At 36.9% G+C, this 281451-nt stretch overlaps 17 protein-coding genes, 2 long non-coding RNA genes and 2 pseudogenes across 36 annotated transcripts in view; 10 read left to right on the top strand and 11 right to left on the bottom strand.

Annotated features, from left to right (window-relative positions):
• LOC131320926 (protein SMAX1-LIKE 4-like) overlaps positions 1-472 on the top strand; it is a 5129-nt gene extending 4657 nt beyond the window's left edge. For both annotated transcript variants that reach the window (XM_058351848.1, XM_058351847.1), the window contains one exon: positions 1-472. This exon is cut by the window's left edge and continues 1130 nt beyond it. In XM_058351848.1, coding sequence (XP_058207831.1) covers positions 1-382 — 382 coding nt within the window. In that variant the 3' untranslated portion in view covers positions 383-472.
• Positions 473-4021: 3549 nt separating this feature from the next.
• On the bottom strand, positions 4022-19115 carry LOC131320927 (protein TRANSPARENT TESTA 9). 2 transcript variants are annotated; one of them, XM_058351850.1, is made up of 21 exons: positions 18740-19115; positions 17885-17936; positions 17678-17754; positions 17489-17607; positions 17282-17378; positions 17107-17164; positions 14809-14917; positions 14592-14715; positions 14321-14507; positions 13853-14175; positions 13068-13156; positions 12922-12992; positions 10061-10171; positions 9451-9516; positions 7534-7671; positions 6213-6318; positions 6058-6129; positions 5886-5941; positions 5443-5602; positions 4863-5029; positions 4022-4662 (listed from the first exon to the last, which is right to left on the bottom strand). In XM_058351850.1, the coding sequence occupies exons 1-21, from the start codon at positions 18790-18792 to the stop codon at positions 4336-4338; spliced, it is 2562 nt and encodes an 853-aa protein (XP_058207833.1). In that variant the 5' UTR covers positions 18793-19115; the 3' UTR covers positions 4022-4335. The 2 variants fall into 2 exon arrangements, with proteins under 2 accessions (XP_058207833.1, XP_058207832.1); XM_058351849.1 differs by having other exon boundaries at positions 17474-17607.
• A 26136-nt stretch (positions 19116-45251) lies between these two features.
• Positions 45252-46742, bottom strand: LOC131320931 (uncharacterized). Its single transcript, XR_009198409.1, has 2 exons — positions 46554-46742; positions 45252-46519 (listed from the first exon to the last, which is right to left on the bottom strand). It is a non-coding gene; the product is annotated as an uncharacterized LOC131320931 (long non-coding RNA).
• Positions 46743-58426: 11684 nt separating this feature from the next.
• Positions 58427-95472, top strand: LOC131320928 (calcium-transporting ATPase 10, plasma membrane-type-like). 2 transcript variants are annotated; one of them, XM_058351851.1, is made up of 35 exons: positions 58427-58562; positions 62791-62957; positions 68070-68186; positions 68265-68304; positions 68968-69083; positions 69199-69330; positions 69459-69548; positions 70769-70838; positions 72237-72307; positions 72408-72491; positions 72580-72657; positions 72744-72815; positions 74249-74332; positions 74434-74516; positions 74617-74725; positions 74806-74861; positions 75190-75232; positions 75332-75415; positions 75972-76109; positions 76416-76481; positions 76569-76667; positions 78190-78300; positions 78642-78812; positions 80511-80570; positions 81911-82075; positions 82167-82283; positions 82662-82760; positions 83808-83945; positions 84055-84155; positions 85379-85424; positions 85573-85707; positions 94046-94153; positions 94248-94339; positions 94943-95055; positions 95138-95472. In XM_058351851.1, the coding sequence occupies exons 1-35, from the start codon at positions 58502-58504 to the stop codon at positions 95179-95181; spliced, it is 3360 nt and encodes a 1119-aa protein (XP_058207834.1). In that variant the 5' UTR covers positions 58427-58501; the 3' UTR covers positions 95182-95472. The 2 variants fall into 2 exon arrangements, with proteins under 2 accessions (XP_058207834.1, XP_058207835.1); XM_058351852.1 differs by having other exon boundaries at positions 58546-58730.
• LOC131320929 (uncharacterized) lies at positions 87136-92956 on the bottom strand. 4 transcript variants are annotated; one of them, XR_009198406.1, is made up of 5 exons: positions 92800-92956; positions 92266-92530; positions 87942-92153; positions 87611-87731; positions 87136-87258 (listed from the first exon to the last, which is right to left on the bottom strand). It is a non-coding gene; the product is annotated as an uncharacterized LOC131320929 (long non-coding RNA). The 4 variants fall into 4 exon arrangements; XR_009198408.1 differs by lacking the exon at positions 92800-92956 and having other exon boundaries at positions 92266-92348; positions 92439-92615; XR_009198407.1 differs by lacking the exon at positions 92800-92956 and having other exon boundaries at positions 92266-92348; positions 92430-92615.
• Positions 95473-95877: 405 nt separating the features above from the next.
• Positions 95878-99791, bottom strand: LOC131320932 (protein MANNAN SYNTHESIS-RELATED 2-like). The gene is made up of 6 exons (XM_058351853.1): positions 99392-99791; positions 98405-98567; positions 98139-98209; positions 97570-97655; positions 96815-97394; positions 95878-96422 (listed from the first exon to the last, which is right to left on the bottom strand). Exons 1-6 carry the CDS (start codon positions 99497-99499, stop codon positions 96147-96149), a joined length of 1284 nt encoding a protein of 427 aa, XP_058207836.1. The 5' UTR covers positions 99500-99791; the 3' UTR covers positions 95878-96146.
• A 1865-nt stretch (positions 99792-101656) lies between these two features.
• LOC131320933 (plant intracellular Ras-group-related LRR protein 6-like) lies at positions 101657-105358 on the top strand (annotated as a pseudogene).
• A 9354-nt stretch (positions 105359-114712) lies between these two features.
• Positions 114713-117258, top strand: LOC131320934 (probable xyloglucan endotransglucosylase/hydrolase protein 23). The gene is made up of 3 exons (XM_058351855.1): positions 114713-115166; positions 116228-116421; positions 116597-117258. Exons 1-3 carry the CDS (start codon positions 114897-114899, stop codon positions 116982-116984), a joined length of 852 nt encoding a protein of 283 aa, XP_058207838.1. The 5' UTR covers positions 114713-114896; the 3' UTR covers positions 116985-117258.
• Positions 117259-123748: 6490 nt separating this feature from the next.
• LOC131321375 (putative F-box protein At1g47790) lies at positions 123749-124939 on the bottom strand. Its single transcript, XM_058352358.1, has one exon. It carries the CDS (start codon positions 124937-124939, stop codon positions 123749-123751), a length of 1191 nt encoding a protein of 396 aa, XP_058208341.1.
• Positions 124940-128076: 3137 nt separating this feature from the next.
• Positions 128077-145314, bottom strand: LOC131320935 (isoamylase 1, chloroplastic). 3 transcript variants are annotated; one of them, XM_058351857.1, is made up of 18 exons: positions 144805-145314; positions 144482-144664; positions 144058-144150; positions 142372-142524; positions 141686-141777; positions 138977-139118; positions 138802-138909; positions 136881-136966; positions 134849-134920; positions 134629-134755; positions 133505-133588; positions 132706-132798; positions 132269-132427; positions 131435-131518; positions 129185-129265; positions 129022-129104; positions 128814-128931; positions 128077-128433 (listed from the first exon to the last, which is right to left on the bottom strand). In XM_058351857.1, the coding sequence occupies exons 1-18, from the start codon at positions 145291-145293 to the stop codon at positions 128170-128172; spliced, it is 2511 nt and encodes an 836-aa protein (XP_058207840.1). In that variant the 5' UTR covers positions 145294-145314; the 3' UTR covers positions 128077-128169. The 3 variants fall into 3 exon arrangements, with proteins under 3 accessions (XP_058207840.1, XP_058207839.1, XP_058207841.1); XM_058351856.1 differs by having other exon boundaries at positions 133505-133603; positions 144805-145308; XM_058351858.1 differs by lacking the exon at positions 133505-133588 and having other exon boundaries at positions 144805-145308.
• Positions 145315-146356: 1042 nt separating this feature from the next.
• On the bottom strand, positions 146357-150068 carry LOC131320936 (bet1-like SNARE 1-1). Of its 2 annotated transcripts, XM_058351859.1 has the most exons (4): positions 148057-149888; positions 147059-147115; positions 146883-146942; positions 146357-146743 (listed from the first exon to the last, which is right to left on the bottom strand). In XM_058351859.1, exons 1-4 carry the CDS (start codon positions 148093-148095, stop codon positions 146654-146656), a joined length of 246 nt encoding a protein of 81 aa, XP_058207842.1. In that variant the 5' UTR covers positions 148096-149888; the 3' UTR covers positions 146357-146653. The 2 variants fall into 2 exon arrangements, 1 of the variants encoding a protein (XP_058207842.1); XR_009198410.1 differs by lacking the exon at positions 148057-149888 and adding an exon at positions 149911-150068 and having other exon boundaries at positions 146657-146743; positions 146883-147115.
• A 3376-nt stretch (positions 150069-153444) lies between these two features.
• LOC131320940 (phospholipase A2-alpha-like) lies at positions 153445-155191 on the top strand. Its single transcript, XM_058351863.1, has 4 exons — positions 153445-153672; positions 153834-153876; positions 154453-154578; positions 154938-155191. Exons 1-4 carry the CDS (start codon positions 153535-153537, stop codon positions 155111-155113), a joined length of 483 nt encoding a protein of 160 aa, XP_058207846.1. The 5' UTR covers positions 153445-153534; the 3' UTR covers positions 155114-155191.
• LOC131320938 (methyl-CpG-binding domain-containing protein 2-like) lies at positions 153715-164119 on the top strand. 3 transcript variants are annotated; one of them, XM_058351862.1, is made up of 5 exons: positions 153715-153876; positions 161669-162313; positions 162710-162763; positions 162944-163128; positions 163643-164119. In XM_058351862.1, the coding sequence occupies exons 2-5, from the start codon at positions 161688-161690 to the stop codon at positions 163825-163827; spliced, it is 1050 nt and encodes a 349-aa protein (XP_058207845.1). In that variant the 5' UTR covers positions 153715-153876; positions 161669-161687; the 3' UTR covers positions 163828-164119. The 3 variants fall into 3 exon arrangements, with proteins under 3 accessions (XP_058207845.1, XP_058207843.1, XP_058207844.1); XM_058351860.1 differs by lacking the exon at positions 153715-153876 and adding an exon at positions 154458-154578; XM_058351861.1 differs by lacking the exon at positions 153715-153876 and adding an exon at positions 159017-159152.
• Positions 164120-164560: 441 nt separating this feature from the next.
• On the bottom strand, positions 164561-167440 carry LOC131320937 (uncharacterized; annotated as a pseudogene).
• A 3089-nt stretch (positions 167441-170529) lies between these two features.
• On the bottom strand, positions 170530-175964 carry LOC131320941 (proteasome subunit beta type-6-like). Its single transcript, XM_058351864.1, has 9 exons — positions 175896-175964; positions 175678-175853; positions 175515-175591; positions 175073-175128; positions 174085-174157; positions 173821-173932; positions 173233-173306; positions 172349-172423; positions 170530-170879 (listed from the first exon to the last, which is right to left on the bottom strand). Exons 2-9 carry the CDS (start codon positions 175787-175789, stop codon positions 170748-170750), a joined length of 711 nt encoding a protein of 236 aa, XP_058207847.1. The 5' UTR covers positions 175790-175853; positions 175896-175964; the 3' UTR covers positions 170530-170747.
• Positions 175965-178307: 2343 nt separating this feature from the next.
• Positions 178308-188783, top strand: LOC131320942 (DExH-box ATP-dependent RNA helicase DExH10). Of its 3 annotated transcripts, XM_058351867.1 has the most exons (17): positions 178342-178469; positions 178709-179729; positions 179897-180211; positions 180351-180455; positions 180552-180620; positions 181786-181953; positions 182038-182109; positions 182186-182302; positions 183186-183410; positions 183531-183689; positions 184173-184262; positions 184421-184513; positions 185546-185699; positions 186655-186803; positions 186888-186983; positions 187530-187622; positions 188348-188783. In XM_058351867.1, exons 2-17 carry the CDS (start codon positions 178749-178751, stop codon positions 188456-188458), a joined length of 2997 nt encoding a protein of 998 aa, XP_058207850.1. In that variant the 5' UTR covers positions 178342-178469; positions 178709-178748; the 3' UTR covers positions 188459-188783. The 3 variants fall into 3 exon arrangements, with proteins under 3 accessions (XP_058207849.1, XP_058207850.1, XP_058207851.1); XM_058351866.1 differs by having other exon boundaries at positions 178308-179729; XM_058351868.1 differs by having other exon boundaries at positions 178383-179729; positions 183543-183689.
• Positions 188784-192250: 3467 nt separating this feature from the next.
• LOC131321376 (U-box domain-containing protein 35-like) lies at positions 192251-204059 on the bottom strand. The gene is made up of 19 exons (XM_058352359.1): positions 203590-204059; positions 203536-203559; positions 203086-203198; positions 202769-202890; positions 202149-202349; positions 201342-201642; positions 201082-201192; positions 200245-200568; positions 198526-198724; positions 197925-198046; positions 197630-197751; positions 196449-196657; positions 196302-196356; positions 195526-195823; positions 194699-194800; positions 194091-194519; positions 193002-193775; positions 192697-192784; positions 192251-192599 (listed from the first exon to the last, which is right to left on the bottom strand). Exons 1-19 carry the CDS (start codon positions 203762-203764, stop codon positions 192595-192597), a joined length of 3774 nt encoding a protein of 1257 aa, XP_058208342.1. The 5' UTR covers positions 203765-204059; the 3' UTR covers positions 192251-192594.
• A 7451-nt stretch (positions 204060-211510) lies between these two features.
• On the top strand, positions 211511-212801 carry LOC131320943 (uncharacterized). The gene has a single exon (XM_058351869.1). It carries the CDS (start codon positions 211531-211533, stop codon positions 212500-212502), a length of 972 nt encoding a protein of 323 aa, XP_058207852.1. The 5' UTR covers positions 211511-211530; the 3' UTR covers positions 212503-212801.
• Positions 212802-220290: 7489 nt separating this feature from the next.
• LOC131320944 (cycloartenol Synthase) lies at positions 220291-232914 on the top strand. Of its 2 annotated transcripts, none has more exons than XM_058351870.1 (18): positions 220291-220848; positions 223522-223707; positions 223898-223987; positions 224350-224544; positions 224641-224725; positions 224896-225062; positions 225686-225874; positions 226626-226739; positions 227541-227663; positions 227770-227892; positions 227968-228066; positions 229547-229603; positions 229814-229860; positions 229942-230085; positions 230330-230507; positions 231095-231175; positions 231262-231345; positions 232604-232914. In XM_058351870.1, the coding sequence occupies exons 1-18, from the start codon at positions 220633-220635 to the stop codon at positions 232715-232717; spliced, it is 2292 nt and encodes a 763-aa protein (XP_058207853.1). In that variant the 5' UTR covers positions 220291-220632; the 3' UTR covers positions 232718-232914. The 2 variants fall into 2 exon arrangements, with proteins under 2 accessions (XP_058207853.1, XP_058207854.1); XM_058351871.1 differs by lacking the exon at positions 220291-220848 and adding an exon at positions 221928-222123.
• Positions 232915-235244: 2330 nt separating this feature from the next.
• LOC131320945 (TORTIFOLIA1-like protein 2) lies at positions 235245-245042 on the top strand. 2 transcript variants are annotated; one of them, XM_058351873.1, is made up of 9 exons: positions 235245-235295; positions 235861-235943; positions 236424-237221; positions 237610-237804; positions 237898-238000; positions 240629-241281; positions 242270-242968; positions 244283-244445; positions 244717-245042. In XM_058351873.1, the coding sequence occupies exons 3-9, from the start codon at positions 236571-236573 to the stop codon at positions 244728-244730; spliced, it is 2478 nt and encodes an 825-aa protein (XP_058207856.1). In that variant the 5' UTR covers positions 235245-235295; positions 235861-235943; positions 236424-236570; the 3' UTR covers positions 244731-245042. The 2 variants fall into 2 exon arrangements, with proteins under 2 accessions (XP_058207856.1, XP_058207855.1); XM_058351872.1 differs by lacking the exon at positions 235245-235295 and adding an exon at positions 235308-235707.
• A 1628-nt stretch (positions 245043-246670) lies between these two features.
• Positions 246671-259761, bottom strand: LOC131320946 (lupeol synthase-like). Of its 3 annotated transcripts, XM_058351874.1 has the most exons (19): positions 259661-259761; positions 258940-259164; positions 253675-253860; positions 253010-253099; positions 252493-252714; positions 252298-252382; positions 252000-252166; positions 251688-251876; positions 251460-251573; positions 251131-251250; positions 250925-251047; positions 250737-250835; positions 250541-250597; positions 250403-250449; positions 250167-250310; positions 249827-250004; positions 248554-248634; positions 248216-248299; positions 246671-247025 (listed from the first exon to the last, which is right to left on the bottom strand). In XM_058351874.1, the coding sequence occupies exons 2-19, from the start codon at positions 259135-259137 to the stop codon at positions 246912-246914; spliced, it is 2298 nt and encodes a 765-aa protein (XP_058207857.1). In that variant the 5' UTR covers positions 259138-259164; positions 259661-259761; the 3' UTR covers positions 246671-246911. The 3 variants fall into 3 exon arrangements, with proteins under 3 accessions (XP_058207857.1, XP_058207859.1, XP_058207858.1); XM_058351876.1 differs by lacking the exon at positions 250737-250835 and having other exon boundaries at positions 259661-259759; XM_058351875.1 differs by lacking the exon at positions 248554-248634 and having other exon boundaries at positions 259661-259759.
• Positions 259762-281451: the final 21690 nt, after the last annotated feature.

The raw sequence follows: 281451 nt of genomic DNA on the forward strand, positions 1-281451 counted from the left end.
ACATGGGTTCCTCGAAGTGATCAAGAACAGGTACATTTGGAACTGGGATTCGGCCCGCGAGAGCCAGGTGAAAGAGATGACCTTGTCCAAGATCAGAGGGTGCTTTGAAGAAGTGAATGAGAGTGAAGGGCTGAATTGTCAATTTGATGTAGAAGAGAGGGTGATAGAGGAGGTTTTAGTTGGGTTTGGGTCTTTTCTCGAGAACCTGTTTGAAAAATGGTTGAAAGAAGTTTTCCGAAGTAACTTGCAAACGGTCAAAATTGGCGGGAAGGAGGAGGGCAAGAAGAGTGTTAGGCTGTGTTTGGGGGAAGGGAATGAAGAGAGTAGTGGGTTTATGGGTTCAAGTCTCCCCATGAAAATCCAAGTCTCCTTTGTGGGTTGAGAGGTCCCTTTGTAAATGGAAAATGACCTCAATGTACTTGAGTTACTGCTTAAAAGTTTTTAATAGAATGTTTCTGTTCTTTTTTCTTTCTCCTCTCAGCCTCCCTCTACAACTGTGTTTCCATCTTTCTCTTGTATTTTTTTCCCTTCTTTTTCTTTTGGATTCTTACAACATTTTGGGCAAATGGATCTCTACTGCATAAAATTTCTCTTTGTAGAGTAAATCTCACAATGCGATCTAGTTAGCCTGCCAAGATGCAGAACAGTTTTGTTTTTGATAACCGAATGTCTCAGCCACTTTACGCACATCTCGACTAATTTTGTGATCTTGAAATAACTAATCGGACAAACTTCCAATAGCCCCGAGCAGTCATATGTTGGTAAAGCTCGCTTGCGTTGCTAATAATCAGTGTTTTCCTTCCCATTTAACAGAATATAAGCACAAAATGGTGGACTTGGGGATGCTGTAGTGTGTGCACCCCCGCACCAGCATGAATGTGCAGACGATCTGATCATCCATTTCGGCATGAATGACTCAAATATAATCCGAGCTCCTACACATTTGAACCGTCCATTGCTTGAATTAAAATATGAAGCACACTACACTCTGTAGTACGGGGGTGCACTTCAGCATCCCCAAATCTTAAAATGGTATATATGCTAGCCCTAGGAGAACATACTCGTTGGTAGAGTGAAGCCAGATTATAATACTAGATGGACTTGGAGGAAGATTTGAAGAAGGTACGAAGCAGGTGGAAATCACTCACCACAAAGGTTTCTTAAACACCTTTCCATAGACAATATTATAGCCCCCCTCGTCATCCACTCTTTTGATTGCAATCAATCCAATGGTGATCCAAACATGGATTATTATAAATAAAAATAAGTGAAAGAGTAATCATATATATGTTCATTGGGCCAAAAACAGAACGGAAAAACTGTCATACCCTCCTCTCCACTACAAGCCAATGTCCCTTTTTTCAGTTAAACAAGTTCTCTTTTTGTGTTGAAAAACCCTTCATTATTACTTAGAATTAATTGATTGTGCTCATCAAACGGAAGAATGATTACATCAAGCGGCGTATGTGGGGTCTGTGTTCCTATGGTAGATGGAAATAAAACCCCAATAATTTCAACTTTTTCTGTCGAGTTGATTAGGTATGATATGATAATAACCACATTACAGTGCGCTATAGAAAGGCTAGTCTATAATAGGGGGAATGATGGGCAACACTACTAGTGCAAATGTTTTATTTTTCCTAAAAGCTCATATTGGTCATTTTGTCACGGTTTAACCATGTCGTTATTTTGTGATATTAGCGAAAAACACTGTATAAAGAAAAGGTTAACACATTGCACCAGAAGTATTGAATAATTTTGCTGCATCTGTTGAGTTTCTTTTTGGGACAAAAGTGAGAAGTTGTATTAATATCATATAAGCCTAACGACACTTACAATACGAAATTCATGACAAATATCTTAGACAAAGCCAAACTAATCGTTTAACAGATACAAAACGAGAAAATTACAAGGCAGTTGATGTCTTTCCCCCCAATTTAGGCATCACCTGACCCACATTTTGTTAAAATTTTATATATCCTAGCAGTCTCAAAAAGAGATAAAGTGCTAGTCAAGAAAAAAGACAAATATCTAGACGATTAATTAGACAAGCTCCAACCAAATATAAATGCACCAATAAACTTCTAAAGTTATAGCAAGCCACATGAGTTACTCCAGCAATGACATCATACGGGAGTAGTAGAGCACTGTTGACACAAATGTCATTGTGAAGCAACATCAAATGAAAGAACCTGATATGCAGACGTAATATTCGCCCAAAGACGAAACTAAAAACTATCACAAAAAGATGAGACAAAATTTTCACAGATCAGACGATAAGTCATCACAAAAAAAAGAAGAAGTAAACTTTCACAGATTAGTGACAAGTTGTTGATTTAGAGAGAGAGAGCTGCATTTGTTGAGTTAGTAGTGAGATTTTTTATATTCTTTTATCATTTTTAGTGGAGAGTTCTCAATGCCCTTGTACAATTCCAAATCATCATCTACTTAAAGAACCATTTAGACGCCATCATTAACTCAAAATCCTCAATTACCATAGGCTCCCTAGTTTTGCTATGATGAAGGCCTCTCTTTTATCATACTTTCATGAGTTTATTATCATCCCCATTGTCTCCTAATCAACCTTCCAACACTTCAAAAGCTTGCAAATGGATTGCCTGAAAGTTTAGAAAAGATGGTATGGCTCTGCTAGGTTTGAATCTTACTAGCTCCTTCTATGTTGCTTAGAACATCCACATTAGAATACGCAAGTGTGAATAAGCAAAACATGCCACATCAGATTTTGATTATCCATTTAGAGGTTATTAAAGTTAGTAATGTCAAATCTTACATTGATTTTTTTTTTATTGCCCATAATCAAAACCAATGGACCCTCCAAACTTTTTCCCTTCATTTCACGCATATTTTTTGAAAAAAATTGTTTATTAAACAGTTTTTGAAGAAAAAAAAACAATTGTGTAAAAAAAGCAATTTTTCGAAGCAAAAAACAGTTTTTCAAAAAACGCACTTTGTTCACTTAAAATTTGTAAATACAATTTTGAGAAATTTTGAAAGAACTGTATTTACGTAAATAATTTTGAAATTTTAAAAACTATAAATACAGTTTTTTAAAAACAGATTTTGTGTAAAAAACAGTATTTTAAAAGTTTTGTGTAAAAGAGTTTTGAAATTTCAAAAACAGTTTTTTAAAAACACACTTTATTTACTTACACTTTTTAAAATTTTTGAAAAAACAGTTTTTTGTTAAAAAAAAGTTTCTGAAAAAAGAAGAGAAAAAAAATCTGAAAAATTCAGTTTTTCAAAATTAGTTTTTGAAAACATTATTGAGAGAGAGAGAGAGAAAAAAAGAGGGAAGAGAGAGAATATTTTTGTATAATGATGGTGTACTTGATTAAGAAGAAAAATTTGGTTATTGGCGAAATGTTATTTTTAATTATTCAAAAGCCAAAATTTGATGAGTTGCTAAGAAATTGCTAGATTTGATTATTCTAATGTGAGCACTTTTTTTTTGCAAACATTGCTAATCTTAACAACATTTTAATTTTGATTATTCCACTGTGAATGCTCTAATAGCTTAGTTTTCTAGATACATGGAGCACACTTTTTTCGTGCTTCAATAGCGGCAAAATAATAACCAAGTCCCTATTATTGTGCAGTGTATATTCTATTTGGTATAGCTTTAGCTAATGCTCATTCTTTTTCCTTTTGGCCTATGATTTTACAAAAACTAAAAGCAAAATTGAGTTACCTAACCAATTTACAAAACAAAACAAAAAAAAACAATTTATTATGCAATTCGTGCTTGAGAAGAGGCAATACTCCCTTTGTACTGCATAATTATTATTATAAACAAGAAATGAAAAGATTAAGAAAAAGATTAAAAGAAACAAAAATAAAAGGTGGCTGGGTAATTAAATACTAGAATTTATCGGTCAAAGCATCCCAAGAATTGAAGCAGCCACATAAAGCAGAGCTGCTAAAGAGCAGATGATGGAAAAATTTAACGACAAAAGAGCTGTGCTGTATCTGTTTACGATGGTCACAAATGAAATCAAAAGAATGAACAAAAACTAGCAACTTTTACTTCAGATCAAGTGTCTATCAATCTTACACATGTTACAAAGAAAGGGAAGGAAAAACTTGGATTAAATACAGAACCAGGGGAGAGGGTAAATACCGATAAAACTTGCATAACAGGAAAGAAAAAGAGATGCCAATATACAAAGAATGACACTAATTGCATGCTCTAATGTACATTTGTGAACCTAGGATTGCCTTCTATAAACATATACAGATATGGGGTGGTTAGACAAGATATTTCCACCCCCATAACTGAAGCAAAATACTAAAGAAAAACTTAGAATAACAAAGAACTTACAAAGAATTTGATGGTGATGTTCTTGAAGAAGAAACATGTAAGGACTTATTACGGTTTGACAAATCTAGAGTCATTCCAAGGTCGAGCAAAGGTTTTAGTCTTCTCTCTACCTCATTGCACAGTAAATTTATTTCCTCGACAATCATAGACATAGCAGATTTGCAAGAATCCTCATCCCTAAATGCCAGCGTCCATCTCCCATCAACCAAAGCATTTGTCTTAAGCTTTCCTTGAGCAGCATGTTTAGAAGTATCCACAAAGGGAAAAGTGGATGGACGGACCCGAAGATGCAACCATCTTGAATGCTTATCATCAATTCTTGGCTGGAAGACATAAAAACAAAAGCATAACCATGATGGGGTATTTGTGTTTTTAATCCTAAAAACTTTACAGTTTCTACCACATCGAGGTTAATAGCAAGAAGTATCCGAGAAATAGAAAGTGATGGATCTAAGAGGCTAATAGCAACAATCATTTACTTTTATAGTACTTGTGAAGAGAAGCATAGCACAGGCTCACTTACATTACAGCCAACCAAAGGGGCAGTAACACGAACTACTCCATAATGCTTTTTCAAAGGCAATTCTTCTGCAAGAACAATCCACCCTGACGTTCCAACAGATATTGCTACGAAGCAAAGATGGCGTTCTTTACCCCTCTCAAATGAAATCCTACAAGGCACTGCATCAACTGAAAAGCAGCCAGCAGGGGGAAAAAATCCAAAATGGGTAAGATTTTAAACAATACAGTAGAGTCATCCATCAATTTATAAAGCCAATAATTAAGTACATGCAAGCCATTGAATACCCGAATAAGAAACTCCAGATATGAATGTGTATGCTCTAGTGTTCTAAAACAAGGAATTAATCGGCGATTAATCACTGGTGGGGCCTATCCGATTAGGTCGGACTAACAATTAATCACCGATTACTAATAAATATGCACCAATTATTCGCCCATTAATCCGATTAATCGCTTGAAGGTGGCCGACCGCCTATCCAGCGTATTGGAATGCTCACATAGCTACCCGAATAAGAAACTCCAGATATGAATGTGTATGCTCAAATAGCTCCTATCAACATACCGCAAGAGAGAAAACTAACCAATTTTTAATTCTGCCCCTGGTTTGAGACCAAAAACATCCAGACCAGCAGTTTTTGCTTGGGGCTTTTCAGGGACATGTAGGGGAGGGTGGATGGGCGGTTGATCAGGCAAAGCTCCACCAGTAGAGAAAATTTGCACTTGATGGAGTAGAACAAATACCTAAAATGGAATAATGATGATGATTACTGAGATATCAAAACGAGAACAACAATTAATAGAGAAATGCTGCTACCCAAAAGAAATTTGCTTTCAAATTATTCATCAATGGATGCTAATACAAAGCAGGATCAACTTCTGCCTCCTAGTAATTGCACATACATTCCCTAATAGGAAGTTGGCCCTCCGCCATTGATATGAAAGCACACAAGTTGAAGCGCTAGCATGTATAATATTTTTATGTTCCTATAGAAGGGTATTGACAAAAACTGAGTTCAAACACAACCTTCACCAACTCGCACATTCTTTCACCAGCGACGAAAGACGACTCACCAGGAATAGCTGCAGCAGGAATAATATTTTACATTATTAAGACGAGCATAACTACATACAAGCATGTTAACACAACGCTCTTTCCAAAATTGACGCAAAAAACTCCAATTCATTGATATTTTTACCTTCAGAAGAACACTTCTGTGACGGGAATAGCAAGCACTTGGGCTCTTTCCGAGGTGACGAAGCCTCAATTGCTACGAGTAAGAAGTTTTTTTCATCAACATATAACTGAAACACTAGTGAACATAAAAGTTCCCCAACAACAAAAGTAGAATACCTCTTTTGCAGTTTTTCCACTCATCACAAAGGACTGTTATAAGTACATCAGACCAGGTTCCTCTAGCCTCCGTATGTAGACCACTAGTGCAGTTCTTGTATGACTCCTATACATGAAGAGACCAGCGCAAAAATATACAATTAACAATCAGATCATCTAGAAAAGACCGAGTCCAATACTAAGATATGCATGAAAAAACTTGCAGATGTGTGATGAATGAACTGGAAAGATCCAACAAATTACGTTACGCGACTGTATGTTAGATTATTTCAAGGCCACTCAAATTGTAATCAGAAAATGGTAAGCAGTCAGCAGTAGCAGCGAGAAAGACAGAAGGTGCAAAAAAATCAAGTTCCCAAAAAAACTGCTACTTGGAAAAGGAGTTCCGGTAAAAATGCCCGGTAAGTTCAAGAAGATGCCACTTTTACCTTCGCATACTAACCAAGACTCGCCTCCATAAGAGGCAATGTGAAAGTAAAAGCAGAAGATGTCCAATCAATACGTGGCAATATTTGAAGCTAAAAGATGAAGGAAAAAAACTCCCTAATACAGATAGACTTAAAAGCCAAGACATTGTTAAGGTTTACAAAATAATGGGACTTGAAAAAGTACACTTACTTAATACTGGGTCTACATGATGTACGTAACAATAAGATGGGACTAACCAAAAATACCAATAAAGACAGATGTCTAAAACAATACATGGCAATACACAAAAACATGCAAGGCCCTTGATTACCTATTGCAGTGGCAGCTGCAAAACAGACAAAGCGTGCAGTCCTGCAAGGACTAATGCATTGTGCTTTTGATGGTTTTTCTTTGTTCTTCTACCATCCACAAATTCATAGAGTATTAACTTTCTTTTAAAAACTTGATTTCCTCGGACTTAATACCTGAAACCATACATCTTTTCCCACAATGTGTATTACGAGACCTTGCATGATTAAAGTAAAGGCTGAAACGTGCAATTGAGATTGATGGATACTAGATCAGTAACCAACTAATACTACAGTTTGAGCACTCTGATGCTAGTATAACTACACCATCATGATTACACGAGATGATACACATGTTGGTCACCGGTACAATAATGACATAAAAAATCCTTCAACTGAGGGAACACGGACCCTATCTCTTTTATGCATCAAAGAATATCTTCCTTTGAACAACTTCAGATTGCCTGCGTTCTTTTGAACTAAACTAAATTAAAGTTAATTAATGTAATATCCACCATCAATAGAAGCTATCTAAAAGTACATCAAACAAGATAAGACAACTTCATTACACGGTGTATTATCTGGATGTATGGGAAACAACTTACTTTGAGCAGCTTTAGATGATGACTGTTAAACTCTGCCTCACTATAAGGAAGCAACTGCCGCAAAAGCCAACCTCCATCCCATAATGTTTCTGCAGAAATATTTGACCGGCAGAAAAGACTGACCAAGGCATCGAGAACCTAAAATAAGTTTATATACCTCGTCAGAATAGAATAGAAAAATTGATACTCAAAACAAATTATGAGTTCATTAACGTCCCTTGACCAAGACACGAAGCGCGAACTGGCTCATAAGCACAGCGTGGTTGGGCACAAAGCAACAGAATCATTAACCACTATGCAACACACCTAATACAACACCAATTTTAAATTTCCCATAAACAGGGCTGGCAGAGTACGCTTATTGCTACAAATTTGTCAACAAAAACATGGGCAAAGGCTACTTCAGTCATGTAAAATCAGCAACTTTTCTGCTATGAGAACAGCATTCCGTATCCCTTTAGTACTTCAAATTGCTCATTATTACATCTACACTCCTTTCGTCATTGCTTTTTTCCTAAAGTCCTCGTCCAGTAGTATTTGTCCTCTCTTTTGTACCCTACATGCCGGCTGGGGATTGGCTATTTGGCTCGAAGATGAAAGCAAGCACAGAGTCCAAAAAGCTTCAGTGAACAATGAAAGACGATAACAGAAAGGGGAGGAAAGGGAGTAGGGTGGTGGATGGTAAAGGAAGGGAAAGAATGCAAAGCGTCTTAACAAATCCAAAAATATTGCAGGCATGGTGTGTTAAGAAGAGACCAAGTACAAAGACATTTCTACGGAAGTGATGAGAAGTTCTAAAGGTGACAAGGGTAAATTACGAATTTTAAGGCCATGCCCAGGCAGGAGGTGAATTCTCATCACGTAGTACCCAAGAATTCTCAAAAAAAAAAAAAAAAAAACTATCTAGAGTTGAGGTGAGGTAGGACATTCTTTGTTTCGCCCATTATAGCTCTACAAGAACTCAGTTTAAAAAACAGTTTTGGGAATTCAAAGCTGTATCAATTCCAAGAGAGAGACAACACTAGCTATTGAAGGACACTTTGGTGGACTTACCATTGGAAGGGGGGAGGCCAACCGGAGGAATTCAAGCAATAATCCTCCTATCTCTAGAATTTAACAAAATTCAGTCTCCACAAATTGCGAGAAGCATTCACAGATGCTATACAATCATGTTTCCTCATCTATCTCAGACACCATGCCAACAATACTCATCCACAAGGAACTCATGCAAGCCCGAGCACCTCAAAATTCAGCAATGTGTGGACAATGGAGGATGGTTTGATTGAATTACAGAGAGGATGATGGGACAGATAGCAAAAACGTTGCCCAACATTTGCCAAGCTAAAAAACTGAGGTTCTTAAACAAAGACTCAAAGAGATGGTAAGTATCTGTCAGTGAGGTGGTGAGGATGGCTAATTTGTTGAAAGGGATATAACTGAGGCTGGAAATTTATACAACTAAAAGTAAAATAGCAGGGACTATAGGAGGCGATCAGCCAATTCAGGAGGAGGTTATTGGGACTCTTAATAGCATGAGCATCAATGGCAGTTAAAGTACCAGACCAAATAAATCATATGGAAAGGCACCAAGGGCACAGTGGCAACAAAGCGGACTATAAGTACTATATATCTTAAATTTCCTACCACAAAATACTGTATCTCTACCTGATGTATCAGTTTACTTCTGTAGTATGGAATGAATTAATCTTATAAAGCCCCAACATGATGCAAGTGCCTAAGAACCCAAATGTAGTATAGAATAACCTTTCCTTCCCTATCCCCTTCTATCTATTCTTCAATGACAGAGAAACTCTTCGACCATAAAAACAAGGGAAGATGGCCACAACCACTGCATAATGAATAAAGATAAAAGAAAATAGAAGTAACACAACTATATTCTGGAAGTGAAAAGAGTACTTGAAATCTGTGTACACGAGGGCTCACTCCAACTTCTGGACAAGAACATGACAACCCATATTGATCCTGCTCACAACCCGGGAGAAAGGAAAAAATGAAGCACAAATTACTAGACAATCACACAAGTAATATGAATGGCAAAGTATAAACTTGCTCAATAAAAAAGGCACGATTGAAATAATTGAGTAGACAAACGTAATTCCACCAAGCCAGAAAACACTGGACAAATTTTTTCATCATATATTACTCCTAGTATCGTGCCAAGAACATTCTAGAAATATTTCTTTAACATATTTCGTTAAGACATTGAAAGTTAAACCATCTTTCATGGTGCAATGTTCATACAGTGATGCAAGATTCCAACAGCTCTGCAAAGCACAATATAAAGTTGCTTATCCAGTAACTGTGACTCAGACAAATGTAACAAGCATTATAAATAACCATTGTGCGTCAAGCAATACCAAAAGATTCAATGAGAAGTACAGAAGTAACTATGCTTAAGACATGCAGAGAAAGAGGAGCCTTAACTATGCTTAAGACATGCAGATAAAGAGGAGCCACAGGGCAGGGAGAGGAGAGATAGAGTGTGCAACAGACAGGAGTAGCATACCTTAAGCTTTTGCAAATAGCAATCAAGTTCATTACTGATGCCATCTTTCATCGAGCTACTTTCTGAAGAAAAAAGCTGCTCTTCGCCCGAGCCCTCACCCACCAGAGCTTGCTGAAGTCAAACAAAGAAGAAGGCATTATACTTCAACCACTCAACAGATAATCAGGGTTAATACACAAATCGAGCATATATAACTTAACTTCAAACCTGATGACCTCAATCCAACAGATAAAAATGTTATTGAAGCTAATTGAAAATAATTGCCATGCCATTTGGAAGGTCATTAGCAAACTTAACCTACATTAATCTCTACCATAAACTTTGAAAAGTCCCTCAAGAGACAGATAATCTTACTCCAAAAGTTTCTAGAACGTGCAGCCTTTACCTGGATTACAAAGTGAAACAGTTCTATACATTGCTGCCCCACATTCAATGGAACATTAAGGGAATCATAATATGGACTTGTATGACAGCAATCATCAGAAAATAGCCTCCAAAAAGTCATGTAGTCGAGCAAGACTTTTAAGTGTATGAATCCATAAGCATCTGCAACTTCTGATATTTATCAAAAACAGGGAAAAAAAAATTGTCAAAAAAACACATGTAATACTCATCATTTTAATACATTTTGTCTGCTATAATCCACCCAAACAATAGCAGAGTTACGAAGATTTCGACGATGGAATTAACTTCGATGTATCCGAATTCAATGGAGAATCCGAAGTATTCATTAATGGGATCCACAAACTAGAAACTTTTTAGTTAGGGTATTGATGCAAGAATAAGGAGGAACTCATTGTTGCAAGGGCTCACTAACAAGCGCCAGCAAACCTTCAGCGGTTAAGTAGGTTTTGGCAATGGAAACCTATTAGGCTCTATGGAGCAGGACTGTAGGAGTAAAAGATTTGTACGGTTAAATTTCAGAAGTTGCGTAACGCTGGATTTTAGTTCAGTTAAATTTCAGAAGTTGCATAACGCTGGATTCTAGTGAAAACGTTGCTGGAAGCCCGGACAACATAGCTTTATGTTTAGGTGTGCATTTAAAGGCCAAAGTGCCAAAAAAAGGTTGGGATCATTTCTTAGTTGCATAACCTCAATCCAATCTAAAACCTCTTCCATGATCCAGAGCCAATAAGGTACTTTGTACGATCGCCTACATGATTTTGCTTAAATACTCGCTCCGTCCCAATTTGTTTGTCCAGTTTTGGGAACCCAACTTTTTAAGGGGACATAATGATTGCACCTAAAACATTTAACTTTCCAACATTTACCCTTTTAACTTTTTAAAAAAGTTTCTTTATTTGAAAAAAGCAAGGGCGAAAAGGACATTTAGTTCATTAAAAAGTCAAATGGACAAACATTTTGGGACATTGAAAAGTCTAAAAGTGGACAAACAAATCGGGACGGAGGGAGTACCTCATAAGAATTGAAACCCTATTCCAACAACGCAAATAAGGTACCTTACAAGCAAAGTACTCTGCAAATTGGGGGACTTGAGGTAGCCACAAAATACTTGAAAGTGGAGAAACGTCCTTGAGGGCACTTCGTAGGACCTAAGTGACAGATAACTCGGGCCAACCAAGTAGGTTACAACAAATGCACCAACTAAGAAGTTCAATCCAAGAGCTATGCATAAAAACTCCTGGGATTACAATTATGTCCCAAGCGCCAAGCCGCCTAGGCGGCGCCAAGCAATTCGGCGGTTTTTTTTTTTTTAACAAACCATTATCCAATCAAACTACATTCCATGAAATTATAATGCAAAGTTTAATGTTCAAACTTCAAAGTACAAACCCAAATGAAATTAAGTAGTAGCAAATAAGTTGAATAAGTAACAATTTTTTTTTTTCCAGTCGGCACTGCAAAATTCCAACTTTCAACTAAATGGGGTTCCAAATTTCCAACTTCCAAGTGAGAAAGAGGAGAGGCAGACGAGAGAGAAAGCAGAGCAGAGAGAGAAGAGAGACGCGAGAAAACAGAGACGCGAGAGGGAGAGAAGAGAGACGAGAGAGAGAGAGAGAGAGACATACCGGCGAACTCCGGCGACGTGACAGAGAGAGGAGATCGAAGAACTTCTCGCTGCCTGGTGGAGTTAGGGCTTCGATCGTGGAAGCCGATTGGAACTGAGCCCTTTGAAATGAGGTATAATGTGTAATTGTAGCGTGTGTGTGTGTATCATTTTGTAAAATTACATATTAAGCCCTCTTATTTAAAAAACCACATTTTAGTCCCCACCAAGGGCCGCCTAGGCGGCCGCCAAATCCCGCCAAGCCACCCACGGCGCCAAATAAAATGCCTAGGGGTATAGTTGCGGCGGCATGGCACCTCCAAGCGCCTGGGCGGCCACCATTTAGAACACTGCATTCTGGTCAATCAGATTATACGGTTTAATCTTCTGCACCAAAATTTAATTGGTAACATGGTTCTATCAGCCTTTTGATTGGACAGCAAGTAATCCTACATTATGGCATCAATCTCAACACTTGTGATGACAAATCAATACGAAGAAGTTTAAGACAGTCAGGATGTGTATCATTTTCCCGTTTTCTTTCCCTCTTTTTATGCGTGTGTTCTTGCGAGTGCACAAGTCTCCTTTTCATTAAATCTTGAGTTGTTGGAGTGGGTTATGCATATCCACCAGAAGAATATCAAAGAAAACTCAAAAATTCCGTAGAGGCACACATCCAGACAGAGCAAGCAGATAAAAATGTAGCAGCATACCAAGGGTCAGACAGAAAATGAAATTCCAGTGTAGACATGAACTCATCACCACGCAACAGTATATATAAGTTCATAGATAAGAAAGCTGGAATCACACGATGTCATCAAATAATGTGAAGAAAAATTACACCACAACATACCAGTAAGAGTTTTTTATGTTGTTTGCGTTGTGGAAGAATTCCAAGGGCATCAAGCATTGTTTCATCCAGTTCTACAGCCCCCAAAAATTGATGAGAAAACAGTTGTAAGCAGTAGTCAAGTACTATGGATGAGTCGGATGTACAACCTTTAGTTTGTAAAAATGTAGCCAACACGCTCAACGAACCCAAGACTTGAACATCATCCCCACTAGTAACATAAGACAGCAAAGCCTCCCTTCACAAAGTAGGTCAATTATCAACACAAGTATGATTTTAATATTTAAACAGAAACAGATTACACTCTCTAGCGTGAGAAAAGAAAGCCATCTGAGTAGTGAGTATATTACTAAAAATTATGTATTGGTTACAAATTATAAGCATCCTCCCAGTGGAAATAAGTTATAGGCTTATTCAAACAAAGCTGACATTTTCCCATTGCTTTAGTAACAACTTAGAAAAGCTACTATAGAAAGATACAAGATAGGCAATCTGATAAGTTGAAGACCCCATTATGTGTGTTTTGTATCGTTGCTAGTTACCTTCTCACCCTTTCTTGCCGTTCCACGTAATAAAAGTAGAAGGCAAATCAGCAGAATATATAGATAGAAAAACAAATAAAAACAGAAAGAGAATAAAGCAAAACAGAAAAGAAAATTAAAAAGTAAGTACAAGTGAAAAACAAGAACATAACATATATGTGACATAAACAAATCAACAAACAACTAAAAGAGAAACAAAAAAGGAAAAAATGTGAAGCATTTCTGTACTATCATTTTCATGTACACATAAGCCATATGCTGCCTCTTATTCCAGAATGTTAAGATCAAACATAAAAGCCTCCTATTTTAAGACCTACTTGACTAATTCAACAAGAGCTATAGACTACAGCAGAAGGACAAAAAAACTAGAAGCAAGTAATGATGTAAGTCACCTTAAAGCTGTCTTCAAACCATTAATATTATGTCGTATGACATCATCTTGCAAGTTAATGTCAGAACTGGAGTTCGGTACGGTAACTCTTAAACTTCTGCTAACCACCTCTGGGCTAAGTTTATCATTGTCCGGACTATGGTTTTCATGAGAAAAGCCAGTACCGGGCATATGGCCATTGAGTTTGGCTTCAGAACGCGGCATAAAAGCTTCAATAGGAAAGAAAAGAGCAGCAGCAACCAAGTTTGCCAAATCTTTAATTTTGACTATTCGCAAGATAGAACATAGTAAATACAGAGAAGTCATGGGACCGATCTTCATTCCCTGAATTTATAGGAGAACAAAAGGTTAGATTCGTTAGAAACAGAAAATCTCGTAAATATAGCTTAAACAACGAAGAACAAAACAGGCAAATCCATCCTGATAACAGAACCCTAAAAAAAAAGTAAAAGGATAAGAAGACACTTACATCAACATCCTCTCTCCTCAGTGAAGGAAGAAGCAATGGAAATATCAAGAGTTTCAAGATGCTGTCAGTTAGTATCCTCCCAACATCAGGAATCCCGGCAGAAATAACATCACTAAAATAGTAAAGATTGTCTTCAATTTCATCTACAGCTGAGAAAATGGTAGAAGTTGATACAGGGCCACTGTTCCTGTCTCATAAACCAAATGATACATCTTAGAGATAAGTAAATGTTGTTTGCCATTGCCATCAAACAGACAATTACAATACTTACTTCGAAGCATCCAACACCAATGTATTTAAACTTATGCACTGTTCTCGGAAAAATTTAACCAAGTTCAAAAAATAGTCGGCATGAGGGTCGCAGCTGACATAGTCATTCACACATTCATCTCCAACTGGAAACAAGGTAATGAAATCAAAAAGTTGCTGCAGTGCTACAAATTTCCATAAATAGCGCACAAAAAAACCCCAGATGAGTAACAACATACCATGATAAACATTGAGTGTCAAAGCGCGTATAGCTGTTCGTACCATGCTCTCTTCATGAAATGCAAACCTTATTGCCTCGTCGTATAGCGGAAAAGCAACTATTTGATCCTAGATGTACCAAAAAATTAACACCACAAAATGCAAAAAAAAGACAAAACAACAAGTGTCACATCAGCAAGGAGAAAGAGGGGAGTGATTTGAACCCATAGTTAAAAATACGACGATACATATGCTTTCAGATAACATTAATAGCTACGCTACCTATGCTTTCAAATAATGTTTACTGCTTTAGAAAATTACTAAATTGACACATAACTGCATAACCAGGAGTAACAAAAATGAGGACCATCTTGGGTCCTCAACTTTGTGAATGTAACTTGTGATTGTGATACGTTTAGCCAAATCACATATCCAGCTGGATATGGAGGCAGCAATTGCCTGTTGTGCCAATATCATCTATTCATGGCATGGAAACCACTGCTAGGATGGATGCCATGTGTTTGACATGTGAGGCAAGGTTCAACATAACCACCTAATTCATGAAGTTTAACTCTTCTTTGGGACCTTATCTACCAAACAAGTAAAATCATTGTTACGTAGAATGAGCCAATCTAATTGTACATGCAGGTATAACAAAGCCAAAGCCAGTAAGGGCTCAAAACGAAGAGGAAGAAGGAAGAAAAGAGCCCATGAAGACAAGATCCATAGGTAACAACTAGCAATAAAAAATGTAGCAGGTGAAGCCGAAGTTAGGACAAATTATGATTCATATGGTAAGAAGAACCAAATTAGTATACTACTAGAGGTGAGAGAACCTTGCAAACCTTAGTGGGCAGTGAACATGGTATAAGGATGGGACTAATGTGAGCAAGATAACGCAAGCCTATACTCGAATTGCTCCATCATATTCAGCTCTAAGGTGAAACACAGCAACAGCCCACAAGTAGGCACTGCAGTTGCTCCGAATGGTGACAAAATGGTAGTCGAAAGAGTGACCGACCTAACAAACGCTGGCACAGAAAAGTGTTGGCCAACTTTGCGGACAATTTTACCGATCAAATGGGGTCAAAAATAGCCCGAAAGAGAGTTAACGCGACGCAAGTACAAGATTCCCATGCAGCTTGTCATGAACAATTTCGAGTTACGGTGACGTGCGTGAGATGCTATCAAAATTATGAATTTCACTCAAGTGTGCTTCAAATGGCTTTCTTCCTGCGATGGCATGCCATAAGAAGCAAGAGTATAGTTCAACGAGAGAGAGAGAGAGAGAGAGAGAGAGTTAAGGTAGTTGACTTCAATCAGGTTGAACTGAGGCTCTAAGAGGCTCTGCTTCATTGCAGGCCTAAGATGGGATGGGCAGTCTGGTGGGTCGAAGCTGCATCGAGTTGAGCTGCGGTGGGTCAATGCACTAGGTCGTATTGGAGAAGAGTAGAACTCTCATTAGTATATGCACTGCTTCGTCTATCAACTGGGAGTTACCTTCAAGGTTGAAGTGAGAAAAGGGTTTGGCTGATGTAGATCAAAAATGATGAATGGGATTGTGGCACTCCACTCGCCGCCAATGCGGAAGGATGCCGCCGAAAAGAATGGAACGCTGTTTTGATCTGCTGGATGCGTCAGATCCCGTATAACAAGCGAGCTCTTTGCCCTAAAATTCAAACATGTGGGCGCAAAATGCTATCCTGCTCTATTCTTACATAGCAATAATGACTACCTACATAAATGTTATTCCTGCTGAGAGAGGAAGAGGGATATTAAGGTTCCACAGCAAGAAGACAGAAGGCTTCTGTGAAGGTTTGTGGTGATGGTGCTGTGAAGGGGTTTGGTCAAACCAGAGTAAGAAGGGGGCTCGAACAGAGGTTCAACTGTGAAGAGATTTGGACATGCCAGAGACACAAATGTGCCATGAGGGTTGTGATCTCTGGCCACATTATGAAGAGGCAGAAATAACTGATGGATCAGCAAGAATCTCCAGCAAATGTCAACAGTTTCTGACGAATGTGTTCAACCAGCTTTGATACCATGTTAGAGGACGCCAAAAATGTGAGTTTTGGTATTGCAAGAAACTTGACTAATAACCTAGTCCACCAAAATAACTATACGGTGAATTCTATCTTACCCGCGATAAAAGGACTAAAATCAACTTGCAACAACAATAGCTAACAAGAAAACAGTGTCTAACCAACCTCAGAAATACTATACGTACAGTGATAAAACAAACAGTAAGACCATAAAATCACAGTTTAACAGAAAATTTGAAATAAAAATTAAAGAATTCATTAACAGGAGAAACTTACATTTGGAGTCTTAACAAGCAAAGAAATTGTATTCCTGTTCAACTTTCCACTTATTGCTCTTCATAGACAACAGAATTGCAGTTAGAATAAAGTACTAGTTAGTACCATATTAAATACAAATCACATATAAAAAATTTACAGAATACAGACGGTAACAATAGCAGTAACAACATACCTCAAAAAGGATATGTAGTAAGACAATAACTCTTCATTGCGGAAGTCAAAGGAATAAGTTATAAGATAGTTAATATGTTCATTACTGAACATATAATCTGCAATTTTTTCACAAACAACAAATCAACCATGTTGTTCAAATGAAATTAAGAAACCGTTTGTCAAAAGAAAGGTTTCTTGTTCCACAGCTTACAGATAGCGTGTTCACTTTTGAGGTTCTGGATCATTATGCTTATTGTTTGCAGCAACTGGAGAGAGATAGTAATGGTTCTACTAATCTTTAGCACACGTACAAACTCCCCCATGACCTGCTTCTCCATGAAATACCTGCCAAAGAACCAGAATGACGTCATACTGCAAAAACATATATCTACAGGTATGTACCAAACAATCTTACTCAAAAAAGGCTGAATCATGCTGGTCTCCGTAAGTTATCAACTCCGCAATTGATCTCAATGCCTCGATGACAAAATCCTTAAAACAAGTTATAGAAGGATAATAATATAACTTCACGGTAGGGAAAAAAAAAAACGGCAGCGAAAGCATCTAGCTGAATGCCATGGATAGAGAAGGGAAAAAAAGAAAATAGAAAGATAATATGTACCTTGTTAACTTCATTAACAACTTGAACCTTCATCAACTGATCAGTTAGATATCTGTGACAAATAAAACCACAGTTCAATTTCGTTTCAACGCAAGTAGAGTTTACATCCCCAGATATTAACTTCCTGCTCAAATTTCAAACTGTGTGTTTTGTTATCCTTGCATAAGTCCAATCCTCAACATGAAGGGTCCATAGCATAATGAATCACATCTAAACGTACTCTACTCTCCAGCAGTATTAATGCTTAATCCAATTTTTTGAATCCACGGCTACTGAAATGGAAACTTTTCCATCAAAGCAAGTAGGGGCGATAAAGGAGCCGAATGAGCTGAGCAGCCAGTTGTTCGAGCTTGGTTTGAAAATTTAACCGCTTCAAAACGGAGTTCAAGCTTAGTTTGTTTATGAGATGAACTGATCTCAAACAAGCCTTAATTGAGCTGAACAACGCGAGCCGATCTCGAGTAGCTTGAATTTTTTATAGGTCAAACGAGCCGAGTAGTGGCTTGTTCGAGCTTGGTATGAAAGCTTAACGAGTTTTAAAAAGTATGCAAGCTTGGTTTGTTTATGTAACAAACCTACCTTGAACGAGCTTTCAATGAACGAACACGAGCTCGAACTACTCAATTCGTTTACCAGACCTATAAGAAGAAGGTAAATATCCAGCTACTTTTTTCTAAATTACTATTGGGCCGATGACTTTCAAGATCTTTCTCAACGCACGTAAACTCTGTGCCCCATAACTTTTATGGTCCACTCAAATTCACAAGAATTAGAACCCAATAGCATCTATTCATACTAAATTACAACCCTAGAAAAGATGACGAATGGAACAAAGACCGGAAAAGCGAAGAGTACCTGAGTTCATCCAAAGAGAAACGATCCCTTGATCGCCAGAAGGAAAACCACATGATTGGAATGAATCAGGCCTTATCCGGATCGAAAATCATTCTTATTCTAACTTCATATAAGAATCATTCCTCATAGAATAGGGATGGATTGATTGGATTTCGAAAATCTGAGAAACAATTCAAAACTGCTCCACCGTTCGATGGGTGCATCGGGGCGAAACTGCCGAATTTAGAGAGTTTTAGGGTTTCTCACGTAGGGCACCTCAGAGAAAAGATGAAATTGTTGATCTACGAAAGTCTATGTCTGTGATGAGAGAGAGAGAGAGAGAGGGTGTGTGCGTGAAGGAATATCTACATAGAGATTAGGGATCGTATGTCATGTAATAATGAGGATATGCCAAGAGGACTTAAAGGCCCGATGTTAGAATAGATGCGAGAGCAGAGCTGGCATTCGAGTTCCCGGTTGAAATTACTAATACAAACCCGGTTCGAAATCTAAACCGGTTTTGGTAAAAAGAATCTATCCAACCAACTCCAACCAAGCTCTATGATGCTACAAATGTCTATATTAGGGGAAATTTTTGTAATTTAATTTTGGTGTTTTTAAATATTCATCCTCCAACCTCATCCCTCGTAAGTTTTCATCCGGCACTTTTTGGACAATTATGTTTCCATCCTCACTTTAAAATAATTCCAGAATTGCCCTTTATATATATACTATATGTACATATAGGCAGAGATTTTTGGGACTAAAAAATAATCTTGAAGGTCCTCCAACCTAATTATATGATAATCACCACTAATTTGAATCCCAAAATTTTAGGCAAATCTTTAAAATCTTTTACCCCTAATTTCGGCAACTATAAACACACACACCCCACCCCCCAACCAACCAATCTTCCATTTTCAATTTCCAAATGCCTCCGCCCTCTGAAATTTTCGAAATGATCAAGCAACCGGCGGCGAAGGGAGGAGATGCACCGAAATGATCGAGCAACGAGCAATGGGCAGCGAGCGGTAGTGCAGGAAGGAGATGCACGGACAACGCATGGCAAAATCTTCCATTTCATTTTGCAGGTTTTGGATGCGGCAGTGCAATAAAACGGCGAGCGGCGAATCACGCAAGGGGTGTTATTTCTCTCTATCTCACTCTACCTCGATCTCAACTGGAATTGTGGTAGAGAAGTTTAGAAGTTATGGCTGGACTTCGGCTAAGGAAATCGGTTGATTGCTACTGATGTTACTGAATTTGCTGTATATGCTGGTAACTTATGTTGTATAACATGTTGAAGGCTACTGGAGTGTAACTTCCTCAGGAGAAATTATTTTGCTGCTATTCAAGAATAAGCGTATAGTTAGGTTTGTGATACTGTTGATGTGGGATACTTGTTCCATTGTTATTGTTCTTTCTTTTTGTTTCTTTTTTCTTTTTCTTATTTGAGTTGGTTTATTGTCATCTCCTTTGTCTTCTTTGGGTCTTTGATTGACATATGATTGTCCCATTTCTTATGTGCCAACCTAGTTGGGATATTTGAGGCGGATTGTTATGTCCGTATAAATCCTTTCTCCTTAGTCTTTGTAATGCTTATTCAAAGATTAATAAAAAATTTATTGCCATTAAAAAAGAATGAAAAAACATGGTGTATTTATGTGTTTTCATGATTTTCATGATTGTTTTTGTTTTTCATGAATAAAACATGGTGTATTCATGAAAAACATGGCCGATTAATTTATTCATGTTTTTCATGGTCAATTAAAAACATGGTGTATTCATATTTTTTCATGCATTTAGATTAATTTATTCATGTTTTCATATTTTTTTGATTAGCGTATTCATGTGTTTTCATGAATAAAAATGGTGTATTCATATTTTTTCATTCAATCGTGAATTTTTGTGAAATTGGTCGAACCATATTCATATAAGTTTATAAATATTACGACCAATTTACGGAAATTAAGGAGTTGAACATTCACGAAATTAAGGAGACAGAATGGTTTAGAATATATTCATTAAGGATTTTAAAAATTAAAAATTCCTCCCATTTTCATCCATTAATCAACCCATGATTTTAGGTAACTATAATTACTAGAATCCCACTAATTTAGGAAGGAAATATACAATTACATATGAATATCTTATTAAAAGGGTAATTTAGGTAATTCACCATCTAAAAGGATGAAAACATAATTGTTCAAAAAGTACCGGATGAAAACTTACAAAGAGATGAACCCGAGGACTACTCTTTAAATCTCCCTTTAATTTTCTCTTTTCTACAACCTTTTGTACGTATGGGAGAATCTTAGATGGACTCATCGTCTTTTTTAAAAATTTGGTCTCCAAATTTACTTCTAGGTCTCAAAAAATAGAGACCTCACCTCCATTTTAGTGGCCAAATTTCTAAAAATGACATTGAATCCCTCCAACATTTCCTACAAAGTACATAAAGTTGAAGAAAATAAGAAATAAATTATAAAATCCTCCCTCAATATGAAATTTTAGAGCATTATAGAATTTTGTTGGAGTTGCTCTCATGAGCAGTATTAACAACACAACTACATCTGAAAATTGTTTGGTGTATGTGGGCCCACAAGCAACACAAACATCTGAAATTGTGTTTAGAAGATGTGTTCCTATATGATTTGTTCATCATCAATATAAATAAATTTGACCTCTCACTACTTCAAAACCATTTTCAAATTCGTTTTCTCTTTTTGGAAGTAAAATCCCACTCAGATATCTCATCCTTCCCCCTTCCTCAATCTATCCGCCCCCCCTCCTCCCCCCTCCCCCACAAAAAAAAAACAAAAAACAACAACCATTCCTCTCCAATACAGCACAGTATTTCTTATCTCGCCTTCTTCCACGTCGCCCAACTGACCTCATCTCCTAACACAAATACTGAAAATTCAAAATCGCATTTTTATTTTTTTGGGTAAATTAACCACTTTATAGAGCAAACAAACAGAACATGCAGAGTTTTCCAATACAAACTCTGAAATAGCTACCAACAAGGAGCCTTAACAAGGAAAAAAACCCTAAACACCAGCTAACAGAAAACAACAAAATTAGCCAAAATGGCAACAAGCTAGGAACTAAAAATCCTAGAATTTAAGCCCCAGATATCAGCAAACGATTCCCATCAGCCTGCTTGAGGCAATTCCTTGCTCTTAAGTATTAATGCCTCAAACTTTTCTTTACCAAATATTTGTGTAGGCTTCACACATTTTGTGATGGAAACCACACAAATGTATTATAGAGAAAGAGTTTGGGACACCACGTGATATGCTCCAGGAGCATTGAATAATTTTCCTCATTCACCTAGTCACACTTGCCCTATTTTATTTGAAACCCAGGATTTAAAAGAAAAAAAAAAACACTACCAAAACGGAATTTAAAAATCCATTATGTTGGGGATTCGAACGTCCAAACCCACAAGCAAATGCACACAATCGAAGAATAAACCAAGAACAGAAAACAATATAAAGCAAGAAAATAACAAGACACAGAGATTACGTGGTTCCGACTTAAGCTGATTGCTTAATTGTACGTCCACGGGGTGCTGGGGTGTTTCACTATGATGAAAATATGTCAGAGTTACAAAAGGAGGCAGCCCTAGCTTTACTTTTATATGCGCAAACAAGCTAATACTCAGAAAACCCTAAAAAACGCCAAAACCCGCATCTTTTTTTTTTTCTTGCCTGGGCGGGACCCAAAACCGTCCGAGCCATTTTTAGTGTGACTCTAAAATTGTCTTCACATCTCAACACATCATCACGACACACGTCCTCAATCTCTTGTTTTTCAAGTTTGTAAAACATGATTTCTTCGAGTTTTATTTATTTTTAATTCTCAAATCAAAGACTAAAACTCCACCCAATCACATTCTTCTTATTATTATACAGTATATATATAAATTAACCACCCACATCCCCCACGTGTTCACTCTTACATGTTTACCAGCCACAACTCTACTTCATACTATTGATCAAAGGAATTAATTAGATACGTCTAATTAAATTTCCTATGGTAAATATCTTTATTTATCACATATAAACAGAAAGTGAAGATTTTTTAGCCTACATAAAATATGCTAATTGTCTCTCGTGCATTGCACATGCACAACGCTCGTGATTCTCTTGAGATTGGATAAGAGTTTTAAAAAGTACATTTTTCATTGTGTGGATATTTTATGTTATGTTTGGATTGGATCTTGAATTTTTTTTTGAAAAATAGTAGGGATAATAAGTGGAGAAAGATAGAGTGAGAAATGTTGGAAGTAGGGGGAATCTAGGGGGAATTTTTTGAAAAGCAAAAAGAACAAGGCAATATAATTAATTGTTGAAGAGATTATTTACCCGTTGGATTATTAATCTATACAATATGAAACGTGCAAATATCGGGATGTAATACAATTATTATTAGTTACACTACTAGTCAGTAGTCCTATAAGAGCAAGAATTAATTATCTCTCCTGGAAACTGTAAAATGAAAGAATGATTATAATATTAGTGTAATCAGAAGCCAAAAATCTGAAATGAGTAAAATGACTTTTATACTTGAAGTCAATTGATCATTGTTTGGTGGCGGAATATAAGTATGCACTAGTACTTGCTCATAGTTTTGTTTTTGTTTTTAACTGCTCTACTACACAAGTGAAGTGTAGTTAATCAGGCATTAAACGAGTAGTACGTAGCAGTAGTAGGCTTGGGTTGGGCCTGACATTCACTCCTTGATTAGATGGCAGTGCCAAAACAGAGGAACCCAAGTCAAGTGTGTATGTTGGACATTCACTTTTTGTACATTATTGGAATAGGCCCAATGAGATGAAAAGGACCAATGAGAAAAAGTAGGCGTTGTTTTTTTGCTGAATCAGAGAGAGAGAGAGAGAGAGAGAGAGAGAGAGAGAGAGAGAGTTCGCCAATTACTTGAACCTGAATAATAAGAGGGGCTTGTACCAGGCCTCAAAGACGTCTCGAATTGAATTTCTAAAGAACGAGATTTGATACTTGTCAAAAAAAGAATGAGATTTTGTAGATATATTCGATGACCACGATGGTGAGTGTTTTACTATAACGAATCCGATACAAAATTAGCGGATGCAAGCATTATTAAACACTTCAAGCACGGCAAATGGAGAAAATAAACATTTGGGAAGTTCAAATTAGAGTGAACCGTCAAAATTGGTCATTAAACACTTCAAGCACAACATATGAGAAACAAATTCATGAACCAATAATATAAGTATGACGTGCACATTAATCAATGACCACCATATATACATATACACATACACAATTGTAGTACATTAGAAGACGACAAGAGGGGACCAATTTCAGATTAAGATGTGTGTGTGTGTGTGTGGCATAATTGACATCATCATACTCAATATAATAGCAGCAAGGTGTTTGGTTCAACCATTCAAGTCGACCTTTTATTCTTTAGCAATTTATTACTACAACATTCTCCGCGTGGGTACGTAATGGATTTGGACGCTAGTACAAAAAAGATTAAGGGCCAAAATCTAGTACTGCATGCATGATTCAACAAAACATACAATGAATAAGACCGTAATTAAACTAATTCATCTTGGCTTCGCTCTTCGACCAATTCATGTATCTGTGTGTTATTAGTTATTTTCATATGTGTTCTTCTGCTCAAGCACCTTGTAGGTTGAGGGTCTTGTGGGATGTGCTTACGCATGGTTACGTGCGAGCTGGAGATGTGCGATTGGGTGATAATTAGTGGAGAGAATGGAGGAGTGATCTTGTGGGGTGAGAGAAGGAGCAAGAGGTACAGAAAAGACAAAGACAACGTGTCCCTTATTCCTTCCGTGGAGGGCATCAATTGACTTTCCCTAGATGGATTGTGTGAGGTCGCCTTTCTCTAGGGAATAATGCTCTCCTTCCTCAAATTCAGTGCTCACTGCTTTCTCACTCTAGGAAAAGTCAATTCTGTCAAATCAAGAGAATGTCAGGGGTATTTATAGGGCATCTGAGCCTAGGTCAGGCCCATGACGGCGTTCCTATAAAATCTCGACACGTGTCCCTCCTGTGCCTCTAGGTCTTGGGAAAAAACGTTATCGCTCGTGGGTTCTCCCCGTGGGAGAGCCTGATCCCTGCGATGCAGCCTCCTTCCCAAGCCACCAAGCTACAAGAATCTCCCTCATTCCCGCTGGAGTAAGGTCGCGACCTGCGGCGATTGTTCTCTTGTTGCGGAATCCCTCCAAGCCCTGCCTTATTGCTCGAATGGGATTCTAGACATTTTTTAACTAAGTCTTCTTTATAACTTTGAAAACGTAGCGACTCGCGGCACTTTATCCGCGGTTTTCTACCGTGCAAGCCGCCTCGCTAGTGGAGCCTCATCTTCCTTCTGTGGGCCTCGATGGGTTCCTGCAGGCCCAAGATTCTGTTACTCGGAAATTGTTTTCCGTGCGCGGATGCTTCTCTAGGCTTTGCAGATGTGTCTTTCTATAATTGGGTGGTCAACCGTCTTCTCTAGGTCAAGGTTGGATAAATGCTTTCTTGCTACGCGGGCCCTGTCGCCACGTGTCCTCATTCGATTAGTGAGTCAAATGTCTCCTTAGGTCAACGGTTGATAACTTTGACCGCACCTACACACCTCAAAAGGAACATTGACATCTACTTTCCTAAACTAAGAAACATGACACATAGAAGGTTACGGTACTGAGTGATGTAGCCAACCCTTTCAAAGTTGTTAGAAGGTTATGTACGTGCTCTGTGTGCACGAAACTAAAAAAGAAAGAAAGATGGAAAAAACGTAAAATTATTGTTTGTAATTCGTCATTATGACTAGGTTTGATATATAGCTGGATTATTTTATGAAGCCGCATATATATGACTAGTTCATTAGAACGATGACTTTGATTAATTACCAGAGGAGCTAGAAATATTCAATCAATAAGAAATGAGTAATTAGTCATCATCGATCTCACGAGTCACAATTGTAATACTTCCCTAGCTATTACTGGATTCAAGTAATTAAGCCTTGCCTAGTTGCCAACCGTACGTTTGGGGGAGAAAATAAAATGACAATTTTGGTACTGCATGTACTTTCAAAAATACCGTACGTGTACATGAACCAAATAGCTAGTAGTAACAACAAACCAGAATTTATGATACTATGATGATAGTGGTGCATGTGGTTTCAATTTTGGTTGTTACGGCTACATACATGCAAAATATGCTAGTCCAATTTCCCTTCTCTTTCACAACTTCCAAACAAAGCCTTAGTTAACTTTTGGATCTCAATTTGAAACCTTTAATTTAGATGTTATCAATTGTAATGGGGCCAATTTATATGAAGTTTTATCTTGGCTTTAAATAGCTTCACTGTTAGTGAACGGTGAGATTAGTCTCCAGATATTAGTTGATGTGGACGTAAATTGATTTAGCCATTCTGAGATATTTTTATTTTATTTTTTAAAAAAAAGAAAAGAAACCTTGATGGGGTTTAACCATTCACCCAGTGACCTACGTACTCTTCTTGTAAAACTTCCTCTAAATGATGAGAGATTACGCAGGAGAGATTACGCAGAAAACCACATCCTTGCAACCAGGCAAAACAGAGAGAGAGAGAGAGAGAGAGAGAGAGAGAGAGAGAGAGAGAGAGAGAGAGAGAGAGAGAGAGAGAGAGAGAAAAGATTAATAGGGAAATTAAGAAAATGTGGTCAGGGTTGGTATATATCATGTGAGGAGGCGAGGGAGTTGGGGAGTGTCCCAATGAGGGAATTAAGGTGGAAGCTGCAGTGGATATGGAGAGCCGTACGTTGGAGCTTTTGCCATTTACTACCAATATGCTTACTGCATGATCATCAAGAGGAAGTAGTACTTGTGTATCCTAGCTATGTGCTAGCTACACTTCTTGTCCTATATATACTCAGACCACGTACGTGCACTCTTCTTCAACTTAATTAAATTTCGAATTTTAAACCTATGCCAGCTCGCTCACACCATTACATTAATATTACTACTACTACACTAGCTAGCGATGTCCTATTTGTACCTACTGGTACTGGTAGCATATCTCGTGTGTGTGTATATATATTCAGCTAAACCAATTAAGTTAATTTCACTTTTAAAAACAAGGGTAGATCTCCAAGGCCTTTTTGTATGTACCGATTAATTCTCGAGCACACGTAGTCTTTTTGTCTAGCATATTTTAGACAGTTAAACTACCCAAATCCTAGGTAGTCTCAACTCTCCGGACGTGATAATGGATTAGTAATTTATTCAATCTTTTGAGTTTTTTGTTTAATTTGATCGAACTTGTAACTTTCCATTGATCATCGGATGTCCTGGTTCAAACTTCAAAGTCTGTTTTAGTAGTTACTATATGTGCTAACCATGCAGGTTCATGTGCTTCCTAGAATCCGATGGTAAATTTATAGTCCAAAAAAAGAGATTGCAAAAAATTGATCAGGTGAAGAAGCTAGTGCATGCATGTGATCAACTAGTGCATGTACCCTGGAACTTGTACGTACAGTTTAGCAAAAGGGGAGGCGAGTGATTGACCCGCATGCAAGAGTGCGATGAGTGACTATCTAGCTCGCATATATATAGCTGTGTGTGTACGTAGCTCAACTTAAGCCGAACAACTCCAATTTGTACTAATGAGTCCCAATCCAAGTTCCACCAAACCTTCCCCCTTGGATTCATCAGCCAGTCCGGCTTGGCGCCAATGCAATCACCAAACTAACTAGAGACCATGAATGAAAGGGACCCATGAAGTGAAAGCCATCCCCTTGGATTCACTCGACTGATGAGGGTCTGACTCAATCTCTTGGAACTTTGCGTCTAAGTTCTAACCCACATTCTGCTATTGATTCAAAACCGGGAAGCATGAATTAAATCCAAGAGTGGCCATGAAAGTGAATCATGGCCTGGTAGCTGAAGATATTTTGCTCGTTTTCCTTTACTACATATAATCAATACCTTGAACATTAACAAAGGATATTCTTTAGGTGATTATAGACCAGCTAGAGCACCATGATGTTTTCCAATTCTTCTACTTACCCTTTTGTCTTCATGCATATATGGTTTAGTACTTGTATAACCTCCGAGGTTATATTTGGAATTATGGTGAGAAAGAAGTTGGATAGAAAACTATAATGCAACTAAATCCAAGATTGAGACGATTTAAAAGAGTTAAGCCACAAAGGACCTAAACTGACACGGGTACAATTAACATAAGGTTAAAAGGAGGCCCAAGAAAATCATTGAGTTTGAAAAAAAGGGCATAATTGAATTTGGATAATCAAAACTAGCCACCTTATTTTTTGATTATCCATTCAATGGATTGCTAACAATTTGAAGTCTCACAATAAGTCCATAATCAAAAACACATTTTTAGTAGAGAGATAGTGAGAGTTGAGAATAAATGTAAGTGAGTGGGTCCATTGATATTGATGGAAGGAGAGAGAAAGAAAAGAGAGAGTGTGTGGTCCATATTAAATTTGGTTATTCAAAGAGAAAAAATTGCTAGTTTTGGCTATCCAAATGCCAAAATTTAGTTATTGGTTAAAGGGTTACTAAGTTTTGTAACTTTTGTTATACCATTGTGAGCCATATTTTGGTCCAACACTTTCAACTTTAAAAATATATTAGTTTTGTTTATACCATTGTAGACACCCTAAGAGATCCCTGAGACCAATATTTAACTTTTACATTAGACAAAAGTAAAATTACTTAGACTTTTGAAGAGGTTTACGGACAAATTATTGGGAGGGGCTAATGTTTTTTTAAATATAAATACCTGAATATATACAGGTTCTACGAGATACATCTAAGCAGAGACGAATTCAAAAATTTACATTAGTAGGGTTCATAAATTAGTAAACTTAACCCGTATGTTTAGAGCGGTGTATCTATGCTCTTATACGATCTTTCTGTTGGCATGTTCAATCTGTGGACTCCCTACCTTCTCCCATGGGGATTTTTTGATGAATACTACCTCCAACTTTTGCCAAAAAAAAATTGTACGTTTAAAATTTCTCAATTAATACATTTTTTATCGGTAAAATAACTAACTGATGAATATATTTGCAATTTCATCTCATAATTAGCAGAAAAGAATATGTTTGAACAAGAAATTGTGTGAAAATTTGGCACTCAAAAATAGATCAGACAAATATCCCACAATGGAAGTTTAGAGTAATTTTATTATAACACTATCGCAAATTTATCAGATATGATTGAAATATTATATATATATATATATATATATATATAATTCTACAAAATTGAGTAGGGGCCCACACGGGCCCTCACCTATTTCTGTCCCTGCATCTCAGTTTGGCAATCTCGTGGTCCATGCCCACCCCCTGGAGTGTTGTGGCCCCCGCTACACCCCTGGGACCACCATGGGGTGAAACTAGGGGTGTTCAAAAAAATCGTCCGAACTGCAAAACCGAAACCTTTCTGTTTGGTCTGGTTCTGCGATTCATTGGTCAGGTTATATTTTCAAAAAAATAAGAATCATTAATTTTGGTTCGATTACTGATTTTCAATTAAAGATCCATGATTAGAACCAAACCGGACTGTTTAAAACTAATATTTATTACAAAATACATAATTATGTACATATACTAGAGAAGAAATCTCATTTGTTAGGAAAGTTCTTAATATACTAGTAGTAGTATATTTTTTAGGAATCCGAACCATTAGAGATTCTTAAGAGTGAGTGTACCCAATTTTGTTTTTTCTTACTCAAATACTTATTTTACCCTACCAAATCCCTAAGTATTTGGATGCTAATTGGATAGAATTGGAACCGAACCAAAACTGGACCAATCTTGCGGTTTGGTTTTGGTTAGGTTCCACACATATATTAGTTAGGTTTTGGTTCATAATTTTCTAGAACCGTTTAGAATGGTCCAATTACTGATTTTCTAGAGAACTGGATCAATCCGAACCGTGTGCACCCCTAGGTGAAACAATCCTGTCCTGGTTTAGCACAACTATTAAGTTACTTACCTAATATAATTAGGAAATATGTCCATACAGAACTTTCCAGCTGGTGCAAGTAATAAAATTATGTCATCAAAACTAATCATGCTCTGTCCACTGTATCATGGCATTGTGAAATAAGTATGAACAGACAAACAGTATCATTTAAGGTTAATTAATTGGTCTATATGGAAATCGATTTATTGCCATGTTGGAATAAATGGAAAATAATCTACTACCACTTAAATTTTGTTATCTCTTTAGAATGTACGTATATGGTAACTTGGTAAGTATGGAGTGGGCACAATATTAATTAAGGCTATATCACATTTACGTGCATACAAATATAAATACCACTTCCTTGTGAGTAATATTCATATTCTCTGCACAAAGCTCAATCAGAATATTGCAAAAGAAAATGGCCTCTTTCAAATTTGTCTCCTTGCTTGTCATTGCTCTCCTTGTGCTATGCATGGGTATGTACGTAATTCCTGTTGCATAAGGATTTGTAGTTTCATATATATTAACCTTTAGTTTTCTTTTTCTTTTTTATTTTCTCAATGATAGATAGGATCATAGTCTAGGAGAAATCAACTCATGGAATACATGTAATTTAAGAAAAAAGGTTTTCAACCTTTTTTTTTTTAGTCCAATGTGATTTTAATTAATAGAATGAGCCATGTATTTCTGTAAACTCTGACCGTTTTTTCACTTGGAATGCAAACACTAATTAATACAATGATGTAACCTTAAATTGAGTCATGACCACAATATTTTAATTTATGATCTTATTTTTTGTTTTATAGGCCACAGCGAAGTTGAAGGTTCAAGGTGTTGCAATAATCATCCTGTGGTTGGAAGTTGTGTACCTGGGCGAGATGATGATCCAGAGGCAAATGGAAAATGCTGGCAATATTGCATAAATGATTGTGAAAGAGGAGGCGTCTGTAAAAAAGTTGGGAGTGGTCATGTTTGTCATTGCTATTGTTACTGAAGGCATTGCAGCCACAATATATTTTTCAATTCATTTTAATAAAATGCAATTTGCAACTGTGTGGGGTTCGCTTAATAAAGTTAATCCTTTTTCGTACTTTAAATAAATACATTTTAAAGCAAAATATTTATCAGAGAGTATGTTTTCCTACAACCCATCTCAATAAAAGTTGGCCCAAGACAAAAATTATATGGGCTGACCCTTAAATAGTACTACTACAATACAACCCACTCATTCCTGATAGCCCGCGCCCTGTTATAGTATTATTATGCTGCTGTGGACAATGGACCAGAATGTGAGTTGGTCCGGTGCCTCTTTCCAGGCCGGAAGCCCAATCATTGGATCAAGTGTCCAACCCTGGAACTTAATTCGACCAAACACGAATCTTGGAGTCTCCAAAGTCTAAGTAATTAGATTTTCTTTCGTCATCATTACACTAAATCTTAAGCACACAAAATACATAATTCACTTCCAAAAACTTGAGCATATATATATGGGAAGTTGGTTTACATTCCGGATTTGTCTTATATATATTTTTATATGTTTTGAATATACGATTCATGTATACTTGCAAAACTTGAAATAGGGAAATAAATTTCAACACTTTTTTTTTGGGTAATTTAAATTTTAACACTTTGATATCCATTAAACATTAGTTCTAATAAAAAAATTAACGTGATTAATATATTATGAACTTTAAGTTTTTGTTAAATTATCTTACAATTCAGGCCTCTTTTATTAAGAGAGACAAAAATACACTAGTATTCTTATAGCGGTCGAGATTCCAATACAATCATGGTACGCTTGGTATATACCGGTACATGTAGTTTCTTGGCCGGTACGAGCCACCAAGATATATGTAACTTTTTGTTATTGTACCGTACTGGCGGCCGAGATTTACAACGCTGAGTACGTACCATTGCTTTCCCATCTTACCGACATTGGGTTTTCTTCCCGAGTCATACCGACATATTTGTCTTTTTTTCAAAATATCACAACAACAGGGTGCCGACGGTAGTTTTTTTATTGGCCGGTGACCGGCTACAAATGAGACGTTTGACGTTGCGATCTTATTCTGAATGATTGCGATCTAATCCTAGTAGCATTTGCACCTCTATTGGTTTCTAGTGATTCTTTTTCTTTTTTATAAAAATATTCATTATGCGGTAGAGGAAATATTCAATTGCATAATAGTTTTATTTGAAGCAAGTTGCCGAAAAACATAATAGCTTTATTTGCTTGCGGCGTTTTAGATATCCGATCAACGTAATTTTTAATGGGACTGTTTAATGCGTTAAATTTTATATGATAGACCATTAGAATTATGTTTTTGAGCCCGGGACGAGGCTCATATGACCCGCAATGGATATAGACTTAGAAAATAAATCAGGCTCAACGGTAAATAATTTTGGTAGAACCACAAACGCTTTTGCACAAAGAAACATACAAACAATCACAACACTTGTGGACTCCACACATACTAGGAGGTGTAGTATGTGTTTAGCTCACATATGTGGTGAGTGTTTGTGTGATGTATTCGTGGTTCTAGACTTTTTGAACCACAGAATGGACGCCTACGGTGGGTCCAATTTGTGTAGTTGTTGAGGACACAAACCACCCAGAAAAGCGGATTGAAAAAAAAAAAAAAATCTACAAAAAAGTTTTTTATTTTTTTATTTTGTGGAGTATATTTTGAATTTACCCGGAAAAAATACAAAGAAGCATTTTCGGCGAAAGAGTAAAACACACACGTCCGCCTTTGTGGTTAGTAGTGGGACTGGGATCCTTAATTTCTCAGTTTTGATGATGGGATGGGGACTCTTTTTTTGTTTTGGATTTGAGATATTTAAGATGGATAAGCTTGATATTTAAGATGGACTGATTCTTCCCGTGTAACGTTACTCCATAAAGAAATTAACTGTCGGTACCGACAACCAGCTCCCAGTTTCGTAGCATCCAGTTTGGGTCTAGTTTTGGCCACTTGTGGCTCTTTCCGGGTTTATAATAATGACCGGAATCGTTCATTTCTTAGAGCTTGTGCATAATATGGACCACCTCGAAAATTATGTTGATCGTATATTATTTGATATAATTTCGAAATGCCTTTTTAAGATTCAGAAAACTATGTCGAATGTGTGGCAATCTAGTGTTGCATTTTTTTTTCAAGCTTAATGCATTTTGAAATTATATCAACCGATGTTCGATCAATGTAATTTTTGACGTGGTCTCAGTTTTTAGCGAACTCTAAAAAAATGAACGATTTCAATCAATATTGTGAATCCAGAAAGAGCCTATAAATGACCGAAACTAGACCAAACTAGATGCAACAAAACTAGATGGGAGCCGACTCACGAGGGAGCACTCAGTTGCAAACTCAGAATATAAACATAGTGGGAGCCCAATTCAATTTATGTTGTACTCCCTTCATTCCATTTTAAATGTTCACGTTTCCATTTTGAGATGTTCGCGTCTATTTTCTAAAAATAATCATCCAAACATGTCAAAATTTGAATATTACCCCTAAAAAGTATCATTTTCTTCTTAATTGATTTGATAGCTTTTAATATTTGTGTTATTTTTTATTGGCAATATCTTTCAATTTAAAATATTTTTCACGATTTTGAAAATTTTGTATAATAAAACCAATTAAGATCTATCAAACAAGATCTATATTCTATATTTTTTGAGATCCATAGTGAAATATATAAACAATTTAAATACATAATATTAACTTCACAAATTTTTAGGTTAATTTTGAAAATATAAAGCAAAAATTTTGAATTCTTAATAAAATGCTCTATTTCTCGTATAGAACAACACTTCAATTGGGACAGAGAGAATATATTGTTACTTGCTCGAAGTTTATGCATATATATGTAGGGTGTTTGACAACTCAAATTTAACACTTAAAATTGAAACAATTAGTAATGAGTGGTTAAGTAGGTTTGATAACCATATTTTACATTGCTTAACAGATTAAGTGTTGGGTCCGGTTTCTATCCACCACCAATATGTTTCCTTTTGCAACCAAATTGCCAAACAATCCCAAAAATCATGGGATGAGTTAGCCAACCGAGTATTATTTCTGAATAATGATTTCTATTACAAAATTAGCAGGAATTAATTAATTGATTTCCAAATAGGAAACAAAAATTATTATTTTGAAAAATGACCCCCACAAAATAATGGAATCCTAATGAAAGTATTTTACCAAGGTTTGCTTTCGAAATTACTTTAAAATGGTAATCGAGGAATCTTAATGCTTTCGATTCTTTTCAAAAAATGTTCCCATAAGTTTTTTGTTCATAATATTTTCCTTTCGAAAATCAAGAGATGATATTATGTTAGCATTCGAATAGAATTAATTAGTAGGAAAATCATTCCTTTTAGGATGGATGAAATATAAAAATACCACTAAAAATTACTCAAAATATTGCGTTACCATTATAGTACCACTCAAAATATTGGAAGGTTGTATAAATTCCTGATAAAGTTCAATTATTACCATGTTCCTTTCTTCTCCATTTACTTTTTTTAGGAATTTATTTATTCTAATGTAGTGAAAATTATTTCTTTAACATTAATTATCTTATACTCAATAAAACATTGCCACTTGTCGTGATTGTCGCCATGAGAGCTCTCCTCGCTAAATGACCATTTGGTTTTTTTTTTTTTTCCAATCGATAACAGATGATATTATAACTCCAATTAAAGATTTCATCAAGATGAAATTAAAACTCGTCCTAAGACGAAGGACCAAGTAACCAAGACGGCGGGATCCCACAAACTATAACCCAAACCAACTAAATATTTTCCTGCAGAAACAAGTAACAACCCGAAGCAACCCAACTGGAGAAACCCAGTCAGGAGAAAAACTCACAGCAAACAACCGGAAAGAAAACCTCCACGAAAGGGAGAAGAAAAAGTAAAGTATCGCAAACCAACAAGAAAATGAAAAAAAAAAAAAAGACTCACCATCATTATCCACTAACATAAATCTCCAACTCGATCCAGCGACTCAATCATGCACAAAAGCTCCACACTCACAGTCGCACATCTGATCCGCACCACCAGAGATGAGTCACCGGCAAATATGATGGAGGAGGTCCGGTGGTAGAGGAACTTGGGAAGCCAAGCCATCGGGAGGCGAGAGGGGAGGATGAGGGTGGAGAGTAATGAGATTCCGATCGGAGGCCAACGGAGAGAAAAACTCCATAGGGGAGATCGCTCCCCCTCTCGTCGCCCATTTTAGGGTGGAAACCCTAAGGGGAGGGAGGAGAAGAGAGAAACAAAGAGGTGCGACGGCTAAGGTTAGAGAGAGAGAGAGAGTCAAATGACCATTTGGTTTAATAGATAGTATACATAGATTAATTTGTGCAATGTGATACCTCGGGCAAATATAATTGTAAAACCCATATTCAGATACTCCAAGTATTTTTGCTGTTGACATATAATGTTGTCGAAGTATTTAGCATCACAAAAACTATGTACTTTTAGTACGTAACTAGTGAGTAGGCACGTGCGTTGCGTGTGGTTTGGTTTTGCCCCATATAATTGTCATTGTTTCGATTGGATTATTAGTAGAAGATAAAATTGAAATACCATGATTGTCGAAGTACAAACAAATGTGTGTTTGTCTGTTAGGAGAAGGTGGTAAAAAAAGGAAAATGTCAGATTTCCAAGAAAAATAGCATCTAAAATCAAAATACATGGTTTGATGTAGCTTTTTTACAAACATATGTGTAGAATTGTTGTTCTTCAAAAATAGTAAAAATAGGAAAACAAATGTGTAGAATTGGTCCAAAAGTTGAACACATTTATGCCACTGTAGTCCGGTTACTCTTTTTTGATCTGCTTGCTCTTCTTCTTTATTGATTGTACATTGATTTGAATTTGCCTGCATGAATAAACAAATAAGTTTTTTTAATCATATTTTATTACAAATATAGATAGTCTATTTGGCAATTTGAGTTAGAATCATACCTTTTTGTCCCCCATATAAATATTTCCTAAGCACTTTGATAGTTTTTAGAGGTATTTGCATATGAGCCAACGTATCATATTCTGCAATATTACTCTGCATATGGGGTATTATTATGTTTGACGGTGTTTGGTTGTTGTGATGGTCTTTGATTCTCCTTTTTGGCATTGGATTTGGTTTGATTAGTATATACACCTTTGTGTACGTAATTGTTTTCCTTGAACTCAACCACTTTGATTTTGTTCGTCAACATTGCAGTGTGTAACTCCCATTTGAGATCTTTTACCTTTACATGGAAAGCCTTCTCTATCACATGTATTTCTTTGGGTAATTCAGTCTTCTCTATCAAAAGGTCTATGTTTCTGGGTATTTTCAGCCTTTAGTGTTGACGCTTTGTCATCATGTTGGTCAACATTGCCAAACATTGTTATCCAAGTATCTTGTTTAGTACCTCTTAAAAGTGATATCAGGTCTTCTAATTAATATTTTGAAGAACTCCATTTTTGGGTTTTTATGAATCCTTTCCTTTGCCAAACACCAAGTGTAATGTTAGTCTCTAATACTAAGTGCTTCTTACAACTGCTCAATTTCAAACTGTTATGAAGGCAAAATAATATGAAAATTTATACATAAAATCAAAACGTATTTAAATAAAATGGTAATGGGTTTCACGGAGCTATATATCACTTGAATGCTGTGGAAACCAATTAAATAATATGGAAATGGTATAACTTGTGAGGTATTAGTAAGATTCTAAAATCTACACAAGTTATAAACTGTGTGTATAAAACTAATTAACCCAATGTTAAAACAGATTTTGGAGGAATTATATAAGCAAACTACTTAAACAATTAATTAAAGTAATTTTTGGGCAGATTAGAACATGAGCAGTTAATCGAATTTTTAACTCACAAATGGGGACACCAAAGAATACGTTGTACTCCCGATTCTCGATGTCTTCTTCCTAGGATGCTACGATCTTTACGCAAGCTAACGGAACACTTTGAATGTGCGCACGCCTCACGAACTGGAATGCAACGTATGAATGCAAAGGGTCTTCAACAAACGAACGCAAAGTTGTGTAGTATTTTCTCTCAGACTTGATATGAATGGAACGTATGTGCTTTGTAATTTTTCCGGGGTTATAAAAGTACGCAAAGAAGTACTATTTATAGAGATGAACGAAGCCTTATGAAAAGGTGGGAACAAATCGGGAAGAAACCAAAATAGAAAAAATGCAACTGTTGGTGGCAAACAAATGCCACTTAGAAGAACACACCATTTTGGAGAGCCACAACAGTTAATGGCAAGACTTGCCAATTAGCCGACACACCTTGTCAATTAGCGTCGTAAGTTGGTTGCCTTGTTCGGCTAAAAAATTGAGCCAGCTTTCCCGCCAATTTTGTCAAAAAAAGTCAGTGCTTCGGCTAAAAAAGCCAACCCAAAAAAGTCACACTACAGAGGACGAAAATTATCAAAATACCCTGCTATTCATCTTATCGGGCTTCCCAACAGAGCCCTATCATTTTCTCCTCCTCACCGTAGCCACACACAGTCCAAACCCTTTTCGAAGCCTGTCAACATCATTTCCCATTCTCTTACTTCTGCATTTTTTACTTTAATAATCTATATATCTTTTTTTCTCTTTTATTTATTTGATATTATTTAAGTATTCCGATTTTCAATCCTGTTGAATCGGTGCAAAGATCTTATTTTTTTAATCATTTTATCTTTAATGATCATAATGAATTTTTGGCTTTAAGACCTTTCAACGAGCACCCTAATGCTCTTTATTTAGTTTTAAGTTTCTCCTAGGGTGCTAATTGAAAGATCTTAGAGCCTTCAATTCAATACGACCATTTATGATGAAATGGTAAGAAAAATAACATCTTCGCCCCGGTTCAAATGATTTAAAAATTGGAACACTTATTTTTTTACATAGTTTATATATTAAAAAATATATTTCAGAAATTAAGTGTTTCAATTTTCAATCTGTTTAAATCAGTGCAAAGATCTTATTTTTCTGATCATTTTATCTTAAATTGTCATAATTGATTTTTGACTCTAAGACCTTTTAACAAACACCCAAAAAAACAAGATCTCCCCACCGATTCAACCTGATTGAAAATCAGAACAGTTAAACAATATTAAATAAATAAAAGAGAAAAAAAGATATAAAAATTATTAAATAAATAAAAGAGAAATAAGAAAAAATGGGTTGGAGTATTTACGGGGCGGGGGTATTTTCGGAAGAGGAATGGGGTCGGGGGTGTGTGTGTGTGTCAGGAGGGGGTAAAGCAAATGGCTTTCTGTTTGTCCGAACAGCTCCGGTCTTTTCCCTTTTCCATATTCGATTTTTGTTTTCACATTGAAAATCTCTTATGTGCTATCAACTACTAAGAGCATCTCTAATAGGAGATGCCAATTTTTACGTGGACATGCTAACAGTAACAATTGGCATCAAAATTCAATCCAACCTAACAGCCTTTTTTGATGCCACAATCTACGTGACTTTGAAGGGAATGACAAAGTTATCAAAGTTGACAACCACCCTCCTCCTTGCCAAATTTCAAAAAATGACCATTTGGATTGATATAAGGATTGACATTAAGGGTTGGAGAGGGATAACTTGATGTCAAATAAAAAGAATTTGGCATAAAGGCTGGAAAAGAATGCTTTGATGTCAAATTGGAGATGCAAAAATGCCACGTAAGCCTTCAAAAAACGTTTGACATCTCCAATATGAAGTCATGGGTTGGAGATGCTCCTATTGCTCCGATTTTATTTGGCTCCTCACAAATAGGCGGTTGGATCGGGCTCTCGAGATTAATCGAGATATGCGTAATCTGGCTGAAACACCTGTGTTTCCCAAAAAACTGAGATTAATGTTTTTTTTGCCAACAGTTGCGTTTGACTTTTAAAAGGGACTTTCCAATTAAAGTTTAAGATCGTGAGTCCTGGCAGACCCAGTACTCTGGACGGGGAAAAAGCTCCACCGGAAGAGAAAATTTGCACTTGAAGTAGAACAAGCACCTTCACCAGTGAGAAAATTTTCAGAGCTTTCATTTTTTCCAGTTTCTGTTTAAAAAGTTATCTGATATTTACTTAACTATAGAGACAACTGGGAAACATTTAAGTATGGGTTCGATTTGGAACTAGCGTTTTTTCATAGATCTATATATTATTAAGAATAAGATTTTTTTGGGGTGTTTTTTTCTATATTATTGGACTACAGACTAATGGTAATTGTCAAGTTATTTCAGTTAAATGGTATTTTAGTTGGTATATGAGAGGAGAATGATCTTTCTAGAAATTCGTGAAAATATTAGCTTTAGTTCGTTAGTCTATTTAGTTTAGCGAAAATGCCCCATTAATGTATAAGTAAAAACTCAAAATAAATAAAGATTCTAAAAAGTATGACCAAAGCATACAAACAAAATTCTAGAAATTTCCATCCCCTCCCCACTCCCCACGTTCTCTCTATATCCACACGGCCCCTCTCCCACGTTTCTCCTTTTTTGAAATATGGAGAAAAAAACAGAATTCTAGAAATTTAGGATTAAGGAATATTTGAAAGTTTTTTTTTGAGGCACAACACATTTTGTATAGGCTATAGAGTATTGATTGATTGATTGGCATCAGTAATCCAAAACTTTTGGAAACACATGTGAACTTTTCCTTCTTTCACTAGTTAAAATGACACCATGATGTCCAAACAAACCATTGCAATCTTGACACAATTTCTACGTTACATTATATTACATCCTCCATATTTTGTAACGATCTGCGCCAGCTAACTTACTTAATCCTTAGCCTATATAATCACGTAACTCAAAAGGTTAATCTCGGGTTGTACAGTAACTAATTGGGTTTCCTTTATATATTATCTTTACTTTACATTTGTCTCTGATGTGGGACCCTACATATTTAATACAAGTAAACAATCTTTTGATATAGTATAACACAAGATGCATGATTATACTGTAGGCCTGTCAATGGACCGGATCCGATCCGAAAAATCCGATCCGAATCCGGATCCGAATCCGATAACATCGATCCAATAATCCGATAATCTAAATCCGGTAATTCAATACGGATCGGATTAAATCCGTTATTAATCCGAATCCGAACTTTATTTTTTTTTAAATTTAATTTGTTTTAAAAAAATAGTAAAATTTTTATTTTGAAAAAAAAAATGTTTAAGAAGTTGTATTTTTATTTTTATTTTTTATTTTAAATTTTTTAAATTTTTTTCGGAAAATAATTTTTTTTTTTGCTAAAATTTTTGAAGTAAAAAAAGTTTCCAGATCGGATCCGGATTTTTCGGATTCGGATCCGGATTCTCACTATCGGATTTGAATCTTATCGGATCCGGATCGGATTGTGTCTTATTGGATCCGGATCCGGATCGGATCCGACCTATTGACAGGCCTAGACTATAGTTTGTATACATTGTGCACAATGGTGAAATAATGGGTGATATTACGCGGTTTTATCACTAATTAACAAGATAGCATGCACTACCACAGGGAGAGGATTGAGATATTTAGGGTGCATATATGTCTCACATTTTCTTCTGTTAGCATGAACTTAGGTGCATGCGATGCGGTGATCAATATTTGTTGTACGATCATTTCACATGCCATTATTTTTCTTGAACACAAAAGCGTAAAATTGAATTTTTATTTTATTTTTTTGATTCTGCGCGCCATTTTCATATCACCACTTTCAATTAGTACATATCAGCAGGCTGTAAAAGCAATTTTCCACAAATGTGAGCCTGGTGCAATGCAATGCTGTAATTAATTAACCATATGATAAATGTAGGACTGCATGGGCCATGCCCCCCATGTTGCTTTGTTGGAGTAGTCATGCCGTGAGGGTGGTCATGATCAACATCAGTGCTTCTCTTAATTTGATGATATTTTCCCTACTGAATTAATATTTTGAAATTACCTGGCCTGTCGATAAAACAAGCTCGCGAAATCAAAATTTCTCCATGATAAATTGTATTCATTTCAATTTTCAAAGACTCCATCCATGCAACAAAATTGAAATCTTGATTGTACCATAGAACTTCCCCAAAGAGTTTTTCCGCATTTGATTCTGATGTCTACGATGATAAAAAGGAGTTCATATGTTAGTTGCAGTTTCTGATGGATCATAGACTGCCTATGACATAGGTCTTATTTTCCTCTTAATTTCAATAAAGTTATACGCGTTTGGTGTCCTTGTCTTCATATATCGGATAAAAGATGTTCAATTGCATTTGTAGTCCATAGATTTATTTATTGGATGCAATTTGATGAGAGGATAGTGTGGTAGAATATGATGAATTCGTACTCGATCATTACGATGAGAATATCAAACACAGTAAGAGATATAGCAAAAACATGAAAGTTGAAGCATGAAGTAGGAGTATACAAACAAATTAATACATTATAATCCGATCAATTAATTCCTAATATGTATATATGAGAGTAAAATAATAGTGTTGGTAATATTTAATGACCGTGTGTGTATATATATAACGGATCACGCCGTTATTCCAAAAATAGTCCTTATGATCGACGTACGTACAAATCTATTTGTTATATCGCGTGCATGTTCATGGTACGTATTTCTGGTTGTTGTTGATTAATTAAAGTAGCGCTAGCTAGCATAGTAGCCTGGAATTTCAATAGTAGCTAGCTTGGAATTTCAATGATCAGATAGATAGATATACTCCGTATATCTCAACCAAGTGGTAGTCTAGTAGTAGGTAGGTAGAATTACAGTACAAATTAAGGAGAAGTCAGATCTGTGTTTTTTCGCGGAAGTTTCCCTATTACGTGTACCCTACACAGGGAGGAGTTATTGATGAATGGGTGGACACCGACCGACATTGGATGGGATGCTTCCTTGATGCTGAAGACTGGCCGACATGGATGGATGGATGGATGCTTCCTTGATGCTGGTGGATGGATGGAAGTACTAGCTGCACCATGGAGTACATTATTTCGCCTTAACCCATGCTTCACGCGGCTAGCTAGCTATTTACAGCCTTCACAATGGAATAATCAAAATCATAGAGTTGGTAGAATTAAGAGCACTACTAGATCAAGCACTCTACACACATTGGATGTCACTGATTTTCGCGAGGGTCCCTTCGATTTTTTTTTTTAAATTTTTTGGACGGCTCGGATTGGCCTTCCGGTGGCCCGAGACGGCCACGCGTGGCCGTCGGTACGGTTTCAATGCAAAAAGCTTTTTCGTAGAATTAATAATGTTTTTTCAAAAAATTGTTCATCAAATTTTAGCAATTGAATAATCAAAATTAAAAATTCTTTTGTCAATAATCAAACATTCTCTCTCTCTCTCTCTCTCTCTCATATTTTAAAAGAAGTTTTTGTTATTTTTGAAAAAACAGTAAAAATATTAAAAAATATTTTTTTAAACTGTCTTTTTTTTCTCAATAAACTGTTATTTTAAAAAAAATGTATTTTTTAAACTACTTTTTTAAAACTTTTTCCGAATAGTGTTTCTTTCAAAATAAAAGTTTTTAAAAAACTATTTTCTATTTCTAATAACCTGTTTTTATTAGTTTGAAAACTATTTTAAAAAAAATTGTTTTATATGGTGACAATTTTTAGATTTTTATAGATTGGAAAGGTAATGTGGCAAGTTTTGACTATTCAATTTTGATTATGTCATTGTGGACATCTATATTACTAATCTTAGCAACCTCTTAAATGGATATTCAAAAAATAATATGATAATTTTTGATTATTCACTTTTAATTATTCCACTGTGGATGGTGTTTAGTACTCCACCACTAAACTTAACACTGCTAGATGCAGGAGTATTATTTATTGGAAAGATCCTACGGCTCCTATCAAAAAAAATAAAAATGACGCCATTTTCATTTTAGGGGATAAAAGTTAACGGAGAGAAAACCCAACCGTTCTTCTCTGTACACGACGATTCTACAAGAAACTGTTCTCAATCCCGACGCCGATCATTACCTCTTCCTCCGTTCCACCACAATTCGTGCAAAAGTCCCAAATTGTTTTCTTTTTTTTTTCCTCCGTAATTCCTGGCCTCTTCTTCCTCTCTGGATCTGATTTTCATCCAGCCAAAAACCTCCAAATTAAAGTTGGAGATCTTCTCAGCAGAGGCAATCTTCTTCTTCCTCTACTTTCTTGCTGTAGTTTTTTCCAAGTTAAAGTTAAGGGTTTTTGTTGTTTTCTCCTTTTTCTGTTTCCAATCGATCTGTGAAGCAGAAAACATTAGTGGATTTTTCCAGTCTACACAGTGATGAATCAATAAACAGAAATGCAAAGAACTTTCGATTGGACGAATTTTTGGTTGAAAATTAGACTAAGTTGTTTTTCCTTTGTTTGATGGGAATGTAGGGAAGACTGAGATTGGATGAACTGAGAGGAAACGACTTGGAGTGAAACGGAGAAGCAAGGACTGGGGTTTCTCTCCGTTAGACTTTCATCTCCTAAAACGGCATCATTTCATTCATTTGAATGTGAAAAAAGGAGGAGTGTTGTGAGCCGTTGGATCTCTTCAATAATATATTGTCAGCTCCTTATTAAAACCATCCTCACAAGCATTCGATCAGTAGTTGCTCCCACGGCTTTTAACAAAACCGATCGAACAAAACCCAAATTGATGTTGATAGTTTAGATTAGATGCTCATGCTTAGTTTGTTGTTAATGCTTGCTTGCTTTCTTCATAAGCATATCTTAGGTTAGGTTAGGTTAGGTTCGGAGTATTCCTTACTTTCTACTGGCTGGTGGGACAACTTTTTTTTTGACAAAAATATATGTCGGCATCATAAAAGCCCCGTTTGATAATAGTGATAGATGGTTGAGATTCGTAAAGATATGGAATTAGGATTTGGATTGGTAATTGGAAGGGATTGGTAAGAAGATGAGATTGATAATGAGGATGTTTGTTTGAGATGAGATTATTAATATCATGTTTGTTTCACATGGGATAGGATTGAATTAATAGTATACATTTCCGTTTTGTCATTCACATAGGATATGATAGTGAAAGTTATTTTCGTATTTGTGCATTGGCAAGAAGAGGATTGAATTGTTAATACCAAGTCCTCCAAGGTATTGGTTATACCCCTAATGAGAGGATTCACATGTCTATGAGACTAATAGCCAACACCTCTTTTTGATTACCAAATAAATTATTATTAAACTCATAGAATTGATAGTCCAATCCGAAAGTCCTAGTACAGTAGTATGGTTATCAAATGGGGGCCTTAGCTCATTCTCTACCTACAGAAACAGAAAGTCAGAAACAGATGGATACTCCGCCCAACCCCAGGAAAGGAAAGGAAAGGATTCTAATTCTGCCGCGGATGCTTTTGACCAGGTATGATGACTTTAATTTTGATGCATCGATTTGCTTAAACTCTCCATCTGTCTCAATTAATTATTGACTGAAATTAATTAAGGTGAGTGTCATTCATATATATATATATATATATATATATATATATATATTATGCTTAAATTCTATACTTATATACTAGTATATGTTTAGCCAGTTGGGTTGGGTTGGATTGGATTATCTGTACGTGGCATCGTGATCTCATTGTATCTTCTCGATTGGCTTTTCTTCAGATCGATCCTAACATATATATATATAGTTTCTTCTGCCGTCCAAACTTACTTTCTTTATATATACTCGAATCCACTCCTCCTATTCCTATTCTCCTGTATATAATAGAGAGATTCCACTAACAAAATCTAATTCGGTGGAAGAATTTGAATATAAATTGCTGTTTGCTTTCATTTCATTTACTACTCCTATGTTCTTACAGTTTGTCTTCGGCTCGCAAGGAAAGTCGTTCTCAATTGTCTCCTTAATTAGTTTAATTAATTTTCTGACCAACTCAAACTCAGGGATCGAGAACAAACAGTACCCACCTTGAATAGCCTAGCTAGCTACTAATTCCTAACATTCGTGTAGGAATTAATTCGTAATATTTGCTTTCACTGTAGGCTCTATGAATACTAACCAAACTCAATTTTCCCTAAAAAAATTGAACTTTTAGCTTTTAAATATTACATAAATATATTGATGAGTGCTCTTGTTTTAAAGATCTCATGAATATGATCATTTCAAGCATACTATTTTTATGGGAGATGAATCACAATACTACTCCTATAAGTTAGCACTATTATTACACTTTTAAGTGTATAAATAAATAAAATGAAGAATGTCCTTCATTTCTTGAATCATTCTTCATAAATGAAGAATCAAAAGGGAGCTTTCATTTTGAAGAACTCAAATGAAGAATGGTTGGAGGAGTAGGATTCTTCAAAATGAAGATATGAAGAATTAAAATGAGGAAATGAAGTATGGTTAATTGGAGATGCTCTAAGGGGTTAAGTGTTGAGTTTTAAACATTGGAGAGGTTAAATGCAAATAAGTTTTAGTGAAAGGGTTCTAATATAATTTGCCTTTATTTTATGCAAACTAAGTTGACCCGTTCTCTTGAACTTAATTTAAATTTGAAAATTGTACTCCCCCCGTCCCTTTTTTAATGTCCAGTATTCTATTTTAGGCTGTCTCTTAATAAGTGTTCATTTTGTAAAGTTAGTGAGTAAAAGTTGGTACATTTTTCATTTTGCCCCTAAAAGTAGATTCCATTTTGATAAGTTAATGAGTAAAAGTGTAATAATGATGTTTCCATAGAGGGTAAGTAGGGAAAGTGGAGGTAAAAGTTGATGTGAAATGTATAATGATGATATTTTCTTAATAAGTTGGAATTACAAAGTGGGACACTTCAAAAGGGACGGATGGAGTATTTATTTAAATATATTTTTGCATTTGTTAATTTTGTGCCAAATTTATATGGTTTATTGATTCGTCTCGACGAGAGAAATTGGAAAAGAAATTTTTTTTTAACTTTTACCCAAGTATTTTGAAAAATAATCACTTTTTAGCGCTAAAATGTCATTGTTTTGCTAAAAAGTGGTTATTTCTCAAAATACTTGAGTAAAAGTTAGAAAAATCTTACTTTTTCGATTCCCCTCGTCGAGACGAATCAATAACACATAAAAGATTAGCGCAAAACTAATAAATACGAAAAAAAATTCAAATAAATACAAAATTTCTAGATTTAAGTTAAGTTCAAGACAATGGAAACAATCATTTTTACTCTTGCCAACAGAGGCGGCTCTACAACCATGGATGCCTAGTCACTTGAACACCCTTAGAAATTTTTTTTGTTAGAATACATGTTGTAACTTTGGTTTAGTTATTTTTTGAACATTCAATTCTAATAGTCTTAACACCCAGGCCCAAAATAATTGAACACCCAAACCAAAAATAATTGACCACTGAGCCACAACCCAATAATCCAAGCAATTCGTATTTGAACACCTAACGCAATATTACAACAAATAAAGCTCACAATCATAGTAAAAAAAAATTTGAAAAAAAGAAAGAGAAAAGGAAGAATACATTGGTGTAACTATCATACTCGATCTACGTTCTCTCTCCATGTCTATATATTGCGGATAATCTAAATGTGTTAATTTCTTATTCATGACATTTACTACTTTTTTTCCTATTTGGTTAGCTTATAAAATTAAGTTGAACAATATTCTTTCAAATTCAGGACTATGATAGAAAATCAGATCATATCATCCTAAAAATAGCACACTTTTAAAGAGGTTGGCCCCAACTATTATCCACAATTTCTTTCAAAGGGGTATTAATGGATTAAGATGTCGGTTTAATGTTTGCACAAATATTATAACTCGTCTAGAACAGAATTAAAATCTTACTCCCTCCATTCTCAAAACACTATCCAATATGCAATACAAGAACTTTAGAAAAAAATAATTTTTTTTTTACAAATACATATATGTATATATAAGTTTTCATTTTGTGTAGTAGTCTAGTAGATAATTTTCTAAGAATAGAGGTTATGTATTTTTGACCGCACTATTCATACTAATGTATGGAATTTGTACATATATTGTTGATTATAGATTAGCTAGTAGAGTTAAGATAATTTTCTGAACACCCTACTAAAAATTTCTGGAGCCGCCACTGCTTGCCAACATTCCACCAAAAAGTGATAAGGACAAGAAAAGCCCAAAAAGTGGGGTAATAAGGACAAGAAAAGCAAAAGAGAAAGAGAAAGAAAAAGAGAAAAAACACATAGGAACAATTCAATGGGTTTTTACCTCCTACTTTGGTGAGGAAAGGACCACCATTACTACTTTACTTTCCCCATAGTTTCAACTAGCAAGCCAATGGGTAGCCCATAGTTGAACATGTTAATCAGTTAAACTAACATGGGCGGGCATGGTGGTCAAGATAAAAAATTTAGGGCTTTATTCTCTCCTAAAAATTAAGATGTAAAAGTTATTAATTCGTATCGAGTAATTTCATACGGAATTTTGCTATTACTTTAAATGGATCTCCTCTAATAGACAACGGCGGCACATTGGTCCTTGAAAACTATTTGGATTGCACTTAAATTGACTATAGTTGACTAATCGTAAAGTGTTACAAAGACAACACTATGGGTGATGGAAATTAATAAACACGTATGAGTTAAATATGAACCATGTTTCTTTTACTATCATTTAAAAAAAAAATCATTTTACAAAGTTCAGAGAGATGGTGGTGTGGCTCGGACTCCAAATTTATGATCCAAATATTTCCAATTAATCCGGTGCATTGCAACTTGCGAGCTCAAGTTATGACTTATGAATAATGCAGTAATGATGGTTTTGAATAGTATGTCCAATTAGGAATGACAACCCCACCCGAATCGATAGAAATCCAAGCCGAATTGACAAGTACGTGCTTACGACCTAGAGTTGCATCGTAAAATAGGTTGCTCCAAGCGTAGGGCTATGTTGGTTGTAACATGATACTTGGAAGTTTGAGATTGAATCATAGAGAAGACAATGTAGCTAGCGGGAGGTTTGTTTTACGAAGGGTTTATGGCGTTAGGACGGCCAACCTTCAGAGTTGATGTTGGTGGAATTCTCTCTATACCTCTACGTGATTAGAAAACGAAGTTTCAACGATGATTTAACGATTGCAAGATCTAGGGGTTCAATCCACCCCTAACTTAAAGCCGTTTAATGCTTCTCGAATATAACTCAAGTGAGAGCGAAGGTCACTTGCTCACCATGGAGATTTAGCCATGAAAACTAAGTTTGCTCTTTGAAGGTTTGGAAATAGAAAGAAACCCATTTAGGCATTTCCTCAAACACGTAGAATGTCATGGTTCCAAGCATTGTGTGTGCCAAGGAAACTTGTCTACACACAATTAAAAAAATAAACAACCCTAAATTTAGATTAAAGATTAGAGTGTTCTATCCATTGAATAAGCTAGTTTAGGATTAATATTAAAATTATGGATTTATTGAAATCTAAAAATATGCAATATGGATTTTGTTTGAAAAATCTCATCGAGATCTTTTATACAATGCAAAAAAAATTTAAAAAATATTTTTCATTTACTTTATTTTTGAGTTTAAAAAATGTGAAATAAGCTGCTTATTTTTTAAGAAGATTTCTGGAACGGAGCCTTAATAGACTTTGGTTGAAGCTTAATTATGAGATACTCCTACAGTCCTACTATATATATGCCCTTGATGGGGGATGGTAATCATCTTAATGAGACACTTGATATCGATCAGCACATACACTAAGACCGTTAACTACCAAACGAACTTTAGAATAATGATCGATCTTGTGCTTCTCGCTCACTAATCCCAAGGTAGGTTCCGGGTCAGTTTCGTATCAGTTTGGTAATTAAACAAGTTGACCACATGGTTTGGGGAAAAACTGATCCGACTAGTCCACGACGGTTTCAGTTGCTAGCTAGCTAGATAAGAAGCACTACAAGAAAAATTCAATTGGGTGACGAATGAAAATCGTCACAAATTGCATGTTTTTCGTCACAGATAATATGGGTGACGAAAAAAAATTTGTCGACTAAAGATTGTCGAAGATTCCTACCTGGTGACGAAATCTATTTTTCGTCACCTATAGTGCCTTTTGATGACGAAATATTTCGTCACCATAAAATGAATAATTGGTGACGAAATTTTTTTCCTCGCTTATTGTGCTTTTTGATGACGAAATTTTGTCATCAATTATTCCTTTTGGCGACGAAAAAATTCGTTACTGATGGGTCACATCGGTGACGAAATTTTTCGTTGCAAAAGATGTTTTCATATGGGAAAAAAATCCTTCTTTCTTGCTCTTACTGGGTTTCGAACCCGAGTCACTTGAGTTTTTTGCACAAGTTCCGACAAACTGCATCACACACAATTTTCAGTAAATTGTTGAAATATTTAATATATAACACATATGTTTAATATGAAAATATATTTTGAATGTAATTTTGAACCTTTAAACATTAAAATTAGCAATTTTGACAAACATGAAAGTTATAGGCAATTGAGTTATTGTTCAAACCCAATTTGAATTATCTCAATCGGAGTTTTTAGTAAAGAGTTATGTACAAAATACATTTAAAGACAAAGCGCAATTCATAAATTTCATCACGAAAGGTACCCATTTGACGACGAAATATATTTTTCGTCGCTAAAAGAGTTAAAATGGTGACGAAATTATTTTTCATCACCAAAGTTAAGCATTTGGTGACGAAATATATTTTTTGTCACCAAATGATTATCTTTGGCGACAAAAAATAATTTTGTCACCTTTTTTAAGCTTTCGGCGACGAAAAATGTATTTCGTCACCAAATGGGTACCTTTGGTGACGAAAATATTTTTTTCGTCGCTAAATAGGTATAATTGGTGACGAAATTATTTCGTCACGGAAGTTGTCAAAATAGTGACGAATTTATTTTTTCGTTGCCAAATATACTCATTTAGTGACGAAATTAAATTTCGTCGCCACTTTTTCGTCACCAATTTTCATTTTTCTTGTAGTGAAAAAACCCGTCAATTTTGATTACAATTAATTAATTTCTATTTGAGTTATATATTTTTGGTTTTGATTTTAGTTGTGGTTTTAATTACCAAAATGGGGACCTAATTACTGAACTTGCTTGCCATCTAGCTAGCTATCTCCATTAATCTCTTAAAATTTGACTTCACCAATATAGGCTATATATATTAATTCGCGTGGGTGGATAAAGTTCTTTTTTTTTTTTGACATGGGGGTGGATAAGGTTGTCTCTGACAATGAGCCATATGATATGAGTTTCGTGTATGTTTCTGATCGACATCTAGTCTAACGTAGATAAATTCCAAGGTGGTCCCGTTAGGTGGGAGTACTACTACTACTTTCTCTCAAATTAAATTACTACTACTCCTTCCGTCCCTTTTTAAATATTTCGCTTCGTAACTCTAACTTACTGTATTAAGAAAATATCATTATTACACATTTTACATCAACTTTTACCTCCACTTTTCCTATTTACCTTCTATGGAGATATCATCATTATACTTTCTCACTAACTTTTCAAAATGAAATCTACTTTTAGGAGTAAAATGAAAAATGTACCAACTTTTACCCACTAACTTTACAAAATGGACACTTATTAAGGGACATACCAAAATAATATACTGAATTTTAAAAAGGAAACGGATGGAATAGTATTTAATTATATTTGGTGCATGGAGGGCCCTATTGGTTGTTGGAAGGAAGGAATGAAGGAAGGAAGCCACGTGCTTGCATCTTTTAAGAACTTGTTTCGTTCTTTCTCAATTCCCATTTCTTTTCAAAGCAAAGCAAGAAGTAGAAAACGACGACTAAACTTATCCAAAAAGAAGTATAGAAGTCTAGAAGTTCTAGAACTGTAAAAGGAAAATATGAAAAAGTGGGAAGACCATTTAGCCAAATATAGAAAGGCAGGCTTACAGCAATTGTGGCTGTTCGGCTAAACAAGCCAAATGGTTTTTTTTTTTTATTTAATTTTTTTTGTATTTGTTAATTTTTTGGGAATTATTGTTTCGTCATAACGAAAGGAATCTAAAAAGTAAAAAATCACGATCGAAACCAATTTTTTTTGAATAAAGACAAAAATAAGCTAATAAGCCAATTTTTTTTTTATTCAAAAAAAAATTGAATTTCGATCGTAATTTTTTATTTTTTAGATTTCTCTTGTCATGAAAAAGTAATAATCCCCAAAAAACTAACAAATGCGAAAAAAAATTGAATAAGAACAAAAAAAATAAGCCAAGTGGCTTATTTACCCGAACTGCTGGAAGCCCAGTAAAGTCTGAATAGCACATGCATTAATTGGTTTTTAGTTTCCTTTTTCTATTTATTTTTTTGACCCAATTTAATCGTGCAGCAGTGCGGATATAATTATCCACTAAGGTTTGCAAACCCAGAGAGAGAGAGAGAGAGAGAGAGAGAGAAGTTTACCAACAATATTACATAGAACACTCGATTGCCATACGGTTCGAAAACATTTTCCATTTTGATTTAGGCATTAAAAAATCAAGCACATTTAATTTTCCGAGCATATGAATTTAATTTGCATCAGACAATAGTCATAAACTCTATGATTTCAGTAGCACTAGTGCTATACTATATATCGCCAGATTATTCACGATTTTGTACTATCTACTACTACTTGAATACTCATCATTCTACCAATGGGCTCTAGCTCAGTTACCATCTCTTGGTCCTCCCCATGTGAAAGAGGTTAGGGTTTGAGCCCTGTCGTGAACGTTTGGAATTCAAGGCTATGGATAGCTTCTGAAATTCCTCGTGGACTAACCTACTAACACCCGCTAGCTCCCGCTAATCTATACAATATTGGCAAAAAAAAATTACTCATCATTCTTTTTTTGCGAGGAAATTAATGCTAAAATAGTGACGGCCCAAAAAATTCAATGTAATTGAATGCCTATTTGGATATAGTAATATTTGGTGTAGTAATATATTTGGTGTAGTAATATATTGTGACATACCCTAGTGATATAGAAAAATAGTTCAAAAAACGGATGACATATAAGCATGCATGGCATCGATAACTTATATGGGTTTTTTGTTTTTCTTTTCAAAAGTTTAGAAATTTCATTGATAACAATGAGAAAACATCAAAAAGGGCTATTCTTCCTTGGACAATGAGAGAATAGCCAACCAGGCGAATAGGTTTCGACGAGGAAAGACCTACACTCCAAACTTCTTACAAAGGCCACCGAGATACAATACTACCACCAACACAAAAGAAAGAAAAATACACTATACCCAAAAGGGTTAGGAAGACCATTCGAAGGGGAGAAACACCCGCAAATAGGACATCACAGTAGAAAAATAGAAAGTAAAATGGAAACCAGCGGCGGTGCCGAATCAGATAGCCTAACCTTCCCTTCTGCAAATCAACTCCATATCGAACCGTGTTCTTCAATCTCTTGACTCTGGACTCAGCAACCCAACCCCCTGGTCGTTGGAACATTTATAGCAAGACGTCACGGCTGGATCTGGACGGGGTCCCGACTGCGGACGACTTCGAGCCAATCGAGGCGATCTTGGAGCTTCGGGATGTTAGAAGAAGTCACGCACGAGGATTTGTTCGATGGCGGCGATGGAGGCGGCCAAAGGAAGGTGAGACGGAGAGGAAACGGTGAAAAAAGGCCTGCGGAGGAGGTTGATGGATATCTAAAATGGGAGGTGATGAAGGCGAATATTTGAAAAATTCCTACATTTCTAAAATAATTCAAATATTCGCCTGCATCAAGAGGCGAAGGAAATGTTAATGGAGAACGCCCCTCCCGCCGCCCATCATAGAGTGGAAACCCTAGGGGGAGGGAGGGAAGGAGGGAGGCGGCTAGGGCTAGGAAGCTCTATAGAGAAAGAGCCGATAACTTATAGTCTTATATGGTTGATGAAAGCTGCCGTTCATATCCGTTAATAAGCAAAATACCCCATTCAGGGGTTAGATCTAGGTGGACAAAATGTAGTGAAAAACTTAAAATGGGTTACCGAATTGTGCCTAGTATAATTAAACAGCATGTGAAAATCATGTCCCTGTTAGTTTGTTTTAGCCCTGTTTACCAAATTTGAGTATAGAAACGAGTAACGAGCTAGGTATGTACTACAATAGGAATAGAGGATAACATGGAACACGATTATTGATGTTCAGGATACAAGATGCGATTATAGAGATCGGAGCTTGAACATTTTTTTTTTGAAACGGCAAAATATTATTAGAAAAATTTGATAATGGGTACTAGGGGTGTGGACGGGTCGGGCTCGGCCCCGACCCCGACCCCGACTAGTCAGTTATCACTTTTTTGGGACCTGAACCCGAACCGAAGGAGGGGGGATACCCGTCCGTGTAACCAATTTTTTTGGTCGGGTCGGGTCCGACAAAAACCGAAGTAAGCTATATGAATTCGTGTCTTTTGGTCGGTTTTGGTCGGGTAAGAAAAAACAGCACCCTGAGCCCCGAACCGAAAACTGATTTTTTTGGAAAAGTGTACCTGTACCCGACCGAAGTCACCGAACCATATGTTAGGCCCCGCCCGAAACCCTTCGGGTCGGGTCGGGGCTCCGTTTTTTTGCACACCCCTAATGGGTACACATCAAGTGGGGGAAGAGAGAAGGGGAAATCAAGCAAAGGTTGATCGAAAACCAAGAGGACAAAGCCCAAACACCTAGGAAGGTCAAACTCTATAAACGGGCCAAGCCTGAAACCTAAGGACCATAACAGTAATGCTACACGCACAGCAAATGTGCACAGATTTTGTGCACAAATTTTTTGTGGGGCCCACTACGGGTTCCACACAAATAATCCGAGCCGTTCATTAAATGTAAAACATTTTTTCAAGGGCCCCCGCAAAAAATCAGCTCAATCCGATACTCATAGATGCTTGATTCAATCATTTAACTTTTCATTCGAATCTCAGGATAATGAAAAGTTAAATGATTGAATCAAACACTTATAGATATCAGATTGAGCTGATTTTTTACGGGAGCCCTTGAAAAAATGTTTTACATTTAATGAACGGCTCGGATTATTTGTGTGGGACCCGTAGTGGGCCCCACAAAAAATTTGTGCACAAAATCTGTGCACATTTGCTGTGCGTGTAGCATTACTGGGACCATAAATGCCTAGATTTAAAAATACAGCCCAAAAAGAGAGAGCAAAGCCCAAACACCCAAAAGGCAAGGCCCAAGAGGACCCGTTTACAATCCGAGAAAAGTTTTTGTTTTTTTGTTTTTGTTGTTGATATTTTAGGTGTTTGACTTAACTTACGCTCATCTAATATAGTCCCTCGTCACTTCATTGTCCACTAATGAGGGACCCATTTATAATAGGAGAAAAGTTATGTATGAATTGGTCCTACAAAAATTGATAGTACCTGAAAGTTTCTAACATGAGATTTTAGGAGGGAGTAAATCCCTAAGTTGTTAGCCAACCCCTTGGGTGCATATATGCTATGGCATATTCCACACCACTTGGAGGATATAACATGAATGTACGTGTATCATATCTCCTAAATGATACTCCTACAATTGCATGAGGAGGTGGGATACAAGAGGACTCCCATGGTTTTCATAGCCTAGCTAGCTAGCTATCCACGATGTAATAATCAAAACTAAAAGGTTGCTAAAGTTAGCAATGTTTGCTCAAAAAAGTGTTCACATTGTAATAACCAAACTTAGCAACCTCTTAGTAACTTATCAAATTTTGACCTTTGAATAACCAAACTTAACAACTTTTACCAATAACCAAAACTCAATAACCAAACCCAATAATCAAATTCAAAACTAAAAAATTTAAAAACACCTCACATTATAATCGTCTCATCGAGACGAATAATTTGGTGTGGTCGGGTGCGTGATTAGAACTCGTTTGCAATTGGACATAGATGTATTGCGTATTGTGGGGTTTTTTTTATAGGGATACAAAAATAACCAATGTGGAGATCAAGTTTGTTAAGTTTGATTATGAACTAAATGGATAATCAAATGCTGACGTGACATATTTTGGTTATCGATTTTGATTATTCCCATTGCGGATGCTCTAATGTTCCCAAACAAATTGTTATTAGCTTACCACCAAGACAATCCAGTTGCCCCATCCATAGAAATTAGAAGAATTAACACAGGGTGAGAAATTTTTTAAAAAGGTGCATGGGGCGAATGTTGTGCAGTGTAAACAATACTAGTAATTAAAACTTAGCAACAATGTGAATGACTAAAATAAAGCTGAAAGCGGAAAAGAAAAAAAAAAAAGCGTTACCAGCTGTATGCCTTACTTCAACTAGAATTAAAGCTGTTCACATATTTTTTTTAAAAACAAAAGACTTAACGTTCCACAGAGTTCAAGAAAGGAAAAAAATAAAAGTGTTGTTTAATAGTAAAAAGGAGAATATTTTATAAAGAAAAAAAGAAAAAGAGAAGTTGTAATTTTAAAGGAGAAGAAAATTAAATTAAATACTATATAAAATGCTAACTATTGTAGTACTGTAGGAACTAGGAAGGAATAAATACCCCGGTCGAGACATGCATTTATGCTGCGGTACTTATCCAGGTTTCGAGGAAGCTGTTGATCGAGGAGAGGACTGAGTGCTCAGAATCTCAGATTAATTATTACTCTATAAAAGGCATCGAAGTCCTCTTAATTCTTATGCATGCAATTAGGAGTATATATTTTCCTCAATTCCTGCACCTACCCAACTGATCTTGTTTCTGGTACGGATCGAGTAATTATTAATTGGCTTAATTTGCTAGTTTGTTGTTGCTGCATGTGGTGGCGCAGTGCGCTCCAAGCTGGGAAGGTGTTTATACAGCAAGCACAGATCGTGTATTCCTGCTGTGAATTTTGAATACTATCTATCTTCCAAATACTACCTCCTACCTTTTTCCCGGTAAGTATCTCTTCTAAAAGCAAAGTACCTTATTCTCATTGATTTAGTGCCTAAGTATTTTACTGCACACAAATAAGGAATTTGGATTTTTGTACCGATCTTCAAATCGGATGTTATACACTCGCAAGTCTTATTTGACAGCTAAAACATGCAAGGGCCAACGACGTAATTTTCAATTTAACCAATTTTGCACCCGTATATATCACTCACGTCATGAGTCAACCAATTTTTTTTTGGTCCAAGTTGTACTTAATTACCATAGAAAATATGTTTCTTCATAAGACAAGAATGATGATTCGAAGTGTCACCATAGGAGTATTAGGAAAAAAAAAAAAAGTGTCACCATATTAATTAAGAGATTATCGTATATATTTTGTAATTTAAAAATTAACTTACTTGGTATGCATGCCTGTATGGCAATAAAGAAAAAGCGAGTACGATTATCCCATGCGCATACAATATCAATACATTATTCTCTTGATTACGAGTATCTTAGAGCATCCGCAATGTAATAATCAAAAGTGAATAATCAAAATTTGCCACGTCGACTTTTGACTATTCATTTAGAGGGTTGCTAAAATTAGCAATGTGAAGTCCCACATAGTTACTTTGATTATTCAAATGCCTTAATTTAATAATTGGTTGGAAGGTTTAGCAATTTTTTGATTTTGATTATTACATTGTGGATGCTCTTAGCTTTCATCACACGTCATGCATGTACAATGCCATATGGAAGTCTCTCTACTCAAAAATTCTTTAACATAGAAATTCTTAAATTAAAATTCTCACTACTACAAAATGGTATAAAGATCACAATCCAAAAACTAAGAAGATCTCAATTTTTGTAAAAGCGTAATAAAATGTTATGGACCACAACTTTAATCTCAGTTATAGGAAAAAACTGAGATGGAAATATTTTTTAATCTCATTTTTCTAAAAAGTGAGATTGTAACTTAAAGAATAGATCTAATTTTTAAAAAATTGAGATTATATATGAAAAAATATATCTCGTTTCGGAAAAAATCGAGATGGAAAGATTTTTTAATCTCAGTAATCTAAAAGAGTGAGATTGTAACTTAAAGAATAGATCTCATTTTTGAAAAATTGAGATTGTATATGAAAGAATATATCTCATTTTGGAAAAACCGAGATAAAAAGAACCTTTAATCTCAGTCATCTAAAAACTGAGATCGTAAGTTAGACTGAAATGAAACCGAGAATACATCACATTTTTTTTTATTTGGACTGAAATGAAAACTCTTATATAGGAAAAGTTGAAAACCGGCCGCTTACCCCTTAATTGACTCCGCGCGCGATACCCCTAAATAAAATGTCATGATTGACTTCCAAAATTCCGTCCTTCATTCTCGTTTGTCTCTTTCACTCTCAACCCTTTTACAAAAAAAATTTTGTTGCCAAATGGGGCACTTTCGGCGATGAAAATATATTTCGTCGTCAAGTGGGTACCTTTGGTGACAAAATTTATGAAGGTTGCATTTCATCGCCAAATGTATTTCTAGTATAACTCTTTGCTTAGAACTCTGATTGTGATAATTCAAATTGGGTTTGAACAATAACACAAAGAGCTACAACTTTCATGTTTATCAAAATTGCTAATTTTAATATTTAAATGTTCAAAATAACGTTTGAAATATATTTTAATGTTAAACGCATATGTTATATATTATATATTTTCATTATATTTTGAAAAGTGTGTCTAGTGTAGTTGGTTGAAGCTTTTATGCAAAACTCAAGAGACTTGGATCCAAAACCCAACAGGAGCAAAAAAGTGAGATTTTTTGCCTTAGAAAAAGGCCACTTTTATCCTCGATTTTTTCAAAAACTGAGATTATTTCTCTATAAACAACCACGGCTTTATAATAAAACTAAGATGTTAAGCTATTTATTTTTTCAAAAGTGAGAAGATTGTATTGAGAAACACCCAGCGGCACTTATAAAACAGAGATCATTACAAAGAACTTGGACAAAGCTAAATTAATCGTCTAACAAATACAAAACAAGTAAATAACTAGGCAATCGATGTCTTTCATCCTAACCCAGACATGGCTTGATGCAATAGCGACATTTTTAAACTATCTAATATCTAATTAGGAGTCTCAAACGAGAAAAAGTGCAAAGTTAAGGACAAAAGACACCAAATATCTAGACGATCAGATGCACGCCACCAAAGTATGAACGCACCAATGAACTCCCAAGAACTACATATCTGCCAAGTTGCCACGGGTTGCTTCCCCAAAGAAATCATGTTGGGATAGAACACTAAAGCACAGATATCGTTGTAAAGCAACTTCGATTGAGAGAATCTGATCTGTAGACAAAATTCGTCTAAAGACAAAACTAATAACTCTTGTAGAATGAGAGAGAAAACTCTCGTAAAACAAGAGAGAAAACTCTTGCAGATCAGACGACAAGTCGTAGATATGAAGAGACGGAAAGAAAAAAAAACAAAGAAAGGAAGTCAGTAGTACCATGCCTCCCTCTCCCGCCACCGCACACAGGTGTGGAACCCACGGGTGGAGGAGAAGGGAGAAGATCGAGGAGTTGTGGTGGCTAGGGTTGAGAGAGAGGGAGAGAGAGAGATAGGGTTTGAGAGAGAGATGTTAAATTGTTAAAGGTCACGATTTTGTTATTTTTAATCACAATTTTTACTTTTTTATTCACAATTTTAATGAGTTTTAATCACGATTTTTATTCCGTGGTTAAAAGATGTGGATTTTTAGTTACACCTTAATAAATCACGGATCACACAAGATAACCGAGATCTCTATCTATTTTTGTAGTAGTGGATCTCATCTATAGCACATCTAATGTTAATTAATGCGCATATATTTATATTGCATATATAGTTGATTCGAATTACATTTGTTGTTTATGAAAGTGTATGTGAGAGAGAGACCAAAGAGAGAGGGGATCGAAACACTGAGCCGTGCTAATAAGGAGGAGGATGGCTGAGGAGGATGAGGAAAAACAACTCTCCTAGGAAGTTTCAGTCGGTGGTGCTGCAGAGATTTCTTTCTGGTATTTTTTTTGTTTGATTGGCAAGCTCCGTCTTATATCTAATTTCTCACCACGGCACACGTACAATTCCAAGACAAGCCTATTTATTGATCGAGATCAAGTGCTCGATCACAATTCCAAGACAAGCCGGCCTATTGATCAAGTGCGTACGTGCTCAAATTAATTGAGGTATGTATGTTGGTCACTCAATACACACACATGTACACAGACACACTTCATCAAAAGCAAAGCATATATATATATATATATATAGATGAGAACATACACTTTCTTATACACACACTTCTTTTTTCAAGAGAAGTAGTTTAGGACCGTTGAGAGACCCTACACTCTAAGATGACATGGACACACGAGCTTTCTCTCTCTCTCATGGGTACTATTAATCAAAACACACCTAACCATTCGGTGACTTTTGATTTGTTTGTCGATGACAAATACCGCTCATCTGCTTGTCAATTATCAATTCTTCTTCTTCTTCTTTTTTTGAACATTTTCTCCTTTGAAATAGAGAAAACTCTAATCAAAATTTCCCCCCAGTTTCCATTTTGTTCTCCACCGATTGTTCTAGTAATATTTTAAAATTGCAACGGTTAAAATAATTTAGGGATAAAATAAATCAATATAATTATGTTCATATGTCATTGCATTTACAAGTACTATTACAATAATTTGTGGAAAATATATCTATCCACCCATCCATAATTACTACAGTAATAAACTAAAGAGGTTCATTTATATATGATATCTCCACTGGGCACTACTTTTTTCTACACTACTTTTTTCTAAGAAAATCAAGAAGAAAGTCCACAGAATTCGACATCATCGTCTCCGCTTTTATTATCTTGATGACATTTGGCTTTGTTTTTTTAAAGTGCTTTTGGAATACTTCCAATCCAAGTTAAATCCATGTGCATGTTAGTTCCAATTTTGATGTTTTTAAGTTTGCTTTTTCCTATGAGAAGAACCTTATACGTTGAGTACATTTTGTGATAGAGACTTTCTCTCAGGATTAAATGGCAGCAGAAATTAATTAAACTAGTTACTCATGAATTTTCCGTTTATTTATTCTACTTATCCCATAATAGTTTTATCTTTTATTTGTTTCCCAATGTTTTTTGTTTAGTTTTTTAACTTTAAAACCACAGAGGAATGGGACATATCTGACCATTTTTTGGATCGACTTTTTCTCCTACTTCTGTTTTTTGCTTATTTATTGATCTACATTGGTATATTTTGGGGTAACATTCCGTTTCTATAGACAAACAAACGCTTCCACAGTTAACATGAAATGATTAGACAGTTTTATAAGATTGTTCATTGATCCGAAATGGATGGAATTAAATTTAAAGAATATATATATATAAAAGCAAGTGGAGATCATAGTAGATAGCTATTTTTGAAATTTGGCTTACTGTAGTTACTGGAGGGAGATGGTGAGATTCTTATTTAATTACTACTGTAGTAATTAGTGATGAGATCGATATGGGTAATGCGCTATGCGAGTAGCTAGGAAATCTATACATCTGTCCTAATTAATCTAAAAAATGAGCACCAAAACTCCAGTATATTGCAAAATTATCTGTAAGGCCTAAACACATGCATATGCTAGCTGGTATGTGCTGCGTGTTCAAATTTTCGTATCTTATATATAGTAGTAAGTACTCCATAATAGTTTTAGAGATCTAAGTATCAAAGGTAGGAAGTTGGAACCCACATGACATTGACACTATGCCAACGCCCAGCAGCCCAGCCATTGCATGTGATCCATCTGTCACTGAATACTATGTGTCTCTCTGTCCCAATAAGAAATTGCAAACAATCCTCATGACACGCCACGCCACCGCGCGCAATCACTTTTTCTCAGTTGGTTGAGTACTTTTTGCCCCATTCGTTTGGCTTGGGTTCTTTTCCCATGCCTGCTCTATTCTTGTGGTGGCCTCCTCTTCCCCTTCTCTCTAACAACTAACTCAATAATCCGCTGATGTATATCGCTGTGAAAAAAAAAAAAAAACACGCCACCGCAACCTCCCTACGTGTGCTACCAAACAGAGCAGGATTTCGGAAAAGCAAAAATGGTGGTCCAACTGTTGAGAGTGCATGCATGATAAGGGGAATATTGGATTTCTCCTTGAAAATTAGATGGGTTAAAATACTACTATATAATAAGCATACCCTTTTTGACATTTTGAATTGGGTTGGAAAAAAGCTCATAACAAGTTTCCTATTATCATCTATTACTTTAAGTAATATATATATACATACTGCTTACCCCAGTACAGTAAAAAGCCATAAAACCCAAAACGCGTGTCTTCTAATTGACGCTCTTGCAAAAGCAAAAAGAATAACTTGTTTCTTTTAAATTAATTTTCCACCGAGAATAAAAAGGTTCGAATTTCCGAAAACAGCGTATATATACATCTTTCCGAAAGAGAAAAAGATTTGATTCCCTACGTGTAATGTGTTTATCAATTCAGTAAGAGTAACTGCTCCATTGGGTTGGAAGGAGCCATGCATTTTCCACGAAACTTCTCGTCACTAGCTAACAGTTCCATTAATGTCACGACAATGAAACTTCCTAGAAACTTCGTGGTCGTGGAGCATAAACTGTAGTGTGTGTTTGGCACTCCCATCGAAAGCTGCAACCAACCAGATGATGATCTAAAAAATCTCCTCTCTCTCCTCTTTGCGTGCGTGTTTGATTTTCCCTCTCTCTCTCCTGATCGATATTTAATACGCACATACATACAATCTTAAAATAGTATAGATAAAATGAACTTGATCGATAAGCCAAGCTTTCGAGTCTACATCTGTAATTGTTTTTCTATAAAAAACAAAAAGAATCCGTAACCGTTTACGACCGCGGCTCCTAAATCACTCTTAGTGTAGATTTACAACTGAGGTCATTTCGCTCCTGGTGGTGTTCTTGGACGAATCGGGTCCTAATAATTTTACTACACTTAGCGAAAGGCTTACCTGCTTCACAAAGCTTTTTTTTCCTGTTTGATGCAAGACTAATTTGGACACAACAATTTAAGGGCCCCGGTTCATTTATTTTAAGGGTTTTGTGAAAAAATTTGAGACACGTGTGTACACGTCAAATATACATATGAGTTAAGTCTTTAGTAGGAGTAGTATATTTTTCATTTAAGATGAGAATTGTGTCTTTTAGGAAGAATATCTGTAATACGATCTTGAATATCGGTTTAATATACTGAAATTAATGAAATGGGTAGTACTTATAAGGAAAACAATTTAAAACATATCGTTTATTTTATTTATAATAATTGATCTTAACAAAGTTCTATATCTTGACGTTTCAGACAAAAATAAAGATTTGTTTTGACGTGCATAATTAATTACACTTTTTTTTTGTTTTCTTATAATGTGAATTTATAATATTGTGCTTCTAAATGTAAAATATTATACACGTGAAAAATTAATTTTGTAAATTCACGCGAAGGTGGATATTAAAAGGGGTGTAAAAATCAAATTACCCTTCTGACTCATAACCCAATTCGAGAGAGAGAGAGAGAGAGAGACAAGCAAACAAAACATGTGATGTGATGTGATGAGAACAATGAGATATTCCGTATTATAAAACAGCCCTGACAAACACGTTTGGCCTCATTTGGATTCCGAAAAAATCTAAAAAAATATTCATAAATTTTTGAATATTATTTTATGGGGTCTTGTAAAAAATCAGCTCCAGTGGATATCGGTAAATATTACTTTTGGATAAGTAGGGGCGAATTGACAGTTTCACTCCTACTTATCCAAAAGTAATACTTACCGATATCCACTGGAGCTGATTTTTTACAGGGCCCCATAAAAAAATATTCAAAAATTTATAAATATTTTTTTAGATTTTTTCGGAATCGAACCCTGCGAATTGTCCCTGCTTTTAATTTTTTTGATTATAAAATGTTGTCGGTATACCATATATACTGTGTATTCCCACTCCCAGCAGTTACGGATCAGGAAACGAAACACGCGTTCGAGGAAAAAGGAAAAAAAAAAGCGTGGGACCACGTTCCGTAAAAATCTCGAGCACGAGTCTATCGACCGTCCAGCGATTCCTTTTCACAACTCTTGGGCGGTTGTGTTTACTGTTTACTACGAAACCCTATGCGCTGGGAGGCGATCCATGCTTTACTGGTTTTGCTTTACTGATTATGGTAGGACTATCTTGTTGGTAGTAACGACGACGGTGTCATCTCTCCTGCGACAGTTACCATGGAAACGGCCAATGACAGATTCAAGACTTCGCCGTATCGTCGGCACCGGAACGACTTAGAGGCTGCGGATTCTCGCGAGTACGAGGACGACTCTTCATCCGGTCCATTCGACATCTATCGAACCAAGAATGCTTCCGTCGACCGCCTCAGAAGATGGCGGGTATTCCTCGATTTCCTTCTCTCTCACTTTTTTATCCATTCATATCTAACTGCATTACTCTCTTGTTTTGTTTTTATGGTCTCTGTTCTCGATTTATTTTTGTCTGAATTTATGAATTGCTTCGCTTTCGGTTTCTTTCAACCGGAAAGGATCGCTTCTCCGCCGAGACTGTTGTTTGTTTGGTGTTGTCTTTTTTATTTGTTTATTTTATTTTATTTTATTTTTCAAGTAAGATTAGAGTGCTAGTTGACACCATGCTTAGGAGGAGGATTAGTATAGCTTGCCTTCAAGAGACTTAAAAGTGGGTAGGGGGAAAAGTTAGGGAGATAAGATGACACAAGTTATAAATTTTACTATACGGGTAAGGATAGACATAGAAATGTGGTAGGTATTGTAGTAGATAAACACCTGAAAGATTTGGTAGTTACAGTAGGAAAGGAGATCGGATTATTTCAGTTAAGCTTGTGATCGGAGAGAGTATAGTTAATATTATTAGTGCTTACGCACCCCAAGTAGGCTTGGATGATCTTACTAATAAGCAATTTTGGGAGCAGATGGATGACGTGGTTCAAGGGATACCTTTTGGGGAGAAGCTATTTATAAGAGGCGATTTCAATGCTCATGTGGGAGTGTATAAGCAAGGGTATGAGAAGGTGCATGGTGGCTTTGGATTTGGTTACCTTAACAAAGGTGGTATGCGGATTTTGGATTTCGCGGTAGCGTTTGACCTTATAGTTGCGAATATTCTCTATAGGAAGTGAGATAAGTATTTAATTACCTTTAAGAGTGGGGCCAATAGAAGCCAAATTAACTATTTTCTTGCTAGAGGTGCAGATCGCTTGACATGTAAGAATTGTAAGGTTATTCCCAGGGAGTGTCTAGTGGCACAACATAGACTTTTGGTGTTAGATATTTGTCTCAAGGGGAATAATAGAAGGAGAAAGGAAATTAGATGCCCACGGAGTAAATGATGGGGCCTAAGAGGGGAGAAATTAGAGATATTCATGGAAAAAATGTCTCAAGAAGTACGGTGGGGAGCGGAAGGTCATAGTGACAATATGTGGATACGATAGCTGACGGTATTAGAAGAATATAGAAAGAAGTTCTTGGGGAGTTGAAGGGAAAATGTCCAATTTTTAAGGAGACATGATGGTGGAATGGTGAGATTCAAACCATGGTAAAAGCAAAGAAGGAGTGTTTTAAAAAGTGGCAAAAAGACCGGAATGAAAAAAAATTTCAGGGTTATAAGCAAATTAGGAAGGAAGCTAAGAAAGCTGTTAGGGATATGCTAAATTGAAAGCCTATGAGAATTTCTACGCTAGACTCGATAGTAAAGATGGAGAAAAGATTATTTATAAACGTGCTAAGCTGCGAGAAAGGAAGGCTCAGTGATTTCAAAAGCGCGTGAAGCGCGCGCTATAGCGCGAAGCGCAGGTGTTGCGCTTCGAAGAATAGCGCTATAGCGCAAAGCATCAAGGCACACGCTATGGCACAAGGCACAGAGGCGCACGCTTTTAGTCTTTGATCCAAAAATTGATCCGACGGTGCAGAATACACATCCGATGGCAGCGATGAACTGAATAATTTTTCTTTTAAGTCTGATTTAGCCCTAAATCAACCATACGATTGATTCCCAGCCTAAACCAGCAGCAGAGCAGCTTCAGGCGATCGAGATAGCACCTGCAGCTTCAGTCGATCGAGAGTCAGTCGATCCAGACAGCTTCGGTCGATCCAGAGCAGCAGCTTCAGTCGACAACAGCAACGGTAACCTCCTCCTCCTCCTCCTTCTTTCTTCTTCTTCTTTCTTCTTTCTTCTCCTCATCTTCTCTGAGAGGACCGAAACTCTGGCCAATTTTTTTTTTCTCTCTCTTTTTTTTTTCCTCTTCTTTCTTTTCTTTGAACTCCTGGGCTGTGGGCTGCCGGCTGGTGGGGAGTGGGCTGCCGAGTGCCGGTTGTGCCGGCGCGTAGATCTCTGTGATTTTGTTCTCGAGCACCCAACCATTTCTCACTTTTATGCTGATATGAATCATCTTCTCCTGTTTTGTTCATTTTCTTTTCTTTTCTTATTTTTCCTCTGCCTTTTCATTAGCTTAAGAAAAGATACGTGGGATTTTTTTCTCTTTGATGCGGCACCATTGAGCTTTTTAAAAAAAAAAAAGACTAATGAGTGACATTAGACTACAGGGTAGAGGATGAGTTTACTACACACAAATCACTATAAATCACACCCATGGAACCAGTGTGCTGCGTGCAAACTTAAATCAATGATTTCATGGTTGATATGTTATGTTTCGTGTTTGGTACTTTCGTTTAACCAATGACATGTTATGTTTTATGACATTTGAAAGTTTTCCAAGTGTTTGTCTGTCTTGAAAACTTGTTCTAATAAAATTTGCCTCGTTGCGAAGGGAATTTTTTTTTTTGCGCTTCGCCTCAATAAAGCGCGCGCCGCGCCTTGCGCTAAAGCCCAAGGGGACTGTTGCGCCTCGGTGCGCCTTTCGCTATTTAAAACACTGGGAAGGCTAGAGACGTTTCTCAAGTTGAGTGTATAAAAAATATTAATTCTGTGGTGTTGGTGAAAGACGAGGCGATCATGGATAGATGAAAGTCGTATTTCGATAAGTTGTTAGACGAGAAACATGAAGGAGACTTTGATGGGGAGAAAGTGTATGTACCTGGTGAGAATATAGAATATGAGTTTTATTGGAGAATACAAAAGTTCGATGTGGTTAAAGCTTTGAAAATGATGAAACCGGGAAAGGGACCAGATGATATCCCTATTGAAGTGTGGAAAAGTCTAGGTGACTTGGGGTTGACTTGGTTGACAAAGTTGTTCAACAAATTTATTATGACTAGGAAGTTGCCCGACGAATGGAGAAAGAGCATCTTAGTACCTATCTATAAGAATAAAGTGGATATTCAAAGCTGCAATAACTATAGATGTATTAAATTGATGAGTCATACAATGAAGTTTTGGGAAAGAGTTATTGAGCATTGCTTGAGGATAGTGACTACGGTGTCAGAGAAACAGTTTGGGTTCATGCCTGGAAGATCAATCATGGAAGTTATCTATTTATTAAAGAGATTGGTAGAAAAACACAGAGCAAAGAAGATAGATCTTCATATGGTTTTCATAGACTTAGAAAAGGCTTATGATAGGGTGCCTAGAGACATCATATGGTGGGTTCTGGAGAGAAAAATAGTGACCAAAGGGTATATTGAGGTGATTAGAGACATGTATGAATGTGCTGTCACTATCATTAGATCAACAATAGGGGAAATAAGTGAATTTTCAATCACCGTAGGATTGCATCAAGGGTTAGCCTTGAGCCCGTACCTCTTTGCCTTAGTTATGGATGAATTGACTAGACAATTTCAAGAGGATATTCCATGGTGTATGATGTTTGCAGATGACAGTGTCCTCGTAGATGAAACCGCTAGAGATGTTAATACGAAATTAGAAATTTGGAGAGAATCATTAGAGTCAAAGGGTTTTCATATAAGTAGGAGTAAAACTGAGTATATGGTGTACAAGTTTAGTAGTACCAGTAGTGCGCATGAAGAAAGAGTGATGATCCAAGACCAGGAGATACTAAAGAGGGATCATTTTAGGTATTTAGGCTCAATTAGTAGTAGAGATGGAGAGATTGCTGATGATGTGACCCATATAATCCAAGTGGGGTTGCTTAAGTGGAGTAGCGTTACTGGTGTACGGTGTACTATATGATAAGAGAGTATCCACAAAATTGAAGAGAAAATTCTATGGAACTGCCAGAAGACCAGCGATACTTTATGGGACAGAATGTTTGCCTATTAAGAAATAATATGTGAGCAAGATGAGTGTAGCGGAAATGAGAATGTTAAGGTGATGAGTTGTAAGACTAGACGAGACATGATTAGAAATGAAACAGCTCGTGAGATCGTAGGTGTAGCACTTATGAGGATAGTTGAGAGAAAATAGGCTAAAGTGGTTTGGACATGTTTACCGTAGACAGTAGTTAAGAGAGTGGATATGATAGCTCTAGGTAGCAATACTACGGGGATGGTAGACCTAAATTGACATTAGATGCTGTTGTGCGCAAATATATGAATATAATGGGTTTGTGTGAACAAGGGGCCTTTGACAGAGCCAAATGGAGGAAACAGATTCATGTAGCCGACCCCAAGTGATTGGGACATAAGGCTCGGTTTGGTTTGGTTATTTTTTTTTTTCCGAGTGTGTGGTTTACATGCAGTAGAAACTTGTTAGAGTTATTGGTAAATATCTTTGTAGATTTGTTGGAGACTGTGGGTTAAGTTTATGAACACTTTGCTTCAGATGAAGCGATTGGGGAAGTTTTTGAAATTCAAATACCAACAGCGTTGGGGAAGAGCTCTTCATATGTTAAAAAGCTTGCAATATTTCTTTCAGGGCGAAACCAAACTCTTGAGAATTTCCTTAAGTGTTGCATATTGCACTTGCCACAGAAATAGAAGCACATTCGCCTTACATTAAAAACAATGCTTCTTCAAAAAGAGGAAAAATAAAAAGAACAAAACGGAAGCTTTCTTCGGCAAAATGCAAACGCTGTAACAGGTAGAAATTACGATGTAGTATAATGATATAATCCATGGCACAAACTTGCAAACTAACATATCATTTGTAGTCGGTACGAAGTGCTCCAAAACAATTTTGATACCTGTTCTCATTTTCTCCCTTGTTTTCTAAGCCTCGAATACTACAGAAAATGAAATGTTCATTGTGTAGAGGTTTAGGTCTAATGCTTTTTGTCTTCCATGGTCTGTATTGTTGATATTTGGTCTTGCCTGAAGTTCATATTTCGGTTTTACTCATTGTGGCTTGGCTCTTCTCTTTGAACTTCGGATGGTGCATTTAAATGTTGATAAATGTGCTTCTTTGGAGACTATCTTTTATGGAAAACGAGCTGGGATGGTGCTAACTTCTAGCCTTTGGTCATTTTGCCCGATACTCTAACTGTGCCAGTGAGCTGAAATCAAGTGGTGTCCATTTGCATGTTTGTATATATTTCCATGGCCAGTAATAAGTTGTCCTGTTTGTCTTATTTCATGACAACCATAATGGTTGGACTGATTTGATCCTGTCTTTCTTAGCAAGCGGCACTTGTGTTAAATGCTTCTCGCCGATTTCGATACACCTTGGACTTGAAAAAGGAGGAAGAAAAGAAGCAAACAATAAGAAAGATTAGGGCGCATGCTCAAGTCATAAGAGTAATGTTATCTTTTGAACTGAACTTCTTGTTGGTCATCAATTTTATTCTCTCTGATCTCTGACTTTATTTTTATTAGGCAGCCTTCCTTTTCCAAGAAGCGGGGCAAAAAGAAAAAGGTAAATTTGGTTCTGTTTTTTCACACATTGAAGTTACATTTGAAGAAAATGGAAGAAAATTATTTCTTTATCTTGGATTTACATTTTTATTGATTATTTGAACTTTGAGGAATGAGGAATTTGGTTTCTTACAGGTTTCTTGTAACTTGTTTGAGATATATGCACTTATCCAAATCTTCATCTGTCATTTGCTTTTTTTGAACATTTTAAGCAATTGAATTATCTTTTGCCCATGTCCTTTGAGGCTACTCAACTCTATGAATTTTTTGTTTGCATTGGCTTGTAAACGCGAAGTGAAAACATCGGTAACCATATTATTCGGACAGTTACCTATCGTAATTGTTTTGTAGTTTGTTGGGACATTTTTTACATTTGAACTTTAAATAATCCACGACTTTGAGGGTCACGCAACTCTACATGCTTACAAATTCACAATTTCTTAATGTACATTTGATTAAGCATCTGTTTATAGTCTCATTATTAGTAAGATGCATAGCAACTTGTTGGCTGTGCTTCATTTCGTTAGTCGTGCACATATTATAGTTGTTTTGAAATTTATTTCTCTTGAATTTTTTTATACGGTGCTTCCAACCAGAATTTCCTTATTGTTGTGAAAGCTTTGCCGGACACTTGTTTACGTTGATTTAGTTAGTTCCTCTTTAGTGTCAGGTACCCCAGGATTAGCTACAACTTCAGCTGGTGATTATAGTATTAACCAAGAGCAACTTGCTTCAATAACAAGGGATCATGATTTTTCTGCTCTGGAGGAATTCGGAGGGGCAAGTTTATTAGCAGCTCATCTTGTTTTTGGTTTGCGTTTCCTTATTTTTTAGTGTCTGTGAGCTAGTTTCTTATGGTTCTTTTACATTTATGAATGTTTGTGCTCCCACTTAGGTTAAAGGGTTGGCTGATACATTAAAAACAAGTGTAGAGAAGGGAATATGTGGAGATGATGATGATTTATTGAAGCGAAAGAATGCATTTGGATCCAACACATATCCTCGGAAAAAAGGACGGGGTTTTTGGGTATACATTGTCAAGCTTTGAACTTATTGTCATTGTTTCATTCTGCGATGTTTCTTTCAAAGATAGATTTTTGTTTGTGTAATAAATAGGCGCTGTTATATATAAATTCTATGACATATGCCTTGCAGAACTTTGTTTGGGATGCTTGTCGAGATACTACTCTGATCATCTTGATGGTAGCTGCAGCTGCTTCTTTGGGGCTAGGCATAAAGACCGAGGTGAGCCTAATGATAGTTATTCAACATGTCATCTAATGACTGATCCTTGTACGAGCACATTTGTAAGCTACATGGTGAAAATTGAGCTTCAATATTGGAATGTGGAACACGATGATGTGATTGTTCGGATTTAACTATGGTTTTTAAGTTGGCAACAAATTGAGTTTTTCCCCCTCCTATTGTCATTCAAGAATTGGTGTTTGGTCTTCTGCTCGGTGAGAAATTGTGTTTGTTAGGGTTAGATGTTACACTATTGAGGGTGCGTTTCTGCCATATTTTTTTTTGCTTCATGCTAATTACAATTGTCAAGTTGTTTCATCTGAATGTTATTTTAGTTGATATATGGAAGGAGAATGACCCGCCTAGAAATACGTGATAATGTGGGCTTTTAGTCCATTTAATTTAGTGGAAACACCCCCTAAGATTAAGGTCATAAAAGGTAAGAGAAATTCCCCAGTTGGTTGATATTTACTATTTCAGACATGCATGTAGCAACTATCGGGACTTCCCAGTTCTTGAAATTTGAAGTACGGTTTTTGGGAAATCAGTGAGTGTAGGTTGGTAAAAATCCAGTTTAAGAAATTCCAGATCGTAGTTGAACGAAGCGGGAGCGGGGGAGCAAGGGAATATAGAAGCTCCTAAGGTTGGGAGCGTGTACATATATTATGAAAATAATGTAGCATAGAGTATTTACTTTAAAAAGTACAATAATTTAGGAAGTAAAAATATGGGCCAAGTCCTCCATTAGTGTAAGGAATGGGCTAGTGGTACAATATATGATTTTCTTTTCAAGATATCATGACTTAGGCTAGATATATGAGTTCATCAAAGACCAATTAATAAAACCGAGTGATAAATCCCTGTTTTTCTATACAAATATCATACAAAAGCTCCCATCTTCGTAAGGAGCGAGCTCCCATCAAGCTCCTTAGTTGGGAGCGCAAAAGCGGACTCCCAAGGTGGAAGAAGCACCACTTTAGGAGCTCCCTACAACTAAGTTCCAGATTGTATTTCTACGATTGTTGTGTTGTCATTCATAACTAAGTTTTGTTGTTCAATTGTAAACAAGCTTTCATTGCTTTTCATTTGATTGATCTTGCACAGGTTACTTGTTTTGAGTATTTGACTATATCAACTATTCAACTACACCTATATTCATGTATGTGTTTGAGAGATAGCAAATGCACATGTATTATGTTTTTTTAACCTTATACTTACAGGGTATTAAAGACGGATGGTATGATGGGGGAAGTATAGCCTTGGCGGTCCTTATTGTTATAATTGTTACAGGTACTTACAGGGTTTAAAGCTTTTTCAAATGCATATCAGTTTAGTAATCAATTGTGGTACCATGGTCATTGTATTTTGCGGATTGCAAATTGCTTTCTTTGCAGTCTGCTAGAATGAGCAAAAGCTTTCAAACCATCTCTCTTTCTCGCACACAATCCGATGCGTTTTGGAAAGCGTCCAAGCATGTCCTATTATGCTTTGGACAGTTAGGGACATGCTCCTTCACTTGGACACTGGGAACCAAGCTTAAAATCAAATATACTCGCTTTAAACTTTTCTAAAGCCTAAGCTCTGAAGCATTGAAGATAGGGAATGAAATTTGTGAATGAGGACTTGTGTACACATCTTTTGCCATACATATATTTGCCTTATAAATTTGCGGAGTCATCAAAAGTTTGTTTGCGATAGGAGTATATATTGTGTGCAGGGATTTGGACCTCAGGAATTGTGGAAACGTGTTCATATACCTTTATATTTTGGAGGCAATGAAAATCATGCGGTTTTTTGTTTGGTTGCCATTACTGTTGCGATAATTTTTCCATTTATTGGTGTTGCGTTATGCTTTTTAAAACAAAAATTCAAACATGCATAACCTGATGCCTACCTGGGTCCTAAAAAGCGCGTGTATGGTTGCTGGCACGATACGGGTACGTCAATGCTGCATAACCTAAAACAAGTAGGGTACATGTACGGTTGTGGCATGATTATAGCAGATATATTCTACAATTTAGAGCAATGTATTGCACTTACGAGTTACACATCAAATAAAGGATACCGCTAATGACTTTGGATGAATAAAAATCCAACCTCAAATAATAGTTTATAGCCAAACTTAAGGTACACATGAGTTTAATGTCAATGTCATTATACTAAAGATCATTTGGATAAAAATCTTTATTTGAAAATCGTGGTTAAGCGTAGAAAAAGGAAGTTCTATCAACTTAAGCTCATATGTGTTGTGTACGGCTCGATATATTGGGTACGACTTGATATATACTGGGGAACTTCTAGGGTACTGTAAAAGTCATAGAGAAATTTCAGTACATGTTTCATGTATTGGGTACATATCTTGAATGTGAAGTACTGGTACCTGATGTGTTATGGGTACAAGTATGACAGGGTTTGAGACGTACCCGTGCTTTATAGCAGGGTACCTACCCATTCATCAAACTGTAGATATTTAGAGGACTGAGAATGCTAATAAGCAATCTGTGCTTTTCAATTCTTTATCTATCACTATTGTGATCCATATTTAGTGGAAGTTCATTTCATACTGTGTCTATATCCACAATATCACCTTTGGCTCCATAGAATAGCTCATTCATCGGTATGATGTACTAAAGCCTGTATGTTGTCTTATATTCTGTTTTCTGCACTGGCATTGTCCCCCATTTACAGCTGTAAGTGATTACAAGCAATCCCTTCAGTTCCAAAATTTAAATGAGGAGAAGCAGAATATACATTTGGAGGTTTGTCAGTTTGGGACCGTTTTTCCTTGCTTCCATTGCTATTTTGTCATATCTGCTTGTTTTCTTCTTCCCCCTCAATTGAAGATAAGCATGCAAACAGGTTATTAGAGGTGGTAGAAGGATGGAGGTCTCCATATTTGATCTTGTTGTGGGTGATGTGGTACCACTGAAAATTGGTGACCAGGTGAATGGAATTAGTTTCTGCATCTTATTTGCAGTTGTAAAGGTCAATTTCTATTCTATTGACTTCCACATTGAAATTGTTGTCCCAGGTCCCAGCTGACGGGATTTTAATTTCTGGACAGTCACTTGCAATTGATGAATCAAGCATGACTGGGGAGAGCAAGCTTGTAAGCAACCTCACCTATTCAGTTGTGCCATCTCGTTTTCCTAATTTTCATTCTCATATTTGTAGCTTGAGCTCTTTTTTCTACAGGCTCAGAAGGGTCCAAAAGCTCCATTTCTGATGTCTGGGTGCAAAGTAGCTGATGGATTTGGCACTATGCTGGTAATATTTGTTATAGTCTTTGTTCACGGTTTCTGCTCAATCAGATGGAGATTTTACTAATCAATAATTTTGAGTTGCTATGTTTTAAAAATATTATTATTCTGGGAGCTCTTGTTTGCATCCCACGTTTTTTACAAAGGCATGTACTCTAGAGCCTAGATACAGTGGCAAATTTTGTAGCTGTAATCCTCTGTGGAGTCTTTGCTATCCTCTTCTCCCCTGCATCCTTATCTCATCTGTTTATCCTGGCCTGTGCTGTCCTTTCTCGTTCATAAATTAGTACTTCTTTGTTATCCTAACAAAACGGCTTGTTTTAATTGCTGTATTGTTTTAGTATTGGCGTAACATTAAATTTTGTAATGTTTTGTTTTCAAGGATGAGTTATGTTCGAGTGAAACTTGAATGCTTCTCTGTTTTATGATGTTTTAATTATTAGAAAATTAGTCTTGGGTCCATTATGTGAACTTCATAAGCCCACAAGTTCACCTATTAATTTTGTAAGGTCTCAAGTCCATTTTAGGGTACGCTAGAGTAGGGTAGGGTACCCTAGGGGTTAGGCACTTTCATATGATTTTAGGGTGCACTTTTTTTTTATAGGATAGGGTACCCTAGGGTAGGGTAGATTACCTTAGCGTAGGGTACCCTAGGGTTTAGGCACTTTTTGAGGGTTTTAGGGTGCATTTTCCTATTATAGGGTTTTAGTAGTTTAGGCACTTTCATAGGGTTTAGGGTTTAGCGTAGGGTACCCTAGGATTTAGGTTGTGTGGACTTGTGAATTCCTATATAAAAAGTTTAGATTATTATTGTTATAAAAAAAGAAATAGAATCTATTGTAATAAAATATATGATCGATCATATACTTGACAATCCCTATATAAAAAGGTTAGATTATTATTGTTATATAAAAAAGAAGTTACGTTATTATTTTTTATAAAAAAAGAAATAGAGGAGGGAAACCTTTTTATATAGGGATTGTCAAGTATATGATCGATCATATATTTTATTATAATTATAATTATAATAGATTCTATTTCTTTTTTTATAACAATAATAATCTAAACTTTTTATATAGGAATTGTCAAGTATATGATCGATCATATACAAAACTATTAGGTGGACTTGTGGGCTATGAAATGTGTATAGTGGACCTATCACTAAATCTCCCTTTATTATCCGACCCAGATTTTAGTTATTTTACCACGGGCGAAGCTGAAAATAACAAGAAATTTATTATTATTAGTCCAATGTGGCATTATAAACAGATAGCATGACGTTTTGTAGAAGAAATGATTATAGTCTTGTGATGTATTGGTCCAATACTTAGGAATGCACTATATTGAGAATCTACATCTAACAGGGTAACATGCTTATTGCTTATTTATTACTTATTCTTGGCTACTCACATTGCTAACACTCATGATTATTGTTTCAAGGTAACAAGTGTTGGTATAAATACAGAGTGGGGATTGCTAATGGCGAGCATCTCAGAAGATAATGGTGAAGAAACACCATTGCAGGTTGTTGTTTTTTTCTTTTTGGTAAATATTGTTATTTCAGGTTGGTATGTTCCATTATGGTACAGCTTATGTTTATGTCAATGGCTTGCAAATTACAATAGGTACGGTTGAATGGGGTTGCAACGTTTATAGGTTTCGTGGGACTCACAGTGGCTGTAGTTGTTCTAGTTGTCTTGATGATCAGGTTATTCAATCCTTAGTGTTGAGTTGTCTTGTCATTCTCTCTTGCTCTATCTGAAAAACAATGATTGATTGGTTAAACTTATGAATATGATTGTCTGCAGATACTTTACTGGACATTCAAAAAATACTGATGGAACTGTTCAGTTCACGCCTGGCAAGACTAAGTTCAGTACTGCCATAGATGGAGCTATTAAGATCTTCACAGTCGCTGTATGTGCCATTTTATGAGAGAAATAGTATGTTCTCAGATATACCTTTGAGTATTTGATTAATTCCTGAATCGTTTCTAGGTCACTATAGTGGTTGTTGCAGTGCCTGAAGGGCTTCCCCTTGCTGTTACCTTAACGTAAGCTTGAGTAACTCTTGTATCTTTTGAGTATCCTTTATTTAACTTGGTTCAAAGCATCTTGGGAAGTGCAAAATTGGCGTTATGGAGGGCTTTTCCACCCTCTCTTGTTGAAGTTTATTTGAGATCATGTCAGTACTTTCTAGTTTTATCTTTTTTCCTTCTAAGTCACTTTAGTCCTTGACCCATGGTTAAGCTGGAAAATCTCCTTACCTACTTGTGCAATCTTTAGTTCTTGCTTCATATCTTTTGTCTATTCCGTTTTAATCTCTTAAATTGCAATTGTTGTTCTTTCCCTTATGTCTTATGATTTACAATTGCATTACAGGCTTGCCTACTCAATGAGGAAAATGATGGCAGACAAGGCATTGGTATGCACAATTTTTGAGTGCAGCTTGTTATTATATATGTTTGGTTACACACAAATTTAATAGCACATGTTTACTGAGTTAAAATAAATTGAACTGCAGGTCAGGAGGCTTTCTGCTTGTGAAACTATGGGTTCTGCTACTACCATTTGCAGTGACAAAACTGGAACCTTGACACTGAATCAGGTGTGTTCGATAATGACATTGTCTTTTAACATCTTGCACTTAATATTCCAATGGTATTGGCACATTCGCAGTTGGATGTTCTGTTGAATGGGTTTTTTAGGGCTTGTTCGTTTGGGGTACTCAAAACCCCTGCGCACGGTCCCCAATAAATTCTCTCTCTCTCACTCTCTCTCTCTCTCTCTCTACCTTAAAACCTCCCTCAAAACCCAAACCGAACAGGGTTTTAATAGGTAGTGATCAAACTGGGCCACTGGACATTCCTTGGAGGGTTATTTTATTTTTCTAGGCATTACTTGCTTTACTGGAAGTATATTTTTAATGAATTTTTGAACATATTATCTTCTTTTTTGTCTTTTATTACTACTTGTAGGCTTAAACCATTTAGTTGTGTAGACTTGGGTGGTGGGAAACTGGAAGTGGTAGTTATGGGTTTCTTCTCCTCTTCTCTCTCTCTCTTTGGTGGGGGTTGTGATAGGGAGGGTTTGAAGGTTTAGGTAGAAAGCTTTTCCTTTTTGTTCCCTCATTTTTAATCTGTCATAGTTTCCTTCTCTTACAGATGACAGTGGTTGAGTCATATGTTGGTGGAGAGAAGGCTGAGTCTCCGGACAATGGTTCAGTGTTGCCTCTCAAGGTTAAATCTCTGCTCATTGAGGGTATTGCACAGAATACTACTGGCAGTGTATTTGTGCCTGAGGTGAGTTAAACATGCATGAAGTTTGTTTCAGAGGGAATTACTCACTGAGCTTTGCATCATTTCATCTGGACATGCACAGTTTCAGAGGAGATTACTTACTGAGTTTTGCATCATCTCATCTGGACATGCACCATGGCATTACGTGCTATCTTTCATCATTGTTTCAAGTATTGGGAGCGCTGTGTTCCTTGGATTTGTTCTAATTTTGTTTTAAATTGTTCTTGACACTATTTTTCTAGAAAATAATGTATTTATTTAGTTATGTCATTCAGTTTATTATCCTTTAATATGGTTGATATTTAACAGGATGGAGGAAAGATGGAGATATCTGGATCACCAACCGAAAAAGCCATTCTCCAGTGGGGGATCAATGTAGCTTTACTACTTTCTCTACTTAATGGTTTTTTATTTTCATATGTTTCCAAAGAACAGATTTGATTTTTGACATCCCTTTGGCAGCTTGGAATGAATTTTGATGCTATTAGATCAAGTTCTTCAATCATTCATGTTTTCCCTTTCAACTCGGAGAAAAAGAGAGGAGGTGTTGCATTAAAAGTGGTATGAGACTGCAAACATTCCATTGGAAAGGATACTTTGCATTGATTGATTGCGTGTGTTTTATGTGGATCGTAGTACTTTCTATTACATGCAGTTTCTTTTCTTGTTATTGTCACCTTTGAAGTGGGATATACGGATATGTTATCAGCGCATACGTTTGAAGGATATTTTGAGTGCAAACTATGCGTTAACTGTTGAGAATGTGGCTAAAAACAAGAAGCAAACGAGGGAAGATAATCAAGGACAAAAAAAGAAATGTAAGACACAGACAGTTTCTTTTCTTGTTATTGTCACCTTTGAAGTGGGATATACGGATATGTTATCAGCGCATACGTTTGAAGGATATTTTGAGTGCAAACTATGCGTTAACTGTTGAGAATGTGGCTAAAAACAAGAAGCAAACGAGGGAAGATAATCAAGGACAAAAAAAGAAATGTAAGACACAGATTTTACGTGGTTCCCCAACAGTTTGTTGAGTACATTCAAGGCTCACACCAGTTCCACTATTTATCGACTGAAGAAAGAGTATAAAGTTAAATTGGCTGCTGCATATTGCAAGTATTTATAACCTAGTGAGTGAAGTTATGAATCAGGGCGGGTAGCTCTAAGCTCAATCCTATACGATTTAGCTATTCATATTGTCAAATGGTGACGTAATTAAACAATAGGAGATTACTTGAATCATGTTACTCTCTCCTTGCATAAACTCCAGGATTTTAGATCACATGTGATCAATCCTTCCTATTCTACCAGCGCTATCTTTCCTGACCAGTGCTTGGCTATCATATTTTTTTTCACATTTGCTCGTTTCTTATGCACCGTTAACCCAAGTGAATCTGTGGGGTCGAAAATAAAGAGTCTCTATTGAATGACGATGAGCTTTCATTCTATCCAAATGCCTATCATTGGATGTAGATGGCATTTTGACTTAGACAGTTTAAATGACATATGTGCTCTATGCAGTAATGGTTTGTGTTGAGGTGACACGTTAAGTTTGAAGAAAACACTAAATCCCTTGATTGACAATACCTATCTGGCTATCCCCTTCCAGGCACTTTTATGATGTAAACGAAAAGTATTAGCTAAAACAAAAAATCCCTTGATAGGCAGTACTTATCCCTCTTCCGGGCACTTTATAATGTACACTTTAAAAACAATGGGAAGCCATTTATACCTTTCCTTCTGGGCTGCTACATTTGAACTTTAAAATCCTGGCAAAAAATTGGGTTTATGCAATAAGATATTCTCAAATTGCGAACCATTAGACAAGCATCTGCCTATTTAACTTTGGGGCTGTACACATTTTCACCTGGTTTAAAAGTAGCCTATAGAAATGCCAGACATTGATATAGTGATGTCTTTTTCGATTTTTTGATGTTATATATATTGAATGCTTCACTGAATGATTATGTGGGATGGGAGCTCTGGATGTTTCTGGGAACAGTCCTTCCATCAAATGCTTCAAGTAGTAGTAGAATGCTACTATCGTTGTACAGTTCTGAAGTAACTTTTACTTTTACAGCATGATTCTGAAGTTCATATACATTGGAAAGGTGCGGCTGAATTAGTCTTGGCTTCTTGTACCAGATACATTGATACCAATGATCAAGTCGTTCCAATGGGTGAAGATAAGGTTTGAGATAGTTTTCTGCTTTTCAGATTAGTAAAGTTTAGAGTGAACGGTGAAGAGGTTTGAGCTGTTTCTTGGAGTCAAAACAGTTTAAATGAATTTGAAAAGTCTTTCATAAAAATCATTAACTTCTTGTCATTGTCCTCTTGTTATTGTTTCCCTAACATTTTGTGCTCTCTATTGAACTTGGGCTATGGTGGTGTACTGAAATATGACAATCATTGAAGGATCTTTCCTGATTTTAGATATCTGTTCAGAAAATTGAATGATAAAGTTGTTGATTTCATAATCAAGTGTTCAAGAACTGCCTAAGTTTGATTTTGTGGAATGTGTTCTGTCTGCAGGTGACACTATTTAAAAGTGCTATTGATGATATGGCTGGTCGAAGTTTGCGTTGTGTTGCAATTGCTTATAGATCTTGTGGAATGGAAAATGTGCCAACCACTGACGAGGAACTAGCTCATTGGGAAATACCTGATGATGAGCTTGTATTGCTAGCTATTGTTGGCTTGAAGGTATAATTACGTCCCCTATTATTTAGAATGGGTATCTGTACCTTACTGCATCTGTTTCTTTACTGAATATGGTTGTATCCTTCAACCGAATGAAAACTTTGAGTTGAAAATAGAAATATTATGTTGACATTGCTTGTAACTTTTATGATTGTGCTATATTCAACATAGTATTTCAGAATGGCTTGGAATTGAAGATTGCCAAACACTCTTTATCTTTACTTTCTTCTTTTAATTTGTTTATGAGATACAATTTCTTTTCCCTTTTACTATGTAGTATACACTGAAAAAAAAACTATGACATAATGATGCTTGATTATCTAAGAACATGTGTTGAACATATTCAAATGGGTAATTTTTTATTTTTGTTAAATTTCTTAGTTGAAGACACGTAGGTGTATGCTGAGGATATATGTTAGAAGGTCAGAATGCAATTTTTGAAAAGCTGGGGTGTTTCCTATCATAGATGCTTCGTGCTTGGATTCTAATTTGAAGTTTAGTTGTTTTCTATCTTATTCATGTTATTAGCTTTTCTCCTCTACTTCAATAGGAAATATGTTGAGAACCTCCTTCCTATCGAGAAAGAACCTTGCTCGTAATGGGAGTGGAACCTCTCAACCTATTATTCCCGACTCCAAAGCAGCAAAAGAAAACCTACAAGATTGAATCTGGTGGGACGTAGTGGTTAAGCGCTATTATAATTTGATGTAGTGACGTTCACAGTTTAATTAGATCTCCAGTCTTTTTTCATATTTTAACGTGCATATTTGCTATAAGCAAAAGAAATGTCTGGCATATTGACGTATACTTGTGTTCTTAAATACGTATTGCATAGACGCTTTGGTGGGAACTCCCAACCTTTTTCTTGTATGTGCCTTTGCTACAACCTTTTTACTGCTATTTCAGTTGCAAAACTTTCTGAGAGCAGTCGCTCTCCAGTCCTTCCCTGCCCATACCCCTATAAATTGGGATTGCCTGTTACTCTTATTGTGTTGTGTATTGGTGTCCTTTCTGCGACACCATGCCCTGCTCTATTTCTGTTTCAGAATTGTACGATTTTGAGTCAAACAAAACTTGGAAAGATCATATGAGATATTATCTTGGAAGATCATATGAGATATTATAAACTTAGAATTCCTCATTGCATGGATGTCTGCACATTTAACTGCTCTTCACTGTTTACGTTGGTGTAGTCACTTTGTTCTTGTTCCAGTCCGGAACCAGCAACTTCTTTTTGTACGCAATTCTCAGATCTTGATGTTCCGGCAGGTGGGGGTTGAAAGCAAGTCAGTTTGTGAGGAACCGGCATCTACTTGATATGCATCGCCATTTCTCGATCTGTTTTGTTAAAAGCATGCATTGGGACCAGGGAAGAATGATGTATATCAAAAATCCAATTTTAACAGAAAGAAACGATTCAATATAAAAAATCCAATCAAACAAGAGAAAAAATTCAATAACCTAATCAACTATATATTACTATGAGTCAAGAAAACAGAAGAGGATTTCCTCGGAGATTGCAGTGGAAGTGTGTTGAATCAAGGGTAGACAGTAAACGTCTTTATTATGTGTTCTTTATGGTTTTGTTTGATGTTTTAGTACTTCTATGATACTTTCTGAGCTGTTCTTTAATTTTCTTTGTAATGTGGTCCGGATAAACTTTCAACTCTCACGCTAGCGTATATGTATCTTGTGACGTAGGATCCTTGTCGTCCAAGTGTGAAGGATGCAGTTCGGTTATGCACAAACGCTGGTGTTAAGGTACTTATTAACCTATCAAAAGAGAAATGGAGTTGAAATATCTCCTGCATTTTGCTTCATAATACATCAGTTGTGGTTATCATGCGCTAAAACTAGATTTCTTCACTAGGTTTAAGGTTTTGGTATGGGCGGTAAAGTTTCTAAGCTATGGACCAAACCTTTTTGGTTTTTTACGTATGTCTGGAGGTCCAATAGTTTTGGTGCTTGTGCGGTTCTTTCTGCAATGCCGGCACTATAGCTTTTGCTTGCCTAAGTTATTGTGTTGGTGCTGATCACCATGATGTGCGGCCTGTCATTGTTTACGTGTTTTCTTCTTTTCCAACGAAGATGGCATTGAAGGGACGGGCTTTATTCTCTTGTTTTTTGGGTCTGTTTGGTGCTAAATGTTCATTTGACCTCATATTTAGTTGGTTTTGAAAATTATCTGCTTTGCAAGATATTCAAATATGGGAGGTATGAGTTGTCTATCTGGCATTGGTGTTGCCAATGCAATCTTACCCTATGGAAAACTTAAAAAGGAAATAGTATGAGATGATGAACCATTTGGCATCATATGGGATTTCCCCCCTTCTTTTAATTTTTATTTCCTGAGCTTTGCATTTCCTAGGTTTTCAATGATTGGTTTTCGTTGAGCTTTGAGCAGATAATAACTATTTGACATTTTTGGCGGAGTATGATGGCAGCAACTAAGTTCCAAATTCATTTAAATGTGATCCTATAGACTTGCTTTAAATTTGTAGGAGGTTGGTTCCTATAATATTACAGGGTACTACTTGACCAAATAAAATATGTACTGTTTAAATGGTTCTTGCGTGATGGATGAATGATGCTCTTTTGCGGTTGGGATTTTTGTAAAAGACATTACTCGTCAATCATCTGATCTGATGCTTTATGTGAGTATTCGTCTCTTTGACCATTCGTAATAACTCATTATAACGCGTTGAGAAGGTAACTTCTTCCACCACCTTTTTTCTTGGTTGGGGTTTAGAGTGTTTTATTTGTATTTTCTTTTTTCATTCTCAATGCGTGAGAGGTATAATTCTTTTGTAGTCTTTTATACTCCCTCCGTCCCATAAAGTTAGTCCTCTACGAAACTATGTGCAATTTTCGAACTTAAAAATAATGTATTTTCTAAATTAATTTTTCGATTTTTGTTGCACTGTTCAAAAAATCAATTCAAGATCTATCAAACAAAATCCATATTGCACAAAAAATATATTTCGGTAAGTATATTATGTTAAACGTAACGTTGGCTGAACATAAAGTTGCACAAAAGATCTCATCGAGATCTGTCATATTATCCGCCTTAGTTGGCTGAACATAAAGTTTCACTTGATTAGGTGCGTATGGTCACTGGTGACAACCTCCAAACAGCTAGAGCAATAGCTTTAGAATGTGGTATTCTAGGGTCAGATGCAGATGCTACTGAGCCAAATCTCATAGAAGGGAAGGTATTTCGTGCTTTGTCTGAAGTTCAAAGACAAGAAATTGCTGATAAGATATCGGTATGATTGAACAATCAACTTCCACCTTGTAAATGAAGTGATAATCCTCTAATTTTGGCAAGAATAGAAACAAAATTATTTTGATATATAGGTTATGGGAAGGTCTTCTCCTAACGACAAGCTGCTGCTTGTGCAAGCATTGAGAAAGGAAGGGCATGTTGTTGCAGTAACTGGAGATGGCACTAATGATGCTCCTGCACTGCATGAGGTATGACAGTCTCTGTATTTTTATTCATGGTAGAGGTTATCTCGGTACTTAGCTTTCTATTGTTGATGTATTCCACGTTCGTCTCTCGTACATTGAACCAATGAAAATGATATATGATTCTCTGCTTGAGTCAGGTTTCATGAGTCGACAACAAAAGTTACATTTTTTATATCTAAGTTTTCTCTTGTGGAACACCCAAGTGGTGGATGTTTTGTGGGTCTCCTGATATGTGCATTGACCTGGTTGACTGCTGTTGGTCGTTTATTCTAGCTTCATTTTTGTGTCCAATTCCATTTGTTTATTCCAAAATGGCATTAATTTTCTGTTGAAATCAAGATTTTAAGGTTCACATTTTTTTGGTAATTACTTGTAATGTAGGCTGACATTGGTCTTGCTATGGGTATCCAAGGAACAGAAGTAGCAAAAGAAAGCTCGGATATCATTATCTTGGATGACAATTTTTCCTCAGTTGTGAAGGTTTGCTATTGAATATTGATCATTGCAAGCACAATCTGATTATTGTTGGAGATGTTGAATAATCTTACCGGCTTGATTTCTCTTCTTTTCTGTTAGGAACCTGTTAATAACACCTTCTTCTGTTAACACAGAGAGTACCATTTTTCTCTTGACTGTGGAATGAAAACAAACTGCTAACCAAAAACATCCCTGCGGTTCCATATATTCAGTGCAACAGAGATGCGAGCTTCATTATATAAGTTGTTGATGATAGGAAACGGATTCATGTAGCTGACCCCAATTGATTGGGACTCTTAAGATTCTATTTGGTTTATGATAGGATATCATTTAGTTTTACATTTTAATCTGTTTTTTAAGGACTAATATTTAGCATACCTCCTTCGCAATGGCTTACAGTACTTTGCTAGAACGTGAAGCGATTGACCCCTATGATTGCTATTGAGTTACTGATGTAAAGAACTCAAACCCATCTTCTAACTACCCCATGTCCTAACACAACTGGAAATTCATTACAGATTTGCGTACTCTTATGCAAGTTAGTTGTTGGCCATTTTAAAGGCAGCCAAAAAAAAAAAAAATCAACAAAACAAACTAATATAGAATTGTAAAACCCATTACTCCACCACACTTCTTAAAAGTTTCAACTGTTATGTTTTCTGTTTTCACCGATCGGCCCACGACACACGTTTCTACCTTTTTTGGGATACTTCTACAAAAAGAGTTGTTTTTCTTAGGTTTTTGTGTGCTTAATTTGACTTTTTGTTGTATCGATTGTTGTAGCATCAAATTGGTATGGGACAATATAAACTGCACTATAACCAGAATTCCAAACAGAAACTGGACGAAGCCACAAAAGTTTCCAGCATAATCCAATTATATGTATGATGCACGGGCACAACACTTGTAAATCCTAAACCAAACCGAGCCTTGTGTCCCAATCAATTGGGGTCAGCTACATAAATCCTGCAGAGAAGAATATTATTATATAGCTCTTGTAAATTAGAAATAGAAATATAGAACATTAACAAAACAAACTGCCCAATGCAGGTAGTTCGGTGGGGCAGGTCTGTTTATGCAAATATTCAGAAATTTATCCAGTTTCAGCTCACCGTCAATGTTGCAGCTCTTGTAATTAATGTTGTGGCTGCAGTTTCTTCTGGAGATGTCCCACTAAATGCAGTGCAGGTTCTCTCCCTCCCTCTCTCTCTCTCTCTCTCTCTCTCTCTCTCTCTCTCTCGATTGTGTCTTTGTGGGCTGATGTTGTACTTTTGTCCTATTGTGTTCCATTCTACAGCTGCTTTGGGTTAATCTAATCATGGATACTCTTGGAGCTCTTGCACTGGCCACTGAACCGCCAACTGATGAACTTATGCATAGGCGTCCCGTTGGTCGAAGGTTAGACCTTTTAAAATAAGGGAAACTGTGAAATTGCATTTGGCATGCACGTTGAATTTTGTTATCTTATCATGTCAGCTTGGTTTAGTTCCTGGCAATGCAGAGCTGGGCAAATATTATTTGTTTGGGAATGTCTCCACATTACCCCTTTGGATGTGTTCGTAAGCAAGTTTGGATACATGGCATATTGCATGGTGTGGTTTATAGAATAGCAGATCATGGGTGTTAGGAAAAAATACGTAAAAGTTGATGAAGAAAGGTCAAGTTGGAAAAGAATTTGTATTGCAATCATACACGATATTGCGTTAGCAGTTGAAATAGGTTTGGTCTAGTTCGTACTTTCTTCTCCTTGAAACTAGATTGATGAATCAGGTAAAAAAAAAAAAGAGCAGACTTTTGGATAAAAGTGGTTTGCACCTTTTGTAGGTAAGTATTTACGTTTGGTGAGAATTAACTAGCAAAGGTGTGATACTGTTTTGAAATAGCATTGCATCTTTTTTGCCCCAAATCACTGTTTCTTGATCACAGTTTTCCCAATTTACTTACGGCAAAATTCCATGGAGACCCCCTCAACTATGCATGTTTCCAACGGAGACCCCCTAACATTTAAAACTGCCCATACAAACCCCCTCAACTATATGAAATAAAAAAATTTGGCAAACTTTGTTAAGAGAATGGGGGAAAATGATGACTCTACCCCTGAAAAATTGCCCCCCTCATCTGTAAAAATTATCACCCCTTCATCTTAACAGTCTTTTTGATAGCACCCTTTGACAGAAGAGTGCTGATTGGTTAATGGTTATAGTTGAGGGGGTCTGTATAGGCGGTTTTTAACATTAGTGGGTCTTTGGGGGAACCAGGGATAGTTGAGGGGTCTCCGTGGAATTTTACCTTTACTTACTCATCACATAATTTGCTTCTTTAAAATCATTTGTTTTCAGACCCAACATCTGTTAACTTCTCTTTTTGGTACACTCTCTACATCGAAGTTGCTAAAGCAAAGCAAATAATTAATTGAAGATCAGCATATCAAAAAAATCTGCCATTCCAGTTGCAGTGTTGGCTTTATATGGTAGGATGAATTGCCATTTCTTTAGTGGCGAAAAAGGAATATAGTCTTGTCATTGCATCCAAAAATTTCACTTGTTTTCTACTTTTCTTCATTGCCCTTTTTTTGTGTTGTATGTTTTCCTGCAATAATTACTGTTTCTGCTCTTTCTCAGGGAGCCGCTTATAACGAATATCATGTGGAGAAACTTGTTAGTGCAGGTATTTGTTGTTTCCTTTTAGTTGCCGCATTTAAGCTGTTTTATCATATCGAAAAGTTAATAGTTTTCAAAAAAAAAAGTCTTTTGGTTCACTTCCTGTCCAGTTGGTTCAGAAATATTAATAAATGTTTCTTGTTAAAAAACTACAGGCTTTTTATCAAGTGATTGTTCTGCTTATCCTCAATTTTAAAGGCAGAGAGATCCTGCATCTGGAGCATTATGACAATAATCGTGCTGTCAAAGTGAAGAATACATTGATATTCAATGCATTTGTCTTTTGTCAAGTAAGTCTATTCCCTCAAATTAAAAGAGATAAAAGGATTGCTTAGTACGTGGGTATTTGCATGTGGAGCGCTTGTGTACGTGCATAGTATGTTGTGGTATCTTTGTCTGTTCTATATCATATCTCTCATGGACACTTCGATTAAGTTAGCCTCTTTTAGTTTTGACTGCCTGAAAAATAGGAGAGGTATATGTTGCGTCACTTGCTACTTCAAGCAATTATGTTGTGTGGATGTTACAAGCTAAACATTAGGGAGAGTTTCTTAATGATAATCATGTGTTCTTTTCTGAGAGCCAGCTGCTCTTCAAGAGTGGCACCTGTCACCAAGTATGAGGGGCATATTGTTAATCTGATCTAGGTTGAATATTTGCGTAGTATCAGTTTCTTTGTACCTTAACTAGAAATTGCCCGTGCCTGAAGGCACGACACAACGTAATGGCAAGTTTGTAACTATCCAGAATTACAAATGGGTTGGAAACAAAGACAAATAACAACAGAGTAAAAAAACAGACACGCCACCTTAGATATGAACATCAAGGAAAAAAAATGGTTCTGCCGCCTGAGAAGAAAGATCAAAATAGCTACCCCAGAACCGGTAATATCAAGCTGATATTGTTGTGGCTTTCCTACGTTTACCCAATATTACAGTCCTAGCAACCCTTTTCAACAACACCACAAACACATCATATGGGATTCACAGAACTACTAATAAGACCATAGTAAGAATAACGTGTCATAGAATCGTTCAGCATTAAGCATGTGATACAACAAAACAATGGTAACATCGTCCAACTTTAACCTTCAACTCTACACTTTCAAAATGGCATCTTTCAATATTGAGGATCTTTGCCAATTTACAACGACCAACAAAAACCTGTTTTAAGTTTTGCAAAACAAAAAAAAATAGATCACAACCCAAGCCAATTAAACCACTACATAATGATCCGCATAGAGCAGTTTTATAAGAGGGAAAGAAACAAAGGAAGCACCTCCAAGAGGTTGCCGTATTCATGTCCGATACATTGGGGACACAACATGGTGTGTCCATTAGATTTTTTCTTTCCCCCTTAAATTATGTACATAAAACTGGAAAAAGTACCGCTCTCGATTCCACCAGCTCTCCCTTTGAGACTACAAACGTTAACAACAGCTTACAACAACCAATGGCAACATTGCCGCCTATTAGAAAAAGAACCAATAGCAACTAAACTATCTAAATTCAGTAAATCTAAAAGAGTAAGAATGTAAGTACCAACACTTTAAAATTTAAGCACACCAGCAAGTGTTCTGCATTTAACAACATAAGAGCAAATCTAAGCACACCAACCAATGCTCTGCATTTAACAACATAATGGCAAATCTAAGCACATCCGTCAGAGCACTGTATAATAAATGAGTATTTATGGATTTGAAACCTTGCGATTCGGCATACTTGATTAGATTCAGCCGCACGCACACCAAAAGCATGCTTACCAAATCCCAATTCATCTGTGCTGAGGTGCCATTATAGGTGAGCCGGCAAATCCCAATTTCTGATGGCGAATCTCGATTTCTGTTTAGATGGATCATGGAATAAAAAAAAAAGTAAAAACTTTACTCAAACTTGATTTACCAAAACCAAGAGTTACATAAGAGATTATAATTACCATACAATATCCAAAAAAATGTACAAACTACAAAAAAATGCAGCATACATGTAATCACACTATGCCACACAAATAATATCTTTCGGTTATGCACTTGGCGATTAGGGAGAGAGTGAGGGAAATGGATGTGCACGTCTTCTAATAATTTGATCACATTCTTACCTAGATCAACTCAAACAATACAATTCCTCTAAAAGGGGAACAAAGTCCAGAACAAATAAACACCCACAAAATATATAACGGATTAAGAGAATATACCCAAGCTCAAACGGATGAGATCCATGTGAACCTGCGTTGATTTGGCAAAATCGACAATGTAATCGATGTTTGCTTAAAATTCACATCACGGGCACCCCAAGATCTTCATCCCATCACACACCTGAGATTATAAATGTTATAATGCCGTCTTATAATGCCCATACCATGGCATGAAGGAAAAGAACGGAAAAGAATTGATTTTTTTCCTTCAAAAGGAAAAGAAAAGGTAATTTGATGCTAATTTCAGAATATGAAATGCAGCGAGAAGTAGTACGGTACATTGAAGATCTTTAAAATAAAAGAAGAAGAAGAAGAAGATAAAAATTCTCACCTCTATGAATCAATATAGGCAAGACATCAATAAAAGTAAGCCAAGATCAGCCTACAAATTGAACACAGTCAATTCCTACATCAATAACCATCACAATATACCATGCAATCCTGCATTATTTCAGAACTCCTAGACCTTTATGCATCCCAAAAAACTAATCATATATCAAGCACAATGTGACTCACTGGCATTATAGTCTTGTCCCTTTATAAAATTGACTGGTTCCAAAAAAAAGGATAAAGACCACACCTTTGCTTCCCTATGGCAATGCCTACAATAAAAAAATCTCATCAAAATAGGATGTCCTGATTTTGCATTTCCTCCTGTAATGAATGCACCTAAACATCCCAACCCACACAAAAATCTCATGGTCACCCGTAGGACGAATCAAACCCTCCCTCATATCCACCAGGAACTTCATGATGAATAGCCTCGCCCATAATCTCCATAGCATCCAGGTTCCTAAATTATAGGATGGATGTAATATGTCGGTTGTGGGAGAGTTGTTACCTTTGACCTCGGTTGTTCAACTATTTGCTCAAATGGAAAGCTATAATCTTTAACAAAATCCATATGAAACCCATTTGTTTACCAGTGATGGTGGGAGAGTTGTTACCTTTGACCTCGGTTGTTCCCGCAACTAGGGTGAGCGCAATGTTCGATTGGCCACAATTGGTGGTGCTCGGAAAGAGAAGAAATCCCTTGGAGAGAGAAACCCTAACCTGAGAAGCACTCGTACCTATGACAACATGAATAACATATGTAATCGGTGTCTATCGATCTATGCCATGGGAATGAACAAACCCTAAACTCGTACATATCATAAAGCAAAAGTTAATTCACTTAGACCTTAGCATTCTACTTGCTGACGTACTGCACCTCACCAACAATGCGAATAATTCGATCCCCATCATAGATATACCAAAAACCTAAAGTGTGGAAAAGTAAGTAGTTTTCGATAACATCAAAAAGAGGCTCTTTGAATGTTTCTCTTATTGTGGCTGATATTGTATCGTCTCTATAAGAGAGTGTTGTGAGCTTCATCAGATGCAACGTGCAAATGAAATAAAAAATGAAATCGAAATTCATATTCAGCAAGAAATAAACTTGTTTGGACAGTGACTATAGTGGGTGTGGGCAGTATTGGCAGAGCTTTAGAGCAGTCTATGAGCGTAGGTGCGAGTAACAGGTATGGACGGTAACTGTCAATGCTTAGGTTTAAGAATGCACCAATGGAACTGACAACCGCCTCACTGACAGGTTGCCGACCGGTTCACCGTCTCACCACTTGACCATTGCAAGAGAGTCACCCATAGAAGATGGGCACCTACTACTACGTGCACGTAACTGCAACTTAATATTTATTCAATGTCTTTGAAATGTATTTTCTTCTTTTCATAACCTTCCTCCAAAAACTAACGCACAATCACATTCACAACAGTTCGATTGGAAGTGCACAAATTAAGGGAGAAAATCCACACGCAACTTTATACTAACGAAAGCATATAAATTGTGGTCGAAGCATTTTATGTAAAGTTACCAACGAAACTATTCAAGAACTTACCCAAAAAAAACATTTGAGAAGTTACCAACAGAAAATATCAGGAAGCCCATAAATTTTGTTGCTTTTGTTTCCTTGCCCCCTGATGCTAATTATTCAGTTCTATAATTTCATTTTTTTTAGATGTCTAAATGGAGTTCTATAATTTCATTTCTACCATGCATTTTAACAAATACCTTGAATGCAATGAACGTATGCCATGTGTGATTAATAAGAAACCAAAAAAACCAGCAATAATTGCAAACTTCAAAACAGAAAAGGGTACTGAACAAATTAAAAATGAAACTTACAAAGGCTGTTTATGTACATAGGGAAGTTGCCTCTTATATTGTTCCAGATCATGTGTTGGTGATGTATGATTCTCGTTTCAAGTAAAGGACCACTAACTCTGACAAACACAAATCAACCCATAATTGAACCCATCAAAACACAAATCATCAATCCACCACATATTTTCTTCGAGAAACAAAAAAGATGATTGAAATAAAAAAATAAAAAAATAAAGAAAACAGATATAATCGAAGGACCTCTCACCGAAGAAGAAGATGAGAGAGAGAGAGAGAGAACTTGCCAAGAAAACATGGAGAGTGAGAGATTGCGAGAAACTTGACCTTTCCCCCAATTCGTTGGTTTCTTCCACTTTCTCTGGTTGCCTTTTGGACTTCGGATGGATAGAGGGGAGGAGACCTAGAAGGAGGAGAAGGAGAGATGAGGTCTGGATTTTCAAAATCAACGTGTGTGGGAGAGAGAATATTTTCTGGGATTCCTTCCCCCCTTGCTAAAATGTCTCTCAAAAGTTAAGTATTTACGGCATGCCATTTTGTAGAATGGAGGGCAAAGATTTACGTAGAAGAGGGGATAAATCTAGAGCGTTGGTTGTCTTTTGGATTCAAACATAGCTTTGTTTTATTATAGAATTCTTAATCAATTCATTAAAAAATTGGGAGCCTACTGTCACAAACTATATCTTTTTACATTAAATCTATGGACGCAATGCTAATCAATGAGAAGAACGGGAAAATAAATTCATTTTGAAGAAATTTGAACCATCTAAGTACTATTTTAAAAGATAAACAAAATAAATGTCTTTCCCTTCAATCGCCTACCCAATGTGATCAAACCAAATTTAAGAAGAGTTTCATAACCATCGACTTTAAATGGCATGCGTAGTATTTCCAGTGTAATACCTCAAGTGAGCAAAGGATAGCCTGATTTGCTTCCCCATAGCACCATGATCAGCTACAAATACACTGCCAATATAAATTAACCAAAATAGATGATTTATTAAATTGCAATAACTATAAGGAAATGGGAATGAATAGTTGAAAACTATCAAGCACCGACACTCTAAGAAATTGCCGTATTCGTGTCAAACACTCCGGGGATACACAACATGCGGGAGCACATATGGGACTTTACGTGTCCACTACAACAGAGACACTGATAACAATGTCCGTGTCTGTGTTACATATGTTGAAGAAGATGAAAAAAGAAAGATTTGTTTGTCCCGACACCTCACACTTAGATAATTAATTAAAGAGAGTGAAAGAATATTAAGGAAAAAGAAAGAACCACACAAAAAAGCCCCAAGAAGGGAAAAATAAAAGTATAGAAAGCAATAAAAGTAGAGAACTGGAAATTTCTTACCTTCCTGTTTTCAGCACTAATTTTATGCATGCCGTGTATACCTGCAAAAGGAAGGAAAAATAACCTTAATCAACGTCTATGCATCCAAATAACCTTAATCAACTTCTGTACATCAATTTCACGTAGTTTGGTTAAAAGTAGACAATAACAATTTTGTAGACACAAAAAAACAGAGAAGAAAAATCAATGAAGGGGGGAAATACATGTCAATAGCCAAACTTCAATCTATGAGAGTAGGTAGGTAATCTTCTACCCCCCTTCCCTTGTTATATGAATATTTGTTTGCATAAAAAATTTTTAGTTAATCTTCTACTTTACGTACATTTTGTGCTTTATTTGGCTAAAGCAACTCTATCAGAGTAATGAAGGGATGTGAGCAGAGACAAAATCAAGTTCGGCCCCTGTGTTTATGAAATCATGGTTCCGTCTCTGGATGTGAGTCATGTCAAAAGAAAGTAAATGAATAGGGAAATTCAACCCTCCCCCAAAATAATTTGCCCTTCTATTGTGCCATTCACGATATCTGATCAGAAGGGACCCCTAATTTGGATAGCAAGGTGGCTTTGGCTAACCACTCACACACGATAGCTCTAGACAAAAGTGAAGTCAATTAACATACCAACACCAATACGTAATCAAACAAACCCAATAAACTAACTGAGCCATACTAATCAGTCAATTATGCAAACCTTATAGCATTCAAGTATGTACAGACAATCATTCAAAACAGGGGGATATAATTGTGGAACGTAGATAGAAGACGAACACGCTTACTCGGCATCGAGGTTGAAACAATTGCAATAGAGGGCCAACAGAGGGTGATTTTGTGGAAAGCCTAGACGGAGCCACAAGCCTTGTTTAGAAAACCAAAAAAAAAAAGTTTCTATCTTGCCACATTTTCTATGTCACTCCATGCCATCACAATTATAGGGGATAAGGGAAAAACTACCATCACAATTAGTCAAACGTCCATGCCACTCCATTTGCCACATTTTCCAAGTTTTCTTGAAAAAAAGTAGAGAAAAAATTTGAGTAATTTAAACAAACACTTGGTGGGCAACACAAATATAGAATCCTCCAAAGTTTGATCGAGTGTAGAGTCAGGGGAATACTCACAGATAATCATTTTTTCCTCAACAGAATAGTCACCTCCTCAACTCCTCTTCCTGCCTCCAACATAACCAATCTACTATTGTTACCTGGGTTTTTTTTGGATGAAAAATCATGACAATAAAACCTTGTATCATATTTCATAAAGCCATCCTACGTTATAGAAATACCTCTCTTACATGGAGGACGTTAACTTGGGGCAAGCTACTATTAGGGTCGGCGGGTCATGGAATACGTTGACTTGGGCGTCAATGCTGCCACTTAATCATGCCTAAAATTAGTACATTAACTGCATTCGCACTCTATTTTTTCTCGTTTCCTAGCAAAACCCCACCCTATAATCAATGGAGATCAAAAACAGGACCGATCAAGCATACAAAATCACAAAAAACATAGAAAACTGTAATCGAACAAAAGTTCTTACAGAAAATCGCACAGCAATAACAAAGATGTTTGGCTCAGAAATCATACAGCAAGAACAAAGATCGGAAGAGAGATCGGAGAGAGAGAGATCGGAGAGATCGGAGAGAGAGAGAGTACTTGTCCTTGTAGCGGTGAGAAAGACAGAGGGTGAGAGAGAGACTGTGTGTGTAGGGGTTTTAGACGGAGAAGAAAAACATGAGAGAGAGGAGACAGAGCCGGAGATAGAGGTCGCGAGGAAGGGGTTTGTCGTGAGTCTTCTACTACTAGAAGAGAGAGATTTGAATTTTGAATCCTAAATTTGGGGCTTTTGATCAGGAGTGAGAGAGAGAGTCACCGTGAGTGAGAGAAAGGGGCGCAGGGCTTGTTTGTACCGGCCAAGAAAAAAAGAACATAGTATCCATATGGTAAATGATAATGCGACTCTTTTCTATCCTGCCACGACTCTTTCAGATACTTGACAACTTTACCCTCACGTGAGGGTCCTGCACAGCAAAAGACAACTTTTTGGCTCTCTCTTCCTTTCCTTTTCTCTCTCCTCTCACTTTTTTGCTCTCTCTCCCTCTCTTCTCAGACCCACCTTTTCTCTCTCCTCTCACTTTCTCTCTCTCTCTCTCTCTCTCTCTCTCTCTCTCTCTCTCTCTCTTCTTTCTTCAGACCCACTGTCGTTTCTCCCCTCTCATTTCCTCCATGTTCCAAATCCAAAATTGCAGCGGCTACCGTGATCGACCAAATCGACATCAAACCACACAAATCAAATTGGAATGGATCGCAACTAGAACACTTATAACGTCAAGAATGAAAAGGAAAAGGAGGGTGGGTCAGAGACTGACAGAGCTCTCTGCAAGGATAAAACAGTCAAACCTCTAAAACAGTCGTGGCAGTAGTAAAAGGAGTCGTGGCATTAGCGCCACCCTATCCATATTTGTAATTAAAAATCCCACTTATTTAGCAAACTGCCATTCAAAAGTTAGTTTGTGAGAGGGATATTTTTTGGACCATTAGATGTGTAGAATTGGAGGGTTGAGATTGGAAGAAAAGGAATATTCTCCAGGAATCTTTGAAAAAACCTCCTAAATTTGGGGCTTTTGATCAGAAGTGAGAGAGAGATTCACCGTGAGTGAGAGAGAGGGGTGCAGGGCTTGTTTGTACCGGCCAAGAAAAAAAGAACATAGTATCCATATTTGCCATTAAAAATCCCACTTATTTACCAAATTGCCATTCAAAAGTTAGTTTGTGAGAGGGATATTTTTTGGACCATTAGATGTGTAGAATTGGAGGGTTGAGATTGGAAGAAAAGGAATATTCTTTAGGAATCTTTGAAAAAACCTCCTTCCCTTGTTATATGGATATTTAACCATTGCAGATTTTCAACGAATTTAATGCTCGGAAACCTGAGGAAATTAATATATTCAAAGGGGTGACAAAGAACTACCTCTTCATGGGAATAGTGGGCTTAACTATTTTGCTTCAGGTCTCTCTCTCTCTCTCTCTCTCTCTCTCTCTCTCTCTCTCTCTCTCTCATACACATATGTATGTATGTATCTCACTTGGATATTTACTCCCAGGTCATCATAGTCATGTTCCTTGGAAAGTTTGCTGGTACGGTTAGGCTCAGCTGGAAACTGTGGCTTGTTTCCATCGCTATTGGCATTGTCAGGTCAGTTTATTTTGGTTAGGAGTCATTGAGTAGAAAAGAATTCACGCACGCACACACGCACGCACGCACACACACATGTAGGAAAATGTATGAGCTGCATTATTTATGGTTATAACGTTGAAGGCCTGCCTCTTCCTTTGCCCTCTCTGATTTCCGGCCAATCAGTCAGTTTGTGTAGGAACCTGACCTTAATGAATTGAATGCCTAACCCTAGGCTCACATTGGATGGCGGAAGTATTAAGGAGAAAGGGAATGTGCTGGGTTAACCTGATTCTTTTGTACGAGATGAATTAGAATGGGAAAATCCTTCCTAAATTTTCACTCCAGTTCAGTTTCCCTTTGCTAAATTCCTAACTGAACCAAACCATTCAAAGGCATCTCATTATTGGTCTTTCATCCTGGCATCCAACATAATATTTGGTGGAAATAAGGTTATTGGCTATTAACTACCCCAACCACCAACTCGTGTATGCTGATATATATACATATACATATGGAAGTTTCAATTTACTCATTCTATTTGCTAAATGCATTGTAGTATGAGGGAGTTGGTTACATGAATTACTGTAACTATTTTTCACTCCCAATTTTTTCTTGAACCAGTTGGCCGCTTGCAATAGTTGGGAAGTTTATTCCTGTCCCCAAGACACCTTTACATGAATACTTCATGAGAATATGGTCGAGAATATGGCCTGGACGAAGAAGAACTTTGCGAGGTAAAATTTGCCTTCATCAGTAGCATGGGTATGAAAATTTTATTTGGTTTCCTAATTAATTTTTTTGATTACTTCCTTCTAGGTGCAACCACCAGTAGGCAGGAGGATGGTGTTGAGAGAAAATAGTACTGGTTTGTAAGGGGTACTCATCATTTTCTGCCAGCCTTTTGACAATTAACGATGAGTATACACATGTAAAAAGCCACACTATCGATGGTGGTATTATGATGCTTCTTTTTCTTGCACTTATTTACTCCTAGTTTCTGTACAAATGTAGAAAAAACATCTGTGTCAAGCCTTTTTTTCTTGGCTGTTTGGATCAGTCGTTTTCCAAGGTTGTGTGTGGTAAAGAATATGATGTTCCATCTTGCTCCCTGGTTTACAGCGACTATAAAATGTAGTTGTGATTCTCAGAAAGTAACTGCCATGCATAGGTCTGTGGACTGACTGACATGGTTTTGCAGTTTTAGGAGTTGGAACTCCCCTATTTAGCTTAATTTAATTCTAATGCTATATTTGGAGATTGAATTTGTGGAATGAGGGGAAATTATGTGTTATCAAATACAGTAAAAGAACATTTTTCTTAGTTCAATTAAATGGTTTGGTAACCAGTAAAATGACTTGTCTAATGTTCTATTTCTAATTCCTGCTCATTTGCATCTGGGTTGAGCACTTGAGCCGAACATGTTTAGGATAAATTCCCTCTTCCTCGGAGAAGTTTCCAAAGTTTTCTAAATCTAGCAAGTTTTCACGCCAGAAAAAATGGAAATTTTTCAAGAAGAAAAAGTTCCGAGGGCAACAAAAATCTGATCGCTGGGATTTCCAGGAAATTGTTTGTTAGCATTGTGATGTCCCAATGGCTGGTGAACAAGATTGATCAACTTATCTTTAGCATTGAATGCTGAGAAGAAGCAAACACGAACAAAAGCATTAATACATGATAGTATAAACATGAGTTGTATTATTAGGAGTACAACTGGTTACTACACTAAACGTATGAAGTAACTGATATAAAGATGGACGGGTTTACAATTATGAAACAGGCATGACTTTTGCTTTCTCCGAAGTGCTTTCTTTTCCTAAAGCAAGTGTTAGCAGAAGCATGAAAAAGCCGAATGGCTCTTTCTAGATATGTAAGGGGAAATGTAAGCTCCGGGAGATGATGAATAAGTTGATTTGGTAGGAACTAGAATCTGACTATTGCCAGAAGCTATTCTCCTTCCCACCACATTCGTGTAAAACTGGCCAGAAATGGAAGGCAGGAACACATCACTCTGAGTACATACGTGGAAGTCGATGATCTTTGTGAATTCCGGACTATTTGCATTGAGGAACTTTGCCTTTTTGTCTGCTGGCATTATGTCATCCTATTCCAATTTCGTAAACAGAGTCAAGTCCATGAAAATACATGCCATTAAAATCACTTTTGGTCCTCAAGTTCCAATTTCGTGAGTTTTTCAATTCCTTGATAGAATTCCCTCGCCCCTTTGGTCAAGTTTCGGTTCTTTCGATTTACTTTTGCTCCAGCCTCATTGTTTCCTTCTCCCTGTTAGGTTTAGAAGGTAAATGGAACTTTGGGGGACCAAAGTGACACACTTAATTAGGACCATGCATGTGTTCATGTTATTAATGTTCTGTTAATAATAAAAATACTGTTCATTTTTTAACCATTTTGACTGAAAAGAAAACAAACGGTGTAGCGCACTATAAGAAAAGTGTATTCTTACCCTAGTAGTTCAATATAGAGGAAAGAGCTTACCTTGGTATATGTTTTGGGGTAGAAATTTCTTAACGGGTCAAGCATACTATGCCATTTAGATTGAGTCAAATAGATTGTGGTGTTCCTATGGAAACCAATCTTCCTAAGAAAATCCCCAATCGCCTTGGCATTGTAACACCATTTTGTTCCACCATCTCCACTTTCTTGACATTCCCTCTTTTCCAACATCTCAACCCTGAGGTCCGCTGCTATAAACTGCCCATCTGATCTGTGGCTCAAAGCTCTTAGCCTTTCTACCATTAAGTCAATGACTTCCTTCAACGCTGGTTGCAACTCAAGAGTCCCAAACATTGCCAAACAGGATAATGAATCCAAGTAGTAAAACTCCTTTTCATTTGTCATAGATAAGGGAGGGAACTTAGTTTCTAGCCTCAAATTTCCATTCATCTTGAATAATGGTTCGATGTATGTAGCAATATAGGCTTCTGAAACCCTGGTAGGGACTTCCGCTATGGTCACATTATCGATCAATACTTCATCAGGCCGATGCTTTGCTATTTTGATAATGCCATCCAAGCTTTTAACAAATTTCTTCACATCATAAATTCCTCCGAAGTTCCTGAAAGGTTTAATTATCAAAAGTGACAATGTAACTATATATAGGAAGGAGGGGCTGTCTTCTACAGTAAAATTAATTAACAAGCTAGAAGAAGAATTAGTTTATCTATAGAAAGGCATGCAAATTCCTCAAGCGTTCTACATTAAGTAGGGAAATGTTGAGGACATACATATACCTCATTTCACCTGGTATGGTTCCTCTGATGTGAGGGAGCACAAGAGTTGCTCCAAGATATCTAGCTACCACAACTGCATTTGCAATCTGAGAAAACAGATCACGAGAAATTTCACATAATGAAAAGGAGACTTTGTAGAGAAGCGCGCACTACATAAACTGACAAAAAGTTTAGCATAGTGTGAACTTTAGTGAATTACGTTCACTCCATTGAGATAAAAGGATTCTACCATATACCAAGATCTTTTGGACAAGAAGTTACATGAAACTTTTTGTAAGCAGGATCATGTTCCTTTGATACTCTAAGATGCAATTCCTTCGATTTTCAAATGTTATGCAGCAAGGAATTTCTTCAGTCAAAACCGTTCGGCCATTTAGCATAGACAGGCACTAGTGGATCAGTAGATCTAGTGTGAGTGTGCAGCAAAATCACTTAAAGGGCCGGGGTTTCCCTGTTGTTTTACTCCGAAATAACTCCTAAACATAAACAACTGGAATCTTTTTGGAGATATTTTTTTTTATCAACAAAAAATGCGAAAAAGGAAGAATTAATTTTGGTGAAATATATACCTGCGAGACATGATATTCAGGGCCATCAGTCAACGACACAAGGATAAAGCCTTTTGAATGCTCTCCATCTTCTGCAAATGGAACACAAACACACAAGTATGAGCAATGCTATAGACATAGATATCAGACACAGTTCTCTACAAATATATATCTGTGTGTGTGTGTGTGTGTTTGGAGCCATCTCTACAAATATATATGTGTGTGTGTGTTTGGAAAATTAATTTGCAGATAATAGAAGTCATATTCGCATCTATCAAGGAACTTACTAGGTGATGGGTTGTTCCAGCAAGGTTTGAGTGCTTCTCCATCTTCTTTCCAAAGCCCTTTAGTTGCACCACCACCACCACCACCACTAGGAATTGTAACAACACTTTGCTTTGAAACTTTGATGGCTTTGTAATGAACATTTGACGTTGCTGGGTGGTTTATCTGATTAACCAAATTGAGAAACCATTTATATATTGTTACTTATTGTCAAAGACTAATCACCACTCACTAGCATCATCAAGAGGTAATAAAGCTTATCAATTGCAGATCGACCTTATCGGTCACATGCACGTATTAGTACTGCATGTAGTAAATGGATATGTCAGTGTACGGGAAGAAGATTAGCAAGGCCTTTTTACCCTTTTCAGCCATATATGCTTTACATAAAACTAATTGTCAACGATATATTAATCTAGCTAAGAATAGTATGAAGGGGGGAAATTAACCCTGTTGGCCCTATACATAACATCGGGTCGATTTATTCCCATACTCGATGACATAGGAAGTACCCTGAAACAAATTTTTATTCATCTATGTTGTAGTATTAAGATTTTGGCTAATGTTTGGTTTGTATGTCAAATATTTACCGAATTCTTCTTCCACGTGTTTCTGTGTTCATATACAAACTCAAACTCAAATGCAAATTTAATTAATGAACTGTGAGCCAACTGCACCACAGATTGACATATACGTTTTGTACGTACACATTTGTCAGATATGAATGCTACTAGTACTGTGATACTAAGAATGAGTCGAAACAAACAGCTAATTAACTCTCTAGACTCCCCAAACAACTGCCAGATACACAATAATTATAACTCCAATTCCAAACCAGTCGGGAAAACGAGTAATTAATTAACTATGATAAGCTAATGTGCAACATAAGTTATATATCGTGGTTTGATCTTAATTTTTAAAATATAAATAAGAGAGAGAGATGAAATAATTTAAAATATAAATAAGATAGTGGAAATTAAACTTAGTACTTGAACTGAATCAAAATGGTCTCGTTTGATCATGTTTCCGAGCATCACGAACATTGAAAGCGTTAGAAAAGCAGCTATCATCTGCCTCATGAACTCCATAGCCACCATATATATACTACTCGATCGTATGGTAAACAAGATCCTCTCTGTGTCTGTGTGTGTGTGTGTGTGTGTGTGTGTGTGTGTGTGGCAAATGCAGCAAAAACTAACACCGACTGAGAAAGCAAAGAGAGATCGAATACTAGTAGCTTTTTGCTTGGAGGCCCCGGACAAGGGAAGACAGCTCACACATCGCTCTGTAAATCTTTGTCAGAGAAAATCCCAAGAGAAACCCAACGTAATACTCCTTGAAACTTTCCGGACTAAAACTAACATAAAATCTTGCTATAGCTAACGGTGAAAGTTTGGAAGATTCCTTGCTAGCCACTTTTAATTACTTTAATTGATAGAGATTTTGGACGGATCTTACTGCTCGCGCGACACCTCAGCAATCAGCACCACCCAAAAATGGATACAGCTTCTTGCTTACGTAATATATTGAGCACTACAGTCAAAGGGTAACCTAATGAGTCACATCCCATAATGTGCAGGCGCGTGCATGAACGAGAGCATGAAAGTGTCTTTCAAGACATCATATACTATTAGTCATTAGAATTCGTGAGAGTAATGATTGAGAGCACGAGCAAAGGTGATATGAAAGAGATTTTGTGACAAAGGTTATAACAGATAGTTGTTTGAACTTTTTTATTTTTTTCATTTTGTAGGAGAGAGATTTATGTGATGTACTTGGAACAGTTCAATGCAATTACATCCCGTGTAGTCATTTGATAAATCTAAATACATTTATGCCTAATAGATATACAAACACAAATATATGTGCGTATGGTCATCTGGGTACATCTGGGTATTAACAAACAAGGTATAGGCATTGATGTGCCGCCAAAGCTATCTTATATGCTCAAAAGAGGTCAAAATCATGTATGTAGTCTTCCTTCCATTAGCAAAATTAAAATTGGCTTAGTCTAGCACTAAACAAAATGGAATGATTAAGAATGTTGAATTTTTCCCATCAAATAGAATGTCTACAATTAATGTGCCTGCCAATTAAGTCAATGGGCAGGAAGTCATCAATAAGCACAAATGAATCATATACTACGTACCAAATTCTATATTATATGATCTGTTTGTGGAATGTATCATATGTACGTTTGATTAGCTAGGATTTTTTTTTTCTCGCCAAACGAAACACTTTTATATAGCTCGAAAGGGTACATCAAGAGAGGAGCATCAAGCATAAAGAGCTTAAAAATTCCGGGAAAGAAAAGCATCCAACAAACAAATTCATAGTTGATTAGCTATAATTAATTGGGTACGTACGTAGTAAGTTATAAAAAAAGTTACTCCAGTAGATTACAAGTGAGCATTCGATGGACATGATCAATTGGGTGGCAGGACAGGGGTTAATGACCAATATGAATGAAGTTTTTGTTATGATCACTTGTAATTAATGTGTTGATTTTGTGACTGTGATGTTGGTATATATTGTGGTATAAGAATTAAGAAATCAACTACAAGATCAGATTCGTTTTCTCAGGGGAGGTGCAATATTAGTGCCTTGTGAAAAAAGAGTCCCACATGGGGAATTCTAGGCAAAAATGAAATGGTATATAAGGATTCATGACCAGCTACTGTATAAGTCAAGGTTAATTTTTTGAGCCGTGTGTATGGTTAAGCAGGTCAGCTGACGCTCACCCAACTTTTTCTTTTGGGTAATTAACTCACCCCAACTATATAAGCGACTTTGATCATGAAAAGGTGAGAGTGAATCACGGGTGGCCTTCCTTTAGGTGGAGAGAGAGAGAGAGAGAGTGTGTGTGTGTGTGTGTGTGTGTGTTTTGAGTAGCTTGATGAAAGGAAAGGAGAGTTGCTGATTTGGTAACGTGGATATATATATATATATATATATATATATATATACACACACACACACACGCAATCCTTGGTATACGGCCTTTGTACTTAAATTACTACTAGTTTCTCCATCCATACATAAATGTCATGTGTGCGTGGATTGTACCCTCTTCATACGTCCTTGCAATCTCCAAATACTAAAAAACTGGAGACTAGTATATATTTATATTCCCTTCATTTTATTTCGGTCTTCATCCAGCTTTCCAAATCACACAAGTTATTAGTAGTTAATTACAATCCTCTGTCTCTCTCTCTAGATCCCAGTTGTTTTAATTAGGTTTGAAAGAAATAATGATGATAGATGAGCAACAGCAGCAGCAACAACAATGACAACAAATGAGGATGGATGTGATCATGAGTAGGCGGCCATTGAGAAGAAAGGGGCCAATTAATGAAACTGAGGAAGAAGAAGAAGAGGAGGAGGAGGAGGAGGAGGGGCGACTGGAGATTGTGGATATGAGTGGGATGGCTTTGGATTCCTTGCCAAACCCTTCTCCTCTCAATATAGCTACTATCTGCAAATTAGACCTCTCCTCTAACAATCTTCAGGTAATATTTCCTAACTATTCATTCTATTTCCTAACTCGTTCTATTTTATTTTTTATTTTTGTGTCAATAACATAGTAACATACTCCTACAGTATTTGGCAATGGCGAGAAATTGGAATATTTTTTTGTTATAAAAATAAGGGTTAGGCTTCAGCCTGGTGGTGGTGGTGGAAGGATGCATGCATGTAAGCTCTTTCCAAATTCCAATCATGATGATGATGCTTACAATTGATATATATATATATATATATATATATATATATATATATATATATATATATATATATATATATATATATATGTGCAACTTTATTCAGGGCCATCGATCAATCCACCAGATCAACAACTTTTCATATGCGAACAATCAGATAGATTATGTTAATTTCTGTTTTCTCTTTTTCTTTTCCTTTTTCCCTTTCCAGGCCACTTTCTCAAATAGTACTACTAGTATTTCTGCTTTGCCGTGATCTCATATCTTTATATATTGTACGTAGTAGTCTTGCATGTCGCATTAATGTAAAAGTAAGCCTGTAGGAGTAATAAATTAATTTGGCATGATGCATGCATGCAGAGCATACCAGAATCTCTAACAGCAAGAATGCAGAATCTGATTGTGTTTGATGTTCACTCAAATCAGCTGAAATCCCTCCCTAACTCAATTGGGTGTTTGTCAAAGCTAAAGAATTTGAATGTCTCTGCCAACTTTCTCGAATCACTTCCTACAACTATTCAGAATTGCAGGTTTGTAACCCCTGTGCTACCAAATTTCTTTAATTTCCCTAATTTCCATTAATATTCTTATACTCAATCCTAGCTAAGAGTGTCATAATAATAATGTAACAAGTACTTTTACCTGTTCAACGTCCAAGAATACTGTGACACGAGTAATTATTAAGTGATCTTGGGGCACAACCACGTGGCTCCGAAACACCACCTTTCTCCACAGCAAATTCACGTGCATGGGTTCCATGTATTAAGTGTCTAAGTCACATGCCTCAAATGAATATGTGGTGGAAAATACATTAAGGCGTCACATGATCATATCTCAGAACCATGCATGGGTTTCACGGTGGCCGTCCGAGGGTGTCCGATGAGGTTGGTGGCTGGTATGGATCTTCGTTCCCCCTTTCCTCTCCCTTTCCTCTCTATTTTTTCGATCCCAGACCCTATTGGTTGATTTCCTCTCTCTATGGTCCTCACGTTGTGCCTCGTTTCTTGGCCGTGAGTCCTCTCCTCGATCTCCGGTCGGGTTTGTTCTCCTGGGGCTCGATTTTTACCTAACGGTAAGGTTTTCGTGTGGTTGGGCAGCATGGGTGGTGTGGCTCCCGCTGTGGTTACTGTTGAGTGCCGCAGTTTTTGCTTAACGGCTTGGTGAGCTCCGCGGCAGTGGTTGGTTGTTTGATCGCTGCGTCATTTTTTCCGGTTGGGATGGCCTGTGGAGGCATGGATGGCCTGTGGAGGCATGGTGGTGATTGGAAAAGTTTGACCGGCAATCGGGGCGTTGCTGTCTGATCATGGGTGGCGGCGGCAGGCTGCTTGGTTGGGTTAGATTTCATCCGGTTAGGGTTTGTTTTGGATTTCTTGGGTTGGGCCTAGCCCATTGGGCTAGCTACTCTTTTTTGTGCTTAATTGTTTGATTTGGACTTTTTAGGCCTTTTAGGGTATTGTGCTTTACTTGTATCATTTGGGCTTATAGGCCTTCTTTTGGTGTTTGGGTTTTGCCCTTTAGATGTATCTTTCAACCTTTGGTTAGATGTACCTTTTCCCCCTCTCCTTAATAAAATTGTTGCTTTCGCCTTTCAAAAAAATAAAAATTGTCATGTGACATGGATTTCGAGTCACCGAAATTGACACATACAGAAGTTAGAGTTGTGGTGAATTTGCAAATTCTATACGCAATAGTACTACTCCAGTATAAAAGAGGAAAGGTTAGGTCAATAAAGAACCCTGAGGAGTTGGGCTAGTGATCATGGCTTTGGACTTGGGGGTTGTTTGATCCTCTTTTCAGGTCTTATCGACCATTCTCTTGTTAAATAGTACAAGTATTACCTGAGTTCTTGTTAATTACACACACGGGTCACTGGAGGATCTGAATGCCAACTTCAACAAGTTAACAAAGCTACGTACCAGACACCATAGGTTTTGAGTTTGTGAAACTAAAGAAGCTATCAGTGAACTCAAACAAACTCATATATCTCCCTCACTCCATCTCCCAACTCACCAACCTCCGCACCCTCGATGCCCGCCTCAACTGCCTCTGCTCCCTCCCTGACGACCTCGAAAACCTTATCAACCTCAAAATCCTCAACATCAGCCAAAACTTCCACTACCTCTCCACCCTACCCTACTCCTTCGGCCTGCTCCTCTCCCTCGTCAAATTGGACGTCAGTTACAACAATATTACTACATTGCCAGACTCCCTCGGGTGCCTCACGAAGGTACAAAAGCTCAGTGTGGAAGGGAACCCCTTGGTTTTGCCGCCGGTGGAGGTTGTAGAGCAGGGATTGCATGCGGTGAAGGAGTACTTGAGTGAGAAGATGAATGGATCTCACAAGGAGGAGGAGTCACCCAAGAAGGGGAGGTCGTGGATTAGGAAGTTGGTTAAGTATGGAACGTTCAACGGGCAGAGGCGTGGTGGGTTGACCCATGAAGATCAGAGCGAACTCAACGAAGGGTTCGTCATGTCAAGCTACCGGCCCGTCGACGGGCTTGCTTCCCCAAGGTACAACTACAGTATATTATTCTGGGATTTATTGCTACGTACATGTTTTTCGTTAAAAAGCAAAGTTTTGAATATCGGCCTCTACGTACATACTGTGTTGGCCAATATGCAAAGGCTTTTGCATCTTCCCATACCTTTACATCCAGTTATATCAGTGAGATAGAAAATCACATGTGTATTGATCGGTTCCATTACAGATCAATTCTCTTTTTATTCACGGATAGGTTTACGCCCATTACAACCAATACCCGACTATTACGCTTGATTTAGACACTTCAAAAGGTTTTTTTGTCAAAAGCATTTATTTAAAATTATTGACCGATACAACCGAAACACACTACCTATTATTTGTGTTTTAATATCATTACGTGTTCCGATACTGATACTCAATACCTTGGTTAAAACCTAGTATGAAACAACATTCCATGTAGTCTTCCAATGGTTATTAATTTGTTGAGTATTTTCCTAATAATGAGCTTTGCTATTTTTTCTTTGGTTTAGTACTATCTTTAATGAACCTGATGTCTAAATGCCCAACAGGTACTTTGGAATGTTTTCACCTCGGCGTATCTTGTCACCCAAAATGTACTTCACAAGATGAAAAAGAAACCATGTGTTATGTTGTACTACTTCGAGATGTAGCAATGGCGTTTTAAGATGCATTAATGGTGTTGGTGAATCCGTGCACAAGTTTCAAATAGTTCAAATCTCTCTTTCAGTTATGTAGTAGAATGAATTATCAAAACAAAGATGATAATAATCTTTCCGAACTGTATTAAGTAATACATTCGATGAATGTATTGTGTATGTGTGTGTGTTTTGAGGCTTCACTTAATTTGTATTCTTCGATCTTCTCTTCAATTCCTCGGGAACTAGCTAGCTTCGCTTTTGCTACTATTGGTCTTCGCAACTTCTATCGGTTTCTCTCTATTCTATCCTTGTACGTACAGTGATATCCCAGTGATAAAAGTCGTATGTCAACGATGGAAGATTTGCATAATTTTCCTGATCAGAATGTACAAATTCATGAAATTAATACTCTCCAAACTCAGCGCTAAAGATGTATGTTCATGCAGGTGTGTTTCCAAGAATTGGCTCCAATCCCCACTTAACCTACCTTCCCTTTTTCAACAAGTTGTGTTTACATCGTGCCAAGAGTAACCCTCGATTGCTTTTTCTATCCGATAATTCAACAACGGACCCTACTTGTAACTTATCCACAATGCCGCTATCTCAAGATAATAGTGTCTTCTATATCAACCTTCAGTTCCCACATTAATAAAAGTACTGATCATACAAGTAGCTAGCCGTCGACATACTTCTGGGTGTGATTTGATTTGCATATATAATTGAAGGCGACCATAGTGTATGTTATGGGGAAAAGTTTAGGCCCTTCTGTTTACTTGAAGCGCATTACTTACGAAGATATAGTTACCATTGTTAAGCTCTTATACAATGTTTCTCACTCACGCTCACGTCTCTATTTTTCCCTCACATCTACTACTCTCCTCTCACCTCACGGCCAACGTAGGCTGTAGCCCCCCGAATGGACTGCCCTCACTATTGTTCCTTTAAATCACTCGGCACCATAGCAATGCATACCTCTCTCTTTAAATAGAGATAGAGGAGAGAAGCATCTACACATTGGCTCTTGAAATTCCCAAGCTCCTTGGGCTAAGCATCACAAAGGCTCTTTGGGAATTTATGCACACCCGCTAGCCTTGCACTTCTCAAGAAACCACCGAACCAATCACATTTACATGCAAACTAACTAATTAATTGCCATTTAATCTTTTCCTTTTCTTTTAATGCAATCACACATGGGCAAATACCCAACATATATACCCAACACTTGCACCCCAGTGCATGTGATAAATCTAAGTAAGAACTGTTCCACGAAAGATTTTTGTTATTCAGCAGTACTCATTACGACTATATTAATTTGGAATCAGGATGAGATGTACTGGCGTAGAACAAATATATAAACTGGATACGGTATGGCTGTGCCATTTCTCCGTCTTGAGGGGTCAAAGATGGGCAAGAAATCAAATCTTCCGATGGAAATCAGACCAAGGGAGACATACAAGAGAAGGTTATTTCTCTGCTATAGTAATGTCAGATCGTCACTCTTTCTTGGTTAATCAACTCAATTTAAATGATTGATATCCGAATTCGGTTGCGTATTTTCTTGGTTAGTCCTGCTTTTGTGGTAAAAATAATGTAATTTCATTTTGTCAACAAATAAAATGCCCAAACGCCAAGCTCAGAATTTAGAAAGTTTACAGTCTGAAGTTACATGAAAAATGAGAGTTAAATTTTAATCAATCACCTGTCGCTTGCAGGTAGATGTTCCTTGCTTAAATCTGTTATTGAGACCATTCCCTCCCACATCATGCATTGTAATCTTCTTCCGGTCTCTGTTTCCAACAAAATCAACCAATTAAACCGCAATTTTCTTTGGGGTTCAACTTCAACCCAACGAAAACCCCATGCGGTTAATTGGAACCCAGTAACTCGGCCTAAATCCGTGGGGGGTCTTGGATTAAGGAAAATAAGGAATAACAATCTAGTGGCCATGGCTAAACTGAATTGGAAATTTAGCAAAAATCCAAACTCCCTTTGGGTTCGCGTTCTTAAAGGTAGGTATCGCTCCACCAATTGGAAGAGCTCTCGACCCTCCACTACTTGGAGGGGCATTCAGGCCGGTAAAGATCTTTTTGATAAAGGTACGCGCATGCGTCTTGGGGATGGTCTCTCCACTTCTTTCTGGCTGGATAACAGGACGGGTGAGGGCCCTCTTCGTTCTAGAATTTCCGGTCCTCTTGCCCACAATGAGATTGGTCTCAAAGTTAGAGACTGTTGGTCTCACAACTCTTGGAATCTTGGTTCCCTTTCTCACTCTTCCTAATGATATCCTTTCCTCGATCCATACAACCACTCTCCAATGGTTCAACCCTACCCCCGATCAAATTATCTGGAGCCCTACTGCCAATGGGGATTTCAGCTGTAACTCTGCCCATTCACTTCTTCCTCAGTTCCTCCTGATACCAATTTACCCTCTCATCTCTCTTGGAAGTGGATTTGGCACCTCCCTTGCTCTTACCGCATCCAACACTTTGTTTGGCTTGTCTCACAAGATCGTCTTTCCACTCGCAACAATCTCTTCTTGCGCCATATCACGTCCTCACCGCACTGTGTTTGGTGCTCAGCTGCCACAGAAACAACCTGCCATGTTTTACGTGATTGTAGTAGTGCCTCTAATGTTTGGGCGAGTCTCCAAATACCTCTGTCCAACCATTCTGATGACCCATATACTTGAATTTTGGCTAATTCGAAAGTTAGGGGCAATCACCATTTTGGTGTCCCTTATAATATTGTGTTCCTCTTCGCCATCTGGCACATCTGGACAGACCGCAACCGCTGCTTGTTCGATCACAATTCCAACTCGAATGCTACGGACCTCACTCTACTGGCTAAGACTATCTTGAGTAAGTCCCTGGAGTGGTTTTTTATGGTTCACCACACGAATTCGCCTCCGAAAAAAGACATCTTTGTTGGTTGGGTTCCACCATGTTCTAACCGCTATAAACTTAATACGGATGGAGCTTTTAACTCAACTTCAGGGGCTGCCTCCACGGGTGGGATTATTTGGGATCACCGTGGCCAATGGATTGGTGGGTTTCACAGAAACATGTGTGCTAGTTCCAGCCTTATGGCCGAAATCTGGGCTTTAAGGGATGGATTAACTTTAGCTAAAGAAAGCAATTTACATAATCTGGAAGTGGAAGTAGAAGTGGAAGTGGACGCTAGCGGTGTCATTCAACTGCTCAACGATGCTAATGCTGTGAATCATTCGCTTCGTAACATATTGCTTGATTGTAGGTCTCTGATGCTAGAGCTTGATGTGGTCGCCATCAACCATGTCTACCGGGAAGCAAATCACTGTACGGATGCGTTGGCAAATAACGCTCTGGTGTCGGTGGGAGATTTTCATGTCTACCCTTTTATTCCAAATTGTATTGCTATATTATTGTATGCGGATTTGAGCGGGGTTGCATACCCTAGACTTGTAAACGCTTAATTTGTTTTAATGAATCGTCTTTTACCCAAAAAAAAAAAAGTATAGGGTAGATGAAAAATGAGTTTAATACAAAGGGTTACCTTCGGTTTTATTATTCAGTGGCTTAAGATTTGTCCTTAAATTTAGAATTTCTTTTCTTTTTCTTTTTCCGGGGGCCTGATTTGCTCCTCGTTTGCATTGTGAATTACCCAGCAACATGGCTCTGCAATGAATGACAGCGTACTAGGCCAAAACTCTCTGATTTTACGAAGTTGGTTGAAGTTCAAACAAAGGGATGATCAATGTATATCCTTAATTGTTATTTTCGTGTCTTCTTTGCTTTCGGATAGGGACGATTGGAATTATTTTTAGGCATCTAATTCTTTATTTATTTATTAGCAGATGATAAACATTAGCTTTCAGAATCACCAGATAAGATCCAGGCTTTGCATGAAAGCGTCGGTTGACTGATCGATAACCCAATGCTTGGAGCTCTAGCCATGGGGTCTACTACATAGGCCTCTCTCAATGGATCGAATTCGATCCGAACCCGATTCAAAAAAATCCAATCCGAATCAGATATCGTTGATCCGATAATCTGAATTTGGTAATACCCAAATACATATCTGATCGGATTCGGATTCGGATTAAATTCGTTATCAATCTGATCCGAACTTTATTTTTAAAAAATCCTAATTCCGCACCTTCTGTAAAACCCAATTCCGTCTATGTTGATGGAGGTGTATCTCACACGCCTTTTGAATCTAACCAAAATTTTATCCGAGTCTTCATAATATATTAATCAAAGAATAAAGCATCTATGTATTAATAAGACATCAAGAACTCGATGATCTTATTCTTGTTAAAATGAAATGTAAATTTAAGCTTGAAAATTTACTTTATACAAATTTTATTCGACCACGAGGTTTCAATTTCTGATCGACTTAAATATTAGTATGGATGTACATAGTACTCATCAAACTCTACAATATCTACAATATCAACTATTCGATCAGATTTTTGGTATAGGAGATGGATTTGTTAGATTCAATGAAGAAGAAGATGAGGGCATATATTTGACTTTTTGTCCTTTCCGTTAGTTGATTTTGCATTTTTCCTGTTAATTGGAAGCATCTGCATATATGATTTCACAAAGCATAAGGGGTGTGAATGCACAAATAAACCTAAGAGGGTGTAACCTACAAGAGTCATATATAAGTGGACTTTTCTCTTAGTAATTCACAGTGGTTTCATTTTCCTTTCACAAGACTTTTGTGAGATTCACTTTGCTAGTTGAGCTTCTCCTTTTGTTTTGGTTTATTGTAAGTGGGATAATTGGTGAAACGTCCCATCTTATGCTTCTAATGGGATTTTAAGTCCACTTTTTTTTCTTCATTTTTTTGCTTAATTAAACCAAGAGGTCCCGTCGATTATTACTTGGTAGCTGCTTGTTGACAATATAATTGATTGAGTTAATAATTCTCTTTAGTTGGTTACGCGTTTAGCTGCTCTAAATTGCTGATATATGTAACCCAAAAGCTTAAGCTGTCAGATAGATTAGAAGTCCTAATATTATATTAAGTGATCACTAATTTCCTATCCAAGTAATGTGAAATTGTATTCTATAACATCCCTCTCATGTGCAACCGTGTTTGAAGTCTGTCACATGTACGTAGCTCTTAAGGTGTGGATGATAAATTTTATAAAAATAAAAAAGAAGGGGCCCGGCCGCTTTGATACCATTTTCAGATTTAAGCTTTTGAGTTAGATAAAAAGTTCTTATCAACACTGATTTTGTGTTTAAAGTTTCAGATTTGTTCCTTGATCTTTTGCATAATAAACCATTTATCACTCTTCTTAATTTGTTCCTTCACCTGATTGTTGGGTGATAATTTGGTTTGGTATTTTGCTTGCAAAACATGACTGACTAGGTATTGGGTTCTAAGTTTACGAAATCGAGGAAGTTAATTAAAAGGGAACAATTTCACTTTGGAAAGTGGCTTTAATTATCTTATCTAGCGATTTGCGTCAAAAATTTATATATTGGGCGACTGCAATTATTTTGAGGCATCTAGCTAGCTAATTGTGTGTGTGTGTGTGTGTGTATATCATAGTAAGTACTCCTACTATATGATAAGCATAGGTTTCAGCATCGCCAGATAAGATCCAGGCTTTGCATGAAAGCAACGTTTGACTGATTCTATATAGAAGAACTACTGCTGCTGCTGCATGTATTTGGAGTTGATCATCAAGTACTGTTTTAGTTTTAGATTAAGATATAGAGTAGTATACTACTACTACTACTCCTACTAATAATAATTAGTACTTAAATTTCTAGCAAAACAAAACAAAACAAAACGCGCGTCAATCACCATTGACCCAGTCAGAAAACAAGTTGCTCTAGTTTAATACTACATTACTTACTTGTACTTCTAGTCCTCCTAGAATTAGCTAGAGCACGGAATTACTAGTATAATTTTTTTGGAAAATGAAGGCTAAAGACGTGTTTCGATAATTAATACCCGCCAAAACATGTCCTTAGCCTTCAGTTTCCCTAATTTTTTCACTCCGGCCCCGGCGGTCTCATCATCTGTGACTGTCACGGACATGTCGTGATTTTTATCTTTTGACTTTCGGCTAATGGTAATTAATTAGCAGTAGATGTTACTGTATGGAAGTGGCCGGAGATTGCCCAAGTTTCACGCCATAATTGAGACTACTTTTGACAGCCCACCAAATAATTAATTACTCAAGCTTCATCTCATCCATCTCTTCCCGGAATTAATTATTACCATCTATCAGTAAAAATTATTTGGTGGTGCCACATGCATGGCGCGTGGTGCCTCAGGACATATCATCTGAATATATAATTAGTTACTCCTCTCCCTGTGGTGGGACTAGAGGGTCTAGTGGCAGTGACCGCTACGATAAGAATTTTAAAAAATTTAATTATTATATATATAAAAAAAATTATGCCTAATTTATATAGTCTTGCCACCACTAGATTTTTTTAGTATATATTTCGCCACTGCTAGGATAAAATCTTAGTTCCGTCCTTGCCCGTGGAATCTCGACTTGACTGCAACGATGTACGTACTCAGACTTGCTTGCTAGAAGACAATCATCATCGTGTGATTAGAAATGAAATTAATGTGAAACAGTACACAATCTTAAAACATGATCCTGTGACAAAAAGGATTAGGACACTCTAATATATATATAGTACTACTGGAGTAGCATAATTTTGGGGAAAGACAAGTACGTACTATTAGATTTATTCTCCCCCATCCCCCAAATGAGGCATTGTATTTGTTGGGCACTTCTCATTTACTGGAGTACTACAATTTTTTGCTCTCTCTCTCTCCAATGTTCCGTCATCTCTCTGCACAAAAGAACCACTAATAATTGGAGTACATAGGACAAAATTTGAGAGCTTTTTATACAATTTGCCATATGACAATATGCATGACAGCTAATATATAGCTACCTAGCAATTTGAGTGATCAGTAGATCATCTAATCAACTTCTTGCGTTTTTGATGTACTGTTTCTCCTATTAATAGAACCTCCTAACATTTTGGCAAAAAAAAAAAAAAAATCAACTTCTTGCGAGCGATCAGTACTATGTTTATACGAACAAATGCTAAAAACATTCTATGAAATTGGTGGACTTAGTCATATATAGAGAGTACTGCTACATATATATACATGAAGTTGGTGGAGACAGGAAAACAATATTTTCTTGCATGTGAAGTACTAGCAGTATTAATCCTACCTATTGTTGTGGAAGAGAAGCTTTCGAAGAAGAGCTAGATGATCCCTTGATTATTGAGATTGATTTAAGAACATTATTTTATATTATTGATATAATGATGTTACTACGGTTATCCCATATGCAACATGAGATTAATGCAATGGCAGATCAAGAATGCTTTTTTAATTAGCAAAATTTTTTTATTAAAAAACTCGATAAGGGTGGTACATTGAGGAGAAAAGCAAAAGCAATGACGAAACATCCGCTTCATGATATTGCAGTGGGGGCAAATAATTATTCATAACGTCAACAAAATTCACCATCGACTACAAGTAGACATCATTGTGGAAAACAATTTATACATCTATCTATTTGTATCTGTGTGTGTGTGCGCGCGAGCGCACATATAAGTATTCACCGCTGAATTTATTCATTAAGATACATCAAAAGTCCTTATTTATTTAACGAAAAAACTATTAAAAAAACTATTTTTTATTTAACATAGAAGATCAATAGAATTCAACGAACAAAGCGGTGTAACAGCAAAACACGTTTGTTTTACTATTCTGTTCTTCCTTCTTGGGGAGCTCTTAAGAAAAGGACTATATTTTCTTGTAAGTGCAATTTGTTTATACCCTTATATTTTCTCGTCGATTTGAGCCGTTCATATATATATACATATACATATATATAGATATATTACCGCTTGTCAAATAAATTAACGTCCATGCACAAATCTTTGTTGATCGATCAGACTCTTTGAACCACTTCATCGAAATACTTTTATTCAGAAAAAATACACGATCTAACCATGTTTTTCAAATATAAATGTTCTCACCAAGATGTTACGGGCATTCAATCAACTTGGATTTTTGTGTGGACAAATTATTTGACGATCTCTCCATTATAAACGGCTCTAATCATTGACAAAAGATCTAAGACCCTGTTCGTTTTGGAATTTGGATTTGTAGGTTATGAGTGTAAAGAGAAATATACTCCCTCCGTCCCTTTTTAAATCTCCTATTTCGTAACTCCAACTTATTAAAAAAACACCATCATTATACCTTTCACATCAACTTTTTCCTTCACTTTCCCTACTTACCCATCATCATTACACTTTTTACTTACTTTTAACTTTTCAAAATAGAATCTACTTTTAGGGACAAAATAGACAATGTATCAACTTTTATCCACTAACTTTACCAAATGAACACTTATTAAGGGACAGTCCAAAATGGAATACTGGACTATAATAAGGAGACGGAGGGAGTAGTAATTATTGAAAATAAGGATAATGATTGAAAAAAAATAGGGAAAGTCTTCAATACACACCCCTTTAAGGTGTGTACCATATGCACCTATTGTGTGGTTCATATTGTGCCACCTCATAAAAAAATTACTTGTAGGACCGATCATTCATAACATTTTATTTCGTATCGTAACTTTTATACTAAAAATTCGTAACTTTTCATCATATGATTCATAACTTTTGAGTAATACATTCATAACATTTTGGGAATCATAACATTTTAGTGTATTTCAATGAGGGTGCATATGATACACACCCAAATAAAGGGTGTGTATTGTAGCACTTCCCAAAAAAATAAAGAAAAAATAAGAATAATAATTGAAGAAAAACAAGATATTGATTAAAATCTAAGACCCTAAAAGTAACGGGGTCTAATTAATGTTTCAAACTATGCTTTACCGTCCTAATTGTATTCCAGAGCTTGATAGGTAGAAGGTAGCCTTAGCTGTTATGAATCGCTATAAAGTTGAGGACCCGCTATTGACTTGGACAGCCTTCAAATTTCTCCATGGCCATAAGATTAATTACGTCTGACAACTGTGTGTGTATAGCAAGACAAGACATGTATGGAATAGAACCCCCCACCATCCTCCTATCATTTTCTCTCTTACCTAAAGATGATCTTCTATTTGTGTCCGTGCTAAGTTATGCGCACTTCAACTGATTTTGAGAGATAAAAATTTACTGTTTACTAGCAAATACGTATTTTCTATAAAATAAACTGGTTCAAAAAGAATTGATAGCAAAATTATTAGTAGTTGCCCAAATGATGGGAATACGTACGTACAACTTGATAACCCCTTAATTTACAGCATCTTAATTAATTAGCTAGCTGTCTGGTCCCGAACACTTCACCGTGCCAAGCCAAGTCAATACCTATCACTCTAATTTCTTTCCCAATTCCACACGTATGCATGCATTACCATATTTCCCACCCACCCACGCACTTCAATACCATTGAATATTGATCCTAACATCTCTCTCTCTCTCTCTCAAACACGCATGCAAAGTTGCAAACAACTACTACTATAAAGACCCCAGCCATCCTCATACATTTCACCACCATTTTTTGGTTATTCCTACTATCCTAGCTAGATAGACCACCGTCACTACAACCAAACAAAATAACCAGTAAATTAACAATGAATTATCACTCAATGGTTTTGGGTTGTCTTTTGGTAATTAGCTGTTTGGTGGTGGCAGCGTCTGCTGGTAACTTCAACCAAGATTTCAAAACAACATTTGGTGGTGGACGTGCAAACATACAAGACAGCGGGAATCTTCTCACTCTTTCCCTTGATCGGGCATCTGGTTCGGGATTTCAATCAGTGAATCAATACATGTACGGAAAGTTTGACATTCAGATGAAGCTCGTCCCTGGTAATTCTGCTGGCACGGTCACCACGTATTATGTATGTTCATGTCTCTCTTTTCCATTAGTTTCTGTTCAATATTTCTCCTCTATATCCCGGACTTTACTATCTATCAGTTCTTAAAGTATTGACACTTATCATCCGAAGAAGTATGTCTTGAGGTTTTTGTATTTCAAAATCCCAAAGTCCTCACTTTGAAATAATGAAAGCATGGTACATAACAAGACCGGTGACGGTTATCAGCTTATATCGAATAGTGAGCTTGGGTGAGTTTGGAATAAGTTAATTATTCTTAAAGACGGGTAGATAAAATTTATCTTAAATAAGTGATTTTGTTTCAAAATTTCATCAACTTATCTTGGATTAATCATTTTTCTGGACAAATAAATAAAAAGGGTTACAAAATATGGACTTTGAAAAAGATAAAAGAACAAAAAATAGTAAAATTGGCCTTTTTTTTTGGTTTTGGTGAAATTTCTTGTCATTATTTTACTTTTTGGACTGCGCTCTTCAATACGAATGATTACTTACAAACAAAAAAAAAAAACCAAAAAGGCAATTAACTTATTACGCCAAAGTGGTCCTAGATGCCTACGTACACATGTTTATGGACACTAGTACCAAAGGTTCCAAGTAAAACTTGTGTCGGTCAGTGCAATTAGTAGTAGTACCAGAACTCGGAGATAAAGGTTTTCTATCGTGTGCAAACTGCACAGTATATCAACCCAAGAAATTTGGCCAAGTGGTTGTAAGAAAGTAATAAGTGTTCCTCCATGAGATCATAGGTTTCATTTTAACGAAGGCCAAATATTCCAAATCTTGGGATCACTGGAGGTTATGCTCGGTCTTTGCCTTCAGAACCCCAGAATTAATCGAGGTGCGCGCAAGTTGGTTCAGACATCCGTTTATAAAAAAATAAAAAAAAATTCCACAATATATGTTTCTAATAATTTGTCTTGCGTAATTTTATATATATATATATATATATATATATATATATATATATATATATATATACTTGTCAAGGATTAATTAATACTGTAATAATATAGTTGCATGCATATATAAACTCTACTGTATATATATATATTGCATGGCAGCTGTCATCAGTAGGGTCAGGTCATGACGAGATCGACTTGGAATTTCTTGGTAATCTAAGTGGAGACCCTTATGTCCTCCACACAAATGTTTTCGCACAAGGAAAAGGTGATAGAGAGCAACAATTTTATCTTTGGTTTGACCCCACAAAGGACTTCCACACCTACTCCATGCTTTGGAATCCCCAAACCATCATGTAAGTACGTACGCGCGTAAGCGTAACTCTCTCTCTCTCTCTCTCTCTCTCTTGATCTTTAATCCCTGTGTGTGTGTGTGTGTTTGTCTCTGTGTTCATGTTTCTAATTGTTATTATATATCTGATCATCTAATTCGATCATGATGATCGATCTTCACTCAATTAATTATATCAGCATCTCAGTGGATGGAACTCCCATAAGACAATTCAAGAATATGGCATCAAATGGGGTCGCATTCCCAAATGGGCAGCCCATGTGGATATACTCAAGCCTGTGGGACGCTGAAGATTGGGCTACAAGGGGTGGCCTAGTGAAGACCGATTGGAGTCAAGCCCCATTCACAGCCACCTACCGCAACTACACTGCCCAAGCCTGCATTTGGTCTTCCACTTCTTCTTCTTCTTCTTGCACTACATCCAGCTCCAGTGCCAATTCCTGGATGTCTGAATCTTTGGATAACACTGGCCAAGCAAGGATTAAATGGGTCCAAAACAACTACATGATTTACAACTATTGCACTGATGCTAAGCGATTTCCTCAAGGTTTTCCACCCGAGTGCTAGCCCCGGCCACCCGATCATCCATGCCATCATTTGCATCAAATTAAATTAAAGACATGCAACATAAGATCTCTATATATATTTGAGATAGCAAGGAGCGATCAGCTGGTTGGTTACTTCATCAAGGATTTACTTTCTTTTTATTTTTGTTTGTATAAAATGCATGCATGCATGCTACGTATTTGGTCTTAATTTACAGTCATTAATGATTTATTTTGTACGGAGATCGATCTAGTCTAGTGAATATTGTACAATAAGGATAAAGTTCCATTAAGCACTTGTACCGTTTGTATCTATATATATATATATATATATATATACATCCTTTCATATATATATACACAATTATTGGATTGGATGGATGATGCAATCATGCATTGATCCTTGTTTAAAAGATGATCAATGCCGAAATAATTAATTGATGAAGTAAGTACTCTTGGATGTGGAATACTTCTCTCTTTTGAGTTTAGATCAAGAGAGATGTGGGTATGTATACTTTTCAAACAGAACTAGATTTAGACTTTATTAACTTTATCTTTTGTCTTTTTGCCATAGGCTCCGGTTAGTGGTTTTGTATGGTAAATTACGACAGCCGGTTATTGATCCATCAACTTGAATTAATTAAGTACATACATGAAACCGGAGGGAGGTCCGGAGCACTTGTTAAACAAGCTAGCTCAGATCTGTCTCTCTGCCTCTATTTTCTTCCTCTTAGAGCATCCCCATTTGTAATAAGCAAATGATCAGTGTGGATAAACAAATTTAACAATAATGTTCAAAAAATACCTCACATTATAATAAGAAGCAAATAACCAAATTTCACTTATTCTATAACCAAATTTAACAATTTTTACCAATAACCAAACTCAATAACTTTAAAACACCACATATTAGAATCGTCTTATCTAGACGAATAATTTGGTATGGTCAGGTACGTGATTGAAATTCGTTTGCGATTGGACAAATGTACATTGTGTATTGTGGGGTTTTTTTTTTTTGTTAGGGATGCAAAAATAACCAATGTGGATGTAGAGGTTGTTAAATTTGATTATGAACTAAATAAATAATTAAATGCTGTCGTGACATATTTTGTTTATTGATTTTGATTATTATCATTTCAGATGCTCCTATACAATGTGTCTATTTTTTAGTAACACCAAAACAGGTTAGATGGTTGAAATGATGGGTACATGGATGTCCACCTACTCCCATTTTCGGGTTTTATTAGCCACGAACACGCATAAAATGCCCAACTGTTAGGATATAAGATATAGTGGACTTCTCATCAGCAACCCCAAGGCCCAAGACAAATTATTTGAGACCGTACTTACCCACTTTTTATTGAGGTTTTTCTTAGGTTAACATTTCGAGTCCGATTTTTTCCAACCTCACTTTTATTACTTGTTTATTTTAACTTGTAAGCTGTCTCGTCAGATTTAATCATAGTTAGCATTAAAATCCACAAAATATGAGAAGGATACGTGATCTACTTTCTGTAAACTCATTGAAGATAAGTGTTCATTAATCAAGATTATTGCCGACGCATGCACGTTTTTCCGGTGCTTTTATTTGGGGAAAATGATGGCCAATGACGTGTTTTGATAATTAATACCCGCCAAAGATATTTTTAGCATTAACAAATGTTTTCAGTATGTCCTTAATGGGTATTAATTATCAAAACACGTCCTGAACCGTCATTTTCCCTTTATTTGTCGAACACAATGTTGGATTACTTTTCTTGGGTCCTTTTGTTTTGCTATTACTTTTTTTCCTGTGATATTAGCTCCTACCAAATATTTGGATTTCCTATGATTCGCTTACACAATTTTTTTAGTTTCTAATTTGAAAATATCCTCTCTCTTTTTTTTTTAAAGTGGAGAAGTGTATATGTTTTATGATAAGTATTTGATTCAATCCAATTATTCTTTCTTGTCTTATGCCAAGTTGAACTTTTAGGGGAATTTTTGAACGAGCTATTGTGTGTTGTTTAGTGTTATTCACTAATTAATCAAAGTGCCATGGTATTCAAGTTAAATGGGAGTAATTCGTTTATCTGGTCTTAAAGTGAAACAAACAATCCTACCTTTTTTTCTTGAAGGAAAATTCTAAAATCAGCCCAATGGACTGACAATATTAAATGTGTGAATGTTTATTAAAAGGTGTAAAAAGTATACAGAAATACGTATTTTTCTTATCTTCTAGTGTACTTAGCTTCAGTCTAGTAGACTGACAATAGCAAGACCCTTTCTTGAAATACCAATGCTTCAGTATGTGAATTCATCAAGGCAAGTTTGAAAAACAAAATCATCGGAGCAAAGGCGGCAAGGAAAATCTGTTCGGATTTTTCCAGGAGTGAACCCATGCGTTTTCACTTCTACAAGGAATAATTTCCAAATAAGTAGATTTTGTATTATTAGCATAATTTTGTGACCTTTAGTGCTCGCTATGGTTAAATCTAGTGGGACCTGCAAGTTAAAATGAACAATAATTAATGCTACAGCTAGCCACCGCACGAAATTGCCATGGCAGGCCACCACACGACGTGTGGGGCCCACTTCGGGTGGGTCTATGCCTAAGGCCGGCCCTGATCTCTACCCATTCATCTATGGATTCGCATATATTATATTTAATGTGTTTCTCAAAATGCAGATATTCACTTTATTTTCGTATCTATCACCTACATGGTTACTGTTGATACTTTTTGAAGGTAACAATTAACAAAGGGGAAGTTAATTTTCGCACTCCTCAAATTGTTAACAGCACTCCCAAGGAGAGTGCGAAAATCACTCCCCTTAATAAAGAATGTGTCGTATTTTGGCAAGAGGTAGCGAATTCAAGCCTTGATCCAATGTTCAGCCGTCATCATTGCTTTCTCATCTGGTTAGAATCTCTCCCCGCCAAAACAAACAAAAAAAGAAAAGAAAAGAAAGTACTTAATTTCAATTGGCTGAACTAATTAATACTCAACGAAAAATAATCTCTAAGTTCATAGGTGATAGGTTGTTGGTAGACTATATATGCTGTTGATTAGTGATTTGGCAAAACAAATCTCTTGCACTCTCATTTGAAAATAAATACTATAACTTCCTAATAATTTTCTGAGCCAAAAAAAATTCAATTTTATATTGTGCTTGAAAATTGGTATTGCAAATAGCCGTCTGTTGAAAATTAGTCACTGTCTAATTAGATGTGGCCATTAAACTTCATGAAAGTTAGGGCCTTTCTAATTCAAAACCCACAATCATTTGGTTTATAGGATCGGATGACAAATACAAATATATGCTTTCCCCTGCAGGTTGTATGGAAAAGAGAACTTCGGTTTGTACTCCACGATATCGAATTTCTGTTAACGGATGCATGCATGCACGTCTGTATTATTGCTGAAAGCACCACAAAGAGTAAATTTAATTTCGTGGGGGAACAGCAATATTCCATGTATTTTCTGTTGTTTTTCGATCTGTTGTATTTTCTGTCTCTGATATGAAAATCTACTTACTTCATACAAGTTTAGGGTGAGTTGTTGATAGATTCACTTGTAAGGGGATACCATAAATCACGTCTGAAATTTTCAGAAATGGGTTACACAGCTGAATGAACAAAGAAGTAAAATGAGAAGCCCGGTATTTTCAGAAGCATACTATTTCTGCTGAAGTCTTACCGTTAGTCCCAATTTCGTCAGGACCAAATTGGACCCTATACTTTCATTTTCATAATGTGCTTGTTTTATGGAGTAACATGTAGATTAAAAAAGGAGAACAAGACTTCTTGTTATCCAAAGCTCTTAATTTGGTCATCGTCACTCATGCTAGTTTGCATTCTTGAGGCAGGCCTTTGGGAAAGCGCTTGATATCGGTGCAGTAATCGTATATCATGAATTTATGTCGCACCCAATTTAGCTTTGTTTGGCCTACTCTGCCCAGAGTTTCGGTTAGCCAAGATTTGTGGGAAGGTTGGTTGAAACAAGATGAGGAACGCGGCCTTGTGCAGGCTAGGACATTGAAGTTTTGGTACGAGGCAGTGAATGGGGCAAGACTCCAATCAATCTTGATACGCCCACCTCTTGTTGCCCAATCACTAGCCTCCCAGAGTGAGCACTGAATTTGCATCTGTTGGTCCTTCGGGTAAGGTACGCCTCTTGATTCGAAATTCTTGAACTGTCTAATGGGAATCTCATCTACTTAAAAGTAGAATATCACAAAAACCAATTAAAGGAGTGATGTATAAATGATTGGATTGGTCTCCTTGACGCTTTTTGCTGCAGCGACATTTTTTGGAGCCAGTTCATACAGGGTTTTGCTCGAATTTTAATTGAGCCCCACTAATAAATGGTTGGATTGGTCTCCTAGAATTATTTGAAATGTGCGTAAGCTGCCCGGACACCTGAGTTATTAAAAAAAGAGTAAATCATGGATATATAGATGTGCATATTGACGGCAATGATTATTCATTAGGCATTCTCTTAATTAGCTGAGCACGTACAATGCGAGCCAAAATAATAGAGTATGGAGCATGACAAATTAAAATGGCAGAACATCATCAGTTAGTTCATTTAAGCAGAACTTCGCCCTTGAGGATCAATAAATGGCATTGCTGTAAAAGTATAGCAATTCAAGCACGTGGATATGAAGGGCTTGAACTCTATCACGATGGAAATATAATACTCCATTAATGCTGTAAAATGAATAATTAAATAATGGCATCGAATGTGCTGCCATCCCATTAGGTAAACTGCAATTCCCTTTCTTTTTTTTTGGTTTTCTTCTGCAAACAAAGACTGCTCATACTTATTTGGTTCACACGCAATCATTTCATGGTGGCAACATGCGGTATATAGTATAGTATGATTATTGCTCGGGCAAGGAGAGGAGTAGAAGACCGGGCATGTCTAAAATCCATTGCGAGTCAAAGTCTCTACTGCTGCCAGGGCTCCCTCCTATCGAAAATTTTGGAGCTGGTGAACTGTCAACTTACTATCTCAGCCAACGGAACTTATTCCAGAGACAGTAGAGGACGAAAGGGGTACTCTCTCAGCCGGGCGCATTCTGAAGGCATGCAGTCCAATTGACAAAAGCTGTTTTGAGAAATGTATGCACAGTCTAAGACATATAGAAAATACACAGTCTAAGATGTATAGAAAATACATAACAAAGTTCATACCCAACCAATAAACATAAAATTCAGGACACGATTCTCATCTCTAAGGCAGCCCATTTGCATCAAGAACAGATTGACAAGATCACATATTCAGAGGATCCAAACGAAAAAATGCAATTGCAAAGACGGCAAACCCTGCAAAATATCACTACTGACAAATGCAATTAGGGTTGGGTGTGGGTGGTGGTGACACTAGAGAGGAGCATCCAAATTAACCATTGTATTTAATTTTCCTGAACCATCAACAGCATACGGCGGACAGAAGTAAACTCTTCAAATGAATTATAGTACATGATCAAGTGGGAAAATGCTAGGGGATGACAGACCAACTTGCAAGGAAAGGTAAATAATTTAGATGTCACAATTTGGACGACCAACTAAAGGAACATTCATGCTATTCTCAACAAATAAAAACTGCAGTACCCATACTACAAATCAGTGATGTAGAAGTCTACGGTGCCATTCACAAGCTGCACAGAACAAAACGTCAAAAAGATATAAATGCAAAAGACATGCTTAATTAAGGCAATATAACGAGGGCTCCACAGACATTAAAAATTCAAAACTTGCCATAAAGATGACAAAGCATACAAGGAGGGGGAGCAAATAAGAAAACAAGAAAAGCAAGAAGAATGTATGAAAGACTAATTTTTCCTGTATAGCTCTCAAACTAGTTTCAAAATAACAACCAAGCATGTACAAGTTCCAAATCTCCCCTTTTTTGTCACCTGCATTTGAGGGATGTACCGCCATCGCATGAAATTAAAAACATATGCTAGTTGCAATTGCAAAGCAACTAATTTTCAAGCTCAACAGTCATATTCTGAGATCATGCAGGAAGAATTGAATCTGTTCAATATACCTGCACTACGAATTATACTGTGCTGATATATTGCATAACTGCAACAGACAAGGTGCATCTTTGTTTCTGTTTCTTTTCATGGAGTTGTGCTCCACAAAAAACAAGCTAATCTAAACCCCACACGACTAGAACAGAGTCCATAACCTTATCTAATACATCTTGAAACATGCCACTCACTCTCAACAACAGCAATAAAAAATATGTGCCAAACTGAAATGATGCTTATTTCCAAATCTTACCAAAGGAAGGGCAGAACAGAAAAAATCAAGGCTGCCAAAAATAGGATGAATTCCAATATGACGACTTAACCAAAGAAATAATTTGAATAGAATGCCAAGCAGAGAAGCATAACTAATATCCAGTATCATTCTAGTACATCACAATTTGTATCAAACATGTCATTAACATAGAAACAAGAAACAAACCAAACATATCAGGGAGAAAGGTAGAAACAACTCCGAGTTCATTAAACTTGTGAAGTCTCCTTCAAAACTAGTCATTACTGTCTTTGTTCAATCAGAAATATAAGACTGAACCAAAGTTCTCTAAAAAGTTTTAAAAAAAAAAAAGAAAAGAAAAGAAAAGGTTCCATGGTAATTCTTTAGCATTATAACCTGATCCAATTGTGTTGGATAGCGTTTTGTTAGTGCTTACTGTTGGGAGAAATCAGAAAAATAATTTCTTACCAACCAAGGCTGAAACGCCCGAACTAACTTTCATGCAAAAAAAGAAGATGAGAAGAATTTTATATCTATCGACTTCCCAGAGAAAAAAAGCTCTCAGTATAAAGCCGTAACCATGTCCATTCTCCAGCAATTAGGTTGTCCATCCTTTTGAAGCTTTTGTTCTCCAAGTTGTAACAGTTGAGACTCTCTTGCTTCACGTCAATCAGAATTTCTCCATCCCACTGATCCAAAGGAAGGATGAATTCCAGCAACTCCTTGCCAAAGCCATTCAGATCGATACTATACTCCTTAACCCATTCATGGCTCACGCAATCCTTCAACACCCATATGTCCATAATAAAAGGTCGCGATGCACTATCAACCAAACATAACAGCCCCCTCAACTCCACCAATGACCAAACAGCCCTAGGATCAAAACACCCTTCCGGTGGTGAAACCGTCCCAAACTCTTCCTTGTCCAAATCGAAGGACACAATAGCTTCATAACCCGGATGGTCATACGGTTCCCAAATCATCCAATAAAACACATTCTCAACCAAAACCCCCCATCCTCTCACCACGTAAGGGCAATAGGAGTCGACCACCTTCCAAGAACAATTAGCAGCACAACCACCATCAGTCAGCCTCATAATCTCACACCCAAAATCAGAATCACCACTAAGATCCAAACTCCTGTCAAACAGATGAATCAAGACATACTCATTTCTGGAGGAAATGTAGCCCAAACCAGCATTAACTTCCCTGGACGTACAACAACTGGACTCGGGCAATTTGACAAATTCTTGGGTACTAGGGTTGCAAACATAAAAGCTATTTTCAGCAGCAAAGCATAGCAAATCCGATTTGGAAGGCAACAAATCAAGGATATTATCATTAACATCAATCTTAAACTGATCAAGAAAGTGATTTCCATCAAAACCCAGCGAAAGGACCTCAACAACATGGGCATAGGCGGTTTTGTTTTGTATTCCGGCGGAGGATTGGGCATGTTCATCATCATCATCATGATGCAGATTGGGAGTAGTTTTATTACAATTACGAAGCAAGAGTAAATTAGGGTAGTGAAGAGATCTGTTGCGATAAATGACAAGGAAATAGGGGTCAGTGATGATAGAGAGCCATCGTTTGGAAACAGACTTGAACTTACCAAGAGCCTTCACCGGAAGCCTCGAAAGGATGTTGAATATCAGATCCGGAGGAAGACTACTAGTCTCAGAGCCACCGCCTGTGCCTGTGGCCACCAAAAAAGAAGCCATCGCTGTTGCTGTTGTTGAGTTTAAAGGGAAGATATACCGGTACATTTGATCACTTCTCCTTCTTCATCTCCTTTTTGGTTCCTTCCGTATTTGCACCAGGTGACTCGTTTTCTTCCGTTTCTCCTTTCCTACAATTAGATCTCAATTTGTTCATTTAAACAAGTACACTTTCAAAATCACGTTTAGGTTACAACATATAATTATTAAAATCAATCAATTGAAAACTCTATAAATAAAGGACAAAGCTATGGTACACAAGGTATACCGTATGTCTAAATCATGATAATTTATGATTTTCATTATGACGATTTTTGGTTTTTTAATGCATATTTTTGATGCTAGTTACAATTTCTACTTTAAAATTTACCTGTTGAACAGGTCATTAGCAGGTTATCCATAGTTAAAAAATATTGTTATTATGTAACCATAATTATTCGTACCAGAAATCATAATATTTGTACTCCAACCAAATATATGTGTACAATATCACAAATTAAATAATGCTACCCACAAATGTTATGACAATACCATAAATTGACATTATCTTACCACAATGAGTCGTACCAAAAATTCTTTTACACGTATGATATTTCGTAACAAAATCAAAATATGTCGTACCAGAATCAACAATTGTTATACCCAAACAAAATACATATGTAAAATACAAAAAATTCAGTAAAATAACCAAATTTGTTATGACAACACCTAAAATTGTTATTTTCTTACCACAACGTGTCATATCAAAAGAAAACATATTTAAATACTACAAATTATATAACAAACCATAATTGTTATGACAATACCATAATTTGGCATTTTCATGCCCACAACTGTCATAGCAAAGAAAATTGATTAAAATATTCCGTAACAAGACCAAAATATCACAAATTCAGTAATATAACCAAATTTGTTATGACAATGACATAAATTGACGTCTTCATACCCATAACGTGTTGTATGAAAAAAATTCAATTGGAATGTTCAGTTAACGATAGTTATAATTAACAAAATTCCAAACCATAAATTCAGTAATATAACCAAATTTGTTATGACAACACCATAAATTAACGTTTTCATACCCACAACGTGTTGTATAAAAAAATTTAATCAGAATATTCAGTTAATGATAGTTATAATCGGCAAAATACCATACCATAACTAAACGTCGTTAGCGAATATATTTTTAGAATGATCGATCATAACTGTTAGAATATCAAGTCATACAATATTCAGCATTGTCACCAAAATTAGATATCGATAACTGCGTAATAAAAAAAGTTTAATATATCCAGATACAAGAATGAAATTGATCGCTTATCATTACACCCTTAATCAGACAAAAAAAATCCTTTTACTATTGAATTTTGGTGCCGATGAAAGGGCTTTTTAAACCCTATCGAGCCAAAAAAATTACGTGGATTATTTAATCAACAAGTATAACGAAATCAATAGTTTTGATCGTCATTATGGTGTCGCGGTTGCAAGTTAACCGTACATTCAGTTACAACAGAGAAATTAGTTTTATATCAAGTATATTGAATGCACAATTCTAAATATTCTTTTGGTACGACACATTGTGGTAAGAAAATGTCAATTTTTTGTGTTGTCATAATAATTATGGTTATGTTATGTAATTTGCAGTATTTTACAAATAAGGGAGAGGAGAGAGAGTCAAGGAAGAGAGAATAACTTATTACCTGCTAAGCCATTTTTTCATTTTATTAATTGATTTAATAAATGAGTGGTCCGGATTATTCACTTTTAAATCCAAGAGTTTAAAATCATGGTGCGTATGGTACACCCCCTAATAAAGGGTGTGTACCATAGGACTACCCTTAAATAAATTAGGGCAAAAGGAGTATTTTACTTCAGAATTCATGCATGAATTTATGAACAAAATTGGATGTTTTGTAAAAGCATTTACCGATATTAAAATAAGCTATTTTTTTATAAGGGAAAAAATAAAAATATATATTTTAAACAAAACAAGTAACTTTGATCATTTGACCGTGTTTGTTTGGGAATTTTGGATTCTCTCTCTGTGCACGGTATCCAATCATTTCACTTTCTGTCTTTCTCCACTCATTACCCAAAATTCAAATACCAAAACGAACATTGTTTTATGACCCGAAACCAGTCTCAAAGCAATATATATGCAGGATATGTACCTCTTTGTAATGTATTCATAATTCTTTTCAATGTGAAAATGAATCTAGAATTTTTATTGTTCACTTCTACTTCACTTGGATCTTATCAATGGCCCACTAAACGATTGTCAGGATGATCCATTTATCAATTTTTTTCGTATGATAATCTTAGGAAGAATATAAAAAGCAAATCAAATTAAGCGGTTGCCGCTTATAAATTAGTCCGTGGATCGATACAAGCGAGAATAAGTACAGAGGAAAATAATGGGGAGCTGTTGGGGTTAGACCCTATCAAGTCTTGTTTTTCCTCTTGCTCTGTAGTTCTTTTCCGATTTTTGATCAAGTTTGGGGTTCCAATCTAAAAGAACCCAACCCAATAGTAACATTCTTGTTGGCGATTTAGAGGAAATGGGTGTGCTAAGACCATCTCCAACCCAACATCCTTCAAATCTTCGTAGGACCAAAATACTACTATTTAATAATCAAAAAGTAGATTTAAAGGATTTTATAGGAGTATTTTATTGACTGAAAGAGAGTGGATTGATAGTTTCCTGCTCAAATATGTTGTGATGCTGCGACCATGATGATGATTCGGTCCTAAACGGAAGAGGGAGATATATTACATGAGAGACTTTCACTAGCAGTAGGGACTCTCCTCATTCATTTGGCCGATGGGCAAAAGCAAATTTCTAAAAAAGTACTCTGCCAATTTTGGGGAAGCAATTCATCTGTCACATTAATACAATATCTTTTTAAGTCGGATGTTTCTTCTGTATGAAACTCATTTTTATGGACTTTTCACTAATTTTCTGTAGTTCTAACGTTCAGTAACCCAACACGATGAAGAAAGTTAGTGAAAAGACCTCTCCAGATTTTGAGTAGTAATTATTTTCTGGTTTAAGAGTTGTGAGCAAGTGAAACTGTGCAATACTTCCACCAAAAAAATGAAAAACTGTTGACTACCACTCTCCCACTAGAAACAGCTCTGCGTGAAGGGAAAAAAATTAGAGGGAGGCTATCATTTCTATAAATAACAAAATGCCATCATTTGAGGAACTTATTAGGGTGTAATTGGGACTTGAACTAAGCATCATTGTCAGGGGAGAGTAACAAAATAATGGAAGAATAACTAAGCATGGGGTACAGATTGGCATCAAGAAAATGTGCATATTGTTTGATTGCTGTGTCTCTTTCAGGGAGGTCATCCGTTAGGAAATCGAATGGTGCAGGTTTGCTGGTGTCCACCAACGGCTCCCACCTGTAACCGGGCCATTCTGGCAATGAAATGGTAACGGGTAAATGGCTGGTGTTGAAGGCAATGTATAGAGCTCCCTTCACAGAGTCGATCTGCATTTTGGTATTTGTACAGAAGGTCAATTCAAGGAAGATCTTCAACAGAAATCCAACTAGGGAAATACTGAATCTTTACTTTTTATTTTCGGCTTGCAAAATCTCAAAATAGCTTTAAAAAGTGGAAAATGCCTCCACCAATGAGTGAAACTATTTAATGAAAAGCAAGTATTTCAAGCTGTTGAATCAAATCAAAACATGAAGACTTCAATTTATTTGAGGCAATGCTGTCAAGTGTGCTTCTTTTTTTTGGGTAAGTTGCCGTCAAGTGTGCTTATTAATACTTAAATGATAATGTGCAAACCATAGAAACGCGCTCCCAAATAAACAAGAGCAGTGAAATGATTATGCAAAGGAAATTCAGTGCGATGAGATACCAGTGTAAATGCCACAAACCGGCTTGCTTCAGACCAATCAGGCGTCCCAGGAGAATGACCATGCCACTGTAACCTCTCTGCTGTTGGGAAGTCATTCAAGCCAAGTGACTCACTTTCACTGTTAATGATCTTAGCACATTAGGGAGCTGAAAAAGTTCCATCAGAAAGGAAAAGCACAAGGACAAAGCTATCAGGAAAGGGAGGTTACCGGCGGAGCTGTGTCATAAGGCAGCAAAATCTGAAGAAGTCAGGTGAGGCCTCTTCTTTCTTATCCCATCGAAAGTAGTTAATCTGCATGCAAATATGTAATTAGCAAACAGAATCAACGATGGGAACAGGTGTTTAGAAAAGAAGAGCAAGGAGCAGATTACATAGTTATCATGGCAATATGTGTTATTGTTCCCCCCTTTCGTGTGACCGTATTCATCACCCATATATATCATAGGGACACCCTGATAAGAAACAATAGTAAGTCAGAAAAGAAACATATAGTACCAAAACACGAGGATACTCCTAACCTACGCAGAACAACTCAGCAAAAATAATAAACCTACTAAGCAGAAGATCCACAGAAGTCAACCACAACAACGCAGAAAAACTGAATAAGAACATTATTAGGAGGATTAACTGTGAATTTACAAAAGCTGCTAATAGAGGCATCAACACTAAATGATATGAGCAGGTTGGGGTACTAAGCTGAGGCGGGCTTGCTAAAGATGAGGAACAAAACCAAGTCGTGAACTGAGAACCGAAGTCTTGAACTGATTCGAATCCTGGAATTCTCACTGGGTTTGACTTCTTACATGGGATTGATAAAAGTTACAATGAATAAAAGGATTGGTCCTTTGACTTCTTTCTTTTCTTTCATCTGAAAAGATCATGTCAGTAACTGTTCAATGAACAATAACAGAACACAAATTTGATTCTCCCTTTTTCGCATACGTAGTGCTAGCGTAAGACGCTTTTATTGCCTATTTATGCTCTTGACTTTCTTCCAATCTTAATAAGATTGTTGCATTAATGACGCGTTGCGAAAGATGCCAATGCAAAGCACCTAAGTTTTCTATGGGCATAGCTTCCAGCAAAGTTCACTAGGTAGAAGGGAAAAATAAAGAAGAAAAGGCAAAACAAGATAAAGATCCGAACGCAAGCATATGCGAGCCACGAAGAGCATAAGGGATTACAACAAAAGGACAACAAAACTACAAAAATGGTCTAATAGAAAGCCAAGGAAAGAAGAAAAGGAAGAGAAACCCCTGGCCCTGGTATTTACTAAGGTGTACATTTATAGAAGTACCATCATATTGTGTTGGAGAAGGGAAACGGATGGCATTGGGTGTCACCGCAACTCGAATGTGCGGACGGGAATCAGGATGGAAAATTTGAGGTGCATGGCCCACAAGAACTACATCACTAAAGTGGAGCCCATTATGGAACCTGTTTCTTAAAAAATAAAACTCAAAATAAGAAAGCAATAAAATTACCGAGGGTACCATTTTCTGTTGCTTACCGAAAACAGTAACTATTGCCGCTAATTAATGATGAAATAACAATGCCAATAGTTTACATCCAAAAATTTCAACCATTATCAAAAAATATCATCCTTTCGTTTTACTGATGTAGACTTTTTGAGTGGCCCAATTAAGTAATACTCCAGTATTTCACTTGAAGGAAGCCTTCAAGAAATAAGTGAATCAAGTCCATCTCCACAATAAGATGCTAGCGAGAGCTTTTCTGGTCATCTTTTGGCTAGCTGTGGATAAGGAGGCTTCAGAACTTGGTGAGCCAGGGAGATTGTGTGTGTTGGGATATTAGCTTAGGAGGCCACTGGAAGATTGGTAGTTGGTCAACTTTTAGGGACTTGCCCTTATTGGCTGGCCTTGCGCGGGTTGGAGTAAGGAAACACAATATCAGATGGAGGGGGTAGAGGAGTGGTAGATTCGACATCTCATCCTTTCCCCAGACTTTGATGGGCAGCTCATGAAGAGAGTTTCCATGGAGGAGCATATGATCAAAATGGGCCTACATTATGATTACCTTTTTCATGTGGGTAGCCGGCTGACCGAATTCAGCAAGATCTGATCAATTGAGAATCATACCCAGACGCGGAAGTTCCTAGTTAACAGGTGTTCAGGGGTAAAAGTGATGGGAAGTTTAAATCCCATATTTTCATCCACTTTTCAATGTTTTTTTAGTTGCTTTTCGCGTTGTTTGGGTTCAAGAAGATGGAGCAAGAGTGCTGGGCAGCTCGGGCTGAGAGGCAGAGGAGGAAGAATTGGCAGCTTGCCCCGTTATGTGCCCCGTTTTTTTTTTTATCCTCTGTTATGTGCCCTGTTGTATACGCATATTACTCCATTTGTGGTCGGATCTGACTTGCCAAAATGAAACTTATTATTTTTTTCAATAAAAGTTCCGGTGATATACAACAATAACAGAAACTTTTGCATGTCACATTATGTATTAGGAAGCAATTGCAGAATTATCAAGTAAGATGGTTTTACGACTCGAAAAAAGTAGGGAAAAAACAAGCAACTAATCATATATGAACTGGCTTAAAGGGGTGCTAATAAGTCCTTCGGGTGAGTAACAGCTGCTAGCAAACATAATGAATAAAATCTTACTTGGGATACCATAAGGCAGAGGAAGAAATTCCGCATTTGTCGCTTCCTCAATTTCTTTACGGAGATGCTGGAGAACTCTCCCTCCTAGTAATCACTAGATCAATCAGAAAAATGTACCAGTTGAACTCTGAATCCCGTTTGAGAATCTTTAGTCCATACTTAGAAATTATGCCTGGGAACTCCAACTGAATCAACTTTCAGAATGTTACATCAATTCTTGGTGGCTGCCTATTAATTGTCAAATCTTTGAAGCTAATCTAGGCGTCGGATCCATCAAACCTCTAATTGAAGGGTATGTGGATTTTCCCTATGCGTATAAAATGGTATTTTTATCCACAAGAGTGATGCAATGGGGAAAAAAAATTACAAGATGGCCCAAAACTACAAATGCAACAACATATGAACATAATCCTACTTGTGCACAATCTGTGAGGTCGGTAGTATCGATTATCAAACGCATTCTACACCTTTGTCCAGGTGTCCAAGCGTGACACTTCATTTACTTTGAAGATTTTGTGTTTACTTACATAGGGAGCTACTAACATGAATACCCTTCTCTATGCTATTAAACAACCTTAATTTAATACTTAAAGTATCTACTACATCCTTTACAGCACATTTCGATTAAATACCCTGAGTAATACATTTAACTTCATACTAGGGTTTCTACTCCATCCTAGTGTTTCTACTTGCAAAGGAATATCAAATACGAATACACATATATGATATTTACTGTGTGACTTGATATATAGCCACCGAGTTCTTTGTATAAAATAGGACAATAAAATGAAAAATGAATAAAGAAAACACCCACACATACCTATTAAAATTTACCTGTCCGCAATTCCAGCTATTGTTATGATTCTCGCCATCATTGTTGTCTTCACCATTGGCCAAGTTATGTTTGTCGTTATACATCACTAAATCCGCCAGAGTAAAACCATCATGTGCGCATACAAAATTTATACTGTTCCACGGTTTCCTTCCGCCTACCTAGCATATTAGCGGAAATAAACAATTCCAATAAGAAAGACTACGGAAAGAAGTACAACAGAAAATACCTTAAAGCACAGAATTCCAGATATAACATCGAACTCGAAAACAGAGAGCTCCAGAGAACATTTTGTTGAGTTAAAAATAAAGAGAGAACGGTGGAAAGATGCAACCACAATCAACAAATGGAATCCTTTTTAACCTAAGTAGTCAAAAATAGTCAACAGAATGCGTTTCAAAATGAGAATTAGACAGACAAGTGAAGAAAGAGTATTAACCTGGTACAAATTGGGGCTCCCGCAAAGGCATTCAGCAAAAGCCCCAGCGAATCCATCTGTACCCTTGATAAACTGCCTTACTGTGTCACGATACTGAAATTGATAAGAAATACTATTAGTTTGAGTGTTGAATTTGATGAAAGAAGAAAAAAAGAGAAAGTAGAAGAAACATGGAAGGGGGGGAAGAAGAGGTAGACAGGAAGATGCAATGACAGGATAAGAAAGCCTTTACGGTCAAACATCTTTCTTAAGAGCAGAAAATTCACTGACGTCCGATTGTGTGATCAAAGTTTTGCCAGCTCTAGTTTTAGTATTGACTGGGTGATAATCTCTTTTGCTTGGGGAGAGAGAGAGAGATTGACTGGGTGATAATCTCTTTTGCTTGGGGAGAGAGAGAGAGAGAGAGAGAGAGAGAGAGAGAGCAAAATGAGATCTACATACTTCTACAGCTTTTTAGTCTCCTTTCCGTTGCATTTTTCTCATCACTAGGTTTATTATCTACCAATCATGAGCACATGAATATTGGTGCTTGAGTCCAGGATCTCCATGTGTAGATCATAACTACAACTAAATAATAAGGAATTGTGAGGCAGATAATTTACTGACGTGAGTTTCTGATTAAGTTTTTCTGGCTCTAGTATTGACTGAGAGGTAATCTATTTGCTTCAATAGAGAGCGCAAAATAGGATGGATACTTTTATTGCCTTCTTTTCTGTCGAGTTGAACATACCGTTTTTGTCGAACATTAACCTAACATGAGAACAACAAAACATGATCAACAGGCTATATTCGTACAGACCTTCCCATTCCATTCAGACCAGATGCCCCAGTGTGGAAACCGGCCAACTTGGTAAAGGCCACAATCCCATGCCTCAGCTAAAAGCTGTTTGAAAGTAGACTGAAAATTAAGTCCATCCATTTTGAAATAAACAACACAAAATGAAATGCAAGTTATTAATGAAAATAGAAGAAGCCAGCACAGATGCGAGTATCATGTAATGTACTAATTTGATGAGATAATTGACTAAGGAACCCAAAAATTAAGTCCATCCATTTTGAAATAAACGACACAAAATGAAATGCAAGTTATTAATGAAAATAGAAGAAGACAGCACAGATGCGAGTATCATGTAATGTACTAATTTGATGAGATAATTCACTAAGGAACCCAACATCTCTCACCAAGCTTCATCAGACTAATTTGGCCAAATAAGGGCCCACGCCCCACAGTCATAGTCACTGCTTATATATGTCAATGGGTCTAAAGACTTTCCACTTTGGCCAACCAAACCGTGTTGGTTGACAAAATGTAGGATGCTTCAATAGCATGCAGGACCTTGCTTTGGTCCTTAGCAAAAAAAAAAAGGACCGTTCTTTGGTCAACCAAGCCCCATATGTTGGTCGACCTAGTTAACAAAACTGAGGGAGGTTAGCCCTTTATCTTGTTGAAGGTGAAAGAGAACTCTGCAGTGCTCCTCCCATGAGTCTTCAAGTGCTCAAAGACTTCAAGGCTGACAAATGTACTCTCTCCACAACGATGGCATGGGTTACTACCTAATGTAAGGAATAAGTCCTGAAATTGGCAAACAATTCTAGTGCTAGCACTTAATTAATCATGATAATCCCAAAAGCTTAAGCTCTCTATGAAAATCATCCACGAACATAGAGAAGAAGACAGCAGCAAGAGACGAAGAATGCAGCAAGAAACAAATGTAGACGAAGAGACTTGAACCCCAAATACCTTTTGTACCTCATTCTATTTGCCTCCACATGGATGGGAAGATATCGCTGATACTAAAATTTTACTTGGAAAAGAAGTGGGAAACACTTATTCTACTTTCCTCCACTGACTGAGATAGGTAGGCATGTTACTAAAGGCCGAACTTCCCTAATGAGAATAAAGAAAGAGCCAACAGTAATTACCTTGACTCCGTGAAGTACTGGATCATTGCTAATCATATCAATTAATGGCGGGTTGCTGAGAGGAGTGCCGGTTGTCAGCAAGTCACCTTCTATTGGATTGCCATAAACATTAACTGCATCCCATAGACTGGGGAACAACCAGAAAGAGAAAAACCAAATGAAGGATGATCTTTGGCAAAAACTTAAGGACGAAATTGAAACAAATGGCATAGCACACAACCTACTACCCCTCGTCAGGATAGAAGCAAGATCAAAGCGAAAGCCATCCACATGCATTTCTGTAACCCAATATCTGTTTTAGAAAAGTAAACCAAAGACTTTCAATTCCATTCAGCAAACAAACCAAAGGTTAAAAGTAGATGATTTTTAGAGGGGTGGGGGGTTGACGACATTGAGCAATCAATCTTTTCCCTCAATTGAAAGCAAAAGAAAACTGATAACCGGGGGAAAAGAATGAATGAAAGAAAGAATAACAAGAAGTAGCATCATCAAACATGGACAAATTTTTTCAGTACTAACTTAAAGGCATACAACAAGATGTAATTGTCAACAACATACCAACCAAACCAAACCGAGCCTTAAGTCCCAATCACTTGGGGTTGGCTACATGAATCCTTTTCCTCCATTGAGCTCTGTCAAGAGCCATTTGTTCACACAAACCTACTATACGCATATCGTTGTGTACCACAGCATCTAATATCAATTTCGGTCTACCCCTCCCCGTAGCATTGCTACCCAAAGCTATTATATCTGCTCTCTTAACTACTGCATCTCCTGGTCTACGGTAGACATGCCCAAACCATCTTAGCCTATTTTCCCTCAACTTCTCTTCTATGGGTGCTACACCTACCATCTCACGAATCGTTTCATTTCTAATCCTGTCTCTTCTAGTCTTACCACACATCTACCTCAACATTCTCATTTCTACTACACTCATCTTGTTCACCTGTTGTTTCTTAATAGGCCAGCATTTTGTCCCGTAAAGCATCGCTAGTCTAATGGTAGTTCTATAAAATTTTCCCTTCAATTTTATGGGTACCCTCTTGTCATACAGTACACCAGTAGCGCTCCTCCACTTGAGCCACCCCACTTGAATACTATGGGTCACATCATCGGCAATCTCTCCATATCTACTAATGAGTGATCCTAAGTATCTAAAATGATCACTTTTAGGTATCTCCTGGTCTTGGATCATCACTCTTTCTTCGTGCACACTGTTGGTACCACTAAACTTGCACTCCATATACTCAAGGTTTACTCCTACTTATTCGAAAACCCTTTGATTCTAATGCTTCCCTCCAAATTTCTAGTTTCGTATTAACACCTCTAGCGGTCTCATCTACGAGGACAATGTCATCTGCAAACATCATACACCATGGGATATCCTCCTGATATTGTCTAGTCAATTCATCCATAACTAAGGCAAAAAGGTACGGGCTCAGGGCTGACCCTTGATGCAATCCTACAGTGATTGGGAATTCACTCGTTTCCCCTACTGGTGATCGAATGGTAGTGACGGCACCTTCGTACATGTCTCTAATCACCTCGATATACCCTTTGGTCACTCCCTTTCTCTCCAGAACCCACCATATGATGTCTCTAGGCACCCTATCATAAGCCTTTTCTAAGTCTATGAAAACCGTATGGAGATCCTTCTTCTTTGCTCTATGTTTTTCTACCATTCTCCTTAATAAGTAGATAGCTTCAATAGTTATGGAGATAAACGAAAAGAAAGACCACACCAAAAGGAACAACTTAAAAATGAGCTGAGGTGAGGTTAAATTTTGCTTTAGAGCTTTGCTCAGCTCAAAGAAATGAATATTCCTGCTCTGATTCAGCTCGGGGCAGGACCCATAAACTCAGTTACCAAAGAATTGCGAGCTATTATTACAAATCCAATAACATCTGGGTTCACAAACATATTGACTTAGACAAAGTTGCAAAACTTGAAAGACTAAACAAGAAAAGGCTGATCTTCAATGAAAAGTGGTGACAGATCCATTTTCGATCAATAAATTCAGATGATCATTTAGTTACTTGACGAAATTTCAGCACTAGCAAATGATTCCTGAGCCTCAGCTAAGATCCTTCCACGAACAAGGTCACAAATCAAAACTTAAAGACTAGCACAAAATCACTACTTTCACATACGACTTGTTTGATATTTTTCCCAAGATAAGCAACACTAAAATTCACAATATGCTTATAACAAAAGGCAAAAATGACTATGCTTAGCTACATGGTAAATCTACCTCAAGCAGTCCAATATAAATTGGCGTACAACGGGATGGTTGCAGTTGAAGGTGTTTCCACAACCTGAATAATTGTAGAACTCTCCCTGCAAAACCATAAAACTAAGAGTTACCTCTCAAGAGTTGCAACTTTGAGATCACATTCCAGAAACAAAATATCAGCTTCTGTTCTTGAATCCAGAATACTCTTATATGTTGTCTAAACACGGATCAGAAACCATAAAACATTTCCTGATAGGTAATTGGGCAAATCAGTAAATATGAGGGACATATCCAGAACTGCTATCCGATCAGCAATGTTATACGGGACGAAGTGTTGGCCTATAAAGAAGCAACAAGTGAGTCAGATGAGTGTAACTGAAATGAGAATGTTGAGGTGGATGTGTGGTAAGACTAGGAGTGATAGAATTAGAAACAAAACAATTCGTGAGACGGTAGGAGTTGTACACTTGTACCTATACACGATAAGTTGAGAAAAAATAGATTAAGGTGGTTTGGACATATTTACCGCAGAACCAGACGCAGTAGTCAAGAAGAGTGACATGATAGTAGTAGTGGATAATCGAGCTAGGGGAAGAGGAAGACCTAAACTGACTTTGGGTACCATGATACTGAAGGACTTGGGCTCTTAGTAGCAGGATCCTTCTAAAATGGGTGTGCTCCCTAGACGGGAGCTCGAATCAACGCTCCCAAGATGGGAGCTTGACGAGAGCTCGCTCCTTACTAAGATGGAAGCTTATCGGCCATTAAGGTAGTTATGGAAATAAGAATATGAGAATCAAATTAGTCAAGAAGTTTTGCAAATTGAGAATATACAACTTCCAATAATTACACTTTTAAGATTTGAAAACTTTTCAATAACTATCACTTTTCCTTTAATGGTTAAGTATTTAAAGATATTTTATGTACATATTTTTATATAATGTATATACACTCCTTAGGCACTCCCAACCTTAGGAGCTTCTAGGTGCCTCCGCTCCCCAGCACCCGTTCCCGCTTCTGCCCCTGCTTCGTGCTACTAGGCTTGGGCTTATTAAATCTAAGTGAAGAGGTAGCCCTAGACAGACCTCAATGGAAAAACAGGATTCATGTAGCCGACCCCAATTGATTGGAACACAAGGCTTCGTTTGGTTGAGTTTGGTATATCCAAGGGGATGCAACACATGTACGAGGCTAACCTCGTGTAGCCTAGACAACGAAGAAAAAACTAAACAACAAAAAGCCCCCAAAGTCACCTGTGTAAAGAATCCACAATCTGAATCAAGCTAGGTGAAATAGATTTTGTACCCCAGGTATACAAAAAAGATTGGCATGAATAGATCCAGGATGAGAATCGAGGCTAAGCGAGAACTCAGAATTGATAGACGGAATTCTTTGGTTTATGAACCGGTTACTCTGAAACTTTGAAAGTGCAATTTGGTCCAAAGAAGCCACATCAAAATATAACGACACTAACAACCAAGCTTTTAGTCATTGCTTCCCAACTCTAGGTCGTGGTACAAAAAATAGCAGTTTTCTTTTGTTTGTCACAGGAAAGGCTAAAAGGTCAGACACTAACCAGAAGAGAAGTCAAGATTCTCATTAAACTTCACCTGGCTTATTGAGATAATAACCATCATATTGACATGAATTTTCAAGGCAATCAAAATGCAAAAGGTCAAATATACGAAGTTTATTTCCTTTAGCCCTCAAGGGGCCTAAGAAACTTTCAGCAAACAATATATATTAATTTCACTAATAAAAACAGACCCCCTTCCAACACTTAAAACTAATTACAAAGGAGATACACCAGTCATATTTTTGCAAACTTAAAGGCAATGGAAACACAAAGTCATTGAATAGAAACTTTTGGATTCGTCTTTGAGATAAATAGCAAAGGCGGGGGGGGGGGGGGGTGGGGTTCGGAATTCTGAAGGTATACCTTGGGTGCAAGCATATAGAAGACACTGTTATCAACGCCTTTAAATGACAAGGTGGGACCTTTCTCATTCCCTTCAGCAGTGTGATTGAAAACAACGTCCATGATCACCTGTTAAATAAAGATTAGAAAGAAAATGGACCAAAGGATTGGATATTATGTTGAGACAAGAAGTCACCTCAATTTCTCGTTTGTGTGCTTCCTTAACAAGAAGCTTGAATTCATTTATTGCACCATGGCCACAATCAAGATTGCCAGCAGATGAATATCTTATCATTGGGGAAAAGTAATTTATTGTCGAATAACCCCAAAAATTCATCCTGGACAAGAAATCATGTTTGTGAGATAAATAGGAATGCCAACAAAGCCCTTCCGTAGTCTTTTATATGTCTATAAAGCTTTTGAATCCTCTTTTGATTATTAATTTAAGAAAAACAAAATGCAGATCCTCTACATCAGTGAATACATCCCACATCATAAGTAAAAGCATGTTGTCATGACCAATAAGAAAAATAGGTAAGCATTCTAGCAGATCCCAAACCACGAAGAATGTCCTCAAGACACCAAAAATCATTTTGGGGAATTACGAATTCTGATCAAATTAATTTCACTAAAATTTGGAAATAGCAATATAGGTTAATAATCAAAAGCAAGTATATGTCTAGAAATCAATTAGAAGCAAATCCACTATTTAGAAGGCGTTGGAATTTCAAGAGTCCAGCCATGTAAGAAACACCATGCGAGTAAGATAGTGTGTAGCTAAAATAAGAATGTTAAGATTGATGTGTGTTAAAGACTTTGTAATATAGAATTAGAAATGAAAACCTTTGCGGGATGGTAGGGCTACCGATAGCAGATAAGATGACAGCTAATAAATTAAGGTGGTTTGGACATGTCTATCGCAGATCGGTAAATGCAGTAGTTAGGAGGACTGATATGGTAACGGTAGAGGGTAGCATTAAGAGGAGTGGTTGACTTCAGAGAGGGTAGTTTGAAAGTGCCGAGGGGGTAGTTTGAAAGGATTTAGGTTTGTTAGAAAGCACAGAATGTGATGCACTTGACAGAGCTCAAAGGACAAAAATGTAGCTGACTCCAATAGACTGGGACTTCGGGCTCTTTGGTTTGGTTTGGTTATTGAAATTTCAAGAGTCCACTTGGAGGTTACCAAATGAACTTGGCACAAACCGTTACCAATACTAACTAGCACTCATGAAGCTGACCCAAACTACTTGACTAATAAACCTCAAAGATTCATTTTGCAAATGAAATTTGTTTGAGGAATTTGTTTAGGAATAGGACACCGCGTGGCTTGAGAAACTCAAAATTTAAAAATTTCTAACAAAGGCATTAGATCTGCTGCTAAGGATACAAACAGTTTGTCTCATTTGAAACACCCATACATTGCAAGGGAAACCACTGGTGCAGAACATAAGAGCTGAAGTGTTGGGCACTCTGTGATAGCTTGATTTGGACCAGTGCTCCAACCGTTCTTGGTTGTTTTAAATCCAATGCCTTGAGAACACCAAGCCATTGTTCTAAAAGTCGGCCTAGGTGGTGCCCAGCTACCTCGACTAAAGGCCTAGTCATTGAATTAGGCACCAGGACGATTAGTCGGCCGCTAGGCGGGATTAGTCGGAGACTCATCGGCTAGGCGTCTGGGCGAGATTAGACGGCTAGGCGGGATTAGTCGGTGACTAATCGGCTAGGCGGGATTAGCCAGCGCCCAATTATAGGACTTTATACACCTTGGGCCAAGACATGTACACACGTAAAGGGGCCTAGGCATGTACACATTGGCCAAACAGAAGCCTACAGCTCACGCCTAACTGTGCCTTGGGCTTTTATTGCACACCACCTGTAATAAGTATTGAGCCATCATATTGATTCATAGCATGATCCACGGGTGGCTCCTACAGCCCATACACCAAATGAAAAAATTACCAAAATACCCCTACATAAGATACCAAAGATCAACAATATTACCAAGCCTAGATAATAATAATAATAATAATAATAATAAAAAGTGAATTCATCAAAACTAAGAACTTAACAATTCGTGGGTCCATATGCCCCAATTGAAATCACTTCAATGCCCAAGTTCGCTCTTTTGTGATTTTAGTTGAGCTTCAAACAAATTAACATAATGCTTATATCATTTTTTATATGTGGAAAAAAGAAATCCATTATTTGTGACAACTCGTACTCATAGCTTGTATCCTACACAAAGGTACTGTGTGAAATGTTGAGCCAGCAGTTTTTCTCTTTATTAAGCATACCAAAGCATCAAAGGCATGCAAGTATGCAATCAATGTACAACGGAAAAACAAGCAAACAAAACATGACTAAATATGGCCTATGCTCTATGTTATGAGCACTTATAAAAGAAGAAGAGTACAAATCAGGAAAACAAGAGAGGAGGAAAGAGAAAGGAACAAATAAAAGGGGGGTCTCAGTCCTAACTTGCAAACTATTTGAGATGGGGCAATCGCAGACATCAAACCGAAGGAAGGCATTGGTTTTTAAACTTCCACCAACAGCAATCTGAGAAATTAGAAATCAACCAACTAATACAGTTTCTTATTAGCATGGTGATGCAGCAAAGACACGAAGGATCCACTGCTTGGAATCCCAGGAATTTAACTCCAAAAATCGGCAAACTCAAGCAAGTTTTTTCTCTGAACCTCCTCCCCATCCCTTTTTCTTTATTCTACCAGGGGTGGCCAATGATACCCCAACACTAACAGCTTATGGTAATTGGTAGCAAAGTTAGTTACAGCTAAAGTAGTAACAGGAGCTATGGCTATCTTCCCATTTCACTAGTTCATATATTCTGTAACTATGATTAGAATAAATAAGTCTGAGAAAGAGAAACACAAAAGAACCATACTTGTAGTCTCCCAGGACAGAGTTGTAGCTGTAGTATTCTAACTCGTTGAACTCGTGACACGGCATTAACTCTATACAGTTGACACCAAGTTCCTGCACAAGAAAGGAGATAATCTAGAAGGCAGCATTTCCATGTTTGGAAAATCTTTTGGTGCAGTACCTTGCTGCAGTAAGCCCTGAATCACAGTTATTCTTGCATTTACTTGACCAAATTGAATCTAGGAAAATACTAACTACTTTGAAAATTCAAGATTTAGCTGCTCTTTTCTTTGGCAAAAACTGTAACCATTTATCACCCAAAGTTTCCCAAGTGTTATGTTTGTGGTTTGATAAATAAATAAATAAAAAGTTTCCCAAGAAGATGGAAAAACACATTTATCTCCTTCAGGATCATGTAAGCATACTGCAAGTAAGGTGCCAAGAGGATGGATCTCCATAAAGAGCTTTGAAGACCAAAATTGTGTATTCTATAACGATTTAAAAACAAGATGCTTAATGAGGGTTGATAAGGAGATAACGAACCCTCAAGAGAAAAGAGGTGTTGGAATGTTGTATTGCACAACATAAAAGCCAAACAAATAGGTGGGAGATTGTTTACGTACTAATGTTGTCCCCTTTTTTTAAATTAAAAAACTAAACTTCCGCGAAAGGCCTCTAAAGTAAGTAAAAGACCAGTCAAATATTCACCTTCAAGTGATCAAGTTTCTCCACTACACCAACATATGTACCAGGAAATTCTGTCCGGCTTGAATCATGTCTTGTGAAACCACGAACGTGCAATTCATATATTACAAGATCTCTTTGTGGAAGTTTCAGTGGTAAATCGCCTTCCCAGTCAAACTAAAAGGAGCAAATAAGAAAAGCATGAACCGACAAAAACGATAACCATGGATCAACGTTATAAAAAAGAATTACAAGAAAGAGTGTTCGAAGATGATACAATTATCATAGATTCTATAAGAATGATACATACATATATACTTTATATTCGTATTCTAATGAAAAAGAAGACAAAAGGCAAAAGGAAAAGACAGTCATGTTGAATACATTCATGCTATACATCCAGAAATTCTTACTTATTCTTTACTTTGGAAATCTGGCAATCCTTGGACTGGTTAGGTTTCTCAATGCATTACCAATTTCTCTTTTAACTTGGTTATGTCAACCTCATCTAACAGAGGAGCACCTTTTCCCGTAAGTGTCACTTAATTATGATGCTCTTTCCGTGAACCTAGATCGAACCATCTTTGATGGAAGACTGCTGATTTCACTCCTGGGTATAGTTAATTCTTTTTACTACTTTGAGATGAGTCCAAGCTTTTCCGAAGTGCTTGAACGAGTCCAATCAAGTAAGCATGACTCAATTAACCTAACAGTGGGCTTCATATTTTCAAACTTTTTCTAGATGGCTTTAAGTCGTTCTTACAAACCCAATTTAAGACTATCGGTCTATCACTAGTCAGATCCGCACTAACGTATAAGTGCTGCTTGGAAATTAAAGAAATAGATTAGTATTTTCAAATCAGAAGAGGAACGAACGTTAACAGTACAAAAATGGAAGTAAATATGGTGCAAAGTTAACAAAATCCGAAGATGCTTTTATCCCTAGAGTGCAAGAGGATATTCACTAACGAAAGCAAGACTCTCCCCCCCCCCCCCCCCCCCAAAACTTTGAACAAATGAACCAAAATCTTACAGGCAAGATATGATGAAACCCAGAAAACTACAACCACCACATGTAACTGCATATTAGCACACTAACAAGAACGCCACTTTGAACCTTTGTCATTAACAGTTCAACCGAGAATCTCCAGCTGAGAAACATGCAAGCAAAGTGCAAAGAGTACCAAATGAGAGTTCCAAAAAAGATGAACACGTAAATTCTCCCGAAGAAAGAGAAGCTATATTGAAATAAACAGCACCATTTTCTTGTGTTGGGCTATCTTGAACTTAAGTCAAACACAAGAAAGCCGAATGAAAGGCAACTCCCAAGTTCCAAACAAATGTGTATATGTTTTATATGAAGGAAATAAGAGAAGCTTGCTGCTTGCATCTCAACAATTATAATATTGGACCAGCACTCGATATAAAGAATGGAGTTCCAGGTCCCAAAAATAAAGAGAAAACTGAAAACATTCTGAAAATGCAGGAAGTTTTTGCCGAATGAGAGCCCATTGAACAAGGAAAGCAGTTAAACAAATACAGGCTGATGTTTTCCGGGACACAGGAGGAATTTCAAAGTCCTAGGACACCTCTAGAGACATAGAATGTTGTGATCTTTTGTACTCCGTACTACAATATACAGAGCAGTGGGGAAACCAATTAACAGCTATTAGAATAAACTGTATGGCATCTAGACAGTTTATGAAGCACCTGAGCATCAGGGGAAGGAACCATGCAGGCCATCTGGGGCCAGCAATCACCCTCAGGTCCCAAAACACCAAACTCCCCTCGGCTTACAACTGCCTGGATCAAATAACTAGAAAAATCAGCTCTCCTTGCCCTTGAAAACAAAATACAAATCACTGGAAAGTGTTATAGTGACCACATCTTGGTAACCATGTGATGTGTCATCATTGCATTGGTAGAATGTAGTGGACTACATGAAAATGAGGCACATTCCATCAATACATTGGTGGCACATCACAATGTACCCAAAAGGTTGGTCACCAAAGTATTAGTGATTAAATATAACAAAAGGCCGGCCATCTTGTTCCACTATTATGTGTACACGATAGTTAACAAGAAACAAGGTATACTTTATGGACGGAAACGGTATGCAGGGCCGGGCACTAACTTTAGCATAGGGATCCAACAATAACTGAGAAGAATCATAATAATGTCCTCCTTGAGGAGAGAAGTCTCCGTCGAATTTGTAGCCGTATACCATCCCCGTAAAATCTCCCTTGAGAAATACATGCCAAACATCCCCAGTTTTATTGGTCAGTGGATCAAGAGAGATCTGCTCAATCACTCTTTTCTGCAATGAATACATAACGATGACTAATTTATTTAGGACAGAAGCGAATTAATGAAATCCTAAAAAGAAATCCTATCCTATCCTGTGGCGTTTTTGTTTTTTTTTATTTTAAACAAAGCAAAGCAAGGATATATTCATACGTCTTGCAAGTCGGAGAGAGTAATCAAGCAAAGGGTGGCAGACACTGCATTCATGGAGAAAACCGCGAAATTAACTCCACCGTCTCGAGCGGTGGCTCCGAAGGGCGCGGGAGAGCCATCAAACACTTGAAACCGCGGCGGCCGCAGTGTGGGCTTATCCAACACCACCGCCGTGTCGACCTCATCGCTTGCTCTGACAACCAACGACTTGGTTCTGGCAAAATTGGAACTAGTAGTATTCGTCTGGCTTTTCTTCTTTCGGGATTTGCAGCTTGAATTGGCCAAGTGGCGGCTCTTCTGAGGACTACTGAACTTGGCAGTGTGTATATAGCATGATGATGCTCGCTGAACTAACTCCATCATTGAGAGAGAGATTGAGAGAGAGAGGAGAAAGAGAGAGGGAGAGGGAGAGGTCTGTGGACTGTGGGGCAGCCTCGAGATCCCCTGTCCGACTCCCCCGTCCGACCCGCCTGTACCACCCTCTGCCATTAATCTTACAAATCAACGGCCGATATGAGTCGAATATGTTTTGTTTTAAAACAAAGTGTTCGGAGAAAAAGGTTTATGCTTAAGAAACTAAAAATAGAAACAGATTTTCACAGAGCCGGGCAACGGTGCGTTTGGTAACATTTTTTATTTTTTATTTTTAAAAACTATAAGTAGAAACAGATTTATGCTTTAAAAAAATAGTTAATGTATTGTGCTTTTCAAAAAAAAAAAATAGGAAAAACATTTTTTTAATAGTTTTCATAGGATATAAAAACTCTAAAAAAGTTTTATAAAAAACAAAAAGTAGAAACTTGTTACTACCAAATAAGTTTTTTTTATTAGTTTTCTAAAAGTAAAAACAAAAATCAAAAATTGAAACAAAAAAGTTATCAAATAGGCCCCGTTCCGAAACGTAAAATAAGTACTTATTTTTTAAGAAAGCAATTTCAAGCTCAAAAATAATGTGTTTATGCAAATAATTTTCCTACCAATATGGATCTTATTTAATAGATCTCATCAAGATCTTTAATACGGTGCAAAAAAAATTAATAAATTATTTTTCATTTACATTATTTTTAAATTTGAAAAAGTGAAATAAGCTACTTATTTTTTAAGAAGATTTCTGAAACAAGGCCACTACCCTCGGTCCCTAGTGCTATATTCTATTTTCTTTTTCTTTTTTCTTTTTTCTTTTTCTTTTTATTATCATCACAGTAACTCGCACTTGCCGTTTCCAGTGCATAAAAATTGAATTTCCATATTCACCCCAAACTATGCGTAAAGTCCCATTCACATCCCTCCATTCACATCCCTCTGGTCCTGGTTCAGTTAACACGGGTGTTTTCTCTAACAAGTCTCATCAATTGCTATATTAAGCTGAAATCAGCGATGTAGTTCAAGATCCACCATAAACTTACACTATAATTGATCCAGGCCTGAAGCTACACTTTGCTAAGTTAGTCTATGTAAAACATTCACCGGAATCAGTTAGCGCAAAAGCATACAGATTGACAAATCAGAATGCCTTTCGATTAAACAATGACAGGGGTTCCATACACCAGAAGAGAACCTTGGTAGTTTAATTCAAATGTTCCGCTTTCAAATCAAAACAGCTGAGTAGTGAGTAGTATACAAAACAGCAGAGTGCTATGTATACCAAGGAAAATGACTCCAATTGTTTGTTGTGTAGTTATAATGGGATAGCATTGCTATCTATTCCGATCCCAATATCTCTCACATCTCTGTATCTGTACACAAATAGCATTGAAACATCTCTAATTGTAATTATTAAGATTGATTATGTTAACAAAGTGAAATACTTTTCCTTGTTCTAAGCAGATTTTCAACTTCATCACGATAATCACTTGGTAAGATAGTATACGATCAGAAAAATGACCACAAAAGCGGCTACAAGCGTAACAGTTCTCTGGCTGGATTTAGTCTCGAATACCTACAAGAAAACAAAATAATACTAAGCAATTGAACAGTGCATTTCCTGAACTGAAAAAAGAGGAACAACAAATAACAGAAATTGTGAAGAAAGACTGTGTCAAACGGACTGAAAAATAAAGATAATCTAGTATCAGTACCATCTTGAATTTATCCATAGTTCCTGATAATATACCCCGAGATGAATCCATATCATTCGCCTGGATAACAAAAAGCCACGTATTCATCATCTTTTACGGTAATCGATTCATTATCATCATGACGGTAGTAGTAGAAACAGTATCCAGAATGAGATTTGTGACTACAGCAGACACACCATACGGTCCAGCACACGATTATGACTCTCCACTTCCTCATGTATATCACCTGTCAGCTGTCAAATTAAGGTGATTAAAACTTGCCTTCGGGTAATTCAAATGATGCCGGAAGATTAGAGAATACTAACAGACGCACACTATCTTAGTAGAATTGCACCAGATAGAATTGTTCAAGAGAGAGAGAGAGAGCACGCTCTCACAAACTAAACTGCACAGCTGGAAATGACAGCTAACTAAAACCATTTGCGTTCTGTTTGGATACATTCTCATTAACAAGTAAGTCGTCTGACTCATCTTGCTATGACAATTAAAAGATGTGCCACTAAGGTTGGGTTCAACTTAAATACTCAAGAATGTTCACACAAAAAAGACTTAAATACCCAGGATAACTACATCTTAAACTTCCCCACTGATATGTCAAAAGTACCTAATAAAACCATAAGCATATGCAGGTAAATACTAGTAATTTGCTTCATCCGCATGCAGATTATGACTCTAAGAAGAAGATTAAGAACAACAAGAAGGAAAACTTCATTCAATGCCGTATTACAGTGGTGTTGAGGGACGTAGCATTATCAAATAAATTTTTAAGGGAAAAGAAATACATAAAGCTGAACACTCCCACTTCACAGAGGAAATGATTCACATGACTTATCCTTCTTCAAATTAGGTATATTAGTCAAACTAGCACCAATGCCTTCAGAAAACAGACAATTGGAGGGAACTGCTTCAAATACACAGTTCCCTCAATCTCCATGAATATGAAAAACTGAATCGATCAGACACAAAAGGAGAAAATTGACAGCATATATAATTGTTATGTGCAAACATCCCAATCTTCTACAGCTATGAGATTTCAATCTCCTATAACATTATCAGTAATTCGAACAAAGGATGATTACAAAAAAAGCATAAAAAATATTCAAGTACGTAAAGCATGTTAAAAAGTTTTCAAATTGCCTGAACCATTATATCTTCCTACCAAAGAAAGACTCACTCTTTTTAGCATAATGACACTATCCTGCAATCCCTCCATTGCACTATCATTATCATGCTCATCAATTTCATGGGAGGCCCTGATACCACCCTATGTAGCATGGACACGGATACGGATACGGACACGGACACGGGACACGGCAATTCTAAAATAATGGGGATACGGACACGGCGGGGGACACGCCACGTGTATAAATTAATAAAAAATAAATATATGTACATATATATAAAAAAAAATTATGAACCATTGTATATGAATAATTTCACAAATCGAATAATTTTTTTTCAAAGGAAAAATTACAGTTTAACCCAAATGTTTTGAACAATTTCATATTAACCCCCAAAAATTTTAAAAATATTACATTTTGACCCCTAGCCGTGTCCCCTATCAAAAAATAGTAAAAATTATTGGACACGCCACGTGGCGTGTCCAATACGTGTCCCCGTGTCCAATACGTGGACACGGCACCCTTTTGGAGTGTCGGTGCTACATAGATACCACCTTCCTCAATGCCATCAAAAAGTGCAGTTCTGTTGCCACGGTAGTCTCTGCATTCAAAAATGGGTCTTAGAAGTGCCAGAGAGACTGGATGTTGTGAAGAATACCAACCGCAAATACAAAAAGAGATGATCATTCCCCACATTCTGATAAATACTGGAGTAAACAGATAGATAAAGTCCCTCATGAACCACCTCATATTTTATTCCATCTCCTCAACATCGGTGGGCCACCACAATTGCGAGTATGCAATGAAATATGCGTTGGTTTATGAGGCGTCTGTTGCACCATTCAAAGTTGAGTGATGAAAATAGCAGTCAATGAAATTTCTAAGTTTCTGGGCATCAACACTTTGTTTGTTGCATAAGATAAGCTAGCAGTACTAACTTTTTCAGGCTATTTTGTTTTATATGAGCAAGACCCACAAACTTGTGACTCAATCATATGAAGTGAACAAAAAGATGAGGAACTGGCAGCCCATATGACTTCATAGGAGTAAGAAGTGAGATTACATTAGAGAAAAATGAAGAGCCGTGCAACTCTTGGAATATCTCTCCAAGGGTATTGGGAAGCTCCAGCTCGGTGGGGAATAGTTGAGCCGGGGGTTAGATGTTGTCTAATCCTTTGTTGTTGTAGTTCTTTTTGCTTTGGTTCTGTAACCTTTCATGGGTATGCCCATGCAAAATTGTATCGGGGATTTTTCTTTCTTTGCCAGGGGTCTCCCCGAATCAGTGTTTTCTGCTTGTTTTCTTGGAATAAAATCGTACTTACCCACAAATAATAATTGAAAAGGGCATACAACTTTTAAGGTTTAAGATGTGTTTCTTAATTCAAGGAAAACAAGGATTGCAAGATGGAGGATGCGAATGCAATCTCCATATCCGTGCGTGTAAGCATCCAGTTCAGGCAACAACTTACAGATGGAGCATTCTTAAATTTCTTCACTAAAACATGCCAAAGTAACTAACCCAATTAGAGAAACACCATATGGAGCATCTAATGTCAAGGTTTCTCTTATCATACAAACTTAAGCAAGGTTGTTTGCTTCTCTCTCCATCGATGTAGCTTCAGAAATCCAAGTACGATACGCCAAAATCGGAGAGCCGCAAATAGAACTAACTAAATGCGTTACTGTAAGAAGTACATCAGTAGTAACACGCAGATCCTATTGAAGAAACATACATACTCAAGGGTCACAACACCCTTTTACCATCACAGAAAATTAATTATCAACCTTGTGTGTGTGAGTGGGTGTGTGTTTAATTTCAAAGTTCAAACAAACACAGCCCGACATACTAGTATCAAATAAGCAACACAAGTAACGACGAATACTCCATTATTGAATCAACAACTAACCTTCTTACATTCATAGCTAGCTCGCCTCAGGGGATCCAAAATTCCAGCCAGAAGCTTCTTTGGCGGAGGAAAATCAAATACTACTAGACCGGTGACAATTGGGACAAAAAAAAAAAAACACAAATCTGGTTGGACTTTTTTTTTCCCTTTTTCCTGGCATAAAAAAGTAATGACTACAGAAGGAGAGCTGTGTTTTACTGTCACTGTACCTTTTCAGCGAGAAGAGAGAGAAGCTTGAATGTTCTCCTGTTATTTTTTCAAGAATGGGACTTTCTCTGGCTTATTATTATTACTGTTATTGTTCCAGTATATATAGAGTGCAATAAGAAGGCCTAAAAAAAACAATCCCACCAAATAGCTGAGCTATGCTACGTGCACAGCAAGCTGCGCACAAACCACTTTTTCTCCCGTTTCGAATCGCACAAAGATAAACGGTTCCGATTATCTTTGTGCAATCTGAGGCAGGAGAAAAATAGGTTCGTACACAGTTGTTGTGCACAACATGCTGTGCACGTAGCTTTTCTGCACCTAATAATATCGATATGGACCGATATCTGTTTTAGAAGGTGGCCGGGTTAATATGGATGGGCTACCAGGCCTGGTGCACACCGTTTGTCATATAAAGTGTAAGGAAATTTATACTCCATATACAGGACTGGAGTGGTAAAATAAATACTAATAAAGAAACATAGCCAATATGATGATCCATGGAGTAATTTTCCATTCCATTCTACTTGGTCCATGTAATTCACTTTAATATTCTGTTTTTCTTCTCATGTTAACTTGATTTTCTGCTTTCCCAATAGATCACTTTATTTTTCTTCCCTTCATTTATTGAACTCTATTTAATACTGTACCACTTAATTGCATGTATATTCCCAATGTTTAGAATTACAACTCCAAGTATGACATGGTACTTAAATTCCACCACAATTTTATATATTTATTTATTACTGTATGTGTTTTCAAGAGAATCCAATTCCCACATTTATGTTCTTCATTTATTCTTCTAATCAAATCTACGATTGGGGACTTTATCTTTCAACTTCACCAAAGTACTGCAAATACATGTTTAAATATAGATAGATACATAATGATATCCAATCACTACTCCCATGCACCGACCCGACCCACGTGAAAGAGAAGAGTAAATCTCATCACTCACTCTCTCTCTTTTTTTGGCAATCCCATCACTCACTTTCTTCATATATTGTAATTTATTTTATCAAGTTTTTTTTAAAAAAAAATTTAATAACTTAAGTGTCCGATCTATTTACGCACTATTTTTGCCATGTTATATACTTACCTTCCAGCCTCTAGACAAAGCAACATCTTTGTGGAAGTCGTAATTAAATAATTTCTATATGAACTAGCTAGATCACAACTCACAAAGGGCTTATCAATCACCCTAACTGTGAATAGAAATGAAGCTGAATATACTTATATATTTTACTTTCCCTTGCTAGTTTTTTTTTCCGTGTGTGGTGGCAATTGATTTTATTAATCTTTGTAAACAATACAAAGATTAAACGGATGAGAAGCAAGAGGCATCACAACCAAAGTAGATTTAAATTTAGGTTGAAATCGATTTAAATTTAGGTTGAAATCCATAACCTCAAGATTGCGCCAAGTATATGGGATATTCATCCTTAACTGTGATATCATTTCTCTATATGCTTATTAAGTTGTTGTATTTTTTACCCAAGTTAATAAAAAAAAATCTTATAAAAACGCACCCTCAAAATTCATATCTAACTTTTCTTCTTGTCCTCGTAAACTATCTTTTCTTTCCTTTATATGTCCCCTTCCAATAAGGGATTCCTTATTGAGTTAAGTTAAAGACCTCATCTTTTCCGATCGAATTTCGATGATCCAAACCGTTCAATGTGATTAGAACGTGATTTTAAGGATTTTTGTGAGAAATCGGCAAAAAATATGACCGGAAAGGGCTTGATCCGAACAGTTTTTCATAAAAATGCATTTATAGCGTTTTTACAAAAAAACTAGTCGGATCAAACCCTTTCTTTCCAGTCATATTTTTTGCCAATTTCTCTCAAAAAAACCTTAAAATCACGTTTTAAACACATTGAACGGCTCGGATCATCAAAATTTGATCTGGAACAATATCAAACTCATGAGGTCCTTAACTTAGCAAGTTAAGGGATCTGAAATTGCCTTTGAGCTAGTCATTGATTTACATGCTAATAAAATTACACCATTTTAGTAAGATTGAGTGAAGTAATTTTATTTCAAGATGTTATTATTAATTCTATAAAACAGAATGGTACTGATTGTGATACTGATGAAGACAACAATGACCATTTTATTGGCAGTGCATATGGGAATGTGGGGTTTTCAATTGGCTATAGTTGTGAGCGGCAGCTGAAGCCTGATAGTAGTTGCAAGGACAAATGGTATGGATTCTCTGGAAAATGGAGCTATATGTTGAGGGGAAAATAATTCTCATCATGGTCATGTTTTTTGGAAGACTCAAAAAAATTCAATATGGATATGGAGGCCGAGCATGGAAGCTCCTCTAGTACTGGAAATGGGATTCAAAAATATTATAAGTTAAACGTAGATATATATCTTGTGTTCAACTTAATTGCTTGTGTTTATAAGCAATGTTTGTAACCTGTGAATGGTTACATATGTATCTAGTAATATTTGTCCACCGGCTAGGATTGTGTAAAATGCCTCTTAGAACACTAGGGAAAATGTAAATAATATCCTGTAATTTTTGCTTTAGAGTTTAACATTTTATAAGAGACACAACAACAACAACAGAAGAATACATTGTTCTGATTACACTTTTTTTTGGTAACTTATTGGTATTTTAAACAACAAATTAATGATTTGTTTCCATTTAAAGTCCTGGCTACAAAACCTGTTGTAGCAAGTAAACTGAAATGTTAAAAGAAATGGATAATCGATTAGGGCAACAGTATCTATGATCTACTGAAAGAAGATTAAAATGACCTCTGAGTATACAAAAATATTGAGATTTGAAGAAGGAGTAGCATTTTAATGGGAAGAAAAATTTCCATGAGGTCACAAAAACCTAAAATGTTACTCTTACTCGACTCTTAAACTTTTCAACGCTTTAATAAAAGCACTAATTAACTAGTAGCTTTTAACTCTGGTTATAAATGCCCATAGATACTAATACGTTACGTACACTTGTAATTTGCATATGCTCCGATCCACATATACACATGCAGAAAAATTATTCAATATGCTTCCAAGTTCCAACACCAATTTAGTCCCCTTTGTTTGTAGCATATCGTAGTATATATTAATGGTGGATCAAGATCGTTTTTTATCCGTGAAACCCAATTAATTAACGTGAGAAGATCTAGAGGAAGCTAGCCTAGCTCTCTCTAGTACTGGCCCAGGAGTGATCAGCAACCACAATATAACGCTATCGTCAGACTAGACGTTACAATTTAATTAACAACGTACATACAGCTGCTAGCACTACTATATATATATACACTCTTCCTCGATTTGCTTTTAATGTTAATTCTCCATTAAACAACTAACCTAGCTTAACATTTATTACTAATATTCAAGATCTCTCTCTAGCTAGCTCCCTCTTAGTAATTCCATCCCTGTGATGCATGAATGGGAATGGCTACAAACAAGTCATTCAACGACTTACCCTTTCTCCTCCTCTCACTTTCCCAGCTTATGGTTGTAATTATAACCCTCCTTAACCTCCATCCTATTTTTGTTCATGCCTTAAACATCGGCATTCCAAAGGTTCGTTTTTCATCATTTATGTACGTACGTACGTACCATCATTAATTTGTCTTTCTTAATTACTTTCGATCTCTCTCAATTCTTACTTATATATATACACACACATATATACATCTGTGTGTGCGGATTTTGTGTTATCCTCTTGTACATATTGTTCGTAGGATGAGGAGTGCAGTAGAACCTGTGAATCACAAAACTGTGGAGGTACACAACTTCTGGGCTCACATATTAATTCCTCCAGCTTCTTTTTGTTTTTCCCATTTTATCGGAAATGACGTTAAAGGAATATGATTCTCTTCGGTTTCCTACCCTGCTATGCATAGAGGGTCTAATTTGAAATCTTGGGATCCATTCCACTCCGGTGCGTTGATCAAACGGTATGATAATTAATTGCAACCAGATAGAGATCTAACTATATATTAATTTCTGTTCAGAATCAAGAATTCTGATTTTGAAATAGACCAGATAGATACCTATGGTTTTTAATAAACAACTCTATATGATCAAATCACGTCCATGGGTAGTTGATCAGTCTCACTTTTTTGAATCATGAATTACCCATACGAAAGGGCTTACGAAGTAAACTACATAGATATTGGAGTGGAACATGAGATGGATCCATAATAATTCAAACGTAACTGGCCCTTGACCCCAAACATTAATAAACTGTGGAGAAAATATATAGTATTGGTATATATATTGTTGGGTCACTTCAAATTGTTATTGTGCTTTAATTTAATTGTTGATAGTGTGATCATAATGGTGACTTTGAAATGACAGTGGCTCCACTATTAAGGTATGGAAAGTATTGTGGAGTTTTATACAGCGGGTGTCCAGGAGAGCAGCCATGTGATGGTCTCGACAATTGTTGTATGAGGCATGATGCCTGCATAAAAGCTAACAACAGTGAGTCCATTCATTAAAAAAAATGCAAGATCATTGTCTTTTCACAATTATATAGTATTTTTTATAATTTATGTATGACGATCTTGCATAATCTGTAATCCTATCATGTTTTAGAATACATGTGTGTACTCAGGAATGTGTTATCTCATTCTTGATATAAGTAATGAATTTATAAATAAAAGAGTAAAATTTTCTTGATATATCATATGTATTGTAATAATTCAATGAAATATTTTCGTACTTTCGTACTAGCACTTCAAAATACATGATGTATATGTATGCTTGTATGTATGTAGTTAAATTTGAAAATAAAGCAGTGTCTATATTAAGGTTAAACTCTGGATGTTGTCTTTTTGCAGACGATTATTTAAACACGGTGTGTAGTCAAAACTTTTTAAGATGCGTGAATAAGTTCAAGAGGAGGAGGAGGATGCCATTTAAGGGGAACACTTGCTCAATTGATCAAGTTACTAATGTTATGACCACAGCCATGAATTTTGCCTTGATTGCTGGGAGATTTGTAAATAAATCATGATTGCTTCTGCACCTAATTGTGGTTAATTTTGAGGACATCCCAGAAATATGGTCATCTATTTTCTTGCAATAAAATCTTCTATTTGGCTATTCAATTTCTTGTCTTACCTTCATGAAAATAATGACACCACCTCTATTATTTGTGAGAAAAGATTTTTAAAGAATTCACTAATACAATGATAATATGGTATTGCACATAGTAGTTAACGGCATATGAAAATGAGTGATGTTTAAAATAAAATAAAAAGGAGTGACATTAAAAATAAAGAAGAAATTAAATAGTTATCATGTTTGGGAAACTTATTAATGTCACAATTCTTGTGGGTTTGAATCATTAACTTGGCATCCTCAAAATTCCAATAAACCTCAAACCACCCTTTCTCTCTCCAAATCTTTCCTAATTTATCTCAATTTCACCATCCTATCTTTCAAATCTTTCTCTTTCCCATTCTGTTAATTATTTCTCTATCCTAATCTTCTCTCCCCTAAAATCTCAAAATAAAAATTGAAATTAGATTCATAGAATAAATGAATTTTCAGAAATATTGCATGATAATATATGACGTATTTCAACAGAAAAAATAATGAAAATCACGCATTCAAAATGGACCATATTTATAATAAATTGCAATTCTCTCTCTATTTCTCCAATTTTTCAAAGCTGACAAATGTGATCAATTTTGGAATAATTCATATTTTTTATGGTTTTTTTTTTTTTTTGCATTTTTCTTAAAATTTTGGATATTCGAATTGACCATATTTTTCATGAATTATTTCTACAAAATTACCATGACAATTGAGGATCAACTATACAACTATTTCATAACAAAATTCTGCAAATTCACCATGTTTTATCATGACACATTTTAGCACAAAATCAGCCAAACCACGCATTCCAATCGAATCAAACATACTTATCATGAAAAATTTCTACGAAGTTATCATGAAATTTGAAACTAATATTATTGTACACATGATAAATGTAACAAACATGACAAAAAAGTTACAAGTACGTTAAAATAGGTCATATATGCACAACAATACAACACAAATGCAAAGACTACAGAAAATGAAAGTGAATGAACAACGTGGACTAATTACCAGTGAGGTGAAACATTTTTCAGCAAATGGAAAACCCACATGGTTCAGATCTGGAACGTGTGTGACAAATGAGTGCAATGTATGGCAACCCATGGTTCAGATTTGGAAAAAACCCCAAGTGTCAGCCGCCTCACGAATCTCGCCCGCCACCTCAGATTGCCGTTTCGCTGCCGTTTTCTGTGCCATTAAGGCTGATCATCAAGATCTGGAGGTCGGCAGTGACATCAGTCAACGGGCCTGTAAGGAACTCCAAAGGCTGGACGAAGAGAGTGGGGATGGTTTTGATGCGGCATCGATGAGGCCTTTGACGCCAGTTTGGTTTGGTTGAAGGCGATGGCTGCATGGCAAGATAATTCGTTTACCATAAAAAAAAAAAAAGGAAAAAGGATAATGATCCTGTGATTCAAGGACCTGATAAGTGAATTATGTGAGTTTGATTCTAGGACTTGGGATAATTGCGTGAAAAATGGTTAATCAGAAAAACAAAATGCTTTATTCACATTAATGAAGAGTGTTATTGACATTTTTTGAATGTGAGGATGAAGACTTAAGTATTCAAATCACTGAGGATAGGAATATAAGTATCATTAAGGGACATGACACCTATTTAAATATCTCAAAAATAAATGCCATGTTGTAATAATTTCTGCAAGAAAAAACAAGTGCAAATAGTGCAAAATGTCAAGAAATAGAATCAACGATTGCCAAAAAATAGAGATACACAAGAGCACGAGGATGGGCATCATACCAAGCCGCAAAAGTTAACTTAGTTCATGGTATAGAGAGAGATTGTAAAGAGCCATATTAGGGTTCAAGAAAAATTCCTCGATAATGTCTCCAAAAGTGAATCGAATGGTTTAGATTCACTTAGATGTTTGGGTCCTGCATATCAAAATGAATCTCAATCATTTATTTTGCTTTTGAAATATTTTCGGAAAAAACTTTTTCTGGACCCTAACATTTTTGGATTGTAAATGAGAAAGAACTAAAAAATATTGAAGTATTTATGTTCTAATGGCAAATAGGAGTTCCCACAAGAGGGGCAGCTGCGTAAAACAAACAAAGACTTCCGTTAAAAAATTAGCCTTTTAAGATATAAGGCCATCCACAGTGGTATAATCAAAAAAGAATAATCAAAAGTTGACACATCAGCTTTTGATTATTCACTTAAGAGGTTTCTAAGCTTAACAATGTTAAGCTTCACTATGGTCACTTCTAGTCCATAACCAAAATATGGGGTCCACTACAATTTCACTCTCTATCCCCCTCCATTTTCCGTCATTTACTTCCCTCCATTTACGTTTTTTATGGGTTAAAATATATCGATTCCCTCTCTTAATTTTGGAAAAAAAAATCGGTGACTTCCTTCCCTCTTATTATGAATTTTTTTTTGGTGGGGTGTGTGTGTGTGTGTGTGTGTGGGTTGTTGGGGAGGGGGGGGAATTGAAACAGGAAAGAAGAGTGAAACACCTTAATCCGGCGACGATAAGTTGAATTGTAGATGATCGAGAGATAGAGTTTCACTTCTGAAGGAAAAGAAAGAGAAATAGTTTGTGGGTAAAGTGAAGAAGACATGGAGTAGGCGAAGAAACTTGGCTACATAAAATTTTTATTCTTCAATTTTAATTTTTTTACCAAAAAAAAAAAGTAGGCGAAGAAGAGAAAAAGAAAATACCAGTTGAAACATGCGTGTATACAAATTTTAGAATTAGTTAACTTATGTGGTGTAGGGTTCACAAATTTTGATTATTGAAAAAGGTTGCTAGTTTTGGTTATCCAAAGCTTAAAATTTGATTATTTCTAAGGATGTTGCTAAGTTTGATTATACCATTGTGAGCGATCTTTTGTAACAACATTGTTAACTTTCAAAACAATTGACATTTGATTATACCATTGTGGATGGCCTAAGGAGTACCTTGTAGCAAGTTTTATTTTTATTTTTTTTCCCAAGAAGTGTACACAGCAAGAGTTGGAGGGATAGTTAGTAAGTTAGTTCACATGGGATCCAAAAGCAAAGACTGTTCATAGACCTGAACCACAAATATTTTTGACAAGACTCAAACTCTGATCCTCCGCTAGAGAAAGACCAAAAAATACTACTCCCTCCGTCCCTTTTTAAGTGTCCTGCTTCGTAACTCCAACTTATTAAAAAGACATCATCATTATACCTTTCACATCAACTTTTTCCTCCACTTTTCATACTTACCCATCATCATTACACTTTTACTCACTTACTTTTCAAAATGGAATCTACTTTTAGGGACAAAATAGACAATACACCAATTTTTACCCACTAACTTTACAAAATGGACACTTATTAAAGAACAACCCAAAATAAAATACTGGATACAAAATAAGGGACGGAGGGAGTATTGGATTACAAGCACTTTGGCAAGTTTTAGTTGAATGGGATAGAGTGATAGTCTAAGCTAGAGGGGTAGCCTAGGTAGGGAAGAGTGAGACAAGGGATGAGTGGGCAATAAGGGTAGAAACGTCAAAGGGAATAAAGGGGCGCGAAACAATAGGATATAGTCATTCGGATCATTCATTTTACTTTATCTATCTCGTGTACTAGTATGTAGGATTATATTCATTTTAGTACATTAGTTTGTTTGTTTTATACTAAAATAGTAGTATTTTAGTACTACTGCATTGGTAAGTACATTAGGCTGTTTCGAGTTCATCTCTGTTTCTTCTCTGTTACCGAGGAGGACGAACTCCTCTCCACTTCCACTATACAGTACCGGAGTACTACTCTATAGTACTATTAATTAACACAAAAGAAAGAAAGTAAAGTGATAGTGGTAGACTGGTAGTGGCAGTGGTAGTGTTACGCAATGAGATGAGATGATGATCCACAGTACTAGTGCACAGAAGAAGTCAAGTAATGTATCCCATTCCGCCAGTTTGATAAGCCGTACGCGCATGGTGGCGAGGAGGTTAGATCTCCGATCCTCCCAATCTCTCTCTCTCTCTTCCCTCACACCTTCTATCCTATATTCCTATCATCCTATGTAGTAGTACCCAGTAGTGTATCTTCTATATCTACAATGTAGCTAGGCGTAATGGCTTATTCTTCTCTTCATACCGATTGCATGCCCCCATTTCACTTCTTTCTGGCTTGGCTTGGGTCCATTTTTGGGGTTAATTCCTACTGCTTGCTTACGGTTTTCTGATCGGCTTTGTTCCATGCATATTAACTCTATCTCTGTTACTACTACTACTTGCTCCTGACCTCCTCCTCCTCCAGCTTACTTATGCTTTCTCTCCTCTAGTCTAGTGAATCCTTTGTAAAAGTGTCTTTAGATTAGGAGTAGTAATCTTCCTAGGGTTTTTATTTCTTCATTCAATATATTCGCCATGTTTGAATCTGTGGCTGTGGTAGCTGATTTTGAGCTTTATATGGGTTTGTTAATTAATTTGGCATGCATATTGTCGTTTTTCTGGTATCATAGGGGAAACATCGCCTAATTTTTTTTAGCTCTTCGATTGACATTGTTCCAAACTTCCTTCCACACTATTCACAGGAACTCTTACAAAAATTTCGTTAATTTGTAAAGCAAGAAAGGACCTGATTGTTAAGTTCTCAGCATTTACATGTTGTATTTATCTAATATTTTGGTATTCAAGCTTGGTTTGTTTACGCAACAAGAACCGATCTAGAACAAGCTTTTAATGCATCGAACTTGAGTTACTTGTCTCATTTATTAGCCTACCTGCGCCTGAAACTCCTACCAGAGTCCATATGTCATGGTGTACTCTTTTGGAGCAGCTAACGGTATTCTGTTATAACAACTCTTTTGAGAAAAAAACTGATAGCAAAAAGGATGCAGGAGCTATAGATATGATGTTTCACAAATCCTTTTGCATGGCCTTTTATGTTTCACTCATTTCCCAAAGTTTTTAAAGCTTTCTCAACTGACTCGCAGGTATATGGTTGATCTGTTTGCCATGGTTGATGGTTCTAGGATGAAGACTTGAAAATCTAAACTTCGGCAGTATAACTACCTGAACACCTTATGTATAGACCGAATTTGTTGATCAAGGACAAATACTTATCAATTATATGTTCCATTGACCACTACAACAATCCATGTCGAGCATATATTTACATTGACTGAGGTTCCCTGACCATTTAAGTAAATGGTATGGAAAACTGTAACAGCGGCATATAATCTGTTGGAAAACCGAAGCAAAGTGAACCAGAATTTGGCTAGCCAAGTACCAAAATGTGCTCTGTGCTAAATTTGTGATCTACAGTTCCTTTTGCTGAATAAATGTAGGATAACTTTAGTTAATAATATCGTCAAAAGTGTTGGTTTGTGGGTAATTTCGGAGGCATGTCAAAACTACAGCTAGATCTTTCTTCGGTAGGGTTATTCAGTCTTCTCCGTTTACTTTTTCCAGTGTGTTCCGACTCCCAACTGTTTTGCTGTTTTTGCAACACTTCAGATCCTTGCTGCTAACCAATATCACTTTGCTGTGCTCAGAGGCGACGAAACAACATGGGTTGTGGGGTCGGGCGACCCAACCCCTTGAGAAATAAAAGTCTAGTACTGCTATACGTACCTTTTTTCTCTTTCAAATTGGAAAAAAAAGAAGCCCCCATTAGAATTTGATGATGACACCACACTAGATTATTTCCCGACCTTGAACCCACCCTCACTCGTAAAATTTAAAACACCGACAGTCTAATACCTAGGTTTTGGGAATTGCATATTTATTAAGGCACTTAAATGTTGATTTTTTATGGATGAAATGATACTTGTTCAATATATTTTGAGGTGTCCATTGTATTTATCTAGCATTATTGTTGTTTTCAGTTACACATAACATAGACAAGTTTCTGATAAGAAAATCGACCGCTGCACAAGGTTCATCTTCCAGTAGTCATATTCAGGAAAATTGTGCCAAGAAAATTTGAATCAATTTGTACAACCTTCCCTCATCTCCAGGACTTAAAGGAAAGATCTCAACTTATCATCCTTTTTTCTTTGGTTTATAGTTGGTAAGAATATTTATGTTTATAGATGACCCCATGTTCCCAAATTCCTGTAGTCACCGCGGGCTACGCTAGTGTTGAATTTCTCTCGTGTATTGCATTGCCCTTCCAGTTGATTAGGATATTGACATCTTTCATTGTTGAAATTGTACTAATCCTCTTATTGCGTTTATCTCTTACACCATTTTATTTTTATTTTTCTACCTCTTTCTGCCATCAACAACTATTTCAGTTTTACCTTTAATTGGATTTGGATTAAGTGACTATTGAGAAGGAGGCCTCTGTATACCATACGTATACTATATGAGTATAAAGTGTAGGCTTGGTTCCCTTACAATTTTCGGTTCTTTGTACATATGTGTATATGTATACATATACACAATTATGTATGTATGTATATTTGACAACTGTAGATTCAATGATATAGGCTTGGTTCATATGTTGTTATGCCAGGTGAGTGCGATCTGTTCAGATGCAGTCAAGTCCTATGAAACTCACCCTTAAGGTGGGAAGGAAAGATAAAGGTATCAACGGTTCTACCAAAAAGGAAGAAAATGGCTTCAGTGGTTGTGGTTTCCCAGATCGCTTGGGCAACAGTATTTGGAAGCCCATAGATCTAACTTCTTCCGAAGAAGATAGTGCAGTAGAGGATAATGCAGAGGAAGATAGTAAGTCTAGTGAAGATTCTCGGAATCAATTGGTGATTTATGATCCTGCTGTTAATGGTGCACGTGAAATTGAAGCTGCACTTGATCCCAATGAATACCAGCCGAGAAACACTTTCCCGTTTACCTCTTCTTGCGTTTTATTGCCGTCTGTGGGGGCTTTCACCGTCCAGTGTGCTACCTGCTTTAAATGGAGACTCGTGCCAACAAAGGAAAAGTATGAGGAGATACGGGAACACATTTCAGAAGAGCCTTTTTCCTGTGAAACAGCTCGTGAGTGGCGGCCTGAAATATCATGTGAAGATCCAACTGACATTTGTCAAGATGATGGCAGGTTATGGGCAATTGATAAGCCTAATATTGCTCAGCCCCCTCCTGGGTGGGAGCGACTTCTAAGGATCAGAGGTGAAGGAAGCACCAAGTTCGCAGATGTGTATGTATTGTATTCATCTTCAATCTATTCTATTTCAATCCTAGAAATATTACCCGCATGCATAGAGTACTCAGTCTTCTGCTCGTCGCCTAGTTTCTTTCGATTTTGAATTTCAGTTTTGTCTGGGAACATATACATATAAAAATTCGATGAAAAACATCTATTGCAATTCTCTTCTAGAGTGCTTACCACTTTTGGAAGCCACAAATACTTCCTCAGAATGTGTTTTCTGGGGTATTATTGGCTTGTTGGAATTCCAACCTGTGTCCACCTTGTTGTATGAAGGTTTCATTAGGCTGTTGTGCCCAATTTATTGGTTGCTTCAGTTCTACCATCATAGAATGCAAGTCCACTGACAAGTACCCCTCCAATTTATCTTTCTTTCACGGTTTACAGGTATTATGTTGTACCATCAGGCAAGAGACTTCGCTCTATGGTTGAGATTCAAAGGTGTGTGTGTGTTCTTTCCAGTGCCCCAGTCATTTCCACAGAGTCATGTCAGTTCAATACCAACATAATTTGTTGACTAAGTTACTCTTCGCTTTGGGTAGTTTTTTGCTTTAAGATATCAATGAATGGTTCTCCAGTTTTCCATTTTATATCCTTGGTCTTTTTCCTCCTGATGTTAAGGTACTTGCTGCAACATCCAGAGTACATGGAAGCTGGGGTTACCATGTCACAGTTTTCATTTCAAACTCCAAAGCCGTTGCAGGAAAATTATGTGAGGAAGCGTGCTCCTGCTCGTTTGACAACTCCAGTCGATGGTGGCAGTAACATGGTGAGAATGCTGCCAGGGTTTCTCCAACCTTCTGATGGTATGTAACAGAAAGCCTGTACTCATCGATGGAACTGTAACACGTTTTTATTAGCTAAATGAACATATATACTTTTTATCCAGCAATTTACTATAATTTTCCATCAATCTTTATAGGTCATCTATGGAAACAATTTGGGTACAAAACAGGAAGTTCATCTCTTTTTTTTATTTTACTTGGCATTCTATTGAACAAATTCTACCTTTATAAGCAAAAGGAGAAAGAGTATAAATTCCTTTCTGATTGAAGAATTTTCAGTCATATATATTACTAGGACTAGGTTGTTTGTATGTTCACTCCATATTGGTGTTCTATCAAATCCTTTGTACCGAAATCCTTCTATACCTCTGTACCAGTGAATTCCCAGCCGTTTGATTGCATAACAATTTTGAAAATAAAAAAATTCTCAGTCTAAGGACCCAAAATACATGGGTACATGAAATTTTCGGTAAAGAGGATTTGAGGGATTATTGTAACAATATGTGTTCATAAGAATCATAACTGACTGCTGCAGTCAATCCCCTTGCATGGGCGGGTCCAGATGGGCATACAGATGTACGGCTTGGGCCAAGTGTTTCTACTCACTTGATTGAAGCATCTCCTGATGAACCTATGCAACACGGCCAGCCAAAAAGCCAAAAAAGGAGTTTTGTGCCATCTGAAGGAATTGCGCGGTGCAGTAAAAAAGTCAGTTTATAAAGATCAGAACAGGGTCAAGGTGGAAGAGCCTTTTCAATCTAGGAATGGTACTGCACTTGATTGTACTACTAGAACCTTTTTTTCTTTTTGGGTAACCGGGGGTTTCGGCGTGTAACATGACACTAATTTTATCAAAGCCTCGTGTTTTGGAAAAAGGGTATCATGTGGTCGTGGTGAACTTCAATTTTTATTGGGGGCCTTTTTGGTGCTGTTTTTGTATAAAGAGATGAAGATAGTTTTGTTAGTGACAAATGATGTGTGTGAAATATCCAAGAAGAAAACAATTCTATCGTTTTTAGAGTTTGATGCTACCCATTTTCACACATCCCTATCTTTAAGTAGATACTAGTGAAATTGATTTTCTCCTGTCACTGCTTTTTTCAATTTTAGGGTGCAGTACTTTTCTTTTTTCTTTTCTTTTTTTGGGGGGGTACGAATTCCCAACAGAAAGAAATCCCTCATGTCCTTGTTTAAGTAGATATACTAGTGAAATTGATTTTATTTGATTTTATTTTGTGTGTGTGTGTGTGTGGGGAGGGTGGGTGGGGGGGGGGGGGGGGGGGGGTGTGGTGTGTGGTGGGGCGCGGGTGGGTTACGAAATCCCCCATGTCCTTGCTTAACTTAAGTTGATCATGTGATGTATCCATTGTATGAGACTCATTCATTTGCAATATTCTGCCTTATCATTGAGATTGAATGGGATCAAGGAAGAAGAATACTACTCCTAATATACAAAAATCCAAGGCAAAAAAAGGTCATGTGAATATTCCAATTCTGATACTAAATACAACAAAACTACTACTAATATGATAGGAGTAATATACTAGATCTTACCAGACGTCAAAAGCAATTCAGCAATTCATTTGATGTCGTTGCAAATCTCTCCATGCATATCAATTTTTTTTCAAGCATCTCCAAAAGAATTCCCGCATTACTTTCGGATCATACTCTCCATCACTATTAAGCATCCAATAAATTTCTACCCTTGCACTAATCAAGGTTAAACTCCCTCTTACATCAGAAAATTGTAGCTTCCACTGTAGGAATTGAGATACTCCACGCATTCATATTCCATAGTATACGAGAAAGCATTGTTGCCAGAGAGAGAGAGAGGGGTTGAAAATGGCTTATTAGCCAGTACTACAAATGACTATGGAAGAGAGAAGAGGATCAGCAGCTCCACTAATAACGGCACCCTTGCATCTTCTCAGCTGCAGCAGATAATTCAATGCTGCTTCTGTGATGAACTCACCAGGGATTATCAAGGGAATACCCGGAGGGTATGGACATATCAGTTCCCCACATACCTCCCCAATGCTCTCTTGGATACTGACCTTTCTTTTCCTTGCAAAGAAGGCCTCTCGGGGACTCAACCTTATGCTCCCACTGTCATTGTCATTATTAAAGGGCACAGCATACTCCATGTCGTCTCCTTTTTCTCCTTGATGAATTGCTGGTAAGAAATTAGTTGCTAATAGATTTCTCAATCCTGACACGAGCCTTTGGATGTGCTCTCTATAGGTTCCCAAAGTAATAGCTAATGTAATAGATCGGGTTCCAGTAAGTTCAGGAACAAATCCATAATCCCTACATAAGATTTCATCGGCCTCAAAACCAGAAAGCCCAAGCAACCATACACCAATACTAAGCCTCAGGGGATCAATGGCGGGAAAATTGGAGAAGCCTGAGAAGTCTAGGACTGAAATACCTGGAATTTCATTGATCGTGTTTTTTGTTTCGACCGCTAGTTCTAGTGCTTGGTTGAAAACTGTTCCTGGGTTTGCACTTAGTTGAGCCCTAGCAGCATCCAGTGATGCTAAAAGCAGATAACTTGGGCTAGTGCTTTGAAGAGTTTGAAGGCATCTGCATATTCTCTCTCTGCCTACAATATTTCCTGACATGTGTAACATTGATGACTCTGTAAGAGAGCACAAGACTTTGTGAGTTGATTGCACAGCAATATCTGCCCCTTGATGGAGGACTGGATAAGGTAATCGGGGATGAAATCCTAGATGGGCCCCGTGAGCCTCTTCGACAATCAAGGGAAATCTATGCAAATGACACAGCTTCGAAATCTCGGTCAAATTGCTGCATACACCATGGTAAGTTGGGGAGGTGACAAAAACTGTAGCGGGTTTTCAACCTTCCTTTTCCAATTCCTGGATTGCTTTATCAACCTGCCATAATAGCAAAAATATGCTTCACAGTTCACACGATTGTTCATATGCATTGCTAGAAAAAGTAACGGCATTAATACTAGTGTTCGTTTTCTGGTTTGAGATATTACTTTACCATTAGAAGGAAAAAAATTGCCAAGTTAAACTGGGAATGAAGCTTCCGTATATACACTTACCTGGGATGGAGTGACCCCACCAGGAATGTCCCATTCAAAATCATACTCGGGAATAATGTACTTGGGTAATGCACCCGACAATACCATAGCAGAGATGGCTGATATATGGGAATTCCGGGGGAGAATAAGGTAGTCTCCTGGGGAACATGTAGCCATAACTGCAGCTTGGATTCCGCAAGTTGTACCCCAACAAGGAACCATGTCTCAGATGCTCCAAACAGTTTGGTTGCTTGTTTTTGCGCATCTAAAATGGGCCCTGCTGGAGAAAATAGGTTGTCAAACTCTGGAAGCTCAGGTAAATCATGAAGAAATGGCCCTTTATCGATAAGATGACTTAAAGATGATGGTGCAGCCCGTCCTCTGTTATGCCCGGGGAAGTGGAAACTAGCAGCGTTTTGTTGTGCTGAAGATTTTAAAGCACTAACAAGTGGGGGGGAGTTCATCTACTAGGGTTTTTTGAGAAGTGGGATTGCCATTACAATCCTCTGTGACAATCCTGGTTTTTCCTATGGCGGTTGTCTTATCTTGCTTGTTCCCCAATTCTATGATGCTTCTTTCCTGCAATATGTTATGCGCATTAATTAGTAAAGAGAGTGAGCCTTAATCAATGTAAATCACATTACCTGGATTTACAGAGGTTAAAATATAAGAGAGATTGCTGCTACATTAAACTGGTCCATACAGAGCAATTGCTACTGAGTACCTCCAAGTTCCAACCATAACAAATTTTCGAATGCCATCACCCAAAATTCGAACCCGTCACTTTTAACATATAGCCGTAAATAATCAACTTACAGTGCATGAGTGAAGAACTACATTTGCCTATCTGCTAACAATTCTGATCTTCAACCAGCCTAAAAATTAACCCTTTAGTACCACATTTCCCCTTCTTGTGTGAAAAATTAATCAATGAAAAGGTAACAGGGTAAATTCACATGAATAAGGGCAAAAAAAAATAGTGTGGATGGTAAAAAGGGGAGCGCAAAAATCACTAGCCTTCCAAAATTTGAGATAAAACACCTACTTTATGTTCTTAGAAAAGGCAGTAATCTAAGAAGATAGTTCAAAAAGTAATCCTATCATTTCCTTGGCTTTTGGTTGTGCAAAAGCACAAAACAACCAACAGATTGCCACTAAATCGGCTAAAAACTTGTACACTCAATAATCAACCAAAGAAATGGTCACATCTTATGTCAAACATAGATTCTGTGAACAGCTATAGGATTACCATATCTTGTCATCTTCAAGGAAGGTGATTCAACTAACCAGTAATTTAGCATGTGCTCTCATTGTGATTCGCACCGTCCCCTATGAGGTCTCTGACCCATGGCTCTTTGACTGGTGTGTTAGGTCAAGCAGACTCAAGCTCAAAAGAAGAGTGAGTCAATCAAGGCCTTCAGTTTGCCATCAGTCATGACACTGACAAATGCATCCACACTAAGTTCATTTAGCAATTTCTGGAAGATTTCACAAAAAATAAGCAAGTCAGCTTCCAAACTCAAACAGATTATCTCTGTCATGGGATGCAAATTTATCCTTTCAAACTGACGGCTCGCAGGTAAATGATGGTTTCTTATATGCTGGTTCAACCCCAAATGACATTTGTGAGTGATAAAAGCACTTAGAAGTTAATGAAAACGAGCCATAACCAACAATATCATCACGATTGAGAGGGGTATGAACAGATGTAATCCCACGACATGCTGCTAAGATGCACAAGGTTGTAGGAAGCATAATCTTTTGAAAGTCTAAAATTTTCTCACAATGTTATGAAACATGATATTCCTCTTTGCATCAGAGTCGTGTTAACAACCACCTATGGGGCAATGGTTAAAGAGGAGAAAGCCAAAACTGTTAAAACCCCCAAGTAGGAGTAATATTTTTACATGTTCCTTTAAACTAGTAGTACGTACTATTACTTCTTATATACACCTGTTTTTAAACGGAAATTGGCTACTGATAGCTCATTGGGCTAAAATTAGCTTCTTCATTTGTACTATGCCCGTGCTATTTTCGTTGGCTTGAATGAGGCAATGTAAGTTCAATTGTCCTCTTTCACATACAAACAGAACAATAACTATGGAACCATCCAAACAGGGGGGGCTTATTAAATAGAACACTAAGTAAGTCTCGCAGTGAAAACCTAAAATGGGTTTGGCAGATAGATAAACCTGAGAAACACAAAACCTCCTCCTCGACTTTGTGATGGGCTTGAAACCCCAACAAAGACTTCCAAAGCTGAGACTAAAGCTCTGCCCAAAAATCAAAGGGAATAGATTACTAACTCCAGTGGCTTTCAAAAGTAGCAGGACAATGTCAACATCAAGAAGAAGAAGAAGAAGAAAGGAACAAGAAGATTCATGTAGTATGTATATAAACTTTAGAGACAGAGATTGCAAGTATATGTATAAAGAGAAGAGAAGAGAAGAGACTGAATTAGTAGTAGTAATTTTTTTTAAGGAAATGTTCTCTTTATCTTATACAACCCCTGCAGGGAAAAGAAGATTGATCAAGGAAAATCTTATCCATCTTACCATCCCCACCCACAAAAGCAGTAACCATCTCATCTGTTTCTGTATCTGTCTGTCTGTTAATTATAAAGGTATTGATTCATCCATCTTCGGCCCACGTCCAGATAAATTTTCTTCAACGGGTCGGTAGTTCTACCGAATCTTTCCTGCTAGTACTAGTAGTAGTATTAGACCCGCCAAATCAAACAAGGAGAGCCCGGATACGGTCTGGATCTCTTTTTCTTTTTTTAATGGAGGAATAATGGAGTACTACTACAAAAAAAAAAAAATAATTAATTAAACAAAAAAGAAGGAGAAAGAATATGGTTGTATTGAATTTTAAAGTCAATATACATAAGGGATAAACCTAGATATCTTAAAATCTCCGTTTTTGGATAATTGAGATTCCAAAAGTTTCATGGGTCTCCAAATTTACTTACTCAATCTCACTTCTCTATTTTTTAGCATAAAGCATTGAAAGCCCATTCAGGCATTCATTCTCCATTTTGGGGAAACAATGCTATATTTTGAATCACCTGTCTTGACATGATAGATGATATTATGTTGTGCTCTGTTGTCTGGAATTTACTGTATTATACTCCCTTCATTCCAAAAAAAATTATCCGCTCTGCAAAACGAGAACTTAAATTAAGTATGTGAAAATATATTGAAAAATATAAAAAGTGCATTGAAGTATGGTTTTTTTTTTTTTTTTTCTGAACTAATTGTCAACCCATGTTTATCGTACTGACACCCCTCCTATGCTCAGGGGCATTGTAGAGAGAAGCCTGAGGCCCCGTTCCACTAAGATTTTTAATTTTTAAGTATTTATTTTTTATTTTATGAGACAGATCATTCTCTCACAGTATTTAAAAATAAATACTTAGGGGCCGTTCCGGTTTCTCAAAAAAAGTACTTTTTGAAAAAGAAGGTAATTTTAAGCTCAAAAATATGTGTTTACGCAAATAATTTTCCTACCAATATAGATCTTGTTTGATAGATCTCATTAAGATCTTTTAAACGGTGCAAAAAAAATTGAAAAAATATTTTTCGTTTTCATTATATTTGAGTTTGAAATTCAAACATTTTGAAAAAAAAGTACTTTTTCTTAAAGTGGAACACCACTTATTTTAGTTAGTGAAACACACCTTGAGAATTTTATGGCTCAATCGTAGATCTTCGGATCAGTAGATTTCTCCTCAAAACCATTTTAATGGAATTGCTTATAATCATTAAAGATACCAGGCCTCCATTGTGTTCAGTACTTTTTTTATTTTTAGTTTTCACTGGGATTTGTGAGAGTAAATACCCCAAGAGTGTCATTTCTTGGTGAAGATTGCTTCCTCGGTTATTGTGGAAGCCTCCCTTCTGCAGGTGGTTGTTCAAGGTAATGAAAATAGCCTGCCTTAAGGCCTGCTTCATTGGTCTCGGCTGATATAACTACCTAAATTATTCCGCAGCAGATCAAGAGGAAAATGTCTGTCCGGAATCCGGATCGATAGGAGCAGATAATCTCAATATCATAGTCTCAACGTGGGGTAAGAGTAATGAGATGGCAAATCACACCCTCACCTATAGCATATTCTAAACTCTGGATGATTCATCGTAGGGCTACCTAACCAACCATGCATCCAGATGCTGCACATGCAGTTTTAACAACATTTGTAATCCGGTCCCATCTATGTGTAATCCATCTATGGGTAATCCGGGAATGAAACCAACAGCTCCGGTACAAGAGTTATATTTTTGTCAAGGGGGTATACCATTGATCATAACTTTCCGGGTTAAGTGGGCTACTGTAACCGGCAAATGTCACTCACATCCCCACAGGAAAACCTATAAAACAAAGCCAGAGGCCAAGTCTTGACTAACTTTGCTAGAAGAGTATTACATAAAATGAAAAACAAACATACTGTAATGATTGACTTTTACAAACACAGAAACTTGAATGCATAAATAGTCTATGGAATCAGTTATTGCAGAGCAGAACCAAATTTAAGGGATAAGAAATCTTTCTGAGGGCTGCCCGAATATCTTGAGTTATCCAGAAAGAAATCCTAAGTGACCATTGGCTCGGAAGACGAGGATGACAATATATCAAGCAGGGAATTCTGTGGCTCCAGCTCCTCATGCCACAGTGGAAGAGAATCTCCTGGGTAGAAGTTCCTCGTCACACCCTCTGAGTTTATCTGAGAAAACAGAACCATTGTCGTAAGGAACTGAGCTAGAAACAAGGCAAACGAAGGGAGACAACAGTAGCAAATCCTGGCAATTTAAGCTTCTACCATCCTAAAAAAATGAGGAAGAATATTGCCCCAAGAATGTTTAACGTCAAAAACCAAAGCATATTGCCAACTAGGCAACGATGAAGCACTAACACACCTAAGAGGTTGCCGTATCCTCGTCAGACACACCGGGAACATGTATGGTGGGAGTGGGACATGCCTGAAAACGGGGTGGCTTTAAATTGTTTTGGGGGTAAATATACGTAACTTCATAAGTATTGGGCCAAAAGTGTAATATAGAAGTACATTATCACTTGATAATGCATTCGATAGGAGCTCTGGCTTAAATATTCAGCGGCTACAATGTAATAACCGAAAATTTTACTGTACCCCCCACCGTGTTTGTATCCCCCTTTTCGTAGAAATTGCTTGTCTGTGTATGTGTCCTTACCACATAGCTTGCAAATTACTCAATCATATGATTGACGCCAACCTGTAGGAGCCCCTCAACAAAGCCGATGAAAAAGCTTTGCAGACGGCCCAACAAACTTTAAGGATATTTACACCTTCGAATACAAATAGAGAAAACGTAGGCACATAGTAACAAGCAACAACTAATAACACCCACAAATACCAAGTTCTGGAGCCAACTACACTGCTCATTCCTAGAATGTATTGTCTAAATACATTATTGCCATCTTACAGAATACATACATGTATGCTGTGTCTAATAGCACATCTCCGTGACAGTGTCATTGTTTGTTTGATACATCCAAGAACTAGGTAGAAACAGACGATGGCAGCTCGACAGAAAGAGAAAAAGTCAATTTTACGTTTGTCATCCATCTGCAGATGCCAGCCAGTAAGAGTATATGAATAAGGCATTTTAGTTTACCTTTTTACCTAATTAATTTCTTCTCCCAATCTCTGGCTGGGTAGTGGAGTAAATTAACTTGTCATGTTTTGGGTAGAAGGTTTACTAGATGAAGATTTTTATTTTTATGTATTAGTGACGAGAAAACTATGAAAATTTAAATGACGATGTGCAAACCGCTCAACCCAACTCAACAACCCCCAACCCTAGTACTTCAGGAATGGATCATTCACCTACCTCATGTCGTTTGTCTCGTAAAGCAAGTGAACAACAAAGCAACCTCTCATTATAATAAAACATGTACGTAAATCCTTTTTGGGGGGAATTCTGTATGGCCAATGAGGTCACTGAATTCAAATAAGCTCCTGTGGTATAATGGGCTACCATTAATTACACCACATGTCTACCATACGAAAGACATGTCATCACTGGGTTGAAATTCCATAGCAAATTGCAGTTGAACCTCAACAACATCAAGAGCTCAGGGTTAGTATTGTTTTACCAGGGTGTGACAAACAAAAAGATGCAAGGCTCGAAGTAAATTTCATATAGAACTCACAATGACGGTCCGAACAACACCACCGCTAGCACCATCACGTGCAATGGCAAGAGATACTGCCTTCACCACTAATTTCTGCAGTTAAAAAATGGAATTGTTAAAAAAACTCGGGAAATAGATCAACCATTCAACGAACTACAGATCGAAAAATGTTTGTTTTATCCAGTAAAAAAAGTATCTACGTTTCGGTTAATGTTTCAACATAATCTACTTGCAACGCTACCCAAATGGTAATGTTATGATAAGCAAAAAATGAGAAACAACAAATTGTCTCAAGTATCAAGGTTTGCCAAAACCTGGGCAGAGATGGGGCAAGTCCTGTATCAAGTACTTTCAAGGTGAAGAGAAGGTCACCACAACTTCAATTCCACATTATATATTTTGGATGTAGATTTTTTTGAATTCAATGGTTGCTACGGATTTCTTTTTGGTTCCACAATATAGACATCTTGGTTTGGCTCCTAAAGTCCTGGATGTCCGACAGGTCATGAAACTTTTTCCAAATACTGAAATGACATGATGACCAAGTTAATGCCAAAGGAAGTTATCAGTAGGTACAGTCTGTAAGAATCTATTGGGCAAAAAAAAAGGGCTGAGAATCATACGACATTTAGATCGCTGATATTATGTGATAGGAATGTGCAAGTGCAAAGGCAACGCCTAATGAAGTTCAAAAAAAAAAAGACCTAAGGCAGAGTAGGAAAAGCAACGAATTACGGCTAAGCAAGCACATGTTGCAATCTAGAGCTAATCGTGATAATAAATCTTGTTAATAGTAGTTGATGATACAAAAGTCTATAAAATTAAGTAAGCACATGTTGCAATCTATAAAGTTACATAAAACTCCTATACTTGTGTTATCAAAGAGAAATATGACAACAAACCTCAGCGTCATCTTTGGTCATCCCTTCCTTCCATGCTTGATCGAAGAAACCATACAAATAACTGGAGCCAGATCCTGGATGCAAAACCCAAAAAACAAGATCTTTGGTCAGTAACATCAGTCGAAATTATTGCACTAAGTCTTGCGATGCACATCGGGAAATCCTTTTAAACTATGAAGATTACAGTCCAAGCATTGCAGAAATAACATAATGTCCACGGATCTACCATATCCAGGGGACCTAGATCCTCTCTTTGCCAGACTGTATATTTAGATGTACAAACATCGCAAGAGAAATACATAACCTATAACTCGTACTCATAAAAAAAATAATTTGAACAAACTCCCATCACAAATTAAATTTCCTCTGGCACCCTCACCTCAAGAAACTTAAGGAGACACAGAATATTGTTGGTATGTCTCCATGTAAATTTCACCAGGTAGTAAGCATATGCAACACGATCCATAAATATAGGAGATTACTAGAGGGGATAGACTATTGATAATTCATACCAGAACAAGGAAAAGGATCAATAATTAGACCATAACCATAAAAGTCGGAGAATTATGTGTGATCAGAAGAATTCACCTCCAATTGCAAAAGGCTGCTCTATAATAGTTCCTCCAAGAGGCACCCCATATATTTTACCTCCTTCATACTTGTCCCATCCTCCCACAATCATGCCGGTTTGTAGCATGTTCTGCCAAGTATAAACATATTATAAGAAATTAAAAGTGCAGGAACTACTCAGACACGTAAAGAAGATTCAAGAGATTTTCTGCATGTTGCTGCCCATTCCAACTTACATAAAAGTTCAATAAACAAGGATATAGGAAAAAATTGGGCACAAACCTTGTTATTGTATGATATTTGCCTCACAATATTAGCAGCAACCTTCACCGTAGCGGGCTGCCCAAGGCTTATCCTGGACAAAAGGAGAATGGTTTGACCAAAAGAAGCTTAACAGAAAGGAGTATAAACTATTTAGAAACAGCAATGAAATCTCAAAGTTAGTACATTTGGAATCTAAATGCAAAGACAAACAGTACAATTCTTATATGCCTACTCATACATTTGAGAACCAACGGCCAAGGGTATGTGAAAATTAAGGGAGGATCTCAAAGAAGTCAAAAAGGCTTGGGAAGGTCGCAGATGATTCAAAGCGAAGTGAGAGCATTAAAATACATGACATTTGATCAAGCACAACAGAGTTATCCAAATAGTGATGTGTGGAAAAAAGAAAAACGAAGACCTCGGAACAAATAGCATGCGTAGCCATACAAAATAGCCATATCGTGGCATCTCTTTAGTATCGATGTTAAAACCTACAACAGTTTTTTTTCTTCTTCTCAAGAAAATGTATAACAAGCTCCCACCTTTTATAGGTAAATTTCTTACGGTTCTGCATGACATCAATAGATATTTTCTCTCTAAAATTATCTGATGGAATCTCAGGAAAAGGATATTCCAACTTAAATGCTACTTAATCACTGAGTTGCACATTTCACTTATATAACAAGATCAGGCTCTGGAAAACTCCAAATGCTGACTTCAAAAATTTTGCTTGCTGTCTTTCCTTTTGTGTTGGTTATTTGTGCTAAAGTGATATTTTATGTGGGCATTGTTATTTCCTTGCTGTGGGTAATGGATATTCAACGGATTTCCTCCCTTCATGGGCTTAACTATTTATCAAATACATAATAATTCAGTACAGAACCGAGTAGAATTATATCAGATTTACAAGTTCCAGCGACACAAAGTTATAAGGATACAATTAATCAAACGATTATTTAGAACACGTGTAGGGTGAATAAATCAACAACTAATGTTCACAACTTACGTAAGTTGATGGAGATGGTACCGCACATAATCTGCAACAACTTGCGAATCGGCTGCCTGAGAAGAAGGCATCATTTATAAATAACCAAAACCAACAAAGAAATGATGTTTAAGTAATTGACCTAATTCCTCAATTTGGAGTTTCTTTGACCTCCAAGGTGTTCAAGATTCCTGTTTCTTCCAATCGTTGCAAACAATATCCAATCAAACATGAAAAAAAAAGGGGTAGTAGGAGATGGCTGTGAGTTACAGCCATCATTGACACGTGGGAAAAATCACAATTGATAAGAGAGACTGTAAATGAATTGAACACCCAAACTCAAAGAACAGAAGCGAGAGTTTAGCACTCATGAACTCCACTCTCGTTATAAGGCAGGCATTGAGATATATGTAAATACACACGTGTATAGGGAAGAGAGGAGTCTGAGTGAGGTTGTATGTACCGATCCAGAGCGACAGAGGTAAACATTATCAGTCAGCTGTGTGATCTTATCCGATGCCCTATTTGCCACATACATACCTATGATAAGAACAAATTGGAATTAAGATCACACAAATTGGTTTTAAGATAGCATCGGAAGGGGTAATACTAGCAGTTAATAATACCAGTGCTGGTGCGAGAATCTGCGCCGAGTACGACACCGCCGTCGTAAGTAACTCCTATGATGGTGGTTCCCATCGAATGTGGCGAGTTCAGGTCTGCCATGCTTGGATCCATCCTGCTCAAATCTTGGGATTTGCACAGATAAACCCTAGTGGGACCGGACTTACTAGTAAAGGGAAGAGAGAGAGAGAACAGGGCTGTTTCTTGGAGAGAGAGAGAGAGAGAGAGAGAGAGAGAGAGAGAGAGAGATAACAGGGCTGTTTCTTGGAGGGAGGGGAATGAGAGGAGGCGTTTGGAAGAAATTAGTAAAGGAATCCGCTGGTGTTCCAGTTTTCGATAAAACTATACTTACGGCCCTGTACGTTAAATAATCATAAAAAGTACCCCTCAACTTCAAAAGCGAACACATTCACTCCTAAATTTTCGTCTCATTAAGGTCAGTCTCACCTGCGTGTGAGTGTTCTTCCCTTAGAGGGATTTTTCTTTTTTTCTTTGTTTCTACCTTATAATGGATTTATTTCTTATATTAGTTGAGTTGTTGGGCTTGATTATCTCGTAGACTTTTACAATTGATGTAGTGTATCGGGTTTGTATTCTATACTTCATATCTAATGTAAAATGGTCTCTTCTATCAATTGGCAAAAAAAAAAGTGTGATGGTGAGTTTTTTCTTGGGCAAATTTCACTGATCTCCCCTGAGGTTTCTGATACAAACAGAAACCTCCCCTGAGGTTTCTGAAATAACACTGCCCTTCCCTCCTTTACCCGACAATACCAAGGGACCCCCCTGCCGTTACTTTTCCGTTAGAAAATGGATGGAAAAGGTGATGTTGTACTATACTTTTTACAATACCTACACTACTCTCATCAGACTCTTTACCCCTCTCATTTATAAAATATAAAATACAAACATTTCTACACTTTGTGCTCATTTCACTTTAAGATTTTGTCCTTATTTAAAAGGATTCATATTTGTTAATTTTCTGTCAAACTCTTGTGAATTATTGGTTCGTCTTGATAAGAGGAATTGAAAAAAGTAAAAAATTAAGACTTTTACCAAATATTTTGAGAAATTCAATATTTTGGGTAAAAGTAATAAATTTATACTCCTTTGATTCCTCTCGTTGAGACAAACCAATAATCTATAAAAAATTAACGCAAAACTAGCAAATACGAAAAAAATTCAAATATGAACAAAAACCAAAAAGCCTAAAAACACAAACAAGCCCGCACGAAAAAAAAATTTGTGGGTTTGTTTATGGGATTTTTAGGCTTTTTAGTTTTTGTTCATATTCAATTTTTTCATGCAGGCTTATTTGTGGGATTTTTAGGCTTTTTGATTTTTGTTCATATTTGAATTTTTTTCGTATTTGCTAGTTTTGCGTTAATTTTTTATAGATTATTGGTTTGTCTCAACGAGAGGAATCAAAAGAGTATAAATTTATTACTTTTACCCAAAATATTGAATTTCTCAAAATATTTGGTAAAAGTCTTAATTTTTTACTTTTTTCAATTCCTCTTATCAAGACGAACCAATAATTCACAAGAGTTTGACAGAAAATTAACAAATATGAATCCTTTTAAATATGGACAAAATCTCAAAGTGAAATGAGCACAAAATGTAAAAATGTTTGTATTTTATATTTTATAAATGAGAGGGGTAAAGAGTCTGATGAAAGTAGTGTAGGTATTGTAAAAAGTATAATACAACATCACCTTTTCCATCCATTTTCTAACGGAAAGGTAACGGCAGGGGGGTCCCTTGGTATTGTCGGGTAAAGGAGGGGAGGGCAGTGTCATTTCAGAAACCTCAAGGGAGGTTTCTGTTCGTGTCAGAAACCTCAGGGGAGGTCAGTGAAATTTGCCCTTTTTTCTTTAACACTAATGGAGACTTTTGCTATCTTTCTAGGAGTGAGCATAGACCAAATTAGTTCAATTTTTATTGTAAACCAATAACCAAATCAATATGTACAGATTATGAATTTGAAAAATCAAACCAACCTATAAGATTCATACAACCAAACCATTTAAATATGGTTTGATTTCGATTTTGAAGCCACGGTTCGCTCGAGCATGAGATATCATCTCCATAAATTTAAAGTTCTTAAAATTGACAAAATAAATTAAACCAAAACTTATGCTAAAACTAATTCTATTAAATTCACAAAAACTCACTTATATTCAACACATTAAAAAATATAATAGCTATTGTTTTAAGTCTTACATTCTTTAATTAAACCAATGTAAAGTCACTAAACTAAACCAACTAAGAATACCAGCTAATTAGGTTTATCTAAAATAGGAATAGATTTTCAAATAGAGAATTGGAATAGGTTTTAATACAAGGAGAAGAATTAGGTTTTCCTACATAAAACATCTATACGGGATAAGGGTAAGTTTTCATATACAGGAATTTAGGATAATTAATTGTGACAGTGAAGGAACATGGAGCACTAGAGTATTAGATTAAAAAATTATGTGACTATTTTCCCTTATACTATGAGTTTTTTTTAATAGTAAATTAACTTGAAAAATAAAAGAGACTAACCGAATATTGTATCATATTTGAAACTAAAACATTTATCAGTTTAAATTTTAAAAGAGGCCTGCCTATCTATACACCTTTGCCGTCTAGGCTTTAGCTGAGAAAGAAGCCCATTATTTGGTCCAAGTACAGTAGTAAACACGGCCCATATGTATAAATCAATCAGATACCGCAACTAATTTCTGGCAATTAGGGTTTTTGTGGTTTCAAATTTCATGCGTTTCAGAGCGCAGAGGATTCGCCATTAGAGGTGAGCATCCATATGGTTGCGTATTTATATACGTACATACATACAGAGGTTTTTGTTTAGATCGTAGTACTCAGTATTTAAGCTCACAAACTCGAATAGTAGCGGCAAAAGGGGATTCCCGAATTTGTAATATTGTTGGTGTAGTTGACGGTTTTGTAGTTGGAGTATTTTCACATTTCATTGCAGTGGAAGTTCGCATTCGACACTGTCGGCCCTAATCTTATTTTCTTCCCCAGTAGATTAGATTAAATAAGAGGACCTGAAAGCCAGCCCTAGTGAATGGAGGAGGACGATTCGGCAACTCTTGGGAAACGTAAGGTACCCGAAAATGATACGGAAGTAGTAGTTCCGAAGCCGCAAGAATCTGCATCCAAACGCCGTAGTAGTAGTTCCTCCGCACGAACATGTGTGCACGAAGTCGCCGTTCCAAGCGGCTACACTCCCACCTTAGACGAGACCATTCACGGGACCTTGTCAAATCCTGTTTATAATGGCAAGATGGCTAAAACCTACCCCTTTAATCTCGACCCTTTTCAGCAAGTTTCAGTGGCATGTTTAGAGCGAAACGAGTCTGTTCTTGTTTCCGCCCATACTTCAGCTGGGAAAACTGCTGTTGCTGAGTATGCAATTGCTATGGGTTTTAGAGAGAAACAAAGGGTTATATATACTTCCCCATTGAAAGCTTTAAGCAACCAGAAGTACAGAGAGCTAAGCCAGGAGTTCTCTGATGTTGGGTTGATGACTGGCGATGTCACTCTCTCGCCAAATGCCAGTTGTTTGATAATGACCACTGAGATCCTCAGGGGAATGCTTTACAGAGGTTCCGAGGTTTTAAAGGAAGTTGCTTGGGTTATATTTGATGAAATTCACTACATGAGGGATCGAGAAAGAGGGGTTGTATGGGAAGAGAGTATAATATTCTTGCCCCCAGCTATTAAAATGGTATTCCTTTCGGCAACAATGTCCAATGCTACCGAGTTTGCGGAATGGATATGTAATTTGCATAAACAGCCTTGTCATGTGGTGTACACCGATTTCCGACCGACGCCTCTGCAGCACTACGCGTTCCCTATGGGGGGATCAGGATTGTATCTTGTTGTGGATGAAAATGATCAGTTTAGGGAGGACAATTTCATGAAAGTGCAGGACTCTTTGGCGAAGCAGGGCGATGGTAACAAGGGTGCTAATTCCAAACCAAGTGGCAGAATTGCGAGAGGCGGGACTGCCTCAGGTGGTTCTGACATATACAAAATTGTCAAGGTCTGCATTTTGTTATGAAATCAATTGCTATTCATGTGAAGTTCTAGTTACTGCGGATCAGTCCTCTTTGATTTTTTTTGGAATATTCCTAAGCTTAGTTTCGAGGGTTTGTGTCACTTGCCATATATTTATTGATAATGCTTATGACAATATTGTCCAAATTTCAGATGATTATGGAAAGGAAGTTTGAACCGGTCATAATTTTCAGCTTTAGCAGAAGAGAGTGCGAACACCATGCAATGTCGATGAGCAAACTTGACTTTAATACCCAAGAGGAGAAGGATGTTGTGGAGCAGGTTTTCCAAAATGCAATACTTTGTTTGAATGAGGAGGATAGAAACCTACCTGCTATCGAGTTGATGTTGCCACTGCTTCAACGAGGCATTGCTGTTCATCATTCTGGGCTTCTCCCAATTATCAAGGAACTGGTGGAACTTCTCTTTCAAGAAGGCCTTGTTAAAGCACTTTTTGCAACAGAGACAGTAAGATTATTTCCGAGTGCTGACAACCAGCTTGTTTCCTTAAAACATCAAATTTGAAATTCAGCCACTTAATATCTCTGTAGTATCTTATTGGGTATTAGACTTCAATAACAATATGTTTGGTTTTAATATGTTACAGTTTGCTATGGGTCTAAACATGCCTGCAAAAACTGTTGTTTTTACCAGTTTTCAGAAATGGGATGGAGATAGTCACCGTTACATTGGATCTGGTGAGTATATCCAGGTGAGTGAATGTCACATCATACCGTGGTATGTATTTTGCATTGGTTTGTGGTTTATATTTTCTTAGTTGTTGATTGTGTTGTCTGATTGCATGCAGATGAGTGGAAGAGCAGGTCGTCGCGGTAAAGATGAGCGTGGTATTTGTATTATAATGATTGATGCTAAGGTAATATAAGTGTAGTTGGTAAAATTTGTATTTTATCGCTACTTAAGAATCAGTCTCGTTTATCTGAAGTTTTAACTCTCACACTGTTTACAGTTCAAAGTTCCTTATCACTGGGTAGCTGTATGCTCTAGATCTTTACAGGACCTATTATTTTCTAACGTTTCCTTGATCATTTTATAGATTGGTTGGAGTTGTTCATTTCACTTGGTGGTGTATAGGGCGTTTTTGTGTTGGTGGCCTTTTTTTGTATATGGGTGGCATTCCCTTAATGCCTTCTTTAATATTATTATTTACTTATCAACAAAAAAATTCTGAAGTAATAACTTTTTTGGGAGATGATATTTAGCAGTTCTTACTTGCTCTTCCTTATGTTGTGGATTAAAATAGTCAATGAAAAAATTTGTTCCAAAATACAATCTTTGAAACCATTCTGTTGACCAATATGTGGATATTTCTGGATCAATTCCTTTGCCCCTCATTCTTTGATGATCTTTCAACACAAGTGTTTTATGCTTAATATATTTAGGGAAAAGTTTCAGTAATACCATTCTAAATGGTGTAGATACCTGGAATATAAAGGACCATAACAAAAATTTGAAGAGATAACAGAGGAAAGCAGAGAAATATCACATTGCTCTGTCAAAAAGGGGATGCAGAGAGAGGAGAATTGCATGGGGGAGAGAAAAGGAAAGAAGTGCCAGAAGACAGAAAGAGAATGGAGGAGAGAGACAGAGAGACGGAGAGAGAGAAGTAGTAGTAGCATTTCGCTTTCTTTATATGGTTTTAAAATTTTCTCTAGAGGCGTATTGGAGAGTTGGGTTGGAATCTGACGGTTCAACATGTGGGCAAGACTCAGGTGCTCTCTTCGTTCGGTCGTTCGCTGCCGTCCACAATGCACACATATACACTTATTAAAGCATCTTGATGACCGCTACAGTTGGTTATCCTGTTCTGTTGGTGCAGAGATATAGTTTCTATAAGCATTATGCCAGCTGAGTGCAGACACAAGGCTTCCTTGAGAAGTCAATGCTATTGTGATGTTTCTTCTCTAAAATTCCATGCTGTGGCAGTTGCAATGAATTTTTAGTTCCTTCAGTATGCACTGCTTTTACTTTGGACCATGTCTATATATCTCTATGTTGTCTACATGTTTATTCATTACCAGATGGAGATGGATTCACTGAAGGAGATGGTTTTGGGTAGACCGGCTCCATTGGTCAGTACCTTTAGATTGAGCTATTACACCATTTTGAATTTGATGAGCCGTGCTGAAGGTCAATTTACTGCTGAGCATGTTATCAGGAATTCATTTCACCAATTTCAGTATGAGAAGGTTTCCTCTGAACTCATGTTTTTTATCTGCTCTTCTCCTCTGTAGTCTGTAATGACTGACAATATTCATCTGTGCTCTCTTCAGGCTTTACCAGATATGGGGAATAAGATTTCGAAGCTCGAAGATGAAGCTGCGAGGTTGGATGCCTCTGGAGAGGTAATTTATCCACATTGTTTTACATTTATTTTTGGGGTTGAATAGCATTCTGCAACTTCTTATTTTACAATTGTAGGCTGTGGTTGCTGAATATCATAAGCTGAAGCTTGATATAGTCGAGCTTGAGAAGAAGATGATGGCTGAGATAACAAGGCCTGAAAGAGTTCTTTATTTTCTTCTTCCTGGTAGGCTGGTATGTAATGAGAATGACCATCTAACAAAGTTTAAATTACACTCTGAGTGAACCCTGCTTATTTCAGATTTCTTTTCTTTTTTTTTTTTTTGCTCGGCAAACAAAATTTTTATAAGAACTCGAAAGGATACATCGAGGAGGCTCGAGCAAGGTAAGATGACACACTTACTCAAGCAAAACAGAAGAAAAAAGAACAGCTAATCAGGACCTTCCAACAAAAAATTGGAAGACAAACACCTGAAAAAAACAGACCATTTTACAGCTTCAACAACCTGACTCCATCCAAAAAAATCCTAAAATCCTCCACCGAGTACACCTTGATGTCGAATTTTGCCTTTATCCACATCGCAACTCTAGTTTTGATCAAATCGCCCACTTCCCCTGAGCTTGTTGTAGCATTGTTGAAAACGTAAGCATTTCTTACCAACCACAAGGACCACAATGTTGCGTAGAAGGTAGCTTCCCACAAGTGTTTTTCCAAACTCCTAAATCTACTGTCGCCCCACCAAATGAACTGATCCTCCAAAGATGCAGGGCATACCCAACTTCTGTTCCGTGTTTCTTACTTCTTAAGGCCTTGGAATTTTGATTAATTTCTGTTTATGTAGACCTTTTTATTACGAGAGGTAGGCAATGCTCTTATGTGGCTATAGCTTCTCCGCTTTATTGCTTTTGTAAGCAAAGTGTGTTGGTTAGTAATCTCATTTACTGGAACGGAGAATTTCTGTCGAGATGTTGGCATTTTATTGAGCTAACCATGCTAATATGCTAGATTGTTTCCCTTTCTTCCATTTGTAATTATTGCACACATCGTCCTTGTTTGTTCTCATCTGTCCACATATATAATTTCCTTCTGGTATGCTAAAAATTACTTATCTTGCAGGTCAAGGTACGGGAAGGAGGAACAGATTGGGGTTGGGGGGTCGTAGTTAATGTGGTTAAAAAGCCCCCAGCGGTATTAGGCAGTTTGCCTCCAGCACTTTCTTCCACACGTGGTATCAGCTACATCGTGGATACTTTACTTCATTGCTCTCTTGGTTCAAGTGAAAATGGTTCTCGACCTAAACCATCTCCACCTCTTCCCGGCGAAAAAGGTGAAATGCATGTGGTGAGTTGACACTGCTGCTAGTCTGTTTGTTTTGCAGCTTTTGCTTATTCTCATAGCTTCGCAAATAAATGCTTTGGAACCTCTTCTGGAAGAGATGATTCATGTTGTTCCATTGGTTAGGTTCCTGTACAGTTGCCCTTGATTTCTGCTCTTAGCAAACTCAGAATCTCGGTTCCTTCTGATCTCCGACCAATAGAAGCAAGGAAAAATATCCTTCTTGCTGTTCAGGAGCTTGAAAAACGGTTCGCTCAAGGCCTTCCAAAGCTTAATCCTGTTAAGGTATGTGCAGATTATTTTTAGTTGTACTGCTGCAACTTTTTGAAGTTTATTGAAATATCAATGCTCGTGTCACAGCTTAGCAGTAATTCAATGCCATGTCAACTCATTTTGTCTTGAAGTGTTTATACCAGATTTTTGAGTCTGTGGTTTTGTGGGCATCTGGACTATTGATAGCTGTGCAAATTGAATGGTTCTGTGAGGTTTAGCATTTGAAAGTGAAAATGTGTCCAAATGTAGGGAAATTGCCAGGACAAAACCAAAGCACATTCCTGGCGGCCCTCATCTCAATTCATTCTATGCGGAGTTGTATTTTTGTTGCCTTAAATACATTTTATCTGTTTTTTTGCTAGTGGTTCAAAGAAAAATTCACGGTGATATTCTACAATGCTAGTGCTATTTGCCTTCTGGTAGAATTGTTACACTGTTAAAATAAGTTATCATGAAGGTGCTTTTATGTGCTAAACGTTTTTACTTTCTTGGCAGGACATGGGTATTGAAGAGCCAGAATTTGTTGAGTTGGTCAATCAAATTGAGGAGCTTGACCAAAAATTGTTTTCACATCCGTTTCACAAGGTTAGGCAAAATATTCTTCATTACATGTTGGACTACTACCTGTTAAGTTTCAAAAGGCAGTTGGGAATTACACCACGGTGCTAGTCTGTCTTCTAAATCAGCAGTTTTCTTGGCCGCTCGCTCTGATACTCTTTAACTCTAATTATTTCATTCTGCAGGCTCAAGATGACCATCAGATCAAATGTTTCCAGAGGAAAGCGGAAGTCAATCATGAAATTCAAAAGCTAAAAGCCAAAATGCGTGATTCCCAGGTTATCATTCCCTTGTTTGATGCCAATTTCTTAAACAACAATAACAGAACCCATCTAGTCCCCAATCATTGGGGGTATGAGTGGGGGCGGATTGTAGACAGACCTAACCTTTGGCAATATATGCACAAAATGGCTGCTCTCAGAATACCTCTGCAATAGCGGCCCCCCTATACCAATGCCCATTTCTTAAACAAATTGGGTTTTCCTTGAAAGATTAACAAGAACACATGCTGACCTTAAAAAATGTCATTGACCAGAAAGTGTGTTCAAACTAGATGAACTGTTGGCATTGTGTATGTGTTTCATATATTTGCATGTTCCACGATGGCTGGGTTGTAAATCCACCTGCTCAAGGAAGTTGTTTAGCTTGGAATGTGTTTCAACCGAATAGTTTCATATTTAAAGCTTAACACATAATAGAGATTCCACAATGTACACATCTTTCCTAGTGTTGTCTTAAGGCGTATTGGAGAAATAGAGATTGTCTCACATCAGTTAGTTATCAATTCCGAAACTAAGAACTAGTTTTTGACCTTTGCTAGCCTCTCCACTTATTGCTAGTTGGTTTTGAGTTGGATATTATCGTCGTATCAGAGTGAGTTTTCCAGAGGCTTTTGGGCGAGACTCTGGATTAAGATTTTGAAGGCTTAACATGGTATTAATGTCATGATGTGTTAAGATATTTATTCTGTTGTTGCACTGGGAGAATAGTACATTGGCTGTGTTTGGTCCCATTTAACGAATCTGATGGAAGGGTAAGTGTAAACAAACCTAATTTTAGCCAATCTTTTGTGTAAAAAGTTGCTGCTCTCAGACTCAAACCTACCTTCTCGTGCTTGTCAGCCAAGTCTTTTACCTTTTCTGTAAGCAATGCCCATTGTTGTTGGATTGTGCTGATTGGAAATAGGTTCAAAAGGAAATAGATGAAAATGTTTAGTTGGATAAGTTGATGCCCTTGCAAAATGTAGAGAATGATTTGCACCGTGCTGCTACTTGTTTTGTGCTGTACTTACATATATCTTAAATTTGCAGCTTCAAAAATTTCGTGATGAACTTAAGAACCGTTCTCGTGTTCTGAAGAAACTTGGCCATATTGATGCTGATAGTGTTGTCCAGTTGAAGGGACGGGCAGCCTGCTTGATAGACACAGGAGATGAACTCCTTGTCACGGAGTTGATGTTCAATGGTGAATAACTTTATCCTTCTTTGCAGAGTATAATGTCGATTAGGGTTCACTGCTGCATCACAAATAGAAAATAGGATTATGAGGTAATTTGATAAACCCTGACTGAGCCAGCCCCAACATGCAATGGCAGAGCTACCAAGAGGCCTTTTAAAATTGCACTTATACTGAGAGCTTTAAGAAGGGTTTTCCAAAGTTACCCAAGAAGGTTTTTGAAAAATAATTACCTATAGGTTCAACTTCTTTTTTCCAATTTGTACCTCCCCATTGATTTTTGTTTTCCCATAAATCACCTGGTAGATGTTTAACCGATTGTCCTCTTTCTCTCTCACGTGGTCGGCGGTCCTTTCTTCTACGCTGTCTTTTCTTCCTACCAATGCACTATATTGAGGAAGACATTTTTTAAATACGATTGGGACTATCAGGCGTAGTTTTCAAAGTATGAAAATTCATCGAGCGCAGTGGTAAATCAAATTTTCATCTTGTCGACAAGGCTTAAGAAAGGGAGGCAGATGATGCTTTTAACTACCAAAACATTAAACTTGATTGTATCGTACAAAGTAAGATTTTTCCCATACTAAACTTAAGTCTTTGCTATGCCTCCGCCAACACGTCAAGAGCTTGATATGGCCATGGCCATTGGATGCGTGTGAAAGTCGGCAGAGATTTACGTTTGCATGCTAATGAAATTTGTACTTGTATGAATTTTAGGAATATGTTTGTTCAATTCAAAAACTTTATGCAATCAGCCAGCCTTTACTATTTGTAGTTAGTTAAATCATTGGATGCTTGAGATAAATCTTGGCGCTGGACTGCAAACTGAGTTGTTTGAGGTCCATTCCGACCTCATAGTCCTATTGTTTACAAGTATAATTTTGGGTAGCCTTTAATTGGAACAAATCAAGAAATTAGGCCACTCTTCCTAAATGGACGGGTTCTGAATGATTTTGTGATTTAGGTACCTTCAACGATCTTGATCATCATCAAATTGCAGCTCTTGCTAGTTGCTTCATTCCAGTAGACAAATCAAGTGAGCAAATACAGTTACGGGCAGAACTTGCTAAGCCATTGCAACAACTGCAAAACAGTGCGAGAAGAATAGCAGAGGTATGCTAAGTTCTTGCCCTTTGGGTTCATTTTTTGAGATAGTCCTTTGTTTATTTTAATGAGTTGGTTTTTATTTTGTTGCAGATACAACATGAATGCAAATTGGAAGTAAATGTAGATGAGTATGTGGAGGCAGCCGTTAGACCATACTTGATGGATGTCATATACTGCTGGTCAAAGGTCGATTTTTTTTTACAATGTTAACTCGGTGTATCTTAATCTTTTGCTTTATTCAGTTAAAGAGTTGCTACAGTGCTGTTTACTTTAGCCAACGTAACCAATTGACTGACCAGTGAACTATATTCACCATGGAAATTACTAACCACTACACGGTAATAGCGTCCATGAAATTCCTAGCCTCAATCTCTGTACTCAATGGCTCTGGTCCCAAGGACAAGGTTGGTGGCAAAGAAAGTTTTTTTTGCGATTTTTGAAATCTCAAGAAAAGAAAAACCTACCTTCTGATATAAGTGATGTGAAAAACTCTCTGCTAGAACCCTTGCTAATAAAAACAGACAACGAGTCATTCAAAATACTAATACCCAGCACAAGATTGGTTATTTGAATACTAATACCCTATACATTATATTTGGAAGAACTTAATAGATGCCTGTCTAGTTGGAATGTTAATTTATAAACTGTATGGTTGGATTCAAGTCGGTTGTGTTTGATTTGGATTCTCAATTTTCTTTTTCATATGGTCTTTCTTTTTCCCCTTTTCTCCAGGGAGTATCTTTTGCGGAGGTTATACAAATGACGGATATATTTGAGGGCAGTATTATACGGCTCGCTAGAAGGCTTGATGAATTTCTGAACCAGGTTAGTGGATCAGAATCTGTAGAAATTCTTATTCTTGTGATTTCTGAAAAGATGTTGAAGACCAATTATTCAATGCTCATGTTCTCATGGCCTATATTCAGTTTGGGATATGTGAATTCCTATTCTTTCCTTAGTGCTACCTTCCTTTGGTTTACTTCGTTTTTTATCTTTTCTAAAGTGGAGAAGTTCTATTTTTTTCAGCTTATGTTATATAGATCTCATCTTCTTGTTGCAGTTGTAAAAAGTCCTCGTTTCTACGCTTTGATTCATTGAACTTGTTTTGTGTCTTTGGGTGTGTGCTTGCTGTGTCCGGTGGGTGTGTTGCCTGGAAACCCTTTTTCTGTTAATACTTGAAATTACTTGCAAATTAATCTTTGGCATTTCCAAAACGCCTGAGAAATTGTGAGTGCAAAGAATATCTTTGCCATCTTGAGTCGTTGAGCTTGTTTCCCTTGAGATTGCAAATGTTGTTTCCGTAATTATTAGCTTCTTTAATTCTTTGTCACTTGTTCATGAATAGGACATTGATGGGCTTTTGCTCAAAGAAATCACTAAATCCACAGTTTTCGTGGCTGTTCCCTCTGTTTGGATCCCACTCATGTGAGAGGGAGGGCTATGGATCCATTTTAATAAATTCCTTTGGTTGCTGTCAAACTGCTTTAAAAAGGAATGTTAGGTTATTTTCAATTTGCTTGTTCTCTTTTTAATATTCGAGACAATTACAGTTGCATGGTGCTGCTAATGCTGTGGGGGAAGCTGATTTGGAGAAGAAGTTTTTGGCAGCCAGTGAAAGCCTTCGCCGAGGTATTATGTTTGCCAATTCCTTGTATCTGTGAAGTGTTGTGATCCTCTGCAGGATCGTTGCACTAACATCTCAAAGCTGTCACATTCCTGCTGCTGAAGTTCAAGTCATTGTAGTTAAGAATGCGCGGTTTTGGCGGCTTCTTACACAATTGTTCTTATTAGAGCATCTCCATTGGACTTATTAAATCATTTTTAAGGTAGTAGTCCAATTTGGCTGTTGCAATTTTATCCTAGTCAACTTGTTGATCAATAGTGTTTGTAAACTTGGAAAAAATTATCATGATCTCAAGAAAGAGAAAGAATCATAAAGGTTCCATGTAAGTGATAAAAAAACTCACCACCTCTGTTTTTATCTTCTGGTCAGTTGCTCAGCATGTGAAAACTTCATCGTCCCTAGTTATTTTCGTTTTTCTTTTGTGACCACTGCAAGTTCTCTATAAATTGTGAGTTTACCCAAGAGTATACTAGTATAACCAAAAAACTGCGTAAAGACCTTAAAAGTGATGGCTTGTTTTTTGTTAGCAACGAAATGGAAGGCACACAAGGACACTTAATTAATGTCATATACTAACTTTTCCCTAGGACCAATGGTGTTTGGGTTAGGGAAATCAAATGAAAGGAAAATGAAGACAAATTTAAATTCTTTGGTTTCTGTTTTCTTTATTGAGATGTGAAAACGAGAAAACAGGAAAATGCTTAGGACATAGATTTGTTCAAAGCCATTCAATGCTTGTAGCCTTTACGTGCTTCAATTGGTTAAGATGTGTCTGTTGTTGTTCGTGGCAGGATACGCATGCATGTGACATTGCTCTATTAAAAAACTGTGACCAATAAAAGTAATTTCGCTTCCCCTTTCCCTTTTCCTTTTCCTTTAGGTTGATAAATACATTAAATATTACAAAATGCTGAATAAAGAATCAAACCCAGAGAAACAAAGGGAGAGAAAAAAAAAGATTACACCCTCCAGAGAAGACATGGTGCAAGTTCAACTAACACACCACCCCACCCCCCCCCCCCCCCTTCTGATTAATCTTCATCAACCCCAGCAGTCTCGGTCTCAAAACTAAACACCAATATTCTTGGGTTTGGTATCACTAGTGTCTTATCCATCTCACAATCGGCTGATATTCGCCTCCCGGCACCCAAAAGGTCATGTTTACTTTGCCAAGAACGGTGTGCTCATCTGCCGTAAAGATCACCTCAACATGTCTGGACCTTAGTCACACAGTTCGCTGGTGGAGGGTACTGCACGCACACTCAGATCGCAGTCTGACAAATTTGATGAAAATTCACAAACTCAAATTGTCAAAGTCTGAACTGGTTCCAATTTAGCCACGGATTCAGAGGTTCAGCCAGTAAAAATATGACACAAGGCACATATATCAGAGGGAGTTGTTTAATTTCTCTCATTCATCAAGTCTGTCTTGTGACTTACTGATGCGTGCACACATACCTATCAAGTTATGAGTTATGACTAGTGCTGCTTGAGAATTGAATTGAAGAGCTTACTAAAAGTAGTTGTAATTTATGCCTTTTGTCCGTCCAAGTACTATTGTATTTCGAATATCAATTCTCCCGGGTCGTCTGGGCTTTTGGTTTATCATATCTGTGTGTTGGAAACAAAAAAAGAAAAAAAATGCCAAAGGTATGGCCTCGGGGCTTGGGCCATTATACAAAGAGAAAATCGTAGCTAAAGGGGGGGAAGAATTGATACAGCTAGCTACAGGTCAAACGAACGAAAGATATATTAAGCAGAACAGTCATTCATTCTCTTCTTGCTTGTAGTCATCTGCAGAGCAACTAGATAATGGTCAAGGAAAATTCGGCAAAGGGAAAAATGGCCGCCATGGTCAGTCATTATAAAAAGCGCAAGGGGGTTTGGCAATGATACGAAAGAGACAAAGGAGGAGAAATATTGATGGAGAGGGCTTGGGGTTGGGTATTTCCCCCCCTCCTTTTAATCCTTCAATATGCCCGTAATCTTTTGTAGGAATAGGAATTTGATTACCAGGAATTAAATTTCTAGTAATTCGACACCCAGAGTAATTCTATTCTGACGTTTGGATTAATTAAGTAATCTTCTTTAGGAATCATTTATTTTGAAAACATACTAAAGTCAAACGTTTTTTTTTTATATTAATCAAGTCAGGAATCCAAGATTCCCATGGGGCGGGAGGGATCAGATTCCTCCTGTATTCAGGAATGCGATTTCTTCTAGATTGGAAGATCAGTAATCTCATTTCCATTCTCTCTTCACAAACATATGAATGTTAGAGTTCCGGAATCACATTCCTATTCCCCCACTAAGATACTTGCCATCCAAACACAATCTTTAGGAAATCAAATTGGGTTTAATCTGTTTTTGATCAAAAGGTTCTCTATTAGAGTACACACCAGTAAGTCCTAGCTCCGGATCTAACGTCCTTGCAGCGCGGGAAAGCACTGCAACTTCCAGTGCTCCGAAACGACACCGTCCAAAGGAAGTACTCCGTATAATCCACTGCTTTTATTTGTGAAGGCCATTGGAAGTACTCCGTATAATCCACTGCTTTTATTTTGTGAAGGCCAAATGGCCAATCATCCAAGTTTGTCCGGTCAATTAAAAGTCAAGTAATTGATTGCAATATTTTTCAGTCAATATATTTTTACTTTTCTTTTATTAGTATTGTTGAGACAAATATCAAAATTCTTTATTATTTTCATCTCATCACATAGGTAATTCCAGTAAAATATGATCACACATTGGTAGTTATGCCATTTGGATACAATTATTTGAACAAAATAACTATAAATTTACTAATAGGAAAATAGATGATCAACAAGTGATTTTTTTTTTTTTTTACTTCAAGGTGCACAAGCTTGTCCAAGTAACTACGGAGTAGTTATGCCGAGCAAAAAAAAAAAAACTACGGAGTAGTTATCAAAGAATATACATACTTTATGATTGTTACTTTATCCCAAATGCTATGATTATTTCGATGTGATTGTGCTTAATTGTAACTCATATTTTACGGTCACAAATAATTAGTGTCCCGTTATGTTAAATTCCTAGACTTGCCACTGAATACGCCGGATGATGCACCCCATGTAGACAAATTTTGCATCCATATTTATTGCACACAAACAACCTTCCCCCCACACACACACACAAAAAATAAAACAAACAAAAAAACAAACTTATTGCACAAAAAATCTCACCAAGATCTAGTATTAAACAATATTCAAATTGCACAAAAAATTATTTCGATAAGTACCTTATCTTTCAGTTTGAAAAATGCACCTAGTTTCATAAGGGACTAACTTTATTGGATGGATGGAATAGTTATTTTGTGTAGATAAATGTGTGTCCCACTTACATAACTATCAATGTGTGATCATATTTTGCTGGAATTACCTTGTGATGAGATGAAAATAATAACAATTTTTGATATTTGTCTCGATAATACAAATAAAAGAAAGTAAAAAATAAGGAATTAATTTCTACACTTCTTTATTTTTTTTATAATCACACTCCTTTTTTGGATTTTAGTGTTGAAAGTGTGTGTGTGTGTGTGTATGTATATATATATTGCTAAAAGACAAAAAAGAAAATGTGAATATCAAAAAATAGAATGTAGAAAACAATTTCCAAATATATTGACTGAAAAATATTCCAATCAATTGACTTTTCAATTGACCGGACAAACTTGGATATTGACCATTTGGCTTTCACAAATAAAAGCAGTGGATTATACTTCCTTTGGACGGTGCCGTTTCGGAGCACTGCAAGTTGCAGACAACTTGCAGTGCTTTCCCAGCGCTGCAGGGACGCGAAATCCCCTAGCTCCATCCCGGAAAGAATCTTTGTTTTATTTATTTAAGTCACCCATCTGTTCAGAGCTTCCTGTTAAAATTGCTCCAAGCATTGGAGAAAAATGCCCACAAACCAAACTAACCCTTATGGGGAAATACTGTAAACATGGGCAACTTCAAAGTTCAAGTTGTCAAAATATTCGAAGAGGAAGTTGCATAAACCTTGTTGCTAGAACAGGCATCTTATTTTGTACCCAAACTAGTTGAGACATCCAACAGCTCTGCTTTTTTATGCACTTGCTGAAGAACTGAATTCAAATCACTCGTTTATGTTTTGTACTCGTTCAACAATTGTGGTTAGAGATATCTTCAAACTTCAGCCTGCAAAAATAAGAAAGTAAAATAAGCTTCCAGGAACCTCATAACTTTTAGGAATGGATGATTAATGTTGAAGTCGGTAATGCTTCCCCATCCATACTTGATCTTCTCTCAGAATGAGATGAGGAGCTCAAATGGCTCTGTGAACTTTCAGATCCAAATGGTCGCAATATTGGGTCACTTACATCCTGCAAAAAATTCAGCATTATAAATTTGCATATACTCTCTCAGGTGGTCCAGGGCATCTGTGAAATTGGGGAATCGTTTTACTATGAACAATTCCAACATGGTCATTTGACTGCAAAATTAACTCACTTTGAATCACTTAAAAAGAGCTACTTTGAACACATTGCAAATATAAAAGAGAAAAAAAAAACAGTCTATTTCCAGGCATTAGTGACTCACTTGGGATGTTGCGGAGGCTTGGCTCTGACTTGGTGAGGTTTCTGGTGTACTGCCGCCACCCAGCATCATGAAACAGTTAGGCATCTTTTCTTCACCAAGGGCTTTCAACCTGTTAAGCTCAGGTAACACAACGGTCTTAAGGTCTGGTCTATCTTTTCGCCTCAGCTCTGCACATTTAAGAGCTAGCTGTGCAAAGCTCAATGCCTGTTCCACTGGCCAGTCAGGGATAGATGGATCAAGAAATTCAGCAAAAATACCCTTGTCAATAGCCCGTTCAACATGGTGAGTCAAACCCATTGGGGGCTTGGCTGTAACAATCTGAAGCAGCATGATACCTAGTGAATAGATATCGGACTTTGTTCCTAGCATGCCGGTTTGCTGGTACTCTGGGTCTATGTAACAGAAAGTTCCTGCGGCTGAGGTCATGTGGTATACAGTTACACTGTCTGCCACGTTTGGAGGGACCAGTCTGGCTAAGCCAACATCACTAATCTTGCTGACAAAGTTAGAGTCGAGGAGAATGTTTGCAGGTTTTAGGTCACGGTGAACTATGGGTTCTGGCTTTGTCTGGTGGAGGAAAAGAAGGCCAGTCCCAATTTCTGCAGCTATTCGAAACCTGAGTTGCCAAGGAAGAGGTGGTGTGTTCCCTCGCCTAAACAGACGATCTTCTAAGCTCCCATTTGCCATGTAATCGTAGACTAGGCAACCGTACTCTGGACAGGCTCCCAAGAGGAGAACCATGTTGGGATGGCGTATGCAACTTAGGACTTCAACCTGCACTATAGACCAGACAAAATAAGCATAACAAAAATCAAACCAAACCAAACCAAACAAATCTAAGCCTCATGACCGAGCGGCGACCTCCCAATTGTGGTCAGCAAACAAGCATGACGAAAACTTGTCCTATAAGATGACTTAATAAGAAAGTAAGAAGATGGTATCACCGTATCGGCATGGTCAGAGGCTGATACAGTTTTGGGTTTTTGGTTCCGTACCCTATGGTTTATTCTTCTTTTTATGTTGTATTAGCATACGAGTTTACCTGGTTATGGTATTTTCTAGATGTATTTTTGTGAAAAACTTCCGCACCTCTTGCTGAAACTGTGATCTTCCTTGAGCTGCATCGGGACGAAGAACTTTAACTGCAACTGGTGTATGATCCAAAAAACACTTGAACACTGGCCCATAACCACCTTCCCCAATTTTGAGAGAGATTGAGAAGTGATCGGTTGCTGCTTCAATCTCCTCTATGGTGTATTTGCGGTACCTGACATTGCTTTGTGCCAGCACATCTAATACTTTCTTCTTCTCTTTAGCTTCTTTGAGTGCTTTCATTTCAGCATTCTTTCTTTTCTGTGCTTCCAGTTCTGCAATCCTCTGAGCTGCTTCTGCTTTCTCAATAGCAGCCTTAGTCTTTGCTTTCTCTCTTTCTATAATTACCAATGTTGCTTCCCCAGCTAGTTGAGCCTTCCCTAATCTTTGTAGTTCCTCGTTTTTCCAATTATGAAGTTCCGTTGCCTGCACCAATTATGTTGTACAACTCATGCTGGGATGTATTCAGGACACTTAAGCCCAAGGAATTAATTTGACTTTTGAAAATTTATTGACATGTAGTAATTGCACCCTGTTTTGATAGACTATTAAAGTATTCAGAATTTTAAGTAACGGCTTCAAAACTTGCGACCACAACTTAGTACCTCGTGTTTTGCTGTGACTGCTTCTTTTCGTGCTGTGCTGTACATGTTTAGTGTCTGCTTGAGCTCTTGCTTCAGCCTCCTCATCTCAGCTTCCATCTCATCCTAGAAATTTGTACGGTATTTAGTGCAAGGGTTTGAATTACAGGGAAATTCAAACACTTGAGGAGCTTTTCCATCAAGTGACCTAAAAATTGGAAACCGAGGGATTCACTTTATTGTTGATGGATCCCATTTTATTAACATAGTTCTTCGTTGTTGTTATTTGTCTCTCCTGAAACTTGTGAAAGACTTGTTAGAAAAAGATATGTGTTTGTCGGTAAATCTGAGGTTATGTAACATAACCTTAACAAGCCCTTCTTCTTGTTCTGTTGGGAAAATACACAAATGTTTCAAAATGGGTTAAAACTCCGATTTGGATTCTATCTCGTGGATAATCATAAGTACACTACTATGATTCAGGTTTAAGGAGCTCTAAAATTTGTCTGAGATATAAACCAATGTATAGGACTTGGGGTCAATAACTAGCACATAGCCCCACTTGATCTGCAACCTATGTTGCATGGATTTGTTCTAGTTGGGGTGTCGGGTGGTGCATCTGCATCGTATGCATCTAGTATCCTTGTTTAACTACGCATGCCCCATTAACCCTACCCCATTTTGAACAAAAATTGATGTTTGTTAATTTTTTCCCACTCAACATTTTTTCTCGGATGCTTTTCAGCAACTATTGCTCGACTTTGCAGGCAGTCAATTCGTTATAGTTTGACGATTACATAACAGCAGTTGTAATCAGTTGCTGAAATAGCTTTGGATTTGTATACACATACCTGGTTTGACGATGACCAAGACATGTTGGCACTCTCTGAGCTGGATGAGGAGGCATGCGTATAGCCTAGATCAGATGACTTGGATGGCGAGAATTGGGACTCAAAGCTGCTTCTGTTGTCCCTGTCTGATGAGCTATATGAAAGCAGAGATGCCACACCCGATTCTTGACTTGCCAAGGGAGATGCACACTTACTCTCGGTGGTTGGTTTGCTGTAGCTTACAAATGTCATGTCGGAATCAGTCGGTGAAAGGTCCACATATGATCTGCCTGAAGCTTTTCCTCTGTTAAATGGTGACCTGGATAAATGCTTTTCAGGTCAGTGATGTCATGGATATTTGAGGAATTTCTCAAGGGAAAGGAAAATGATAGGGAAACCAAATAAATAAATATAGTTTTTTTCCTGTTCCTTTCGCTTTATAAAAATCTCTTCGACTCCACGACCAAATCACAGCCCAAGGTTTTATTGAAATAGTTTATTCTTCTGCATATTCTCTTTGCATTTGCAGATGGTGGCTTATAGGAATCCGGAGGCTTGTAGGAATCCACCAGCAGCAGCAAGTAGTATCCAACTAAAGATCTACTAGTCAACTATGCGACTTGGTGTGATCATTTGGACCAACCAAGATTCTGCAACACCTGTGTTAAAGTGGTCTCGATAGGACCCAACTAGATTCTGCAGCAGGGCATAGAAGTTCAAGGTAATACATTTATTTCTGGTTTTGACAATATTATTGGTTGTTGCTTCTACTTTTGGTTGGATTTGGTAATACATACTTGATGTCTTCTGTGTCTTCAGTCAAGTTCGGAGGTACAAATGTTGTCCTCTCAGCTGCAGAAATGGATCCAGGTAGTTTCTCTTAGCAACAAAAAGACTCAGATCGGTAGGAGAGAAATGACAATGATAGAATAACAGAATTATACCTCTTGCGGTGTTGTTTTGCATGGGCCGTGCATCAGCTGGTCTAGGAGCTGGATTGCTTTGGATCTGTAATGGACGCAGAGGTGGGTTTGGGACTGGAATAGTGGCAGACTGTACTGATGAAATTCTGCCTTTGGAGATGACATATACATTGCAAAACTCTGGTGCCATTTTGGAAACATTGCTCGGAACATCTGAGGCCATGAATTTTCTGTCACAAAGTATTATCATTGGCAATTTTCACTGTAAGTGCTTCATGTCTTAAGCTGGGTGAATATATATACTAGTTGACAAATTAGGATCAAAAACCACTTTTCTTTCTTGTTAAGTGGTAGATTGAGGCTGTGTAAAACCCATATCATAAAGTATAGTAGTTTTTGCGAAACGAAATTATAATCACCTTCAATGGATTATTCCTATGGCTAATGACAGGGGATCTTCTCTCCCAAAAAACAAAACACATCCATTTTGGCTAACCCAAATCACTCCTAGCTGCATGAGGTTGTGGCAATCTCTCCCGACCCATGAATCATGAGGTACAATTGTGCGGCTATCAGTGCATTGGAAAAGAGGGCATGTGTCAGTTAGATCAATTAACACCTTGGAGGAGGAGTTGAACTCCTGACCCTCCTTTCTCCTAGCACTTAATTAAATGCACCACCTGATGCCGTTGGGCCTAAGGACTCTTGGTGGCGTGTGTTTTTGTTGAAGGCCAGCCGTAGTGCGTGCTGGAGAATCATGGGTTTGGTTGTTTATAACTTTGTTGATAGGGAATGGGGAGGAGAATGTAGTCGTCCTATATCACTTATCCATATTTTATTTGTGTAATTATGTGTTGAATCCTTTTAGAGCACCGGACTGGATAGATAAAACCCTGGGTAACACACGATACTTACATTGAAATAGAGACATATCTACTCGTAACTCAGTCATGGACTGTTGTTCCCAGAGGTTGATTTTAAGCACCTTAGTTTTGACATCCATTTGAGTCTAGTTATTAGTAGTAGTACTTCGGTGGTTATTCTTTGAGGATCGAGGCAGAACTCATCCTTTCGAGAACTTGAACATTTTGCTTCCTCAGTGGTCACATTTGCTGCAGATCTGTTATGCGTATGGGCGTTGTGCGCGTGTGAGAGAGAGAGAGAGACAGAGAGAGAGAGAGAAGGAGAGGGGGGGTTATTACTTGACAAAGCTATTCTTTGTGGGGGCAGCAACCACCAGAGTTTGAACTAAGTTGAGCTTAACGTAATCACATATTGCTCTGGCTATGTCAATGTCTTCCATGATTACTTCGTTACATTTTATCTGCACGATATTAAGAACATAGGGCCAAATCAAATCATCAGAGAAGAAAACCGTCCAAATGAAAAAGAAAAAGAAAGGCTCAATGTTAGATATATAAATAAAACCAAAGGAATAGAAAGAAAACAATTGAAAGAGGAAAAGGAGAAACTAATGGCATAGTATAGTAGACTCACTTCCTTACGCGTACAAAATGCGCGGAAAGGAAGGAACAACTCCTTGGCTTCATTTTCAACTTGGTTTTTATATACTTTTGCAACTCCACGATTCACATCACTCAGCGCTACATGGTTCCCCGCTGCACCATCCACACAAATCAAATAAACAAAATTAATTGTAGATATACAAAACAAGAAGAAAAAGCACATGAAACACAAACTATATATGCACACACACGCTGTAAGATTGATTTGGTGAAGTTAAAATGCAGAGGCTCATCCTAACCCTAAGAATTCATGTAGAACTTAGACATACTCCCTTAGTGACGATATATCAATTGCCTAGGCACCCAACATTTTCTTTTGATATTTGAGATGGTTATTTTTCCTTCCTTTTGTTTTCTATTTCTAATCTAATTACTATACTAGTTTGCCACTGAATTCATGGGCAAGTGATCATGTTAAAAATAACCAAAAACCCTTCTATTAATGGCATCTGCTATGCAAAAGCAAGCATCCTAATTCTCTTGTATTGGGTTCAGAAAGGGAAAATAACGAATGAAAAAAATGAAAAACTGCAAAATAGTAGAGAGAGAGAGAGAGAGAGAGAGAGATTGACATGGAGTGGGGATGCTGGATGGTTTTTGTTTGACATGGACAAGAGATACAGATTGGCCTCTGGAGAGGAGATTTTCAACAGCCCATTTGAGAGCTAATTGGCTGCCTTTGTTCTTGTCTATTGCCACTGCTACCGATGATTCATCATCATCATCATCATTTTCTGCATTTCCATTTCCATTCTCTATTTGGTTCCTCATTCATCCGAAGAAGTATTTCTTTCTGTTTGTTAATGTTACTATAACCTTCCCCCCACCCCACCCTTTGCTACCTCCATGTTTGAAGGCAAGGCATCAAAGAGGGTCTACACTTTCCTGATCTCTCTCTCTCTCTCTCTCTCTCTCTCTCTCTCTCTCGGGAATAGTTTCTTCTCTTCTCTAAGTTTGTTATAGTAACAAATTAACCACCCTAGCTCTCCCTCTCTCTCTCTCTCTCTCTCTACAAGCAGACGACCATTCAGGACAACTTTGACTCTCTTTCTTTCCAAAGGTAATGGTAAGTACCGTTACGGAGTCACCCAGCAATTGCGGGGCAGTTAGCTCATTTTGATTCTTGAAAAACTTACCACAAACACCTTAAGGAATTTGTCATTTAAAAAAAAAAAACAAAGGAAATCAATTCGTATATACATAAAAACAAAAACTAAATAAGAAATGTTGTAGCGACGAAATTTAAAAAAACAAAAAAGAAAAACCTTTTGTTTTGAATGAAATTAAAATTACTATCTTGTTTGTATAGCATAATCAACAATAGTATGTGGTTGTTCAAAGTGCTGGAGAGACCAAAAATTGTTAATGGTTACTTTTAGTAGAATTATATTTATATATATTTCAAAATTTGAAATTTTCCTTCAAAGCAATTTTAATTTTAATTCTGATACTTGTTGCTCACGTGTTGCTTTCACGTGCAACCACTCTGTGAGCAAGTGGAACAGGTGGAGTAGAGGGCTTTATAGGTGAGCATTTTACCAATTGAGCATTTGCTCTGTCGATATGGGACAAACAAGTTGCAAAACAAAGCCTCTCACCTATAGTCTCACATCGCTAGTTGAAGAAAATAATGAAGGCAAAGAATCTTTTATAAGTAGAAAGTCTTATTGCCTCAGTACCAATGCCCAAGAGATTGGGTTTTGCTTCTACAACTTGGACTGAATCTTTTTCTAAAAACAGTCCTACCCCATCCAAATACTAAAAAAAAATTGAGGTGTCCCAAAAATTGGGCATCTTGGGGATCCAAGATGCCCTGGGCTTGGGCCGGCTCTGTCTGTGTATTCTAAATTAACAGGCAGAAATTTACTCCACTTTAGAAAATAAACGTATTGTGTTGGTCAACTACTATGGGACATACCCCAACGTATATTTTGTAATAATTCATAATGGCATTTTGTGGTTATGTCAATTCCAACTTGAAACATCCACCATTTTTATTAAAAATCTCATACGTATGATGTGACTAGCTACCACATTCTGGATTGGTTTCCAGTTATTTTCATTATTTACACTATGATTATGCTTTGTCCATTCATTTGATCTGAATTCTTACTCATTCTGCTAGGCATTAATCAAGCTAAAAAAAGATGAAAATCACTAAATGTGCCATCTAACATACTGCAATCAACCGTTGTGTGGGATTGTACAAAGATATATAACAATAAAAATACGAAAAGACAACCATAATATAATTAAGCTAAGCTAATTTAAGTAAATAAAACAAGTCATCTGAATTCAAAAAAATAACAGTAAAATACGAAAAGGACAACCACAATATGAAGAAGGCTTTGGTATTTGTGGTCTACTTTAGGGGATTGCCCTAAAGAATCTAACATCAGCTTCTTGTCCTCAGCCTTTTTGAGTGCTTTGATTTCTGCATCTATCCTCTTTTGTGCCTCTTTCTCGGCTTTCTTATGTGCTGCTTCGGCTGCCTTGAGTGCTACTTTAGACTTTTCTCTCTCCTCCTCTGCAATCAGCATGGCCTCCTCCTTGGCCCTCTCTGCTTCTTCTAATCTCTTTCCATATTCCATTTTCACAAGTTGGAGCTCCCTTGCCTACAAAACCACACGAGAGCCAACGGTGGATGAATGTCGAAAATCATATCAGACTGACATAAGTGACATGACAGTGGCCTATTTTTAAAACACGCATGAGCTTCAATGATGGGTGATTTTTTTGTGAGATGAAATGACTGCAACAAGACACATTATTCTGTATAAAAGTTTGTCCTGTTCTCCGGGCCTGAATAAACCTTCTCTGCTTATGGAAATTTCGGAAAAAGGTTACAGTCACTTTATATTGGCTTGATTTTCTATCTTCGAGTAATTTTCTATTTCATGTGATTCTTGTAACCATGTACTCAAGTCCCATGTGATTGGTTGTACTAATTTATTTTAATGGTTTGTGCCGCTGCGGACATCGATTGAATGTTTTGATTTGCAAAACAGATCCTTTTTAGTTTATGAGATCAGCATCTGGATTCTAGACTTGAAACTGCAAATTTTGGTTCCCAAAAGTAAAAGGATGTGTGGTCAAAAGAAGAATGAGCTTTCACCAAATTAAAATACCTTCTGTTTGGCAGTGAGGGCTTCTCTGCAAGCTGCATGGTACATGTCCATGGTTTGTTTCATTTGGAGTTCTAGCCTTCTCATCTTTTCTTCTACTACTAATTCCTGCAGCTTTCCAAAAAGGAATGTAAAAACTTTATATTTGTTTCTTTTTCTGGTACAAACTTGACTTGCACGGAGATAAAGATATGCTCCTGAATGATTGTTCAGAAAAGTAGAAGATTTTCGGGCTAGGTGAAGCTTTCCTGTATCAAACTTACATTGTTAAGTGGTAAGCATGATGTTTCCTTATCGGAGGGTGACAATTCATGGGGAGAGTAGTCAGAGTCAGCACAGTTGGATGCTGAGGCCAAGCCTATCGGATCGAAGTTTCTGGCTCCCACACTCATCATGCTCAAGCTCCTTGGAGAGCGTCCGGTTATAAGTTCAGCAGATCCAGCCAGATTATCATAGAAAGCGAAGAACGTGCTATCGGTGCTTAGCCTTCCAGAACAAACGTATGAGATGTCTGTTTCCGGGATTGACATCTCATCCTGCAATCTGGTTTCTGTTACTCTATCTCTAGAGCAATTCCAGCACAATTAAGATCTCCGGTCATTATAATATTTTAGAAACACTAAAAATTTAAACTAAGTTTTTGAATTTCGTAAACCCGAATTAAATATGAAAGTATAGATGTAAAAGATCATAAACCATAGAAGAAAAGGGGAAGGAAATAAGAATGAGATGGAATCCGTATTTACAATCTTTACTCAACCAAGACGTACAACTTAATAGACACACAAGCTCATTATATTATAGAGCCTCCATGAGATTGTTTACTGTCCAAGGCCTAAAATCCTTACAATCGTGTCATGATCCTGTAATAATTTTAGGTGATATGATACACAATCCAAGTAACAATAATAGTATTATTACTATAATTCACAATAATCGAAGTATAAAAAGAGTAGAAATTAAATTTGGCATTTATATATCAACGGTACGAGCTTTAACTAAGATGCAGATTTTTGGAAATGTGTTTAGAAGTACGTTTTGGTCTCTGCTGGGAGTGATGACAAACTTACCCAAAATCTGTGTCATGATCATTAGTAATTATATGGTGAGTGGGTGCGGATCTTGTCCACCCAGTTGCTGAAATATTTGATGGGAGTGGATGTGAAGCAGAGCGCATGGAGGCAACCTTTCCTTTTGAGATGACATACACGTTGCAGAAATATGGTGCCCCTTTCAACACAGTGCATGGAATATCACTACTCTTGAACAATCTGTCAAAAGTGCAAGGTTCAATAAGATGAACTAAAAGATATCATGCACGCTAAAGATGTACTAGTAAATTTGGAAAAATGCCTATTTAATTGCATGGACATTTCGATATAGGACGTAAATTTTAGGGCAATATAAATTATTGTGAAGTTTGATTTTGATCTACATAGCAAGACGTTAAATGTCACTTATTTTGTCACTATTTTGTGTCACCGCCTACTTGAATGCCCAAAATTTATTAACTAAGAAAGAATGATTATAAGAAAGTATGCACATAGAAACATAGAATTAAGCCCAACAATCACAAGGACAACTACACACAAGGGGGAGGGGGGGTAACATTCAAGAACGAAACTCCATAAATTGGTAGTACATAACATAAAATCGCTCTTTAGTGTGTTCGTATCTTAGTAATTAGTACCTGGAAATTCCCTTCTTTGACGGTGAACCAAGCACCAAAGTATCAACTCTATTGAAGGAAATATAATCGATTAATGCTTTAGCTATATCCTGCTCTTCCAGTGTCACAGCTTCCCATAGAACCTGAGGTAAAATTCCAGTAAGGCATGCATAGACAACCACCAAGATTGATCATTTAGTCGATCGAGTACCAAAGTTGGAGCCTCGTCTAATTAGAACAATTTTATTAATTCTCTGGTTGTTTTTATTTCTGTATCAAGTAGAGGTAGAACAGAAAAAGAAGGAATCAGAGGATCTCAAAAATAGGAGCCTAATTACTTCTCTTCGGGAGCAGAAGCAACGGAAGGAAAGAAACATGTCGTTAATGGCGGCAGCGGTGGCTGCTTGGTCGTAAGGTTCTTGTCTAGGCGTTCCATCGTTATCGTTGCCCACTGCACAAAACAAAAAACATACATATGCTAAATAACATGAGAATTTGGAGAACAAAAAGACATAGAAAAATGATTTTCTGAGGCTCTCTCTCTCTCTCTCTCTCTCTCTCTCTCTCTCTCTCTCTCTTTGGAGAGACTTATTGAATTTTAAAATTCTATTATTTGATTCAAAATAAATCAACATTTTTCGATATCAATTGACACCATAATCATGCAATGGAAATTTTTGAAAAAATGGCCATGCGCTAGCAATTAAGGGGAACACAATTATGGCAACATTATAAGTTTCACAATAATACATTTTGAGAGGGGGGGGGGGGGGTTTACAAGTACTTACAATTATTAGATGATGATGGGGTGGGATTGAGATTGAGATTGAGATTGAGATTGAGATTGGGATTGGAATTGGGAAGGGGGGATTGATGAACATGGATTAGTCTAACAGTCTGGCCTCTGGAAATAAGATTATTATCAATAGCCCACTTCAATGCAACTTGGCTCCTCTTATCCTTGTCTATTGCTACTGCCACCAATTTTTCTTCGTTTATCCCCCTCGCATTCCACATCCTCTAGATCTCTCTCTCTCTCTCTCTTCCGCTTCCGGTCTTCCTCCCTCTGTCTGTGTGAAAATCTCTCTTTTCCAAAAGACCTTCTTACATGTATGTCAAATTAAAGAAAGATTCAGAGATCGATATTTGGCATTCAAACCCGCCCTCCCATGCAAACACCCACAAAACATTTATTAAAATTTCGTGCATGGATGGGGCATAAATCTCCTATCCTAGATATAAGCAGACGTTGGGTCTATCTCATAGCCATTGAGGAGGAGGAGGAGGAGGAGTTCTCTGTTTCTGATCCTGCAGGCGATTGAAAGAAAGAAAGAAAGAGAATAGTAGTAGTACGTACTATTTTTTTACATTTACGGAAGGGAAAATAACGGCCAATAACGTATTTGATAATTAATACTCGCTAAGGATATTTTCAGTATTAACAAATATTTTCAACATATTCTTAACGAGTATTAATTATCAAAACACGTCATGGGCCGTAATTTTCCCTTTACAGAAAAAAAGAGAAAGGGTCAACCACCCCTTCAAATTAGGCCTGTCAATAGGCCGGATCCGATCCGGATCCGACAGATCCGGATCCGGATCCGGATCTGAATCCGATAAGACACAATCCGATCTGGATCCGATAAGACTCAAATCCGATAGTGAGAATCCGGATCCGAATCCGAAAAATCCGGATCCGATCCGAAAATCCTAATTCGATCCGGAAACTTTTTTTACTTCAAAAATTTTAGCCAAAAAAAAAAAATTTTTTAAAAAAAATACAATTTTTTTTTTCAAAAAAAAATTATTTTCAGAAAAAAATTTAAAATAAAAAATAAAAATAAAAATACAACTTCTTAAACATTTTTTTTTTCAAAATAAAAATTTTACTATTTTTTTAAAAAAAAATAAAGTTCGAATTCCGATTGATAACGGATTTAATCCGATCCGGTCCGGATCCGACCCGGATCCGTATTGAATTACCGGATCCGGATTATCGGATTATCGGATCGATGTTATCGGATTCGGATCCGGATCGGATCGGATTTTTCGGATCGGATCCGAATCAGATCCGGTCCATTGACAGGCCTACTTCAAATCCCTCTCAACTATTCTTTGTGGGTCCCATCAAATCAATAGACCTTTTGCATTACGTACGGTAACTACGAACTAGGGTTGCATTCCAGTGTTTTTGGATTTTAGTCAACACTCCACAGAAATATAAGTGCCTACAAATATGTATTGCCACATGACGTACACAGGACAGGAACACTTTTAATAACTTCTCTTGGTCTACAAACAAACAAATGGATACGGAGTACTGTTGATTAACGCTACTTTTTTGTAAGTATATTTTTACATTAAAAATATATTTGCAGAAAAATAACGTTTAAAAAAAAAAAGAATGGCCAAATCAATAGCCCTATGAAATTTGCCCTCCCTTGTTTCTTCTTTCAGCCGTCCATCAATCCCATCCATCCCTCCACAGGTCCAGCTCATTAGTCATCTTTTTTTTTTCTAGTCAAATATATGTAAAATTGAAAAGGACTTGTTGTAATTGAAAAAAGTTGTTATCATAATTTTTTTAATAAAGCCAAAAATAAGTACAAACAAGTTTTTCTTTTTGAATTATACTTTCGTCTTAATTTAAAAAAATTGAGTTTTGATCATAATTTTTTATTTTTTCAATTTCACTCATCAAGACAGATCAATAATTCAAAAAAAAATTGACACAAAACTAACGAATACGATTTTTTTTAATAAATGCAAATAAAAAAGTCAAGTTCACTTCTTTTTTGCAAAAACAGCCGCATCTGAGCATTTGTGCAAGTGCCTGCATAAATCTGCATCGGGGAATACAACACCTTTCATTTAGCTATTACTCAACACCTTTGCCACACGATGCAACGGGATTGGATCTCTCTTGGCCTGACCATTTTTCCATTTAAAAAATAGCATGAAATTGAGTGCTTTGGCTGAATACTTGAACAATATAGCGTGACGTAAATAGGTTTTAAATTGTGATAACAGACAATCGTACTTGGACCCACGTGCCTAGCTTCAATAAGAGCTAACATACCCATCCAGTGTTTTTTTTTTGATCCGCTACCCATCCAGTGTTTGCTACATGAGATTTGTTACTTTCAAGATTTGTACATCTGTTTCCATTCATTGTACAGATGGAGCTAAGATATTGGATTGCGAAAACTATAAATATTCTTAAAATGTTTTGAAAAAACTGTTGAACTATCCATGGCTTTTGTTTCCCGGGCCTTTTTGTTCTTCAATTTCTAGCTTCGTGAAGTCAGATTGTGTCAAAAGTTGTAAACGAAAACTGCAATGAACACTCTGCACATACTCTCCAATTTTGTCTTTTTGTCTTTTTGAAATAGTAAAGCATATATGTACTCATTTCAACTTGCTTAATTGGCTTCAAATACTAACACATGCAGTTATAAGAACCAATTTCTTTCTTTTCTAATTCGTGTTAAGGAATTTGATTGATGCAAGTATCATGAGTAATAAGCTATGAATTAGAGAATTTAATTAAATATATAGTATATCATAAGCCATACAAATGGCGAGTTCTTTCTTACCTTGTTCTGGCATGCCATGAAAGGTAGGTAGCTTTCCCCTCCGGCCGGCCAACCACCAGAGTCAAGCTGTTTGGATAGCAAAAAATCACAAGCTCTTCTTATGGTTGTTACAATTCTGAAAAGCCCTGCCACCAGCTGCCACCCCTTTGATCCCAAACCATGTTCCTCCCATTTGATAAGTGTAACAGAACAGACTCCCCCATAACCCACCCATACCTTAGTTCAGAAATTCAAGCATGGTCAAATATTACATGTTGTAACTTGTAAGATTATTAAATACTATAAGGAGAAGACTATGGTACACACCTCGAAAATTTTTGATAATCAAAAAATGTGTAACTCACAAAAAAAAAAAAAAATGCATGACGAACACCAAAAAAATGCGTAACTATTTTGGGTGTACTGTACACCCATATTCATAACTTCAACCAAAAAATAGGTAACTACACAGGCCCATTTGGTAGTTTTTTTTTAAATTATTGACCGGCTCGAATCATTCATGAGAGACCCGAGTGATTCTCACGTACCCGTCGGTACCCCATCGGTTCAAATGCTATTAGTACCAATAGCTTTATTTTTATTTTTTTTTTGAAACGGCAAAAAGTTTATTAAGAAACTTGATAAGGGTACATCAAGTAGGAGGACAAGGAAGGAGAATCCAATCAAATGTTGGATTAATATAAAAAATACCTAATGGGATAAGCAAAAAACACCTAGGGGCCATGCCCGAAACGACTGGGCAAGGCCCAAAAACCTAAAAGCATGGTCCAAACAAAGTGGGCCAAGCCACTCCAAAAAACCAAAAACCGAACCCTAAACAATTGAAATCAACTTCGTCCATTTAAAAGAAGTTTACGAGACAGTGCAGAATCAACAGCTATGGGCTTTGAAACAAAGATTGCAGTCTTATGTTATGGACCCATCCAAGTCTGACTCGTTTATTATGGAGGTGGACAGAGGACAAGAGGTTTACGGTTAGCTCTGTATATGAGCAGTGGGAATTGCTAACTCAGGATCGGAATTCTTTCATGGGTTCGATTTGGAAAAATTTGTGCCCTCAGAAGGTGGAAATATTGGCTTGGATGGTTATTCAGGAAAGGGTGTCCACAAAGTCAGTTCTAATCAACAAGAACATTGTGCTGAATGATAAAACTTGCCCGTTGTGTTTGCTGTGCCTGGAATCACCCAACCATTTATTCCTCCACTGTAAGTTCTCTTGGACTGTATGGTCTCAAATCTTGGATTGGTGGCATTTCTTCTGGGTTTGTCCTCCCTTGGTAGTTGGGGTGGCAAGTTGGTGGTTTGATTCCAATTTTTGTAACCTGGAAAAACATATTTGGGAAGCCTGTTTCTTTTCGACGATCTGGTCAATTTGGATTATGCGGAACAGGATCGTATTCCAGAGCGTGGGGCGATCAACTCTGAGGAGGTAGTGGACTTAATCAAGTAGAGGGTGGCTATGTGGATGCATGAATGTTAAGTTTGATATTAAGGTGTATTCGATCGAGGAGTTCAAAGGGTACTTAGATGGTATTTGAATGTTAAAACTGTAATCTTTGAGGTGTTTCTCATCCAATCTCCTGCTGGATGAGTTTGGTTTCGTTTCTCTGAGTTTGAGCTATATGCTCCCAGCTTTTCCTCTCGATGTATCCTTTCGAGATTTGATAAAATTTCCTTTTGCCGAGCAAAAAAAAAACTTCGTCCATTCGTCTCCCACCCGCCGTCCCCCACCCTTTGGCAACAAACAACCACCACACTACCGAACAGCTACTGCTCAGGACACCACCACGCCTGGATAGCACAGTCGTGCTAACACAAGATCATAAATATGTGAAGCGGTGATGTAAGTTAAACAAAATTACATTTACAGTTTTCTGCTCTAGAAATAGGGAAAGTCTTCAATACACATCCTTTTAAGGTGTGTACCATATGCACCTATTGTGTGGTTCATATTGTGCCACCTCATAAAAAATTACTTGTAGGACCGGTCATTCATAACATTTTATTTCGTATAGTAACTTTTATACTAAAAATTCGTAACTTTTCAACAATATGATTCGTAACTTTTTAGCAATAGATTCGTAACATTTTGGGATTCATAGCGTTTTGGTATATTTTAATAATGGTGCATATGATACACACCCAAATAAGGAGTGTGTATTGTAGCACTTCCCAAATAGAAATATGTCCCTAAAAAGTACATTTTTTCCCATATTATATACTCCTTCTGTCCCGATTTGTTTATTATCTTTTTGACTTATGCATGTCCCAAATTGATTGTCCAACTTCAAAATCAATGGAATAGATCATGTAAATTTTCAAATCAATGGATAAGATTTGGTTTTCTTAATAAGTTGGAAACCCAAGATTGGACAAACAAATCGGAACGAAAGGAGTACATCAGACCTCTCTCTTGAAAGTCAAAGAGTACAAGTACAATCAGATGAGCTAAAAGCTATATGACTATATCTAAAGTATACTTTAGTTTAGACATGCATTTATTTTTTATCTTGTCGAATTTAGGGACAAAATACTGATCAAGTCCTTAACGATATTCGGATGAGTTGATTTTTTTGAGAATTCTTAAAACCATATTTAAACAAATTAAATGGCTCTGATCATTTCTTGGGACTATAAAATGAGTTTCACACAAGATATGTGTCAAAATATATATATATATATATATATATATATATATATATATATATATATATATATATATATATATATATATAAAGTTTTTTTTATGTTGCGACTTGCGTACATAGCATGGGTTTGCTTCTAATAAATAAGAGTGAATGAATGTGGGTCAGTCAAATTTCATTGTTTAAACCAACTGGGGCTAGGTTAGTTGGCCAGAATTTTTGCATCTCATTCGGAGGTCAGGAGTTCAAATCTTTTTACACGCTTGTGGATGTTATTTCCTTTGTTGTTGTTGTTGCATGTTGGGATTGTTTCTTCCCTCAATGGGGTTAGGTGTTGGATTCGGCTTGTAATGATAGTACAGAATTATATTTGGGATTATTTCTTCCCCAGTTGGGAGGGACTAGTAGTTGGTTGGGTTTATTGTAATTGTAGAATTATTTCCAATTTCATGTAATTTTTACAATTGTATTCTCCAACAGCTTGAAAAATGAAAAACTTTTTTCATTGTTTTGGCTTTCGATTGAGTGATTATGTCAAGTTTGGGAAACTTAGCTCCAAAATATATAACTTTCGCTGAAGAACTCAAATTGATCACCTAGTAACTTTCCCTTGATTGGAATGCGAAATATATCTTGGGATCTATGTGCTGATTTGAGGGATCAAAACGAATATAAGTATTTTTTGGGGGGTTAAGTTTGACCATAATGTAGAAGTAGCTTACCTCCTCCCCTCCAGATTGGATTTCCGAGGAGTAAAAAATTTACATTGATCGTTCAATCATCGGAGCAAAAGCGGCAAGGGAAATAAATATGTTTGGATTTTCGGAGGAGTGATCCCATGCGTTCTTGGCCGATCGAATGGGGGATGGTGCCGTGAGTAGCACCGTGCTGCACACCTTTGAGCCGTCGGATTATGCATCTGATGGCTCGGATCTCATCTAGGCAATGAACAGCTCTAGATCGTTGGTTGCTGAGATGAGATCCGAGTTGTCGGATGCACAATCTGACGGCTCAGAGGTGCGCGGCATGGTGCTGGCACCTCATTGTACGACACCAACCCGAAGTCCATTCTTGATGCGCCACTACAACAAATTCAGTCTTTATTCGTCGCAAAAAATGCAAAATTCGTAGTCAAAGCTTTTGGCAATGAAAAATTTCGTTGTCTTTTCTTTCACGTGAAAATGGTACCACCAATCGGCGACGAATTTTTTCGTTGGTACGCCACTTATCATTTCGTTGATTATATTGCAAAATCTAATATATATTACTAGTTTTTCAATAATTTTTAAAGTAAATATATATCGATATGTATTATTTACTTAAAATATATTAAATTTTTCAGAATTTAAAAAGTAATTAGTTTTGCATTTGGCGACAAAATTCCATTTTTGTCTCCAAAAAGTACTTTTTGACAACGAAATATGGGTTTCCTTGCAAAAAAATGTCATTTTATTTTCTCGTCAAAAGGTACCATCTGACGGCAAAATTCGAATTTCATCGTCAAATCTTGTCACGATAGACCATTTTTGTTGTAGCTTGCACGGGATAATTTCTAAATAATTAATTAGTACTCCAGTATCATTTCCATATTAATGAAGGTAATATTCACCCTCGTGAGAGTGAACAAAGTTGGACTCAGAAAATACTAGCTTTCACCCCTGCGCCTGTATTGCAAACGTGTACCTTATGCCCCAAGATGACGCCATTTTGAATTGCAAGTGCAAGCAAATGCCCTCTTTTCTTTTTCTTTTTTTAATTGCAAGTGCAAGTAAAGGCCCCTTTTTTTTGGGGAATTGCTAATGCAAGTAAAGGCCCCTTTCACCAAAAAAACAAAAAATCAAGCTAGGTCCATAGTGAACCTAACGTTAGGCTCACTTCTTCTTTTTCTTTTTTTAATTTTGAACGTGCATGTCCCACTAGTTGACAAAATGGTTCCCAAAAATTAGTATATAGAGATGCACATAAATTAGTTCATACACCACGACTCATTAAAAAAAAAAATTTACTTGACAACTTAATCGAGAGTGGATTGCCAATCAAAATTTTTTTTTTTTTTTGAGAGAGTGGATTTCATGTTTTCGCATTTTTAAGGATGGTTTCACAGGTTCTTAAATATTGTGAATTCTTAACAATATATGTTCCTGCCTTTTAGTAGGTGTATATATATGGCAATTTATTGGAGTAGTGACTTTTTAAACCTTCCTTTTAGTGCATGCATGCATACTTCCATTCACGATCGAGTTGACCGGCCGGAACTCTAGTAGCTAGTCGTCTCTTCCCAGCTTGCTTAGAGGTGAGAAATCAAAATGGTAGACTCAATTGCACGAAATAGCTAGCCAAACATAAACCTAGCTGATCACATGCATGTAGCTAGGAAAGCTGGGAACTTATAATACTCCGCTAGCTAGTATCATTACTACAGCAACTCATTCCATTCCTCTCGATCTACTCTTCAATCACCTCTCTGCCTAATTGAACTTACCACTGCCTAAATATTTTTCTCCAAACAGGCTTTCCAATTTCCTGCCTCGATCGTACAATGATGTCCCAAAGGCCAAGTGGACAATTCATCGTCTACGGCTGCTTCTTCATTTTTTTACTTTGCATCTTCACTTCAATCAACGAGTTTCGTTTTGAGAGTCTCTCCAAGTTTTGTAGAATACCCTTCCCGCTATGTTACACAACACGGTCGAATTCTTCCAACATTGAGAATTCCTCATCCAATGACATCCGAATCTTTATGGGAGTCATAACACTTCCAGCTAAATATGGGCGCCGCCAGCTCCTCCGCCTCCTGTACGGCACACAATCTCCAGTGGGCGCAAAAATCGATGTGAAGTTTGTGTTTTGCAACCTGGGGGAAGACAACAAGAGCCTAACGGAGGACCAAAAACTTTTGGTTGCCCTAGAAATAATGCGCTACGATGATATCATAATACTCAACTGCACAGAGAGCAGATGGGAGACCGACCACAAGTCTTATGCGTACTATACAGCCTTACCGGATATGCTAAATAGCTCTGATGGTTCAGATGATCCTCCGTATCATTACGTAGCAAAAGCAGACGATGACATCTATTTTAGGTTGCAACCCCTAGTGGATTCATTGGTAAACCAGCCTAGAGAAGACTTTTACTATGGGTTTGTCATTCCATGCGAACGAATGGACCCTTATAAGAGACATAGTTTCATGTCCGGGATGGGTTATTTCATCTCTTGGGATATAGTGGATTGGATTAAGAGTTCTGATATCCCGAAAAAGTTACCAATGCATGGGGCAGAAGATAAGGTTATGGGCCGATGGCTCGAAGATGGCCGTCGGGGGAAAAATCGGTATAATGCCAAGTGGGCAATCTACAATTATCCAGGGTCGCCAACGAAGTGTGCGCATGAGTTGGTGCCGGATACGATCGCCGTTCACAATCTGAAGTCAGAAAAGCAGTGGATTCATACGATGACTTATTTTAATGTCACTCAAAATTTGAAACCATCCAAATTTTACAGTATCTGAGCTAGGCCTTAATTAATTTGAAACCATTCATACCTTAATGTCGTGGGACCGGGATTCAATTGAGCCAGCTTTAGGAAAAATTATTTGATATCTCAGGCCCCTTTAATTTTACACCGGCACACCTTGTGTTGGGGCCAAGACAGAGTTTATGAGCTCCACCGTACCACGATATTTTGTGAAAAAAAGGGGCTAGCTGTGGGAGGGGGCATGCATGCACGCACTCAATAATATTCACTCTTTGTTCTCTTTCTTTTCTTTCAACTCTATTTTTCTTTGAGAGGTTCTAATTAATTAAGTTGCATAAGGGCTTTTAGCCTTCCTATCATGTAATACAAATTGGAGTAATAAGTTTTTATGAAAGTACTTTTATTGCATTTTGGATGTCTTTTACTTCTTGGCGCGCAGTGACTTTAATTAGTTGACTAGCTAGCTATTCGGAAAATTCCACTTCTTTCATTTCAACATAAAGAACCATTGTCCCTGTCTTGTAATTTCACTTGGCAACGTAATAACTGTCGAGCGCAGCAGGTATCTCTTTGATTATCAGTTTCCCTTTTTTTTGATTTTTTTTGTTCTCTCATATTTCTCTGATGAGAGCAAGATGTTGCCAATGCATATTCATTCCTACCAAAAAAAAAATTTTAAAAAAATGGTTTGATAAGATTCTGTCACGTCTTTTTGGTTGGGTTTCCTCAGGTTGAAGGAGCATCTCTAGTGATAGAGTTAAAGAGGTATATTTGCTCATAAGTTGACAAACAAATCAAAATTTTGCATCTAGTGCTAGAGTTAGTACATTGCTAACTGGGCAAATCAAGCCCTCCTTCACTTGCAGGTGTTCTAAACTGTGGCTAAGCCTTAAAAGCACAAGGGAGAAGAGAGAGAGAGAGAGAGAGAGAGAGAGAGAGAGAGAGAGAGAGAGAGAGAGAGAAGTTCAGCCTTCTCTCCCAAAGGCTGGCGTTGACAGCAAATGAGGAGTGAGAATAAAAATTGCTAGAGTTAGTACATTGCTAATTAACTGGGCAAATCGTCTTTGTTATTGGTGCAACCATGTATATTTGAAAGCCTGAACTTTATGAAATTACATTTGAATTACTAACATATACGCAAGAATAAAAATTGACATTCTTTGCATAACCTCATGCAATGTGATGCATGTTAATTATGTTACTTATGAATAGCTCATCATATGTACGTGAACCTTATGGTGTACCCAACCATATAACGTTATGCATGTCTTTCTATAGTGAATGTGATTCTCTTTTACGCTGAATATTATACTATTATTTTATAATATTAATTTTCTCTATTCAATTTGTGGGGTTTTTTTTTTTTTATGTCTTTTTGTGGTTAACTATAATACATTTCAAATTTTGAAATCAACGGGAAATACATTATCTCTAGATAAGTTGAAGGGCACCACAGACGTTAAAAACATGTTTTATCACTGTTAGCTAGCTAGAAAAAGGGATTGAAACTTGCCAGTACAGTACCAAAAAATCCCCATTAATCGAGGTGTTCTTCTGAATGATTTATACTCCAGCGTCAACGTCTTTATACTGCCAATTTCTCTACCGATTTCAATTTGATCCAATGCGTAAATAACGTCCGTCAGTGTTGTTTTTAACGTAAAAAAATAGTCACATCATGATATGTGAGTCGTGACCGATAGTTTCTTGAAATAGTCTCATTATTCTGTATACAAGTTTGCCCTATTTACCGGGCCTGAATAAACCTATTCTGCTTATGGAAATTTCGGAAGAAGGTTATGGTCACTTTATATTGGGTTTATTTTCTATTTCTGAGTAATTTTCCATCTCACGTCCTACGTGTCCAGTTGTGCTCTTTTTTTTAAATGGTCTGTGTGACTACGGACAGTCAAACAAATTTTTTTTTTGCCAAAATAATAGGAGATTTCATTCATACGAAAACGCATACAACCATAGACTGTCTCAAAAGAGACGGTGATAGGAGGTCTAGATTACAAGTATATAACTCAAGAACCTCACAACAGCAATAACCTCCTAGACAAAAACAAACTGGCATCGAGGATGGCCGGCAAATCTTCGTGGCCACGGTGGGCACAGGAAGCAAGCAACAAATGGATCCCAAGAACCACAGAACGAAATCGCATCAAAACTTGCGGAAACATTGTTAGACCTTAGATCTGGAGAGACCAGAATCTGGGGTAGACAACCTGAACTAGGGGAGACCCAATCGGGAGGAAACACAGAAAAACCCTAAAATAGAACTCAAAAACTGAAAACACAAACCTAAAACCTAACCCTAACCATCTGCTACTGCCGCCGCCGCAGGATCAAACTTTCAGCCGTCGCTGCCCCAAAAACTATCGTTTGCTACAACTCAACACCATCTCCTGACCGTTCTCCTCCTCGGTACCATTCGGCATGCACAAGCGGGAGGGGATGAAAAACGCGGCCAACGAGGACTTCTGACCATGGGACTTGCCATACGAGGACGCTGGACTTGCCGTTCACGCTACAGTCGGACACCAATTGAACGTTACAGTCGGACACCAATTGAACGTTTTGATTTGCAAACAGGTCCTTTTTAGTTTATGAGCATCAAGATTCTAGAGTTGAAGCTGCTAATTTTGGTTTCCAAAAGTAAAAGGATCGGATGTGGTCAAAAGCAGAATCATGAGCTTTCATCAAGATACCTTTTGTTTGGCAGTGAGGGCTTCTCTCAGTCTCTGCAAAAGCTGCATGGATGGTACATGTCCATGGTTTCAGTTTGTTTCATTTGGAGTTCTAACCTTCTCATCTTTTCTTCTACTTCTACTTCCTGCAAATTTCCAAAAATAACGTAGAAACTCTATTTTCATTTCTTTTTCTGGTAAAAACTTGACTTGCATGCAGATAAAGATATGCTCCTGAATGTTTGTTAAATTAGAAGATTTTCGCACTAGGTGAAGCTTTCATGTATCAAACTTACATTGTTAAGTGGCAAGCATGATGTTTCCTTATCGGTGGGTGACAATTCATGGGGATAGTAGTCCAAGTCAGCCCAGTTGGATGCTGAGGCCAAGCCTATCGGATCAAAGTTTCTGGCTCCCACACTCATCATGCTCAAGCTCCTTGGAGAGCGTCCGGTTATGAGTTCAGATCCAGCCAGATTATCATAGAAAGCGAAGAACGTGCTATCGGTGCTTAGCCTTCCAGAACAAACGTATGAGATGTCTGTTTTCGGGATTGACATCTCATCCTGCAATCTGGTTTTTGTTACTCTATTTCTAGAGCAATTCCAGCACAATTAAGATCCGGTCATTATAATATTTTAGAAACACTAAAAATTTAAACTAAGTTTTTGAATTTCATAAACCTGAATTGAATATGAAACTATGAAAATATAGATGTAAAAGATAAATCATAGAAAAAAAGGAAAAGGAAATAAGAATTAGATAGAACATGTATTTACAATCTTTACCCAGTTACTCAAATAAGACAACTTAATAGACACACAAGCTCATTATATACATATATGTATGATATAAAGAATGTTTCAATTGAGGACCTTTTAAAATACGGATTCTCCTTTTCTGATTGAATTTCGATGATCCAAGCCGTTCAATGTGTTCATACCGTGATTTAAAAGGTACCAGTGAAAAATATGTAAAAAAAAAATGACCGAAAAGGACTTGATTTGAGCAGTTTTTTATTGAATTTTTTTGAACCGTTCAATAAAAAACTATTTGGATGATGCCCTTCTCGGTCTTTTTTTTTTGCTGATTTCTTACATGTATTCTTAAAATCACGTTCTGATCACATTGAGCAGCTCGGATCATCGAAATTTGATCGAGAAATGGGAGAAATGGGGAGGTCCACATTTTAACTAAATGGGTGTGGTCCTTAGGAGAAAAGAACTGATACATGTGTGTGTGCGTGTGTGTATATATATATATATATATATATCTCGCAGGGACCCTTAAAATTACGTTCTGCACACATTGAACGGTTCGGATTTTTAAAATTTGATCGGGAAATGAAAATCCCTCATTTTAACAAAATGAGGGATCCCTCACTTGAAAATTTCTATATATAGATATATATATATATATAGAGAGAGAGAGAGAGAGAGAGAGAGTGTGTGTGTGTGTGTGTTCATGAGATTGTTTACTGTCCACGGCCTAAAATCTTTACAATCGCGTCGTGATCCTATAATAATTTTGGGTTATATGATACATAATTCAAGTAACAATAGTATTATTACTCTAGCTAATTCGCAGGCGTATGACAACAACAGAAATTAAAATTTTTCAATATTTTCTCAGTGCGTTAGCTCAACAATATATCAAAATGGAATGCAATGCTTCTTTAGATCCTTAAAGACATTGATGATTGAGTTAGAACTGTTTTTCAATTCTCAGCAATTTTTTTTTCAATGAATAAAACCACAGCATTGATGAGAAAATCATCCTCTATTTTGTTGCAAGCCCAATGGTACATCCGTCTATGCACGTGCCCCATAGCAAATTCGTTCATGCCAGTTTGATGCATTTTTATAATTTCTCTAGGAAAAATTTCACGTAGGCACCTGTCCTTTCACACAAATCACACATAAACATCTGACCTTTCTTAAATTTCATATAAATACCTGAGTTTTCTAAAAACTCATCAATTCAACATCTGCCGTCACTCTTCCGTCTAAAACCAAACAGGAAAAAAAGTTGGAAAATGATATTGGCACTCCAAAAATTGATGCAGACACTCCAAAATCAGTGTAACTCCAAAGCCATTTTTCTTTATTTTTTGGAGTGCCTACATCAATTTTTAGAGTGCCAATATCATTTCCCAAAAAGTTAAGTGCTCTAATTTTTTATTTATTTGAACCAGTGCAAAAATCTTATTTTTCTGATCATTTATCCTAAAGCATCATAATTAATTTTTGACTCTAAAACTCTCGTTAGTCGGCACTAAAGCCCCGTTCTAAAATACCTTCTTAAAAAATAAGTCCTTATTTCATATTTTCAAAACTAAAAAATAGTATAAATAAAAAATAATTTTTAACTTTTTTTTTGCACCGTATAAAAGATCTCATCGAGATTTTTCAAACAAGATCCATATTGTATATTTTTAGATTTCAATAAACCTATTATTTTGAGCTTGAAATTCCTTTTTAAAAAATAAGTACTTATTTTACGTTCCGGAACGAAGCCTAAGAAAGTCGTAAAATCAAATATCTCTTAGAGCTAACTAACGAGAGCCTTAAAGTCAAATATCAATTATGACCCTTTATAATAAAATGATCCGAGAAATAAGATCTTCGCACCGATTTAAATGAATTGAAAATTGGAACACTTAATTTTTTAACTATATTTTTTAATCGAAAATGATATGTGTACCGAAGGTTTTGTAGGGAAATCGTATCGACCGGTCTCGCCGAGCTGTCTCCGGCCACTGAACGGCCAATCCGATCCGTCCAAAAAATTTTAAAAAAAAATCAAGGGGGCCGAACGCGGGAATCAACGGTATCCGATGTGTGTAGGGTGTTTGATCTAAACACCCTATTTTTCGTGTATGTACAAAACCTTCAGTACACATAGCAGTTCTATTTTTTAATATATAAACAGTCTATACATGATTGAAAAATTAATTGTTCCAATTTTCAATTTGTTTAAACCGGTGCAAAGATCTTATTTCTCTGATCATTTTATTCTAAAGGGTCATAATTAATTTTTGACTCTAAAACTCTCATTAATTAGTTCTAAGAGATATTTGATTTTACAACTTTCTTAGGACTGACTAACAAGAGTCTTAAAGTCAAAAATTAATTATAATTCTTTAAGATAAAATGATCAGAGAAATAAGATTTTCACACAAATTTAAATGGATTGAAAATTGGAACACTTAATTTTTACCATATTTTTTATTTTTAATATACAAATGGTCTATACATGGTAGAAAAATTAATTACTCCAATTTTCAATTTGTTTGAACCGATATGAAAATCTTATTTCTCTGATCATTTTATTCTAAAGAGTCATAATTAATTTTTGATCTAAGGCTCTCTCGTTAGTTAGCCCTAAGAAATATTTGATTCTACGACTATCCTAGGGCTGACTAACGAGAGCTTTAGAGTCAAAAATTAATTATGATTCTTTAAGATAAAATGATCAGAAAAATAAGATTTTCGCACTAGTTTAAACAAATAAAAAATTGGAGCCCTTAACTTTTTTTCCGTTTGGTTTTAGACGGAGGGATGACGACATGTGTTAAATTGATGAGTTTTTAGAAAATTCAGGTGTTTATATAAAATTTAAAAAAGGTCAAGTGTTTATATGTGATTTGTCTGAAAGGTCAGGTGCCAACGTAAAATTTTCTCATTTCTCTATACACATTTGCACACGAACTGATAAATTTAAACGTATATGTGTATGAGTCCGTTCCAGAACACCTTTTTAAAAAATAAGTACTTATTTCATATTTTCAAACTAAAAAATAATGTAAACGAAAAATAAATTTTTAATTTTTTTGCACCGTATTAAAAATCTCATTGAGATCTCTTAAACAAGATCCATATTGCATAGTTTTAGATTTTAATAAGCCCATTATTTTTTAGCTTGAAATTACCTTCTTAAAAAATAAGTACTTATTCTGCTTTCTGGAACGGAGCCTATAAATTCTATCCACCTTAGGTGGAAACCATGTGTTTTCCACCACCACCACTAATTATGGGCTCCGCCGTATATTTTTTTTAGTAATCTGACATGGATAGGTATATTTTCACTAATTCTATCCACCTTAGGTATATTTTTTTTTGTAGAGCTCGCAGAGTAGTATATTTTTACAAAAAAATCAATTTTATCAGACATGGATAGGTATATAAAAAATTGAATTTTGGTTTACAAAATCAACGGTAGATAAGTTTAAAGTTAAACAATCCATGACCGTCTATTTTATAAATTAAAATTTAATTTTTGATGTACCTATCAATATCTAATAAACATGATTTTTTGAAAACACATACTACTCTACGAGCCCTACAAGATGAACGGTTCAAATTACTAAAAAAAATCGTACGATGGGGTCCGCAATGGGTGGTGGAAACCCCATAATTTCCACCTAAGGTGGAAAAAATTTAAACTCACATGTGTACGTATACTTCAATAATTGAGCTGTGGAGAAGGTTTGAAGTTTGAGAGATTGCTTTTCGGTAGGTCAGAAGTGCATAAGCACCCATTTATATAGTAGCACTTACGTGCCTGTCTGGATCATATGTGAGGAGAGTTTAGCGGGACTTAATTTATAGACTTTATCAGCGGAATATTCACTAGAAAATTCGACTAATAAGGTGCTGTTCCGTTTTTTTTTTAAATCTTCATTTTAAAAAATAGGATAATTTTAAGTTCAAATATAATGAAAATAAAAAATAATTTTACAATTTTTTTGCACCGTTTAAAAGATTTCAATGAAATCTATCAAATAAAATCCATATTGATAGAAAATTTATTTGTATAAATATATTATTTTTGAGTTTAAAATTGTCTTTCTTTTTTAAGAAACCGGAAGGTCCGGAACGGAGCCTAAATACCACTTTTAATTATTATTATTATTAATAATGTAAAGAACAAATGTGCTGGTGTGGATTTTGTGGCTTTCTAGTCAATTCTTTTGTTGTAATTAATGATTCGCAATCTAATGAAGGAGATTAAAAAACAAAGTGTACACGTAGAGTTGGCCCATTAGGAAAACGAAATGGGCCTAGTGTGGGCCATAAGCCTACGCTGGACGTTCCCAGTTATATTTTCCCACTGAAGACAAGATCGCTACTGCCTACTAGCATGGCAGCACAAAAGGGTCAACTTGTGCAAGTGCTCTTGTTCCCCCGTGTCTCTCTCTCTCTCTCTCCACATGCAAGTGCTCTTGTTCTCTCATCTGAATCTCTTGTGCATATGCAGCAGCAGATTCTCTCCTGAGAAACACCACTCTCTCTCTCTCTCTCTACTCTCTCCGAATTAGCTAAGAGGAAGAGTTTCAAATGCAAATGTAGGTGTGGAATTGTTTTGGGGGATTAGCTAGGTCGTGGTTGAATTGAGTGTCTTGAGGTGTGGTGTGGGGGGATTTTGCTTCCAGAGTGTAAGCTGCTGCTTTAGGATCGGGAGGTGGGGGATCAATGTGGAAGCTTAAGATCGCGGAAGGAGGAGGGAGCCCGTGGCTTCGCACGGTGAACGGTCACGTGGGGAGGCAATTCTGGGAGTTCGATCCCACGGAAGTACCCCTCGGTTCAACCGATCATGAGATCATCAAAGAGATCGATAAGGCTCGCGAAAATTTTCACAACAATCGTTTCCACAAAAAGCACAGCTCCGATCTGCTCATGCGCATTCAGGTCGGTTCCGATATTATTATTATTATTTTTTTAAAAACACAATAAAAAGCATAATAGAAATAGATAGTGTATCATCTCCTTTTCCTCTTCTCTGTCGTGTCTAGCTGGCCTCGCCTATTAATATTACGAGTTTAAATTCTTTCCACCTTAGTTGGAAACTATGGGGTTTCCACCACCCATTGCGGACCCCATCGTGTGATTTTTTCAGTGATCTGAACCGTTCATCTTTTTCAGTGATCTGAACCGTTCATCTCGTAGGGCCCGCAGAGTAGTATGTTGACTCAAAAAATCATGTTTATCGAATATCAATAGGTGCATCAAAAATTAAATTTTAGTTTATAAAATAGACGGTCATAGATTGTTTAACTTTTAACTTATCTGCCGTTGATTTTGTAAACCAAAATTCAATTTTTTATATAACTTTCCATTAAAGTTGGTTTTTTGTGAAAATATACTGCTCTGCGAGTTCTTATAAGATCTATAAGATGAAGGATTCAGATTACTGAAAAAAATACACGACGGGCCCCGCAATTGGTGGCGGTGGGAAACCCATGGTTTCCACCTAAGGTGGATAGAATTTATACTCTAATATTACTAGTATAGTATGAATAGGAAAGCTATCGAGGGCCTGGGCCTACCAACGGTTCGGTTATGATTATGCTTCTGGTGCTCAAATCCTTCCCTGAAAAAATCAGGTTTGCATGATAAACGGACGTAAATACAGGATGGGTCCTTCTATGGACAGGAGGTCAATATGGAAAACCAAACGACAAAAAAAGACACTTCAATTTGCATTTTAATCTTTTTAGTAATACTCATATTCTTACTAACTTTTTTCTAACCTTTTAACAGCAGCCCAACAGCCCAGTGGGTGAGCTGTTTGTAGCTTTTTTGTGTACATGATTTTCGATGTCTTTGTTGCTTTGCTAAAAGTGGAAGAGATGTAGATGTACTAACTATAAGGTTAACGCCTCAATCGATTAAGTGTTGGGCGGGTACCGGATTTCAAACACAACACTGAGACGCAATTTTATTTTATTAATTATAGACTACACAAAAAATACAGTAGATTACACGCAAAAAAAAAATCTCTCTTGATTTCACTCCAACCCTTGTAGTGGGTTCTCTCTCCGGCTCTCTCTACTCCTTTCCCACGATCTTACAAATCCCGCACACTATCAGTACAGAACTACCAACTTAAGCTACAACAGAGGCCATTTTCATTCGCTCGGCCCCAAATCCTTTATGATCATCCAACCGCAACATGCTACACTTGTAAGTTCTCCCAACCTTTTACCAAGCTTATGTTTTCTACCAATCCCCCGTTAGCGGTATTGACTTTTGAGACTTATCAGCAGTCACTTACCTTCTTTCTCTGCCTCAATAGATAACGATTTGTTATCCTTCTGACAACATGGTCCTCTCTCCTGGGGCCTCTTCAACCTCACACTTGGTTGAAATTGACAACGGGGGCTGTGATACAGTAGGAAAAGTCTTTCCTTGTCAAAAAAATTTGTCCGGAAAAAATTCAATTTGAATCACTATTGGCAGGTCAATCTCAGCACGTACTCTTGTCGTTGAACTCGCCATGTCTAGATGATCCTTTGTGTGCTTAAAATGGTGTTTTGAGCGTTTTGGTGTTTTGTCTTTTCCTTTTGATCTTTAGAGCGTTTTGGTTCATGGCAGTGGAGAGAGAGTTCTATTTTTTCTTGGGATTGATTTATTAGCTCCACACAACTGTTGCGTACGAGAGTGGTATCCTTTTTCTCTGTCTCGCTGAACAAGCACCTGTTGTTCCCATTCTTTATCTCATGAACAACACTTGTTCTTCCTTGCCCCCGCAGGCCCATGCTTTGTTGAAATCAACATTGGTGGCTCTGAAATGGAAGGGACAGGTCTTTCCTTGTCAAAACTTGAACAATGGCCCGACAAATACAAATTTGAACCTCTAATAGCAGGTTGATTTCGGCAACGTACTTTAAACCTCATCTTGCCTAGACGATCCCCTTTGTGTGCTTAAAATGGTGTTTTGAGTGGCTTGGTTTATGGGCAGTGGAGAGGGAGTTTGATTTTTGCGTAGGATGGGGTTCTGAGGTCTGATACAACTGTTGGGTGGGAAATGGATGTCAAACACAACACTTAGACGCAAAATAATCACTCTGAGCTAGTTTGAGATGCTGGTCAAGTGATTTGTATTGCAAAAGATATTAAGATCTCAATTCTTATGATCTCCCTCTCGAAGTGAACCCCTATTGCCGGTTAATTTTTACTTTTCAGAATAGGTCAAAATTACTATCTCACAAATCATCATGTTGTTAAGCATACCAGATAAAGGGCATGTATTAAGTTCTTCTGTACCGTTGTTAGTTTGCATTAGAATGGTATCTCAAGGGCGAAGCAGAGGTCTTTGTTTGTACTGTGTAACAAGATTGAGTTTTCTTCCCCTTATATTCATTGAGTCATACATTTAGATATCTGATATACCAACTTCTTACTGAGCTGACATTTTTTTGGTGTGATTGGGCTGACAGTGGTAATTTAGATACCGAATATGCTGTTGTATAAACTCTACTTTTGAGGCACTTTTTGAAGAAAAGCCCAACAGATTATATTCTTAAGTGGGTTACTATATTGATCTCATCAACTAACTTCCTCTTCCTTTTCCGAGTGTAGTTTTCCAAGGAAAATTCAAGCGGGGTTGTTTTACCACAAGTCAAAGTAAAAGATACGGAAGACATTACGGAAGATCAAGTAACGACCACGTTAAGAAGAGCTATCAGTTTTCACTCAACTCTCCAAGCGCACGATGGGCATTGGCCTGGAGATTATGGTGGTCCTATGTTTTTAATGCCTGGCTTGGTAAGTGCTGATTGGCCTCTGTTAACATTCTAAGTGCACCGTTCCTTATGAGTGGTAGGTCTAATGTTGAAATTGCCATTTGTTTTTCAAATATGTCGGTTGTCATCATAGATGTTTGTTTGTTCGCTGTATTCAGTTCAAGGAAAGCATAATATGTGACCCATATGTCATTTGTCTTATTGATGCGTAGGTCATTACTCTGTCCATTGTGGGGGCATTGAATGCAGTTTTGTCTAAAGCACATAAGCATGAGATGTGCCGGTATATTTACAATCATCAGGCAAGGCCAGTTTGATATTAGCATTTGAACCTGTTTTATGTGGTCTATACTCGTTTTTTGTCTATAAATAGGTAATTGATTTTCACACTCCCCTTTCTGCAACCACACTCCTTTTTTGTCCTCTTGTGATGTTAATTTATAAAATTACCCCTTCATTTATATTCTCTTTCACACTTGGAAGGACGACATTGAAAATTCACATCACAAGAAAGACGAAAAGGGGGTGTGGTTATAAAAAAAGAGGAGTGTGAAAATCACTACCCAAGAAATATCCAATATTGCTTTCCTAGAGTTATTCTTTTCTAAGTATCTTGTCAGTAGACTATGGTAAAATTTCTAAGAGTCGAAATATGAAATTACAGAATACAGATGGTGGGTGGGGCCTACACATTGAGGGCCCCAGCACCATGTTTGGTACTGTCTTGAACTATGTTACTTTGAGATTGCTTGGAGAAGGAGCTAACGATGGGCAAGGGGCAGTGGAGAAAGGACGAAAATGGGTTCTAGACCATGGTGGTGCTACTACAATAACATCATGGGGGAAAATGTGGCTTTCAGTTGAGTTTTGAAACTTTATGTTGTTTGTTAAAGCGCTAACAATATTTGGCTGTACTCCTCTGTGATTGTTTGATTTTTTTTTTTAATGGCAACAGGTACTTGGAGTATTTGAATGGTCTGGAAACAATCCCTTGCCCCCTGAGATGTATCTTTTACCTTATATTCTGCCAGTCCATCCTGGTTGGTGACCATTTTATGTTGTTTATCTTATGTATATCTATCTGTTTTGTTTTATTTTTTTGTATTTCATGTGAAGTCAATGCATATAATGCTCTTGATAGATGTAACACATTTAAATCTACATCCTATTCTGTCTGAGGAAAGGAAACTATTTTGAAACAACTTTGCAGGAAGGATGTGGTGTCACTGTCGGATGGTTTACTTGCCGATGTCGTACTTATATGGGAAGAGGTTTGTTGGTCCAATCACGCCAACTGTTTTGGCTTTGAGAAAGGAGCTCTATACATTGCCTTACCATGAAATTGAATGGAATCAAGCACGGAACCAATGTGCAAAGGTCGGTAAGAGTGGTATTATTCTCTATCAATAACTAAGAATGCATATCCTTTCATATGGTTAGTGCTTAATTGATTTTAGGCGAACATCACAGGTGGTGTTTTTTAGATAATGCTCGGTATTCGGTGCTGCAAAAGGATATACATATGCAATTTTTTAGAAGGGCTGTAATTATGTTGTTGAAAATCTTAAGCGACTTGTTCAAAATAATGGTAACAAAGGGGGTTACAACGTTGATCACTAGCAAATATGTTTACTAGCAAATATGTTTGGTCATGTTACATTTGTCATGAAGGATACTGTTTGGTTATGCTATACAATGGTGAAGATGCTGGGAATCATCAGAAAGACCAGTAAAGACCTTTTGCGAGAAACCAAGAAATATAGTAGCAGTAGGTGGTCTTTACGTGATAGAAGATAATGGATTACTTACCGTGAAAGCAAAAGGTTGGAGTGGACCTCTCCTGAGGAAGAAGACATGGAATGTGGTCTCCATTTTTCTGTGATTCGACAACATTTATAATTCGGCAACATTTAAATGTTATGTGCGCAATTTCTTGTCAGTGCTCTGATCTTGCTTAGAGTGTGCACAGGTGAGAACTTTTTTTTACTTTTTTATTGCAGGAAGACTTGTACTACCCACATCCTCTCGTACAGGATCTACTTTGGGTATCTATTGACAAGGTTGTGGAACCGATTCTCATGCATTGGCCTGGGAAAAGGTTGAGAGAGAAGGCTCTTCGTGTTGCAATGGAGCACATACACTATGAAGATGAGAATACTCGATATATATGCATAGGGCCTGTAAACAAGGTATATATTTCATCTCATTGGTGATCTTTTACTTATTTTGAAATGTTTGATGTTTAGTGGAGTGCCAAAAGCCAAAGGCATTGTGATAATGTCGCTATTGTATAATTGCAACTCCTTTTCCCTCTCGCAAATTTGGTGTACATTGTAGAAAACCCAACTTATTGAGGAGACCCATTAGATGTAAGGACAATAGTTCTGGGAGGTGCAAATTTTGATCATCAATCCATGACTCCCTCTAGATCACGGGTATTCATTGAACAAGAGTTTTGCTTGCTTCTCACAGCGGACAACTGCTGTGGGACATCCAAACTTGAACAGAGAGAACTTGAGGTGATATTAACCATGATTCTGCAAGGGTTCTAACATTTCAGAATGTTAAATGCCGTCAAATAAGTAACCATGAGGTTATGCGTTAAACTTCCATCTTGTAATTACTGCCATTTAGGTCTGCAGGCTGCACCCATTCTATCCCTCCCATACCCTCATGAGTGGAAATTAATCTGGGTATAGTTTATGGCATGTTAACTTTTTGTACTCTGGTTTACGATCTCTGAGATCTACTGCGACATTGAACAATGCAAAATGTTTTAATTTCTTCTTTTCAGATTTAAATAACTAGATTATTTTTCTTCTGTAAACACCTTTCATTGTTTCTCATTGAAGATACATCCTAAAAGGAAGAATAAAGAAACAGTTTTCCAAGTTTACCTAGTCGCTCCATTTTCGTCTCAAAACTGGAATTTTAATGCAGGTGCTAAATATGCTTTGCTGTTGGGCAGAAGACCCAAATTCAGAGGCCTTCAAGTTGCATCTTCCAAGAATCTATGACTACCTGTGGCTTGCCGAAGATGGCATGAAAATGCAGGTCTTGCAATAGTGCTATACCATCTTTAATTACTCAATCATATGGTTGGCTTTCACTGTTCTCTATTATATGACCGGCTGAGTTTCCACTGAAATTTACTAGTGGAATTTGTAAGAAACCAATTGGTTACTTGCTTATTGGCGTCTTGTTGCTTATAAGTAAACTCCGTGATAAGCTATGATGCACCGACACAGACACCGAAACCGACACCGACACCGGGACACGGGAATTCTATATTTATTTATTTATATATATAAATAAATAAATAATTATAGTTTGGCACCCAAAAATTTTAAAAATATTACAATTTGGCCCCAAATTTTTTTAAAAAAATTTACTGTTTGACCCCCAAATTTTTCAAAAATTACAGTTTGGCCCCCAAAATTTTAAAAAAAATTGCAGTTTGGCCCCTTCCGTGTCCCCGCGGTGTCCCCGTGAAAAATTCAAATTAAATTATGGGACACGCCACGTGGCGTGTCCCGTACGTGTCCCCGCGGTGTCCTTGTGTCCCCGTGTCCGACATTGCGATACCTCGCCCTCTAGAGGTGTCGGTGCTTCATAGGTGATAAGGAAACTTGTTTGGCTACTCTTGCTTATTTGCTTTACATATTGCTCATATGCTTGTTGGACGCATTGATAAGCAATATGCAACCAAGGGGTGTTCAGAACAAGCTTATTGCTTGTTGCTTAATTCAAAGCGATAATCAATAAACAAGGGGTAGCTTCACAGATATTTGAAAATTCTCCGTCATTGATATTGGAAAATTTGTTACCACTTCACTACATATGAATCTGTTGCAGGGGTATAATGGTAGCCAATTATGGGACACTGCTTTTGCTGTCCAAGCAATTGTTTCAACGAACCTTGCTGAAGAATATGGTCCCACTCTTAAGAATGCACATAGCTATATAAAGAAATCCCAGGTGGACCTCTATTTTTCTTGTTTTAGATTTGCTTATCCAATTCGTGTATCTGTCTTGAGTTTACCCCCTTCTATATTCTTTTGCCTCCCTTCTCTTTGGTTGAAAGGTTTTAGACGATTGCCCGGGAAATCTTGATTTCTGGTATCGCCACATATCAAAAGGTGCTTGGCCTTTCTCAACTGTGGATCATGGATGGCCTATCTCTGACTGCACAGCTGAAGGATTGAAAGTATTAATGGCTCAAACTCATTATGTCCCATTTGTGCATTTCTTCCACATAACTAATATTTGAATTCTATTTTAGGCTGTTCTCCTATTATCAAAACTGCCATCAGACATTGTTGGTGAACCAATAGATGCGAAGCTGTTATACGATGCTGTAAATGTTATTCTTTCTCTACAGGTAACTTGAATTGTGATCGTATATAATTAGCTTATTTTTATTTATAGACCAAAAAGTTGCCCATGTTTTTATTTGTTTATTGAATTCTTATTTCCATAGTTGATGCTTTTGAATTGAAGGAAGTGGTATCACACCCCTTTTATCGGAGGATAAACTTTTGAACAGTTGGAATTGACATTATCATATTGCTAAGAGAAATTTTGGATGTTCAATCTTGGTTCTTTTGATTTTGTCAACCTGTCATGTCCTTTCTCTAAAGAACCATATTTGGTGCTTCTGATGGTACTTCTGAATATGTAGAAAAGGTTGATGAATGACAGAGACTTTCAGATCCTCCAAGTCTAATTATTACTGAGCCTGCTATGTATAAGCAATATTCCTCTTATATACCTGATAACATCATTAGAGTAAAAAATGAACAAATTTTCTTTATTTTGGCTGATACAGCCAAACTGTTTGGTTTGCCAACCATCAAAATGTTATTTTTTTTATTATAAGTAAATAAGTATATTAGAAATAAGGCATTAAGGGAATGCCGCCCCGTATACAAAAAAGGCCATAGACAAAAAGGCCCTATACACCACTAACGGGAGATAAACAAATCGAACCAATCTAGAAATTGATCAAGGGAAGGATTGCATTCTCCCTTGTCCCAACTATACAAACTACTAATCACAAAACTTTTGATTTTAAATAAAGGCTTTTTTACTCCTTCAAAGCATCTCGCATTTCTCTCCCGCCGTATGGTCCACATCAAACAAAGCGGAATCATTGCCCAAACATGCTTCCTTCTTTTTCCCACTCTAGCACCTCTCCAAGCGATTAAGAGTTCCAAAACGCTCCTTGACACAACCCATTGTAAACCGAACCAGTTGAAAACCACAAACCAAAGCTCCCAAGCCAAAGGACAATGGATTAAAAGATGATCCACCATCTCCGCATCCCTCTTACACATACAACACCAATTAACAATGATTCTCCACCTTCGGATTAGGTTGTTAATGGTAAGAATCTTCCCTTGCACCACACACCAAACAAAAAAACTCACTTTCAATGGTGCGGATGTTTTCCAAATCGCTTGCCAAGGAAGGATGGGGTTACCGCTCCCACATAAAGCTTGGTAATAAGATCTTACCTGAAAAGATCCTGATTTAGACAAGTGGAATGAAAATGTTCTTAGACCGCCTAACGTAGAATGAAGCGATAGCAAAGAGAAAAAGGAGATATTATTACCTGCAAATGTAGTAGGTGTCAAATTCAACTAGATTCAGGCATTGATGAAACCTTCAATCTCCAAAAAGACAGTGATCTACCCTCCATTTCGGTGTATGTAGGTGCATGTGCCTACAATGGAATTGCACTTTAGTTCTGTGAGCTATTTTGTAATAATTACGTCTTTATTGCAGCTCTTTCATTTTCTCCTTGAGGGTTTTTTCTCTATGATAAAGGGACTATATGTTCTTTCTTGTTACCACTGCAGAATAGTGACGGCGGATTTGCAACATATGAGCTCACAAGATCCTACAGATGGTTGGAGGTAGTTTCCATATATTGTTTGTGCTTTTATGAATTGGTGTAGTTTACTAGAAAGTTGAGATTATGCAACCCATAACAGCCTCTCTATTTGATCATCTCCTTATCCTGGCCAGACTGCAAGGGTGAAATGTTGCAACTAACATTTCTTGTGCTACTATTCCATTCAGGAAATATAATTTGGCTGTTTTGTCTGTTTTATTTTTACCTTCAGTTACTGAACCCTGCGGAAACTTTTGGCGACATTGTTATTGATTATCCGTAAGATATCAGCACCTTCATTGTAATTATTTCCAGATTCCATTGAATATTTACTGTTAGCTGACTACGAATATTATGTAGTTATGTAGAATGTACCTCAGCTGCAATGCAAGCTTTGTCATCATTTAAGAAGTTATACCCTGGGCATCGGCGTCAAGAAATAGAAGGGTGTATTGAAAGAGCTGCTATGTTTATTGAGAAGATACAAGCACCAGATGGCTCATGGTTTGTTTTATGTTTTCTTTCTAATTTGTCCTCTCTTACTTCTTGCAGCAAATACCAAATGTGCTAATGTGTATGCCCTTGGTTCATGCTCGCTTATTTACGACTGTCAGATTTTCAGCTTTGCTTAACCTGTGTTTAGGGGCTGTATGTGTTTACAGTCTACACTGTATCCTCTACCCACAGTAATGTATCTGTTGGATAATTTACAATCTGATATAGATATATTTTTACTGTGTCTCAATAGGTACGGCTCTTGGGCTGTTTGCTTCACCTATGGTTCGTGGTTTGGGATAAAAGGGTTAGTGGCCGCTGGAAAAAACTACCATAACTGTTCTGGCATCCGCAAGGCATGTGATTTTCTATTGTCCAGACAACGTGCTTCCGGTGGTTGGGGAGAGAGTTACCTTTCTTGTCAGAACAAGGTTAGTCCAATTACTCGCAAGTTTGCGAGATGTTCAATTTTAAGAAAGTTGAAATTCGAAGATACTGGATGCTGTAATGTTGAATTTTCCGCTTCTTTGAGCATCTCTAGCTGGCCTGTTTTCTTCAACTTCCATACAAGAAGAATCAGTTGATTTTGTCACTCCTTGGTCCTGGTTTCTTCAACTGTGCCTTGACCTTTCTTGGACTTCGTCGTACTTCTTTGCCTTGGGCCAATGTTTCTACTTGGTTCCAGGATTAGCATGTAATCAACAAAGAGGCTTTACTAGTATAAAACTACAATGAAGACAAAATTTAGTGAACAACTAACAAGTTCGTTTCTATATATTCATCTCCTTCACCCTGAATTTTGGGAGATTGTTGTTCTCTCAACTAACAGGTTCACCATGATGATTGTCCACATTGAAATTTGAAGCAATTGTAATTGGCCAAATATTGTGATCTATTGATCTAAAACAAATTAGCATGTCACTAGAGATTTGGGTAAACAACTTGGTTGTTGATGCCCACTAAATCCTATAAGTGTGGTATATCTCAAGCAACCATTGATTAAATGCTTTCTGTGCAGGTGTATACAAATCTTGAGGGTAACAGGTCGCATGTAGTGAATACCGGATGGGCTGTGCTGGCTCTCATTGATGCAGGCCAGGTACACTAAATAGGTATTATGGGTCTTATTGTCTTTGGCTCTACGATAATAATTTCCTGAACATATCTATTTGCATTACTTGTTAGGTCGAGAGAGATCCAGCACCTTTGCACCGTGCAGCAAGGTTATTAATAAATTCTCAAATGGAGAATGGAGATTTCCCGCAAGAGGTAATTATGCCATGCTTTATGCCTAGTGAATTTGACTAGATAATTTTGAATTGAACTACCCTTGTATGATTAATGCACATAAAGAGCGGAACGGGCGCAAGAATTTCTTGATCTTCGTCTTTTTTAGAACTCTTTTTTTTGAACAGTGAAAAATAATTTTATTAATCTTTGAAAGATAACAAAGACCAAAGGGAGCAAGGAAAAAGGCAACAAATGTCCATCCGAGACTCAATCCCTTGATTGATACCAAGGAAACACCCGAAGAGGCCTAAATGCCCAGATATATCAATACAAAGCACAACCCAATACCTAAAGGCCTACAAGCCCAGATATAACAATAAGCACAGATGGGACACAACTATTGTGCCATGCTATCCTCATATATTCTCAGTTTGACGAAGTTAAAAGATTCTAAATGGCACCTTCTAATTCTTTCCTCCGGAATTTGGTTGGAACCTTTTTCTTGGTATGATCAAGGAGTGTTACAATTTTGGGGTAAAAGAATGCACGTGTATACAAACATTCATACATACATACATTCATGCATACATACTTACATACACAAAATACAATGATCGCATGCTAAACCTCGGAAAAGCGATGCTCAGAAGAAAAGACTTGTGAAACATACATGTAAACTAGACTCGTTAAATGCATTGAGAATTCATCAGAAGGCATCTTTCTAAAGTCGGAGGTTATGACTTCGAATTCTAGTAGTAAGAAAGTGTGGCATATGCTGTTAATATGATGTTTTCAACGTGAAAACATCTTGATTTGAAGTTGTGGAATATACACTGCTCATGCATTGTGCGGTCAGTGATCTATTTGGCACAGAGAAGTTTTGAACCAAATATACAAGGGTTGATCCTAATGCTGCTTAGAAAATACTTATCGAACACATATACTAGCGTACACATGTGTAGAAATATATTTGTTTCATTGGTTTAAACTTGAATGCAGTTCAATTCGTATCTTCTGACCTTTGAAATGCTTCATTTGTTCAGTATTTGGTGAAATGATGTTTTCTATTTTTTTGCATAATGGGTAATGATGAATTTGGTTTCAGAAAGAACTTTCAGCAAAATTAAAAGATGCTCGTAAATGTAAAATTGATTGCCAAAGCAAATGAAATGGAACTGCAGGCCATTCCATTGCACATTATGTAATGAGATGAAAAGAGTTAACCAAGTGCTCTCTTATGATGACCTTTTCACTTTGGTATTTTAGAATGTTTCAAGTTTAACTTTTTTCTCTGCAGGAGATCATGGGGGTTTTCAACAAAAACTGCATGATCACTTATGCTGCATACAGAAACATTATCCCAATTTGGGCTTTGGGCGAGTATCGATGTAGGGTACTTCGGGCCCAATGAAATTACCCTGTTGTGAATCGCGATTCCAGACTACCATTTGCTTTTTGTCTTTAGCTATTTTTTTCTGTTCCTTTTGTGGCTTTTCCTGTTTGCACACTTCTTTAAATGCTTTGAAAATTGTACTCCAGTAGATTTCTTGTATGCAGTATCATTTTTTTTTTTATCTCCAACGCAATATCATTTAGTACTGCAACAAATATTGATTTACTTTAGATTACTTGTATTTTGTGCCCTATTTTTGTTTTGCGGGGGCAGTTTTTTCTTTGGTTTGCTTTCTCATCAACTAAGTGTTCTGTGAGATAGGAACCGGGCCACAATGCTAAGGCACGTATGGTTTTTGTCCAAGAAGGCAGATACTAATATCATTAGGCACACATGTAGTTGCTGTCTATGCAGATTGCAATACTAGAGCTGAATCACCAACGCCTTCTTTTTTAGTGCCCTTTTTTTGTGTGTGAATGTTTGGCATGCCTTGATGCTCAAGAACATGGTCCAAGGGGTGCCTAGCAAATTGGGAGATGTCTTTAGAATGGTTCACCAGTCGATGCTCCTTCACTGCTGTACTTTTTGGGTTGTGGAGAGAAAGGAACTTCCAAGGGTTGTCTACTGATCATGACCAGGTGGCTCACAGATTTAGGTTGAGGTGAGGGACTTTATTCACTCTAGGAGAAATTTGAATCCCTCTTTGACGAATAAAGCTCTTTGTGTAAGCTGGGGTTGCCTGAAAGTGTGAAAAGGATACTTAAAAGTGAAAACAGCATAGTTTTGGTTTGTGTTTTCGTGTGCAGTAACTAATGGCCCATTAGGGTGAGTTGTTGCATATCTAATGGCCCATTTGTCGGAAGTTCGGCTCCTCTCCAATTCTTCAATAATTGGAGGATCCTCCAATTAAAATCTAACGGCCAATATATTCGCCACCACATTAAAAGGCTAAGGGCCCGTTCCAGAATCGAAATAAGAACTTATTTTTTGTCTAATAAGAAGCGTTGTTCCAGAAAATAAGAAGATTGGTACTTATTTTGGAAGAATTTATATAGGTACCGGCCGGGGAGGGAAATCGTACCGACGGCCGCGCCGGGCCGTCTCCGACGGTGTCTCAAGAGTATTGAATCATTTTTCCAAAACATGAGACTTTTGCCCCGTTTGGATCAATATTTGGAAAAAAAATTCTAACTTAAAAAACACTCATTATCCCTACTTCGAATCATTACTCTCTACTTACCCCTATCTCCAATCATTATTCTCTCTATCTCTTTCCACTCGTTACCCTTACTTCCAATCACTACTCTCATAAAAAATTCAGCATTAGAGCATCTACAATGTAATAATCAAAACCCAAAAATTGCTAAAGTTAGCAATTTGTGCTCAAAAAAATGCTCAAATTGTAATAACCAAACTTAGCAACCTCTTAGCAACTCATCAAATTTTGCCCTTTGAATAATCAAAACTAGCAACTTTTTGCCAATAACCAAATTTATTGGACCCCACATCTTCTCAATCAAGTACACCCATCATTGGAGAGTAAAACTCACTCTCCATAAAAAAATTGCTTTATTGGTAGGTGAAACTCACTCTCCATTTTGACAAGTGGTTGTGCATTTAACAATATTGATCACTTTATGAATCTTAACAAATGCTCTCCACTTTCACCTATTTACTGGAATGTCATTCAATATAGACCATTAGATTGAGAAGAAAAAAACTTACCGTTAGATTTAAATTTTTGCCATTCCATTTTGATTATGACAAAAAGTAAATAACATGGGACTTATCATTGCTAATTTTAACAACCTCTAAATGGATAATCAAAAGATGATGTGACAATTTTTGGTTATCCAATTTTGATTATTACATTGTGGATGGTCGATAAAAAATATACATGAGACTTAGGGGTTTGCTTCATCGTAAGGTTTCGATTGAAATCTCTTACGTGCTATCAGCTCCATCAGGACAGTCCATACAGAATTAGGACCTATCCATTGGTTCCTTACGACTAGCGAAGTGCGCGTAGGTTCCCCGTACTACTGAGCTAAAAAATTTTGAAGGCCCAACTTTTTGGTGAATTTTTGGCATGATTCATTTGGGTTATTTCTGTCTTATGAGAACGAAAGGCAATCGACACCGTTGGGTAGGATTTTACTCTCGTGACGTTCAATATATAATATACGGTGTGTTCCACTAATTAAAATAATTTATAGTAACTTTTAAAATAAAGGTGATATAATAAAAGGAAATGATAATGCCAAATTTTTTTTTGTTGGTGCTAAAATTCTAATGCTCAAAAAACTTGTACCATATGTAATGTACAAGACTTTTATACATTAAAATTTTGATATCAACAAAAATAATTTTGATATTATAACTACCCATAATGAAAACCTTAACGGAATGACAAGAGTAGCCTATGGGGATGGAAAAGGGACCCACACCACACCAGTGACCTCCAGTATCATGAATTCGAAACGAAAGAGAAAGCGCGAAAACAGAGACCCCGTTTTGAAATACTACTCCAGTCCAGAAGCAAAGCAATAAAGTAAGTAGTTCTAGTCTCTCTCTCTCTCTCTCTCATTGTTCACGGGTAAGATTTTCTCGAACTTCACCTCAGCTTTTTCCGTACTGAGATTCGTTCCTTTCATTTTCTTTCCATTTCTTTAATTTTGAACTGTGAATATACAATGATGATTTCGGTCTCACCTTTGGTTGCGTCAATTTCTGATACGAGATGTTACTTTAGCAATTTGAAATTTCAACTTTAACTGCCGCAAGTTTTCCTTAATTTTCTCCGGGAATAACACTCTGATTGAATGTCGCTTTCGCCATTTGTTCCTTCTTTCTAGGGTTTCATCTACTTGTTGATTTCACTGCGTTACTACTACCAGGATTTGCTTCAGTAGTTTTCTATGCGAAGTTTCTACCATTTCTGTTACGTGTTTCTCGGCAGCCAAACATACTAGCATTTCTCTAATTTTATTAATCTGGGTGATTGTAATGTATGTTCCCAATTTGTAGCCTAATGTTTAATTCTTGTCTCTATCACACGCGCACACACAAAGAACACTGTGAAATATGCTCACAAGTTGCAGATACCTAATGATATCTGTTTAATTCTCAGTTTTTTGTGCTGTTTCTGTGATTCATCGCAGAGTTCAACATGTGCAGTATTTTGAGCGAGCTTACCTGTCCAACCTTTTTAATCACTGCTACAGCTTCGTGTTGATGCTTTCAGGTATATATCCTTTTTAACTCCAGAATAGTGTTGTGTATTCGTTGCCTCTACCTTTACGAATCAATTCAATGATAAGAGTCACGTTGTCTCATGGTTTTATATTCCTTAATTTGTTCAGCTTCAGCTTTTGGTTGGTTGGTGAGAAAATTGATAGTGAAGATTATGAAATGCTGACGGCTGTGTTATATTGTTTCTTCTGTTATAGTCATAGAAGAGAGTATTCACCTCAGAAACGCAAAGTGCAATAATTGTTTTGCATTTGACAATTTTGATTTGTTATTATTTCCTAACTGAGTACCCACAAAGTGAGCATTAGAATTATTTTCCCACCAACCAAATGGGACATCAAATCTATTCAAGGATTTTAATTTTTCTGTTCTTCCTTCACAGATGAAGGGTAAGTCTCCCCTCCGCGTATTGCTGACTTGGTTTATTTTAATACTGCCTTGAACAATTTTTGGGCCACTTCATTCTTGTCAGATATGATTTCAGCATCAACTGCTTCAACCATGCTCTGGTCTGACGAGCGCAATCTCTGCATATCCAATGCACTTATAGACGATCGTGGTTCAGAAGTTAGCTTATAAGATTCCACGTTATCGGGGGTCAGTAAAAGGGGTAAATAAGATGAAGAACCATTCATGCTTAAAAGCGAAAGGAACTACTAGAGTTAACCATCAGCAGGTGATGTTTGAGCTTAAACAGCGGGTGATCTTTGCACTAAACAAGCTTGCAGACAGGGACACTTACCAGATTGGTATTGTGGAGCTCGAAAAAACAATTGAATGTTTAACCCCAGATGGGGTTGCTTTGTTTCTGTCTTGCATATTAGATACCGATTCCGAGCAGAAGAGTGCTGTGCGTAAGGAATGTATTAGACTGATGGGCTTACTAGTTAATTTGCATGATGGTCTTGTTGCTCCATATCTTGGAAAGATGGTTGTTAGTATTGTTAAGCGTCTCAAGGATCCAGACACTGTGGTTAGGGATGCATGCGTGGAAACAGTTAGTGTGTTGGCTTCTAAATTGTGCAATGACCAGGCTCAAAATGATGGAATTTTTGTTGTACTAGTGAAACCATTTTTTGAAGCCTTGGGTGAACAAAATAAGCAGGTGCAGTCTGGTTCAGCGTTATGCTTAGCTCGGGTCATAGACAATACCAATGATCCTCCAGCATCAATTTTGCAGAGGATGTTGACCAGAACCATCAAGTTGCTTAAGAATCCACATTTCATGGCAAAACCAGCAGTCATTGAACTGAACAGGAGTATTATTCAGGTTAGTTTGTTCCTGTGGAGAACTAGCACTGTTGTATCCACTAGCGTTTGTCTAATTTATTGTTTGTCGCTTCCTCGTTGTTTAAGTATATTCAGCCTTGTTAAATGGAGTGAAGTGAAAAAAATTCCTATGAAACCGTCAGATCCAATATTGATTTATGTTTAGCCACTTTATAGGAAGATTGTTTCCATCCACTGACCGTTGAAGTGCAATCTGCAGACAATGAGAATAAAGTAATAAAACAGAGAAAAGTTTTGGACTTAGTACCCTAAGCTAAACAGCTGTAGAGTAGATGTTAAAACACTAGCTTGATTAATGTTCAAGTTTCATACCCTGCTTGTTTCTTCTCTAACTCCACTGCTCTATTATAAATTTATGATCGTCTTAGGCGGGGGGTGCCCCATCGCAAATTATTTTATCTGCTGCAATGAGCAGCATCCAAGAAGCCCTAAAGAACAGTGACTGGACAACACGCAAAGCTGCTTCTTTATCTCTTGGTGAAATTGCTTCAAGTGGTGGATCCTTCTTTAGTTCCTTCAAGGCTTCCTGCATCCGTTCTCTTGAATCCTGTCGGTTTGACAAGGTCTGTATTTTTCAATATCAAAATGAACATTATTTCTAGCCTTGTAAATTCCTATGTTGGATCCATTAGGTGCTTTTTTATTGTATGTTGTAGGTTAAACCAGTAAGGGACACTGTACCGCATGCTTTACATCTTTGGAGAAGTCTTCCAGGGCCTGATCCGCCTGAACCTTCAGAAACTGGATCTTCTATCAAAGGTTTGGTGGCTGGTCCTCTGTTTGTTAGCTGCGCCGTGGAATAGTTTGCTTAGTTTGTCTTGTTTGATGCTTGTTTCATTTCCCTTTTCCCCACTCTACGTACTTACATTTGCTGGCATAGCTCTTGAGTTCTGCAGTGGTTCTTGTGGCAGTTTGAAATTATTAACACACTTGTAAACAACATAGGGAACTTGTGATGGGGCTAGAAAGATGCAACGAGACGTCCAAGGGGCAGAATAGTTTGTCAAGCTCATTGATTTTGAGCTGCATAAATGGGGTGAAATAGTTAACATACATCAGAGGAAAAAATGTAGGAAACTAGACCGATTGTGACCCGCCATGCCAAGTTTGAAGTTTGATGCTTGATTCTTTTCGGATGTGGTACCCACCACACCTAAGTTGAATCTGAATCACATCCCTATTTCTGTGTACTTGTCATGTGCAAGTTTCTACTTGCTTAACCCTAGTGTAGGAAATGCAGAGCAATTTGCAGAGTTGAGCGATAAATGTAAATAAGAAAGATAAAATAGCAATACTAGAGAAGCACTATGTATCCACTTATGCTGGAATCTTAGTTGCACGAAACAGGAGCTGGTGTGGGGGAGCGGGGAGCAAGAAGATATAGATGAATTGAGGGTTGGGAGTGTCTATAGGAGAGTGCGTGTATATACATATACTGATGTAAACAAAATGTAGATACTCTTGAAATAGTTGTTTCTTTTTCGCCCTATTATGCATGTCAACTCATAATCGTGTCAACTGCAAATATTATTTTATTGCATGTAAGTAAATATTATGCTCATACTAAGTGCTTGAGTTAAAGTTTTTCTAGTATCTTATCATTACTTATATTTTCTCTTGCTTGGTATCTCTTTTTGTTTTTGGTTTCTTTGGCAATTTTCATACTTGGGAGGTTCTATCCTATTTGGGAGTGGGCTCCTTTCTCTATTGAAGTGAGGTATGTAGGAGAGTCTGACACGGGAGCACAAGAGTGGGGTTCTGAGGTGAATGCACCTTCCCAATGGGAGGGTCCTGCTATTGAGGTTGAACACCAAACAAAAGTACTTGTGCATCAAATCACAACGGCTTTGTTTGGTTTAGATTTTAGAAAGTTATTTTTGAGAGTTGGAGTAGTAATGAGTGGAGAGAGATAGAGAGAAAAATTTATTGAAAACTGTGCCGAGAGTTAAAAGTTACTCTCAGAGTGTTAAACCAATCGGAGTGAACATCTTCCGTCTTCTTGCTGGTGAGGGTACAAGAGGAAGACAGTGAAGACAAAAAGGGCTAGGGAAAGAGGTAAAAAAAGGGAAGACAAAATAGAGTAGCCGTTGGTTGAATGAAAATAGGAACAGGGATAAGTGGTGAGAAATTTGGACTAAAATAATGAGTCGATCAGGAATGAATGGTGTGAAGTCAAAATCCATACAAATGCAAAATTGAAAGGAAAAAAGTGATTCTTTAAAACTAAGAATCCTTTGCTGTTGATTTGAAAGAATTACAGAGCGAATTGTTGCAAGGAATTTAGCATCTCACACAAAGTGGGTGAACTTATATGTGGAATCATCTCATGGATTGGAACGGTGGCTGATATCTATGTCTGTTCAGCAGATATATGTGGTTGAATGTGTCGAAATCCTGATTATTCTCATTTTGAAACTCTCATGAACTGCAACTTCTTGCAGATTGAAGTGCAGGAATCCTACTTCACTCAATAAATTTCCTTTTTGGTATTTTTGTTTACCCTGCCCAACCCCGCCCCCCCCCCCCCCCCCCCCCCCCCCCCCTCGCTCTAGTTTCCGATGAAGCCACTGGTTAGGGGCAACTGGATAAGTCTCTGCATATTTTTTCTTCCCCCCACCCCCATTTTGGCAGATTGAGCTACTACTTGAGCTGAGATAGAAATGGGTTTGTTAACTTTCCGGGACAATTTGCAAAATTAATAACGAATTTTGTGTTTCCTGTTGGTTTCCAATTCATTTTGGTATGATATTCGATATGCATTCCACATTTACATTATAAAAACTTCATACATATTCCAAGTTTTTCTTTTTAGTGAATGGCCTATCAAGATGCAACACATGAGTAAGATGAGTGTAGTTGAAATGAGGATGTTGAGGTGGATGTGTGGTAAGACTAGGAGAGATAAAATTAGTAACGAGACTATTCGTGAGATGGTAAGAGTTGTACCTATATAGGATAAGTTGAGAGAAAATAGATTAAGGTGGTTTGGACATATTTATCGTTGACTTGCAGATGCGGTAATCAAGAAGAGTTACATGATAGTAGTGGATAGTCGGGCTAGGGGAAGAGAAAGACCTAAACTGACTTTGGATACCACGATACGAATGAACTGACTTTGGATACTGTGATACGAATGAACTTGGGCTACTAAATCTAAGTGAAGAGGTAGCCCTAAAGTGAGCTCAATGGAAAAACAGGATTCATATAGCCGACCCCAATTGATTGGGACACAAGGCTCGCTTTGGTTTGATATGGTTTGAATGGCCGTAGGCGCTTATTTGTACCTTGTAATCTTATCTTTATTGCATTTTGTTGCTTGGAAAAGGTTGTCATTTATGGGACTCTGTTTGATGATGCTCTCTTTACCTAATTGAGTACTTCCTGCAGAAAATTTTTGTGGACAGGACGATGGTGATATTGCAAGCATTAATGAGTCTGGACGAAAGGACGCCTCACTTACAAAAGTGGGTACCTGCTCAACTAAGAAAAGGATTCCCCTTTCTGTGAGAAAAACATGCCAAAATTATGTGGATTATCCTCAAGGTTCAATTGATTGGGATACAGAAATTGCTGCTTCCAAAACTAACAGTATTTATTTTGACGTTCACAACGAAGAATCTGAGGGTAGTTCTGTCACTAAGACATTTGAAAGAATGAGTAGCGGTATCACAAGTATCCAAGATATTGGCTACGAATATGTATCAATGGATGATAGACATGAATGTTCTTCTGTGTCTAAACCTGTCACCAAGAACGTTGATACAAAATTTGTATCAGCTTCTCGTGACTGCATAAACAAAGTTGCCTTGGTGAAGCAGATGGTAACAAATCAGGAATATGCAGCTGAAGAAATTAGAAGTGAAGAACACAGATACTCAGTGAAGATGCAGGATCATAGTAGTCTTGATTCCACAGGCACAGAGTCAAGTTCCCAAACCCTGCGCGAATGTTGCACTCAAACAGCAAATGAATTGGCTTCTATTCGGAAGCAGCTCTTGGAAATCGACAATAAGCAGTCAAACTTAATGGATCTGTTACAGGTTACTACTTTAGGTCCCTTGGATATTTATAGGTTGCAAGCTTCTTTATTGAGCATAACTCTGCCCACATGCATTTTGTGATCTTTTATCAGTGTATATGTTCTCTCAAATAGTGCTATGTTTATCGGCTATATAAGCTGACATATGATCCTATACTTCCCAGGCTATATCGTTAATGACTACAACAAGGCTGCTTCATTGAGTTATAAATAATTTTAGAAGCAGCTCAGCAATGAGACAACCTAGCTTCTTTATCTATAACCGTATACCTGTTTTGTCTGCGGACAACGGGACAAGAGTAATGGGGTTTGGGCAATTGAAGTGGTAGGCACCATGTACTCCCATCCATTTGACAGGAGTTTAATCTAACACTAACTACAACAAACAATGCTGACTTTCTCCAAGCTGAAAAAAGAAAGAAAAGATTAATGGGCATTGGATGTCCTGTGACAGTAACTTCTCAAACTTTCATGCATGACTGTTTTACACTTTTACTGGTCTTATCTGGAGTTTGGTCGATGGAGGGACCATCATTTGTGTAGAAAATTTTGAAACAAAAATTTCTCTATTTTTCAGTATTTTTCAATTTATAATTTATATAAAATAAACAGAAAAATAGGTGGGTTGTCAGCTCATTTACTTCTGTACTGTAACAACTTCAATTGCAATCAATCCATAGGAATCTACTTACATATGCATGTATATTCATGATATACTGGGTCTTTTTTTGAGCCAATAAGATGGATCACGCGATGGCTGTCTTTGACAATTGATAATATAATATGTTAAAGCCTACCTGAATTCCTAAGGTCATTGTTCTCTTTGAAAAATTTACTGATTGGCCTAATCATCTTGCTTAACGGATTGCTACTCTTACATGGTAAAACATCCTTACTTGAGTTCTCAAAGGTATATGCCATTTTCCAGATCAAGATTTCCTCGGTTATAACCATAAAATTCATAAATCTTCCCTATGGATGCATTTCAGGAGTTCACAACGAGCACAATGGAAAGCTTTTCTGTGATACAGTTGAAGGTTTCAGGTCTGGAACAGGTAGTTGATCAAATAGCTCAAGATGTTTGTGGAGGGAGATTTACTAATCCAGCTACGGCAAAATTTCTGAAGAAAAGCCCAAGTGTGGCTTCTCCTAGACTCTCTACCCACACCTGCAGACCATCTTTAGATATACGTAATAGGCAGCCGTCATTTTTGTCCAAGAAAAATACGGAGATCTGGGAGGAAAAATCTTTTGCAGGGAGCAGATCAAGTAGTTCTGCTATAGAAAGCTTTGACATGTGCTCAGATGTCACAGGCAAATTAAATCGACAGCCAATACGGAAGGGAAACCAGAGTAGCTCTGGACGTGGAACTCATGTTGGTCAAACAAGGAAAAATGACAATGTCTCTGCCGCAGCTTCCACTACTAGTGCCAGACAAAGCAGTTCAGAAATAAAAAATGGCCCATGGAGATTTGTTCGAGGCTATCTATCTGAAGGGGACCTCAATTCTGCATATGCAGAAGCTTTGTTTTCAGGTGACGAACTTGTGCTATTTGAACTTATTGATAGAACAGGCCCGGTGCTGGAAAGGTTATCGAACAAGACGGCTGGTGATGTTCTTAGCACTTTAGCATCGTACTTCTTGGAACAGAGATTTATAAATTCCATAATCCCTTGGTTGCAACAGGCAAGTTACTTTCGTATATTTCCTTACTTTGGTCTCAGATGTTCATTATTAGTCGAGATTTATAAATTCCATAATCCCTTGGTTGCAACAGGCAAGTTACTTTCGTATATTTCCTTACTTTGGTCTCAGATGTTCATTATTAGTCTTTTGTAATTTCTACACTAAGATTGCTTTTCAGTCTTTTTGGAGTACATAACTTGTGCTGCTATAACCATGGGGTAATACAGTAGACGATGACAAAGAGAAAAGACTGTTAAAACCAAGGTTTTGAATCCCATACTATACCGGCCGGTATGTACTGATATTGACCATATCCAGTACCCTACACCTCCAATTTCGTTCCATCTCAAATACCGGCCGGTACCGGCTGATACTTGTCAATACCGGACTACTTAGGTACCAATTGGTACCGGTCAATATTGGACGACACCACTATTTTAAAAAAAATTATTGTATGTTATGCTATTTTTTTTTATGTGGGGAAATAATCCTAATAGCGATATATTTGAAACGGTACACGGTATCTCACCGGTATCAATACGTACTGTACTATTAGAAAAACCGGTACTCTAGCAGGTACGGTATTCAGATCATTGGAACTTAAAACCTGTGTTGGCCAGAGTGGAAGTGCACCTTACCCCGTAGCCAGTTGAATAATGCTATGGCATAAGCCTATGGGTGCCTTAGCATTACTTTCTCTGCCGATATTTGATCAATATGTTTTGTGCTACACTTCCTCTAGGTTTCATGCGGTTACATTGTACTCCAGTATTTCCAACAGCACAGCAAATATATAGATTAACTGATAAAAAAAAATGTAAATAAAGTGATATATGCCATTCGGTACTTTGTGTCGGGCAAAAGGGACTCTAAAACATCGTGAAACAAGCTTTCAAACCGAACCCCCCTCCCCCCCCCCCCCCCCCCCCCCCCCCCTCTCTCTCTCTCTCACTCTCATACACTCGTAGGAGATTGACCTTATTAGCTGCAACTGCATAGTTATGCCACGCCAAACATTGCATTTAACCAGAGAATCCAAGGCATGACGTTTAAACTTGAGACGCAGGATTTGTTTCACGCCGTGCCAAGGGTTCATTTAGTGATTCACTTTTATCAGCTTCTAATGGAACTATAGGACATTTGATTGACATGGAATCTCCTTTAGTGAATTGGCTCCCCAGAAATATTTGCATTTTTTTGTTCCGTTCTTAGATGTTGAATTTCCTTCAGGGTCCACTGAACTATGTAACCTGTTTCTGATTATCTGACCTAGGATGTGAACTCACTGCTAGTAAAGCTATCTTTCGTTTTTAGGTTGTAGACTTGATTACTGTCCATGGACCAAATTGCCTTGTTCTCTCAGCAAAAGTGAGGAGAGAATTCTTATCAGCAATTCAGGAAGCTGCCAACATGGGCATACCTAATCCTGCGGAGAGATCTGTTGCCCAACTAGCAGCGAAATTGCATCAAATCTGGGGTGAGGCATTTTTATTTTTTCATCTGTTCAGTCCACAAGTTCCTTTCTCTTCAACGTTAACCCAAATTAAAGCTCAATGAATTGTGAGTCAGAACAGTATTTAGAACTTCAGATAGAGAAGTTGCTGAAAGTTTTAAAATTGGATACGTGTGATTCAATTTGAGAACACGTTAAACTTTCCATAAACTTGAATCTCGTGGGATGAAAAATGTTTTCTGGAGTATCAAGGCCACACTGAATTTCATTTTATTTCATTTTTGCACTTTTGCAGGAAAATGCTCTTGATAAGAAGTTACTTTGAAGCATGGTGCACATGCCAGAGGATTTGCTGATCTGAAGTACTGGTTTGGTCAATTAGTTGAATTCCAACACATGGAGTGCAGTCTTTTTTTTTCTTTGTGAAATCAACTTTTGTTTGTTTGGGTTAAGACAGCGTTCCACAAGGATCCTTTTCACGTCAATGTTTTTCCAGTGGAAAACTTGATTGTTACCTCTTGTTAACTTTTATAGTTTGCAAGTTGTTCTTTGTGGTGCTGATGAACATGAATATATGAAATCCGAGTTAGTAAGCCTCCTGCCACGGAAGGCGTCAAATTCTTTTCCTCTATGTTACGTAGGGTTTATGATACAAACACTTGTGGGGAATATGGGGTACCAAAATTACCAACTTCTGTTTTTTCTTGGACTCTCTTGACTCTTGTGTTTTATGGTGTGTTGGTTGTCTGAATTTGTATCCAGAGGTGTGCTCGGGGGTGGATTCATAGTTTGGTACAATCTTACCCCCAGAGAGACAGATTAATGGCTTTTTTTTTTGTGTGCTCGGATAAATGGCATTTATGCATAGGATCCCATCAACTAAGTGCAACAAACAAAATTGGTTTTGACTTTTGAGGAAAAAATGAGATGTGATTTTGGCACTCCACTTTTAGCTGGTGGCATTCTATTTGTTGTTTTGTAATCTCACTATGATTAATACAAATGAAGTGTCAGTGTCCAAAACTAGAGTGTTAAAATTAATTTTCAAAATTTACCGCTATCTACTGAAGGCAACAATTTATGTTGCGGGAGAGAAAAATCAACTTTTGCAGGTTCTAGTCTAGTTCAACCTTTCCGCTAAAACTCTATAGAAGGACCATCTTTTTTTAAGCTCTAGTGTGGACCTAAATGCGGATCAAAAAAAAAACAAGTGTGGACCTAAACAGTTCAAAAAATTAAAAGAGCCTATCAGAGTATGAGTACACCATTTGGTGTACACCAATTGTAGACCGGCCGACGGGTAGTGTGGGTGTGGGACCCACCTCGGGATCTCACACATTTGCACTGATTATTTTTTTCCTTCAAAATGCTAGAAATTTCTCCGATAGAAAAAGCTCAATACATTAAAAGATGGTTACCATTCTCAAGAGAAAAGAATACAATAATCAAATAAGAGGCCTAAATTCCTAAGTTTTGACTCTAGAATCTCACGAACCAAAAGCCAAACGTCGGCCAGCTACACAACGCACCCCGACGGCGAGCACCACCATCACCCACCGACTTGGGGATACCCACACCAAGACAATAGAACCCTGAAGCCACAACATAAAACAAAACAAACTCCTCTTCCCCTGATGCACCGCCGCCGAAAATCCCGTCACTCGCCGCCTCATAATCGATCTCTACTGGTGAAGAAGAGGTGGAAACTGAGCTTCGATCACAGCCTCAACTCTTCAGATCTAAGGCCTTCAAACCAACTTCACTTGCGCGGTGGCTGAAGAGGGAGATGGGAAGCCAGTGAACAGAGGTACTGGCCGGCTAAGAGAGGAGTGGCGGAGATCGAGGAAGGCGGTAGGAAAACGCTGACCTTGCGGCGAGGGAGGAGGAAGGAGAAAGGAGAAAAAGGAAAAAGAGAAAGGAAGAAAACAAGAACAAGGGAGAAAATCATCTGAATAGGAGCAAAACCCTCCCCTCCCGCCACTGGAAAGGCCATAGGAGACCCTAGGATGGGAAGGAGGAAGGGCGACGGCTGAGGAAACCTAAGAGATGCTTCGATCATTAGTGTGAAATCTCGAAATGAGTCTCATTCAATACGTGTGCACTTGGTGTACACCGATGCATGCCACACGGTGTTCATTCCACAGGAATAATCAAACTAATGAGAATGAGTCCATCAAAGAAACAACAACAAATGGTAAACAAAGTAATTCACTTGCATTTAACAATGGGGACAAAAATTACAAGCTCCAAATTAACAATATACCAGTGAAGCAGTAAAATAGGAAGAATTGTATATCATAATACAAGTTTTTCAATCAAGTATATTAGTTACATAAAAACAACGTCCGGAGAAACATAGTAACATACATACATGACAAGAAACGCTAGGGCATGGTTTTTTTTTTTTTGAGATGACAAACAGGGCATGGCCTTTTAGCTATCAAGTTTTGCTCGGTATATTTCCTGCATGTCCTCTGGGCATGTAGACAATTATGCATACAGAACACGACGGCGATATTCACTAAGAGCCCATATTGGGAAGATATTTCGATACGACGAGTAGTTCAGAGTACAGTTTTTCATGAATACTCCCGTAGTGACTCCCTGCAAACCATAATCACTAATTAGATGTATCGGACATCATCATGCTGAGTAACCAAACCTTCATCTTTTATGTTTGTTATTTTGGTAATGGTTCTAATATACTATTATGTTGACTACTCCACATTTCCACGGTGAATGAAGCCATTACGTTTATGCCTTAAAAATTCATTTACAATTGTCATTTTGGCAGATTGTCTCTGTTGAAGGTATAAATAATAAAGTTGTCCGTCTCTATAATAGTGTAAACTTTTAGGTGATTTGATGATTTACTATCTAATATCGTATTAGAGTAGACAATAGATCATGCGTTCAAATCTCACCGCTTACCTAATGGAGGAGAGCCTAACTACATGTGAGGGAGCGTGTTGAAAGTATAAATAATAAAGTTGTCAAGCTTTTAGATTAGTTGTTGGTTAAAAATCTAATAGTCTCCAAGGTGCATTATCCATCAAAACTTAAGAGAAAAAAAAAATTCCAATAATTGTTTTTTACAAGTAGTAAAATATCTTCTAATAATTGTTGTTTCCAATAATTGGGGACTACATGAGTTCTTTTGTTGTTGTTGTTGTAATTGCGTACTCGGACGTCATGGTATCACATCTGAGTGGTATTTGTATTCTAAATCTTGGACTTTGAAGCTAATTAATTATAAGAACTTTTAATAGCGATATAAAGGTTAATGTATTCTCTACAGCTCGTAAAGTGACTAAGAGCATCCACAATGTAATAATCAAAACTAAGAGATTGCTAAAATTAGCAATGTTTGCTCAAAAAAATGCTCACATTGTAATAACCAAACTTAGCAACCACTTAGCAACTCATCAAATTTTGACATTTGAATAACCAAACTTAACAACTTTTACCAATAACCAAACCCAATAATCAAATTCAAAACTAAAAAATTAAAAAACACCTCACATTATAATCGTCTCATCAAGACGAATAATTTGGTGTGGTCGGGTGCGTAATTGGAACTCGTTTGCAATTGGACATAGATGCATTGCATATTGTGGGGTTTTTTTTATAGGGATACAAAAATAACCAATGTGGAGATTAAGTTTGTTAGGTTTGATTATGAACTAAATGGATAATCAAATGCTGACGTAACACATTTTGGTTATCGATTTTGATTATTCCCATTGCGGATGCTCTAACAAGTAGAAAAGGAGGAGGATACAAATATTCATTACCTGTTGAGGGAAATCACCATCTTCCATTTGCGAATTTATCAATAACCTAATTCCACGGTGTATAGGCGTTGGATCAACTTCAGCCTAAATTCAAGAATACTTTCCTGATCAGTACTACAAGTCATATGATGGTTTTTATGAGAGAGAGAGAGAGAGAGAGAGAGAGAGAGAGAGAGAGAGAGAGAGAGAGAGAGAGATTAATGCCAGTATACTTTCATCTGTTGTGGGCTTCCTAACAGAATAAACTTCCAAATCCCGAGTTAGTTACCCGCCAATTATATGCAAACCATTAGCAAAGGTTCACTTTTGTGAGTTCAAAAACAAATTGTCGTACTAACCTGCCCAGCATCAATGAGGGACAATAGAGCCCATGCTGTCTGTACCAAATTCGACTTGTTGCCATCTAGATTTGTATACACCTTTCAGGTTTTAAAACAAAAAAAAGCAATGAGAAAGGAGGAGAAAAAGGAAGAAAGATGAAAAAGCTAGTGTCTGATGGATCCTATGTACGGACATATCGTCGGAGGTAACATATCAGTGTCAGACACTTTTTGGACAGCAACACCCTCCGAACACGTGTCCAACACTTACATTCAAAGTGTCCTATTTTCTCTCAACATTTATTGTTTGAACACTCCGGGGACACTCTATAAATTGCAACACACTCGGGGGACACTCTATAAATTGCTACAAACACTCTTGGGACACTCACAAATCAAGTCGGAGGTGTTAAACAAAATAGTAAACTTAGAAAAGATGTATTTTCTCTGATGAATGATGACTTACTGATTTTGAAGACATAGAAATGATATGAAGCTTTTTGATGGAATACTTTTCTCGATGATTGTATTGATCATAAATATGGTCTATTTGATTTGGAGGGAAAGAAATCTCAGGGAAAAGTTTTAGGAGCTTGCTTATGCGGAGTATTTTGGCTGCTGCAGTTTATTTGATTTGGAGGGAAAGAAATCTCAGGTTTTTTCAAGGGAAGACTCTGCATGTGGATCTTCTTGCTCTGCAATTGGTGAATTCGATCAGGGATTTTCTGAGTTCGAGAAGAGGTGTGAGACCCTCTGCCCGTAATAAGCCTTTGGCTGTTAGTTGGAACCTTCCCAGGTGTATATTCTCTCAGTTTGAAGTGTATGGGATTTTTGTAGGGCCTAGCTCTGTTTTGTTTGACAATTGTTTGTTAGAATGGAGGTTTCCTTTTCTTCTTGTTATACTGGGGTATGCCCCTTTGAGGTTGTATGCATTTTGAGCTTCTAATGAAATTTTTGCTTATCCCAAAAGGAAAAAAAAAAAAAAATTGGTCTAAGCCTTCAAGGTATATATGCTGTTACATATTTAGAATTAGAGCCTTATTTTCCAATTTTATTCATACAATAGCATACATAAATAGGTTTCAAAACATGTCCTCCAACGTGTCATGTCCTCAATATTTTGAAATTTACTTATCGGAGTGTCGGTATTGTGTCTGTGCCGTGTTGCGTTTCCATGTCCGTGCTACATAAGTCATGGATCCTTTTGATGAAGTCTAAAGGCTTGCTTTGAAAGCAAATTTTTTTTTCTCTGGAAATGAATGATACATTATAATATTGTAGAATTTCATACCTTATTTGCGCTTGAAAGATAGCTCTCTCCCCATCCGCCATCAGGCAGCTGCTTTGATATCAAAAATTTGCAAGCTTTCCGCAATGTGGGACAGTTATGGTACTTTCTTCCACAAGCTACCAACCCTTCAACTGCAAACCATGCGCCGTAGGTATAACAAATGCCCCAACAGCCGTACCTGTTTACATTCAATCTTAAAGTAAAAATTGAAGTTCTAGTACTAACATGGATAATGAACATCAATAAATTAAGATTGATGGAGATGTATATTCAATTGCTTCTGTAGCCGAAGTCTGGCATCTATTTTACAAAGCACCAAAGTAGTGAAGAAGAAACCTACCACGAACCATCAGGATTTTGAGTTTCTTCGATATATTTTATAGCTCTAGTGATGCAGCTATCTATCTCCTTTGTGCGGTGTCCAGGATGTAACTGTCTAAATAGTACCAGGCCCTGGATTGCCGATGCTGTGCATTCTACATACCTAAAGAACAAAGCACCAGGAGAAGTGTCAAGTGTACAAATACTTATAATAATGCAACCTCAAGAATTAAAGTTATGGTTGCAAAATCGTACTCTCTCTCAATAAGAACATCTTCGAAAAATTCAGTAGGGTTGAACTTCTGAAATAGATGCAAACAACTATGCGTTACTCAGTCAATGTCAATACAGTGAAATGAGATAGGAATGGCATGCCATTGCATCATATGTTACCTCCAACCAGCTAAAGGCTCTCTGAGGCTCCCAAGCTGGGAAACCACCATTGCTACTCTGTTTAGAAATTACGAAAAGTTTACTAATCCATAGTGAACTTTGTTTACTAAAGCAGTCTGATTGTAGAGAAAATAAACCGAAGATAATGATTAGCAAGCAAAATGAGCTAGAACTAGACTCTTTGTCATATCCTTACTTGTAGGGAAAGAATAACATTGACAGCATCATATAAATGATTAGTTTCCATCTTTTCTCCAACGAGTCTAGGTGACATTTGGGAGAATAGAAGTGCACACTGTAAAGAATATAAAACAGAACAAAAAATAAGAAATGTCAATCAACAAGTACCATTGCGGATTCACATGCATGACGGGCTTTACATACCTTCAATCCTTCTGCCGTGCAATCTGAGACTTGCCAACCATGATCTTGCATTGAAAATGTCCATGCCCCTTTTGAAGTGTGTCGGTACATACTTTCAAAGTCCCCAGAAGGGTTTTCTTGGACCTAGAAAATAATTTGATTCATGTTATTAGGTACTCCACTAGATTAATTTGCAGTAATTCTTGGATCCGAATCCAAAGTTATACCTGTGAAGCTTTGACAAAGTCATGCCCTTTCCTAAGGGTGGTGGCAAACTCATCAACAAGATCACTAGCGATGATTGCTTGATTAGCGAATGCTGCATCCCACATTTGGCAGCCAAAACTCTGCACAGATTAGGTTTGCCAAAACATTTTAGCCTAATACACAGATAAATGATGATTCTAATTGTAAGGCACTTCTGTCATTTTTTGGCTACCCAAACATCAGAATGACCATTCTTATTTCTAAAGGAATAAGGGATGACCATGCTATTCTCGCCTTCATTCAAGTGAGACAAACACTGCCTTAGATTTGATGATTTGGTGAAGTTTACCTGCATCTTCATGCCATCTTCAGCTAGCCAAAAATAATCTGGGATCCGAGCTAGGTGACGCTTGTATGCTTCTGAGTATGGATCTTCCACATAACAAGCAATCAAGCATAAAACCTGTGTGCCCAAGTAAGCATTGTGGATCAACTAGCATTCTCAATATTGCTGATAATCACTTATAGATATTATGATTTCCAACTATAAAAAAATTAATTACAGCATTTTATTTACCTTCTCTACACATCCAATGCAAAGGTATCTACTGTTCTCATCTTCGTAGTGTACGTGTTCCATGGCGATTCCCAGAGCCTTCTCTCTCAGTTTAGAGAAAGGCCAATGCATTAGCACTGGCTCGGCAAAGTGGTGGAGGACTCCCCAAACCATATCTTGTACTAGAGGATGTGGGTAGTAGAGATCCTCCTGCAGTCACATTAGAGCGGGTAACCTGCATAATGTTTCCTCACAAGCAACCTGAAATCTTGCCTTTTTATTTTTGGTCTCTGAATTCTACCATCGGCTAACATGAAAACCTAGAAAACTAACCTTTGCACAAGTGTTTCGGGCTTTATTCCAGTTAATTTGATGATAAGGCTCGGTATAGAGCTCCTGTCTTAAAGATCGAACCATTGTCGTGATTGGACCGACAAACCTCCTTCCATATAAATATGACATGGGCATGTATACCAAGCGACAATAACATAACATTTTGCCTGCACAGAAGATGATGAAGGTCATGAGTTTTGGATTTTGTATGTACATGCGAAATGTTTGCATATTATATGATTCATCATGTTTTTGGGAATGAGATTAACTGATTTCATGCAGTTTTTAGTTAAAAAACCTGGATGGATAGGAAAGAACTTAGGGAGCAACCAGAACTCCGGTGGCATGGGGTTGCAGCCTTCCCACTCATACACCCCAAGAACCTACCCAACACACCAAAAAAGAAGAAGCACCCTTCAAAATATTAATGATCTAAATACAAGAAACACGTTGCTACCCAAAAAGCTTCTATAAAAGAGGAAGTGAGGCTGACCGTAAGCCAGAACTTTCCCCATGAAGGGATACCAACAGCACCACCATGGTCAAGGATCCATTTGCGACCTCTAGCCACCACCATGGCCATACCACCACCACCTTCTTTCACATGATCTTCTGCTCCTCCTTGTCCCAGCAACCTCAAACATATATAGCTTAGGCACGAACCAAAAATGGTGCTGTGCCCCTCTATGTGTATTCCCCACCCTCCATCTTCATTCTGCACAATTGCGCATCACATCACAACACATCCACAACCACAACCACAACCACAACACATAATTAAGCAAAACTATAAACTAACATTATACCACTAAAGTTAACTACTACTGACTTTTAGTAGTAATAAATAACAAACCCAAAACAAAAATGAGAAAGAAAAAATTTTCCTACAGGAAACTTATTGTTCACTCCACTACAAAGAGTAAAGTACTGTTTTCCTAATTGTGTTTTTCGAAGAATAAGAATAAGAGGAGGAGGAGACTGGAGATCAGGAGATTGTGTTTTACTTTTACCTGGTGATTGCATATGTAGCGAATGATCTCCTTCTGGTGTTCTGGTGACAGAATCTCGTTGACTGCTCCTGTCACATAAAGAGCTATAACCTGCATATGAAAAGATTAAGGACATATTCTCGAAACAGACGGTGCTTAAAAATGAAATCAATTGTAATTTTCAATAAGCTAGTAGTGTTACCAATTAAATATATTGACAATGTTTTATATGGCTAGAATAGAAGGAGGGACAAGGGAAGTGCGTTTAAGCGAATATGAGTTTTTTTTTTTTTTTTTGTCAATAATCTGTGTACGAGGTGTGTATAATATAAAAACTACTTTAAAAGGAAAAATATATGCGTTGAAATGGAACATATTTTGACACACCAAATATGATAATCATAATTTTTGTATATATATTACTTGGGATCAAAATTTGTAGCAGTGAGAAGCGGTCCAATACAAATGGGCCAAAAATGAAGCACGGGTTAACAACTTATCTCAATGAGCTCAGGGAATCCTGATTATAAGTTGTGGCCTTTCTTAGGAACCGTTTGGTTAATAGCTGCTTATTTGGATTTGTTTTTTCTTTTTCCCCTCGCAGTGAAGCTTGTTTAAATTTATTGGCTAAAACTTTTCGGAATTTATGGGCAGTAAATGGGTTGAAGAAGAAGAAGAAGAGTTACCAAAGGAGGAAGGAAAAACAATGGGCCAGCAGATTCAGCAGGCCAGTGGCCATCATGGGCCTGAATGGTTGAATAGAAGCTTATGGCTCTTCTCAGAGTGGTGGTCACTGCTTCCTCTGTTATATCTTCTGTTTCTTTCACTTTGATAGCTGCTGGAATAGCTCCACATGGATTCTCCTTTCTAAGCTGTTATTTTCCAAATCGAAGATCAAGACAAACAATCAGAAGCCATGCATTATCGATCTCATTATCTGAATTTTAGATGAGGTTCACAACCACATGATTATGAAACCACCCAATGGACCAAATTTGAATTCCATACTTGAGTGAATCAATTTAATTTTTGTTTTGGTTCATGAGAGGTTTGAGAACTTTTCATGTTGAGAGAAAAACTATTGTCGAATATCCATGATATTAGCTTTTGTATTCCTTTTTTCAGTTGCGGAAGATTCACCAAAACAAAATTTTGTAAGAGAATCCAGGAGACTCTTCCGAGCTAGACCTCACAAATAGTTGGTGAAGCACGTGGAAATTAAAAAATTCACAAGAGAGTAGATAAAATGCAAAGTGGGACAAGATTCATTCTGCATTCTACATAAGGGATTCCTTAGTCTACGTTAGCAAATTAACCTCGCTTCCTTTCCGCAATTTCTTCAAATAGGAACCACTATGTGATTGTTATTTATTTCCTTATTTATCTATACTCAAGTGATATTTATTAGTGATATACTGTAATTAAGACGTATTGTGGTGGTACTTTTTTGGCAATAAATGTAGAGAGATATTATACTATGGACAAATGTTTTATTTTCACTTAGTTACCGACTTCCAACTGATTTATATTTTACAGACTTATTCTACTCATAATCTCTACCTAGTGAATGGTTTAAATCACATTTTTTTAGCTCGGGACAGCAAAGCCCCCCCCCCCCCCCCCCCCCCCCCCCCCCCCCCAATTCCCTATTTTAAAGTGACAGCTCTCAATTCAAAGCCTATTATGTCAATGTCGGTTCGATACACACTTTGGGACGAGAGTTATTTTTTTCCCTTTGAAACCTCATCAGCTAGAGACAGAGAGGATTGATAAAACTGCGCATCCCATTTTATTTATGGAGGGGTATTTCTGTATTTCTGTCTATTTGGGTCATAGTCTTCTTGAAGGTTTCATCTACGTACAATAACAAGACAAGCCTGGCTTCTGTCTATTTGGGTCATAGTCTTCTTGAAGGTTTCATCTACGTACAATGACAAGACAAGCCTGGCGTCTGTGTCCTCTGGCCTAGTGCCATGGAATTTTATAGAAGAAAGTGAATGCCACAGTTTATCGATAATTTAGTGAAGGATGGGTGCATGCATGATATGGTGTGGGTCACGTTTAAGTGGAATTCTTTTGTTCGAGATAATGAGATCAAAAGGGACCAATGAGAGATGGAGGACGGCACAGGCACGGACATGATCAATTTTCCCGAGAATACTGATATGAAAGATAACAAGAGTATCTGTTTTAGCTGGCAAGAGATGCGTATATCATGTGTCCAAGGAGCGTACTAATTTGGATACAAATTAAATGGTTATTTGTGATGCTCCACCCCATATGAAAAGAGCTAGCGTTACAAATACTTGTTGTATTCAATTGCCTCCATTATGCTAAATGTTCGGGCCTTGTTTGTTTGGTAATTTTGGATATTTTAGTTTTGATAGTGGATGAAGAGAGAAATGAGATAATGATTGGAGAAGGGGTAATGAGTGTAGAGAGATAGAAAGAGAAATGAATTACTAATAATTAGAAAAATGGAGTAATGATTGAAGAAAGATATAAAGTAATGATTGGAAAACAAAGTTAAAACAAAGTAAAATTTGAAAACGAACAAAGCCCTTATTTTTTAAGTACTTATTTTTCGTTTTACAATATAAGTCATTCTCTTACAATATGTCATCTTTGATTCACAAAAAGAAGTATAATTATTTCTCTTAGCAAAACAAGGCTTCAAACTTTTCCGTGTCTCCAAGGTCTAGCCGAAAATGGTTTGTTGCTATTGAATTGATGGGACCAGTCCCAATTGAGTCTAAACCATTAATTTAAATTCGTTCTCTCGAGCAACAATGATGGCTAGTTTTTCGGAGTTTTTTTTTTTTAGTATTATAAACTGGTTTTTTAAGCTCTTTTAAAACTGGCTAATTCTTTAATTTATAAAAATGTTACATTTTTGTATTTCTTCTTGCGTATATTTTTATAGCCCTGAATTCCAACTCTCGTGTTTTAGCGTACTAATGGCTTGACGGCTCAAGTGGGAAATCCCATACCCAATTTAGCTGGTTGTACGTTGAGAAAAAAGGGGGAAAAAGAAAGAAAGGAAGAGAACCGACTTGGCCTATGCTATTTAGGAGTATTTATCAACCAAACCCAAACTGCTTAGTATTATACTAAGTGTATTATGTCGGACCGTTTTTTATCATCTCTCTTAAAATTAATTGGAGTTATGGAAGGTTTCAATTAAGTCTTTTATAAGATTTGATATCGCATTCGCAAGTTAGGAAGTGATATTGTGTAACTTAATCCACGGGGGCACTCCAGACCCAACAATCCCTTTCTTAAGATGACACTCCCGCAATTCAAACCCATGACCTTTTGGCTCTAATAACTCATGTCGGACCGCTTTTTCACTATCTTTCCTAAGACCAATTTGTATTAGGGAAGATTTCAATTAATTGTTTTATGACATTTGACATCACATCCGCAAGTCTGTTTTTAGAACGGTCGCAGAAATAACAATGTGTAACCAAATTCATGAGGTACTCTGGGCCCAACACTCTAGTAATTCTTTTTGAAGTAGCTATCAAACAATATTCATATTATATAATTTTAGCAATATACGTCGAGAGCCGTTGAAAATGCACGCAAAACCGCAACGGACAATTAAATAGAGACAGATGGAGTATGAATTTTATTTGCTAGATCTCGATTGATTCTATAAACACAATTTCAAAATTACATAAAACATTATACAATTAAAATGGTATAAGCATTTAAAAACTACACAAACACACAAAACAAACTTACAAATTGGTACTGTGGGAGTACGTTGTTTGACAAAGAAGCAACTAAGAAAATAGGGAAAATTTCTGTTATATTCCTTCAACTTTGAGAAAAAATTCACCTTGGTCCTTCACATTTCAATTTGGACAAATATATACTTGCATTTTGGAATTGGTTTCAATGTCATCCTTGTGTTGGATGCCGTTTGTTTTTTGACGGCAAATGGTCATGTGCTGACAGTTTTTTGGGGTACAATTGCCCATTCTCTCTCTCTCTCAAATCTCCACCCCCTTCCACGAAGAAGCCCAGCCAGTGCAAAACTCCAACTGGTTTTTCCTCCAATTTTCATCAATGGACTATTAAACTAATCTAACTAGTACAAGATACTTGATGTTTATTTAATTAGTGGTATATTTTATTCAAGGGGATGAATTCCAGATTTTCAGTAGAACAAAATACAAAATTAATCAAGTAACCCCATTCCAAAAACACTCCTCCATGAACTCCGCTGCCTTGCCTTTCTTTGTGAACAGAGAGACTGACTTGATAAATGAATTCCATCTTAAAAGCCACCTCTCCTTTCTCAACGAAGGTCCAAAAAGCTCGGATTTTTACAACCCACATCAAGATTTAGTTTCCGCTGCCGGCGCCGGAGCTACTCGGTGAGTGATACTCCCCTGCTTTTGGATATGACATGGACCCTAGTTTTGGTGTGGGGAAGAGAGAGAATGGGGTTTTGAGGGAGGAGTGGAATGACAATCTACCTCTAAAAAACAGTCATGTGCGGGGTACATGACCATTTGCCATCCAAAAAACAAACGGCAACCAACACATGGATGACATTGAAATCAATTTCAAAATGCAAGTATATATCTGTCCAAATTAAAATGTGAAGAACCAAAGTGAATTTTCATTCAAAGTCGAAGGGATATAACAAAAATTTTCTCAAGAAAATAGTATATAATAAGAGATGCAAGACAGATGCAGAATGTTTTGTGGGTAATAAAACAGAAAGACTACGGCCACAGAAGGAAAAAGCGGTGGTCGGCCACCGCATGCCCTTTGGGGCCTACTCCGGGTTCCACACGGATGATCCAATCCGTTCAATAATTTTTAAAAAAAAACCAAGTGGGTTACGCTAGAAATCAGCTCAATCCGATATGTGTAGGTGCTCGGATCAAGCTTCTCATCTTTGGAAAATCGGAAAAACCGTTTTCCGATTTTCCGAAGATGAGAAGCTTGATCCGAGCACTTACACATATCGGATCGAGCTGATTTCTCTCGTGACCCACTTGGTTTTTTTTTTTAAATTATTGAACGGATCGGATCATCCGTGTGGGGGCCCGGAGTGGGCCGTCACGGCGTGCGGTGGCCGGCCACCGCTTTTTTCCTTCGGTGGCTGTAGATTTTGGGATTCTAGTTTTCAAAAACCAATTCGTGTTTGTCTAAGATTTTTATCATTAGATTATGAAATTCTGGAGATTCCTAGCTAGAAGCTGAAAAACAACTTAAAATCTGTTTCTGGAGAAACTAAAATTGAGGTGCTTTTGAGACCATGTTTTAAATTCTAAATTATTTGAAAGCTAATTTTTCATCTTTTGTACTAGTAGGCAAGAGTTTAAATTCTGCCCACCCTTTAGGTTCCACCGCTATTTTTGTGGGCAGCACCAGACATTTATTGCAATAATTTGAACTATTAATTTTGTAAAGCCCACAAAATAGTATATATCTCAATAATAAATAAGCTTGATCGGACATTGAAAGGTAGATAAAAAAAATAAAAAAATTTGTTTTCAAAATGAATGGTCAAGCAAAATTCAATTTTTTATGTATTTATTCATGTTCGATCAAGATTATTTTTTGCATGAATATACTACTTTGCGGACCCTACAAGATGAAAGATTTAAGTTATTATAATGAATGCAAATCGTGGGGTTTCCCCCCTTAGGTGGAAAGAATTTCAACTTAGTAAACCATACTAACAAAAAATGTTTACACCGTTAGTATGTATACTGGACCACAAGAATCCATAAAATGCGCCACAAAATTTGTAAAGGTTGTACCATACCACCATACACTGAAAAATAAAACGGTTAAAAAAATGCGTAAAATTAGCTTAAAAAATTCATAAAGGGCACGTGAACCGAATATATTTTTTTTTGTACCTAAGTAAGCTGATGTGGACCCATCTTGAGATATTAGACGGAGAGGAGTGAGAGATTACGTACTTGCATACGCATAAAGAGATCAGCACTCTGTTTGATTTGGAAACGATTCTTGGTAAATTCATCACGATATCTTTCAACTTGATCACGTTCCTGTGGATTTCCAGCTTCATGATCGAATTCCCAGTGTTGCCGTCCCACATGATTGTTAGTTGTTGTCAACCATGGTCCCTCCCGTTCTGCTATCTTCAGCTTCCACATTTTTCTGATCTCAATCTTTCCTTTCCCCTTTAACACAAAGTAAAAGAAAATTACCCAAAAAGAAACACAAATTAAGCAAAAGAAGGAGCTTAAACCAACATTGTTTGTATATATGGTCATTCACTACTCAACCATTAGACCACTACTTAATTCATCGCTTGAGATTCATCAAAAATTTCAATTAAAAATTTCCTAACCCGCCCCAGTTGTCCAACATCCACTGATCAGTTAAAAGAGTTTTCTTTTTTCCATGGTTTTAAAAATGTTTCTACCTAGGTGTCCAAAAAAAAAAAAAAAAACACACTTTGAGCTAGCACCGGTAATGTTTAAGTGTTTTTATATTTCTTTGTTTAATTTGTTTAAAGTGTCTGGACCAATTTTCACATACCTTAATTAATCCTGAAGGACCAAGCAAATATCTAGAGATAATATATATATATATATATATATATATATATATATATATATATATAATATAGAAAACAGAACAAGCAGATATCTATATCTCTATAAAATCATATACCTTCGTCGACAGTTAGACAGTGGATTGCAAATACTGTGGAATTGGAATGTGATTATGCGTGTGCTTATGTGAGAGAGAGAGAGAGACACACACACACACACTCTTTTGCGGTGCAATATTCCTACTGCTTATATAGACGTGAGAGAGAGAGAGGTTCTTTTTCTTTTTTTATTTATCCTCAGAGAGAGAGAGAGAGAGAGAGAGAGAGAGAGAGAGATTATGACGCGTGTTTTCGCAATTTGAATTCTTGGAACTTGGAAGCCGTATATTACTACGCCAGCCTTTAAGTCACTCCTTAATAATTGGGCCTTCTTCGAGTGTGCTAATAAGTGTTGAAATGACCCTCAAATAATTGAATGCAATTTTGTCCATCCTTTTTAAAAGACGAGGGACATTATTTTTTTTTTTATTAATTGAAATAGTATAGATTTTATCTTTGTAGTATATTTTTTGGTAAGTATAATATTATTTTATAATAGAATTCACATAATTTCAACCAATAAAATATAGGGTAATATTCACTCTCTTAAGTGGAGGGTGAACAAAACTCAACTCCAACTAATTAGCCCAATCCAGTTTAAAAAAAAAAAAGAAAGAGAGAAAAAAAGAAAACCAAACCTATATATAGCCTCATCCCCTCCCCTAACCTGTCAAATTTGAGACTCCTAATGAAATTCTCAAAAAAAAATATTACACCCTCCCAATACTCCCCCATCTTTGGTTAAAGCCGTACAATTCATTCAAACAAGCACCGTTGATTTCTCACTGTGTAAATCATCGTACAATTACCAATGGGCTTGCATGTAGTCCAGTTGGTAACTTCTTGCTCTTCTTTGTGAAAAACTATCCGTTGTGGACGGTTTGTGGGTTCAGGACTATGAATAACTTTTGAATTCTTTATGGACTAACTTACTAACCTCATTAACTCCCGCTGATGTATACAATATTGGCAAAATAAATCATCATACAATTTGAGTATTTTTAAAGGTGACCATATATTCTGCATTTTGATTATGGGTTTTGCAATCATGATTATTGATTTTATCCTTGATTTGTTGCCTTCCAAATCGGATTTGCTATGCTTTGCTGCTGAAGATTGATGTTAATGATAATATCCTTGATTAATTTGTTGCCTTCCAAATCGGATGATTATTGATTACAAATTACTCCATATGGAAATGTTAATGATAATATCCTTGATTTGTTGCCTTCCAAATCGGATGATTATTGATTACAAATTACTCCATACGGAAATATTCTAAAACATACCATATATAAAGTATTAAATACCATTTTTTTTTGTCAAATGATAGAAGAGATCATTTTACATCAGATATGAAGTACAAAATAAAAATTCGGGATATTACATCAATTAATTATGAGAGTCCACAAGACAACCAAACTCAACAACTCAATTAATATACTAAGAAATAAACCCATTATAGGATAGAGACAAAGAAATAAATAAAAATTCTCTAAGGGAAAAACACCCACACGCAGGTGGAAAGACTCAAACTCCCGATCTGATATGCAAGAGTCTTGACTAACTGCGCTAGTCTAGTTGGTTATAGTATAAATACCATATGAGCTTAGTATTAACTATTAGAGCATCTCCTTGACAAATGGACTTCCTTGTCCTTTGCTCTCAAAAGTAGTCAGAACCTTACTTTAACGTTCTCAAATTGTCCTTTTATTGATTTTCTTTCCTAAATTGTTGTTACGTAGTATTTTCTTTCGGAAAATTCTAAAATCAACCTAATGGGTTGACAATAATAAGTGTGTGAATGTGCATTAAAGAGTGTAAAAAGCACACAGAAATACGTATTTTCTAGTGTGCTTATCGTCAGCTTAGTAGGCTGACAATAACAAGACTGTTTTCTTTCAACAGACTTTGGCCATTCCCCTCTACGTTTTGTCTCTTTCTCTTCGATTTGACATCTCATGACCAGGGTTTTTGGAGTACAAAGTTGACATGAGCCTTTATCATTTTCAAGGTATGCTATTCATATTTTCTACTGGAGTACTCTCTTTTTCTTTTCTTTTTCTGCATTGACCTATTTATTTCTTTTATTAGTGGCCTATTCATATTATGTACTCTCTCCGTCCCATAATATTTGTCCGGTCTGCAAAACGAAAACATAAAAATAATATAATTTTTGTAAGAAAAGTTGGAAAAAAATTCAACAATTTAGTAGATCTTGACGAGTTCTTTTAACTTATGAAAAAAATTTGAATTTTTTCTTGAAAGAAATACATTATTTTATAGTACTCATTTTGCGGACAGAACAAATATTATGAGACGGAAGGAATACTAAAACTTGGGATGGCATGGTACATTCTCAGGTAGCTTGCCCTAGGGGCGGCAGATTACGAGGGGAATAGGGTACCAATTTTTTGGGTCCGTACTAAACTTGTCTGTTATGAGATTTTTCCCCTTTCTTATGCATATTTATGGCTTTATTGTTGTGGAAAAAATGTTTAAGTAAACTTTAGTATTTTTTGTCAATTTTCTTTGTCATCATAAGATACCATAATCTTTTTTTATGCAGGTAATGAATTTTGTGGTTTGAAGACAAACGTAGTGCTCAATTGAAGAATGTATCTCTGAAATGGGCTTTCATTATTTTCAGGAGAGAGATATTTTTGTTTTGTTGAGCTTAAAAGTACTAGCACTTGGTATTTCATTGGGCAATGTTTTTTGTTTTTTGTTTTTTGAGGAATGTGCTTAGGATTATATTTCCGGGAGAGATGATATTTTATGTTTTTGTTGAGCTTAAAAGTACTAGCAATTGATACTTTGTTGGGCAATGTTATTTGAGGTTTGTATTCAGAATTTTAGTATGAATTTGGGATGAATGATTACACTGGTTGTTTTAGGTGAAAAAAATGGCCTTCCTATTGTGAAATGTTTTTCATGAAAATTTTCCTATTGTGATATGTTTGTTCTCAGCAGAAAAGTTAAAATTGAGACTCCTTTGATCTTGTGTTTGTTTATTAGAGGTGGGGGCAATACCAATTAAAGAAAAAAAAAAGTGGGGAACAATATAAAAGGAAAAAATTGAAACACGGAAAAGGCCGAGGCCTTGTTCGTTTAACATATTTACTTTATTTTTCAATCATTACCCTATATCTTTCCCCAATCATTACTTTATTTCTTCAATATTAATTTCATTTATCTCCCTATCTTTTTCCAATCATTACCCCTCTCTCCAATTATTACACTATTTCTCTCTCCACTCACTACCAAAACTAAAATACCCAAAGTTACCAAACGAACAAGGTCCGAGTTTTTATGTAGGGTTGGATTTGCTTAGCTGTCAAAAGACTTTGGGGTCTTCACTTTTGAAATTTTGTACAGCTAGAAGAATGGCAGGCATTTTTAGGATTAGGAAAGGGCAATTTGGGAACGTTAAATTGAGGCTCTGACTACTTTTGAGAGCAAAGGACAAGGAAGTCCATTTGTCAAGGAGAGCATTTAATGGTCGTGGCAGTAAAAAAAGCTTCGTGGCATTATCGGCTCCCATTATAATAAGCAAAATTAGAAGTCTTTCAGTAAATAACCAAATTACACTCATTCCATAATCAAATTTAACAATTTTTATCAATAATCAAAACTCAATAACTCAAAAACACCCCACGTTAGAATCGTTTCATTGAGACGAATAATTTGGTGTGGTCGAGTGCGTAATTGAAACTCGTTTACAATTGGACAAATGTGCGCGCATTGTGTATGGTGGGGTATTTTTTGGTTAGGGATGCAAAAATAATCAATGTGGAGGTAGAAGTTGTTAAATTTGATTATGAACTAAATGGATAATCAGATGCTGTTGTGGTACATTTTGGTTATTGATTTTGATTATCAGCATTGCGGATGCACTTATCAGTCATATTACTATTAGTCCGAAAAAATACTTACGAGATTATATGCATTCTCTTGTTCCTTTACAATTTTGTTTGGCTTAACGAGAGCGTGCAGGATTTTTTCGCAGGCTAATTTATCAAGACAGATTGTATGGTACTGATATTTTTCACCAAATTGCAAAAATAATGCAATTTTCCGTTGATGAAGTGATCAATACATGGAGAAAGAAGACAACGATGAAAATGCAATGAATGTGGAGCTTCGATCCAATTAAGATTTCCACAATTAATTCCTCTCTCTCTCTCAACTTTTCTACCACCTACAAGTACGTGGTTTCATAAAAGGGAGGAGGCGGACCCAAAATTTTTGATAAATAGGGGCTCATATTATAAGTTACTCTAGTGATGTCTCTTTTTCAAAAGAAGGAGAGTGATGAATTTCACTTATCATTTTATATAAGATTGTTATTTCTTTAATCGACGGTCCGGAAGTGCACAACACAGTACCGCACATCACCATCCTCCGGTTCAATTGAATGAACCCATATGTTTATAACTTCTTAAAACGAGGGAGTGTTTCCACTAACCAACAAGTTGTGTTGGTTATGTCCTTATTCAAAAAAAATTCACATTCGTAAGTTTTGCGCCAAACTTTTGTTCGTCTCAACGAGAAGAATCGAAAAAATAAGAAATTATGACTTTTACACAAGTATATGTGCTAGTAAAATCAAAAGGAAAAGACATGGCGGTAACTATATATGAAACTTCACCTTATATAAAACAGGAAGGGGTGTATTTGTAAAAAAGAGTTTGTAAAAATTTAAAACTCTACGAAATAGTCTGACAAATATCCACATAAGGAATCTGATAAAAAATAAATTCACATAAGGAAATTTAGTGTAAATTTATCATAATGCCTAAGGATATTAATGCAGTTTTACATAATCGAGTGGGGGCCAATGCCCTCGCTAGCCCTTACTTCGGTTCGCCCCTGGAGGCAGCACCACCACCTTCACCCCTCGCCCCACCTCTCTACTCTCATCCTCTGCCCATTCCCCAAACCGGCCCTCTTCATCTTCGATACCAACAGAGTCAAATCCGACATCCTAGCATCGAAGTTGACGATGTTTCAGCTCCGACAATTTTGGAAACGAATTAGACGACAAATTTGACAGATCTAGCAATGGTGTTTGATGGTGAAGACCGACCGAATAAGGGGCGGTTTTCTTTTTCGTTTTATGTTTTTTTTTTCTCTGCCCATCGTGGAATATTTCCCCTCCTTTGATGAATCTTTTGCATTTCTCGGGGTTGCACTCCTTCAAAAACTTTGTGAATTTCATTTGTGCTGTATTTTTATGGTTGAGCTTCCCATTTTTGGGTTCTCTATCACCTTACCTTTGTGTTACACTACCCCAAACTCATTAATTTTCAAGCTTGCTTGGGAGTATGTGTTAATAGATCGAGCTCCTAGGCCTGCGTCTCGGTGATTGTGGTTTGGGTCCTTTTCAATCTTTCATAATTGAATTCTATTATCGTATTTTGTGATAGTTGTGGATAGATTTTAGAATACTATAGCTACAGATTCTGATGCAGATAGATTTTAGATTTTCATAAAAACAAATAAACGTTTTTACTATGACCATGAATTTATGATTAAGCTGCAACGAAAGCTGAAACTGTTTGCTGCGAAAAGTTAAAAATTAGCTTTTAGATTACTTAGAATCTAAAATCTCATTTGAAAAGTACCATTAACCTAGCTTTTCTAAAAGCAAATCTTAGACAATTTTTGAGCGTCCAGAAATCCCTAGGATCCCAAAATCTATAGATAGGGATTTTTAACAAATCAAGTTCTGCTGCTGATTCTAGATTTTAAGATTTAATAGAATCTGAAGAACATGTTTACCATAGCTATAAAATTATGATTAAGTTGCATTAAAAGTTAGTACTGTTTATTACAAAAATCAGCTTTCATAAAACTTGATATTCCATTCGTGCCCTAAATAATTGTCCTGCATGCAAACTTAGGTTTTTAAAAAGATACATTTCCCGTAAAAATAATCAATTTTTTTTCACAAATCAAAAAATATCAATGAGTTCTTTTAAGTTTGTGAAATTTTTTTGAATCTTTTAACAAAATAAGTATATTTTAAAAGCTTAAGTTTGCGCGCGGAAATTTATTTAGCGACAGAGGGGGTACTTGAAATCTTTTATCCGAAAAGCTACCCCAATTCAGCTATGGGATTTTAAAATATCAAAATTTGCACAAACACTCACATGCCATAAATGGTCTTCAACTTTCATATGTCCGATGAATGAAAACGTCAACTAAGTAATTCAGAGCGGAGAGCCAAAAGTCTTTTTTTTTTTGCTACAACAAAACCTTAACCGGGTGGTCCAACATGATGGACCTTTTTTTATTCATAATTCAGGGTGATTGGATAAAAAAAAAGGGGTTATCCCCAAGACATACTCTCCCGGAGGATAAACCTTTGGGACTTGGGAGAGTATTCCAACTCAATTAAATTTTTAAGAGATTAACTCATGGTGGCTTGTCAAATCTGTAGCTTTGGGAGTTCAGTAGCGCATTCATACTTGATTAGAGTTCTTCTCATTGTCTTGGTATTTGTTGTCTTTTTTTTAGCTAGCATTTTTTTTTTGAGACTGTTAGAAAATATTCAGCAGAATGTGAGTCAGACGATGCCTGGATTGGGGTGAAAGACATTAGCCGCCTTTTATTTTTCTTGTTTTGTATTAGTTAGACGTTTAGTTTGGCTTTGTCCAAATTTTTTGTAATGAACTCCATATTGTAAGTGTTATTAAGCTTACATCAAATACAACTTCTCGCTTTTGTAAAAAAAACGAAGAAGACTACTATTTTATAAAAAGGGGGAAAAGCAAGAATAACTTTGTAAAACGATTTTTTCTAACTTGGATTACAATATGAGCCTCAAATTACGAATACAATCATACTCCTATTTATAGGGACCACGTTCTAACTGTAGAATTTAATGTTTTTATAGTTGGATACCATTATTAGCCACATATTACTGCTGATTAAGGAGAAAGTCAAACAAGTCATGCACTCACATGCAATTGCAGGCCCAATTGCAGGCCCAGGAAGTTAGGTGCATGCCTATAACAAGCTAGTAAAGTAAATTTTTTTATTTTTTCCACCCAAAATATAGGAGCTGTAAACTGTTAGAATACATCGAAGTTGGATACTGTCCCTAAGAAAGTAAATAATCAAACAGTTACCAAAGATCACCTACTAAAGCCTCACAATCAGACTTTGCCAACTAAAGTAAGTAAAGGAATTAATTATTCCGATATCCAATCCTCAACTAATTAAACCAATCTCCGATCCTTAAGGGCTTAAAGCTATCAAGTCGAAACAATGCAATTTACGTAGCAGCAATTATTTCTTCTTCTTATTTCTTAGAGTAATGATTAGAGATAAATAGTAGTATAATAATTAGAATCAAAAATTCAAAACCCAGGTCTCAGTGTCTAAATCACTCCAAATCATTTATGAATTTCATACTCGTTGCAATACTGGCGCATCCAATCTCACTATACTTGATAATTAATGATAATTTGCACATTTATCAATGAATTTTAGCTGCACTCTTAATTTTATTTTTCAAAAACTATTAAGTTCTCCATCACAATAACAACACAGCTGGTATACAATTTTTCTGGGTGGTTTCAAACAATTCCTTTTTGTTTAGCGGTGCATTCTCTATTCAAAACTGGTAGACTCTTTAAAAAAAAAAAAAACCCGTAACCAACGAATCCAATGAAACAACACACAATATTACTATGACAACATGGTGTAGGATTAAGACTCGAAGTAGAATATTTTATCTGCAAAAATTAATATTTTATTCTTTTTACTTTAAGATCGATCATAGGAGGTTACAGAATATTACGGTATTATGACAACATGGTGTAGGATCAAAACTCGAAGTAGTTGGTCTAGTGGTCAATAAAACTTAAAGATTTGTCCTCTCCTAAGGTTTCAGGTTCAAAACTTTTCACGTGCTATCAACTCCTTAGGGGCCAGTCCATATGGAGTTTGCTCCGACTTTAATTGGGCTATTTGCAAGTGGGCGGTGAATTGAGCCCCATGATTAGTTGAGGTGCACATAAGCTGGCTCGAACACTTGAGTTATAAAAAAACATGATTTAGGTTAGGGCTACCCAACAGAAGGACCAATCCATCCAAACTGACCAAATCGAACCATCAATAAACCAAACCGAGATAGGTTACGAAAGAATACACATCCTAATAACAATTTTGGCGGATGCGGATCGGTCTGGTTGGCGGTTGAAACCAAACTGTCTATCCAAAACAAAATTAAAACATAGTTAAAGGGACTAAAAAGAAAAAGCATATTGAAAACCCTAATCTAAAATACTGTTGCTCGGACTAACTCATCCTATGTAATGACCCGAATTTTCAAGTCAATTTTTTTTTTGAATAAAATAAAATATTTTATTATAATTCTTTTATAAAAAAATTATTTTATCATTTATTAAAGTGATTGTATTATTATAATTTAAACTCTTGGAGCTAGCCATTAAAAACCCTTTGATATCATAGGAATTTTTTTAATATCTTGAACCATGATATCTTTGTATCCAACTATTATAGAACCCTAGCCTTAAGTTCATGATCCTAACAATCTAGGAAAAGATTAGATTAGATTTTATTAGATATGATTAGGATAATATTGGATTGGATTTGATTAGATATGATTAGGATAAGATTTTATTGGATATTATATAGATTTTGTAAGATCTTGTTAGATTATATAAGATTTGATTAGATATTATTAGATATAGTTGAATTTTCTTAGATTATATAAGATTTGATTTAGATATTATTAGATTTGATAAGATATGGTTATGATTATATAAGATATGGTTATGATTTTCTAGATATGATTTAGATTCTCTTCCCTTAGTATAAATAGGCTTATCCCCTTCCCTCCACACACCACCAAGTAAAAAAAAAAAAAGAGAAAAGAAAGAGAGAATAGAAGGGGAGAAAGAGAAAGAGGGAAAGAAGGAACCAAAAAAAACTATTCTCTTTATATTCTTTGATCAAGCCGAAACGACGTTACTTCGCCTGCATTTTCACCCAACGTACTCCATAGCCGCTCTACCGCCAAGAAGAACGGTAGAAACCTCCTATCTGCTCACCTAAATATAATGCTGATGTGCTATATGTTTAACTATTTATATATTATTTTTAGGATATCACATGATTAAATTGTTTAAATTGAAAAGTTGATTTTATCGTTGTAAAGCTTAATTAACTACATGTTTGTTGATAAGTTGTGATGTTATAATTTTCAATGTTATCGAAAATAGAGATGCATGAAATTAGTGATTTATTATTATCGCACGATTGTAGCAAACTTTGAAAGAATAATGTGAACGCGAGAAAATGATGCATGATTACGAGACACGAGAAATGAGAAGTGAAACACAAAAAGTAAAATGAAAATGAAATGTGAAAGATTAATAATTGTGTGAGCATGAGAACCCGATGGAATCTGAAAGAATGGTTAGCGGAATCATGGCTCGGGTGTGTGTGTGTGAGGATGAAAACCCGATGGAATTTGAAAGAATGGTTAGCGGAATCATGGCTCGGGTGTGCGTGTATATGAGCATGAGAACCCGATAGAATTTGAAAGATAGTTAGCGGAATCATGGCTCGAGTGTGCGTGTGTGTGAGAGCCCGATGGAATCTGAAAGATGGTTAGCGGAATCAGTGCTTTTGGGTGGCAAAATCTGAATTTAGCCTGGGAGTCCGATAGGTCCTGAAAGATGGTCAGCAGAACTAGTGCTCGAGAAAATAAAATAGAAAGTGGAATCGATACTTGAAAAATGATGACATGGTTTACGATACGCTACGATAACTCTGAAAGACACCGACACATTTGATTATTTTTGTGATGCTAAATTTTTTTTAGAAATGATAAATTGTTATATATTATTTTTGTTAGTGTATGAGACATAGGGATAAGAGTTAGCTATTGGGCTTAATTGCTCACGGTGTTACTTTTGTGATACTGGCATCTTATGCCAGAATTTAGAGACGAACAGGGGGGATTTTATAATTTGAAAGAGTTCGGTGCTGAGCAGAATAATGCAGAAGATGACGACCGTCCAGAGGAGTGAAAGTCACCTTAGTACTCCTCCCTTATCTATTAAAATAAGTGTAACACGAATTTGAGGATAATTTGGCTTGTAATGACTTTATGTTTCTTTTTATTTAATAAATGTTGGAAATGTATTAAATTAACGTTCTCTAAAATCGGGACGTTACACCCTAAATTACTCATATGGATATCTTATTAGGTAAGATAGGTAATTTATCATCTGAAAGGATAAAAATATAACTGTTCAAAATGATCGAAATGAATACTTAAGTGGAATGAAGTCCGGATGAATCTTTAATTCAAAATAAAAACAATATTGTTTCAAACCCAAAAACAGATATTTTTAATCGAGAGGAAAGATTTCCATTATTCAAGAAAGGAATACCTGATCAACTTACACAGCTTAAGACCATTCATGACGGTATTTCTAAAATGTATAGGTTCGTTCATTAAATTTTTAGTGAACTCGAGCTCGCTTGGACTCAATGAAAATTTGATGAGCCAAGTTTACCTAGATTTGAAATGAACTCGAGCTCATTCACGAGCCTTCACGAATAAAAAATATCAGTAGTTTTGCTCTCATACAAGTCTAGAGCTTATAGAAACTTATTCATGAAGTTAATTATATATATGAAGTTTTTATGACATAACGTTCACAAAAATATAAAATTATTATAGAAACGTACAAAAATATAAATTTATACGGAGCAGTATTTTTAGAAGTCTATATATATAGAAGTTATAAAATTTTCACTTTGTATACATGTATTCTATGACACCCTGCTTTTCGGTGGCCGACGGTACTGCAGGATAGCAGCCTCCGTCTGGACCAGAAGGGAGCAAGTCATGATTTATAAGAAAAGATCCTTCCTATTTGTACAATGCCTTTTAAAGCCGTGAGGGCGGGCCAAAGCGCATATGAACTTCACAATTAAGCGTGCTCATCCTGGGGTAGTTCAGGGATGGGTGACCTAGTAGGAAGTCTATGGGCTTTGGGCGTCCAAAACGGACAATATTGTATAAAGATGGAGTGGATCGTTACAAATAGTATCAGAGCCCCACCCTGGGCAAAGTGGTGAGTAGGATGTACTCTGCTGCCACGGACCTCAGAGGAGGTTGCTGGGCTTGTGCAACGAGGACGTTACATCCTTAAGGGGGGGTAGATTATGACACCCCGCTTTTCGGTAGCCGGTGGTACTGCAGGATAGCAGGCTCCGTCTGAATGGGAGGGGGCAAGTCATGATTTATAAAAAAAGATCCCTCTTACTTGTACAATGCCTTTTAAAGCTGTGAGGACGGGCCAAAGCGCATAGAAACTTTACAGTTAAGCGTGCTCATCCTGGGGTAGCCCAGGGATAGGTGACCTATTGGGAAATCTATGGGCTTTAGGCGTTCAAAGCGGATAATATTGTACAAAGATAGAGCGGATCATTACACACACACCATGTTTAGTTAGATGAATCAAACTCGAACGAGAATTTACTGAGTTGAGCCTTAAACAACTCGGTTCATTTGCAACCCTAAGCATGGGAATTAGGCATTAATTCAAGTCATGGATGGTGTTAGAACATGTGTGAACGTTGAGTCCCACATCGAATAAACAGAAAAAGAGTTGGACCTTAATATACAATTGGATGACTCACTACTTATAAGGCTTAGCTTTTTAAGTGGATATGGGTCATTCAATGTATATTGGGCCCAAGTGATATGGCGGACTCTTTGCCGTTACTCTCGTACAAATTGGGTCTTGAGTACGCAGTGGCGGGTCGATGCATCGGACGAACTCCCAACAAATGGTATCAAAGCCAGGTTGACGATCTATGGGAAAACTCTCAGCGCACCATTGAATGGGTTTGCACAGAAGACACTCATGGAGCGGTATAAAGTCCAAAAAGGTGACTCCCAATGAAGCAAGGTGGCTCGATGTTGGAGTGCTGTGTTGGATGGCTCATTGTCGATGGAGTTGACTCGTCGGGGAGCATGGTGTTGGTGAATGAGCACATTGGCTCTCAGTGGAGTTCTCGTTGGGGAGCATGGTGCCGGTGACTAGGCACGTTGGCTCTCAATTGAGATGACTCTGAATCGATTGAGTGGGTGCAGAATAAGTCCAGTTCGGGAGATAGGGTTAAGAGTTATAGATCAGAATCAAGGGGGAGCTTGGATGCAGAGAGAGATTAAGGCCCAATGTTCGGTTCATACATGAGGGAGAGATTTATTTATTTTTTGATCGGCAAAAGAGAGGGAGAGATTTGTTAGAACATGTGTGAACGTTGAGTCCCACTTCGGATAAACAAAAAAAGAGTTGGACCTTAATATACAATTGGATGACTCACCATTTATAAGGCTTAGCCTTTTAAGTGAATATAGGTCATTCAATGTATATTGAGCCCAAATAATGTGGCGGACTCTTTGCCATTACTCCTATACAAATTGAGCCTTGAACACGCAGTGGCGGGTCGATGCATCGAACGAACTCTCAACAGATGGCTTCACATCTCCGCGGTACTAATCAATTCCATATCTTGCAGGTTGATGGATCATTAGTTGGCATTTCGTTGACTTTTATATCCATCTACATAATCAATCAATCAATTCAATAGGACCGAGGCTCTTAATTCAATTGCCAAATAGCAACGGGGAGCTTGGCTCACAAAGATGAATCTTATCAATTTTTGGAGGATCGATACCTAAAAATTTCTACATGAAAAGAAAAGAAAAAGGTACAAGAAGACTGAATCATGTGAGTTCAGGTTATCAATATCATTTTGTAATGATGAAGTCTACGTCAAGGAAGTTGGTTTCTTTAGTTTAGTGAGAGGTTGGACAATGAATCAAGCTAGCTTGGATATCCCTAATTTAAAATAGAGTACCTTAGTGCAATGACTGGGTAAACCAATGCCAAAACTTGTTTCCTTAAGCTTGGATTGGTAGGCCCATAGAGGTAGTTAAAATTTTCCATCATTGGATAATATTTGATTTGTTTTGAGAAACATAACCTTTACTTATATTGAGAAGAATTCTATGATGAGGTTGAGCTCATATTTCTTCGATCACTGACCTCTTCTTCTTCTTTTTAATTTAATTGTGTCATCAAATCAAAAGACTTGTCACAAGCAACAACTCATCGTCTTCTTTTAGTGTCATGATCTAAACAATACAATTCTCCCATTAAAAATAGCATTAATTTTAGGAATATAAGTTTAAAATACAATTATAGATAATTATGTTCGGAATCATTTGACGCACATAGAGACCATATTCGTCGAACGGCACGAACACAGTTGTGTTTAAAAAAAATTAAGAGATCACAGCTAATTTTCCATTTATGATCTGGTCGCGCGTGCATGTGGGTCGCAAATGGAGTGACAAGATTAAGAGATCACAGCTAAAGTAAGTAACTATTTAAGCGATTGAGAATCAATGGAGATAATGCATGCACGTTGATGAGATCAGTTGGATCAACAAATTAATATGTTGTCTCGTAGCTAGCTAGCTAGCTAGCTTGCTTGTATATATAGGATCGTACTACGTACTATTGTTGCCCTATAGATGACGTTGATGATCAGTTGGATCAACAAATGCCAATTTAAGATGGGACTGCATGCATGTCAAGGTACGTAAAGTATGAATCACGCCTTACTTAACTTGTTTTATTTATTGGTACTCCCGTGTTTAATTGATACTCCATATCAAGACTTTTTATACTCCAGTTTATTAGGGTCCAACCGGTGGGTACCTTAATTACCAACTTGTTTGACCTAAATTTGAAGCCGAATCAACCGAGTTTTAAGTTCTAGGCCTTTACTTAGGTTCCGTTCGGTTAAATAAGTTAATTGGCTTATTTTTTTTTTCTTATTTAATTTTTTTTTCGTATATATTAGTTTTTCGTCAATTTTTTTGGAGATTATTACATCGTCATGACGAGAAAAATCTAAAAAGTAAAAAATTATGATCGAAATTCAATTTTTTTTAATAAATACTAAAAAAATTGGCTTATTGGCTTATTTTTGTCTTTATTAAAAAAATAAATTTCAATCATAATTTTTTACTTTTTGGACTCCTCTTGTTATGACAATGCAATAATCTCCAAAAAATTGATAAAAAACTAACAAATACGAAAAAAATTGAATAAGAACAAAAAAATAAACCAATTGACTTATTTAGTCAGTGTTGTGTAGCTCTACTTTTCTAATAGCCATATTACCCTTCCCTAGTGGTACTAGCTTTTTCATTGGTTTTCTCTTCATTCATAAATCCGGCAATTTCCACCGTTTATGGTTTCTCTCTCTTCATTAAGGATGTGTTTGATTCAAGAACTCGACTATTGGTGGCGAAATACTTGGGTGGATTTGGCTTTAAAAGTTAAATAGTGATTTATTTTTTGTCTATTCAAAAAGAAATCTCATTTGTTAATTTTGCGTCAAACATTTGTTACTTATTGATTCGTCTCGATAAGAGGAACTAGAAAAGTATAAAATTTTGATCGAAACTCATAAATTTTTTCAAAAAGACAAAAATAAGTAAAAAAAAAAAATTGCCTTTTTGATTTATTTTTGTCTTTATTTAAAAAATTATAAGTTTCGATCATACTTTTTTACTTTTCTGATTCCTCTCGACAAGATAAATCAATAAGTCACAAAAGTTTAATGCAAAACAAACAAATGCAAAATTAATTGAATAAAAACAAAAAAATAAGTCACTTGACTTTTTAATCCAAACCTATTATAAGAATACCAAAAATGTACAACAACTTGTGAGGCTCATTTTTGGATCTCACATAAATAATTCAAATTGTTCATTAATTTTGAATTTTTTTTTGAGTGATCTTTGCAAAAAATTAACTCAATTGTATATGTATATATAAATGGTTGATCTAATCTTTCAAGTTTCATTCAAAATTTAGGATCTTAAATTTTGAATGAAAACTTAAATTGGTGTGTGCCATGGCCTGTGAGGCGTTGAGAGGGATTAAGTGGCGTCCCGCTAAGCACTTTTTACATTTTTTGGGCTTTTTTTTATTTTATCTTTATTCAAATTTTTTTTTTTTGCATTTTTTAGATTTGCGCTTCACTTTTTTGGTTTTTCGATTCGTCTTGTCAAGATGAATTATTAAAGTAAAAAATTATGACATTTATCCAAATTTTTTAAAAAAATATTCAAGATAAAATCCAAAAAAACCGGCTTTATCTTGATATTTTTAAAAAAAATTGGTAAAAATTATAATTTTTTACTTTTTCAATTCTTTTTGACGGGATGAATTAAAAAATCCAAAAAGTAAAACGCAAAACTAAACTACATAAAAAAAAATTTGAATAAGTAAAAAAGATTATTTAAAGCGGAACTTGATTCTAATGATTTCGATGAAGGAATTGATGAGACGCAATCTAAAAGTGAGCCCCTCATACTCTTGCTTTTCTGTTTTATCGGAGTACTAATATTTGGGGAAACTTTTAGTACCTAATTTCGTAATTTACTTTGGAGTTTCTTTTTCGCAGTCTACTTCTTACTGATGATGCTCTAATTTCAAAATGAAGTTACTAGTAACTTCACGAATAAAGTGGAGCGCCATCAGTAAAAAATAGAACGCGAATATTAATTTCCTTTACTTTTCGTAGTTATCATTTCACTAGAAGTTAAGTGCATACAAATTTGCAAAAACTAAGCCAAGTCAGAATGTGAACCTACACGCTCGTGTGTCCTCCACTCCTGACAACCCACAAGGCTGTCTCTAGCATTTGCCTACTTATTTTACTCCCTCAGACCATCTACCCTTATGCACATATATATGTACGTTCTTTCCCAAAATCGTTCCATTGTTAGAGTTTTTTAAATTGGTGCGAAAAAATCTATAAAAATTAGCCATTATTGTTAATTCATGAGTCTAACTAATTTAAACATCTCTTGATCTGCATTTACGTTAAATCCCATTGATGACTGTACGTCGAGATTGATTGATATACTATACCATTAATATTTAATTGTTATGGTATCTCGTAAGAGGTAAGATCTTCTCTTCTTCTTCTTTTTGCAACCGGCATGTTAATATGGTATCAGAACACATTAGATTTTGCGTTTGAATTCCACCCCTAAGTGATAAATTACCCAGCAATGAACTACCAGTGCTATACACAAGGGTTTTCACACAAATATTCAAAATTGTAATATATACAAAACAGGAAATTTTGCCTCATGAATGGATCAATGTTTTGAATCTAGTACCATACCTACCGGTTCTTGCCATTTTTGTTCAAATCTGGTACCCTAGAATTATATAATTTCGTTCCGGCTAAAATAGCAGTGGATACCGGCTGATACCAGCCAATATCGGTACTGGACTCTTTGCTTTGTTCGCTCCGATATAAGAGATAACGCCCCAAGCGTAGGGCCTAATACGTCAGTTGAAGCATGATAATCCGGAAATTCGGGATCGTACCCAAGGGAATAATTAATACGGCTTTGCTGGATTTGTAGATGCAAGTAAGGGTTTTCGGCTTTTAGACAGCCAACTTGATTTTACGTGCGTAGTGGAAATTAAAAGGGGCTAAATTGAAAAGCTAATAAACTAAAATAAAAGACAGGTTAGGTCTAGGAATTGCTAACACTCACGACTCAAGTTAAAATTGCATTTCTTATCCAAATACGCAATTCAGGATACACAATTAAGGTTCCCGAATCGGAAAATAGAATGGTTCGATCACCAAGTTAGCTCTAGAATTTATTTAGCAAATGCCTCGTGCGTCAAAGCTCCAAGTATCATGTGTGGTAGGTAGGTAGGCGATACTCCTACCTACACATGATCAAGAAGATCAACACCTTAGCGATTTGACAAATAAATCCGAACTCCACATCAATGATCGAAACCAAAGTTTTAAACTTTATGGTGAAAAACGCAATTCTACCTGAGCCATGAGGTGCTAATCACCCCATGACCTAATCTTGAAAAACTACTCACCCATATCTATTGAGATATGAGCAAGTGAAAATCTACTTAACATAATTGAATTAATAACACTAGAAGAAAATTAGATAAAAGATAAATCGAAAGATTCATTACAACTTTAATAAAGAAGACAATACCAAAAACTAATTAATGAAGACCAAAAATAAAGATTCAAGCAAGAAATTGAAAAATATTCAAAAACAAAATCAAATCTAGATCTAGATCTACAATGACATAATCAAAAATCTATCTATCCTCCTCTTAGTACGCTCCTCACATATTCTTCATGAGATGCTTCAAAATTACCTTCGTAAGAGCATCTTCAATCCATACAAAATAGAGGATGGATGTAACACATTGAGGGGGGATTTTGTAATTTATTCCACTTTTTCTTCACTTTTTATACTTTTTTGGAAGAATTTTTGAGGGACCCACCGCCCTCGGTATCGATCACGAAGCCTTTAACTTGATGAGATAGGAACTCGGTACCGATAGGATAGAATAAATGGTATCAATACCGAATCAAATAAGGAGTCGCCACTGAGCCAATCGGTACCGATGGAAACTATTGCATGGTACCGATACCGAACCGATTAGGGGCTAGTTTGAAGAGCTCGGTACCGATGGGAACTTTTGCATGGTACCGATACCGATTGGTTTAAGCCCAGCCCTTAGTCTCTTGCTTTGCTTTGCCAGTTTGTGAGCCGTCAGGTCTTGACAAGTCTTGGATACGCTTTAAGCCTTAACACCTTACTATTAAGTGATTTTCCTACAAAACAGGATAAGCAAGTTCTATGCATAAAAGTAAATAAAAAACTCTAAATTAATGGCAAAAACAATTAAAACTAGTCAACTAGCGCAACCTTAATGTCATTGTCGGGTGCTTATCACTCTTTTAATTTTTTCCTTTAATAGATGCATGTTTTTGGGTGTGAGCTAGAATGGGTGTACCATGACTTGAACCTTTGACATGGCAAATGACACCAAAAGAGTACCACCACAAGGGAAATCAAATGGTACACACTAATAACAACAAACAAATGGTACTGTAACGCTCATAATTTTGGAAACGTTACATAGACAATTTTATTGAAAATCTAAATAGAGTCTGGCTCATTATTACATCATAATCCCTATAATTACACAAAGTGAGGGAAACTAAGGTTCCTAACTACAGCTCTGTCTGCTCTTCCATCCTAGCTAGCTTTTCGGCTCTAAAAGCCTCCAAGGTGTACAACTCACCTTGTTCACCTACAAAGTCTGACACATTATACTAGCGTCGCCCCCAGCATAATATGTCAGGGTCACCAAAAGTAACACCATGAACTATAAGAGCTCAATAGAATAATCCATACCCACTAACCCTTAACTTACAAATATTAGGTCATAAAATTAACAATTTCCACATAATACATGTATATTTGACAAAACAGCTAACAATGACACATCCACATTTACTATCTAAGCTAACGTTGGTGTCCATGATTTTCTGAATTTCTCTTACACGACATTTCGTAGACCGTGTCACTAGTTTCACCGTTCATTTACCAAATCAATATTTTCAAAATCGTTTTTAACACACTCAACTCCGGTTTCGCCGTTTCGGTCTCCCGAGTATCCTCACAATGGTTCCGCCGTCCCCCATTAGCACACAAAACTTTGCATTGGTTCCCTCTCCGCGGATAACCAAGCTACACATCTAACCTCAATTCCGTCATTCCGGTCTCCCGAATATCGTCACAATGGTTCTATCGTCCCGGGTTTTCATTCGCGCGCGCGCACTCACACACCATACAATGAGCAAGTCCGGCCACATTGCGGTTTTAAAACCACACATTGTCTTTAACACACCCTGTAACAACCCGATATTTTTATTAATAACAATATTATATAATTAGTAATATTGATAATAAAATTAATTATTTCTTTAATAGGATATATATATACAAACATAATTATTCTAATCTAATTATCCTATTTCATTTTTTTTTAATTGCATGCATGCATATTACGAATTTCTTTCCACCTCTCCCTCTCCCTGATTATCTCCACCCTTATTTTCGTTCATCTCAAGCCCTAGAATTAGAATCCTTTTTAAACTCAAATTTCATCAACTTTTATAAAAATTCTCTTATATATACCCCATGAATCCGACCCTAGGGCATACCACAAAATTCCTCACGCCCCACCAGTCCAGAGAGAGAAAGAAATCGGAGAAGAATTGAACTCCAATCCATGGAGTTCTAGAGAGAGAAAGAAAGAGAGAGAAAAGTGGGTTTGCATTCCAAAGCCAATCGAAACCCAATCCGACCATTCCAATCTATTTCTACCACTCCTAGCATCGCCAATCGTCGATCAATTCGAGCCCAAGGTCCCCCGATTGCCAAAATCGAAGTTGTCTTCTCCAAAATTTCAAAATTCGTTTTAAAATCAATTCGGCCCGTACCAAGGTAGTATAATCCCTTCCAAACACCACTCTAAGTATATTTATTGTTTTTATGCGTAACCCAATAGCCCGAACGAACCCATGCATCAAAACTGAGACCAAAAACCAAAAAAATCGAATCTGACCCGAACCTTGCGGCCGCAACCTGCGGACCGCAAGAACCAGTCGCGAGTTCGCGGCTGGGCTTCCCACCGCAACCTTTGACCGGTTAGACCTTGCGGTTTGACCTGTTTCGTTTCGAATCGATTTTTCGACCTTCCGAACATCGTTTTTGACCCCCGAACTATTTTTCTTAGACTTTTCACACATCAAAGATCATAACTTGTAAAGATCATATTTTTTTTATTTACTTATCTATTTATTAGATTATTTATTCGTTATCCATCAAAGTTTGCAAACGAAAAATCTTTGCGACCATCCAAACGATGTTTTAACACCCAAACTAATTTTTCCTAGATTTCGTGCATCTCAAATATGATATCTTGTTAAATTAATATTTTATTTATTTAATTTACTATTTATTGTTATTTTTATAGCGTTTCCGATTAAAAATTCTTTACGACCTTATAACCTTATTATAAATGTCCGAATAATTTTATTTAGACTCTCTATATTCTGAAGATGAAATCTTGTTAACAGTAGCATATTTTAATTTGCAAATTATTTATTATCTATTTACTTCACTTTCGGTCACTTTATTTAAACGTCTTTATTTAAATTAATCCCGTGACCTTCCGGACCCAACTTTTGACACTCGACTGGTTGCATAGGACCTTTAGGACTCTTATTAAAGTCATGATAAATGTTTCAATATTTTTATCCAATTAATGTATTTAATTAGTTTTTAATTAATCTATTATCTTAGAATTAATTAATAAAAACCTAGAAAATTTTCCTTTTAAATTTCTTTTAAAACTCTTACTTTATTGTTGACATTATGACTATACAAGATTAAGGGTAACGGCCCGTTCATAATAAGTTGCGTGATTACGTTGTTTATTAATTGTTTTAATTATTATTGATTTGTTGTATATTGCATCGATTTGAGTGATAGATTGGACCCTAGAGACATGGGGTGGTATGCGAGTAGAGTTCACCTAGACGATACTAGATAATGGATGAATTGGAAAGTTTTATTTCTAGATTGCCTGCAGGCGTGATGTTGAGATTTGTGATGAGATTGAAACTGGCGTGTGTCCAGTGGTGAATTGATAAACTGGCGTGTGTCCAGCGATGAGTTGATAAACTGGCGTGTGTCCAGTGCTGGCGTGTGTCCAGTGATGATTTGATAAACTGGCGTGCGTCCAGTGATGATGGTGAAGTGGTATATAAGATAGGCGAACCCTAGTTGTGATTCAGGCATGATAAGCTTTTCCCTTGTTGTAGTTATTGGGATGCATACTCGGTACATAACTTAGATGCATCTGCGACAGCAAAGGGAAGTGACCTCATGGGACCGAACATGGCTAGCGGTTGAGGGAGGAAAGATCCCGCGGAGGAGATCTTAGATTTCACGTCAAGTTAATGGATAGTAATGAACTGATTTATGTGGAACAAACTCTGTATTACTTTTTCGCACTATTATTATTCCTGCTACTTGCTAACTGTAAAGTAAGAAGGGTAATTGGGTTGGATTATACTTCGGGGTGAACTCGTTCACTCAGGTACGGATTGCTTGGCTTCCGTGCCAGATTTTGCAGATAATCAAGAAGAGACACCAAATCCCGAAGGTGAACAGTTTTATGCTGAAGAGAACCCAGAGGTGGAAGCTGAGCCAGAATATGCTTGGGATCCGTATCAAACTTAGAAGATGGCTCTGTTATTTTGTTTAGTTTATTACCACAAAGACTATTTTCAGTATTTCTACGATAATTTGTAATAGACGAAACTTTAGGGTATTATCCGGTTTGGATTTTGAATTTTAATTCAATAAATTTTTAGAAATCAATATTTAAAACTTCCGATTTTATTTTCAAAAATCGGGGCGTTACACACCCTAGGTGTCATGTTTCTACTTTCTCAATTTATGTGTCTCGTTTTCATGCAAAGACTCCGCAGTAGGACCCTTGTACACTATAATATAAATCATTCATTGTAAATCTTGAAACTAAACTAGGATTCGTGGATCATAGAAGCTCCACGTTTGGGAGTACCGGAGCTTGTTGGGAACATGTATGAAGGTTGAGTCCCACATCGGATAAATAAAAAAGAGTTGGATCTTAATATAAAATTAGATGGCACATCATTTACAAGGTTTAGCTTTTTAAGTGGATATGGGACCTAGGAGAGATTGTTGGAAACATGTATAAAGGTTGAGTCCCTCTCAATGAAGCAAGGATGCAGGCGGATGCATGGAGGCTCTCAATGGAGTAAA

This window comes from Rhododendron vialii, chromosome 3a (assembly GCF_030253575.1).
Source record: "Rhododendron vialii isolate Sample 1 chromosome 3a, ASM3025357v1".
Lineage (NCBI taxonomy): Eukaryota > Viridiplantae > Streptophyta > Magnoliopsida > Ericales > Ericaceae > Rhododendron > Rhododendron vialii.

Coding starts and splice junctions, on each gene's coding strand:
- LOC131320927 (XM_058351849.1), bottom strand. CDS start 18,792: ATGTGGTTTTCCTTCTGGCGATCAAGGGATCGTTTCTCTTTGGATGAA. Junction 14,716..14,808: donor GACACTCAATGTTTATCATG/GTATGTTGTTAC, acceptor CCTTGTTTCCAG/TTGGAGATGAATGTGTGAAT. Junction 14,508..14,591: donor TTGGTGTTGGATGCTTCGAA/GTAAGTATTGTA, acceptor TTTATGAGACAG/GAACAGTGGCCCTGTATCAA.
- LOC131320928 (XM_058351851.1), top strand. CDS start 58,502: ATGAGGAAAAACAACTCTCCTAGGAAGTTTCAGTCGGTGGTGCTGCAG. Junction 72,308..72,407: donor AGCAGAATATACATTTGGAG/GTTTGTCAGTTT, acceptor GCATGCAAACAG/GTTATTAGAGGTGGTAGAAG. Junction 74,862..75,189: donor CCCCTTGCTGTTACCTTAAC/GTAAGCTTGAGT, acceptor ATTGCATTACAG/GCTTGCCTACTCAATGAGGA.
- LOC131320932 (XM_058351853.1), bottom strand. CDS start 99,499: ATGGTGGCTATGGAGTTCATGAGGCAGATGATAGCTGCTTTTCTAACG. Junction 97,656..98,138: donor CTGAATATCATGTCTCGCAG/GTATATATTTCA, acceptor CTGTTTTCTCAG/ATTGCAAATGCAGTTGTGGT. Junction 97,395..97,569: donor ACCATACCAGGTGAAATGAG/GTATATGTATGT, acceptor TAAACCTTTCAG/GAACTTCGGAGGAATTTATG.
- LOC131320934 (XM_058351855.1), top strand. CDS start 114,897: ATGAATTATCACTCAATGGTTTTGGGTTGTCTTTTGGTAATTAGCTGT. Junction 115,167..116,227: donor GCACGGTCACCACGTATTAT/GTATGTTCATGT, acceptor ATTGCATGGCAG/CTGTCATCAGTAGGGTCAGG. Junction 116,422..116,596: donor TGGAATCCCCAAACCATCAT/GTAAGTACGTAC, acceptor TAATTATATCAG/CATCTCAGTGGATGGAACTC.
- LOC131321375 (XM_058352358.1), bottom strand. CDS start 124,939: ATGGCTTCTTTTTTGGTGGCCACAGGCACAGGCGGTGGCTCTGAGACT.
- LOC131320935 (XM_058351856.1), bottom strand. CDS start 145,293: ATGGCAGAGGGTGGTACAGGCGGGTCGGACGGGGGAGTCGGACAGGGG. Junction 136,967..138,801: donor TCTATATGCTTGCACCCAAG/GTATACCTTCAG, acceptor ATGGTTTTGCAG/GGAGAGTTCTACAATTATTC. Junction 134,756..134,848: donor ATCCTGACGAGGGGTAGTAG/GTTGTGTGCTAT, acceptor GTTGTTCCCCAG/TCTATGGGATGCAGTTAATG.
- LOC131320936 (XM_058351859.1), bottom strand. CDS start 148,095: ATGGAGGGATTGCAGGATAGTGTCATTATGCTAAAAAGA. Junction 147,116..148,056: donor GTGTCATTATGCTAAAAAGA/GTGAGTCTTTCT, acceptor TTAATTTGACAG/CTGACAGGTGATATACATGA. Junction 146,943..147,058: donor ATCGTGTGCTGGACCGTATG/GTGTGTCTGCTG, acceptor TTTGTTATCCAG/GCGAATGATATGGATTCATC.
- LOC131320940 (XM_058351863.1), top strand. CDS start 153,535: ATGGGAATGGCTACAAACAAGTCATTCAACGACTTACCCTTTCTCCTC. Junction 153,673..153,833: donor TAAACATCGGCATTCCAAAG/GTTCGTTTTTCA, acceptor TATTGTTCGTAG/GATGAGGAGTGCAGTAGAAC. Junction 153,877..154,452: donor TGAATCACAAAACTGTGGAG/GTACACAACTTC, acceptor TTGAAATGACAG/TGGCTCCACTATTAAGGTAT.
- LOC131320938 (XM_058351862.1), top strand. CDS start 161,688: ATGCAGTCAAGTCCTATGAAACTCACCCTTAAGGTGGGAAGGAAAGAT. Junction 162,314..162,709: donor AGCACCAAGTTCGCAGATGT/GTATGTATTGTA, acceptor CACGGTTTACAG/GTATTATGTTGTACCATCAG. Junction 163,129..163,642: donor GTTTCTCCAACCTTCTGATG/GTATGTAACAGA, acceptor TGACTGCTGCAG/TCAATCCCCTTGCATGGGCG.
- LOC131320941 (XM_058351864.1), bottom strand. CDS start 175,789: ATGGATCCAAGCATGGCAGACCTGAACTCGCCACATTCGATGGGAACC. Junction 173,933..174,084: donor AAATATCATACAATAACAAG/GTTTGTGCCCAA, acceptor TATACTTGGCAG/AACATGCTACAAACCGGCAT. Junction 173,307..173,820: donor GCAGCCTTTTGCAATTGGAG/GTGAATTCTTCT, acceptor TTTTGCATCCAG/GATCTGGCTCCAGTTATTTG.
- LOC131320942 (XM_058351866.1), top strand. CDS start 178,749: ATGGAGGAGGACGATTCGGCAACTCTTGGGAAACGTAAGGTACCCGAA. Junction 180,456..180,551: donor GATCTGGTGAGTATATCCAG/GTGAGTGAATGT, acceptor GATTGCATGCAG/ATGAGTGGAAGAGCAGGTCG. Junction 183,411..183,530: donor AAAAAGGTGAAATGCATGTG/GTGAGTTGACAC, acceptor TCCATTGGTTAG/GTTCCTGTACAGTTGCCCTT.
- LOC131321376 (XM_058352359.1), bottom strand. CDS start 203,764: ATGTGGAATGCGAGGGGGATAAACGAAGAAAAATTGGTGGCAGTAGCA. Junction 203,199..203,535: donor CCCATCATCATCTAATAATT/GTAAGTACTTGT, acceptor TGTTTTGTGCAG/TGGGCAACGATAACGATGGA. Junction 200,569..201,081: donor CCCTCACTGCCAAACAGAAG/GTATTTTAATTT, acceptor GTGGTTTTGTAG/GCAAGGGAGCTCCAACTTGT.
- LOC131320943 (XM_058351869.1), top strand. CDS start 211,531: ATGATGTCCCAAAGGCCAAGTGGACAATTCATCGTCTACGGCTGCTTC.
- LOC131320944 (XM_058351870.1), top strand. CDS start 220,633: ATGTGGAAGCTTAAGATCGCGGAAGGAGGAGGGAGCCCGTGGCTTCGC. Junction 223,708..223,897: donor TGTTTTTAATGCCTGGCTTG/GTAAGTGCTGAT, acceptor ATTGATGCGTAG/GTCATTACTCTGTCCATTGT. Junction 230,086..230,329: donor CAAGCACCAGATGGCTCATG/GTTTGTTTTATG, acceptor GTGTCTCAATAG/GTACGGCTCTTGGGCTGTTT.
- LOC131320945 (XM_058351873.1), top strand. CDS start 236,571: ATGAAGAACCATTCATGCTTAAAAGCGAAAGGAACTACTAGAGTTAAC. Junction 237,805..237,897: donor AATCCTGTCGGTTTGACAAG/GTCTGTATTTTT, acceptor TGTATGTTGTAG/GTTAAACCAGTAAGGGACAC. Junction 241,282..242,269: donor ACTTAATGGATCTGTTACAG/GTTACTACTTTA, acceptor GATGCATTTCAG/GAGTTCACAACGAGCACAAT.
- LOC131320946 (XM_058351874.1), bottom strand. CDS start 259,137: ATGTGGAAGCTGAAGATAGCAGAACGGGAGGGACCATGGTTGACAACA. Junction 253,100..253,674: donor TGTTTTTCCTTCCTCCTTTG/GTAACTCTTCTT, acceptor TTTCATATGCAG/GTTATAGCTCTTTATGTGAC. Junction 251,048..251,130: donor ACTTTGTCAAAGCTTCACAG/GTATAACTTTGG, acceptor ATTATTTTCTAG/GTCCAAGAAAACCCTTCTGG.